This window comes from Lissotriton vulgaris, chromosome 10 (genome assembly GCF_964263255.1).
Source record: "Lissotriton vulgaris chromosome 10, aLisVul1.2, whole genome shotgun sequence".
Lineage (NCBI taxonomy): Eukaryota > Metazoa > Chordata > Amphibia > Caudata > Salamandridae > Lissotriton > Lissotriton vulgaris.
The window spans coordinates 158126179-158414536 of NC_141698.1; the positions used below are offsets into that span (position 1 = coordinate 158126179).

The following is a 288358-nucleotide window of genomic DNA, read 5'->3' on the forward strand; positions in this document are numbered from 1 at the left end:
TCGAGATAGTGTGCTCACGAAGTGGAATTTTAAACAGTGTGGTTTCAGAGAAACTAATCCTGCACTGTCACAGAACTAAATGTGTGTAAAAAGTAAATTTGTAGATAAAAAGGCAACTTAAGAAACGTGTGCGTTTAAAATAGCACTGTTTCTTCCTAGCCAACTTAGCCATGTGACACCCACTCCTCAGACGTGAGACGACTAAAGCAATCTAGTATTAGGAAAGCAATGCTACAAAATATATATCCATACAAAAAACGCTAAAATTATTAAAAAAGCAATCATATAGTTTGAAACCAAAGCAAATAGAAAGCCATCATTAAAAGTATAAAAGAGAATAAAAACCAAATTTGAAAGGAATTTAGGATGTTAAAACAAGCCAAATTAAAAGGTTCCCACCAAACGGAATAGACAATTATTTATCTGTTCCGAGAGGTAAATGAAACATTTATCTTCCCTGTTATGTTTCAAATAGGTACCCTAACATAGGCCCCGGTGATATACACCTTCACCTAATTTACCCCCCTACACTACACAGTAACGAGATTGAACCGTTACCTAGTTCTAGGCCTGGGCGCAGAAGGAGGGTTTGTCCTGAACAATAGAGTCCTATAACTTAACCTCATTGATGCTGATGCTATTTCCCTGCTGTGCTGAGAAATCGTAAATCCCATTGTTCATGACGAGCTGGGCTCGTCATCAGCCTGGGAGGAGGCTACTTCATGACGAGCCCAGCTCGTCATGAGCCTGGAAGGGGTTAATCAATAGACTCACACAGTATGAATAAATATTCCTAAGGGTTCTTGGAAACCAGGCAGGTCTACACCACCTACATAATATCTACGTACAACGTTCATCCCATAAGTCATCCTCAAATCAAACAATGGCTAATACAAGAAGCAGGGACAAAGGAGCCCTAGATACTTTGTGTATAAATACAGCACATCTTACTAGTGGTAGCTAGAGGGAACCAAGACTTCCAGGCTGATACACTGACCAGAGATGCTGAGGCTCCGGCATGCAGGCACTCCAGTTGACAGCGGTCTAACACATCCCTTGTGGGGTGTCTAACTCGAGACCAGGATGGGACCCCACCCTCTCTCAATTTAGGTAATGGGGTTAGACTAAAACCTAGAGGGATTCTTGGCTTCACACCTACTCACATGCGAGGTACACTTAGGTACATCTAGATAGGCATCGTAGGAGTATATGCGCTTTGCTTTTATCATGCATTTTATATTCATGTATGTATTCATGATATTGCAAGATGGTAGAACTATACTATCCTTTTATATTCACTGTACAGCTGATCATATATATCTGCTACTGTCTAACGGTTGTTGCAGCACATCTGCTTTACACTAGAAGGACAGCTGTGCAATACATTTTTATTGTAAAACGCCTGACTGTTTCTTCTGTGTAACTCTCTGAACCCAAATAAGTGAGCATAAGTGACAGAGCGAAAAGTAGTATATTGTTTCCACGATCCTGAGGGATCCGGGTGGTCAGTGTCTATGGTTGCCAGAAACTATTCTCTCCTCAATAATAGGAGATTCTAGTGGCACTGTCAGCTAGCTAATGAAAACAGACTAACATACACAGTGGGGTTTGCTCATAGTTAGTCTGCCACCATTCCTACAGTTTATGTTATTCTAACGCGCAGGTCCTGAAAATGTAATATAGGAACTACACGACATCCCAGCAACATCAGACGATGATCCCAGAGACACACCTCGGAGCAAGATTTATGGAGCAAACGTATTCCCATTCTACCCACACAGCAGCCGCTAAAGGAGTAACCACAGCCAGAAATACGCAAGAACAGAGTCAGGATCCAATTCACCAGGAGCAGCAGCATTCCAGGAACGCTCGTAGAATACATTCAGAATCAACGGCAAATGCAAGTTACAAAGACACAAATATGCCTTTAAGGGTTCCACCAGTACTTCCATGTCCAGAGACGGAACTGATTGCGTTCCTAGGCACAAGTCCAAGACACACTTGAAAGTGCACAGCAGGCAGAGGAATACAAGCTGCCCATAGCGAAGCCACAAAGACCAAAAGGACAAGAACCAATGCTCATTTCGTTCCTGAAATAAGGGTGTGCTGAAACATTGCACTATGTGTTCAACGGCACAGGGGCACATGTGGTAGTGCTAGTTCCATTCCATCTTGAAATGGGGCAGCCATTGCAGCGCAGACAAAATAAACACACAGTCCCGACAATCAGAAGCAGGACCAGCGGAAGGTCTGCAAAGAAGTTTCCAAGCATGTAGTGAATGCATGATGGATAACTCCGAAGACTGTCGGGAAAGTATTAACCAAACCAGAGCCTAAGCTTTTGAAAAAAGGCACTATCCCCACAGTATAAGACATGCTTAAAATGCGGCACTCCAATTCTCCAAAACGAAGAGGACCTTTACATCTGAAGATCAAACGTCTCCTTTGCAGATGTTAAGGGCACATATTTCTAAAACAGTAAGGCTTTCAGTCTGCTCAAGCATCAAAGTGCACATTTGAAAGTTTTATCAAAGGCTAAAGTGTTGCCACCCTAACTGTACAGGGAGGTGGAAACAGTATTTGTGTACAATACGTCACAACGGCAGAAAACGTAACAGGATAGGCTATCCCCAGTCTCATGCATCAGCAACCTTGATTGTTTAATATCAAATAATTCTCATTAGAGAGCAATCTGAAAGCCGGACGCATCATAGCCACTGGGGAACCTTTCAAGTAGCAGGATAAGTTTACCATGGACGCGTTACAAGCCCAGTGAAGCAAAGCTTACTTCCACACTAAGGAACCACTTAAAGCCACAACTGCTGAGAGAAACTTCAGTTTCCCTATTCTAATAAAGGAATTTAAAAGGTAATTCCCATTACTCATGTACATACCCATCCCCTAAAGCAACATATCTGCCCACTTGATGGTGTTGTAGAACGTATTGGAAGTGGAATGTTGAAATGGGAAGGGTCATGAACCCATGGATTATCCAATCCGCGGAAGGTGTTTCAGCAACAGTGAGAGGTAATTTCTCTAACTTCTCTATGTGTAACATAGTATATGCTGCATCTTTGCATGCCATTAGATTTTGCGGTTTTGTAAGGTGAAAACAGGCTTTTGGTATTACTATGTTGCCATGGTGTGTAATCAGAATGAAGTATCTGAAGTGCCCACTTCATTAGCATGATTAATATTAGTTATGACTGCCCATGTTGTAGTACGGACATATCATGCTGTATTATGTCTGTAGCAGATGACACTATGTTACCCAGAATATATCCTGGAGGATAAGGTGGTCATACTGTTATCAACCACTACTAGAGCCTTTTTTATATTAGCCCAATGAATATCGTACAGTCTTTCAGCAGCTTCCTGCTGAGACACTTTCCAAACTTCATTCTATATTGCATACAGGGAACGTTTTTGATGTGGTTTTCAAGGACCTAGCAAGAAGTCTCATAGTTCCATGTCATCAGAAAGAAGGGACAAGTGTTATTTCACAGGACAATATTTAGGATTTTAGCCAATCAAGGTACAACTTCCCAATACTGTTAGTTGTAACCACCCCTGAGTGTTCGGTCAGCACGTACGCAGGTCAGGCCTGCTGATCTTAAAACCTTTGGTGTTACACAGGAACGGTGCTTGACATCCTTTGGTATCTAACGGCCAAACTAATCATACCCTCCAATTGGCGTCTAATGAATTGTGTGTGCCATTGCGCAGTATGGTGTCTAGTGTTTACTCCTTGTATTTTGTAAACTGCTGTCAGTTCTACAAAAATGTGCACATATGGTAATGTGTGGTGTTCAAAACCTTGATCTTAGCTAAACCAAGGTATGATATTTATTGCACCATTCTGTTCAGGAAAATCATCTGTTGTGGAATAAGACATGATCTAAACAAAGCCTCATTCCCCTGAATCTGCAAATCTTTTGTCCTTAAAATGTATTTATCAATAGCATCCCTCCAAAAGACGAACCGTTGTGTGGACAGCTGGTAAAGAAAGGAAGCAGAATAGATTAGCTTGGTGTTTGTTAGCATATTTTTCTTTGCAGGTGATGGTGCAAGCTTAGAATAATAAGACATTGGGTCAAATACATAACCAGAAAAATAAGCAAACTACTGTGCAAACATTTTTGAACTCCCCTGTAGCGCTGCAGGGCAATGTTCTCATTGTGTGTAATTTAAAGCAGCACGTGGAGTACTTGCTTTATACAAGAAATTATGATCATAATGTTGGAAACAAAACATTTCATCATAGTTCGATGTGCCTTCATACAGTTCATCAGATGAAAATACAGTAGAATGCTCAAGATCTTCTAGCATTTCATTCCCTGTATCAAAATCCCAATCAGAGACAAAACTAGGGGTGACGATGTAATTCAATTATAAATTAAACAAATATGACATTTGTAGAAGTTCTGTAGGACAACACACATCATACAATACCCTATCCCAAACAACCCCATCAGGAACCGGAACAGTTGAAATGTTCACTAGGGAAAGGTCTCTTTGTGCTTTGTGTGATGAAGAATGTGGTTTCAGAACCAAGTTCATCAATTGTACAGCACAGAATTCTGTAAGATAGTGTCAGTTCAGGAGCAGGAAAAAGATTGTCACAAAATCCAATCCAATGGACCAGGAATAGTAACAGAATTGTAATCCAAAGGTGCAACCATGGAGGAATAAAGTGTGTCTTTTTCAGCCAAAAATAGAATACATACAGTCTCATACAAAACTGTGGAGGTGCTGGTGGATCAGATGAATCTGAGGAAAAGTCATCAAAGTCAAAGAAGTAGCCAGAGGCAGTTGAATCTATTCTTGGCAGCTCTACAGATTTTGTTGACCCGGGAGAAGACCCGATCTGTGGTACATTTACGTAAACAGCATTTGTGTCAGGATTCCGAATTGAAATCTGTGTTGCAGTCCAAGATCATTGTTTAGTAGATGTTGCAGTAAACAGTAAAAGGGATGCTTCTTTCTTAGTTACTGCTATCTCCCATCAGAGAGAGGATGTTTCACCAGCAATTAAAGCTTCCATTGGAACTTCCTGTATAGTAGTGACCCTGGTGTTTGGTGTTCCAGAGAACCAGGACTGTGAGAATGTTTGAGCACCCCAGCCTTACAGTGATGTGTCCTTCTGTCAGGATGACGTGGGGAACAGGGTAGAGGAAAGGCTGCCCTTTTAACAGGTTGTTTGTGTTTCACCACTGCTGAGAATGAGGAGTGCGGCTGCCTATCACCACTAGGCCCTTTAATTGACCCTGTGACTGAAACCACTGTCGTGCTAGACATTACTAAAGTGGACACGTGTAGCCGTGCATGTGGCACTATGGCGATGCATGATACCATTATACCCAGTAGGTGCATGATAGTTCTGACTGTCAACTGTTGATTCGGTTGGAAATGTGGTGGTAGCATTTGGAAATGTGGTCTTGTTGTATTGGGATAAGCTAATCCCAGCTGTGTGTTTGGGATAGACCCCAGATACGGTTGAAACTGTAAAGGCTGAAGATGAGATTTTTAGAAACTGATGGTGAAGCAGGTTTATGGTATTTTGAGTGTGATGTTGACACAGAGGAATTGTGCTGGCTTTGATAAACCAGTCATTGAGATATAGGAATACATGGATGTTTTGTCTGCATAAATGTGCTGCTACCACTACTAGGCATTTGGCGAATATTCAAGGTGCAGTAGTCACTCCTAATGGGAGGACCTTGAATTAGTAATGTTTGCCTGCAATAACAAATCTTCAGTATTTGCGGTGTGCCGGATGTATTGTACTGTGAAAGTAGGCGTCCTTTAAGTCTAGGGCTGACAGAAAGTTGCCTTGCTGGAGAAGTGGAATCACATCTTGGAGAGTGAGTGACCTTTTGGAAATGCTCTGACAGGATGTAATGATTTAAGGGCAGTAGATCTAAGATTGGCCACAAAGATTCATCCTTTTTGGGGATTAGGTAGTATAGGGGGTATACTCCTGACCCCTGATGTTGCAGAGGGACGGGTTCTCTAGCTCCTTTGAGTAAAAGAGCTTAAACGTACTGTTTGAGTAATATTTAGTGTTCTAGAGAGAGACTGTAAGTGTGAGATGGAATGTTTGAAGGTACTGGGATGGCCTCCAGACAATAAACATGTTGGCTACTGTCCAACACCCACTGATCCGCTGTTATGGGTCGCCAAGTGGGGAGAAACTGTTGCAATTGTCCCCCGACAAAAGTGGAATTATCAGGGGAGGAGAAGGGAGTCACTGCTTTGTGGCAGTTGCAGCACCACATGGGCAAGCACCTTTGCCTCTACCCTTTGAGTAGTTCCCCCTGTATGTGCCCCTGTGGTAGCCTCGAGGAAGAGGAGTGGTGATTGTGTCCTCGGTGGTATGAGGAAGAGGCATCGAAAGACGTTGTTTTTGCACCCCCCCCTATGGGAGGAGCCACGAAAGGAGCCATGTTGACTAGGTGTTTGTAGTGCACCCATGGACTTTGCAACTTTCTTGTCCTTTTTCATTTTTCTCAAGAGCCTAGACAACCTGTGAGCCGCAAAGGTGTTCATTATCAAAGGGGACATTTAAGATGCTCTTTTGGACCCCTGGCTTAAAGCCAGATATGCACAGCTATTTACAAAAGGGGGTGGTGATGAACAGAGTGTCTGAATTGAGCAGACCACTCTTACCCAGTCCAAAGATCAGGGCTTGATCCATCACCGTTATTTATCTCACTGCCCCATCCCAGCTCAGAACCTGGCTATATGCAAATCAGTCTGTCCCTGGCCCAGTGCATCATGGGAACAGGGCAGACTAAACTACCAAGCCAATTCTTTACCAGAAAGGAGCCAAGCTACCGGGGACCGGTTTCTGGCATTTCAGCCTCTTCGGCCCGGCTTGCTTGAATCCTGATGGAGCAGTGAGAAAGGGACTCATGTCTGAGTATACCCTGCCACACCTATAGTGGCCAAAATCGATTTACAAAAGGGGGTGGTGATGAACAGAGTGTCTGAATTGAGCAGACCACTCTTACCCAGTCCAAAGATCAGGGCTTGATCCATCACCGTTATTTATCTCACTGCCCCATCCCAGCTCAGAACCTGGCTATATGCAAATCAGTCTGTCCCTGGCCCAGTGCATCATGGGAACAGGGCAGACTAAACTACCAAGCCAATTCTTTACCAGAAAGGAGCCAAGCTACCGGGGACCGGCTTCTGGCATTTCATATTTTTGTCCACCCTAAGCGTGGAAGGGTATTCTCAGATGTGAGACCCTTGCTCATTGCACCATCAGGATTCAAGCAAACTGGGCCGAAGACGGCTGTAATGCCAGAAACCGGTCCCCGGGAGCTTGTTTCCTTCCCAGTGTAAGAATTGGCTTTTGTAGTTTGGTTTGCCCTGTTCCCATCATGCACTGGGACAGGAACAGACTAATTTGCATACAGCCAGGTTCTGAAACTGGGATGGTGCAGTGAGCTAAAAAACGGTGTTGGATCTAGCCCTGATCTCTTGACTGGGTGAGAGCTTTCTGCTTAATTCAGAGGCTCTGTCCCTCACCACCCCTTGTTGTAAATATTTTTGTCCACCCTAAGCGTGGAAGGGTATTCTCAGATGTGAGACCCTTGCTCATTGCACCATCAGGATTCAAGCAAACTGGGCCGAAGACGGCTGTAATGCCAGAAACCGGTCCCCGGGAGCTTGTTTCCTTCCCAGTGTAAGAATTGGCTTTTGTAGTTTGGTTTGCCCTGTTCCCATCATGCACTGGGACAGGAACAGACTAATTTGCATACAGCCAGGTTCTGAAACTGGGATGGTGCAGTGAGCTAAAAAACGGTGTTGGATCTAGCCCTGATCTCTTGACTGGGTGAGAGCTTTCTGCTTAATTCAGAGGCTCTGTCCCTCACCACCCCTTGTTGTAAATATTTTTGTCCACCCTAAGCGTGGAAGGGTATTCTCAGATGTGAGACCCTTGCTCATTGCACCATCAGGATTCAAGCAAACTGGGCCGAAGACGGCTGTAATGCCAGAAACCGGTCCCCGGGAGCTTGTTTCCTTCCCAGTGTAAGAATTGGCTTTTGTAGTTTGGTTTGCCCTGTTCCCATCATGCACTGGGACAGGAACAGACTAATTTGCATACAGCCAGGTTCTGAAACTGGGATGGTGCAGTGAGCTAAAAAACGGTGTTGGATCTAGCCCTGATCTCTTGACTGGGTGAGAGCTTTCTGCTTAATTCAGAGGCTCTGTCCCTCACCACCCCTTGTTGTAAATATAGATATGCACAGCTAGGCATGGCGGCACAACAAAAGACAAGTGTTAATGACCCTGGCAGCAGTGTCTGCGGAGTCTAGTGCGCACCTAATGGACTTGTTCGAGATAATCTCGCCCTCAGCTACAAGCTCCTGTGCTCTCTTTTTATGCTCTTCTGGAAGGTGCTAGAGGAGTTCCTCCATTTCGTCCCAGTGGGTGCAATCGTTTCAGGCCAATAACTCAATGATATTAGCAATACGCCAATGATTGGCAGACTGAGCTGCTACTCTCTTGCCAGAAGCATAAATAAGCGTACTCTCCTTGTCAGGAGGTGGAGCGTCACTTCCAGCCTGGGAATTAGCCTTCTTATGGACGTTGGATACAACCAGGGAGTCAGGTGGAATTTGCCTTCTGAGACAAACAGTGTCAGAGGATGAGGCTTTATATATTCTTTTCAATCGACCCTGGGAGTGATGATACGGGCTCTTGCAGGATCTTTAAATATATCATTGGTATGTCTTATCATACTCTTGAGCATAGGGAGATCTTGTGTTGCATGACGTATTTTTGAAAGGGGGTTAGAAGAGGAAATTCTCCTCTATAGGCTCCTTATGAAGTGATACATGATGATATTTTGTGGCTTTGCCAATAAGCTCCTTATAAAAGGTGGTGTCATCAGGAGTAGATTGCCTAGCAAGGTACAAGTTGGGATCAGTGTCCCCTTGAGGGTCAATGTCTTAGGCTGACCAAGGATCAGGGTCCTCTGGTGCACTAAAGGTATCATTCTCTGTCCGTGAATAAATGTGGGGATCCCTGAGAAATTAGGTCTAGTGGATCATCCTGAGAGTGATGGGAGAGGGTGAAGGTGGGGAAATAAAGGGAAATGGTGGAGAAGATGATGTAGGAGGGTGCAAGGGACTGGTGGAGCTTCTTGGTAGGCACTGGCAGATTGATGGTCTCTCCAAAGGAGAGTTGGCGCTTAGACAAAGTTGGCATGGAAACCACAGTCTTGGTCAGAATGCCCCCAGTTTGAGGCTGTACTTGGGTTTGCCTCTGGAGGGAATAGAGTTTCTCCTGCATCTTGTGGAAAATCTGTTCCACTGGACTACCAGGGTAAGATTTTGGTACCGATCGCGAAACCATTGGAAGTAAAGACTAGGAGTAGGGTTTTTAGGTATGATCAGGAAAATTGGCGCTCTGACTAGTGTGCGTTTATTGTGTATCTAGTTTCTGGTGAATACGGTGCTGCCAGGTTGGGGGAACTACCCAATAACCCCCGTTGTATTGTGAGTCAGGAACCCACAATGGTTTGATAAGCACAGTTCTGGGCACACGTGGTGGGGATAAAACGATGGTTCGGCATTCTCTTAAATAGTTGCAAAAGTTTCAGAGGTCAACACCAGTATAGTCTTTGAAATGTTTAATCAGAAAAAACAAAATGAAATCAAATAATCAGCCGACACGTGTTTCGTCACAGTGCAGTGAGCCTGTGACTCTTCAGGGCTGTGTAATGTTTGATAGCTCTGTGAACAGGTCCCTCATGGCCAGTGATACTTCCAACCCGGCCTGGGACTGTGAAGGAGCATGGTCGAATGGAGCGCCTACTATGGTGTTCAGTAAGGCTGATGGGAAGTGGTAATCTAGTGTTTCAAGAAATAGAAAGGGCGGCGATAGTGCCGCGATCGGGATTTCCTGGCTCCCTGTGAAGACGGTGATGGACCATCCGCTGTAAATGTAAATGTAAATGTATTTGAGCTTATATAGCGCACAGCTACCCGCAGTGGGTGTCCCGGCGCTTGCTTAGGGAACCCGTCCTGGTATTCCCCTGTGAGATAACCCCGGCAGGGTATCCACAAGGTGAAAGCCAGGCATCCCTCCGCGAGGGGCCGTTGTGGAGATTAAGCAACCTATTGCCCAGAGTCGCAGAGTGTGAACCCGTGAGTCGAGAAGGCACCGGAGCGAGAATTATCGAGTCCGTGGAATTTTTAGCCAAGACCCGCCGAGGCTGGGCTTTGAACCCTGGTCCAGGGCCGATCTCAGCTTCCGGGTCTGCCGCCTCTAACCCCTGAGCCACACTTCTCCGCTGTCTGGTGCCTGTGTGGAAGAGTTGGTCCTGAGCGAAGTGTGTCCGTAAATCCTCCTGTCGGATCAGTGGCGTCAGTGCTCCAGCTCGTTCTGAATTTGGGACGTTCTGAGTTTGGGATGGCAGGTGCGCCAGTCTGCTGAATCAGACGCGGAGGTAGCGAGACACTAGATCTGAAGTAGCTTCCGGTAGCTTCTTCAGATCCAGTGTCTCTCTACTCCCGCGTCTGATTCAGCAGACTGGCGCACCCGCCATCCCAAACTCAGAATGACCTGTAGCACTGATTAAACATTTCAAAGACTATGTTGACCTCAGAAACTTTTGAAACTCTTTAAGAGACTGCCGAACCATCGCTTTATCCCCACCACGTGTGCCCAGGACTGTGCTTATCAAAATCATTGGACCGTGATGGATTTTTGTTTCAGCACCGAAGAGAGATGTGGTCTGCTGAGCGGAAAAGTGGTCAGCTTTGGCTGAAGTTTTGGTTCTGAGCCCTAAGGCGGGGCATCAAAATTGGACTTTTGGGGCCACCTATGGCCTGCTGGCAATGATGGCCCAGGAGCCTTATGTTCAGCCGGAGCAGAATGTTTTTTAGGTGGCAGGACAGGGACTAGACATATAGGACGTTCCCCGTGGAACGTCCAATATGTTGAGGTCGATTTCTAATTCGGAGTCTGAGCCTTCGATGGAAAAAGTCTCTTCATCAGCTGTGGAGGCCTGGTGTAGTTCCTACTCCTCAACACCCTGGTGTCCGTAGATGTCTGGCATGTCATCAAACTCTCCCGATCCTCTCCCTGCGACGTGCCCTTTCGGTCTCGTAGAGTCTTCTTTGACTGAAACGTTCATCAGGCCTTGCAGTCTCTTACAGGTGTTCTGGAGACAAATACAGGTTGCACACCCGGTGAAGGTCGGTCTGTGGGTACTTGGTGTGGCACCTCAGGCAGAAACGGAAAGGCGTCAGCTCCATCCGCAGGGCATTCTATGGCGAAGCAGAAGAGAATACAAAGATAGGCCCAGAAGGGCAAGGCCCAAAGGGCTGCTATTTGTGAGCGTTTATCCAATGGGCGATAGTTTTCAGAGTTCGAAATCCAAAGGTGGGAACGTGTTAGATAATACCAGCGAGGATTAGGGTGAATCGCAAACTGAAAGGAGTCCGAAATGGTCTCGACCTGGAGCGCAGGCACACAAGTCCAAACCAGACGGCAGAAAGAAAACAATCTAACAATGGAGTCGATGCCCATGCACATTATCACCAACAGCAGGAGTCACTTTGCCTCAAGACCCAAAAGACTTCTTTAAAGAAAACAACTTGCACATATTCGGACTCAACACTAAACACCAGGTGTATGCAAAGCATGTGTATCTACGGCCACATACGTCTCGAACACTTAGTTCATTGATACTTCTCTGACGCAGGTTGATCTATGCACTTTCAATATACTCTCAAAAATAATTTTGGGAATTCTGCAACATGGATGACTCTATGTATTTCTTATCAACGTACAAAGAAATGTACATTAAATAGGTGAACAATGTCTGTGTTCCTTTGGCAAAGAAGTATGGAAGCTACTATTGTAAATTAAAAGCTGGAACTCAACTAAAGCGTTCAAAAAAAAAAAAAGGTTGTTGCACATACTTTAGATGGTCAAGTAACGGGTTACAAAACACCAAGGTTGTGGCTCTCTGCCAGCACTGCTTTAACAAATGTACACTTATCTTTCTAGGATGATGGTGTAAACAAAAAAAAACTCCCAAGCATCGCACACAATAACTTTTCCATTTAAAGTAACAGGATGCGCAACTAAATAACCAAAAATGCAACATGAAAACAGAAAGTGTCGCCAGTCTCATTATCATTTGAAAACAAGGATTTTTCTTTCTCACCTTCCTCTGTACATATATTTCGGTCTATCTGTCCTACAGAGGATATGGGCCCAATTCATGCGTAACTCTAAAATAAGACTATTGTGTCTTCCCATATCTTCTAAGTACGATGTAGACTATAAATATCACAATTACAAAAAAATAACAATCACAATTAGACCACAGTTAAAGTATTATAACTGAAAGGCCAAACAAAAGTAGGACTGAGAAAGAAAGACTGAACAATTCTAATCGTTTATACTCACCAAGCACTTGTGGAATGGAGGCAGGAGGCATATTTAATATCAATAAAAGAAACAAAGTGCATTTTTATACACGTTGTAAAAATACATTCTTGCATAGGTGATGAGCTGTCTAACTGGCCATTAATTTGAAGGCCTAGTGTAGTACACTCTCCTGACATCAAGTAAGATACCAATGTGAGTGAGATGAGGATACACCAGTTAACTCAAGCTCCTCAAAGATAAAATAAACAAATATAAGTAAACAATCCACAGATGCCCATCTATAATGCTTTCCTTTTTATCCCAAAGAAATGTCAGAAGACTGGCATAAAAGGCGCCAGATCATTGTTCACTGTACACATTTTATTTCGCTTAAATCTGATGCTCAAAAAAATTCCAGTGCATTTCTCCTTATGTATGGTGTCCATCCGAGGTACATTTCTGTAGTACCAGATAGCGGCCAGTGCTCAGCTATATATACATTCCTCCCAAAGGTGGCCTCTTACTTGAGACTTGTAAAAGGTGACTTTTGATTTAGGCCTTGACTTGTATAGACATTCACTAGATTTCAGACTTGATGTGTTGTACAGGACGTTCATTGCACTTTGTTCAATGCAGTTCAACAGAAGAAGAGATCACAAAACTTCCTAGAATTGGAAAAAAAGAGCTGCCATTGTATGGTTGTAGCAGTCATATGACATGAGTCCCCAAAGGACCTCATGGAGTCTGGCAAGAGATGCAGCTTGCCTTTTCTGGACTCAAGCTGCTTAAAGCTTTCAGCACAGCGTCTGGCATGTGATCCGTGATCATCTTTGGGCTGATGAAAATGCTGCTGAAGGCAGTTTCTTTTGACCACTTGGCACTATACGTAACATCAGAAAAACATAACCTGAAACGGATAAAGAGAAATGTGGAATTAGATTATAAATGATGAGCCAATGCATATGCACAAACACTCCATGGCGTTTTTGTTTTTAAAGCTGTGCTGGCATTAAATTAAGGAAATAGATTGCTTTATTTCATTTCATTAATCTTTATTTCGATCACAGATCATAAAAGATGCAAAACAGTACATACATTTAAAAACTTATTAAACATAGTGCGATCAAAATTTCTAAGAGTAGTTAAAATATAAATAAGACATTTGTGGGAAGCCGCTGGTCATGTCCATTTATGGCAGGCATTTCATCATTCGGCTACGGGTAAACCACAGGGAGGTTAAAAATTTTGACAGTGCAAAAACGATAGGAGGGGAAAGATCAGATTTTAGCACTCTATAAGCAGTTTGGTGAGATCTAAAACCCAAGTTCCTGAGCATCGGGACAAGCCAGTATTTCCTGCTCCGCTCATAGCCCTTGCAAAAAAGGACCGCATGCATGTCGTCCTCTTTCGGGTGTGCACACATTGGGCAAATTGATGTAGTGGAGCAGACTGACCAAGATGCTGTAAACGAAGCTAGAGGAAGGCATCCATAACGCCATTGTAAAAACAGTTTCCTGGTTAATGCAGGGGAAATCTCATCTAGAGTTTTTTCAAGGGAATAGGTATCTTTTATTTTCAAAAATAAATTTGTCAGAGACCCCTCGCGAGTGTCATTAGAGGCTCTGGTGAGCATCATGGCGTAGTAGGTGTCCGCGAGTGCCTTTTTTGGGATCTTGGTGCAGGAATTAAGAGGATCAGTCCATAGTTCCGGGAATCCCATTTCCTCGCACCTTCCCTTGACGTAGGTCAACCAAGGAATCCTCTTTATGCTCCGTAGTTCCAGGAATTCTTGTAGTTCTTCTCTGTAGCTTACGAGATCTGGGCTAGACCACAAACGCCTCCAGAATTTTAGGGGTTTTAGTCCTAGCTCCTCTGTAATGGGTCTGATTCCCAAATCCAACCGGAGTGGTAGTAGTGGGGTGCTCTGGGGGAGGGCAGCTACCTGTCTCAAGAACTTGTTCTCCGTGATCTGTAACTTGGGGTACTGGGTGTATCCCCACAACTCACCCCCGTAAGTGACCCCTGCCCTAGCTTGTGTTTTGTATATATGAATAACTGGGGTAAGTGGTCGATAACTAGATTTGTTAGCCAGACGCAAAGTGCCACCCGCCAACTGTGCCAGTTTGATGGTCACTTTGGCCTGGTGGGCCGACCAAGTTAAGTGTTCATTTATAGTAATCCCCAGGTATTCGATATTGTGCACCCGTTCTAGTTGAACCATGCCTAGCTTGGGGGGGGGTTCTATTCCGGGAGTTAGGATTTAAAATCATGAATTTTGTTTTTTGAGGATTGACTTCCAGTCCCCGATCGGAGCAGAAGTTAAGGAAGCCGTCCAGAATGCGCTGAATCCCCATAGGGGATTTAGACAGCAACAGGGTGTCGTCTGCAAACATAATTGCAGGCACCCTGTTGCCGGTCAACTTGGGGGCGTCTGAGTTGGCGATCCTGTTAAGGTGGGCAATTACCCCGTTCACGAAGATGCAAAACAGGGTGGGTGCAAGTACACAGCCCTGTCTTACACCTCTGCGAACGGGGAACCGCTCAGATAGTTTCCCACCTTTGCCACACCTAACGCGGGCATAATTATTAGTATGGAGTCTTATCAGGATTGCCAAGATATCGGCGGGGACATCGAGTTCTTTCATGACATTCCACAGCCTAGCTCTAGGCACCAAATCGAAGGCGGCGCGTAGGTCTACAAAGATGGTATAGAGACTGCCGCCTTCGATTATCGCTGTTCTCCAATAGAGCAGTTGTAACCTAAATATTTGGTCTGTGGTGGATACACCCTCCCGGAATCCCGCCTGGTATGGGGACAAAATCTCCATTTCTTGAATCCATGCTTGCAGACGATTTAAGATCAATCTGCCAAAAAGTTTTTGTGAGATATCTATCAGACTGATTGGTCGATAGTTGGACGGGAGCAGGGGGGATCCCTTTTTATAGATTGGGACTACCTCTGCTCCCGTCCAAGTATCGGGCACAGTCATTCCCTCCTGGATGGCATTAAATATTAGTGTGAGGTACGGTGCCCAGATCCCTGGTTCCTGTTTGAACAGGTCCCCCGGGACCCCGTCCAATCCCGGGGCTTTTCCAGCAGCTAGACCTTTGATGGCCTCCCTCACCTCTTTCTCAGTAAATGCAGCCCCCGCGGGGGTAGGTGCGGGCAAGAGACTCGCAATACAAGAATCCTGACCTCTCTCTGCATAAAGTGCTTCAAAGTGGGCCTGCCACACTGAGGCGGCTATATTGGGTTCTATTGCCGACGATAACTCACCCGTACCATTAGCTACTACCCGCCAAAATTTGCGTGAGTCTCTGGTTGATAATGCCTTCACGAGATTCTCCCAATAGTCATAGTCCCATTCCGCCCTGGCATTCACTAGGAGGGACTTGTACTTATTTCTTCTCTCGCGAATTACTTCCCTGCTAAGGCGTCCCTTTATTGCAGAAAGCAAATGAGCCTTAGCCCTCCTACATGTAGCATTATACCAAGAGGTCTTTGGCTTATAACCCTTCCTTTTCATGGGAGTTGTGAACAGATCTTGTTCGAGGGAATCAGTAATAGTTTTGTGTATTTTTGCCAGTTCCCCTCTGGTGTGTTCGTCTGGGTTTTTAGTACCCAGATCAAAGGCACTCTCTAGTAAGGGAACTAGCCTTTCATAAAGGCGGGGGAGTTTGTCTGTGCTAGTAACCAGCTTCTCCCACTTCACTTTCCTACGGTTGGTTTCAAGTAGGAGGCCCGACTTGTCAATCCCAGATCCCTGTGATGTGTCCTTACTGCCGGGAAGGGAATAAGTCAGTTCCAGGGAGTTATGGTCACTATCGTTTCTTGGGCACACTTTAAAATCAACTATTGCTGGCCACATGGAGGTTTTGACCATAATGTAGTCAAGTCTAGATTCACTACCAGGTCTGTTGTAGGTCGGGTTACTGGGTATATCCGAGCTACAACGGCCATTACATGCCCTAAAACCGAAATTAAGGGTAAGGGCGTTTATTTGTAGGGCTAGGGGAGTCCAGGCCCTTGGCGGTGGCGCCGCCGTCTCAGGTATAAGCCAGCAGGAATCTTCATCTAGGGAAGGACCATCGCGTAATCCGGGCAGGGGTTCATAGTGGGAATTAAAATCGCCCCCGATCAGACAGGCGAGATCGCACGGCACGCCCTCTAGGAATCTAGCTAACTCTTCTATGGTAGGCGACTCTTTATGCATTTGGGTCGGCCTGGAGTAGATATTAACGATTAATAACTTTGTTGAGTCCGGCCACTCTAGTAGGACAGCCAACAGATCGTCGGAAGCGGTCTCTATATCAGAGGCTTGGCAACCTAGATCCGTTGCTACCCCTATCAATAATCCCCCAGATGGTCTCCCCTTTCCCCCCCACTTGGCTATTTTGGAAAAGGAAGCAAAGCCAGTTATATCTATTGCTTCTCGCGCCCAGGTTTCTTGCAGGAGTATTAAGTTCTTAGATCTAATGTAGGAGGCCCATTCTAGGCAATCTAATTTACTAGAGAGCCCTGCTACATTCCACGAAATTGCTGTTATGTGTGGTGTTTGGGCTCGCGACGGACTCACAGCAATATCAGTGGGCTCAAGGTGGGCCCTATTAGTTGAGGATGGATGTGTGAAGTCCAATGGACAAGTGGGAATGGGTGAGGGAGGGTTCACCATGGCTGGCGTCTGGGTCAATTCACCCAGACTTGTTATTAATGTGCCCGCCAGTGTATGTGAATTTATGTCACATATGGAAACTACGGGTGTGTTGGTGGTAGTAGGGTAGGTTGCAGAAGCAACGTTCCCCTCTCCAGCCATCTGTCAGTCTACCATATCTAAGTTGCTGTATCGATTCTGTGTTGGTAGATAGGCAGGGTAATGCGTTCTATATGGTCCAGGTATTCCCCTCCTATGACCACCTCCCCCCCTCCTCCTCCTGGTGACAGTTTCCCACCCCGCCTCATCCCCGTAACCAGAGATGTACTCAGTTGGTCTCCCCCTATATGGAGGATAGGTGTTAATATCTCTGTGACAAGTTTCCCAACCCTCCAATAACTCTTGATGGTGCCCCCACCTATGATCCTCAGAGTCGTAAAGATTGGAGGGGTAGAAAAATGAGAGGGGAAGTGTTTGGATGGTATTACCGAAGTCCTCATCAGTAACACAGGAGCAAATATATGCAGCAGTGTTAGGGTCTCTAAAAGAGACCAAAATACAATCTCCTCTGATGGACTTCCTAGTATGCCCCACCCATGCTACTCTCTTAGTCGTGGATATGTCACTCGCAGTACCTCTCGGTAATGGTCTATTAACCGAGAGCCAGTTTATTACTTTGTTCTTGAGTGAAGTATATGATTCAAATGTGGGTGGGTCAAGTTCTGGTACCCCAGCCAAAACTACAGTGTAGGGGGCGGCTTCTGGTGGGAGGTTTACAAACTGTAGTTTTCTTTTGAAGTGTGGCTTCTCTCCCTCAAGTGGGGGGTTGTCCTTGGTCTTGTTCAGGGGAGTTGGGACTGATTTTGATGAAGAGGTCGGTTTAGGAGTAGTAGTATTAGGCTGCTGCGAGGGTGTCGGGACTGTAAGTGTAACAGTAGGTTTTGATGCACTGTTTTTTGCAGGTTGTGTGGATCTAATTTTTGGATCTAATGGTTTGGGGTTTGATAGAGCCTGCAGGTTGTTCTTTTTAGCCGAATTAGAGCCTGTACCCTCCTTTAATGACTTAGTGATATTGCTGTCGGTTTTCCTGGCATCAGCGAGTTGCACCGTTGCCTTTTCGATGTTCACTAGTCTTGCTTCGATCTTTATCAGTCTTGCCTCTAATGGGCTTAATAGAGACCTGAGCATTGAACCTATGTCCTCCAGAGTGATGTCATCCGAGGAGGTGTCTAATGGGAGATTATCAGTAGGTTGTAGGGGTGGGATTGATTTGGGTGGTCTGGGAGTGGGTGGAATTCCGGACCTAACCCCCGTTGCGGGTAGGGCATTTATTTTCCTCCCCTTTCCTCTAGTTTGTTTAGATTTGGGGGTTTTAGACCTAGGTTCTTCTTGGTTTTGTGGCCCTTGCTTTTTCTTTGGAATCGCTCCCTCTCTGGCTCCCTTATTGTTGTCGCTATTGGAATCTACGGTTGGAGCTATCTCGGTATTCTGTGGTGATATAGGTTGCGTATTGGGTAACACCATTAGGCTCATATCCTCTAGATCACTTGGAACGTCAATAGTGATTTCTGGGCTGTTTATTAGTGTGTCCGTAGGGTGGAATGATGTTTGATCGGAACTATGCAAGATGGGCCTGCCTGAACTATTTTCAGGCGTTCTAGCTAGTGCCATCGGTCCCATAGAAGATCTCCTTACCCAATCAATTTCTTGAGAAATTCTTCGCTCCAGGACTTGGATCTCCTCAATCAGGAGTGAACCAGCCTTGGCGAAGTAAGTGTCGATTGGGCCTTTGACCGCTCCAGCAGCGACAAGGGAAGATGTTTTACTTCTTGTTTCCCGTGTGCACATTGTTCAGGGTGTCCGAGGTCTTGGTGGGGCAGGCAAAGAGCGGGGGCCCGGACCGGACTCTCCCGTACTCGAACGGCCTCAAACGGCCTGCTCTTTGCCCGGTCTTCGCCCCGTGCTCCGCCCCGCGCGCGTCCCGCGTCGCGGTTAAGCTGGGGTGGGTTAAATGCACCAAGGCAGGGGGCGTGGCCGCCGGGGGAAGAGGCACCAGCTGAGTCAGCTAGGGCTGCTGGTCCTCGCAGTCCTCCGGTCGGCTCCAGGCACAATCCAACGCTCTATGCCACACCCAGGAGCGCGTTAGATCTTCACCGATTGTGAAGCCGCTCCCACTAGGCAGACACGGCGCGTATGCAAATGAGCGGCACCCGCAAAGCGGGTGTCGCGAAAAGTAGCGCTGGTCGTGGGTCCAGAAATACAGCAGAGTCTGTCTCACTCCACAAAGGGCAGCAGCGCCAGAAGCACCCACTCGATGTTAAGACACAGGTGATCTTATTTCCGTGAGGGAGGGGGCGTGGCCGCCGGGGGAAGAGGCACCAGCTGAGTCAGCTAGGGCTGCTGGTCCTCGCAGTCCTCCGGTCGGCTCCAGGCACAATCCAACGCTCTATGCCACACCCAGGAGCGCGTTAGATCTTCACCGATTGTGAAGCCGCTCCCACTAGGCAGACACGGCGCGTATGCAAATGAGCGGCACCCGCGAAGCGGGTGTCGCAAAAAGTAGCGCTGGTCGTGGGTCCAGAAATACAGCAGAGTCTGTCTCACTCCACAAAGGGCAGCAGCGCCAGAAGCACCCACTTGATGTTAAGACACAGGTGATCTTATTTCCGTGAGGGAGGGGGCGTGGCCGCCGGGGGAAGAGGCACCAGCTGAGTCAGCTAGGGCTGCTGGTCCTCGCAGTCCTCCGGTCGGCTCCAGGCACAATCCAACGCTCTATGCCACACCCAGGAGCGCGTTAGATCTTCACCGATTGTGAAGCCGCTCCCACTAGGCAGACACGGCGCGTATGCAAATGAGCGGCACCCGCGAAGCGGGTGTCGCGAAAAGTAGCGCTGGTCGTGGGTCCAGAAATACAGCAGAGTCTGTCTCACTCCACAAAGGGCAGCAGCGCCAGAAGCACCCACTCGATGTTAAGACACAGGTGATCTTATTTCCGTGAGGGAGGGGGCGTGGCCGCCGGGGGAAGAGGCACCAGCTGAGTCAGCTAGGGCTGCTGGTCCTCGCAGTCCTCCGGTCGGCTCCAGGCACAATCCAACGCTCTATGCCACACCCAGGAGCGCGTTAGATCTTCACCGATTGTGAAGCCGCTCCCACTAGGCAGACACGGCGCGTATGCAAATGAGCGGCACCCGCGAAGCGGGTGTCGCGAAAAGTAGCGCTGGTCGTGGGTCCAGAAATACAGCAGAGTCTGTCTCACTCCACAAAGGGCAGCAGCGCCAGAAGCACCCACTCGATGTTAAGACACAGGTGATCTTATTTCCGTGAGGGAGGGGGCGTGGCCGCCGGGGGAAGAGGCACCAGCTGAGTCAGCTAGGGCTGCTGGTCCTCGCAGTCCTCCGGTCGGCTCCAGGCACAATCCAACGCTCTATGCCACACCCAGGAGCGCGTTAGATCTTCACCGATTGTGAAGCCGCTCCCACTAGGCAGACACGGCGCGTATGCAAATGAGCGGCACCCGCGAAGCGGGTGTCGCGAAAAGTAGCGCTGGTAGCGCTGGTCGTGGGTCCAGAAATACAGCAGAGTCTGTCTCACTCCACAAAGGGCAGCAGCGCCAAAAGCAGATTGCTTTATTAAAATGAATATGGGTTCAAGTGTTCTAAATGATAATTTTATTTAAGCATTAACTCAAAAAAAATGCAGTGCCACTCCTAAATATACTGCCAAGTACCCAATTGGGTTCATCAGCCCTCTTTGGAAGCTATATATGTGCACTCTGTGACAACTGTTCAACATGGGTCTTCTAAACAGCCAGTTTTCTACATATCATATGCTTACTGTCTAAACTTAGTCAATTGGTCTTCCAATAGTTAAACATATTACCTCTTTCTGTAGACCAGCGCTGTAAAGCAATACTAATGGCAATACAGTGTAATAGAAATTTCTGTAACATAACACAGGTCCTCAAGTTTAAACACTGGGAATATTTGTGGCAACGCCACAAATAAGTATGCTGCCACATTTAAGTAACTGAACTAATGCACCAAATAATCATGTTATTACAGCACATTTAACATTAGAAGGGGAATACCCTGCAGAAACGCTTGTTTTCAAAAGTTGGAACACAAACATTTCCATGGGAACTGGGAAGTGCTAGAATAGTGCTGTTCACCCTATCCAGGGGGTTATGTGACGGGGAAACTGAATTGTCTAATGTCAAGAAATGTAATTGTTTGGCTTCCCAAATGACGGAAATAAATCACTGGGTATTTAGCATTCAACAAGAACCATCCGTGCTGTAGGTGAGAAAGGCATTAGGACCCAGGAGATACCCTGGCTCCCTCTATGGGTTGGGGACTTTGAATAGTTGTAAGGTCCTTCCAAACATGATAAAACCATGGAAAAAGCTTATCAACACATAGGCTGACAGAAAGAGCTCATCTTGGAAACACCTTTGTATGTCTCTGCAATATTGCAAGCCTATCCCATGTGATGGTGTGAAGACTACATTGACTGCATACGATCACCGTTTTGGCCCATTCCTGCTAGGTATGATAGGCCCACCCACACATGTGGTGTACCATTGTAATCAAAAGAAGAGTGTGAATACAGGATGGTAGATTTGACTGAAAGTTCCAGTTTTCTGTCACATTAATGATAAAAAATATTATTTTTCACAAATATGTTAGGATTTTCAGAGCATCCTGGGGGGGAGAAACATGTGGAATCCATGCAAGCCACACCACTGTGGATTCCCTGGGATGTCTAGATTTCAGAAATGTCCAGGATTGCTAGGATTTCCTGGTTGCTGACTGACCCCAGGCCAAAATACTGCAGCCATTCACCATGAAAAGTGAGAGCAAACAGGATTTATTAAGCACATAGTTGACGCCTAAGGGCCATTGTGGGCAAGAAAACATACAGGTATTCAGACAAGTGACTTCACTCTGGATTTAACTGCATTTCCAGCTTTCAGAAAAGAGAATGGTTGATAGGGTTTAAGTGGTGCCAGCTGACTCCGTGCCAAAATATTGCTGCCATTCACATGGATACAAAGGAAATCTGAGCTTTTCGGACATAGTATTGTTGTTTGCAAGACCTTCTGTGTAATAAAACGTGGTTGGATCCATGCAAGCCACACCAATCTCGGAGGACATCCGGCAAGATTTTTATAACACAGATGGTTGTGACAGTTAGCGTTAAGTAGGCTGCGGCTTGAGTAGAAAATGTACCCGAGCAGCAGCAAAATCAACTCAAGTAGCTGCTCCCTGTGGCACACTGCGTGGTGCTGTTCCTGCTGATTTCATCAGGCAATCATCCTATCCACAGGAGCCCCTGTGTTGGGCCTGGACAAGGTGCCCAAAAGGATGTCAGTGAGGGCTTCATTAAATGATAGCAGGGGCTCTGAAGAGCTTGCCGCCGGTTGAAGCACCTCTGTCAGGAGGTTAGTCCTGACCGCCTCTGTAGGTAGCTCGAGTTGGAGAGCGTCGGCCGCCCTACGCAACACCACGGAGTAAGACGCTCACTCCTCCGTAGCCACGGTAGGAGGAGTCAACATGCCAAGGTCTGGTGAGGTACCCAGACCACTGTCTTCCCCAAGTTTCTCTTTCCAGTCCGGTTCATAGCCTAACTGGTCAGTTAGAGGGTCACCAGACCCCTCCCAGTCCTCCTCTCCCCCCATCAACCCTAAAGCTCATGGTAAGAGGACTACATTGGCTGCTCACACACCTGACAGAAATGGACAAATGTCTATTTCTATCCAGTGGTCCATCCAGTACCATCACACAGGGAGTCACTTCACCCAACCAGTCTGACAACCCTGCCCCCCATCTTCCCTGCGCCCTTCCGACATTGGAGTCCCACAAGATTTCGACCCAATTTACCCACATTACTAACTTACCACATGTCACAGTACCAAAACCAAATAACACGCCTAACTTCCCTCTTCCACCTTGTCCTCTTCCATCATCAGCCTCCTACGTTGACACCCCCCATACACTTAACCCCACCCCACTAAACCCACCCAGAACTCCTATCTTCCCCGCTTCTCGTCCTCCCCGTTCCCCTCAGGCGTCTGACTTTTACGTTAGCTACACCCAGACATCCCCCCCCTAACCTCACACCTCACAACATTTCAACAATCCCACACACCTGACCTCCCAACACGCCTGATACGGCATATGTCCCACCAACAGATACTGACCCCTGACACTACAAGACTATAGCTCCCCTCCACCCTAACGCCAAAACCCTCTTGGCTCAGCATCCTTGCCCTTTATTGCCACTCCTGACAAGTACTCTCCCCTTCTCAGCTACCACACGCAAGGTCATGCTTTGTCACATGCCTTGACACCACAGGATCATAATGATCATGCATTACCTTCCGAGCGCCCCCTGCCCTTGTGTACCCTTACCATTCCCACTTTACAACTAGCCACCCCCTCTACTCAGCCATCTACATCCCCCAACATCCCTTCGATCTCTGCTTCACTGCCCTATAATGATACTCCTCACACGTACTCACCCCACAACTCACACCCCCTCTGAGGTCTTGGGTTGTCATATCTCGATTCCACACTACACACTACTGCAATGATAATGCACTACCTGACGAGCACCCCCTGCCCCTTCTTTCCCCTTCCCCTCCCACTTTACAACCTTCCACCCCCTCTACTCAGACATCTACATCCCTCACTCATCCACCCTCTCACACAACACTTCCTCCAACACTACCCATACCCGCACCTCTGCAGCCATTCACATGCAGAACACAGCCTCCAACCACATTCATAACTGATCCTGACCATAGACTTGAGGAAATAATGTTGGCTCTACACCATACTAAAAAGGAACTCCAATCTTTCAAGGTTCTGATATCTAGTCAACCTTGGCGTAATATTTCCTCAAGGGCCTTTAACCCGAACGATCGAGTACACCACATAAAGAGCACCCCTAAACTCACCACACTCAATTGGAATTCAGTTCCCCTACACAAAACATTTTCTCGCCCTAGGCGTAGCATCACTCCATTCTCTGGAGGCGATCTGCTATCTCTTTTACAATCCTACGACCCCTCTCCCACTAATTGCACTACCTCTACTCAGTTGACCACACCCACTATACCCCCCAACCCACTAAGAGCTGCTAGACATAACATTAGAGGGGTCATCGATAGTAACCTTAAAAGTGTCCCTCTCACCCAGGACCCCTTCTGCTCCCTCATCACTCCCAGTCTTAAATGCACACTCCTAAACTGCAGATCTGCCTCCAGACATGCGGTGGATATAGCTGAGCTCATCATCTCACAGGAACTAGACCTGCTAATGTTAACCGAAACCTGGCTATCCGATTCCTCCACCCCACTGAATGACATCCTAGTTCCCACGAACTACGACATCATCAGATTAGACAGAATCGGTAAAATAGGGGGAGGTATAGCGTGTATTCATCGCAGTAACATCACTGTAAATATAGCCACATCCCCGGTCTTCCCTTCTTGCAAATACTTTTACCTAGATGTTAGCAGTAACGGCAAACCAGCTTGCTCACTTCACATAATCGATCATCCACGAGGTGAAAACCTCATATTTTCAGAACTCCTCATGGATATGATTTCAACTAACAACGGACGACAAAATACCCAAATATTCCTTGGCGATTTCAATCTCCACTGGAATGACAACGACGCAGTGGTCAACTGCCTCAAAAACTTCCTAGATGATCTAGCCCTTACCCAAACTTGCAATAGCCCTACACATAAGAAAGGATCAACCTTGGATCTAATAATTTCCAAAACTGACGTCAAGTACTTGGAATCGATACAACCCTGCGACTGGTCTGATTTTTTTTTTTTGTAACATCGTTTTTATTGCAGCACCAAAATAAATGTACAGACATCAAGTTCACGGTATAATCATAAAGCATAGCAAGAAGACACAGTAGTGATTGTCCTTCCCCATCATGATTGGCATGTCCCCAATAAGAAGACTGTTCTGCCTTAACGCTTAGGTCAGTCCTTGCTGCATAATTCAACGTCCGACATCTCAGTAGCAAGAAAAAGTGGGTTGCTTTTGTAATTTTCGCCCCTCCCCCACCCCTATCAAACACCCTCCCCCCATCGCCCCAACAGTTCCGAACTCCCCCCCCCCCCCTGTGGCCGCGCTGTGCAAAGGTCCCAGTCAGAGTAAAGTCTGGTGTGTTGAAGGAAGGTCTTATACATTCGCTAAGGTGTGTCCCCGGGTGTGTTAGCGGGGTTAGCTGCCATTAATTCCTCCATCTCCTCATCCCCCTCATCAGCATCATCTCGGAGCGCCTGTACCATCATTTCCCATGCTGTCGCCCTCTCCATAGCCTTCTCATCATCCGTTCTCCAAGCCATCTGGTACCTCAAAGTACTTTCACACGCTGCCCACCGCAAACATTCACCATACCATCGCTTATATGTGGGTCCCGCTTTCGACTTCCAATTCCTCGTGATTTCCCGCTTTGCAAGGATCAGCCCCAAATCTATAAACCGACTGGTATTTTTATTCTTAGAAGTGTGCGGAAACCAATGTAGGACCCCCACTGCCTTGGTGTACTGTATGTCCCTATCCGTTGCATCGTTCAGAGCCCTCCCAATCTCCTGCCAGTAATCCCCCAAGGCAGGGCAGTCCCACAGCATGTGACCCAACTCCGCCCCAACTGTATTACACCTGGGACAGGCCGCGTGTTCCACCCCAAAGTATTGCCGTATTTTCCCAGGTGTGAGGTATGCCCGATGAATAATGTAGAAATGTATTAGCTGGAACCTGGCGTTTCTCGAGCTTTTCCGTGCCCGTCGTAGCAACTGACCCCAAGTCGCATCAGGGATCTCCATTTGGAGGTCCAACTCCCACTTAGCCTTCAAAGCCGCGAGCGGCTGCAAAGCCTCCCGCAACATTCTGGAGTATAGACAGGTTACCGCCTTAAAGGTCCCGGCTGCCATCATCGTATATTGGCACGCCATGGAGATCACCGGTTCCTGCAACCCCTCTCCCCAGTGGTCCTGCATAGCGCCTGTTACCGCCGCATGCAACAAGTAGTCACCTCGTGGGAGGTCGAACCGCTCCTGCAGGTCCTGAAACGGGAGCAGCACACCATCCTCGTACAAGTCGCCCAGCATTTGGACCCCAGCTTCTTCCCAGCCCAGTAAACGCGACCAGTCCCCTCCATGAGGGAGGGCTGTAACCATCCCCAGCCGAATTTCAGGAGCATACATAAGGAGGACCCCCGCTTGTTTGCGCGCCCGATTCCAGCAGAGTCGAAATGTCTATTCCTCCACTGTCAGGTCCCTAACCAAGAGCCTCTGATGCAGTGTGATGTACGCCAGCACATGCCGCGGGGTGCCCTCATCTCTAGCATGTTCCGGGCCTCTATATACCCTCACGACCTCCTGAGTGAAAGCCTGCAACTGAGCCGCCAGATAATAACCTTCAAAGTCAGGCACCGCCATGCCTCCCTCGTCCTTGGGCCGCAAGAGGGTATCCAGCGCGATTCGTCGCCTACCTGTGCCCCAAACCCTGCGACTGGTCTGATCACCATATCATCACCTTCTTTATCAAGGAAACTGTAAAATTGAACTCAGTTCAGTCCACCAAACCAAAGATCTGGAAAAGTGACTTGAAACTACTCAACCCAAACACACTACCCTCCTCAAGCTACAACCTTCTACTGTCACCTGTTGGCACAGCAGACGTCCATGACCTCACCAACCACTACCTCAACTCGATGTCCTCAATAATCAATGAGGTAGCCCCCCTTCAACTAAAGAGAGTCTCCACCAACCCTGGTACAATAGCCTACTTAATGAAGACAATCTCTCAGAGCTTCTGAACATATCTGGAGATCAGTCCCCTCTACTAATCACCTCAAGTTACTAAGGAAAAAAATAAATGCCTATCACAAAAACATCAAGCGCACCAAAGCAGACTTATTTAGACACCAATTAGATCAAGTGAGAAATCGTCCCAAAAACCTTTTTGAACTTATCAAAACTCAATCTACGGAGGCACCTCAACGGTCACAAGAAGTAGCCCAACCACATCCCAACTGTGAACAATTCTCTACCTTCTTTACTCTATTACTACATTCTCTGCCGGACTCACAACCCCCCCCCCCCCTGCACCTCCAACTACTTCACACCAAATCCCTTCAAAGGTTGACCTTAAGAACGAAGCAGCCTGGGCATCCTTCAACACCTATACTGAAGAGGCTCTGGGTAAGATCTTCAATACCCTGAAACTTTCCAACCACCTCATTGATCCACTCCCCACTAACGCTGTTAAAGACCTAACCCCGTGGTTGCTTCCGCTATGGACCAAAATCATCAACAGTTCACTACAACAAGGTTGCATTCCGGACTCCCTCAAAGTCGGTCAGGTCACACCCTTCCTAAAGAAACCAACAGCTGACCCCACGGATCTTAATAACTACCGCCCTATATCCAATATCCCTACCCTGGCCACATTGCTTGAAAAATGTGTGCACCACTAACTAAACAGATTGATCACTTCGACCTCCTCAACAACCACCAATCAGGCTTCATGGCAGGGCACAGCACGGAATCTGCCATGACTCACATTATTGATGATGTAATACAAATCCTGGACCAAAAGGGATCATGCCTACTCATCCTGCTAGACCTATCTTCAGCCTTTGATACGGTCAAACAGGAGAACCTGCTTGATCTTCTCAAACTAAGGATGGGTCTATCAGGATCAGTGCTAAACTGGTTTACCTCTTTTCTTCATAACTGAACACAACAATTCAAGATCAATAACACTCTTTCCAATTCCGTACCACTAAGGCTGGCTGTCCCGCAAGATTCCTCTCTCTCCCCAACACTGTTTAACCTGTTCATGGAGCCACTCATCGAAATCCTACAAGCATCTAACGTGCAATACCATATGTACACTGACGATACACAACTTTATCTAAAGATTAATACCTCAGAAGACATTAAACGGTTTAACACCACACTCATGAACACCCAAACATGGTTGTCAGAAAACCATCCCAAACTGAACGCTCTAAAGACCCAATTCCTCCTTATAGCTACACCCGCTAAAATCCCCTTGATGCAAGACTTAATTCAACATCTCACTGCACTCAACGTTCAACCAACTATTGTGGACTCTGAAAAATCCTTGGGAATAACTCTGGACAGCAATCTCACTCTGCAGAAACACATTAGCAATGCCACAAAGGGGGCAAACTTCCAGATAAACATTCCATGGAAGCTGAAGCCCTTCTTGCCAGTCAACAACTTCAAGCTGGCTGTACAAGCTTTAGTTATTCCTTGTGTGGAATATAGAAGTGTCTCTTTATGCGGCCTTCCAAAAGCGATTACAGCTCACCTTAGAGCCTCATTAAACTCTGCAGCAAGACTCATCACTGGCTCGAAAAGAAGTTCCCACATCTCCCCCCGATCTAAAATCCCTGAACTGGCTCCCGCTTGAAGCAAGAATTCATCTAAAAATAGCTTGCATGACACATCAGGCCTTACACCACAAGGCACCTATCTACTCGCACAGAAATTGACTATCTGGTGGCTCAAGGTCTTCTGGACGTGCAGACAACCTACTTCTGAAACCTCAAAGATTCAATAAAAAGAAAACATTTAAACATACCTTCTCCAGGATGGCACCTAGGATTTGTAACTCTCTTCCCCCAGAAACCAGACTGAATTCCTCTACCGTCTTTTTCAAAAAGGAAGTAAAAGCGATTCTCATGGCAAAATTTACTTGACTACTTTACCCTGCCCGGGACCTTATTCAATGGAGACGCTCCTGCTATATTCTTCGACGACTTTTTTGTGATTTTTGTCCTGTTAGCCCATGCTGATCTACCTTACGACTTTTCCTGTGTATTCGTATTTGTATCCCATGCTTGCTCCTTCCCTCAAATTACTGCAAGTATAATGTGTCATGCTTCTCATTATGTATAATCAGCTCTTATCACTGTAAAGCGCTCTGATATTCGCAAGGATCTTGTTTGCGCTCTATAAAACCTTCCAAATAAATAAAATAAATAAATAAAGAGCCAGGGTAGAACAAGGGCACAAAAGTACCGGTCTGGCTCCGTGTCTACATCGAGGTAGAGGCCAGGATCGGCGTCAGCTGGGGACACAGCCGACATCAGTTGCGGACGTGGTGCCGGTGGAATCAGCGCCGGGGGAGGTGTCACAAGGTCAACTGGCGCCGAACCGGATCAAGGCCTGGATCCAAGGGGACCCTGCGGCTCCGGGGCTGAAGCTGCCGCCATCAAAGGCCCAGGGCCCCCAGCAGAGTCTGCGGTGCGGAAGGTGCGCCGGCGGGGTGAGGCTGCACAAAGATTGCATGCATCGCTTAGTAAAATTGACGAAGCTGGGCAGGGTCACTCCTGGTCCCGGGAGGCCAGGAGTCGGCCCTTCAGGCTCCGCACGCGGGAGGGGCACCACCCGCATCCCTCAACGCGTCGAGTGCCAAACGGGGAGAAGTCGAAGAGTGACGATGTTTCTTTGACTTCTTCTTGTGCTTCGACTTACCTGACCCCCAGTGCGAAGACTTGGAAGATGAATGATGGTGGTGGCTCCGTGACCGGTCCCTCGACCTCCCACGCGACAGGGACCTCGAACGGTAGGGAGCAGACTGCGGGGCCTCTAGAAGCTTTTGGCACCGCTCCCACAAAGACTTCGGATTCATGGCCCGGCAGTCGGAGCACGACTTGGGGTCCTGGTCGCGCTCCAGGCAGAACAGGCATACACGGTGTGGATCAGTCACCGACATCAGTCAGTTACGGGAACCGCAAGCTTTGAAGCCGGGCATCCCTGATGTGCACCAGGAGTCGAAGACTCAAAAACGGTGTCGACAAAAGTCGGCAAAAAAGTCAGTCAGAAAGTGACGAGGTAACGCTCTTTCCGGATCTGCGCTGGCTGGCGCGGAAAAAGAAAGAACTGATGTCCGCGCACTAGGGCAGCGGCTAAGTAGATACCGAAACGTCATCCCGGCAACCACAACGCCAATGATGAAAGCTGAGCCGACCGACGTCCCCTTTCAACGAGCAGGGGTACTGCTGACAAAAAACTTTCTGCATCCAGTCTGACACCTGGGTGTAATTCTAATGTAAGGAATGTATAAATAACCGTTTTTTTCAGATAACATTTTCTAAGGTAAGTCAGGCTCACTGAGCACCATGTCTTAGGAGTGCCATTGCAATGCCTAGACTGATCTTGTGATTTTTTATTAGCCTACATTTATAAAGCTATCCATGTCATTACCTTCCAGAACTGCTTTCTTCTACAATATGGATGATTCTTCCTGGGAGATACAGCATGGGATACTGAGATGGAGAATTCAGTGGTGGCGTGTCGACCAGAGTACTGTAAGAAGGTGATCGCTGAGTCAGCAAGCTCTGCTCAGCAAGAAGAGGTTGGGATAATGCAGCTTGGGCACGGCCATCCAATTCCGTTGGAAAGTCATCAGGAGTTCCTCCAAAAACTTCATACCAGCATCCTCGCAGCAGGATTTTATACTAAGAAATAAATAAAAAATAAAAAATATAACATTAGGTATATTCACTGATAGTGTGTTTACTACTTTTTTTATATTTCTTTTTTTATTGACATTTTCAAGTAACAAACCAGATGCCAGTTCACATGTTCAAATTATGCTATAGCACAGAAGACAAAGAAATCATTAACCATCATGGTCTTATTACATCGATATGCAGTGGTAGTACTACCCATTACAGTATACACATATTATTAGGTATCAATCAATTGAAACACCTGAGTATAATGGCGGAGTCCAGACCCTACCCGTAATTCTCCATCACTTTGAAATAGCAAAAAAGAAAAAACAATATCACAGGTTATACATCCCCAGTAGGAACAGCAGTTATCGCAAGCTCCCCATCATCAGTCGTCCACTCCCCAACCCAGGTAATGAATGGCTCCCATATGTCACGAAGTCTCGAAGTGGGTGGCATCAACTCCCAACATGTGGCCAACTGGGCATATCCATTTCGTAACCACCCAAATCCATTCAATGAGTGTAGGCTTCCTCCTTCTCCCCCAGTGGACTGTGATTTGACGCTTGGCAAACAATAGCAGTAGCGCATGTAATTGATGTTGCTTGACATGTGTTTCCTTAACATACCCTAACACACCTAATAAAGGGGAGTGTGTCAGGGATATACCAAGGATCCGATTTATTGAAGTAGAAATCTGTGTCCAATATGCGGTGAGCTCAGAACACTCCCATGCCATATGCAGGAAGGAAGCAGGAGTAGCTCCGCAGGGCCAGCAACACTCATCATCTATCAGCCCCATTCGGTGCAAACCCATTGGCATTCTGTAAAATCTATGGAGGAACTTAAAATGGATCAAGCGGAGCTTAAAATTGGGGGACAGCTCAGTTAGTTAACTACAACAATATGCTCATTGATCTTCGGTCAGTCGGGGAAGGAGTTCTGCGTTCCACTTCCGTAATGCTCCAGACCTCGTCACAGGGATAGTCTGTTTACTACTTTAGTTTACAGATTCACTGATGAAATGCTACAGGTCTAACATAAGACTAACGGTAGCCCATTTATACCAGCAATCCATAGACATCCTCCTGACATGTGACTGATACTGCCTACATTTATCAGCTTTTTGAGGGTACTATGGAATATGTGGCTGACTGGTTAGTGCCCTACAGACCTATCAAAGCGTCTAGACTAAATGCCACTTACAAATGTTCATGGCATGCAGGACTCAGAGGTGAGCCTAGCATGTAATAGATTCTGTCCCAGAGTGACTTCACCTCAGTTATATGGACGTTCAGGAAGAAGGCATAGAGGGACTCAACTTGGCTCTCTTTCTCTCCCCAACCTCTTGCCTCATAAACCAGTCTACCCCTAGCAGAGCTATACAGTGGTAGTACTCGATATTTAAAAGGGGTATTGCAAATTGTGTCTGAGGATCAAAGGGTTTCCAAGACAAATACAGTTTACATATCAAACGTTTCAAGCGTTTCAAACAACCTCTGAATAACTGCTCACCTTGGAGAATGTGAGTCTCATCAATCAATGGCCAGGAGAAATTATGTGAAGATAAGGAATTTCTACATTAAGTTGTCATGTTAAAAAAATATTTAATGCAGAACCTGCCTAACAAAGTGATGATTACCAAGGCTTTAAAGTAATTCGTTTCAACCTAAATCAGGCATTGAGTCATCAGACAAATTATATATCTAACCACAGCATGAAGACATATATTTTCTTAATTCAGGATGATTTTTGGATGGAGATGGAGAAGGATGGTGTCTGGCCCCAATTTGTTTAGATCAGTCAGCAGCTTTGGAGAAAGTTGACCATTCCATCTCAGAAAAAAGATTGGATATAATAAGGATCAAAGCTTAGGCATTAGAATGGATACATTTCTTCTTGGCTGGAGAAGGCACAAAGGTTTGCACCACCTCTATTGTGTTCAGTCCCATGAAAAATCAGATGCAGGTTAATACAGTTCACCATCCATGTCCTCGTTTTAACTAATCTTTCTGGGAGCTGAACTATATGTTATTTGGTAAGCTTAAAGAGAGGCGTTAGGTGAAATGCCACTATTTTGTACATTTTAAAATTAAGGAATGCTTATGCCTTTCTTAGATTTACATATTGGTCGCTAATTACAACAAATAATGGGGGCGTTTTACAGTCCTTGACATTTGACATATTAAATAAGTGGTAGGTATTTCTTCCTAACACCTCGGTGTAACAGCTTTAGGAAAACAAAAAAATGATTTGTAAAATAATATGAACACATTCCTGTTTTTGTAATATATGCTGTATGTGTGACTGCAATTTCATAACTGCTTAATTGGATTAGATTGTGTATCCACTGTGCGGTTGCGAGGACCATGTGTGGAATACCATCAATGGGTTACTCTTGGTTGATCGAGGGTGAGGAGTTGTATTAGGGTGCTTTGGCTTTTACATATATTAGTGTCCTAGACACATTATTTGAAAAATGTATGTATTTCTGACTGCATATTCTACATATAACTGGCCTTGATTCCTCTTTTTATGTTGAAGTGTTGTAGTATTGTGAACAAGACCTGAGAGATTATACAGTGTAGAAAAGGAAAGGTGAGTAAAATTTCAATACCCTAAAATATGTCTATGTTCAGTAGCCTTTGGTAGAATTTACAAGATTGGCCTAATGCGGACATGGATATACCATTGATTCAGAGCCATGTTAAAATGTCTTCTTCCAGCAGTATAGCATTTTTAATCTATAATCACACTAAAGTAGTCCAATTATTTTGAAAACAATTAATTGATATTATATACTAAGGCAATCTGTGAGCATAGCTTTCAAATGATGTAATTATTAAAATATGATTTCTCGAATGTTTCCTTATACGGTTGTCTTAGGGAAAGTGAATGCGCCTTTTGATGAAATGATTCTTATTAACATTGAAAAGTGATTGTTCTGTTTTTGGAATAATATATTTTTGCTCTGCAAATTTCATAAATGAATGTAATAAATTGAAGTTAAATGATTATTTGATGTAAATAACCTTTACAACACACATTTCATGAATATGCCTTTATTTTCACTTTGATGGGTTGTTTTGGTAATATCTTGAATGCAGTATGACTTTAAGCAATGAAAATGAAAAGAAATTAGAGGTAGTACCTCTGACCTTAAAGTTGTCCAAGAAGATGTTTCATAGAGGTCTAAAACGTCTACATATACAAAATGATTTGAAAAATGGTTTGTGTTTTCTCTCAACAATAGTTTCTGTATTTAGGGTACTGGGTGATGGCTGTCTTTTATTTGTGGGTTGTTGTTTGATGACTAACATATTTTTCTGTATTTATACCTTTTAAGTTATGTAAGTGTTTCTATTCTCTCAATGACTATTACGGAATTTTATATTTAGGTCAGAAAAATTATTGAATAAATGATTTCTTTTAATATATTGTTGTAAATTCGATAAAAGTGCTCTCAGCCCCTGGTCTTAATGAGATAATATTATGTTATTAGGAATTCTAAGCATGCTCTGTTTAAATTGTTTTAAAATTTGGCACAAACATTACACATGAATATCGTTCATGACACCCTCAAAGGTTATTATTTGTTGTATATGATTTTGAGTCAGTCACATGTCAGCCCAGTAACTCAAATATTAGTAATCCTGGTACAGTAAGTCATATGTGGCAAACATCTTAGAAAGGCCAGCTGGGTGTGGGAAGAATCATTCACATTCATATGCACTATTACAAGTGAAGTGGCGACAGAGTAGGGACAAAGTCAGTCATTTCCCAAGCACTCTCATTCATGTGACTTAATCTTCCCCAGCCTTATTGCATCACATGATGAATATTAAGTATGCACTGATTTCACAAATTAAAATGTATTAACATATATATATATATATATTGACAAACGAGTATCTTTTGGATTGCTGAATCGAGGGAGGCCCAACAATATAAAGAAGCCACGATCCTGCAGCCTTCATGGGCATGCTCTCTTTCCTTTGGGTAACCATTATCAAAAATGGGGTGACCCAAAAGATCGAAAGACCTGGGTGTTCAACAATATTCAAATACAATGGTCTTCAACCAATATTTTCACAAGAAATGATTAAATCAAAACCACATCATAAAGTTCCCTCAATTGTGGGATATGTCTTATAGATCAACCCGGTACATTCAATGTATTAATTCATATGGAAAAAAAAACACAGCAACAGCAGTAATTACCAATTCAGGAGCAAGTTTTAATTCATTGGCTACATCACTGTCTCTGTACAAAAGAGTGTATAGGTTGCCCAAGGCGAGCGTGCATAAGATAAAGAATGTGAAGTGTTTAGCGAGGAAGATAGAAGATGAAAGAACATACACATCTATTTACAAGTTTTTTACAAAATGCGTCAGTTAACACAATATAATTTTGTTTGTATGGCCTGGTCTGTATAATATGTTCTATACACAATTTCCTTTAAATGGAGACATTGCTTCCAAAATTCATATTGCACCAGAAAATCGTGTAACACAGTCCAGGTAATCAAAAAAGGGCGTCAACGTTTCGACTCGTCTTAAAGCCTAAAGGCAAATTGGACCGTGGCTATGCGAGTCTTCATCAGGACTATAGCAATGGGCAAACCAGAGAATAGTGTGAGCCCCAATAGAGATGGAGAACCAAGTAGGATTCTATACTCGGAGTTCCAAGGTAATCGATTGATACCTTTGTCCAGGCGACGAAGACGTGGAACTATATCATCTTCATGTAGCAGGCTTACAGTCGCTGCATGGGCAATTTTCAATATTTAACAGCTTGTCCTTTTATTGGGCGGATGAAGATGTGTAGTAATGTTGTCTTCAGGAAGCAGGATTACTATCTCTGCACGGACTGATTTACGGCTTGTTCCATTGGATTCCAGATAATGGGCTCTGCTCAAAATGTTATGGTGGCGGTGATCGATCTGCAAGGCACCTGGTTTAATCCCCCCGAGGTCGGCGTTCGGCAGCCTCCAGCACTCGCACCTGCCAGTTTGGAGGGATCGTTGTCCCTGCCCTGCAAGGTGGGATACCAGAGAGTTGACAAAGAGACGAAACAGGGTAGGTGCGAGCACACACCCCTGCCTTACACCCCATCGACTGGAAATCGGGTGGGGGTGGGGAGGGTGTCAATTCGCCTCCTTTTCCACACCTTACTTGGGCAAAATTACCTTTATGCAATCTAATAAGTATATTCACAAGGTAAGGGGGAATCCCCATATCTCCAAGTACCCCCCATTGCTTGGCCCTGGGCACCAAGTCGAAAGCAGTCTTCAGATCCACGAAGATCAAATAGAGGCTGCCACCCTCCATTCTCACAGTTTACCAAAATAAAAGTTGGAGTCTGTAAATGTGGTCCATGGTGGAAATGTTCTTCCTGAATCCGGCTTGATAAGGGCTTAGAATATCATGATCTCCCATCCACCCCCGCAAACGGTCAAGAACTACCTGTGCAAAGAGTTTTTGCATGACGTCGATCAGACTGATCGGTCTGTAATTTGTAGAGAGAAGCGGCAACCACTTTTTAAAAACTGGGACTATTTCTGCCCCTGCCCAGGTTTCGGGAATTGGCGTGCCCTTCAAGATGGCATTAAATAGAGCCCACAGATAAGGTCCCCAAATTCCTGGTTCTGCCCTGAGGAGATCCCCGGGATCTTGTCCAATCCCGGCGCTTTGCCCAATGGGAGCTTACTTATCGCACTTAAAACTTCTGAGAGAGTGAATTCAATAAGTTCATCATGGTTAGCACAAGGAATAATTGGAAATAAATCTCCACAGGAGACGGGGACGTTCTTTGTGGTAAATAGGGCCTGGAAGTCAGCTTCCCAGGCTTCTGCTGATATATTAGGTTCAATAGCAGCCTTGCCCTGACAACTACCAGTGGCAACTATGGACCAGAACTCTCTTTGATCTTTGTTAGCCAGATCAGTTTGCAGGGCGTCCCATCTGTCCATTTCCCAATCCTCCTTCGCTAGCCTAATAGTCTCTTTGTACAGCGCCCTCTTTTCTTTGATTGATGGCTTGTTTTTAGCTTTGATGGCCTCCAACAAAGCTTGTTGTGTCACAAAATCATTTCACCAGATAGATAGACACTCTACCATACTCATAACATGAAAAGGAGGTAGCTCCATGGGAAGGAGCATAGAAAAAGAGCTTAATTGTGAAGTGAATAAGGATAAAGAAAGAGAAAGATTCCCAAAGAAAGCAAAACACAAACATCACTCAAAATATTCTAAATATGACCGATAACAAAAATCAGTCAAGTTAGGCCTGTCCAACATGAATTAATATACAACAAATTAATTCAATTTGGTTTATAACAGAACAGAGAGATATCATCTATTGCGAGGGCAGGGCGGAGGGGACGCCTGGTACAAGCCTGCTAAGGGGTGAGCGTCGACATTTCGACCTGACTTAAGGGCATGGAGGGTAATTGTAGCTTCGTCTGGGGGATCTTCCTCAGGACAAAGGACAGGGGGGAGTAACCTATTCACTGTGTATGTAGATCTGGGCTCCCAGGGTAGCCACCCGCATCCACGTTGCAGTTTTTGACCAAATTCCAGGTATCAAAATGGGGGGGAGGGGGAAATCCTCATAGATCCATCCCGAAATACGGTGAAATAATTGCTATCTGAAAATGGATTATAGTTATTCGATAAGTTATAAACTGCCCAATTATGTAATACAAGGGTCCTGAAAAACCAATCACTTACCCACACTGGTGTTGCGGTGTAAGGACAAGGTTGGAGGATCTCTAATTTATGATTAATTATGTAAGAGAATAGTACAGCAACATAATTGACAGCGGCCCGGAGTGGAGTCCTCACCTTGCCCAGCTGAGAGGACACCACTCTGGAACTAACTGATTCAAACAGTTTCATAGACTTTTGAAATTTAGTATCTTCTGAGAATTCAAGGAACTGGCTTCACATAGGATCTGCAAATGAATGGTCCAAACATCTCTAAAATTAACCCATTCAAAGCCCGCCCTCCAAATGCTATTTAATGAAAATATCACAAAAACTACTGAACAGCTTTAGGAAAACGCAAAAACCCCAAAACATTTCTCTGAATAAAGTTTAGGCTTTGGGACACGTCTGCTGTAGCAAAGAGAGAAGTTTCCAACTGAGTTAAAATGCAAAACATATTTTGTTCCCACTATACAATTTTATACCCCCTGCTCCCAGTAGACATGCATGAAACTTCACATGCCAGAACTTAACAACTTAACACTATTTGTTTGAAAAGTTTCACAAACACATTTGTATAATATTTTATCAAATGTTTTTTCAACCTAAACCAAGATCTAAACATAACAACATAGTAGACAGACTTTACAATTTATATCCTGGAGGCAAGCTGAGGACAGGAAAAAGGGTTCGGGGAAAGCACAGCTCACACATGATGTTATAGATAAAATCACCATCATCATCATTAAAAATATCACTTAAGGTGCTATGGCTGCTGGGTCACTCAACTTAAATTATGGCTGAAAGCCAGGCACTAGGCCAATAATATATTGGGCATAAGCAAGGACAAGTACAGCGATCTGGAGTAAAAGTGGACTGAACAGAGGGCTTGTGAACTGGTTACACCATTAATGCACTGGGCACAGCCACATTATGGGAAAGGGCTTCCACTGTGGGGCCTGGCATCCAGACTTCACTGGACATGGATGAAGGTTTTACTGAAGGGGTATTAGGAATAAGAGTGGAGTGTACATTTTATGTGACCCATCCCCAGTAAACGGGTGTCCAAGAGTTTTGAGTGAAATGTTTATTTTAAGGACAAGCCATGTGACCATAACCCACTGGATACTGTCAAAAAGGGCTATGGTCACACTCAATATGTGAGGTCAGTTCCTACTCCTGCAACCTCTTGGGTATAGACATAAGTAGAACCCAATGGAAGGTAAAGGAGCTCCTTCAGTGACATAAAAAATACTGTGTATGGTGATGTAATATCCTTGAAATTGTGTGTGAGGGTTCTAAAGCAGTGCACTGGGCGGAGGAGTTGTATTTCAACGCTTACCATTTAAACTGAATTTCACTGGTATGTAGGTTTTACAATATACTCACAACAAAACATCAAAGAAGGGGGTCTAAGGGAAAAGTTAGAGATCAGCACGGATTCATTCCCCACATATAATATTGAAATAAACCACAGAGAATCCACGGGTCTGACTCAGCTTGATAAGCTCAGCAACACAAACAGTAAAAGTACCGGACACTGTACAGATGGATAGATGGGTGCCCCACGACCTGAGCTGTGGCCAGGTAAGGTGAGGAGTGCACCTGTACAATAACTGGTTCAGTCCAAATTCCTGTGACATCTTAAAATAAGAATGAAGCCACAGGGAAATGTAGGTTGTATCGAATCCAACCACATAATTTGAGAAACTTGTACATATTTTCTTTTTCTGTTTGCAGTAGCGATATATTATCAAGGCCCTGAGGAATGCCGAGATCACACTTTGATCAACAAGGCTGAAACATTCAGACCAGTTTTTTTCAGACTAATGCAGTTATTTGCTTTAAGCTGCCTATGCACTGGTTTTAGTTTTGACACCAGGGTAGTTCTGAATAAAGGTGTTTTTCTTCCTGGTGGCCAATTTTAAATCACTTTTCACTTTTTCACTGCAGGCACTGCAACCATCACCTAAAACATCTATTTTGCTTCATTTCGAGGAGATTTAGTAAATCCTAGCTTTGACCACCTAAAACATCCCTGAGCCCCTGTCTCCTAGGGAGGGGGTTGTAGCCCTTAGTTGCAATAGGTTTTGAACTAAGAGGAGGTCCCAGATGATGAAGATGTCTCTTTGGAGGGTGATGGGATTCCGTCCTCTATAAAGGACTCCTGCTAAATCTAGGAGGTGTTTGAAAACTTTTACTGTTTGCGTTGCTGAGCTTGTCAAGCAGAGGCACCCCCGCGGATTGTCCGTGGTTTATTTCGGTTTCACAACATAATCATCAAGGTCCCGATGTACGACCCTTTTTAGCGGTCTCAAACGTAAAAAACTGGCCATTTGCGACCTCTAAAAAGGGTTGTGGTACGTACAAACCCTATTTTGCGAGCCGGCAACATATTAAAGACTCGCAAAATAGGGTTTGCGGTCCGATATTAGGAAGGGGCGTGCCAAGGGCGTCTCTTCCTAATAAGGAGTCGCACTGGTATGTACGATTGTTTAGCGACCGAAAATGCAGTTGCAAAGCAATCACAGTTACCACCTACTTCAAGTAGGTGATAAGCCAGTGGCAAACGGGAAGGGGACCCATTCTCCTTTGTGAAAGTATGCGAAAATATATATTTTTTAAGAGCAGGCAGTGGTCCCACGGACCACTGCCTGCCCTCAAAAAATTAAAAGAAATGTTTTCATTTTTTTCTTTCAAATTCATCCAGTTTTACTTTAAGGAAAATGAGCTGCATTTGGGGTAAAAAGTTAGTTAATTTAAAAACAAACACTGACATGGTGGTCTGCTGTCCCCAGCAAGCCAACATCCCTCTGTTCTTGCCATTCCCAATGAGTCTCAAATTGTGACCTGCCTCATGAATATTGATGAAGCATGACATTTGTAACCCCACTGGAAATCAATAAATGTGTCTAAGACATATTAGTACATTTCATTTTGCGAGTTGCAGTTTGTGAGACACAAAATAAAATCGCAATTTGCGAACCACAAAACGGAATGGTCATACATCTGGCCCCAAAGCCCTTCAACTAAACGGGGGTAAACAGTGTGTGTGTGTTATACGAGATGTATTTATCTAAAAACATCAACAGTTGATTTACTACTAACATGGATTTAAATGAAAGTATTTAAAAACATATTAAACAAAGAAGGCCCATTGAAAAACATTTAGAGTGCAACTTGCTTTTTGATAAGAGTGTGCAATAATGCAAAGTATTACTGGACCTTTTTTGAGGACACTTTTTAGTACCTATTTGCTGAGACTTTACTATCTGATCAATGTCTAAAAGAAGATTTAACAGACCACTTCAATACAGGACAGAATAAGAGTAAGGCTGGCTGTTTAACATTTCTGTGGTTTGATTCACACAGTACTACCATGAATTTATTTACAAAGGTTATAGTCTATTATCCTAAATCAACTTGTTCGTACACTGGACCTGACCTAGGTTAAGTGCCTGAACAACCATCACAATATTTCTTTCATTCTTGTCTCGACAGCTGACCTGGGTTTCAATGAAACTGCTTAATCTATGATCCATTTGTTTGCAAAGCTAGGCCAACCTTTACTTTGAAAATACCTCAGTGCTGCTGGAATGCATAACCCTATTTGTGAAATAGGCCTTTCTTTGCAACACACGGAAAAATCATCTAGTAGAGAGTATCAGCACAACCCTGACTTAATTTCTCAAGTGACTTTCCTAAACCTAAGAAAACGTCTCAAAAACATCAGAGCTCCTCAGTGAAATAAACACCAATCCTCTTGATAGGATATTGCCCTGTATTTTAAGAAAATTCCTTTTTTTACCTCCACCATTGAAAGAGATGGAATATATTTTGAGCAGGCAGTGGTTTACTAGACAAATATAATTACCTTACCTTAGGCTTATTACAATTTGCGACCATTCTTAATATTCTTGTCTTCAGATCTTCCATATTAGGCATACTTAACCTGGTTAAGATATAAAAATGAGTCTTGTCTGCTGGGAACAAATAGAGTCACAAAACAAGATATTGCAACTGTGAGGCAGCATCTCTTACCTTGGAACAAGATCTTTTCCAACTATTATAGACACAATAAACTTCTTTGAGTAATCAGTAAGCGCTTTGCTAAGGAAAAAAGAAACCTGTTTATTTTTCCAAAGATACAACACATTATCAACATGGAATTTTAGAAAATTCTAAAGAAGATAAAATAATCGGTCAGTAGGGCAAACACAAATGTTTAAAAGAATGTAAAAAAGCCTTGTAAAAGGTACAAGAATAAAGTATCAAACTTGAATTACCCCTTCCATCCTCCAGCAACAGATATTACCATCTAACAGACAATGGTGCAACACATAGGCCAGCATGTCTAGCTCATAACCAAGGTAATGAACCCAGTGAAAACATATTCCTAGTCTTACGATTGTGCTGAGTGGATTAGCAATGGATCGTATCCTCTGAATGTAATTTCTACTCCTAGACTTTGTCCCTAATGTGACTACTGCCAATGTCATCATTTCCAGTTAACTTAATTAATAGCTTCTTCTTCAGTTTTATCACAGCTGTGGTGAACATTAAGCAACATATACAGAACATGATGGATATTCTTCCTCACCCTTCACTGCAGGAATGCATCACATCTGTAATTCTGGCTCTGCTAGACTTATTTCAAGATTGAATCAGATTTATTTTGATGTCTTGTAAAGCTCTTGCGTGTCTCCTGGCGGCCACATGGCAGCACAGTTGGATATGCATGGTCCAATATGCCTAGTATTGAAGCCTTTTCAATGATGGCTCTTCTGCTCAGGCCCTAACATCAGGTGTTTTTTTTAATGAGCTGCTGAGTGGGTTGAAGGACCAAGACCCTATGTGAAACAGAGTCAGAGGGGCGCTCAGTATAAGCGCTCAGGGTGTGCCAGAGTCGGGGCGTTAAATCACACAAAGGTTCCATCTTGATGCTCTGGCACTTTAACTGGTGATGGTTGGCACTTTTGGGATTGCCAGATCACAGGTTGAGACAAGGAAAAGGGACAAGGAAAAGAACATAATAATTAGTCAGTTTCTAAACTCAACTACTCCATGCTGCATTGAAGGCTTTACTAAGGGGTGTATGGCATTTTAAATGTAATTATTTGCTCAATCAGAAGTAAAAGGAGTTGCAGTGAAAACTTCAGGTTAAGTGTTGTTGCTTAATTTTGGATCCTCTTGACGATTTTTAGTTCTTCTTTGATGCCCTTGTAGTTTATATGGCCCTGATGGGACATACAAATGCCCAGATATATTCCATTTGATAGTTTAATTGAAGGATGAGGGGCCCATTTCATTAATTTGAAGATGTTACTCTTCACAATTATTTGATTTATTGTAAAGAATGGTCTGTACCATACCCTCTGTGCTGAAAAAGAGGGTTAAACCCAGTTACGGTTGTCATTGAATGTTGCATGTGTTCTTAGCTTAATTAACATTCTCAAAAGCTCTGTCTTTGTATCAGGTATAAAAAGCTATAATTGTATCCAGTAACCTATGTCTTAGTTTATAATGTTGATCTGATCTCCCGATCCAATCACCAGCTAATATAACGGAGTGTCATTTGCATCTCAATCTTGATTATTTATTGAGCTACAGAGGGACTTATTTTTGTTGCCTCAGATGGAGTCAGTGATTTAAGAAGGGAAGTAGATTCTCACAGTGTTTGGCAGTGGTTTTTAGTATGTTATTTGATGCTTTGCCACCCCATAGCAGAATCGGACAGTACCCTGGAATTATTAGCTGCCATATAAATCCTCCACAGGCACAGGGTCAGGACTGATTTGCATATGGCCATGTCTGAACTGAGGTGGCTTGGTGAGAAAAATAACGATGGATTAAACCCAGATCTGTGACTGGGGGTGAAAGTTTTGTCCATCATCTTGTGTGTTTTGATATAAATCTTCCCAGCAGAGCATTCCTTTTTGTTCTTGAGCATTGTCCAGTGGTAGCCCATCAGGTGCACCTTGCAAAAACATTTCGTTTGTTGTCTTCAGGGTCTTCTTATATTGGTATTCCGTGGTACATCCACATCATTTCATGTTTGTGATGTGCAAATTAAAAACAACAATTGATGGACAGAATGCAAAACAATGTCATACATTCACCCCAGTACAGAGATCTAGGCCTAAATCCATCGTTATTTTGCTCACCATGCCATTCCAGTTTGAACCCAGCCATATGCAAATCAGTCTTGCCCCTGTGCCCAATGGGAACAGTCCAGCCCGAACTGCCAGGCCAGGTCCTCCCTTCCCAGCAGAGCATTCCTTTTTGTTCTTGAGCATTGTCCAGTGGTAGCCCATCAGGTGCACCTTGCAAAAACATTTCGTTTGTTGTCTTCAGGGTCTTCTTATATTGGTATTCCGTGGTACATCCACATCATTTCATGTTTGTGATGTGCAAATTAAAAACAACAATTGATGGACAGAATGCAAAACAATGTCATACATTCACCCCAGTACAGAGATCTAGGCCTAAATCCATCGTTATTTTGCTCACCATGCCATTCCAGTTTGAACCCAGCCATATGCAAATCAGTCTTGCCCCTGTGCCCAATGGGAACAGTCCAGCCCGAACTGCCAGGCCAGGTCCTCCCTGGACTGGAAACAAGCATCCGAGGACCGGTTTCGGGGTTTCACCCCCTTCAGCCAGGATAGCTTGACTCCAGTGGCATGGAGAGCATGTATGTCTGCCACATGGCACTGTTACAAAAGAACAAAATTGCTTTTGTAAAGGTTTTCGATATTTACCACCAACTTGTAGTTGGTGGTAAATAGCGAATCCTTAAAGCACATAAGCACTCTTAAATGTGCTTCCTAAATACCATTTACCAATTCGGTAAACACCGAATCGGTAAATAATGATTCAGTAAATACAGATTCGGTAAATACCGATTCTGTATTTACCAAATCATCACCCACATCGGAAATGGCTCAATACCGGTTGGTAAGCCTGAAATTTACTGAATTTCGGGTTTTACCGACCGTTAATTTAGACACCATCGGGCCCTCAGTGCTTTGGATTGCACTTCGCAGTACAGCTACAGCATAAACAAGATTGTTAGTATACAATGTTCTCTTCTGTACCTTAGTAAACCTCCTGGGGGCGAAAAGGCATAGCATCGTAGTGTTGGAAATTCACTTTTCAACAATATAGACAATATTGCAGCAGCTCCGGCTCCCAAGCTATGGCCAACTATTACAAGTTTATATTCCTAAAGTTTAAAAACAAGAAAGAATAATCAGAAGATTGTCTATTAAAAATGCATTGCAATCTATATGTGTTTAACAATGTAAAATACGTACAGGAGCGACTGCAAATGCTTGGTTCAAAATTCCATCATTTTTTAATCTTCTGTATACATAACTTGCAGCTTGGGCTATCCCCTGTAAGACAGAATTTTGATATCAATACAACAGTAAAGAATTCAATTTTCAACTATAAGTTTCTCACTAAAACACAAATAGAAAATAAAGGGGGACGACAATATCAGAGCTCATATCCTTGTCTCGCAAAAAACAAAAATGTACCAAACATCAGCACTCCTTTTCAGCAGACACTTAGCTAAGGTGAGTTCAACAACCACAGTCACAAAGACTACTGCATAGGCTCACTTTACCTCCAATTGTGTCCCAGATAAACAGGGGGATAGTGCCAGCAGCCCCCGGTGTTTTTGTGTGCTCACGGTTCTTTCATCACCTGTACCACACTTTCTCCCACTCTCCCTCAATGCCCTGTGAATTCATATCGCTCTCAAAGTATGCTTTTCAGATTACCCCATCTCTGTACCCGTCCTGCCTCTACCCATAGGTTTGCAGGTTCCTGCCTCCACCATATCATTTTTAATTAACTCACACGTCTCTTTCCATTTGGGCACCTCATTACCAATTCTCCCATGTCATCCACCTTCCTCCTGATATGTGTTTGACCTGCTGCTGCATCTCCTGCGACAATTTAGACCTGGTGCTGCGTTGTGTCACATGCTGGTATTTTACCTTAAGAGAATCAGATACCCAGACAAGGCTTGTATTTATCCTTGCGGGCTGAATATGTACTTCACCTTTTAAATAAAGGCAATGTTTTCGATTTTGGCTTTGTAGAGCACACATGGTTTTCACCTCTTGTAATCTTTGAATAACAGACATCATACTTCTAATTTTCATATATAGTCCTGCTATGCCACAACATACCAAAGCGTCTTTACAGAAATATAGAGTTAAAATGGTAATATCAATGTTTCCATATGGATTTCAATATGTATGTAGATTTATATTGTTATTGTTATACAAGAACAAACTTAGGTACAAGGGAGCCTTGTACAAAGTATTGTGGTAAGGGAGCCTTGTACAAAGTATTGTGGTAAGGGAGCATTGTACAAAGAATGGTGGTAAGGGGACATTATACAAAGAATGGAGCTGAAGGGAAGTGCCGTATTTGAGGTTATACCAAGATGAGGCACTGTTTGAAAAAGTTGCCATCAATTCCTGTCTGAAGGCCAATGGAGAGCAACAAATCTGTGTGGGGAGAATGTACAGGATCCCAGGAGTGCGTCATGAGAAGGCTTGGTGTCTTGTCTTCCTACAGTCTCAAGCCAGACAATGTTGCTGGTACCTAAAAGGTAACTTAATCATACTTCCCATATAAGGCGAAATAATTTGTTTGCAAAGATGAGACTGATAAAGAGACAAATAATGGGGGCGTGGCTTGGCGCCTAGCAGAGATGGCGGCGCTTGGGTGAAGCTCTCTGGCGGATTTTGGAGAAAACGAACTTCCGGTTCGAGCAGCGATTCACGGAGGACAACTATGGCAAATGAACATCACAGGATCACCAGGAGACCCTCGGCGCCCTAATTCATCATCAGCAAGGAGTTTTATCTTGTAAACTTAACCCTCTCTCTGCCGCATATTCTCGCAGCCGCCATTTTGTATTTTTACCGCGATCGCGGAACTCACACACTCAGAGCTGAACTGTCTACAAATACATTTTTTGATGTATCCAGTATATCCTAGCGTCTGATGTTGCATACCTCCTCTTTATTACACTGGGATATGAGGCTATATGTGCAGTTCAAAGATTACTGGAAGATTTGCTGAGAATGTGCTTTGGCGGCCATTTTGCTTTTCCAGAGAGCCCTCACAGAGAACACTTTCCTCCACTCTCACAATGCTGAATGGAAGTAAGCACAAAATGTTTAACTAATACCTGTATTGATTGTTTTCTGATGCACCCAGTGTATCCCAGCTTCTGAAAAATGCTGGATTTCTCTTCAGTACATTGGAATACAATGTAATGTATCGTTGTCAAAAGGTCACTGAAGGAGTTGTGAAGATTGTGTTTGGAGGCCATTCGGTGTTCTTAAGCGAGCCCTCATAGAGAACACGTTTCTTCATTTTTATATTGCTGACTGGAAGGAGGTTTCGGACAGTGTATATGGGCAGAACAAAGGCAGTCCGTCTCTCTCCGTCCAAGAAGCATATTTTTATTAAAAATTCAAACGTTTTTCCCGAATTTTTTAAGTTTGAAAGTTCTTTATTATCCACGCCTCAGCACTGAAAAAAACAACTATGGATCCTTCCTCTGGAACTCCTGGGAAATCCATTACTAAACGTCTTAAAAAAGACCATCCTTCACCACCTAAGTCAGTCTCGCCTGTATCTATGGAATTGTTGCTTGAGGAAATTAGGGCCCTTAGATCCTTTATGGAAGAGACTAACACCAAGCTGCAAGTCTTGATGGATAATTGGTCTCAACTAGACACGAGGATTTCTGTAGTCAAAAATACCAATAATTCCTTTAAAGAGACCTGTGTAAGCATTTCTCAACTACATTCTCAGGTCTCTACGCTTCAGAAACAGGTTGAGGATCTCGAAAATCGCAACAGACGAAATAACTTGTGTATCTATGGCCTAGCCGAAGGACTTGAAGGATCAGCCACACTTGGTTTCTTTAAATCATTTCTCCCACATGCCAGAAGGGACTCAACTCAACATTTAAAGAGCTCACAGGTTGGGGCGTGCTCTATCTCATGCTAGTTCCTCACAGAGACCAAGAGGAGTCATTTTATACTTCTTAGAATATACAGGCTTGTTGAAAGTGCTCCCAGCAGTCAAAGCGTCTCCAAGAATTACATGGTCAGGATCGTCTATATTTTTTGCACAAGACTATGCCAAAGCTACTGCTAAAAGACGTAAGGCTTTTCTCAACATTAGAGCTGATTTACGTTCCATGGGCTTTTTTCATCCGTGTCTCTTCAAAGTTAGGTATAACAATAGAACAACGACGTACAAAGATCCGACACGTCTGAGGTTCCGTGACAATTGTAACTGGTGTTTTCGACTCGCACGAATATGGTCGAGTCTGGTATCTATGAACTGCAAATGACGAGTTTAGTAAGTGTGCGCAGTTTCGCTGTGCTAATTTAAACCGTTCGTTTGTTATGTGGTTTTTTTTATCTGTACCCACGGGTTCCATCTTAGATACGGCATCCATTTTGTCTCTTGCCCTCAAGTAGCCAGCGAACGGACGTTGTCCGCTTCGCGACCCTGGGACTCCCAAGATATTTGCAGACGACACATGTCCTTTGTAAGTGTCTTTATGATGAGGGGGATGCTACTGTAAAGCAGATGGCGCCGCTCGAGGCTCATCTTGCTGCATGGACTTATTGTCTTAGCCGTGCATCTCATTAGGCACGTCCCTTTGATGCCTGTATCTCGTGTTTCCCCGATACCTCCCCTTTACACCCTTTCCGATCTCCCCACTGTCTCCGTCTTCCTCTGCACCTGTCTTTGTTCCTATTTCGATCTGTTTTACTGTCGATTGGAATGTACTAATGTTGGGAAGATGGGTTTTTACAGTTGGGAACCGCCAAATGTTTCCGCACTTATGTTCCGGACCTCATGTGTATCAAAGTGACCAAAGCGACCCCTCTGGGGGATAATGGTGGGAACCGGGTTGTAAACTTTTGTGTGCCATGTTGTCCTATGGGTAAAAACTGTATAAAAGGAGCGATCCACAGAACCAATTTGAAGCAGTCTCCCCGAACTACACTCGATGTACTTCCTGTGATATCTGTGTTCCCTGCAGCAAATAAACCTTGAATCTTTGACGTCGAAGGAAGTGTCCCGTGTCTCTGTGATTCGTACGCCGGAGCAGGTTACCCACGAAGGTTTCAGGTGTTGTGCCCTGGCACCGCTGGGTCTTAAAGAACCCAGTCCTTCAGTTGGCGCCCAACGTGGGGCTGCATCAGTGGTACCGGTCCAAGCCCGACGATCGTGAGGAACTTCGTGTGAAATCTCCGAGGGAAGGTGCACTCCGCTTCATCGATCCTGTTGTCGAAACAAGTGGCCCGAAGACTTTTCCCGCGAAGATTCCCGCCTCCTGACGGCTGCGACGGACTGCTGCCCTGACTGTAGACCTGTTTTGGCGCCTGGCGTAGACCTTGGTAGAGCGAGACGATTGACGGGCCTTCCTGGTGACGCCATTGATCTTTGAGTTAAGTATTTGTGGGTCGCTCCCAGAGTTCTTGGTTGTTGACACTTTAGCGAGTGTTTTTGTTGTTAACGCTGTGTGAGTGTTTTTGTCGGTGACACTTTGCTAGCGTACTTTGTTGTGTTGTTTGACGACTGCAGCCGCCAAAAACCGAGGGTTTTGTTCTTTGCTGGGACTTGGTAAATCCCGTAACCCTTGAAGTTTGTGAAACTCGGCTAGTGTGCAAGATGCCTGGTCGCAGTACTTTGTTTAGCTGTTTCAGGCCTTGTGGTACGGATTCCCGACTGGAGGACTCGTGTCCGATACCTCCGGTTGGAACTCCCACGTATGAACTGTATAGTAAGCATGGGTTAGGCCCGATTACTTTTAATGAATACTGGATCAAATATACAAAGAAGGATGGTGACCTTCGCTGGCCATCACATGGTAGCTTCGAGGCCCCGATCTTAGATAATTTAGAGGTTAAATTGTTCGCGAAAAAGTCAAGGCCGGCCATGTTTGATGCCTTTCGGTTGTGGCGCAAAGAAGCCCGACAGAAAGAAATCAGGCAGACTAAACGAAATCAGCGAGATAGCGCTGGTACCATTGTAAAGAAAGCAGAGCAGTTCCAGCATGATAAGGAAGTTAGGGAAAAGGAAGTGTTTGACAGATTACAGCGTATGACGATAGATAAATGTTATCCTACTTTGCCTACGGAGTCGGAAACGAAGGATGAGTCAGTTGAGGATCCTTTAATGTCCTATCTTATGAAGTCGCCACCTCCATACGTACAGGGTACCACAGCCCCTGTGATTCCCCCTGTACCTGTTCCTGCACCTATTCTTCCTTTGCCTGTTCCTCAACCTGTACCCGTTCTTCCGACTATTCCTGCTCCTTCGTCTGTTTCTATTCCTACTGCTCCTCCGCTTCCACATACTCCTGCTCACGCTACTGCTCCTGTTTTACTAACTCCTGCTGTTGCTACTGTTTCTACTCCTTCACTTGTCAGTCCTGTGTCCTATGCTTCTCCCTCTACTCGCAGTCGTAATTCTCCTCTTGCGGCTAGCTTCTTTCATTCGCTCGGACCTGTTCTTGGGTCCGCTGGTTCAGATGGTCCTCAGAGACGTAGTCAGCTTCCTGGTAATAGGGAACGTGCTTCGCTATATAATATGGCGATGGGTTGGATGACGCACCCCCTTAGAAACCCACCGCGTGTTGTACTCGACACATTTTGTCAGTTTAATATACCAACCCAAAGATTCGTGTTCGAGGAAATGTGTAAGGTTCTTCGTGATCAGATATCGGCCGATGCGCCTGACGAGGTGCTGACCGCGTTGTCTGATCTACAGCTTCAGTTCTCGACTGGACTGATAGTGGACACCAATGTTCGACGTGCTGTTGAACGGTTGCTATCTTTTCGTCCCACTCCAATACCTCAAGCTTTGTTTGTTGAGGATGTCGAAAGGCAGACAGATGAGTCTGGTCAATTTCCTATGCGTGAAGTTCCGCCAGTTTGGATGCCAGGTAACCCTGGAGGTAACCCTCCGGTCCCGCCGTTTTTCCAGAGAGTATGGATACATCTCCCATGGAAAAGATCGGAAGTGTTACAGGTGAAGCAATCTTTGCCTGACCCTCGCAAGAATCCTGCAGGGTATTACAAAGAATTATCGCAGCTCGTAGATGCTACGGTAATGAATCTAGCCGATATCGATATGTTGTTCGGCAATGTCGTACCGCAACCGGTATGGGCTAAGATTCGTCAGGAAAATCACGCAAACGAATTAGGTGGTGCTTGGGCTGCCATTGTAGCGGCAGATGCGCGACAAGTTGGTGGTGCTAAACCCGAGCAGTTGATTACTGCCCTTCCTCAAAGAATTATAACGCTAATGAAAACTCTTATGCCAGCTATGAGGGTAAATTGGGACAAATTGTCAGCTTGTAAGCAAAAGAAGGACGAAAGTGTTTCTGACTTCTTTACGAGGTTCGAGGAGGCATTCATCGATCATAGTGGTCAGGATATGAGTACTGAGGGTGGTCAACGGTTGTTTGTGGATAAATTTGTTTCGAACTTATTGCCCGATTTGAGCAATAAATTAAAGAATTCCGAAAGTGCGTGGGCCGTTTCTACCTCAGCTCAGATATTGGCTACAGCACAATATTATGAGAACAGAGAGACAGAAGAGAACGACCGCGCTGATAAAAAGACGAAAGAGCTTAAGACTAAAGTGTTGCTTCAGCAAGCGTATCCTCCGCGTTCAAATCAGAGTAATTCGCAACAGAATAGATCGCAGTCGCAATCGAATAGATCTCAAAATCGTAATGACTCCTCTTCCCAAAGATCTTCGTTGGGGTACAATCAATGTGCTTATTGCAGACAAGAGGGTCATATTAAATTCAATTGTCCTGTCCTAAATGAGCGTAACAGTGGTAACTCATCGAGAGGTGGTCGTGGTGGTTCGCAGCAGTCATCACGTGGTAGAGGTCGTGGTGCTCAGAACGATCGCTCAGACAACTCATCAAATTCCGATAATTGTTTCGATCAACGTGGATCGTCGCAAGGACGATCTGCGCAGTACAATGTAGATGATTATTACGTCGATCAGGGAACTGACGACAGTAATTACTAGGACAGCCAAAGGCAAGGAGAGGGAGTGGTATCAGTTCCGGTTGATCAGAGAGGGCCTTACGTCACAGTTGCTACATCGGGCGTCGTTGAGCCTTTTCTGTTGGACACTGGTGCAGCGAAAAGTTCCATCAAGCATTCGAAACTCCCTGGCGCACATTTGTCTGGCTTAACAAATGTTTCCGTTGGATTCTCTGGCGCCCCCGTTAGCAATCCAGTTTCACGCCCTTTGCCCCTTAAAATTGGGCCACGTGAGCTAGAAGCTCCGTTGATTCTAACCACAGGGTGTGGCGAAAATCTTTTGGGCCTGGATTTGCTTAAACGTTTGTATGCGACTTTGTATTGTTCTCCTGCGGGAGTACAGCTTACGTTTGGAGAGAGGGTTGTCTCTCCCATGTACTTGTCTCTCGACAAGCTCCCACCGGAATTGAGTTCTCTTCCTGCGTCTTTGTGGGCAACAGGTCCAAACGATGTGGGCCTACTTGATATCTCCCCCTATGTTGTTCAGTTGAAATCTAATGTGCGTTTGCCACGTATTCCCCAATATCGTATCTCCCTTGATGGTGAACGAGCATTGTTAGCGATCATTTATGATCTGATCGAGAAAGATGTTATTGAAGAGACTCGGGGAAACGTGTGCAACAGCCCTGTGCTGCCCATTCTTAAACGTACGGATCCTTCCAAACCGCCTGTTTATCGCTTTGTTATCGATTTACGGGAGGTGAATAAAATTGTGGTTCCTCAATTCCCCGTTGTGCCTGACATCACGGCGCTACTGACTCTGATTCCAGCTTCTGCATCATGGTTTTCGGTGATTTTCAGCATCCCGATTGCCGAGGAGAGCAGAGACCTTTTCGGTTTCTCTCTCGGTGGACGCAGCTTCCGGTTCAAACGCGCTCCTCAGGGCTACTGTGAAAGTCCATCGATTTACAGTCAAGCCTTGAAGGGTCAACTGGATGCGTTTAGGTTGCCGGTCGGTGCGGCTTTAATCCAATATGTCGACGACTTATTGGTGGCTGCTGATACTCAGGACATTTGCAAAATTGCTACAGTGTCGTTGCTGCAACATCTCTGTGAGTTAAATCACAAGGTGTCACCTACTAAACTCCAATATTGTTGTCAAGAAGTAACCTACCTAGGTCACTTATTGTCAAAGGAGGGAAGGAGGTTGACCCCAGAGAGAATTGCAGCGATTGCACGAATGGCTGTACCAACAACCCAAAGAGATGTACGTGCCTTTCTAGGTATCACGTCGTACTGCAGGCAATGGATTCCTAATTTTTCATTGCTAGCGAAACCATTAGTGGCTCTTACGTGCAAGGATGTTTCGACTCCTTTGCCATGGACGGAAGAATGTCAGAAAGGTTTTTCTGAACTACGTGATTCATTGTGTTCGGCTCCTGTGTTAGGTACTCCTGACTATAGCAAGCCGTTTACATTATATGTTCACGAGAGAGAAGGTTGTGCTTTGAGTGTCTTGACGCAACCTTTTGGTGGTAAGCAACGTCCATGTGCATATTTTTCCTCGACCTTGGACCCGGTAGCTAGAGCATTGCCGAGTTGTTTACGAGCAACAGCGGCAGCTGCGGTCTCCATCCGACAATCAGCAGGATTGGTCATGGATAATATGCTTACGGTGATGGTTCCGCATGCAGTCGATACTCTTTTGAATCGAACGAAAACTCAGCACTTGACGAGTGCGAGGTTGTCTGGGTACGAGTTGACGCTGTTGGCAAGCCACATTCAAATAAAACGTTGTAATGTTCTGAACCCGGCAACTCTGTTACCAATTAGCACAGAGTCAGATGAAGTAGCAGAACATGATTGCTACTTGAGGACCGAAGAAGAAACAAAAGGTCGAGTGGACCTTAAAAACACCCCATTGGAAGATCCGGATGGTACATTGTATGTGGATGGGTCATGTTTTAAGTTGCCGAATGGCGATGTGACTACTGCTTATGCTGTTGTAACGTTGAATACTGTTGTTGAGACTGCAAGATTAAATCAGAATTCTGCCCAAGCTGCAGAGCTGATTGCTCTTACTAGAGCGTGTGTGTTAGCGAAAGGGAAACGTGTGAATGTGTTTACCGACAGCCAATACGCATTTGGCGTCGCACACAGTTTTGGACGATTGTGGAGAGAGAGAGGTTTCTTGACGTCGCATGGTACGAAGATTCAGCATGGACAGCTTGTGAATGATCTCTTGGATGCCCTGACGTTGCCTACGCAAGTTGCGATTGTTAAATGTAGTGCGCATCGTAAGGTGACGGATGATGTTGGTCGTGGTAATGCATTTGCGGATGAGATTGCTAAGGAAACTGCCCGGAACCTTAACACTCGAATGTATGTGACGAGTTCGGTTAGGTGGCCTACAGAATCGAGTATGTGTGAGGACACTATTGAGAGTGTGAAAGAAATTCAGAATGAGGCCACCGAGACTGAAAAGGCGAAGTGGAAAGAAAGTACGGGAAAGTTGGATGCAAATGGTTGTTGGATTGATTTGTCGGATCAGAAAAGATGGTTGTTGCCCGATGCGTATGTGCTGGCCGTTGTGACAATGGCGCATGGGTTAGCACATATTAGCGCGAAAGGTATTTGCAAATTATTGTCTCCTGTGTGGAAGAATGATGGTATCACGAAATGTGCTGAACGTCTGGTGAAAAATTGTATGGTGTGCATGATGTACAATCCTGGCAAAGGAACCCCGACTCCTCCTGGCAGTTTTGCTCCCCCTTCATATCCCTTTGAGGTGATTCAATTGGACTTTATCCATATGGAGCGATGCAATAACCTGAAATACGTTTTAGTTGTGGTTTGCGCATTCTCCCGATGGATCGAGGCCTATCCTCTCAAGGACAATACTGCTTTGTCTACTGCAAAAATCCTACTGAAGGAATATTTTCCTCGGTATGGAATGCCTAGAGTCGTGTGGTCAGATAACGGAAGTGAGTTTGTGGGTAGTGTGATGAAGAGTGTGTGTAAGGGCCTTGGAATTAATCAGAAATTCCACAGCGCCAATCATCCCCAGTCAGCTGGTTTGGTTGAAGGGTACAACGGCACCCTTAAACTAAAGCTAGCGAAGATTCAGGCTACGACTGGTCTTTCGTGGCCTGACGCTTTACCTTTAGCATTACTGTCAACTAGGGCGACTGTACACTCCCGAGTAGGGCTTAGTCCCTATGAGATAGTGTTCGGCCGTCCGGCGAATGTGTGGGGGGTTCCTAGGCCAGGAATGTTCTCTGATCTTGAGTACCCAATGTTGATCGATTACCTACATGACTTGACTGCTAAACTGAGGTTAATTCACCAACAGGTTCACGACGCATTGCCGACGCAGACGGAGGGTCCAGGCCACCAGCTCCAGCCCGGAGACTGGGTGGTGACGAGAAATTTTTCACGCAAAAATAACCTGGACCCGAGGTTTACTGGACCCTACCAGGTGCTCCTGGCCACGAGGACTGCCGTTCGTCTCGAGGGACGCAAGAATTGGGTGCATGCCACCCATACCAAGCGAGTCCCCATCCCTTTGCCGGCAGACCCGTGGGTAAGGAAAGGCATTGCATCAACTGAAACCGAAGCATTGCCAGCGTTTGTGCCTTTTAGCGACGCGCAGCCTGTTGGAGAAACCTCAGCGCAGCAGAAAGACACTGTTGAACAATTATCATCAAAAGACTCAAGACCAGAACACTCGACTGATCAGCAGGACGCTGCCTCTTCAACGGATCCTTTGTTCGACGAGCAGACACGTCCTGGGAAAACTCGATACTTTTTCCGATCTCGCACTAAAGACTAATAAAGATCCTGCTTTGCTGTATTGACAACTGCATTGTCCCGTTTTCCGCGATCAGTTTTGAACATTCGTATTACTGTAATTATTCCTGTATATATATATTAAGCTTCATTCTTTATACTTTTTGCTTCCACAGCTGAGAGACTTTGTTTTTGCATATATATATATACATATTGTGCATTGAAGGCCGTAGGGCCGCGCGCGTACTTCCTTCTGGATAGTAGGTCTTGACGCTAGGTTAAAGGCCGTCGGTTCCTGGGAACTCCTAGGGATTGACTATTGCTACACAGAACGAAGTGCGTCAAGAAACGTTGCGGACGGTCGTAGGGAATGGCATTCTCGAAGCTGAACGATTTGGAAGAAGCACAAGCTCATAGATTCAAGCTGCAGCAACTCAGTCGTACCAAATGTTTTATATTCCAACTGTTTGTATTGTTTTTGACTGCTTCTGCACTTTTGGCGGGTGGGGTGTATTACATGATGTCTTACTTCTTACCTTCTGCTACACCTACTCCTACTCCTGATCCTAAACCTACCCCCACTGTTTCTCCTCATTCCTTTCATATGTTACCCGAACACGAACAGGCTAGACGTGTAGAATTCCGCAACAATTCCTTTATTCAGCTCCTTCATCAGCATCAGTTAGTGGTTAACACTACTAATTGTTGGGTGTGTGGGTTGATGCCACATACTACGGATAAGGGAATTCCATATCTGGTGTTACCGTATAGTTCCCAAGGGTCCGCTCGAGCATTTCAGACAATGTTTCGAAGCGCACTGGGTTTCTACCCCATTCGAGAACCACGTTCTCCCTACTCTGGTCCTACCTCGTATCAAAAACCTTTGTCAATAGCAATAGAGGATTTAGATAGCGATATCTATGATCCCTTGCTTATTCCCGAAGAAGAGGTACAAGCCTATAGGGTCCTAAGTAGAGGTGAATATAGTGCGTTCACTAGCGAAAAGCAGCTTAAAAGCTCGCCTCCAATATGGGTCGTACCCCACACTGGTAATTTTTGTCTCATGGGTCGTGGCCGAAGATCACAAGCCCGACTTGGAGCAAGTGCTTGCACTGAAAATTACATTCTGCCAATGTTCTCGTCCCCTGTGTTTCTGGCTGCCAAGGGTACGTACTTTATCTGCTATGATCGTGCATACGCATGGTTGCCCGCTGACTTCATGGGCTCATGCTTCATTGCAAATTTGTTGCCTCCGACGTTTACTGTAGATGCCGATTATCATAAGACTAGAGTTGTGCGAGGCGTAATTAACGAAGAGGATACTGCCGGTCAAGAGGCAGGAGACTTTTTCAAGGGTTTCCTCCCGTTTTGGGGACCTATGGTTAATAGTAGGAACCTGAGACAGTTGACTCGAGTGGTAGAATCGACAGCTAATATTACTGCCAGTGCCCTTGGTAATATCACCACTGAACTTCAGGCGGAGAGACTTATGACGTTACAAAACCGTATGGTTTTAGATGTCATCTTAGCAGATCGAGGTGGGGTATGTAAGGTGATCCATTCGAGCTGCTGCATTTTCATTCCGGATAACGCTCCGACTGTCTATCAAGCCATCTCGAGGTTACATAAGATCTCCGAATCCATACACGTGGATGTAGGGGATTGGACGTTACTTGGATGGTTTTGGGGCCTGATGTCGACTTGGGGTTGGAAGATTCTGATGATCATCGGAGTCGTTGTGGTGTTCCTGTTCACGTGTTGCCTTTGTGTGCAGTGCGGTCCTGCCTTATGTGGCCTCTGTGCTACAACGTGTATGAGACAGCCACCTGTTACCAAGGGGACTCGGTTGGACAGAGCTATGCTACAGCAACATCTCGATGGTCTGATGAATATCGAATATGATTCCGACTAGTGCTTGCCTACATGAGGGCAAAAGGAGCGTCTGAGGTTCCGTGACAATTGTAACTGGTGTTTTCGACTCGCACGAATATGGTCGAGTCTGGTATCTATGAACCGCAAATGACGAGTTTAGTAAGTGTGCGCAGTTTCGCTGTGCTAACTTAAACCGTTCGTTTGTTATGTGGGTTTTTTTATCTGTACCCACGGGTTCCATCTTAGATACGGCATCCATTTTGTCTCTTGCCCTCAAGTAGCCAGCGAACGGACGTTGTCCGCTTCGCGACCCTGGGACTCCCAAGATATTTGCGGACGACACATGTCCTTTGTAAGTGTCTTTATGATGAGGGGGATGCTACTGTAAAGCAGATGGCGCCGCTCGAGGCTCATCTTGCTGCATGGACTTATTGTCTTAGCCGTGCATCTCATTAGGCACGTCCCTTTGATGCCTGTATCTCGTGTTTCCCCGATACCTCCCCTTTACACCCTTTCCGATCTCCCCACTGTCTCCGTCTTCCTCTGCACCTGTCTTTGTTCCTATTTCGATCTGTTTTACTGTCGATTGGAATGTACTAATGTTGGGAAGATGGGTTTTTACAGTTGGGAACCGCCAAATGTTTCCGCACTTATGTTCCGGACCTCATGTGTATCAAAGTGACCAAAGCGACCCCTCTGGGGGATAATGGTGGGAACCGGGTTGTAAACTTTTGTGTGCCATGTTGTCCTATGGGTAAAAACAGTGGCGGTGCGTCCATTGGGGGCGTTGGGGCGTTGCCCCACTAGCCATGGACGCCCGCCGCTGGTGCCAGCAACATATTTACAGTATGAGTATTTTTATTTAAAGTTCCTTTTGTGTTTACAATAAATCAGAGCGCACAGCGCTACAGGGCCGGGACGAGCAGAATCGGGCATTGCGTATGGAAGTGGGCCGTGGGGGGCGGGGCTGCGGCAGAGAGTGATTGTGATTGACAGCGCACACAGGCAGGCAGCCAGAGCGTAAGCACCTGCAGCGGGGTCAGGGTGACTAGCTACGCATGTAACAGCCAGGAGTGCTCATAATTGAGACTGGCCTGCGCATGCGTAGTACCGAATAAACCTCGCCCCCCCCCCCCTGTAGCACTGAGAGACATGGCAGGGACCCGGGGCCCCGGTTTCAATATGGGCAGTTTTTCTCCTGCTCGTAGTCCAATCCTGGCGCAGTGGCGCTGTTAAGCCTGCGCCAGGATTGGCTGAGTAGAGCAGGGGTCAGGATCATGGGGTGCCGCGCCTGGGTGTTTGCTGCTAGTTCAGTAATGGCCAATCACATATGGCTATATCAAGCCAAGTTGAGGTGATTGGCCATAAGCTACAGTGACGTGACCGCGCGTGAGCAACTGAAAGTCGAAGGAAGGTTCTAGAAGACGACGTTGAACTCCAGACTAGGTGACCACTGAGACAGACCAGTTGATCCAAGTGCGTGACGGTGACTGACTCCTGTCCTGACTCACTCGTCGTATCGTATGGCAAATTAATGTAAGTGCAACATTATTATCTTATTACAGTACTACTTGTATGTACACTGTACAACCACCCCAGAATTCACATTTTACACTCTAGTTGCACTTGTCTCAATGTCTCCCCCCTTTTCGCACTTTTCTCCCACGTTTGTAGTCCTGGGACTAATTTGTGAAAAAAACAATGTTCTATATGTCCTGCACGACGGCGGCAGGCTAAGTGTTCGCTGCTGACATCAGCTGTGACCTGCACATCCTGTCAAGGACCACCCAGCCAGGCCTCTACCCTTCAGACATCCTTACATGGATTCATTCTCTAGGTGTACATTCGGGCACAGAGCACCTTGGCGCAGATGGCAGCCTCCGTCACTGAGGGTGTCTTTGGAATCCAATGTACAGGCTGCCGGAAATAAGGGGGTGGGGGCGTCATAGGCACACATGTTTGCGCGCCCGTTTTGTGTGTGCTAATACCCAACTTTTCAATTACTTTTTCTGCGTAATTACTATCTAAGCACTGGCGAGGAGTGCCCGGGTAAAACAGAGCGGACCAATTTAATACCAAATGGTCAAAATGTACACAGATAAACTACTTGCTGTCACGCGCTCAGGGTTTCAGGGAGGCTGCGTGGGCTTTGCTGGGCTGTGCAATGTAACAAAAGGGGGGATGCATAAAAGAAACCTCTCTCCTGTCCGACCTGTCGCCCTGCAGTGCAGGCCCATTTAGTGCAGCAGGCCTCAGGCATAGCATGTGTGTGGGTATCCAAAGCACTATTAAAAAAAACACTAGAAAATAGGCCCCGGCCACCGTGCTCTCAAAACGTTTGCGCCGTGCACTGTCTGATGGCCGCACGAAGGATCAGTGCACTGAATGTCGTGCTCTCTGAGGGCTGTGAAGAACATTGTCAGTGGAACACACTGCGGGCTACATACACATTCTCAGTGCACCAAAGCAAAGCGAGGCCTACATTTATTTATTTATTTATTCGATTTTATATAGCGCGAACTTTACCCGAAGGTGTCAGATTCTCAGAATGAATGTGCCTGTCTTCTGCCGACAGTGTTAAGTAAAGGTTGAAGGCAACGTGCGTGCAAACTACCGGCTGCTTTTTTCTTTCGGAAAGTCATCTGTATAATGCCGCATATTAGCACTAGAATTTTGCCAGCCGCAATTTGATAATTTGATAATTTGAGCATTGTACATGAAATAATTTTGATAGCAATAAAGGCTTGTTTTTTTGAAGCTGTGATCAGTTGGATTTCATTGTAATGTGCATTTGGGGGTTCCAAAAACAAAGTTGCTGCAGCAGAAGACATGTGATCAGTTACTTTTTAACAGAGGGCAAACGCATAACTAGGCATGCATATAAACGTACAAACAGTACATGAGGCTGAGATGGAAGGGAGAGGTGGGCCGCACATCAGTGGGTGAGGGGTATTCATGGATTAAAGACTAATACTAGTATTCTGGGATGGGCCCATCGAGCATTCATGTGTATAGTACGGGTCTGATGCCATTTGCACAGCTACTAGAGGAGTCCTTCTCAACCAGAAGACTGTCTGAATGATCCTGTCTATCTCCAGAACTATTAGATGCCAAAGGTGGATGTACACACCTGTGTATCCTGTAACATGAAATGTTTGGGGATTTAGCCCCATGTTGGCAAATTGGAACAGTCCAATATTAGTGTGTTGGGGGCTATTAGAACTGGGCTAGCCAGCAATTCATGGGGTCGAGCCTAGCCATTAGTGTGGCCTGACTTCTAAGAGCTAAAACAACGAGTCTCGCCATCAAAGGTTTTAGCATGTAAATGACAGCAAATATCATGTAAAAATATACTATTTCAAATTGTTTTTTTTATTTTTGAATGCTTCTGTTTTACATTCGTTTGTCCTCCCGGCATTAACAAATATTAAAATTAAGCTTTTAAACATGGGCCCCCATGCCCTGACATTATGCTTTGAGTGAGCCTAGATATGTCAGCTCTTCATGTACAGTATACACAAGCCAATGTTGTGCTAAGTGGAGCAACCTTGTTGTTTAGTAATTGATACGCAAGAGTGTTTTTTCTATTTAGAGCACATCCCAAACTGAATTTATCCAAGGTGCACTTTAATCTAACAATCAATCAAAATAATGCTCAGTGTATTAAAATGCTTTGGATAGGATCCCAGAATTTGGTCAAGTGGGGAGATTTCACAGTCGCTGGCAAGTTTTGAAAATGGCCACATTAGGCGACAGTCATACAAGTGGGGTTAGTTGGCTCGTAGCAGCATGTTTCTGCAGAAGGGACTGAACTACAAGTGTGGATTTGCAAAAGGTGCTGTACCAGTGGTATTAAGGTGGCACCATTTTTTCACTATTTTTTCAAAATTTTCTCGGTGCAGTATGCTGCCGAGTTTCTGCCCCACCACTTTCAAATGTCACCAGCCGCCACTGGGTAAAAACTGTATAAAAGGAGCGATCCACAGAACCAATTTGAAGCAGTCTCCCCGAACTACACTCGATGTACTTCCTGTGATATCTGTGTTCCCTGCAGCAAATAAACCTTGAATCTTTGACGTCGAAGGAAGTGTCCCGTGTCTCTGTGATTCGTACGCCGGAGCAGGTTACCCACGAAGGTTTCAGGTGTTGTGCCCTGGCACCGCTGGGTCTTAAAGAACCCAGTCCTTCACGTCTACAAAGCTTCATAAACTCCTGCAAAACAGTTGATATGGATTCCTCTGGGCCCTCTTCTTTATTAAACACTTGATTGAATGTTACTTCCTTCACAGGTTCTTCAGACTCAGATTTCATTTTTATAGTATTCCGTTATTTAAGAAATGCTTTTCTATAGTTCTTGACATACTTGCTGTTCTCAAAAAGTTACATTTTATGTCAAGTTGTTCAATGTTATTGTTGGCATTCCGGTTCTTGTTTGATCCAATATATGTTCCAATTGTATGTTCTAATGTTTATCCTAATCCTTATTTTTCATCGTCCTCACAGATTTTGTACCTTGCATCGTGGTTCCTCCTTGATCCTTCGTTCGGCTGATCCCGGATGTGTCGCTTACTCCATGTGGTTCCATTCCCCCTCCTGTATACCCCTCAGTCTTCGTTCTGTAGGTATGTTATTTGTTTTGTCTTTTGTTATGTGTTTTGTAACACATTCTTTTACTTCCTTCCCGTTTCATCTAACTTTTACACTTATTCTTTCTCATGTGGCTTTCATCTCCTTCCATTCTTGTTTTTGCTTTCCTTTTTTCTATAACTCTCATTGGCCTAAGCTGATTTCATTCCTCTTCTTTTCTCCTCTACCTTTAAAAGCTTTACAGTGTTTTTGCAATGAATTGGACATTGGTATTACAAGTTCAGAATATTTTATCTTGGATTATTTCACATTATTGGATTGGACTGTTATTCCTACTCTGTTTTAATATTTTATGTCACTTAAATTAGTCTCATGGAACATTAGGGGATTAAACTCTCCTATTAAGAGACAGAGGGTTTTGTCACACTTAGCCAAGTTAAATGCTGTTATTGTTTTCTTACAAGAAACACACCTCACGGATATTGAGTCTATAGAGCAAAGGGGTAATCTGTTCTGCTGCTTTGTAGAAAGTCTATAGAGCAAAGGGGTAATCTGTTCTGCTGCTTTGTAGACTTCCGCGCAGCATTCGATCTTGTAAGCAGGGAACAGCTATGGTCTACCTTGAAAGGCTATAAGTTACACGCAGACCTGTTAGCCCTTATCCAGGCCTTGCATACAGATAACTGGGCCCAGGTAGTCCTGGACGAGGATGGTGGATTATCTGGCAAGATCCAGATTGGAAATGGCCTGAGGCAGGGGTGTGTATTAGCCCCGTTGCTATTCTATTTGTTTATAGCGGACCTACCTCGGAATCTAAAAGAGGTTAGAGGGGCTAGCCCAAAGCTAGGGGGTAACCATATATCCTGTCTGCTTTATGCAGACGATCTGGTGATCATGGACCAGACGGAGATAGGCTTGCAGAGGAAACTAGATATGTTCCATAAATACTGCTTAAATAAAAAACTGATAGTAAATATGGAAAAGACCAAAATCCTATGCTTCGGCAAAAGTAAGACCCGTTTCCCTTGGTATTTAGGTACGGAACAACTTGAGAAGGTAACGGAATACAGATATCTGGGAGTATGGTTCACTAGTAACTTGAAATGGACCACCCATCTGGAAGCGTTAAAAATCAGGGCAACAGCCTCTATAAAGGGCTTAAAAAGGTTTAATAGCTTCTACGGAGACTTGTCAGATGGGCCGGCTATAAAGGCCTACCTGGCAATGGTCCCCGCGCAATTCCTATATGGATCAGAGGTTCTCCTCCTTATCGGGAAAAAAGGTTGGGATAAAGAGGAGGGTATGATCCTAAAAAGCTTGTTCTCGTTGCCGAAATCAGCAATGGTACAAGCAGCAAGATTGGAGATAGGAGTCACTTCCTGGGCAATTACTTCCAGGATGGCACTAATACGGTTCTGGAAGCGTCTGGAGACAGGGGAACCTCCCAGAAAAATATCACAGTGGTGTAGAGAGGAAATTGCCTCCAGCGAGTTATCGTGGGCTAAAGAAACAAGACTCTCACTAAAGGAAGCCTATGGGAAGCTAGGGATAGAACTAGATACCCAGTTAGGACATACCAATATAGGCAAAAAAGAACTACGGTCATTGGGAGCGGAGGTGTCCTGCATATGCGATCAAGAGTATCTCCGACAAAAAATATCGGTGTCCCATATGATCCAAGTATGGATTTCAGAAGTCCACTCCTACCCTTACTTGGATAGGTTGCCGAATCAGCACTTAAGAAGAGAGGTTTTAAAACTGAGAATGGGCATAAACCCCTGTTATGTAAATACCAGGGTTAAAAATTACATGATAAATAGTAATGGCAATTGCACATGTACGCTAGGTACCTCCTGTGATATTATTCATATTTTATTAGACTGTAGGATGACCCTTGATATACGTAAGGAGATTTTAGGCCCGCTATTCAAAACTTATAGGATTATGAATAGAAAGCAAGCTGTAGATCTCCTGGTGAGGATGGTAAATCTGGATATAGCCTGCGCCTTGGGTAAATACATGAGCCGAGTCAGGGGGTTTCTCCAGAGTACAGAGGTATAGGCGTATGGTAACGAGATTGCACTTCAATGTATGTAGTATGTTTGGAAGACCTGGTCACATATGTTTTCTCATGTTCACCCTTGTAATTTTCACATCCTAGGAGGATACTGATTAATAACAAAGTTACTAGGGTTTCCACCCGGAAAGGACTGATTTGCAATTTTACAAATTTTATATATTTTGTGTTTTTATAAAGTTTTATAAATGTATAGTGTATACTTTTATGGTTGTAATAACCCGAATAAAGTTTTAATGACTGACTGACTGAGTCTTTGAAATTGAAAAGGTAATGGGTGGGTGAGGCTTATTTTTCTCCAGGAGATGGTAAACGAAATGGAGTTGTGATATTGTGCCGTAAATCTCTTCCAGTCAAGTTATAATCACAAAATTTAGATGTTGATGGGAGGTGGCTTATTATTAAATTGTCACTAAAAGGTGTCCCAGTTTCTCTTCTCAATGTTTATGCACCCACAGGCAGAGATGCCTCCTTTTGGCTGCTTTGGCCAAGCAAATTTCTCATTGTGTTGAAGATAATATTATTATGGCTGGAGACTGTAACCAAGTGTATGACCCCTTTTTAGATAGGAATTATAAAGTGCCCTTTGTCCCCAATAAATCACATACATCTTTCACTCACACTATAACTGAACATAAAACGCTTGGCGTCTCTGCAACCCGACCACTACAGAATATTCCTTTTATTCTTCAAACCATCATACTCAATCAAGAATTGACTATATCTTTGTATCCCATAACATTTCGCAGTCCTTCACATTTGCAGACATAGGCCCTATTCTGTCGAATCATGCACCCATTTCATTTGGCTTTGATATACTGCCCAGAAATAAAGCTCCAAGAAGATGGCGTTTTAACAACGCTCTCCTCTTAGACCCCAAGTTCACTGCATCTTTTACTTCCTTCTCCACTGATTATTTTGAAAGAAATCTTACTGAGTCTCTATCACCCACGACTATTTGGGATGCCTCCAAGGCGTCAGCAAGAGATTTTATTATAGGCTTTGTTGCAAAGAAACGAAAATCTGCACGGAAGATTACCATGGACCTCCTCAAAGATATTAAGGCACTAGAACACTCATATTATACATCTCGCTCAGAGAATTGTTTAAAAGCCCTTATTAATGCCAAAATGAAATTTAATAAGAAGTCAACAGAAGATGCCTCACTTTAATTATTAAAATCCAGCACAAGATTCTATGGAGGTAAAAATAAAGCAGGGAAAAAGTTTGCCAACTATTTAAAGATTTGCCAAAACAAATTAAACATTGATTCTGTCTTTGATGAGCATTCAGTCTTTAAGTTTAAAGACGTCGAAATTTTAAATGAATTCTCTCTTTTTTTTTTACAAATCTTTATATTCGCAACCTACAGATCACTCATTATCACATTTCTTCTCTAATATCCAAAAGCCTCAACAGGTCCCTCCAGATTTATCTCCCTTAGAATCTGACCTCTCCGAGCATGAACTCCTAATTGCTCTTCGAAACCTTAAAAAAGACAAAGCACCTGGCCCGGATGGTTTTATCGTTGAATTTTTTACCCATTTTTCTAAGCTTTTAATATCCAAAATTACACTCACTTATAAAAAAAATGTATTCCTCAAATAATTCTTCTGGCTCATTTTCGGAAGCCCATATATGTCTTATCCCCAAAGAAGGTAAAGACTTTAAGTATTATAAAAACTATAGGCCTATTTCACTGGTTAATATGGATTACAACATTTTTTCTAAAGCTTTAGCCATACGTCTAGATTCTTATTTACCAGATTTACCAGGAAAAGAACAGTCGGGCTTTGTCAAAGGACGAGTCTTCATGGACAATAATACACAGCTCTTTTTCGATGTTTTATTAAATCATCAAATCTTAATCATCGTTTGGCGGAAAATGCATTGGATGCCGAAAAGGCTTTTGATAGAGTTGAATGGAAATATTTATTTTACACTCTCAAATGGTTTAGATTTGGCCCCAACTTTATAAATTTACTACCTCTCCTCTACTCTAATCCCCGTGCAGCAGTTTGTGCCAATGGTTTAATTTCCCCATTTTTTTTTGGAGTTCAAATCTGCTTTATTACGTAAGTTGAAACATAATACGCAGCTTATTGTGCCTACAACCCGGAGGCCGGCAGCAGAAAAAATTGATATTGACACAGCCTCACGGCCGGCATCCCGGAGGCCCGGCGGCAATGCATAGAGGTGGAGAAGTGTAGTAACACAGCCGGCGTTGCAAGGCAATGAAGGATGAGCAGCAGTAGAACAGTGTTTTTTGGAAAAAATGTTGTGATGGCTAGAACAGCTCAACAAAACGTCCCAAAGAGGCAATTCATGTCTACATAGCAGGCTAAGTGGTGGTGATCTGGCGCGGCATACCAGGTGAGTAGAGGCGTGTATGATATTGTAAACGTATCACAGCCGTCCTATCAAGAGGGCCGCAATTAGCCAGAAGCAATGTCGTGTATGGAGCCCTAAAGGAACGTCTAACAGAGGGTATTTTAGCATATGGCGGGTACGGCATGGGGTGTCAGCGTGCAAGTAAGGAGGATTAGTGGATTATCCAAGGGAGTAGAGCCACGATGCAAGCATCGCGTGAGGTTCGGGGGGGGGGTGAGTAGTAACACTGCGGTCGGAGCCAGGGGTCCCTACAAGGATAGTATAGAGAGGAGGTGCGTGTGCAGAAGCAGGGTCTCTGGTCAGGGCCGGGACGTGAGCAGTGTACTAATCTATGGCAGGTCGGTCATCCGTTGGGTCCACATCATCCGATCGTGCAAGCAGATAGTGCACCAGTGGATCCCAAATGTCACTGGGCCGACTCGAAATGGGCAATAGTTCAGCAAATGTCGCATGTTGGTCTTGGCAGTGGGTTAAGTCCGCCAGCCAGTCCTTAAATTTGGGCGCTCTGCCCCTGCCCCAGCGGCACGCCACGCGCCTTTTGGCCAACAGGAGTGCGGTATCAACGAATTTCCGGCAAGACCTAGGAAGCTGCATCGTGTCCCCAAGGAGGGCCACCAGTGGATCCACGGGCACCGTCTCCTCCACCATCTCCGTGAGAGCATCCATCACTTGTTGCCAGTAGCATGCCACCTGGGGACATGTCCATGCCAAGTGGAGAAAGTCGGCACGATCGGCGCGGCAGCGCTCACAGCGGTCATCCTCCGCCAGGCCAAATCGTCGCTTCCTCACCGGCGTGTAATACACCTGCTGTAGGAATTTATAATGGATGATCTTCAATCTGCTGCTGGCAGAGATGCGGGAGGTGAGTGCACAGCAATGATGCCATTGCTCGTCCGATATATCAATAGCAAGCTCAGCAGACCGGCGCAGCCGTGCATTGGATTCCGGCATTGGAGGAGCTCCCCTGAGCTGGCGGTAAAGGCCGGAGACCAGATGGGCCCCATCCTGTGAACACAATAAGAAATGTAATGGAGGCAGAGTCTCGGGCTCGCTGGGAAACTCGGGTAGGATGTCTCTCATCCCTGCACGTAGCCGCACATAGTAAAAGAGCTCGAGAGGAGTGCGTTCATGCGCAGCAAAGAACAGATCCGCCGATTTAAAACAACCGTTGGAGAACAAGTCCCCCCAGCAGGAAATATGTATCTTAGCACAGAGATTGCGGAACCCCGGCACCCCCAAGAGGGTAAGATTAGGGTGATATATAAGCGGCAACTTGGGCGAGTAGAGTAGTGTACAAGACAAGCCCATGGCTATGCGACGCCACGCATCTAATGTACAGGAAACCGATGTATTTGGCGTAGTGATGGATGATTCAGGGCAGTGGAGCAAACCATTGAGTGGGAGAGGATGTACTATCCAGTCTTCCACTGCTATGTGCGGCATGAAGGGGGTAGGAGCCATCCAGTGGTAGGCGAAGTGTGCCTGCGCACACTGGTAGTAGGCCTCAAAATCGGGGACATCAAAACCACCCCTGTCGTAGGGGAGGGTGAGCGTGGACCATTTGAGCCGGGGACTCCCGCCTCCCCAAAAAAGCCTCCGCAACTCCGTCCTCAGGGTCTTGAAGAAGAAAGCGCCAGGGAAGTAAGATATATTGAGAAAGAGGTAGAGAAAACGGGGGAGTATCACCATTTTTATGAGCGACGCCCTCCCGGCCATGGAGAGCGGCAGAGTAACCCAGCGGTCCACGGAGGCGGTCAGTTTAGTTATCGCTACTCCGTAATTGGATCGCAACGTCTCGTCCTTGTCGCGAGAGATGCGGATCCCAAGGTAGCGGAGGTCAGACCGTCACCACTCGAGTGGATAATCCAGAGGAAAAGCAGTCACCGCCTCAGTTAAAGGGAAAAATTGCGAATTGGACCAGTTGATGTGAACACCGGACACCCCGCCGAATAGTACAAATTCTCTGAGTAAGGGATTGAGATATATCTCAGGATGCTTGACATACAGCGTGATGTCATCCGCATAAAGGGACACATCAATTTGACGTTGCAAGCACTGCACTGCACCGCCACGATGTAGCTGACGCAATGGACAGGCAAGAGGCTCAACCGCTATGGCGAATAACAGGGGGGAGAGTGGGCATCCCTGTCTTGTGCCTCTGGTGAGTGTGATAGGCTGCGACAAGCGACCATTGATCAGTACTCTTGCCGTGGGACGAGTATAAAGTAGGTGGACCCAGGATATAAATAATTTGGGGAACCCCATACTGGCCAGTACCGAGAACAGGTATGGCCACTCGACAGAGTCAAAAGCCTTGGTCGCGTCAAGGAATACAGCTGCCACAGGTGTATCAGGGTGAACCGTGCGGAGCAAGGAGAAGAGCGTGCGAAGGTTGTGGGAGGTGGATCTGCCCGCCACAAAGCCTGATTGATCAGGCAGTACAAGTCTGGTCATTAGTAGCGACAGCCGGGTGGCCAAGACCTTGGCAAGTATTTTAACATCACAATTTAAGAGGGAGAGTGGGCGATAAGAGTTACAGGATTTGGGGTCTTTATCAGGCTTTAGGAGTGACGTGATCACCACCTCGCGCATAGAACAGGGGAGCACCCCGTCGAATAGGGATTCCGAGAAAACCTCACTGAGTACTGGGGCCATGACGTCAATGTAAGTTTTATAGAACTCGGCGGGTATGCCATCGAGCCCCGGGGCCTTGCCATTCCTGAGGGACATGATGGCCTCGCGGAGCTCATCCAGCTCGAAAGGTGCTGCCAGGAACGCCCTATCCCCATAGCTAAGCCAACACAGCGCCACGTCATTGAGGTATTCAGAATAGGAAACTTCGGGTCCCGCCGTGGAAGTGTAAAGTGAATGGTAATGCGCCACAAACGTAGTAAGTATCGCATCTGAATCTCTAACAGTAGTGCTAGAGGTGTCGGTGAGTTCCAAGATGGTATTATGCGCTCGCGGAGGTTGTGTGAGCATGGCAAGTGCCTTACCGGGCCTATCCCCCTCACAGTACTTACGGGCCTGCCAGTGTTTGCCCCGGAACCTGGCCTCTCGCGCGGCCTCCTCTTCATACTGTGACAGCGTCTCCCTAAAGGTAGCCTGGAGTTCGGGGCCGGTGTCAGACACCATGCGAAGTTCTAAAGCCTGCAGTTCCTTTTCCAACGTGCTAATGGAGTTGAGGATAGCACGTAGTACACCATGGCTTTTGGAGATGCAATACCCCCTGATAGTGACCTTAAATGCCTCCCATATGTGCTCAACCGAATCTACTGATCCCTTATTTCTAGTGAAAAAGTCTGTTACCTCCTCCCCCAGTTAAGTGCGAAACAGGCTGTCAAGGAGGATATCAGGGCGGAGTCTCAACTGCGGTCGCGGGCTGCCCCATCCCGGTGTGCGAAAGTGTAGCAAGACAGGACTGTGATCAGAGTATGTTCTCGGTAGGTGATGAACCCCCACTAGCTCCGCAGCCACATCCCTTGTAATAAAGAAATAATCTAGACGTGCCCAAGTCCCGGTATGTGATGTAAAGTGTGTGCCTTCCCTTCCAAGGGGGTGCAAGTGTCTCCAGATGTCCAACAGTTCGCCCTCCTCAATGATTCCCTCCAACGCCTCCCGTGCCCTGGGCTTGTAGGATGTCACGTTCAAGCCCTGATCTGAAAACTACATCTCCCAGAGTGCCTGGAGATTAGTCTGTTGTTTGTGTTGCGTGAATTTCTATATTTGTTTTCTGTCTTCCTTTTTCTGGTGCTTGTCACTTTTGTTGCCTGCCTACTTGGAACGCCGAGGAATTCCTGAAGTCTTTCGAGACCCCTTTGACTTGCCCCTGGGATTATTGAACTATTAAGGATTTACGATCGAGTGACGCCGTGTTGCAGGCTGTTCCGCTGCACGGCGTGTTTTTGCCCTTTTGACCTGGAGCCGCGCTGGAGAATTGAAGCCGTGGCAGAGAAAGCCGAGTCGGCGTTTCATGGAACCAGGGTATGTGAGCGCAGAGAAAGTGTCCTAACGCTATAAAGAATATTTGTACGCTGTTTCCTCTGAGCGTTCACTGGTACTGTAGCGGAAGCGGCCGCTTCCGCGAGTTATTTAAGACTGTTGGATATTGACGTGATTATCGCTACTTGTTTTGTGGGAAGCGTGGAATCAAATCGGAACGTTTATTTTTGGTGATTTGATTTACAAGAACTTCTTACAGATGTGGTTATCCCGGAGATCACGGACAGGCTATTAGAACTTGAGACTTCCATGAGAAAGCGTATTAGCTGCAAAGACACGATATTGAGACTAAGAATTCAGCTTTCTCATTGGAGCAACATACATTTGGAAATCTATTGTTTATTCTTTTCTTTTTGCTTTCATCACACTCTTCTTGGATGATTGTGGCAGTCTAGAGTAGTGAGTATTATTGGTGTCTCTTTACCACTCATTCTACTGTTTGTTAATTGGGGAGGGGGTGTGTATTTACACGTGTCTTTTTGTGTATTTCTGCAGACTACATACAAGCGAGCACAGACAGACCCTCCACACGTCTTTCGCCAGCTGTAGATGGTTTCTGGCTGCCAGCCTGTTTATTTTACTTTCTCCATTTTTCCCCTTCCCTGGGGGGGGGGTGTCCCTGAATTAGTTTGTATATGTGTAACTCGTCGGCGGGACTGTTCCTAGGGAAGAAGGAAGTAGGCAACGTCATCGCTCCTGCTGCTTCTGAATATCAAGGTTAGTCATCCTGCCTCAGACGTGACATAGGAGCAAACCCCATCCGCCCTATCTAACTGAGGTGCCAGCGCTAGGTTGAAGTCCCCTCCCCAAACTATGTGTCGTGACGCAACGGAAAGAATCTTGCCCCATAGAGTAGTAAAAAAAGCGGGTGTGTCAACATTAGGTGCATATGTGGTTACAAATGTGTACGTGTCACGGCCTATCCTGCCCCATAGCAATGCATAGCGTCCTTCCCTGTCGAGTAGCTCTCCAAACTTCTGAAATGGGATTTTGCGGGCAATGAGGATGGCAACCCCCCTCGAATAGGTTGAATATGAGGAGAAGGCACGGTCCCCAGCCCACCTACTCGCGAAAGAGGTCCCGCCTTGTGGTGACAGATGTGTTTCCTGCAACAAGGCTACTTGTACATGATGTCTATCAAGGTAGGCAATAACATTCCGACATTTTTTGGCATTGTTCAACCCTCTAATATTCCAGGATAAACAGGTCAATTGTGTATTCACTACTGAAGCAGCCATTGATAGAACAACAAGAAGCATATCAGTGCCAAAATAGGCAGCACGAAAAAGCCACCCACGTCCCACCAGCATCGGCACCCACACCAAGACAAAGTCCATGCGTATAGTCCATTTGATGAATGCCTCTTGAAACACCCTCCCCCCCACCCACCCCAGCATCCCAATCATGCCAGCAGCCAAGCATCCCCACCCAGCACCCCCCCCCCACCCCCCCCCCCAACTCAAGCAACATCAACAACTGAAACATCAGCAAGTCAAAGGGGATCACCCAGTAGGGGTAAGACATAGAGTACGCACAGCCACTTCCCGGGCCCTAGCCCCGTTACTGTGCCGCCCTCGGTGGAGACTAGGGTCAGGAGAGTGGTCCTTGGTTTACGTTACCACAGGGGTGTAGATTCTGTGCAGGTCCATCTTCCTCTTGTTTCCCCATGTCTGTGCTCCACTCAGTAGAAAAAACACAATCCAGTGCAGATGATGTGCGTAGTGCAGCGCATGTAGGCAGTTAGTCGTCGTGTGGCGCCGGAGACAAGTCTGCATTCTCACGCTCCTCCGCGGCGTGTCGGTCCTCCCTGCGCGCCCTCCGGAGCGATTTAAGAAAGTCTTCCACTTTCTGCGGGTTGGTGAAGAACCGTTGCTTACCCTGGTGGGTAACTCGCAGCTTCGCAGGGTACAAGAGCGCATAGTCTATCTGGGCCTCTCGCAACTTTTTCTTCACTGGAAGAAATTTGCGCCGCTCTTCCTGAACCATTGGCGTAAAGTCTGGGTAAATGGAGAAAGTGACACCATTGTACTGCAGCGACCTCTGAGACCGAGCCGCCCGAAGCGCAGTATCTCGGTCTCGGTAGTTCAATAGCCGAGCAATAATAGGTCGCGGAGGTAGTCCAGGTTTGGGCATAGGTGCTAGGGAGCAGTGCGCCCTTTCGACGATGAACTGAGGTGAGAAGGCATCCTCACCGATTGAGCCCTTGAGCAATTTCTCGATGTATAATTCCATCCTACCCGTATCCGTGGATTCCGGCACATTGGTGACTCTTATGTTGTTCCGGCGGCTGCGGGCTTCCAAATCCTCATTTTTGGCAGCTATGACCCTGAGCAAATTGTCCATCCTGGACAGTTGAGTGGTGTGAGTCGAGGCGACATCCGAGGTGTCAGAGATACATTGCTCCGCAGCCGTGATACGTTCTTCGTGACGGTCAACTTTGTGCACCAGCGCGTCCAGTCGAGCAGTGACACCATCAACCTTTTCGACAACGGTGGTGAAGCCTTGTCTCATCTCCTGTATCAGGTTGGTCAGGTCAGCGTCTTTAGCAGGAGAGACGGAAGCCTTTGGAGACGACACGCTAGGCTCAGGGTCCAGCTGCGTTGACTTCGCGCCCTTTTTTGCGCTATCGAAACTGAGCTTAGTTTGGCGGTTCTCAGGCCGCACCATGGTGGCGATGGGGCTCAGCACCCGAGGACTGTGGGACGTAGTAGCCCTACGGACTGTCACTTAGGGAAGCTATCGCCAGGGAGCAGGGCCACAGCAGGTGCCAGACAGGAGAATGCTCCAGCAGATCAGCAAGGTTCCAAGCGGGGGGGGGGGGGTACAGGGTTCTGGCGAGTCAGTACAGTCTTTAGATGCTTTGATGGCAGGAGGGGCGACAATGCCCAGGTAGAGGCGGCACCAGATCCTCACTCCTCGGCGCCGCTACGCGAGTCAATGGCGTCGCAGAAGTTCCAAACGAGAAGGCTCGAGGGGTGGCCGAGCCCCGGCTGGGGAATGAGTCTCAGGTGGAGTGCGTTCCGCGGGGGTGCAGTCCCGGGTTCCCCCCACGCGGCACAGTTACTGGAGGAAGGATAAGGCCAGGGCAGGTCGAGGATGAATGGGGGGGGACCCAGACTCCGCCGTATGCAGATCCTGGCGGCGTAGCGGCAGGTAGTGGCGTTCCAAGGCCAAGGTCAATGTAGAAGCCCAGGGTCGGCCAAGGCCCGATGTAGCAGCGTCGTCAGCCGTGGGGGCCCAGGCCCGACATCCGACGCCCCCACGGGCAGCACACAGATCCGCACTGTCCCACGAGAGCACCAGGTGAGTGTAGGTTCTTCCGGAGGCCCGGGGGGCGCTCCGTCCGTCCCGCGGCGTTCACCAATATGTAGCACGGTGCTCGCCTGCAGCCTCAGCAGCGAGAGTAGCAGCAACAGAGGGGGGGGGGGGCCCGGGTTGGCAGAAAGGCAGCCTCCTACCTCCGCTTCGAGCCCGCCGAATAAGTCCTGTCTAGGGATCCGCCAGCCGCCGTGATCTGCGGCCTAGCCCCTCGTGGTCATCCCCAGTATAGCGTAGTCCGCTGCAGCCGGCCGCGCTCACCCGTCTGCTTCAGGGCAACAGCCGGTGAAACTTCAAAGGTTCGTGGCTCCGACCCTGGGACTCGTAGCGCCACCAGACTTGGGTCGGGTGCGGGGAAAGGTGTCCTGCGGCAAATTATTTAGAAATCAGTCGAGTTTGCACTCCGTGGTAGAGGATAAATGAAGGATTAGGATCCAAGGAGAGGGAGCTGCGCGCTTAAGCAGCCATTCCGCTTGTGCGCCCTCTAGCGCCCCCCTAATTTCCCCATTTTTTAACTTGGGCAGAGGAGTGCGTCAAGGAAGTCCTCTCTCTCCTTTCTTTAATTTGGCCCTAGAACCATTTCTATCCAAACTGCGTCAAAATCCATGAATTTATGGTTTTCAAACATCAAGTGTTCATATCAAACTTGCAGCCTATGTTGATGATTTTTTACTCTTTATGTCCAGACCAGAAGAATAAATTCCGGCTTTTTTAGCGGAGGTGAAATCTTACTCCCTCATTTCTGGATACAAATTAAATAATGATAAATGCGAAATATTGCCTTTAACAAAACCTACTTTTAGTTCAGAGTTCCAAGCTTCTCAATTCAAATGGAGCCCAAATAATATGAAATATCTAGGTCTACAATTTACATCTTCAATTTTGGAAACGGTAACAATATGTATGAATAAATGTCTTCAAAAGATTTCAAAATTGTCTTCTAAATGGCATCCCCTTTACTTGTCTTGGTGGGGCCGTTTAGACACCATAAAGATGATGTTATCGCCCATAGTATTATACACTATTTTGAACATCCCGGTCCCAATCACAACTAAATTATTTGAAAAAGTTAACTCCATTTTATCCTCATTCTTGTGGTAATAAGAACCCTTGAATTTCTTTACTAAAATTAATTTGCCCTAAATCAGAAGGTGGAGTTACTTTTCCAGATTTCCAGGCTTATCAGAAAGCTTTCTTATTGCGTCAGGCCTCTATTTGGTTACTTGACTCTGCAGATGACTGTCCTCTCTGGACTTCTACGGAACGCCTTTTTTTTAATCTCCTTACTCATTTCTTGAATATCTTTCTTTTTCACGCAAACCACAATCTATTTCAACTCCCATAATAAAGCATACTTCCAAATTACTCTATTTAATTTCTCACTCTACTCACGCTTCTAGAGACTCCTTTTTAAACTCAACAATCAGGCATAATAAAAATTTGTTGATCTAAAACAAACCTTTTTATTAGAAGACTTGGAGAAAAAAAAGGTTTAATAGGGATCCATCAATTATTTTCAGAATTAGAATTTTTACCTTTTGCTACACTCATGCAGATATTCAATTTACCGACCTTTATCCATAAGTACAACATACTCCAAAAAACTGTGCTGGAAACTTACTCCCACTTCCCCAGTATACCCGACACCTCTAATAACCCAGAACCCTCCTCATGTCTCCAGACCTTGTTAATGACCACACCAAAGGCTTCTACTATTTACGGCTACCTGCAAGGCATTGGTACAGAGGGACAAAAGACAAAAACTGAAGAGGCATGGGAACTAGATTTTACTGCATGATGGCCACTCTCACTTTGGGAAGGCATATGGACCAAATTACGTAAAGCCTCAAGAGCAGCAAACATCACCCAAACATTATTTTTTGTTTATAACAGACTTTTATTCACCCCAGCTACTTTATGTAAACGTTTTTCAACCACTACGGACACATGTTGGACCTGCTCCTCCCCCAACGCTGACCTATTTCATATGTTATTTACTTGCTCACAAGTACGCAATTTTTGGAAGCAAGTATGGTCTCAAATTAATTTAATTTATGGTACTAAATTTCCTTTATCTTTTATTCACATCTTCTTAGGCAGTCTTTCTTCCATTTGGGACGTTGTCTCACTTAATGTCAGGATTGTTGATTTATTATTAGCAATTGCCTTTCAACAAATTACCATCAATTGGAAAGATTTCTCAAAAATTTCAAATAGGGCCAGGTACTGTTTGCCAAAATCACAGGTTAGATTCTGCCTTTGTGTACCCTCCTCACATGGCTACAAAGCGCGCTGACTTGTGGTCACCTGTCACAATATTTATTGATACTAGTGCTAAACAATGTTCTTTACCAAAACCTTCTCAACAGGAGACCACCTTGATTTCCCTAATAGTTCAAAAAGTTTATTTTATGTACTTTGAAGGCATATATGTCTCACTTACTTTGCATTCTTCTGTTTCAATTTTGTATTATTAGTCCAATTCTTTTACTTTCTATGTAATAAGCTTGGAATGTGATGGTGTACGATTTATAATATGTTGTACAGTCACCTTATTTTATTTTCAATAAAATTATTTTAACTAAAAGAGACGAATAATGTAATGAAGGCAGAGTGCACCAGAGGAGTTCTCTCAAGGTGGGTGAGATTCTGTCAAACTTCCAGAGAACTGAGATACGCCAGAAAGAGGTGTGAAAGCTGCTCTTCAGGGACTACAGGTAAAAACTGTGACACATGCCAGCACGGAGTTCGCTTAAGTGAGGTGCAGTTCACCCATACTGCATAAGGCAAACTTGATCCAGTGATTCTATTAAGGCGTTATAAACACATGTGACAACAGTTCAACCAAAATTCCTTGCTCCATAGATGCCAGAATAATAACAGCCAACTGTAGTAGCACTCAACAAAATATTAGCTAACTAACAAAACTTGCTCATAAGGTGGAGAAGGAGACAGGGTTAGAGATCTAGGCACCATAAAACAGTTTATAAAAATATTTAACTTGCCGACATCAGGAGGGTCTGAGTTACACGAAACCTTAGAAATCAAGCTGGAAAATGCTATAGTGATCTCAAAACGAGTTTCATTCCAAGCATCAGCGTTAGAACATTTACGAAATGAACAGTTGCTTTTTACGCCTCACAAAGTCAATCTGTAACATTCTTAACATAATTTCACACAGATCTTGAAACACCTTGAAACCATGCTGCTATAGATTTTTGGCTCAGGAAAAGCCCATAAACATGAAGGTGCTATCACATCAGTTCATTGGGTGGTGTCAGCGGATCCATGACTGATGCTGGAAAAGAGCTATTTAGTGCCAGATGGCTGAAGTGCAAGAAGGTTTCCCAGAACTAGTCTTGACACCTTGGAATAGACTCCACATGAGGAATCCCTAGGAGGAAGCAGTGAATACACATCTTCCTAGTTTCCTATGTCCTGATCTGATGCGTTGGGAGATTTAATACCATAGAAGAATCTTTACGGAAAAAAATCATACTTGCAAATTACAACAGTTTAAGAGAACATAAAAAACTAAAAAGCTTAAAAAAGAGACAAGACCAGCTCTTTTGTAAAGGACATTGTACATATCTAATGACTTTTATAAGGCATTTGGATTTTCAGTTTTTAGGGAAGCGGAGCTTTAAAGAGTAAAATAAGTACTTGAACCTTATGTCCGAAACAGTCCCCTTCAACACCCTCTGTGTGCAGGTTTTCACAGTCTGCAGAGAGGTCCGTAAGAACATCCTGAAGGCAAAAAGATCAAAGATGTAAGTACGATAATTGCTCACATCACAATCAGGTTTAGTTAGATGTAATTATTCCTTAAATCAACACTTATGCAGATAACATTATACATCTGAAGAATTCAATTTTCTGAATTAAAAATGTGTGAACATGTAGAACCTCTCAAATACAATGAAATACCTCTACTGCAATACGAATGAAACTTAAACTTGCTCTCAAGAATGTATTTCAGGTGACATAACATGACATGGCTTATGATACATACAATGACATCATGAGTGATTACAAACTGACATGGTATTACAGGTGACCCATATGCCACCAGGAATCCTATCAGTGATTATGTGTGCAAAAGAAAGCTGCTCAATATCTCCAATTATAAACAACACTACATATAATGTAAAAACCTGCAACGTATCGTTTTTATTTTAATAAATGTTTTATTGATTTTAAAGCCAAGGACATGTTCCAAAATAGCCAAGAACCATTAATGTATGTGAAGGACACAAACATGTATGTGTGAGAAACATGTGGAAAGCACTGAATTCCCAACAATTTTAAATATATTATCCCTATAAAACCTCCTTGTTTACGTACCACTGGGCAAAAAAATTAACATCAAAGGTGGGTTGTAAAGCTTATTAGCCAATATCACCATCCGGATCTCAGTATGTGATCAAATCCTCTACTCAGATAACACCTGCATTCTCAGACAAAGGAACCGTCCTTGCACAACCATTCTTAAACCACATTTTAAGCAAGCTGTCTAAAAGGAAATGTCGCCAGAATGTCTGGGCAGCTCAAGAAGTATGAGCTCCAACATACCTGCCACCACCATGCAGGGCCGGCTTTAGCGCTGGTGGTGCCAGGTGAGACAATGTTAGTTGGCGCCCCCCCCCCAATGACCACATCCACCACGGACACTCTCACTAGCACCCTTTAACAGTGACCAAGTCTCCATAACCACTCTCTCTCAGATGCATTGAACACGTTATATAGCGCTACTCATACCAGTAAAGGATGTCAGAGCGCTTTACATCACACTGCACAGTGCACCACATTGCACAGAGACAATCAAACATAAATGTGTAAATCAGCTAATAGGAAAGTTTACATAGGCCAAAGACATTAAAGTGTAGGAGTCACATGCCATCCATACTGGTAGGCCGTATAGTTTAGGAGTGCTTGGTGTGGAGAAGCACAAACTCAGAGTCATAAAGAAACAGCATAGTTGGGAGTTGTCTTTAATAAGAAGAATCGATTGCTACCCAAATTAACCTTTTTTGCAACATTAATCTATGCTCTAATCTATACTTTGCAGTGTGTATGCAGCTCTAAAATGATAGTTAATACCTCATTGTTCTATATTAGGACTTTAAGTTATAAATTGCAAGTAAAAAAAGGACGTCTCTTTTAAAAGCAGTAACCTGCTGATCTATTTACATTATATGCACTCTGTAATCTACATGGTACACGTTCTTTGCAGCAGCCATATTAATCCTCTGCACTACCTTCACATAAGCCAAAACATCAACTATACAAAACTCCAAACTCTCTCCAGGAAGAACATTAATCATAGGAATGAACTTGACATTTTTGTGAGGCCTGGTAATTGCTGGAGGAAAGGAACGGGGCAGCAGGTGCTTTAAAACATAACAAACCTGCAAACACGAGCCAGCACCCACTGTGGTGGCACCGGTTGCACCGCCCTAGAGCCGGCCCTGCCACCATGGATTGTGTGGCACCAACCATTGATCTCGGCACCATGCACTCAAAGGTGGCCCCCTTATTAGGGCCCCAGGCCCAATCAGCAATCCTATTAACATCAATTTCCATGCCACATAGAATTTTCGTTTTGCAAGCAAGAATGTCGAATTTGTAAATCTGTACTCTTGGCAAACACCTTTTGGGTAAGGCAGTAGTGTTAGGAGACATACCTTGGATGGAACAGATCTGTGCCACCTGTCGTGGTGGAGACTTTATGAAGAGCTGCAGACTACGGCATATCTACCCAATATTGAAAAAGTCAGCATGTTCAACGATTCGTTTTGTGGCAGGTCCTTCTAAAGGATTCGTGCATGCTGTGTAGCTGGGCAGGCACCCGATAAGTGCGATGAAAGTAGCTGAATCGCACAAGTTAAAAACCCACACAGGGGGATACCACTGTGTTATGAGCAAATATATTGCTCCACTCTTCATCTGAACAGTTGATCCCTAGATCGTTCGACCATGGACATAGTCAAGCATACATCTTCAGTATTGACTGCTACAGCAGCATGACTGCCCTCCTACCCCTACTAAGGGCCATCAAGGTCAAACTTATTCTAGCATTTCAGTGAAATGAGGTAACTCAAAGGAGGATCACAAGTGAATGGCAGAGCAACCTCTGACCTGGTCTGGTGACAAATTTAAAGGAGATTGGAACCTGGGACAGTCTCACTCAGCAACACCGCCAATATGACAGGGGTCATCTTGTGTTCTACCAAAGTATCTCCTTCGGGCCTGTAACCAAAAAAAACCCTTACCATAAATTGGACTGGAGCAGTGCTGTAAAATAATACACTGTATGCCAGGAGTACCCAGCCCACACACAGTGGTTGCTGTTGAAGTTTGTGAAAGACCACCCCACTCCTTCTGCTATCACCATTCATTAGACTTGTAAGGAGGGAATTCGGTTTTGTGAAAATGGACACCGAAGTACGACTGGGACATTATGGAAGTAACAGAGGCGTCTGCACTGGTCTATTATCTTGGCTAAATCTTCTCTGCCGATTATGTAAATTGGGGAGCAGCCTAGATATACTTACTGCTCCAGCAACCTTGTTAAGTCCTGGTGATGCAATGAGAGAAGTACATCCATGCATTCTAATACTTGAAAGTAGATTGGTTATTCACTAGTGTTGAATAGGAGATACCTCCAGTGTCTATGGCCGGAAAGCTCAAGCAAGCGCTCCATCTATATTACGGGTGAGAGGTCAGTCAATGGCTCCTTGATACATAGCAAAATATCCTCTGTTTATTTCGCGATGACGTGCTCCTTGTAACGTTAATTAGTCTACAACTGCACACCGAACGGTGTGTAGAAGGGGCCTGTGATCACTTAGTCTAACAAAGTATTTGGTACTGAAACCAGACACAAATGCCTATATCCATAAGGAATGCATCTAATGTCATGTCGTTTGTGCATGGAGAAGGCGTACTCCCTATTAAATGGGTGTGTGTCTTGCCAAATCTCAAGAAATGCACAGCCATAAGCCATTTTATAAAACCCATGGTTTTCCTGCCATTGGATGTTAACAACATGGATGAGTACGACTGATTTAGCAGAGTCTGCAAAATTGTTTAAGCTATCCCTCCTACAATATAATTGAGTGGGTCCTAACCCGCCTCGCTAAACCTGAACAAAATCAAAACCAGCATCGCAAATTAGGAATATTGGGTACAGTGCAGCTGCCACCATGATCTTTTCTAGAGACTCATCTTCAATGCTGGATGGCGGTACCCCCTGCAGAAATGCTACATAGATGTTAAAGTGCTCACATATGCTAAGAGGCTGTGGTATTTCACTGGCCCGGCCATGACTAACATTCCATGGCATTCAGTAATCATTAATAGCCAATGAACTACACCATGTTGCCGTGGGCAGGGGAGGCAAATCTCACATCCATGCCTTCAAATTAGACTCACAAATGCCCTTGGTACAGCATGTAAAAATTATTTTGAAAAAAAGTTTGTGCCAAGCATTGTCTTTTCAATTGGGACTTCCAAAAGGGAGTTAAAATACTACCCAATCAGGGTCTTATACCGTGTAACCGACAACAAGGCAGCATGATGTGACCAGTTAGTGAGTCGAGGGAGCCTTGGAGTTGAAAATGTTGAGGACCACAAGGTCTAATACAAAAACCCCACAATAATAGCACCCCCTCTAGGCCAGTGGAGAAAATCTAACTTAAGGGAAATTCAGAACAAGTAAGGAAGGGAAAGAAAAAGAGAGGAAAGTAATGCGAACTAGCCACCATCCGCCACCCTTTGGCCAACCTACAGGATACGCAACACACCAATATCCAGATCAGTGGAACTAGAAATGTGCTCCATACTCCCTCCTGCAAATTGGACAGGGAAACAGCACCCAGCCTCTGTTCAGTTCACATCATTAATCATCATAGCCGTATTATTAACACAACATCAGTGACAATGAGAGTGAACAACAGACTAATAAATGCTACATTAGCATTATCAATCGATTTTGCTGAGCAAGTATCCAAGTTGCTATTAGGGATGTGATACCTGTATGCTGCACAGTGTCTCCTTAGCCAAATCAGTCAGCTTATTGCGTCCCTTTCTGTCATTTGGTTGGTTTCTGAGGTCCCACAGCACCTGGTTGCCTATCCACTACTGGATGCCTTCTAGCAACCAGCCCAGTCCACACCAAAGACTTTGAAGAAATAAGATTTGCCATCAACAATCAAGAAGAATCTGATTGAAAACAGGAGCATGTACTCTAGTGGAACGTGCATGAAATCTTTCTGGCAGCCATGAACCACCCCTGCTACTGCTGCACTATCGCGGAGATATCAATGGCCCTCCTTGGGGAGCCATTTATTGCCTACATGCACAGTAGAGAACAGCAGCAGCTATTGGACAAACTGTGTTAAGGAACCTATTCAAATTAGGGGAGCCTTATTCCATCATTTTCTTATTATAATAAAACTTTGTTGTACTACTGTTCCAGTCTTAATTCAAGCATGTATATCTTTGAAAGCTCCAGTGCTGGAGAAGAACATTTTACTTACAGTAACTACAGTTCTGTAGCATTGGTATCTCTCTCCTCTACTGTAAAGGTCTATTATACCTTATCTTTCTGATGGATACTTCTAACAAACGGTTCCTGACCTTGTGAATAACCACAGATGCCAGACTGGATCCAGAAACTCAAAAAGAGATGATCCTTTGCGCTTATAGGTGGATCAAAAGTGACTCTGCAAAAGCTACTTTCCACTCTAGAAGTGATGCTTGGAGGCTCTAGTGAATGCCACCTATACATGCTTATGTCAGTTCCTTTCTTTCCATACCTTCACACATGGATCTGGAAGTCTGCTGCTTTTTCTTCAATCCTTGAAGGATTTTTCTTAAGTTTTTTCTCTCTTAAATTCTTCCAGTGTGCAAGAGGACATGTCACTTCCGAAGACTACAGAGTTTAAACCTTGTAGGACCTGTCATAAACAGATGTCTAGGACAGATTCCCATGAGGTGCACTTTTGGTGTTTGGGTTCGGCACATGACTTCAAGGCCTGCTACGACTACACCCACATAAATCCAAAAGTGATCCAAGAACAGCAAGCAAAGGTCTACATGTCAAAACACTATAAGACTGCACGAAGGCCCTGTTCTTGGTCGCAGTTGGGAGTGAGGAACTGCCCCAGCTCCTGAAATTGTTCCCGCTGCAAGTCTTCTTTGCAGTCAAAGTCCTTGATAAGTCAAGGGAAAAAACACAAGAGGTGCATGTGGGACTTTGCCCCTTCCTGCCACTCTAGATCTCCAAGAAGGTGTGAGGGAGTCACAGTGCCTGTAGGTCTCACTTCTGTTCCCCCGAGGAGCAGGTTCCAGGCTTGGTCCAGATGCACCAAGTATTTCCAGTACCGTCAGCAACATTACAGCAGGTCTAAACCTTTAGAGAGGTGATACTGTGCATCTTCCGCAAGCTTCTGGTTCCATCTGGTGTACCCTCGGAACTAAAGGAACCTCTAGTCGGGTTACTGCTGGGAGATCGGTCCTCAGCGCCGTTTGAGACCCTTGAGCCTGCTTCTGGTTATGCTGCAGCATCATTTCATACTTCGGTTTCAGTGCAAAAAATCTGCGCTGGTTCCTTGGACATCGACATTGATGCCGCCAGTACCAGAAGATGATCTACAACCTATTGCAGTATGGACTCTAAGCCGAAATATTTAGACATTGCCCGAGACCATGACAAAATCCTGCTGTGGCATAGCCGATACTCAATCCCTCCGATTCGGACAGCACACCATTATCAAACAATCGCGCACATGCACTGCACCAACATTTGGTTGGGACTCTGAACAGAGTTGGCCCTCTAGAGACGACAATGGAGGGAGAGTTTACCTCACCATAGAACAAGAAAATTTGGCAAGTAGATCTACAAGATGCAAGTATGTAGGACACCCCACCCAATTGTGGGTTGGTGCACTGATTTCTTAACCCAGTATTCAACTCTTCAGAGTTTGGTAGGGAATAGGCCACCCGCAGAATGAACCCTAATGCCTTTCAAACTATTCCTCCTGATATAGGCAAAACTTGTGGAAAAGTTTGGCAAGAGAATATTTTTATTGGCTAGGCTTACCTTGAGGTCAATCAATGCCAGCTGCCTGCTAGGACATTACATCCATATGCCCTGTAGCATTTTAAAGAAAGCTGAGCCATGGCCTCCGGTTTGCTCATTTCGGCACTATTCCGTCAACTTTCTAACAGTTTTGCACTTTTTGGTACAATGCTAGGGGCAGAGCTTTTTGGCAGCGCTAGGTTCTGCTGTCCGAACAATAGGAGTTCCAGCCCCTTTGAGGTTAGGGGGCATTGGGCCCAACAGGCAAATACCAGGCCATCAGGAGCAGTGTACATCTCAATCTGCCTACCCTCTGGCAATAACCTCGAAACATCGTAGTGCACCTCTAGCGGCACACTGCCATTTGGTGGGAGGCAGTGTCAGCCACTTTCTTTATGAGTGACCAAGGATAACATCCGACACGTGGTTTCCTTCAATCGGTCTAATGAGGCTACTCACTTCCACTCTTTTTTGCCTACACCTACAACTGAGCAGCTTTCGGAGGCCCTTCTGTTTGTTTTGCACGAGGAGGTGCAGGTTCTTTTAGATAAAGAGCCATAGAGAGGGTACAGGCATTGGAAGGGAGGACTGAATATTATTCTCGCTACTTCCTTGTGCCAAAGAAAGATGTCTTATTTAAGAATGTCACCCTCTCAACGTTTTCCTGTGAAAGGACAAATTTAAAATGCTCACACTGGCCCAGGTTATATCTGCCCTGGATATTGGAGACTAGATGGTGGTGCTGGACCTGCAGGATTTTACACCCCTGTCCACCAGGCCCACATGTGCTAAATGGTGAACCAAGAAACGTTTCAGTTGACCATTCTCTTTTCTGTCCTCGCCAGTGTCACTAGGTGTTCACAAATGTGAAGGCGGTGGTCGCTGCCAATCTTCTGAGGTATAGAGTCACAGTCTTCCACTACATTGATAACTGGCTGTTGAAGGCAGGCTCACAACTGTCCGTCGCAAACCACTTTCAGATGATGGCAAACCACCTGACATTGCTGGGGTTCTTACTCAACTTGTCGAAGTCACTCCTCACTTCTTTGTAGAGGCTTACTTTTGTATGAGGCATCCTGGATATGGTGCACCTCTGGCCCTTTTCTCAGGACAAGCGAGTGTTGGACATTCGGGCTATGATCCCGATGTTTGAACTTCTGCTCTTGGTTTCACTAAGGGTGGTTCTGGGGCTTCTTGGCCTACTGACCTCTTACATCCTGTACGCCAATCAGCCCATATGGCATATGAGAACCATGCAGTGCGAAAGGAAGTATCAGTGGTCCCTGCACCAGGGGAACAGGTCAAATTCCACACAAGTTTCAGAAGAGACTGCATAAGATCTGCAGTGGAGATTGAGATCAGAGTGATCTGGTTTGTGGCGGAGAACCACCTCTGCACCAATTTGCTGTAGTTGAGGATGATTTTTTTTTTTTTAATTTTTATTTTTGTTGCAAAAATCAAATAGTATCATCATCATCATTCACATAAATGCCTACATCCCTGAGGCCGGCTCGCAGTGCAGCGTAAATACAAACAAGGCGTATGTTTCCGGACCTCTTCTGATTGTGGAGCAGCATCATTAATCATAATGTTCAGATGTACGGAGCGTATAAATGTACAGTAAAAAAATATAATTTGCTTTTTATGTTTTTTGTGTAACATTGAATGCAAACTAAAAGAAAACTGCACACATGAATCAGCATGTCATTGAGTTAGATTCGGTATAACATCCAGCATCATAGTCGTCATGTGAGGGACCAATCGTACATTCTCCGTACCGGAGCCCACCCTTCCCCCCCCCCCGACACAGTCCCCTGCTACATAACCATCCCCATGTCCTCCATGCGTGTGGTTCATCATCCTGCCCCGGTCCCATTTAGTGTTCTTCCCCATCATCAGAACCCTCAAGATCCTCTTCCTCTAGTGGTTCACAAATATCTCCCCTATAGGAATTCCACGGTTGCCAGACCCCGTTCCACTTGCGAGGGTTATCTCGCAATTTGTAAACTACTCTTTCTGTTAACATTAGCATGTCCATGTTCCTGATCCACTGTGCCAATGTGGGGAGGTCCGCCGACCCCCATTTCTGTGTGATATCTCGTTTGGCTGTGACAATTCCTATCGTGGTCCATACCCTCGCGTATAAGGTAAGATCATTAGGCCCCCACACATTCAGTAGACACATCCGTGGGTCCAGTGTGAGTGAGGTGTGGAGTGTCTGTGCGATGGTACGTAGAACCCTCTGCCAATAGTTAACAATACATGGACATTCCCACAGCGTGTGTATGAACGTGCCCTCTGCCCCGCAGCCCCTAAGACAATAAGGATGATCCGCCCTCTGCAGTTTGTGTAGTGTCGTTCGGGTGTAATAAATCCTATGCAGAATTTTTAACTGCAGTAGACGGAATTTGGATGATTATACCTGCCTCACGTGGAGAAGCCATGGCTGCGTTCCAGTCGGACTCGTCTAGGTCTCCGACATCAGTCATCCATTTGTCTTTTAACTTCTCCAGTGGGTCAGGTAAATTATTCATTAATTTGCGGTATGTCAGTGAGGTTGCGCCCTCCTGTAAGAAGTCTGTGAGCAGACGGTCTTCTAGCGGAGAGGATTCTGGTGGGGATGAGGCTGGTGGGATTGCCGCCTGTAGGGCATGTCTGATCTGTATATATCTGTATAATTCGTTATCTCCCAACTCATATTGTTCCTGAAGGGTCGCAAAGGAAACCACCCCCTCTCTAGTCCACATGTCTCCCACAGTTGATATCCCGATGTTATCCCATTGGGTAAAGCCCTTAGTGCGCCGCAGATGACCCAGTGCCTTAGTGTCCCATAAAGGTGTGAGTTTTGTGATGGTCCCATCCCATTGCAGCTTCGCTTGCGCCTTGTACCACAGATGAACAGTGTGTTTAGTGGGTCCCACGAGTTTTGCCGCTATGCCTCGGTGATATAGTGGAGCCAGCAAACTGTTCGTGCCCAGTTATGCCCTGTCTGCCTTGAACGCTGGATCGTCTTGTGGAGCGTGCACCCACTGATTAAGGATCTTAAGTTGGGCCGCCCAATAGTACAGTCGTATGTAGGGCAGTGCAATGCCCCCATCGTACCAACTCCTGTTCAGCTTTGTGTGTGAGATCCGGGCTGGTCGGTTTCCCCAGAGCAGACCCGTGATCTGTGCCGTTATTTTTTGGAGGAAGCTATCTGGTATCAAGCGTGGGGCATTCTCAAGAACATACAAAAAGCGCGGCAGGGCCATCATTTTAAATAACGCTGCCCTGCCCAGCAACGTCAGTGGAAGTTCCAGTGCTGCACATCATTACGGAGTCGGAGCAAGGGAGGCTGCAAGTTAAGCCGTGCAAACTCCGCCTCGTCGCGAGTAATATGGATTCCCAGATATTTAAAGGAAGAAGGTGCTATCTCCAGTGGACAGGAGTCTGGAAGTGGCGGGAGTGGCCCCTTGAGCTAAAAAATTATCGACTTTGCCCAATTGATGGTGTAACCTGATACTCGTCCGTGTGATTTACATAGAGCTAGGAGGTTGGGAAGGCTGTTCTCCAGGTCAGTAAGGTATACTAACATGTCGTCCGCGTAAAGGGACACTCTGTCCTCCCAGTGCGGGTCCCATTGGATCCCTCTCAGGAGCTGCGTAGTACGGATGGTAACCGCCAGCGGTTCCAGAACCAGAGCAAAAAGGAGGGGCGAGAGTGGACATCCCTGCCGTGTGCCACGTCCTAAATGTATGGTTCGAGAAATGTGGCCGTTAGCTACCACTCTGGCCATGGGATCTCTATAAAGCATACGCATCCAGGAGATAAACACTGGGCCAAAGCCCATACGTGTGAGCACTGCAAAGAGGTAATTCCACTCCACCATGTCGAACGCCATCTTGGCGTCTAATGATAGGATCGCGGCCGGTTCCTGCAGCATCGAGAGTCTCGCCACAACGCCATGTACCCTCCGAAGGTTTAGGGCCGTGCTCCAATGCGGCATGAAGCCGGATTGATCCGGGTGAATCAGCTGAGTTAGGCACGGCAGTAGTCTGTTCGCCAGTACTTTAGCTATTATTTTGGCCTCTGTATTTAGGAGGGAGATAGGCCTATACGATGTGCAGGTGCTGGGGGGTTTACCCGGTTTCGGGATGGCAACAATAGTCGCCATCCGTTGGTCCGTTGGTAATGTTCCCTTCAACCTACTCTCTTCGTACATCTGAAGAAGGGGCGCACTCAGGGATTCCGACATAATTTTAAACCACTCGATGGGCACCCCATTGGGGCCCAGAGCCTTACCCGCATGAAGGGAGTTGATGGCCAATTGAATTTCGTCGACAGTCAAGGGGGCGTCGATGTCCTTCGAAGCCTCGTCAGTCAGTTTCAGCAGAGGCACACATTCGAGGGCATCCCGGGATTCATCCTCAGTTACCACTATCGCAGGAGTATACACGTCACTAAAATGATCAGCCAGGACTTCCACTATGTCACCTGGTTGGGTATGGACAACCCTACCTGAATCTGTGAGCTGTAGTATGTTCCTCCCTCCCCCCTGCTTCTTATCCAGCCACGCCAGGAGTTTGCTAGCTTTGTCCCCTATATCATAGATTCTGTGTTGAGTGGCGGCAATGTCTGCCAACGTTACCCGTCTCAAGTGGTCAGTGAGGCGGCGCTGGTGTAACTGTAAGTCGTGAAGTGTGTCTTCCGATGGGTCAGCCATATGGGCAGTGTTAGCCCTTTCGAGGCTCAACTCCAAATCCAATGCTTCCCTTTATGTGCTTTCCTATGGTTCGTAATGGTAGCGATGGCCTGGCCCCTGAACATCATTTTGTAGGCCTCCCACAATGTGGAGGGGGAGTCCACCGAGGACCGATTTTCCTCAAAGTAGAGCTGGGTAGCTTTCTTCAGGTCCTTACTTATCTGTGGGACCTTAAGATACCCCGGGAAAATCGGCTATCCGTTTTCGTTTGGTGCCTGTGCTGGTGAATGTCAGAGTGATCGGTGAGTGATCCGAGATTCCTCTCGGTTGTATGCTTGCCTCGGCCACGGCAAGAAGTCCGTTGCCCAATGTGAAAAAGTAATCGATCCTTGAAAGACTATTGTGGGTGGCAGAGTAATAGGAGTATTGTTGTTGACCTGGGTGCAGTGCGCGCCACACATCCACCGAGCCCTGTGCATCCAAAAATGTCTGTAAGCTGCTGGGACCATCCGTGTGTGTTCGTGCGGGGAATCGATCGAGTGTATCTGTGAGTGTCATATTGAAGTCTCCACCTACAAGCAAGTCCCCGTCAGAGAGATCTAGCAGGAATTTACCGAGGTCCGGCAGAGCTACCGAGTGCAGTGCCGGCGGAATATACACGGAGACCACATTTAACAATTTCCCCTCCCACTGGCCATGTACTGCCGCGAAGCGGCCTTGATCATCGACTGCCGTTGATTTCACTATGAATTGGGAGGATTTCTTCTGCAAAATGCCCATGCCACGGGACCCTGAGGTAAACTCCGCGTGAACTATCATATGATAACCTCGCCTATCTAGAGCCCTTGTGGCCGCCCCCGTCAGATGTGTCTCCTGCAAAAGAACTAGGGCAGGTCCCTGTCTCTTAATCCCCTGTATCACCAGGCCCCTCTTGATCTTGTCCCCTAGGCCCCTAACGTTCCACGACATGACGTGCAACGGGGCCGGTGTGGTATGGTTATCTATCCCTGCCATGAGAAAAATGGTGAACAGCCGCGAGGCCCTCTTGTAGTGAGCGAGGTGGTGTACGGAAACAAGTGTAGGGTAGATGTGACTCCTTCCAGCATTCCAATACCTTGTTGTCCCCAAGAGACGAAATGTTACTAGAATAATCAAACATATCAATGAGCATGTGTGTGCATGAAACAAAAACTCGAAGAACCAAATGGTTCCGTATTGCAAACATCCCTGAACCCCCACCCACCCCCCTCCCTGCCCCCCTGCTGCACGGACTCAAAACTGCCCGCCCCCCCAACTGAGCAGAGTGCATACCCCATCCCCAGAACAGTGTACTTGCGCGTTGGGGTGAGGGACTCTCCGCTGCCGGCAGTCTCTCATTCACTCCCTCGGAGGTCCATCACCCAGTGTCCAATGGCGGGAAGTGTGTGTACAGCACTAAATGTCTATTTAAGTACCAAAGTCTGAAGATCACTGTTCCTCAGTCTCTTCCTGGCCGCTGTCTGCCCCCAAGGATCTGCTACTCTCCGGTCCTCCTCCCGAAGCCTGGGAGCCCGAGAGTTGACCTGCATTCCGGTCCTTCTTGGGTCGATTGTTTCGTCGCGGGTGTGGTCCCGGCCTCCATCCCTCCAGCCATTCCTGTACTGTCTCCGGGTTGTCGAAAAACCATGTTTTGTTTTCAGCTACCACCCTAAGCCTCGCAGGGAAGAGCATGGAGTACGGTAGTTCTCGTGCCCTCAGCTCCTTTTTTACCTTGAAGAAGGTTCGTCGCCTACGTGCGACCTCCGCCGTATAGTCGGGGAAGATGGCGATAGTAGAGTTCTGTATTTTTATTGGAGGAGAAGATCTGGCCGCCTGCAAGATGGCGTCTCGGTCGCGGAAGTTGAATAAACAGGCTACTATGGGCCGTGGAGTCGCCCCTGGCTTCGGTTGGGCCCCCCCGGCACGCGGTGGGCCCTCTCCACGGAGAAAAAGGTGGACAAGCCTTTCGGTTTAAGTTCATCAGTGATTAAGCTCTCCACAAATAAGTCCATGGCTCGAAGTCCCTCCGACTCCGGGACCCCAATAATACGGATGTTATTCCGCCTCGAGCGCCCTTCCTGCTCATCAAGCTTCTCACGAAGCATTTTATTGTCCTGCGCCATTTTCCCCATTGCTTGTTGAAGTTCGGAGACGTCCTCCACTAGGGATTTCGTAACCACTTCCATGTCCTTAACCTTCTCCGATATTTTGTGGAGATCGGCTCTGAGCAAGGTGGCATCAGTGGAGATCGCACCCACTGTCGTTTGTAGTTGAGCCAGAGCATGCATCACATCGTCCAGCGTCGCCTTCTTTCCTCCCAGGGTATCAGCAGTTTTGCTCCCCGGGTCTTTCCCGGTTACCGGGGAGGTAGTTGGCTTGTCGGAGGTATACCTTTCAATGCGGGTCTGTGTGGCGCTGCCCTTGGGGCCTTTCCCCGCCATTCCGTCGGGTTTCGTGCCTCTCGTGCCTCTCCGCTCCAGGGTGTTTGGAGTGGCGTAGTCGCACTTCCAAAACCAGAAGTAATGTGCCCAAGCCTTGGTGGAGTGTTCCGTAGGGCGAAGAGTGCCAATAGTCACCAAGTGCGCAATGACTTCCTCGGCCCAGAAAATGGCGGCTGCCCCTCGTCGTCTCAGGATTCTTCACGCTTACGGCCACCTATTCGAGATCAGGGAGGGCCAGGTCACCAGCGATAATGCTATTGTTCGTAACACTCCTCTGGCCCGCGTGCTCCGCCAGGTCTGGCTGTTCGGGAGTTACGGGTCTTGCCGTCCTTCGCGGTCTGCGGGCACTTCCGGTCCAGTTCCCCAGGGCGGCCCGCACTTCCTGCTGGGCCACTCGACCAGGGGAGACCCCGGCTCGGGAGGATGGAGTAGGCCAGACCGCAGCCACGACGTAACTCGGTCTCCAGACGTCGGATTTGGACGCGGCTGTCCACTGCTTACACCGCCCGGTCCCGGGCTCTGGTACCCTCCTTTAGGGCTTGAAAACTGTGCCGGATTGTGTGTCGGATAGACGAAGAGGCTGCTTCAGCTGCGGAGCTCGTCCCTTATGCTGCCGCCATGATCGGCTGCTAGCCACGCCCATTGTAGTTGAGGATGATTTGCTTGTTGTCGAAGGCCTTCCTGCCAACCATAAAAGGAAGGCTTTGGAAGTTCTCATGGGCAATACCACCACCATGGGACATTACCACCACCATGTGGTACTGCCACAAGCATGGCAAAGTGGGATACTGGCACTTGTGCCAGCAAGCTCTGTCCCTCTGGCACTGGCCGAGTTGTCAGGGCATTTCTCTGATCGTACATCACCTGGCAGGATCAAGAACGCTCAATGTCAACACTCTTGTGCACTGGAGTTCATAAGATGGCTCCCTCTCAGACATGCATTCTACATAGAGTGGAGCATGGGACTCCAACATGCCTTCCCACATCAACCTCTCCTTAGCCGATCAGTGGATGTTTTTGTGAGTAACAAAAAAGTCCACCTGAGGGATACCCCACTTGGCACAGAGTACATGAACAACCTCCGGGTGGAAATACCACTTGTGATCCTGAAGCCATCATCAGCTGAGGCTGTTGGTTCTGATGTTAAGCGAGCAAGCTAGGTGGCTGGAAGCCATCCACATCTCTTGCTGGTGCATCCATGACCAGAGTCTGAGCGCTTCTGGAGACATAAGATGAAACCCACACCTCCCTGTTTGTTGACGTCCCAAATGACAATCGTATTGTTGGTTAAGATCTGGACATATTGACAGTGAAGGGATGTGAGAAAGGCCTTAAGCACTAGCTGATTAGCCCATAGTTCTAGTAGATTATGCTTTTTACTCAGCTCCTCTGGCGACCCAAGGCCTGGGATGTCCAGAATCCATAGGTGGAGGCATCCATCACAATCGCAGACAATGGGGGGGGGGCAATCCTGGTGGGATTCTCCACCAGGATCACCACTGCAGTGTCTTTGAGGGTCACAATGGAATCTGACCGATCTCTTTTGTGCTAGAACTACTGTCTTTAGAGAGTCCTTATGTGGCAGTGTGCATAAGTGACCACGAGAATGCAGGAGGCTAACAGATTGAGCAGAAGCAGAACCGTCAAGACTGGAATCAGAGCACTTGGTTGAAACATCACAATTGTTCCCAATTTCCTGAATCTTCAGAGTACTGTGGCATTCAGTACTGTCCCTTAGAGGCAGAAGGCTGGGAGGGTGGGGGGGGGGGGGGGGGGGGGGCAAACAAGCATTCTCGGGTGAGACTTGGGTAGACTGATAGAAAACCCTAAGTCTAACAATAGAGATATTGTCCTATGCAAGTGGTGTGATACCATTTGCTGCAAACCGGTTTTCAGTAGCCCGTCATTGAGGTAATGAAACACAGCAACTTCCGGCCTCCAGAGATGAGCTACCACCAACTTGGTGAAGACTTACTGAGCCTCAATGGAATACTGCAAACTGGTAGAGAGTGGATTCAACCATGAATCACAGGTACTTCTTGTACGCAGGATTGTGATGTGAATGTAGGCAAGGTGAAAGTCTGAAGAGAACACCAGTCTTGCGCATTCAGCGCAAGATTGACATGAGCTACAGAAAACTTCTTGAATTTCTCCTTGCCTAAGAAGAGTTCCATGAGCCTGAAGTCTTGGGGATTACAAATGACAAGAGTAGCACCCTGGTCCTTTTTTCTTCTCTGGCACCACATACTGCTTCCTTCTGCAACAGGGATGCCACTTCCTGTTGCAAGATGTCTAGGTGTTTTTCTGATTGAAGGGAACGTTGGAAAGGTATTCTTGTTTGCTGGAATGGCAGGGTATACCCATTTTATACAAATAGTAAGACCCACTGATCTGAATGAATGGCCTTCCAGGCTTGTAGAAAATCATTGCATCAAAGAACATGGCAGGGTAAATTCTGTGCACGATCGTATCAGATATCACAGAACATTAAGATTCAAATAGTGCTGAAAGGAAATTAAGCGGCCACCCGACACTTCCAAGCAGAAGACAAACTGCCCTTTAATTACAGTCAAAATTATCCTGAGCTCCAATGTCCAAATTACAAGTGTCCACAAAAGTTGATGTAGTTGTAAACTCTACTTTAATTTCAATCTACATGTGTGTACAATAAATCCAACTCAGAAATGGAGCCAACACATGGTTCGTCTGTGGTAGGTACACCATTGACTTCATCAGGGCTACAAAATAAATAATAATCAACATTAGTTATTTACTTTGCTGTTCTAACCCAATTTAGATTATCACCATGTTGATTGGGACTGTAAGTGGACAAACAGACCACATGCCAGAAAAGAGCTTAAGGGTAGTGTCAAATGCTTGTTCCCAGTACAAGCGTGTCGAAGTTCTATAGTTCCACCTCAGAAACTGTCAAACCACCAATGTGAACAGCCAATGCACAAAAGTGACTATTGAATTGAGAAAATAAAGATAATTAGAATGGAGGGGCAAACTTGTCCTTGTGCTGAGGGCATGCCATGTTTCTCCCTGCAATATTTTGATCAAAACACAAAGCCTTCCAGTGGCAACCTACACTCTCCCTAATAAATTAAATCTTACTCAACCCAACATTTCTATCAAAGACAACCTAGAGTACAGCGTCTAATAATAATTGATAGTGTATCCTTTTATTCTATATGGACAAAAACTATATTTGATAATCCAAACCTAACCAATGGTCCAAAACGAATGTATATAAATGCCAATATCGGCATTTTACAGTCTCTTTCCCTGTGGCCGCCACCTGTATATCAGGCAATTCTTTGGTTTAAAAATATGTATATCCTTCTAAAACAAAGTATTTACTTCATAGTGGTGATCTCGGAATACAAATCACCACCAAGCCCACTTGTGCAGTTAATATGCAACTTACCCTTTCCTTTACATTAAAAAACTCCATCAAATATACAGTGACATGTCAATAAACTCTTGCAATATTATCTGTATGTGTATCCGGGAGAAACTCCCCCCATAAGTCAAATGTTATGATATCTCCGTCAAAAATTTTCCAAACATAGTCCTTGTACGATATCCCATCGCACTAGTCTCCTCATGCCATGTTATCAAATTATCTTAGGATACTCATATGCATACATACAAACATAAGCATACCGTAACCTGCATTCCTCAATAGTGAATGTAATATAGCAGCAGAGGCACAAAAATATAATACTACCTAATTATAAAGTTTTCTCCACAATCAAAGTAAGCATAGTGCTTAAAATATCCGAGGTATAAGTTAAGAACTGTCCCACTATGTGTATCAAAATAAGCATAATGCTTCAACTATCTTAAATGTAAGTTAAAAACTTTGCACTATGCATCTCATTCAAACGTTACCGTTATGAGCAATATAACATCCAAAATTACCGCTAGATCATATCCCATGCCAGTAATAGTAGCTTTGATACAAATATGATAAACCATTCTCCATGTCATAGTGATAAAGCTTTTAATTTCATGTTAAACATGTAATATCTTGTTCATCCTAGGAGAGTACTTCCTTCAAGAATGACGGCGTGCCACATCTACGACAACTTGTAATGTCAATTTATACTAGCTAGTGAGTCATAGACATTAAGGGCGGACTAGCTAAATGTTGCGTCCTATACCAGTACCATCTTACTATAGCTTGCCAGGTTATGCTACTTAGGGAAAATATCAGGTACATCAACTTAAATATAGATTCGAAGTCATAAACATCATAAAAGCATCACCGTACACGGCAAAACCAGTGCCATCTTTGCTGGAATACAACTATCGAAATTTAGCATCCCACATTACCAATATGGGTGAGATGACGTAAAGAGAATGTGGAATAAAAGGAAAGAAAAGTGAGAGAGGTTCATAAAATCAACCCTAAATTAAAGTTGCACACAATTGTATTTGTCTGTAATTCCAATACAGTATTCCGCAATAGCAAACTCAATGTTCTCAAAGTCGCCTGTTAGTCAACACTGCACAGGCATAACAAACTATCTTGTCCAAGAATAGGAACACAATCAGACTTGTTAGAACATAATGAAACAAAATAGCCCAAGATGTATTCACTAAATGCAATGTAATATAGTTACATAACACTATCCTTCCATTGAAAAGTAAAAAAAAACATATTTGACCAATTGCCCGTATTGGTCATCTGTTGGCCATACGCAGTGCTAACACATATCACCAGCACTATTCCAAATCAGCTCTATATGCAGTGTAATGTGGATACATAACACGGCCCTCCATATTGAAAAGTAAAAACAAATTATCTGTCCTATCGCCCATATTACTTATCTGTTAACCATATGTTGTGCTAAGTCAGTTTTGAAAGTCTTGCATAATAGCTTAAATACACAATGGATTTTTGGAGCCCAAATTAAAGTAATAGAGAAAAGGAGAAGAAGAGGAAGATATGTGAATTTATACAAGAAAGATATATCATTAGCCCCTTCATGCGAATTGAGTACCCAGGAAATATTGAAGTTCATGATCTATATTCAAACCTTTTTCCACCGCATGCACTATCATTATCCCTCAGGTTTCACATTATCTAAGCCTCAGTTCCTAATTTCCACCCTTTACATCATTTTGCACAGATTCAATCCTGTGAAGCCTAAAGCTCAGATTTATATCTTGAGCCTCACAATCTTTTGCATTTTATCTAGTTGCTTCGACACTTTGAAATGTTCCGAAATGTGATCTTTCAATGCTTTGACAGTACTCCCCACAAATATCTTGCCACATTTACAAATTAGAACAAAAACAGCAAATTCTGTTGTACAATCAATGTGTGCGAACAGTAACTTTTCATGAATTGTTATATTCAAATTCTGTAACTCCACCCACAGACAATCTGCACATTATGCAATTTCCACATTTGGACGAGTTCTTTGCCATTTTACGTAGCCATGTTGCACTCGCCTACTGTGTTTTGGAGTAACTAGGACTAACTAGATTGCATAGTGTCCTGCCATTACTATAGGTAATGCTGAGATGATCTGTCAAAAATGGTTGTAGGGTTCAATCCGAGGTAATTAAGGGCCAGTGTCATTTAAGTAGGTTATACACCTTATATGAACATGAGTCATAACCTGTAACTAATCTCACCAGTGTCTTTTTATTTGAAAAATATCTGCTCTATATCTGTAATATTACATTTCAAATTCTGTATCCTCACTACAATTCCTCCTCCTTCTAATCATCTCTCTAAAAGGTATTGAATTACCTTCACATCTTGGATGTGAGCTACTGGCACGAAGTAGAGAGTTGCAGGAAGTTATCTTTCTATACATCCTGCTGTTAATCTTGTCAGCACAAATGCCGAGGTCAACATTCAGAAACACGACCTTCTATTGGCTGTATTCAATTGTAAAGGAGATGCTGAATGTATTGTCATTCATGAACTTAAAAAACTCTTTAAGTTCCACTTGACTGCCAGTCCAAATCATTAGACAATCATCAACGTATTGTCCAAAGTAATAAACCTATTGTTCCATCTAGATCCCAATGGGACCCAGATATGCACCGCCTCAAACCAACCCATAAAAGGGCTGGCATAAGATGGTGCGAATATGGATCCCATCGCAGTCCCTCATAACTGTCTGTACAACTCCCCATTGAATAGATAGATGTTATTCTCAAGTATTATCTGACGGAGTTATCAGCATCTCTGAATGTTCTATGAGCTCTATTTGCCATATTGATGTAGTATATTTGTGTACAGTGACATCAGATCCATGGTAACAAGTGTCATGCTGGGGTCCCAGGTCACATCCTTAAGTATATTCAATAGATGTTTCGTGTCTTGTATGTGTGACGGTAGACTAATCACTAAGGGGTGTAGAAAAATATCCACTAATTCCGATAGCCTAGCTGTCAGGCTTCCAACACCTGAAATAATTGGTCTACCTGGAGGGGAGAGCAGAATTTTATGTATTTTAGGCAAAGCGTACTTAAAGGGGTACCTAGGTCAGTCCACCAATCAGTAAAAATATGCATAATTTAGTCATCCTAGTCTTTGCCATTGGTCAGATTCATGTTAATTACTCTCGTAATGTCAAATATGCGGTTATGACTCAATTTCTGTAACATAATGCATTATTTGCCCATAGATCCTATTATCACAGACATACTTTTTTAATACAACCACATTCCCACCTTTGTCTGCCTCTCTGATAATAAAATTTTGATCAGACTGTAACTGTTTCAATGCCTCTTGTTCACCATGTGTAAGGTTACTATTATAATGCCCATTTTTCTTAGGAGACAGAGCATTACCCTTTTGTCAATTTTATTCATTACCGCTTTATAGAACAAATCAACATTATTTCCACTGGTCTGAATTAATGGCCTTTCAGCCTTGTAGAGAAGAAGTTATCCATCCTCCCACTGACTGGGAGGATGGATAACATCTTTTATGGCTACAGATCCAAAAGATAAAGAGGAGATATCGGCAGGTTGTGCAGGACTCGTGCATATGCACGGTGACAGTCAGCAGGACTGTTTCATAGTGCCCTCACACATCCCAAAGAGACGTCATGCTTCATCATAGGGCTATTGCTCCTGGTTGGGGCGGCACTGCAATGCCCAACGGGTCCCCTCAAGGGTCACTTTGGCGGAGATCTTTTATTGATATGTCGTATGATGAATGCAAGGTAGAGTGTAGGTGGGTGGTATCTCATGTGTGATGATGTGAGTTAAAACTGATCGGGGAGGCCACCAACTACTTTTAATAACTGGAAAGCCCTGTCAGATTAAAAACCTTTATAGGTAAATGCTACCAATCTGGTCATAAAGTACCCTGGTAGTCTGATGTGAGTTCCCTCTTTAGGGTCCAATTCTAGTCAGTCAACATGTTTCGCACCCCTAGTGCTCAGGAGGATCTGTGGTGCTTCGTCAGGACAGGAATAGTGAGTGAATCTTCCTAATCCACAAAAGCGTCAACAGTGGTGCCCTTTGAGTGGTACCTACTTTTTGATGTTGGCTTTCCAACATGTCAGGAGAGAAAAAAGGAACAGAATAATCATGTCCCTGGCATAAGAGCGTCCTATTGACCAGGATGTCCATTATTGTGGACCAAAATGTTCGTCTGGTGCTGGATTGGTGCCCAGACACACAAAGAGAAACATGACAAACAACAATAAAAATAGCTAGGGTGAAAAGCCAATCTATGAGAAAAGTTTGCATTTAGAATTTCTTTCAGCAAATTTCCCAGTCTAAAGAATATGAGGCTGGTATTCCCATACAACAAACTTGCAGCATATCACAATAATACATGGCATGCAGTATGAGAAAAGGAAATTTCATTGTGTAAGTGGCACAAGCTTTCATAAATGCGATGCCACTGTGCAAATAGTGTAGACTGCCAGTGTAGCAGTCAAATCTTTTATACACACAAGAGAGATCACCATAATGCGTGCTGCTATCTCATAAGTGGTCACAGTGTTAAAAATGGTCACAGTATTAAAAACAGGAGCGTGGTTGTGTTTCCATTACTCTCTTAAACACCGTGAGGCACATAATCTTACCTCCAACTGGAGATAAAAGTACTCCCTAGGGTGTGGCAGAGGTGCCGCGCTCAGTGGAAGTAAGTAGTTAAAATAAATAAGGCGGATCCAAACCGCGGGATCACATATGATGTAACAGCGTCAGCCGGTTCAGCGACCGATATTTAGTACTCTCAGTTTCTGAGTGCGATATGGTCGTTGCACCTTCTCTCATCCTCTGCTTCCCCCGAAGGAAGATGCGGGAGCCGGGGTTCCTGTTTTAAAGGAGTACACCTGGCGGGCTCAAACCAGAATCCACATGAACCTGGAAGTGCATCATCACACATGTCTGGTAACCATCTTGGAGTGGTGTTGCATATGTCTGGTGGCCATCTTGGAGTGGTGTTAAAGTGAAGACATTTGATATCTGTCTCATGTATTCTTGCACATGTCTGGAGCCCATCTTAAAGCGGTATTGAGGTCAAAGAAAGTAGTGATGTGGCGGAAAGAGTATTGTACACATCCGGCGGCAGTCTAAAGATAGCGTTGAAGATGAAAGATAGTGAAGATACACAAGACCAGAAGCCAAGCAGCCCCAAAAAAACGAATCATCAATCTATCAGAGAGGATGTTAAGTGAAGACGAGAGCGCAAACGACAACTTGGTTTGTTCCCAACCCCTGTGAAGACCCATTTCTCCTCCCTGGTAAATGACACCAATTCTTTTGGAAAATTTGACTGCGCTTGTTTTTCCAGGATGAGCCAAGTCCTACCCAGACTGATACAGGCCTAAGAACAAAATCGACCTTCACACCAACAGCTGCAATAACTCCAAGCGAAATTTTTACATTTGAAAAGGCAGTTCTCAAGGACGAGGGAGGACTGAAACAAACTAAACCCTACAACAATCTTCCAACCAAATTAAGGACAGCCCTCACCAGCTTTATGCAAGATGAAGATATCATCATAAAACCGGCTGACAAGGTGGAGCCACTGTGATTGTGAAGACAGATGATTATGACCGTGAATGCCAGAGACAAACGGCAAACACCAGGTACTATGAGAAATTGGACAGGCACCCTCCTAGCAGCCTCCTCAGACGAATCAAGATTATGGGTAACTCAGTGGAGAACCAAGGTTGGATCTCTAAGAGACCGCACCAATCAAACAGGAGGAGGCATTGCCTTCGTCCACAGAAACACCATCAAAATCACAACCAGCTCCGACGACAATCTTGCAACTGCCGAACGTCTCCACTTCCAGATCCACACCGACCCCAGGACCACACTTAGAGGCACCCTCATTTACAGGCCTCCACGCACCCGCACTCAATTCAGCGATGACATCACGGACTTCGTCAGCCCACACGCCCTCGCCTCCGAAAACTACATTCTTCTAGGAGACCTCAACTACCACCTTGAAAACAAACACGACAACAACAACACCACCCTTCTGGACAACCTGGCCAATCTCGGACTCAAACAACTTGTTGACACCCCCACTCACACAGCCGGACACACGCTCGACCCTATCTTCACCTCCAGCAAGCACATCTCCTTCGATCGCACGAATTAGCACCCCTGAAAAAGCACCAGATGAAATCAGCCAGCAAAACGGCTCCCTGGTTCAATGACGAACTTAAAAAATCCAAGAAGCTATGCCGCACCATAGAGAAGAATTGGAGAAAAAACTCAACCTCAGACAACATGGCCTCCCTTAAGACAGCCACCCGCAAACACCACCAACTGATTCGATCCGCCAAGAAATCAGCACTCAAGGATCGTCTTGACAACAACACTCATAACAGCAAGGAACTCTTCAATATCATCACAGAATTCACCAACCCCACCGCAGCAACTAACGACATCACCCCCTCCCAAGACCTCTGCAATGCGCTATCCTCCTCCTTCTACAACAAAATTGCCGACATCCACAACAGCTTCGAGAATTCTCCCAGCGATCAACCCGCCCCACCCCCTTCAGATCCTACTCCTCCAACTAACATCCTCAGCGCCTGGAACCCAATCACCACTGAAGACACCATTCACCTCATGAACTCAATCCACTCTGGCTCGCCTTCTGACCCCTGTCCCCACCACATCTTCAACAAAGCTGACTCCATCATCGCACCCCAACTCCGCGATGTCATCAACTGCTCTTTCAACTCTGCCACCTTTCCAGAAAGCTGGAAACACGCCGAACTCAGCGCCCTTCTGAAGAAACCCACAGCGGACCCCTCAGAACTGAAAAACTACCGACCCATATCCCTCCTCCCTTTCCCGGCCAAAGTCATCGAGAAAGCCGTCAACAGCCAGCTCGCCACCTTCCTTGAATCCAACACCTCCCTTGATCCATCTCAATCCGGGTTTCGAGCCAAACACAGCACCGAAACCGCCCTCATTGCAGCGACCAACGACATCCGAGCACTCCTGGACAACGGAGAAACAGTGGCCCTCATCCTACTCGACCTTTCCGCCGCTTTCGACACTGTCTGCCACAGCACCCTTATACATCGACTCAGCAACATCGGCATACAAGGAAAAGCCTTGGACTGGATCATCTCATTCCTCGCTGGGAGAACTCAAAGAGTCCGACTTCCCCCGTTCTACTCAGAGGCCACCGAAGTCATCTGCGGCGTACCTCAAGGATCCTCACTCAGTCCCACCCTCTTCAACGTCTACATGAGTCCTCTCGCCTCCATCGCGCGTCAACACAACCTCAACATCATCTCTTACGCCGACGACACCCAGCTAATCCTTTCCCTCACCAAAGACCCCAACACCGCCAAAACCAATCTTCACGAAGGCATGAAAGAAGTAGCCAAATGGATGAAACAGAGCCGCCTAAAACTCAACTCAGACAAAACGGAGGTGCTTATCCTTGGATCTTCACCCTCAGCTTGGGACGAATCTTGGTGGCCTTCAGCTCTGGGCACAGCACCCACAGACCATGCACGTAACCTTGGCTTCATCCTAGACTCCTCTCTCTCGATGTCCAGACAAGTCAACGCCGTCTCGTCCTCCTGATTCAACGTACTTCGCATCCTCAAAAAGATCTTCCGCTGGATCCCCCTCGAGACAAGAAAGACTGTCACCCACGCACTGGTCACGAGTCGACTGGATTATGGTAACACACTTTACGCCGGAATCACAACAAAATTACAGAAAAAAGTCCAGCGCATCCAAAACGCGTCAGCGAGACTCATATTAGACATCCCGCGCCAAGATCACATCACCGGACATCTAAAAGACCTCCACTGGCTTCCCGTCAACAAAAGAATTACCTTCCGCCTTCTCACCCACGCACACAAGGCCCTCTACAATCTAGGACCCGAATGCCTCAACACTCGATTGTCCTTCTACAAACCCACCCGCCAACTAAGATCGTCCAATCAAGCCCTCGCCGCAGTCCCGCGCACCCGGAAATCCACCATGGGTGGCAGATCCTTCTCCTTCCTGGCTGCCAAGACCTGGAACTCACTCCCCACCCACCTCCGCCTTAATCAGAACCACATCTCCTTCAGAAAAGAACTGAAAACCTGGCTATTCGACAAATAAGTGAACCCCTTCCCTAGCGCCTTGAGACCCTCTGGATGAGTAGTGCGCTATACAAATGCCTGAACTTGAACTTGAAGTTACCTTCTTGGTGAATGAGGCACCCATCACGCCCTACTTCTACGTGTTACTAAAGATTCAGAAGGAAACCTGTCCATCTCCAGGTAGGCCAATTGTCTTTGGAATTGGGTCAGTGTTGGAACCACGCAGCCAGTTCTGTGACCACTTTCTCCAACCTCTGATCCAAACTACTCTGTCCTTTCTAAAGGACACTAAGGATGTTCTTAACCTGATCACCAATAAAGAGAATGCGGATGAGATCTCCTTTTTGATAGCCCTCCATGTGGAAGCACTTTATATTAACATCCCTCAAGACACAACAATTGAGGCAATTGACAAACTCCTAAGAACAATCACTTCACTGACCACCACCTCTGCAGACTTCATAATATAATGTGCCACCTTAGCATTGAAGAACAACTACTTTATGTATAAGACACAAGTGTGCAACCATATACAAGGGCCATCTATGGGGAACACTTTTGCCCGTAGTTTTGCATGTCTTTACATGGCCGACTACGAGACCAGACATCTTCTGTGCCTCAAATCCGTTCCAGACCAACATTGTTTCATGAAGGCACTACACAGAGGACATCCTAGTTTTTGGGAAAGGAGATAGAAACAGTTGTGAGGCGTTAGCCAATTGGATCAGCTCACTAAACCCCATTTTACACTTCACAAGTTCGATCTCAGACTCTGAGATTGTCTTTTTGGATCTTTTGATCAGCCTCACTCAAGGTCAGTTATACACCAAAACCTATAAGAAAAATACAGACTGTAACAGCCTGTTATCCTTTGAGAGTCACCACCCAATAGCGCTCCGTGAAAACCTACCATATGGCCAGTACCTACGCCTTCAGTGGAATTGCAGCAACCTAGATGACTACGATAATCAACCGATAGATCTGAGCAAAAATCTACTTGAGCGAAAATATCCCCTGAGAGTGATCAAACTCGCCGGAAAAGAGAGCCCGCAATAATCGAGAGGCTCGATTAGAAAGCAATACACAATCCAAAGAGGATACAATGACATGTGTCACTACCTTCACACCCTTATCTAACAAAGTGAAGAACATCATATTAAAACATTGGAATATCCTGAGAACAGCTAATTTGAAACTTGAATGCCTACGCTTTGTCTTCAGCAAGACATCGAATTTAAAAGATCAACTGGTACAAACAAGACCTCGAACTAAGGTACCCAGATCACAAACAACAGTTTGGAACCTTCTCCCAGTTTGCAGACACTACCACTGCAGGAGTTGTACCGCTTGTAATTCTACTGAACACGCAAAAATACTACAGCTAGGATTTTTTTTCCTGGACACAGAAACAGCACACCTACTGTAACACCCGCAACTGCATTTACCTAATTACATGTCCCTGCCTACAGCTAGGATCTTTCTCCTGGACACAGAAACAGCACACCAACTGTAACACCCGCAACTGAACTTACCTAATTACATGTCCCTGCCCAATGTATTATATGGGGATGACAACTAGACCTATAAAGATAAGAATAGGGGAACATAAGAGCACCAGAAGATGTGGACGTGATAGAGCGCAATGCCACAAAGATGAGCAACCACTTAAATGATCTGAAACACTCCATTAATGATATGAAGTGGACAATCCTTGAATCAAACATCTTGGACCCCAGGCACACTGTTTAGGCGACAACAGCGCGGGGTGTTCTGCTTACATACCCACCGGGATGACTGAATGATGACATCCCTTGTATCGAATAATAGACCTACACCCCTGAGCAAACACTCAGGTCTATTCTTCGATATAGATGTCACTATTGACCGCCACCTCACGTACCCAGATGATCATTCAACTTAAGACAATCTGCGAAGATCACAAAACCACTTTAGAGAATAGCCATAGTTACAGATACAAGTGGTTGTCAGGCTTACAAGACTAGATCATAACATATTACACAAAACTAGTTACTTATCAATAAGTATTCTGATATACTAAGTGTCATCTAATGATGGTCCTTTAAAAGCTACTCTGACATGAGTATTGTGACCAGCACCCCGTACACCCTCAAGTGCTTCTTAACCGTTACCCCATTTACTGATGAGACATCTTCTCCTTTGCACTTCAACACTATTTCATGTGGGCTGCAAGACATACATGAAGAGGGTTCCGATAGATCTTCACTATCTTTCATCTTCAACACTATCTTAAGATGGCCGCCAGATTTGCGCAATAACCTTTACGCCACATCCCCACTACCTTTGACCTCAACACCACTTTAAGATGGCTGCCAGAAATGCGCGAGAATACTTGAGACAAATCTCAAAATGTCTTCACTTTAACACCACACCAAGTTTGCCACCAAACAGGTACAACACCACTCCAAGATGGCTGCCAGACATGTGTAAATCACCCCAAGATGGACGCCAGATGTGCGATGATGCACTTCCGGGATCATGTGAATTCCGAGTTAAGCCCGCCAGGTGTAGTCCTTTAAAACAGGAATCCTCAGCTCCTGCATCCTCATTCGGGGGAAGCAGAGGACGAGGGTAGGTGCGATGACCAGATCGCACTCAGAAACCGTGAGTACTAAATACCGGTCGCTGAACCGGCTGACTCTGGTACAGCATATGTGATCCTGACGTTTGGATCCTCCTAATTTTATCTTACCAACTTATTTCCAGTTTAGCATGACTGAGCGTGGCACCTCTGCCACACCCTCGGGAGTACTTTAGTCTCCAGTTGGAGGTAAGATTATGTGCCTCACAATGTATAAGTCAGTAATGAAAGCACAACCACACAACTATTTTTAATCCTGTGACTATGTTTAACACTGTGACCACTTATGAGATAGCAGTACGCATTATGGAGATCTCTCTTGTGTGTATGAAACAGTTGATTGCTACACTGGCAATCTACACTATTTGCACAGTGGCATCGTATTTATGAAAGCTTGTGCCACTTACACAATTACATTTCCTTTTGTCATACTACATGCCATGGATTATTGTGATCTGCAGCATTTCTGTTTTACGGGGGTACCAGCCTCGGATTCTTTAGGTTGGGAACTTCTCTGAAAGAAATTCCAAATGCGAGCTATTCTCAAAGATTGGCTCTTCCCCTACGTATTTTTTTGCTGTGTGTGTCTTGTTTATGTATTTACATGTCTGGATGCCACTCCAGCAGAAGGCATGCTGCATTTAGGGCTCGGAGTCCTGCACAACCTGTCGATATCTCCTCTTTCCCTTTAGGAATTATGACATAAACCAAGGGGCACAGGCACTGAACCTCTCAACAGCTCCTAGTCTCCCACCTCCTCTCTCTAGGAAATCCTTTGATACACATAACATCTTTTATGGCCAAACTATTGAGGCTTCCATGGGGGTATTGGAGAGAAGGAAGAGGAGGAGAATTGAAGATGTTTTGTGGAACACTTTCTTCTGCAGCTGGACTGGTGCTTGAGGAATCGAGCTTTTGCTTGGTAACTGATAAACATTGGCCTAGTTTGTAGTGATAGGACCTTGATAAAGGCCTTGTTTTCCAAATATCATCTCTTGATGTTGCTTGGAGACCTAAAGACCTACCTGTAGCGAGACCCTCCTTGAACCTTTCTAAAGCAGCGCCACCTTATTAGCCAAAAAGTCTCTCCTCATCAAAAGGAAGGTCCAATAAAGTATTTTGGACACCCCGGAAAAGCATGAGGAATGGAGTCAAGCATGTCTCCTTAGGGAGCTTCTAGACCTCATGGAATGAGCCATGGAGTCAATGCTGTTTAGCCCTGCTTTTATTATGTGATGGGCTGCATCCTGTCTGTCACAAATTATGATCGCAAAATGTGGCCTTGTAGATTGGAACCAGCTCAGCTGCCATATTCTATAAGCCATAGACTCCCTGAGGAAAAAACTTTTTTTGCATACACCCTCTCATTTTGTGGACTCCCTACCCAGGGCATCAGAGAAAAAGGCCCCCAGGTTTTTTAGCCTAGTGGTGGATGAGGTCTGAAGTACTAACCTCTGGAGAGAGGTGAAGGGGAAAAAAAGGCTGAATCATTGGAAGGTAGACTTTATCTCCTTGCTAAAATCTGTTAATCGCTGGAGTAGTGGTATGTCATGGCCAGGGTTTCCTCAATGCCTATCAATGTTTGACTACAGGGGAGCAGGGGTTAATTAAAATGAGTTGATGTTTGTAGAACAACAGGTAAAATGTTAGGACAATACCCTACTGAGGGGAGAAGTTCTAATGTCTCTGTCACTTTTTTCAGAACTAAATGAAGAGGATAATTTTAGAGGGGCTGGACCTGAATCTTTGTCTTTATAAGGAGACAAGCCAGGTTCACTGGGTTCCTAATAAGCTGAATCTGCAGAACCATTAGTAGGGAATTCCATTCAAGGGTTTTCAACCTGTGCACTCGTATGATCTTGATCCGAATCTTATCCAAATAGGTCATGAATATGGTCCCAGTAAACACTCTGGGTTTCTTCCTTGTTCTGCCTCAAAGAGTATTTGCATATCCCTTGTGAGCCTCACTTTTTTCACTGGGGGAAGAGGTAAATCAAGTGATGGTATTAGCACTTGAGTCATCAACGATGTTGGTGCAGAGGTTGAACTCTATGTTGGTTCTTGCATCCGTGCTAGCACCAAAATAGAAGCCACGAGAAAAAGAGGTACATGAATGACACCTGCTGGAGGACACTGCACCAATGAAACAATCGGCATCAGAAGGGAGCCACTTTGAGCCACTGTATGGACCTGTGGGGGCAGGTGACCTGCCCATATGGGCACCTGCCTTTTGTAATATTTCTAACCTCACCTAGAGGAGTGATGCTAAATCCATTCCGATTGACAGAAACTCTGTGTAACCTAATGTCGGTACTAAGAAAATTAGAGACAGTGAGGGTATCAACGCAGGATCGAAGTCGCTGAAGCCGACTGAGGGGGCAACTCCCCTAACTGTTGCTTGGGTGTAGAAGCCCTAGAAGGAGTGCTTCATTTGGATTTGGATCTCCTGGGAGAAAAAGAGTGCTGCTTATATCTGTGGTGACACATTTTTCTCCTCGAAGATTTTGATGAGGAAGAGGGCCGGGAAGGTAACCTTTACCCTGTCCGGATTGTAGAACAAATCTAATGCAGCAATGACTTCAGTTGCTGTCCTTTGCCCTAACCATAAAATGCTTGGCCCTTGTTTTTTTATTGCCTTCGGATTAATCTTCAGGCAAAGATCACACCTTGATGAGTGGTGTCTCGAGCAGAGACAACATAAGCCAAACTTTATGTGGATCTGTAATAAAAATTTGTCTATCACAGTTTTGGCTGGTCTTCAATCCTGACTTTTTAAAGATAATAATATAAGCTGCATGGCAGCAAATTTCTTTCCTCAAACGAGGTGAAAACACACATACTAGACCCGTGCCAAAAGGCATGGAAAAAGAGAACTTACTTGAGGCACCAAGGTGATCGCTTTATGGCTCCAGTGACGTGACCATGACACTACTTAAGAGTTGATATGGAGCCAGTGACACCTACCAGCACCAGAGACCACTGGCAAAAGTTTCCATGTCCAGCCTGCACATGGAACATTTCAAGGCAATGAATCTGCAATTAGAAGTATCCATCAGAAGTAGATTTGTGGAAACGCAGTTTCTCATGCCAGAGCAGGAAATTTGAGAAGAGAATTCAACTTGGACAGTGGGAATGCAGCCTTTGCTGGAGGAACCCTGGTCTGATTTCTTGTAGGGCTTAGTGTCAACCACAGAATGCCTTAAAAGAGTCTCTGACCATCATGGGAGAGTAGGAAGGGACATTGCAGAGTGGGACCCTCGTTGGAGGCATTTTAGGAGTCAAGCAGCGGAGTGGTAAACTCAATAACATTTACAGTGCAGTTATTCAGCACGTAAATGGCGAAGGCCAATTGCTTAATCGATGTGGGAGAGCACATATGCTGGAGGAGCATGTACTCTCTGAGCAGAAAGCCCAAGAAAGCAAATATGTAGCTTAGTAATTTGAAAAAGTTGAAAATGGATTTGACAAGCACATTGAAATGGGGAAACCAAGGTCAGACCAGAGTACAAGAGGAGTCACGCATTCCTCACCATGTCGTTTGGGTCAGAAAACGGACTCTGTGGACCAAGGAAAAATTTATTGGGAGTGGTTCCAATTGATACAGATCAAGATTTCGGTCTCCCCTGAATTTGGCTTTCTGTGATATTGGCTCATCCAACCTTCACTAAAAGGAAGCATGGTAGGAGCACTGAGATTTCCGTGCCTGGAAGCTGCCTGAGCTTGGGGATGGCAGACGTAATTGGTATAGTTGTATGCCCATGAGGCACTAAGACTGGATCAGGTGAAGAAGAGACTTAGATTGTGGTTGCATGGTAGTTTCTTGTGGGGTTTGAGGGATAGGTGAAGCAGCTCTGGAAACCACCATTATCTCTGCCACTCTAGAGCTACAAGGATTATGGTTGAGGGGGTCTGTCCGAACTTCATAATGACTAATGGTATTAGTGATATTGGTGGAAAACAATATATCAATCTGTTCTACCAGGTAATCAAAAGAGTGCTGCCCATCAATTGTGGGTTCCACATTATGAATCCGTAGTTTGGACATTGCAAGCAGTGGCAAATAAGTCTATTTCTGGAAAACACCAATTCCAAAAGACAGAAGGCAAGACGTTGTCGTTGAGCTCTCACTCATGACGTCTGTAGAAGAATCTGCTTAATAGTTGTGCTCAATGGTTTTGTAGACCTGGCAGGTGCCCTGCTTCAAGAGTTGGATTCCTTGCCACCAACCAATGCCAAAATACCTGGGCTTCCAACAACTGAGTTATTTATCTTGTTACTCGATGTTTATTTAAATAATACATTGTGATGGTGCCAGTTTGTACTAGAACTCTGTATGTGTGCAGTGTGGGTAGGAACGCTCTGAGAGTGAGGTGGGCTGCACTGAACTTGAGTAAGTTGATGTGGTATAGGTATTGTTGCGAAGACTACTGACCCTGAATTGTGAGATCGTCTAGATGTACTTCCCACCCAGTAAGATCAGTATCAGTCACAACAATCTGAGTAGGGAGATCATGGTGGAATGTAAGTCCTTTGAATTGATTCTGCCCCACTGCTGAAGGGACTGTTATGCCTGTTGATTCAATGAGATTTTGTATTCCCAGTCGTCTTGAACTTGCAACCATTGGTTTTCCAAGCATTGATGTAATGGTCTCATGTAGAGATGAACACTGGGTACTAGGAAAATGCAAGAGGCAATGGATCATAAGTGAGAGGAGACTTGCCTCTCTGTCAGCCTTGTGACGTATACTAACTTGCGATATTTCTGAGAAAAGGTACACATTCTAGCCTCCGAAGGAAACACTTCTCCTCTGACTGGGCCTAAATCCATCGTTTTTTTGCACTCCACACCACCCCAGTTCAGACATGGCCATATGCATATCAGTCTTGACCCTGTGCCTCATGGGAACAGTCCAGCCCGAACTACCAAGCCATGCCTTCCCTGGACCGGAACAAGCTTCCGAGGACCGGATTCTGGCATTCCAGCCATCTTCAGCCCGGCTTGCTTGAATCCAGTGGTGTGGAGTGCATGGGACTCACGTCTGAGCATACCCATCCCACTTGGGGTGACAAATGCAAAAACCACAGGTGATGGACAGAATGCAGAACAATGTCATAAATACATTGTTTTTTTGCACTCCACACCACCCCAGTTCAGACATAAAAAGGATAAAAAGCTTGCCGTCTATGTTAAGAAGAGAGGTAAAGGCAATTTAATTCTGACTGCGGGCAGACGTCCTTTAACAGTAGAAAAGACCTCACCTCGATACCTCAGAGAGAAAAGAATGTTTTTTCCAATCTTCTTGGAGGGGTCCGAGGACCAGAGCTGGCGCATGAACCAACATGATTGCATTCTGGGGGTACCTTTAGCTAGCAAGTGAGTCTCCTGAGGGAGAAATATGTCGCAGTCAGACTGGTCTAAGAGCGAGAGCAAAGCAGCCCACTTGACAGGATTGTTTAGGTCCCGAACATTAAAGCTAAGAACCTGGAGATCCTGGAATAGAAGGCAAAAAGAGGAGAAGGGTTATGGTTGTCCTGGCCCCTAAAAGTGGCAGAAAGTCTAAAAGGCAGCTTTTTCACAGGCCCACCACCATATTGGGGGTTACTATTCAGCTGAACCTGAGAGATGACTCCAGAATAGGGACACACCAGTGGTCCAGAAGTTCACGTTAGCAGTTGAAGAGTCTTTGACCCCTAGAGAGTGGAGCTAGGTGAGAGAAGAGAGCTCTGTGTCATCCCCTGGGACTAAGAGCCGCCAGGTCAGATCGTGGGGGTGTTAGCAGCCTCTCAGGTTCAGCTCCAGATGGGCTGCCAATAGGTAGCTGGGCCACTGGTGTTTGCGGGGGTAGGCAACCTGTCAAGAGAAGAGAGAAGCCAGGTAGAAGCACTATGAGAGGAATTGTGGTCAGCCCAATGTGGGGGAATATGCAGTAGACAAGCGGTGTGCATCTGCAAACAGCATCCAAACGTTGTTCAGTGCTCCCAAAAAGCTCAGCCCCTGGTAGAACAGGCAGTGCTGGTAAAGGCTACTGGTAAAGAGGGCAAGGCGGCAAGGGAATCATAAAATTCAAAGGCCCCCGTTGTAGTTTCCTCCGGTCTTATCTGAAGTGTACGCTGTCCCGGTCCTAGTGAAGCATGGCAAACAAAAGAATGAAGGGGTGGTAATCACTGAACCCCTCACGGAAAGCTGGAATGCACTGCACCTGCCTCCTTGGGGAAAGCTTACACTTGTGGGCCTGCCAGAGAGAACTGTAGCCAACGCCGGGACAATGGTAGGTCGTACAGGCAGAGAAGGAGTCAACTGGGTAGGCCACATGAAAGGAGGTCAGCTAGCAGAGAAGTCGGGCCTCCGTTGAAGCGGAGAGCTCAATGATGCATCGTCTCCACTCAAATCAAGGCACAGCCCTCTCTGAGTTTCCGGCACAGAATTGAGGTTGTGAGAGGTCGGCGGGGTTAGCAGGTACCAGGGTCGAGGCAGGTTCCCCCCAGCAATCGAAGGAACCCGCTGGAGAGGACAGGAAGGGTGCCATTTCAAGCTAGAGAAACGGCAGGGACGGAGAAACCGATGAAAGTGTCTCACGTGCCCGCCATCTTGGGCATGCCCTGTGACCAGAATTTTAAAGCCAAAAACCGGGACATTTCACAAGACTACAAGGACTACAATTGTACTCTAAACAAGTGCACAGAATGACAGTGCTCATCAGCAAAGAATTGCAGAAGAGGCATGTTAATTAAACTGCTTTCTTATAACAGCTGCTTACTATCCCTGCTTCCGAAAACTTAAAAAGGCACCGCCAGCTGTTTTAAGTTGACACTCTCTAAAAAGCAGGACATCAATTAATAAATCAATCAATCAGGGAATGACAAGGGCGCTACTCACCCGTGAGGGTCTCCAGGCACTGGGGAGGGGGATATGCAACCGTCCAGCCGAAGAACCAGGTCTTGAGAGTTTTCCTGAAGGTGTTCTGGGAGCGGGAGAGTCTGATGTCTGCAGGTAGTTTGTTCCAGGTCTTGGCTGCAATGTGAGAGAACGATCTTCCGCCTGCTCCTGCTCTGTGGATGTGCGGGGTTTCCACCAGTGTGAATTTGGCCGATTGCAGGTTTCTTAGTGGTGCGTGGAAGTTTATTCTGTTGTTGAGGTATTTGGGTCCGTTGTTGTGTAAGCATTTGTGAGCGGTGGGAGACTGTGTCAAAGGCTGCAAACAGGATGAGGGGGATGAGGGCTGCGGAGTGGCCTTGGTCGAGGAGAGTGCGTATGTCGTCCGTGGCTGCTAGTAGGGCGGTCTCGGTGCTTTGGTTGGCTTGGAATCCGGATTGGGACGGGTCGAGGATGGCGGGCTCTTCGATGAATTGCGTCAGTTCTCTGTTGACTGTTTTCTCTGCCACTTAAGCTGCGATGGGGAGGACATGAGCTAAGTTTTCCAAAATCTGCTGGGACAACTGGTGAAAATCGGGACTGTCCCAGCAAATCCGGGACGCAAGGTCACCCTACACCAGTCAAGAGTACACAGATGGCTAGGTCTAGTAGACTCTGACAGCTGTGGAATGGCTGGAACTGTAGTGTCTTGTGGCAGAGGTGGTTCTCGAGTTACCGGTGCTGGAGGAGTGAAGACTCAATGCCGCATGGGAGGTTATGCAAGAGGTGGTAACATTTGTGGCTACAAAGCTTCTTGCAGTGGATCTTTTGCTAGGACAATAGGTCTTGGTCTCACTGGAAATACAGGCTCTGCCATAGGGATGGCTGTATCAAAGAGAGTAGAAGACACAGTATTAACTGAAACCATAGAGTGCCTCAATATCGATCTTCTCAACGTTGACCTAATGGTCAACTCCGGAGACACAGACATTCTCGGTTGCGATATGTGATGTCTTGACATCAAAGATGCCACAGTGGAGTGTGTTGGTGGCGAATGACGGTGTCATAGAGGCATTGAGTGTGCTGTGGAAGGTTGACGATGGGCAGGTGTCATGGCTTGTTCCATTTCTGGTGTCTTAACCATTGAAGGAATTGACATCAAAAGGAGGTGATACCATAGAAGTAATGATCGGCAACTGAGCTCTAAGTGTCAATGTTGTAGGAACCATAGACCGTCTTGAGGACTAACACTTAAGTGCTGATGGCATGAATGTTCGATTGGTGTTCCTGAGAAGGGCGGGAGGTGCCTCAAGTGATCGTGGTAGGGTTTTCTGAGTTTTCTCTACCTGGCTCAACCACTATAGGACTCCTTTTTTACAAGAGGAACCTGGTGCAGTCACAGGAACACCCTCTCATTTCATATACTTCTTCCTTTCTCCTCGGTCCCGAATACTTCCAATTTTCATCTCAAGCATATCCCTTCTCTAGCTTTAATAGTCCTTTTTTCTCATTTTCTGACAAAAAGGAAAGTCCTTGGCACAGTGAGAAAGGCAGGTAAGCAGGCGTATTTATTACCAGGTCCCTACACACAGGAGTGACTATTCTGGGTTTGTGACTATCAGTGGGAATCCTACGAAGGTGCTATGATGTGAAATTTGCCTGTTAGTTTGTGCTGTTCTTGAGCTGTGATGGTGAACGGAATCATATGGTGGTCACACAAGGCAAGCGTGAAAGGTGTCTGTGTATCTATTTTCTCTCCACCAATGAAGACCGCAGTGAGTGTGTACTTTGCATAGTTGAATGTCCAGAGACCTGGCAAAAACTGTGTTATAACAGGTGTACAAACCCATCTCACATTATGGAGGCATTCTCTTAATTTTTAAATTCATGTAAACTGACGCAATAATTACATTTATTATTTAACTGCACTAACATACATTTTTTGCATGGTACTGCTTTGCTCAACATGACTTTAGATCGGTCAGAGCTGGCACTAGACAACATAGCCATTTATTTTTTTTATCAAGTATTTTTGTTCTTTTCTCTATGATTATTTATTTGAACAAGCAAATTCCTCATATGAGAAAATACACAATTTTATTAGAAACACCTTGGGCATCAGATGCAATCCTAACACATTGATCTACTTGTTACTAGTTCTAGAAAAGAAAAAAAAATGAATCTGTTTAAAGAATAAAAAAATAAAAATGAAACCAACATCATGCAGTTCCACAGGTGGCAAATAAAAGCAATGTACCCAGATAAATACTAAGCTTACTTTAAAATCATTAAATAATATACCTCCAGTGATAAGGTTCCTCGCACAGCTACTAGGATGGCTTCTGTCTTGTGATCCAAAGCAACAAAAAAAGGAATTTCATAAATCTAAAAAAAAGATTACAGTTCCAAGTGAATAAAACCACAAATCAGCAGAGCATATTTATGAACAAATGCACTGAGTACAGTTTACAAGGAGAAAATGTACTGCAGACTATATCAAATCCAGCACCTTACAATTCATTTACTCATATTTAACGCAGAGAAGATGCTAGCAATTAGTTCCCCTACAACCAGGCTCACAAGCAACTGCACAGACCTCTATGAAATACAAACCTATTTATTTAAATGGAGGTGGCAACCGAATGGCCCAGAATCAAGAGGCCCGTGCGGCCAGTAAAGAACTTTACAAAACGCCACTGGCTTAAAATATATCACTTGTGAATAAAAAGTAAATGTTTTACTATAAAACCTATACAAAAAGGCCCCTCTGGGAACATATATGTAAACTTTTGCTTTTACTAGGGTGCAGTGTGAAAACATCTACTGATATTCCCGCAAAGACCGAGTCATGTGTTCAAGAATTATAACAAAATAACATATGGTACAATGTCCACTTAACAACAGTAGTACTTTTAATTAAATCTAGTAAGTAACAAAAGTCAAGGGATATAGACATAATTGGGTGTGTTATAACATTTGCAGTGGAGTGCTCAAGTGCCACACACATGTGAAGGTACCAAAGGGGACATGTAGTAAGAACAACTTATTTGGCTGTATTAACAATGATCACTGAGACCATGGCTAAATCATACGTCATGTTTCTGAGCTGTTCCTAGATAGTAAACAGCTCAACCATGATTTGCTGGCACTGTTTTGACCCTACTTAAACAAATTACTGCTGTCTTTATCATGACCAGGTCAAAGACAGTCAGTTGCAGGGCGTGGCCGAGCCGGCGACCAAGATGGCCACATGGCATTGATGCTCCCGGAACATGGCCCAAAACACACGACTATGGAGAGCAAACCAGCTCCCTTATATCAGAACAGGACTTAATGTGAACAGCAGTGGCACAGTGGAGCTGTGACAGGGGAGTTGCAGCCGACCCGATCATCATTTTGATGATTATAGAATGGCTTGTGCCGGGCCTGATGTGGCCCTTGGAAGCCCAGCGAGCACAGGGCCCGCGGGCGAGTCTGAGGGCGGGGCCGTGGGGCGCCGGCCGCCCGGACTGATACCTACTGGGGCTCCAGTTCGGATCGAGGAGAGCTGCCTCCCGTGGACTGCGTCCTGGAGTCCTGTTGGGTTTGCTAGTTGTGACATGGAGTGCCTTCCTAGGTGCGGCCTGCCAAGGTACTGTTTATCACCGCTGCTGGTTTGGACCTCGCCGTCTTTCAATGCACTGAGTGGAGGCCCCAGAGGCCTCACTGGCGTCTGCCTGGGCCTCGTCAGTGGGGGCTGCCACTATTTCTGTGCCTTTTGCGGAAGTGATGTCCGCTGTGTGTTGCCTTGGCCGCATGCGGTGGGGCGTGGAATGGCTGCTGACCCCCACGTGGGGGTAGCTGTTAATAAAACACCATGGTTTCCCCCTCTTACCTGCTACTGGATTTGCTTGAGTAACTACTGCTCCAAACCCTAGGCACATCTAAATGAACTGCCAAATGAGGGAAATAGAGACTGAGGATTGATGGCCTGGCACACAGTTTGATGCTTGGGCCCGATAGTGAGCAACTACAACTGGCTCACTTAGTGCCTGGTTAATATGCACAGCCAGTGGGGCCTGATCAACGGAATACACTCGCTGACACATAACTTGCAGGTTCCAGGCGGCCAATACCTTCGAGGTCTACCTACCATCAGTGCTGTGTCCTGCTGCCAATATGCCTGCTGCCCCCTGCGGCTGTCCCAGACCCCCGGACTGATTTGGAGCCAGCTTGGACCTAGTGCTTGGTCTGTGTGGTTGGCTCGGGCCGATTTTCGCTCATTATACCAGAACTTGAGCTGCTTTGCACTTTGGTAGGCGGGTCCGTTACAATGAGACGCAGCGACCCGAAACAGAAGCAACTTACCTTTGAGCTAAACAGGACGTGCTCCTCCAGCGCTCCCCCTCGGGGTCTACGAGTATCTCGGACTCAGCAATGGCGGATCCGCCTGAGGATGTTATGGCAGCCATCATGGCAGAGCTTCGTGCCGGCTTGAAGTCAATAGACTCAAGGTTTCACACAGGCACACAGCGCTTCTACTCTATGTCTGAGCGTCTGGATTGCCATGGCGTGAGACTGCAAGGTGCTGAGCAAAGAATCTTGGACATTGAAGATGGTAACTCAGACACTGCGAGGCGCCTCAAGTGAGTGGAATGTCTCCTCAAGATAGTCGCGGCTAAGAAAGAGGATCTGTAGGCACGGTCCCGCCAGAATAATAGTCACATTGCTGACATTCCTGAATCCACTTATACCGGACGGATGAACACTTTCGTGGAACAGCTGCTTTTGGAGCTCTTTGATAGGGAATCTTTCTCAGCAGCGTTTATAGTTAAAAGACCCACCAGACACTTGGGCCTTGTCCGGTTCCAGGAGCCCTACCCCGGCAAATCATTGCTATGCTCCTGAACTTCAGAGACCGAGATGCTGCACTGTGAGAAGAGGGCCCTACATCATCCAGAATATACACTATCATTATACCCGGACTACACTCTGCTGGTCCAGGAGCCCCACTGCAAATTCCCGGATGTCAAACGGTCTCTACAAATACTGAGACTCAAGTACTGGATGCTCTAGCCTGCACGACTCTGGGTAGAATTGGATGGCCGTCACTACCTTTTCTATACTCCAGCTGATGCTGAGAAATTCTGCAAGCGGTGCTCCCTCGGCAGGTCCTCAGCCGGCACGGATGCTGGCACATCGCCCCGGGGCTCAGAATTGACGTCACTAGAGATTCACATCTTGTAAGGGTCCCCAAGGTGTCCGCCGTTATGCTCTGATTATTGCCTATTCAGGCATTGACTGTTTCAGCACCACCTCGCTGATCTGGGTTACCCAATTTGTATTACCTCTCCTGTATGCTAAAATCCGTTAGTGCGTTTACTGGTTTGCTCTCATGTTTATTACCACTATGCAATTCTTAATAATTGGGTTAGCTTTTATGGGCGTTGTCACCCCCACCTCCCCATGGTGTACACCGCTATGTTTGTAGCTAATGTTTTCTTTTTTGTTTTTTGGAATCTCAAGCCTCTGTTTACGCTGGGGTGGGTGGAGGGTACTATGGATAGTTTTGTGGGTTTGTTTTTTGTTGAGGCCTTTCTAATGCTAATGTGCGTTTCAGAATCACACCTACACATACACTGACATTTTACATTGAAAAGGTCAGCCCTACTCATTCACGGATAGGTAGAGACAAGTTTCTAGTGCGTTCTTGCATGTCATGGAATGTTAGAGGTTTAAACAATCCCCGCAAAGGGAGGCATGTCTTGGCCTACCTGCGCCTGCATGGTGTCCAGGTGGCCTTCCTACAAGAAACACACTTGGCCCCCGGCACAGATTGCAGGTATGCCACCGTATGATTCTTTTCCCACTACAGTTCCCATTCACGGGGGGGTTTGCACCCTCATTCGTAGCACTGTCCCCTTCCAGCATGGACAGACTGTCACAGACCACGCTGGCCGCTATCTGTTGGTGATGGGCTTACTGGCGGGCCACATCATTTTGTTTGTCAATGTATGTGTCCAAACAGAGACTCCCTTGAATCCTTCACGGACTTGTAGTTTCATATGGGCAAATTCCAAGCAGATATTTTCATGGGTGGAGATCTCAATCTTACGTCAACCCGACCTTTACTCCACCGGGTCCACTACAATCTCAAAACCACATTCCGCATGGGCACTTGCAAAACTCCTGGTAGAAAAATCCATCTGGCAGGTAAATGGTGCCACAAGTATCCACAACAAAGAGACAACACCTTTTATTCTGCTCCACACAATGTATGGACAGGCATTGGTCATTGGTATATGCCCCCGAACGCACTCTTGTGGCTTGACTCTATTGTTAATTTTTCCTCTTACACTGTCGGATCATGCGGCTGTTTTGACCACACTGCACATACTGGTCTATGTCCCTGCAATTCAAAAGTGGCACTTGCCACCACCAAGCTGTATGATGCAGTACTTCGTTCTGAGGTCCGGGATGCCATTGAGGTTTACATACGTGGGATATGCATCTCCAAACACGTGGGGGTACTCCGTAGTATCCAGGCTGACTTTCCTGGAGTGAAAGGCAAGCTCCAGCTTCTAGACTGTGCCAGTAGGGTCGCAACCCCGGACTTTCAGATGTACAATATGTCACCATTGTTGCACGACTTTCACGACCTAGTTCAATGTATTTGGGAAAATACTCTTAGGCACGTCACTACGGCAAGGGCGGGTGCCGCGGCCAAACTTTGTCACAATTACTGTGGCCCCCCACTGTGCTACTTACATACCACGCCCGTGTTGTGGGCGCAGAAATGACTGATGCCACCGCTATTCTCACAGAATTCATTGACTATTACAAGTCACTTTACACAGCCCACCCTGGTGCTGACAAGGACACACTAGCTGAATATCTGTCTGAAATTGCCAAGGTGTGGCTCGTGACAGGCCAGCAGCAATTTCTATCCTCCCCAATCACGTGCTAGGAGATCTCCAATGCTATTGAGGATTTAAGTGGCTGCAAGGCACTGGGCCTAGACTGATTTACCTGTGATTTTTACAAGGCCTATAAGCATCTGCTGACCCCTCACTTACTAGAAATGTACGCTAAGTCCCTTGAACAAGGCCTATTACCACCCCCCCCCCCCCCAGAGGTGCGTGAAGCAGTTTTTACAGTCCTGATTAAACCCAATAAACCTGCATAACACGGTTGTTCATATTGGACATTATCTCTTCTTAATTTAGATACTAAAATATTAGCCACAGTCTTAGCTACCGGTCTGTCCCTATTGATGGATTGCATCATTTCACTTCTGCAGTCTGGTTTTATATCGCGCCGCTCTACTTCTATAAACCTTCACACCCTCTTTGCGGTAATTCATAAAAATTCCCCTACAGTACCATCGGTGGTTGCGTTGTTGGATGCGGAGAATGCCTTTGACTCTATGAAAGGCCTTTGCTACATGCAACACTGGCAAAGCTGAAAATACCCAATGGACTTTGCAAACTCATACAACTGTTGTATCAGGACCTAGTGGCCTGGTTGCACCTGAATGGAGTGCTCATGAACCCTTTTCCTTTCACAAAGGGCACCCGAGAGGGATGCCCATTTCGCCATTGTTGTTTATTATCGCCATTTAGCTACTGGTTCACCACCTTCAAGAAAAGCACCTCCACAGGGGCCTTGGATTTTCTCACTGGATATTGTTGGCCTCCTTCTATGCAGATGATATATTATTTGCACCAGAGCTGGAAAATAACCTGGCCCCATTGATACACGAAGTTCAGCGTGTTCTCCAGGTTAGGCGTTAATTGGAGCAAATCCGAATTGTTCCCACTCACCGATTCCACGATACTGTGCAAACTCGACTTCCACCTTACAATGGTGTACAGACTCCACTAAATATTTGGGCATCCATATCCACAGGGACTGCTCAGAGAATTCGCTGTTATTATGGGCCCACCCTTACTAACCATGCCAAGCTCCTGCTTGGCATGGCTAGTCGCATAGCACATATTAAAATGATAGTACTGCCTCGTGTTAACTTTTTTTAAAAAAACATTCCCATTAGTCTCACAGGGACCTTTTTTGCCTCGCTTTGTAGACTACTCCTTTCATTGATATGGACTGACTCTCGTCTGCATATTCGCTGGAAGATCCTTATGCTCCCTATGAGCGCGGTGGGTCTGGGGTGCCCGACCTCTAGCTCTATTTCTATATAGCCACGGCAATATGCATACTACTAGTACTTTCCTGACGCTCGCCTGCCTTTCCTTAAACCCGAACGAGCGCAGGTATCACAACTTTCTATCAACACTGTTCTGCCCCAGGGACTGCAGTGCGATCACTGCACAATTCAAACATTGGCGACTACTAGCAGGGCATGGTTTAGACTACTGTGTTATCTGGGCGAAGACATTCTGTACTCTCTGCACATTCCTCTCCGATGTAACCCCTGGCTCCCACTGATTCTTGAACGGCAGATACAACATACGCTTGATGCACATGGAGTGCAAGTTCTGGGTGACCTATTTCACACTGGAGTCCTCAACGTCGGCTCTGCTATGGCTAAAAGGGGTGACTGTCAATTATGGACAGGTATACGTTCCACCGTTTGCACAGCACACTCCACATGGTGCTGCCTGCTTGCCCATCCGAGCCAGGGAATTTGCTACACTTACCCTGCTGATTAGGTACCTCGACAACAGCCACTTAGTTTCTAAACTTTACCATGTCTCTATTAGATTGAGGCCTTTGGGGGTTGATATGGCCTGTGTGGAATGGGAGCGCGATTTGGGCACTACACTCTCGGCCACGGTCTGGTATTATTGCTGTATGCAAACCAAGCTTATGTCAGGGAGCCATAGACACATAGTACTACATTATAAGTACCTACACAGAGTGTACATCACTCTTGATGTATAGGATAAACTAGATCCTACTAGATCACACAAATGCCCTAAGTCCCAAGCCGACCATGCAGATTTTTCCCATTTGACGTGCGAGCATGCATCTTCTTTCTGGAGGGCTGTTTTTTCTACTGTGTCACTCATGATTGAGAAACCGCTTTCACCTGACCCTCTGCTGGCGTTGTTGGGATACGTCAAACCTTTACCACTGGTGGAGCGTTGCTTTACTGTTATAGCTCTGCTTTTAGTCAAGAGACAGATTTCTTTACATTGAGGCCCGCACACCTTCCTCACTGTGGCGGCCTGGCTGAAAGATCTGCCTTATTGCGACACTACGTCTGAACTCTATGCTAGAATTCAACCCATTACATCTAGGCCCAAAGATATGTGGTAACCTCTGCTGCACAATTTGTTATCCAAAACAGATGCTACCAGCAGTTCCTCCTCAGTTTAATGGTGAGCCCCCATGTTATGCCACCTTATTAACTGCTTGCATTAATGTACAAATACCAATGAACCTCCTTTCTTTCCTCTGTGTGATATGCAATGATATCTGCTGTGTTTCTATTAACCTGTGTCTCTCTGCTATGAAATGTCTTTTCTCCCCCTCTCTGGGTGATCGATTGTTCCTTCCGAGAATGTTTCATTTATTGCAATTACATACCTGGCTTCACGGTTTTTGTGTTTTAAAATGATAAATGAAGTTTAAAAAAAAAAAAAAGTCAGGTGCAGCAACTCTCTTGTTAATGGATACGCAGTACTGAGAAAGTTGAATGTAGAGCTGCCTGTGAACAAGAGGATCACTAATTATTACTTACCGAACTACATCAAGGACTAATTCAAATTTATAGAGTGTTCCTACTACATGGTTTTATATATGTTGATCAAGGTGCATGTAGAATACTATTTGTTTGTTTTTTCACTAATTGTAGAATATGTAGCCATATGTTACTCATCTCATTCTGCAAAAAATACATTGACTCGTAATTAAGAAACGGATAGGAAAATAACGAAGTGACAAACTTTATCACAACACAGAATATAAGAAATGTACTGTTAAGCATCTTTTTTTGGAGGATGCATTTACTTTAAAAGTTCTCTACCGTGCTATAATTTCTGTTTAAAAGTTGCATTGCACCGACTGTCCACACAATTTTCATGTTAGAAGTCAGTCATGAAGTGCGTGGCTAGGGACACATTCTGGTGGCCAAGAAGAGGAAATATCACATCTTAGAGAAGGCTTGCTCAATACTGTCTAGAGGCTGAAGAGTGCTACTGCTTGGGTCTCTGTTAGGTCATAACTTGCTCCCAAGTGATATACCAGCAGTGTCCACTCAATGGTTTTTGATTCTTAGGCAAACTGAGTATATGGAAGGCCCATCTCCATCCCGGTCATATGACGCTTATGCAATACTAATTTTCTTGAAAGATAAAATAGGTCCTTGAAACACAAAATCAATACCAAAGTTTGGTTGGAGTTCATATGTATTTTCATTTATATTTTAGGGAACAAATACTTTGCTTCATTATTCAGGGAGTGTGGTCACAGCGCATGCAGGATTGTTGTTCTCTCCACAGATCTGTGGTATGTTTGCCCAGGACCTTTGATTTCACCGCACAGGGTGGGTTTCCCACCTTCCGAATTACTTCTATGTGCTTCCAAACCTATGGTGCGTATCCTGGTATGTCTCTGAGTATATCCAGCAGAATAGCGATGCTTAGGGAGGCATGGAACAGTCCAAAACCGCCTTGCTTGGCCAATTCAAGTTAGTAGCTAATGACAAAAATGTCTACGGAAAGGCAGTTGACAGATGCAAGGCATGTTGCTGAGAGACAACCAGGAGCTGGAGAGGAAGAAACAGAAGTCAGAGAAACATGTAGCCTGGACAGAAACTGATGACTGGGTTTCCGTTCAGCTCTTTGTTTGGAATGTGAGAAGGATGCCCTCCTTTTCTGGCCTTTACTCTGAGAGTAGACCATATTGTGATTTATCATGATAGGGACATTTCATACCATATTGTGATTTATCATGATAGGGACATTTCATACCCTTTCAGCAACTGAATGACAGTGCCTGGAGCACCTAACATACACATACACCCTCCTGGCAACTGAAACACTGAGGAATACCTGAGGAACCACTTTTCTTTGACTTTTCCAATTTTAAATCTTTAAAAGGGGCACGTTGTAGAAAGGGGACAGGAACAATTGTGACACTTATGTGGGGTGCCAATAAAGCTTCTCCAATTCGAGATGATATTTTTTCAACCTTACACCTAAAGTCGTGAGAGTTCAAATGTTGAAGATAATACTACTTATGAAACATCAGAAAATATGATGGCATCTTTGGACAAATTGCATAAGAAGTGGAGTCCCGGTTTCTGGAACTGGAAAGCAAGCTAGGCAATATTTCAGAATGTGTGGGGAAGGCGAGACACCATTATTCAGCATCTAGAGAAGAAATTCCATGAGGTGAAGGTCTTTCTGAATTATTAAAGGCAAGCATCTGAGAAGAGGATGCACTTTAAGTTCTGTAGTAACCATAACCTCCATCAAAATAAGGTTTGAAAGCCTATAGAATGAAAAAATATCAGTGGCCTTGCTATTTATTGGCTGCTCAGATGTCAAAAGCAAGGAAGATAGATCACTTTAAAGTAAGGACTGAGACTTTTCTGAATGAAAAATTGGATGCTCAGTATGACCACCTCTCAATTGATCTAAATAGCAATCAGGTTGCCTACAAAAGGCTACAAGAGTATAGCAGCTGTGGCACAATACTCCATACACTTGTCGAATCAGAACACTGAGAAGCCTTATAGTGGTGGGTGGACAAATCACCCATGTCGGAGGCTCCTTTTCATTCCAGACGTTTGACAAAAATTGACCTTCAAGAATTTATTAGTGTGGTTGCACCATTGAGAGTGTAATTTCTGACATCAAATCGAGAGGTGGCAGGGAACAAAGTTACATTTTTCAAAGAAGAGGAGGTGGATCATTATATTTGGAGAGTCTTAAAACCAAGACACAGCCTATTATAGCTGTCTAATATAGTGCCTTATTTAGAGTGATGTACTGTTACGTCTTTGTCTATAGTTTTGTTAGATTGAACTGCTCCATGCATATTATTGTATAGCATTGAGACCTGGCAGGGATTAGATACAGTCCAGGCCCACGATGATGTACTTCCTTTTCACAATGATGGTGATTTACATTTGTCCTCTTTGCTGCTTCCCCTCAAATGTGTTTCTACTTGGTGTAAAATTTTAAACACTTTGTTTTTGGCTTTTACAATAATGACTTCCATTTTATTTTACCAGCTGACAGGTCTTCGCATTGAGCTCGCTGTAAGATCAATTATGGTGGTCTTTGATAATAATGACATGTCATAGTATTGCATGAAAAAACATAAATAAAGTGGTTAACCCCTTCAGTGCGCATTACGGCCCCCGGCCGTCATGCTGCACGGTGGGCGTGGGCAGAGGTCGACCAGGGGACGTCCGAATCCCGCCCACTATTTAAAGCGCCCACACAGGGCAAAAATGTGCACAGCGCCGAAGGGGTTAAAAAAATTAATATTGGTTGTACACCAAATTGTTCGAATATGTTGGCTCAGCTGTAATAAAAATAATCTATTTAATATTTCTATTGGGGATGAAACCAAATAAGAAAGCAAGGAAGCCAAAGCAGCTGCCACATGTTTTGATATCCATTGCTTAGAAAGAAGGAACAGAATTAACTACCCCTCATCAGTTTTATTAAATTATATTTTAGATCCCACTGAGCTTAAATGGCATTGCTGAAGGCTCTCCAGTCATGTAGAACTTTCCAGCACAGCAAGTAAGAAGTACATCCCTGCTTTGTTCTACTCTGAGAACCCAGCCTGATGGATCAGTCTGCTGATGGAACAGTACCTTTTCTTAACTCATTGGAAGGTGTCTGCAGTTCAAAAAACACATTGATAAATTACTTGAAACCCAAGCTCTTTCATTCAAAGCACAAACCGGGAACACAACGGATAGATGGTATGTGAACCAATATCTATATTTAGAAACTGTTATGGACAGTTGTTTGAAATGACTTTACACGAGGAGCTCCTTTGGAACAAAAATAAATAAGGTTGTCTGCCTGTCCTGTTGTGAGTACAAGAAGAGGAGGAGGCCTAGATTTAAGATATAGAGAAATATCTTTGGCCTGTTTTATAAACATACAGTTGAATAAGTATAATTTTTGAGAAGCTCAACCCTATAGAGGCAATTGGACTGATAACCTGACCTGGTAGTCTGCAAAGAGGCAGTAATTAAAGTAAAACAAATGAGTTTCTTCTTGGTACTTTGAGTTCCAGCACACCATCTTAATTAGCCTTTAAGAGTCTAAACTTCAAAAGACAAAAAAATGGCAATTACACATGGTTTAATCAGATATCAACTAATTAGAACCAGGGATCTTACCCTGCCACACTCCAGAAATAATGTGGTGACTGCAGTATGTGGTCAGGGCAGGTGATGTGTGGTAATGGCAGGTGGTTAGGACACTCCACCAGCAGGTTTGAGATGGGCATAGGCAGATAATCTAAGAATCAGATTATAAATGGTTCTTAGAAGAGCAGCCAAATAGTTGATATAAAAGAGTCTGTGGATAACTTCCTTACCAGGCAGTCTTCCAAAAAGAAGGTAGGAAGGGTGTTTTAACATGTTTCTGTAGTGGTTACAAGCACAACTAATAGCTTCAGTGAGTTTGTTATTGTGATTCTCGCCAGAACTATGATTATTTTCCTAGGTCAGCCTGTCTTCAAGTTTGCCCTCCAGCTAACTTCTGGCAGCTGCTGCATTTATCGAAAGCATACTGAACATTAAATATTCCATCGGCCAAGCAGGTTGTGCATTCATTCTCAACATTCAGAGCACAATAGGAGAGAGTTTGATGCACCGGAAGAGAAGGAAATGGAAAGAGGCAAGCCAGACATAAAATAAAACTTGGCACACTGTGTAGCAATAAATGTTTGTGGCATATACTCAATTTATTATAGCGGTGAACCCTGTGAAACAAATGTGTCAGTGCTGTGAAATAACGGCATACACATTGCCTGTACAAGTATGTTATGTGGAACAGTGGTGGGCAAACTCGACAATGGAGACTAAACTCTCTAAACTCATGACAACTATGGCAACTCAAGTTCAAACTTATTTCCATGTCCATCATATTAAGACATTTTTAATATACAAATATATTGGCATTATTATTTGTATAATACATAGCTGCCACTGTTTTGTCTTAGTATGTCTTTTATATTTTTTGATGATGCCCTGTGGGTCATCATAAATTGGTTCCTTGTGCCAGAGCTCCAGATGTCTTCCGTCATGTTGCAGTAGCTGGGTCTACGATAGTGTAACAGTTGTGCGTTTGATTATGGTTCCATGGTGACGGAATTGGGTGTATCCTACGTAGAAAGACTTATGTGCCATGCTGCAGGACCACATTTGTGAGTTTGTATTGCAGAAAACATGGCATTGCAGTTACGCCTGCTGATGTTACAGCATTGAGTATGTGGAAAATGTAGGAGTTATTCTTTCATATATTAGTTGAGGTCAAATATTAAGCAACAAAAGCTAGGTATTTAGTACGACTAAGGAATGAAAGAGTCACATCGAAGCAAGTGCTCCAAATTATCCAGAGAAATAAATCTTATTCTCTGGCATCATTAGGAGAATGAAGATCCCTAGCCAGGTAAGACTAAATAATGGGTGGATATACACAGTCAGGTCAGTTTGAGAAGAGGAGTGATTGACAGCTAAGACTTACAAACTAGTCAAGAAGAAGTATCATGGAGATTAATCAGACTGCCACACCACAGAAAGGTCAAGAGAACTCCCACTGGGACCACTCATATATGAACTGTAATACAACAAAGAGAGTATTTCACCACAATAGTTTAAAAACATTTGTAGCTCAAAATCTAGGTCCGCTTGAATGCGAAAACAAGGCTAATGGAAAACAGTCACACTACAATCCTTAATCAAATCTATCCAGATAAGAACACCATATGCACACAAACAAGAATGAAAACTGACATACAAAGCAGGTGCTTTTCCGGCAAGAATAACATAATATAAACTGGTGGAGTAAAGACAAACTAAGATGCATAGAAACTGGGATAGAGAGCTATTGCATAAGTAGTGTGAACAGCTTATTACCTGGATATAGGTTACTGCTGAACAAATACACACACACTGCTTAGGCCTTGAAAGTCATGTTGTACTATTACTTACACTAAAACCCAATCAGAATAATCAGGATGCAGTATAAAATGAGTGCAGAGAATTGCTACCAAGAAGTGAGTGTTAATACTGATGACACCATAGCCTTAGTAGAATCAATTGAGATGCAGAATGCAAGGAGTGCTGAGAAATGCTCTGATCCTTGGTTATATGCAGAAGTGAGATTATATTAAAAATTAAAATTACCAAGATTCTCATAAATTGCAGTATTACTGGCACAATATTTTCTATAAGGTCAACCCGGATACAATACAACATTGAGAATAATTCAGATTCCATTTGACTGACAGAATATTTCTATATTTTTCAAGACAAGGGGACCCCACAATTGGAGAACCTGGGGTGTATCAATATGTTTGGTGAAAAATGGTTCAGTTGGGCCAATGGTCCCATACAAGTTCCTTTTCAGCTAAAGGAAAGAGAATTAGAAATAGGTTCCATACAATTACATGCTTGCATCATGCATGAGCTGGTTGAATAACACGTTTATATGGCGGAAATATTTCTGGCACACTTAATTCTCATAAGGCCAACCCAAATGTAATATAGAAGAAGCACAGAGAACTGTTCCAGTCATAGGAGCCCAGTGGAAATACCACGGGCACAAACCTGGGTTTGAGTTATCTAGTTCCAGGTCAGATACTGAAAATGTTTGAAATTACTTTGGCCTGTACAATTCAACTTCAATTTTGCTGGGTCTCACCATACCTACTGTCAGCACTACTCATGCTATATTAACATTAGGCATGCTACCTAGTCGTCCTCGTCAACACTAATCCATGGCAGATCAATCCAAATGTAGAGTGTGAGGAAATGTAGAAAGTGGCAAGGTTTCAGGCCACAGTCTTGGTCATTAAATCTGTATGGACGAGGTTCAATAAGTCGAGGAACTCCAAGTTTAGAGTGCTTACATCACAGAACTACTTTGCAATCAGACACAGATCTGCTCCCTTAATCGGATTAAAATAGCACATTGACAAGACCCAGATACATAATCTATGCCTTAATTTAACCCGTTCGCTGCGGGTGTCGGTCCACGGCCATGGCGAGAACAACCTTCGTAGTGCTGCGCACATCCGTTGCGGCCCCACCCGCTCAATGGAACGCTCCGCACTGGCACGGAATGTTTGAAGCAGAAAACGGGTTAAGGATAGGTCAGATAAAGGACATTGTGGGTTGTTCTTGATCTCGCATGAAATTTCAGTGCTCCAAACCAGATTGCTCACTGACTTACATAATAAGGGACATATGTATGAAAATGTCCATTTGCGATTTTCAAATAGCGATTTTTGGCGAACCGCTATTTGAGAATCGCAAAACGCTATGTATGTAGGATTTGCAATAAATTTTGAGAATCTTACATATTCCTTAATTGTGAATCGCAAATTGCGATTTGCAATTAAAGAATACCTCCCACTCATTCCTATGGGCCCAGAGGCCCTTTGGATTGAAAGGGAAGACATTCTCAATTTGCGATTCTCAATTAGAGAATCGCAAATTGAGAAAGCAATTTCAAGGGTGCCAGGGTGTCAAAAGGGACCCTGTTGCACCCCTGAAATGAGCATGGGTGCAGATGTGGCGCACATACATGCCCTAAGGGCATGTATGTGAGTCACATGGCACTTTGAAAAAAGAAAAAAAATTCAAAGAAATCGCAATTTACCACCAACTTGAAGTTTGTGGTAATTTGGGAATCCTCAAGTCCAAATTGCACTTTTTTCTGTGCTTCTAGGGAATCACAATTTGTGATTACTTGAATGCAATTGCAAAATAGGGAATCGCAAAATTTGCGATTCCTTATTTTGCGAGGGGTGTTTTGTATCATACATTGGACACTGCTGATTTGCGATCGTAAAAGCCAAAATTAGGCGAATTTCGGCATTTGCAATCGCAAAATTGCCTTCATACATATGGCCCTAAGAACTGCCATTCGTGCTCTGGACACTTTCAGTCCAACAAAGGAAGTACCCCAAAAAGCAATCCAAAAGCAAAAGAGCCACCTCTGAAGGGTACAGGCAAAAGGGTACAGGCAAACTGAGCACACTGAAAGACTTAAGAAATTGCTTTTTTATATTCGCTAATGCATTCAAACATGAATTCAAACATCATTCAATCATCAACTAGGCCATTAAAAAAAAAAAAACTTCTAACATGAATATAAAGCTATCGCAAAATCACACTGTTGTAAAAAGCGAATACGGCTACCAGTGAGCTGACATGAAGGAACCAAAGAGAAAGAGCAGGACGCGGTTATACCAAGAGAGAGAAGAAATAACCCTTCCACACCCACTGCTAAAGTGCAATCCAAATTGAGTGTTTTGATTTTACACTTTAAAATCTAAATCCTGTCCCCGGGTCACACAGTTACATGGGGCTAGTTTGAGCAATTACCCAAACTAAAGCATTAAACAAAGTGAACTATATTAGCCAAACATCAGCTCAGAATTACCCTTTCTTTATTTACACTGTATAAGTGCTGGCACAAAACCAAATGTTTATACTGGTCAGTTTGAATAATTTCCATATCATATTGCACTTAAACCATTGCATTTTCAGATTTATAAACATATCACAGCGAGGAAAAAGGGCAAACACATTGTTACATTAGCAAGAATCCCAGGACCCACCTAAATGTTTTATCAATTATTAAACTTTCCAGAGTTTCATAATGAGTTTTCCCCACAGTTAAAGACATTAAAATATTCCTTGGAAAATTCAATTAAAAAAATCTTTATTTCGGCCTTTATGGCCATAAAGCACATAAAAAAAAAGTATTACAGCATCATTTGCACACATGATACTTGCAAAGGTAAAGTGCGTGTGCATTGCAACATTAAGAGAAAGAAGAGTTCTAAATATAAAAAGGAGCTAGTTCAGAGTTAATATTTTTAAAACATAAAAAGATAGTTAAAAAAAAGGGTTAATACATTTTGTTTGCGTTTAAAGACTAGAATAATCCAATAGACCCTGATTTTAAAATAGATGACTGTACACACCACATAGAAAATAAGTAACGAGTAAGTGAGTACACTATGGGCAGACTGGCATCATATTTTAGAATCCTACAGGCCTCTGCGCAATACTTTGTCCCAAGGTTCCGACACACCTGTTGTATCCATTGTGTCTAGCCTTCTTGTATGCCAGGCAGACGAATAAAACATGTTGGTCAGTTTCCGGCTTAGTCAAAGTATTTCCCCATTTACTTGTGAAAATGCACAATGGTAGTTCACCGTACCTCAATTGCAGGTACAGTTTTTTTGCAAGGGGGGGTTGTATGACATCAAGAACAGATTCCAGCTTGTATTGGTCTTTTACCTCTTTTACCTCTAAAAAAGATAGGGTCAGTACGCCTGCGTCGGAATTGGCCTTTATCTGATTAATTTACATTCTCTAAAGATCTTTGACAAGGCCTTCTTGGGAGTTGTCATGCTAGTTTCTTCATCGCTAGTCCATAGGTCTCCCATCCTCATAGCAGACAAGGTGTTTTTAATGTAGGACAGCCATGGGATTTTATCAACTCTCTGTAAGTTTACAACTTCTTTCAACTATTGTCAGAAGGACTCAAGTTCTGGAGTACTCCAGATAAGTCTCCAGTAGAGAATAGGCCTTTGGGCAACTTCCTCCGCAATTAGGTTGACCCCAAGGTCCATACAAAGCGGCATTAATGGTGTGCTTTTGGGGAGACCTAGAAGCTGCCTGATAAAAGTTCTCATATTTAGATAAATTATCATATACTCGATGGCCCCAAATTTCTGCCTCATATACGGCCGCTCCCCTACCCTGGGCCGTATAAATTTCCATTGCTGGACCAGCCATTTTATGTATGCACTTCCCAGACATCTTTGCTATCCCCAGAGCTGTCTGTGCCAGCTTTAAGCTGGCCTTTATAATTTGTGCGGTCCACTCCTTGGATAAAGCATATAAACCTTTTAGTCGCAAACAGCCTCGATTTAAAATCTCTTTGTATGGTCTCCTAAGATTATTGTAGGTATTCTGTTCATAGTAATGTCTAGAATTATTTTAAAATAATTGCTATTCTACACAGAATTCTTCCAGTGTTCAGCTTCACACTGGTACTATCTTTTCCTAGTAAAGATAATTGCTGATGAAGTACATACCTGCCACAGAAATCCTAATTAGGTTGAGAACGTCCTTTGCAGAGTGTGAACCCATGATTAGGCCAGGCACCGAAGCGAGAATTATCGAGTCCGTGGACATTTGAGCTCAACACCCTGCCGCGTCGGGAATTGAACCCTGGTCCCGGGTGTAGGAGAGTAGGGTCTGCAATCCTATGATCACCCAGATTTTTTGCTTTTGTTTCACTGGTTTACGACTTTCTCTGGCTGTGGGCCTGCTAATCAGACCCACATCCTGGCTGTTCTCTTTCTAAATCACGATATGTACCCTAGGTGCATTTGCCAATTGGTACTGGGCCACCTTATCAGACCCCGTAACGCAGGGCATAGGTGTACCCAGGGCCGCCAGGGGCTGCAGCATGAATTATGCCACCCCTGGCTGGCCTCCTAAATTTGACACAACTGGCTGCATGACAGCTGGGGCGAAGTCGTGTAATCACACTTTGCTTTAGATATAGTAGCCCTATATCTAACCATACAATGGACACTCGAGTTCCTATCAGTCACTCCTATGGCAGGCCTTAACAATCCTGAAGGCAGAGTGCGTGGGCTCGTGTGAGCTAGGTTCAGGCCCGAGCCGAGCCCGGTTGCAGCTTGCGGAATCAAGACCCAATAGCTGTTCCATGATAACGCGTACCATATCGGTAACTCCGGTGTCGCGCTATCAAGGCATGTCGGGTAAGGTGTCATACGAATCGGGGTGCTCCCCTCTCACCAATTCTGGCGATGAGGTTAGCATCCCACCCTTCTAGAGGGACACGACATGTACGTAACTGTGAACCCCGGTTAAAGTTAACTGAAGCCTCAGCTCCACAAAATGGATGCTGCCACCACAGACACGAGTCTGACCTCCTGCTGCTGGGAGTCCTTCCAGCGAGGAGCACTTGGACAAAGGGTTTCCTGTCAAGGGCGGTGTTCGCACCGTCCCAGACAGGGTTTGTGTATTCTGGGTAGGTAGGGCTTTGGCGAGAAGGTGACTGCGGAGTGGCACCCCGGTGCTCACTGCGCATCTGCCGGTTAGAACCAGTTCCAGGGGCGACAGCCCTGGCCTGGGGGAAAGCCCGGCAGGGGAGAGGGGTGTAACTACCCCCCTTCCTGGTCCCACCCTTAGGGAAGGACCTAGTCATGTACCCACCCCTTTCTTTAGAATAAAGACCGGAGCGGGGACCCTTCCAAATTAGATCATCTTTGATTCAAGAACTACTTTCTACGAAAAGGACATTCAAGACTCTTCTCAAGATTTCTCCCTTGTGACTAAGGAGTAGTCACCCTGCATCAGCGGGCACCAACTAAGAACTCTGCGGTTTGCTGTAAGTCCTTCCTCAAGGAATCCGACGGCCCAGCTCGACGAGAACCGGCTTCCCTGGCACCTCTGACCTCTACCCACGTCATCAGCTCAGCTGTGATCTGTGGGTGCGACGAGACCTCGAGGGACCGGCCATCATCAGAACCTGCACGCTCTTAAAAACCAGCACGACCATCGAGGTAACTCTCTGGTGAGTGCTCTGGGGTCCGAGAAGCCCCGACCCTGAGCCGCTCCAGCACCGAAGTACAGTCTCCCAGCATCTCCACGATCTGCGTGGGGCCCTTCTGCTCGCTGCTCAGCACGTTGTCTGGTCACTAGCCGCTGGCTTGTGCCCTTCTGTGACGACATCCGACAATCAACACTGCTGGTCTGGTTGCTCCAGACTGGCCCTTGCTTCCATCTTTGCGAGAAGCACCCCGGACCCTCCTGGTCCACTCAAGACGCCATCTTAGGCCCACCACGTGGCCCTGAGATCTGCCAAGGCTTGTTGCCCCATCCCGGGCCCAGCGACGCCGACAGCATCATCCTTCGTGGGACAGCTCGCACCTCCACCGTGGTCGCCGACAACGCCTCCTGGTCCGTGAGACTGCAGAGCCTAGCGTCGCCCACTCACCTGGTCGAGGTGACGGCCAACCGGTGCCTTCCTGGTACCCTCTGACTACTGGCTAGTAGTACGAACTTGGTCCCCTCTGCTTTCAGGTTTCATCAATCTCCGATCCAGGCTTGGATCTCTACGAACTATTCAGCACTGGTCGCCGGCCAGCAACTCCTTTCTTCCGGCTCCTGGCTCGTCAGCGAAGACCCCGACGCCTGTAAGACTTGTGCAGCCGCAGCCCTCGTGGCTAGGTAACTCGGCATTTCGATGCCTGCATAGCCTCCTTACTCTAGGGTCCCGAGTCCCTCGCTTCCGACTTGCCTTATCGGGTCCGCCCGAGACCTTAACCTTTCCGTGTCCTCGGACACTTGTTTTATTGTGCACTTGAAGTATTTGCTAAAGAGATTTGGTTTGTGCTTAGTACCCTGTCCTCATAAAGAGTACAGGGCTGTTGTGATTCTTAATAAATATCCTGTTTATTTTCATAACACTTGTGTGGTGTCCTTTCACTTGGTGTTCAAGGGGTACATGTGTGGTAAACAGCTGGCTTAACACGCCCTCTCGAGTCTTTAGCCTTAGACTGCTCGTATCCACGCTACTAGGATAGCTGATCTATAGGTTGACTTACAACCAAACACCATAAGGGACGTTGGAACGATACATAGCGGTCGCTAGAATAGCGAACGTTGCATATCGGGCCAACTTCTCACATTGGTGAGCAGCGGTTGGGATTTGAGCTTGCTGTTGTTTTGCCACACGTATCCTAAGAATATCTTGTTGAAAGATCGCACAAGTACTGTTAGTACATATAACTAAAAGCTTAGAATACTCTGAGTTCTACTGAACCAGCTGTTGTAGCTCCTCAAGGCTTAGCACACCTTGGCTACAACTCTTAGCAAGGGTACAGTAGGTAAACACGTAGTGTAGGTAGGTGCATCACTTACACCACACTAGAAGCAGTATGTCGGACAAAGGAGGAAACTCTGAGTCTCCCCTTGTGTCAGTTGACCCTCCACAGGTCATCCCTTCAGGATATACTGTGCTGAGCTTCAAGGAGTTAAGACGACTGTGTCACTCCAGGAAGATTCAGCAGGGGTCTAACCCCACAACGTCCTTTCTGATTGGTCTCTTGGAGACTTATGATGCCAGAAGAGCTGAGAAACTTCGTAGCTCTTCTAATCCAGAAGGAGACATGCCTCCCCTCGAGGGAACCCGAGACGATCCTGACCTCATCCACCTCGCAACTGAGAACGAAGATGTGGAGGAGGATGAGGATGAGGATCTCTCTGGGGATGAGGCAGATAAGGGACAGGTAGAAGTCGTCAGACTAAGCAGGTCCAACTTAAGCAAACATGATAGCGGTACTGGGGGACCCCTGGGGCCACTATCAGGTCAGCTTAACATTGGGAATGGACGAGCCCGATCTCTGTCAAGAGACTCTGGCAGATCCCTTCAAACCAATGGCTCTCACAACTCTTCTCAAAGAGGGATGACGTCCCCTCAGAGGAGAGTGTACGAAGCTAAGGAAAGGGCAGCTAATCTGAGGATCGAAAGGGAAGAACTTGCCCTGGCCAAAGAGAGGCTTGCCTTTGCTCGAGAGCAACAGTTAAGTGGGGCAGTCCCCACTGGTGGCAGCAATGTACCTAGTAATAGGGAAAAGAGTTTCGATACGAAACACCTTGGTAAGATAGTGCCCCCCTTTAAACAAGGGGACGACATCCACAAATGGATTACTGCTTTGGAGAGGGCCTGCACTGTGCAGGGTGTTCCCCAGAGTCAGTGGGCAGCTATCTTGTGGCTCTCCTTTGAAGGTAAAGGAAGAGACAAGCTCCTCACCACAAGGGTGGAGGATGCTAATAATTACCAAATCTTGAAAAATACACTCGTTGAAGGGTTCGGCCTAACCACTGAGCAGTACAGGGTGCTGTTCAGGGATACCCAGAAAACGCAGTCTCAAGATTGGTCTGATTTTGTCGATTGTGCCACTAAGGCTTTTGAGGGCTGGTTGCTGGGCAGTAAGGTTACTGATTATCAAGGATTGTATAATTTGATGATGAGAGAACAAATTTTAAACAATTGTCAGAACCAGTTGTTGCATCAGCATCTTGTCGACTCGGATCTGACCTCTCCCCAAGAATTGGGAAAGAAGGCAGACAGATGGGTTCGTACAAGAGTTAAACAGAACCAGGGCCAGAATCAAGGTGGTCAGAAGAAAGCAGACCAGAAGGGTAAAGATTCTAAAGGGGAACAAAATGACCAGAAGTCTTCGACAGGTCCCCAACAACCCAAAGAGGGTGGGGGTCAGGCTTCCCAAAAGAAGAAAGAAGGCCACTCCAAAAGATGGTGCCAGTACTGTAAAAGTAAATCTCACTGGTTTAGCGAGTGCACCAGGAAAGGAGGAGGGCAGACTCCTGCCGCTGCAGCCCCTAAGGCACCTGTGCCCCCTAGTACAGTCAGCAGTGGTAGTGCGCCTCCCAAGGGTTTAGTAGGGCTAACCCTGGGTTCTGAGGGGCGTGACAACTTAGTTGGCACACTCACTCAGGCTGTCCTTGTCAGTACAGGGGACGCGGACGTATCCCCTGACGTAAGCCCCAATACTTTGGGCAAATACCGGCAGACGCCTTTCATAAATGGAAAGATGGCTCAGGCCTATAGGGACACTTGTGCCAGCTTCACCATGGTGACGCCTAACTTTGTGGACCCTGGACAGATCATGCCAGGTACAGAATTCCTGGTGACCAATGCAAGCAATGTCACTACCAATCACAGTATGGCAATTGTAGCTTTCTCCTGGGGAGGGGTAACTGGCCAAAAGAAGGTTGTAGTTAGTCCAGACCTCCCAGTGGATTGTTTGTTGGGCAATGATTTGGAGTCGTCACAATGGTCAGAAGTGGAGCACCGGACTCACATGGAAATGTTAGGTTTGCCAGCACATGTGTTCGCTGTGACTAGGTCACAGGTCAGGAAATGCCCCACTGAACAGGTGCTGGATCCTGGAACAACGGACCAGACACCTCCCAAGAAAAAGAGCAGTAGGGTTAAGGCTGCGCCTTCCCCCTTGCCCCAGGTCGAGGATCAAGTCTCAGAGGAGGCTGACCTACAGGAATTGAGGGAAACTGAGCCTAGGGAATTCGAACTTGATCAAGTTGAATTCTTGGGTTCGGGGGGACCCTCAAGGGAAGACCTGGGGAAGGACCAGTTAGACTGCCCTTCTCTTGAACCCCTCAGACAGCAGGCTGCTGCTGAGGCTGCTGGGAACGCCACAGGTACCCACAAGGTATACTGGGAAGATGGACTCCTGTACACTGAATCAAGAGACCCCAAGCCTGGCATGACCAGGAGGCTGGTCGTACCCTTGTCTCAGCGTGGTTTCCTACTTACCTTGGCCCACAAGATTCCCTTAGCAGGTCACTTAGGCCAGACGAAAACGTGGGACAGGCTTGTCTCACACTTTCACTGGCCTCACATGAACGAAGATACCAAGGAGTTTTGCCGCTCCTGTGTCACTTGCCAAGCCAGTGGTAAGTCAGGTGGCACGACAAAGGCCCCCCTTATACCAATGCCTGTGGTGGGGGTGCCCTTTGAACGGGTGGGGATCGACATCGTCGGTCCCATGGAACCACCTACAGCATCAGGGCACAAGTTTATACTGGTGGTAGTGGATCATGCCACCAGGTATCCTGAAGCTATTCCCCTTAGGACCACTACAGCACCTGTTGTGGCAAGAGCCCTAGTTGGAGTGTTCTCCAGAGTGGGCTTCCCTAAGGAGGTCGTCTCCGACAGAGGTGCAAACTTTATGTCGAGCTACTTAACTGCTATGTGGAAGGAATGTGGTGTTAACTACAAGTTCACTACGCCCTATCATCCACAATGCAATGGGCTTGTTGAGAGATTCAACAGGACCCTAAAAGGGGTGATTCATGGACTACCAGAAAAGCTTCGGCGTAGATGGGACGTCCTGATCCCCTGCCTCTTGTTCGCCTACAGAGAAGTCCCGCAGAAGGGGGTTGGCTCCAGCCCTTTTGAACTTTTGTACGGGCATCCTGTAAGGGGACCCCTGTGTTTGGTGAAGGAAGGATGGGAGAGACCTCTCAAAAAGCCTGCAGCCAACATAGTGGACTATGTGCTCGGCCTCCGCTCGCGGATGGCTGAATACATGGAAAGAGCATCTGAAAACCTTAAGGCCAGCCAAGAACTCCAGAAAGCTTGGCATGACCAAAAGGCTGTCTTGACTGTTTACCAGCCCGGACAGAAGGTGTGGGTGTTGGAGCCAGTGGCCCCAGCAGCACTCAAGGACAAATGGTCCGGGCCCTACACCATCCTGGAGAAGAAGGGAGAGGTCACCTACCTGGTCGACCTGGGAACTCCCCGGAGCCCCCACAGGGTGCTTCATGTCAACAGGCTAAAAGCATATGTCGACAGGAAGGACATGAGTTTGCTCATGGCCCTAGATGAGGGACAGGAAGAGGAGAGTGACCCTCTCCCCGACCTGCTCACTCAGAATCCTGACGATGGATCGGTAGATGGTGTTGTCTTTTGTGGCAGCCTCTCCGAACATCAACAGAGAGACTGTAAACAGGTTCTTCAGTCTTTCAGACATATGTTTTCTCTAACACCCAGCCAGACCAATTGGTGTACCCATGAGGTTGACACTGGCGACAGCTTGCCCGTTAAGAGTAAAATCTACCGGCAGCCTGATCACGTTAGAGACTGCATCAAGAGTGAAGTGCAGAAAATGTTGGAGCTGGGAGTCATTGAACCCTCGGATAGCCCTTGGGCTAGTCCCGTAGTTCTAGTGCCGAAACCTCACACCCAGGGTGGTAAGAGAGAGATGAGGTTTTGCGTAGACTACAGGGGTCTCAATGCAGTCACTAAGACTGACGCCCACCCAATACCAAGGGCAGACGAGCTTATCGATAGATTGGCTTCGGCCAACTACTTAAGTACGTTTGACCTGACAGCTGGGTATTGGCAAATCAGGTTAGCTGAGGACGCCAAACCTAAAACGGCATTTTCAACCCCTGGTGGGCATTATCAGTTCGTGGTGATGCCCTTTGGTCTGAAAAATGCACCTGCCACCTTCCAACGGTTGGTGAATCAAGTCCTTACTGGGCTGGATGACTTCTGTGCGGCGTATCTTGACGATATTGCTGTCTTTAGCTCCACCTGGGAGGATCACCTGGTCCACCTGCGGAAGACGTTAGAGGCACTGCAAGCAGCAGGTCTCACTATCAAGGCCACCAAGTGCCAGATAGGGCAGACACAGGTTGTATACCTGGGCCACCTTGTAGGTGGAGGTCAGGTTCAGCCACTGGAGAGCAAGATACAGTCAATCAGGGACTGGGCTCCTCCAACCACCCAGACTCAGGTTCGAGCTTTCTTGGGCCTGACTGGTTACTATAGGAAGTTTGTCAGGAACTATGGTTCAATTGTGACACCATTAAACGAGCTGACAAGTAAGAAAATGCCAAAAAAAGTTCAGTGGACAGCGAGCTGTCAAAAAGCATTCGATGACCTAAAGCAGGCCATGTGCACGGCGCCTATCCTCAAGAGTCCGGACTACTCCAAACCATTCATTGTCCAAACAGATGCTTCTGAGTTGGGTGTGGGAGCTGTTCTTTCTCAACTGAATTTTGATGGTCAAGACCAGCCCATTGCTTTTATAAGCAGAAGGCTGACCCCTAGAGAGAAGAATTGGTCAGCTATTGAGAGGGAGGCCTTTGCTGTGGTTTGGGCCCTGAAGAAGCTGAGGCCATACTTGTTTGGCACTCACTTCAAGATTCAGACCGACCATAAGCCCCTCTTGTGGCTAAATCAGATGAAGGGTGAAAACCCCAAACTGCTTAGGTGGTCCATTTCCCTACAGGGGATGGACTTTACAGTGGAACATAGACCTGGTACTGATCATGGCAATGCCGATGGGCTCTCCAGATATTTCCACTTAGAACAAGAAGACTCACCTGGTCAAGGTTAGCTTATTGTTCCGACGTTTGGGGGGGGGTCATGTAGGAGAGTAGGGTCTGCAATCCTATGATCACCCAGATTTTTTGCTTTTGTTTCACTGGTTTACGACTTTCTCTGGCTGTGGGCCTGCTAATCAGACCCACAGCCTGGCTGTTCTCTTTCTAAATCACGATATGTACCCTAGGTGCATTTGCCAATTGGTACTGGGCCACCTTATCAGACCCCGTAACGCAGGGCATAGGTGTACCCAGGGCCGCCAGGGGCTGCAGCATGAATTATGCCACCCCTGGCTGGCCTCCTAAATTTGACACAACTGGCTGCATGACAGCTGGGGCGAAGTCGTGTAATCACACTTTGCTTTAGATATAGTAGCCCTATATCTAACCATACAATGGACACTCGAGTTCCTATCAGTCACTCCTATGGCAGGCCTTAACAATCCTGAAGGCAGAGTGCGTGGGCTCGTGTGAGCTAGGTTCAGGCCCGAGCCGAGCCCGGTTGCAGCTTGCGGAATCAAGACCCAATAGCTGTTCCATGATAACGCGTACCATATCGGTAACTCCGGTGTCGCGCTATCAAGGCATGTCGGGTAAGGTGTCATACGAATCGGGGTGCTCCCCTCTCACCAATTCTGGCGATGAGGTTAGCATCCCACCCTTCTAGAGGGACACGACATGTACGTAACTGTGAACCCCGGTTAAAGTTAACTGAAGCCTCAGCTCCACAAAATGGATGCTGCCACCACAGACACGAGTCTGACCTCCTGCTGCTGGGAGTCCTTCCAGCGAGGAGCACTTGGACAAAGGGTTTCCTGTCAAGGGCGGTGTTCGCACCGTCCCAGACAGGGTTTGTGTATTCTGGGTAGGTAGGGCTTTGGCGAGAAGGTGACTGCGGAGTGGCACCCCGGTGCTCACTGCGCATCTGCCGGTTAGAACCAGTTCCAGGGGCGACAGCCCTGGCCTGGGGGAAAGCCCGGCAGGGGAGAGGGGTGTAACTACCCCCCTTCCTGGTCCCACCCTTAGGGCAGGACCTAGTCATGTACCCACCCCTTTCTTTAGAATAAAGACCGGAGCGGGGACCCTTCCAAATTAGATCATCTTTGATTCAAGAACTACTTTCTACGAAAAGGACATTCAAGACTCTTCTCAAGATTTCTCCCTTGTGACTAAGGAGTAGTCACCCTGCATCAGCGGGCACCAACTAAGAACTCTGCGGTTTGCTGTAAGTCCTTCCTCAAGGAATCCGACGGCCCAGCTCGACGAGAACCGGCTTCCCTGGCACCTCTGACCTCTACCCACGTCATCAGCTCAGCTGTGATCTGTGGGTGCGACGAGACCTCGAGGGACCGGCCATCATCAGAACCTGCACGCTCTTAAAAACCAGCACGACCATCGAGGTAACTCTCTGGTGAGTGCTCTGGGGTCCGAGAAGCCCCGACCCTGAGCCGCTCCAGCACCGAAGTACAGTCTCCCAGCATCTCCACGATCTGCGTGGGGCCCTTCTGCTCGCTGCTCAGCACGTTGTCTGGTCACTAGCCGCTGGCTTGTGCCCTTCTGTGACGACATCCGACAATCAACACTGCTGGTCTGGTTGCTCCAGACTGGCCCTTGCTTCCATCTTTGCGAGAAGCACCCCGGACCCTCCTGGTCCACTCAAGACGCCATCTTAGGCCCACCACGTGGCCCTGAGATCTGCCAAGGCTTGTTGCCCCATCCCGGGCCCAGCGACGCCGACAGCATCATCCTTCGTGGGACAGCTCGCACCTCCACCGTGGTCGCCGACAACGCCTCCTGGTCCGTGAGACTGCAGAGCCTAGCGTCGCCCACTCACCTGGTCGAGGTGACGGCCAACCGGTGCCTTCCTGGTACCCTCTGACTACTGGCTAGTAGTACGAACTTGGTCCCCTCTGCTTTCAGGTTTCATCAATCTCCGATCCAGGCTTGGATCTCTACGAACTATTCAGCACTGGTCGCCGGCCAGCAACTCCTTTCTTCCGGCTCCTGGCTCGTCAGCGAAGACCCCGACGCCTGTAAGACTTGTGCAGCCGCAGCCCTCGTGGCTAGGTAACTCGGCATTTCGATGCCTGCATAGCCTCCTTACTCTAGGGTCCCGAGTCCCTCGCTTCCGACTTGCCTTATCGGTCCGCCCGAGACCTTAACCTTTCCGTGTCCTCGGACACTTGTTTTATTGTGCACTTGAAGTATTTGCTAAAGAGATTTGGTTTGTGCTTAGTACCCTGTCCTCATAAAGAGTACAGGGCTGTTGTGATTCTTAATAAATATCCTGTTTATTTTCATAACACTTGTGTGGTGTCCTTTCACTTGGTGTTCAAGGGGTACATGTGTGGTAAACAGCTGGCTTAACACGCCCTCTCGAGTCTTTAGCCTTAGACTGCTCGTATCCACGCTACTAGGATAGCTGATCTATAGGTTGACTTACAACCAAACACCATAAGGGACGTTGGAACGATACATAGCGGTCGCTAGAATAGCGAACGTTGCATATCGGGCCAACTTCTCACACCGGGTCTGACCTCTGCTTCAGGGTCTGCCTGCTCTAACCAGTGAGCCACACTTATCATAGCTCCTCACAGTAGCGGAAGCTGCCGCGGCCCTTCAGAAGGCCAAGTTGACCCCAGTTTGACTCTCCACAAGTGTCAAAAGACCTGAGCGGGAGGACGGGGAAAGTTTGGCTTTGTAACTCGCTCCAGAGAAGGTGGAACAGAGGCACCGGACCGGCGCAGAGGTATCTGGGGACAATACAATGGAGAAAGGGGCTGAAGGGACGAAGCCAATCAGGTAGGGGGGACTGTAATGATCGGGGGTGCCAAGAACCAAGCCTCTAAGATAATCTACTCTCTGGTAACAATGTGACTGACCTAAATTAAGAGAGTGGGTTACAGATTTCAATTTCTCCCTCTGAAGTAAAGTCTCCTTAAGCACTTTCTTGCACAGGAGTGAGGAAGAGACAGCGCACTCTGAATAAGAAACCATTGCTGTTCTAATCTTAATGTATTTACCAGCTTAATTTAAATTAATGCCAAAACCTGCTAAATCAAAATTTCATTTATTTACATGCTTGCTCCAAATGGATATTTATATCTACTAGACCAGTATTCAAAGTACCTACCTGATTGGTTTAAACTGCGACATGATCCTGTTTAAACTGCGACATGATCCTATTTATCTATGTGTGATATGCTTACCTGCTGATTACCTAGCTAAATGTATTTAGGAACCTGGTGCTTTGACAACTGTGAAGAATGCAATGTACTGTATGTAATTAATCCCAAAATGAAATGTCCAAAGTCCTAATTGATTCAACATTGGAACCTTCATTCCCCCTTTTCAATACAAAGAGATAAAGTCTCCCTATTTTCTATTTAACTAAGATGGTGTGGTGTCATTTTTGGTGGGTTTGCGCTGGGGTTTTTTAGTGAGTGTTGCGCAAGTATGTCACAATTGCCTTCTGGATCTAGCCTTCCCACTCTGTGCCATGCTACCCTAAGTCGGCCGGTAGTCCTGGTTCCAACAGTGTCTATCATATAAAGACACATAGTAGGAATTGTTTTCAGCAATAAAGAGGTTTTATTGGTTTGTTTCAAACACAAATGATAGAAGAAGAGATGGACAGCAATACATTTACAAACTATATGACAAAGGCCGTTACTGATAGCTCTCGCAGATATCTCTGAAAAAAGTCATTTATGTTACTGTTATCCTAATCTAGTTAGAAATTTTGAAGGGACTCCCTGACAAAAACCCCCTTCTAAACATGGTGTCAACCTGAGCAGATGCAAAAGGCTCTTTAAGCAAAATAAGGTACAAAAGGACCACATAAAACAAGCACCAGCAAAGCCAACAGGTTAGCCTATGCTAACTGTTGACTTGGTTAATGTGTTTAGCCTTGTTGCACAGCAGCTGTGCATCATGGCTAAACGTTTACAAAAAGACGATGAAGCCAACCATTGATAAGTAAGAAACAAGCTCTAAGCCCTTGTAAGCTAACAACATGTCTTCTGTGCACTGTCTCAGGCGAGACCTAAAACGTTGGCATGCCCGTTTTGTTGCAAACTCAAACATCTTCCTAATTCATAGTAAACAGAAACCCTTTAATCATATTTATTTGTAGTCTCTGCTGTATTTTTTTGATAGTCAATCTATTTTCAATTTTGGAGAGAAACAGTACCAAAATCCCTTTCAAGAGTCTTTTTAGTGAATAGCCCGTTTCCATTAGTAGCAGGTGAACTCTCACAGCCTATGGAATTGACATACTGTCAGGTGCCATGGAAAACAAATTTGATAAATGAGCCTACCTAAGCGCTCTGAATGCAACGGTGCTTACTGATTTTTGTTGTGATAAAATACTTACTTTATTATGAAAGCTGATGTGAATGAAGTCTCTGTATTGAAGGCCTGTGGTTTGTAGAATGGCTCCAAAGTGACAATTCAGGATATCACCCCCAACAATATCATATGCTTGGGCTCTGCTTCTGCAACTGAATAACGCGAGGAAACAGATTAAGTACGTTTACAAAAGCACCTCTGTTATTGAAGTACAAATAGGAAACTTGAGTGCAGAAATGGGTAGTAACGTTTGCTACTGTTAGCAAAGAACCTACATGTGGAATCCAAAAACATAATTCTGCATTTGGAAAGACTTTATAGAGAGAAACTATGCATCTAAGTAAGCATGCCAAAAATGAAACACCTGAAATCCTGAGTTGGGTGCAGAGATAAAAACAGTAGCACAGCAATCCGTTGCATGTGTTTTACAATCAATTCATATTTTGGTTGGGTGTAAACGACACCCAGAGAGCTACCTGGTCACAATATCATACTCTACTCTGTGCCATTCTCGGTATATCAACAAGGGATCAACGTCCTTGGCAACTGCTTTGTTGCAGTTTTGAGAAAAGGTTTAGGTGTGTAGTATTTTGACGCCACACTAGACTACACCTTTATTGGTCCCATATTTCTCTTTTATGTTGGGCAGACGAGGCGGGGAGCGGCTCTGATTCACTGCATAATTACTTAAAGTGGCTCTTTTTGCACTTATGGGCATATTGGCAGCAATGGGCTGCCCAATATTTGATTTTAATACATTGTAAATTTGAAGCCACATTTGTGATAAATTACAAGCACAAACAAGCAGTTCACTACTTTTCCAATGTCTATAAAAGCTTTCACGGCGCTCCATTATGCTCTAAGGCTCACCTAAAATGCCCAATAAAGAAAGGAATGGAGCAAATATGCATCACAAGTGTATTGCTGCCATTCTGTGTCACGCTGTGATCAACTTAGAATTGAGGTCTCAGTGTAGATTACTTGAACATGAAAGAGACCAAGGATAACTTACCAATCCCTACTCAGTTTGCATAGTCCAGTGAGTGGATTGCTAAATACGTAGAGTGGCCATCCATAAGCTGCTGCAGCAAACTTCATGTAGTGGGCAGACATTTCTAATTCGACATCCAAGTCTCTCTAAATGAAAGATGACAAAAGTAAAAATGTACATACATAGGCACTGTGATCCAATCCCTGATAGTGTACTATGGTCCAACAAGGCTATCTCAAGTTTACGATGATATTTACAAGCCATATGGACTTCAACTTTGCTATTTAGCAACACTGCATAAGCACCTATTGATGTAGTTATGGGGGTTCTGACAGGTCAAAGGGGCCGTGCTACAGGGCAGGTACATTTGCTCATTGATTAACTGCCAGAGCTTTCGACTTTGGTGCTTGGAAACCAGGTTAGAGCCTCAGCGACTGCTCAACATCCTGTGAATCTGGGCAAATCACTTAATCTCCTGTGCCTAGGAACAGCCCCTAGAGACCACAACAGGTGATTAGCTGCACTATACAAATCCGAGTTTTATTATTAAAACCACATGATAGCAGAATACCTCTGTGACAGCATCAGTGTAAAGAGAATTAAACCTGTGTTTACATTGACATGGTTTAAGAATCCAGTTAAATAAAAAAACAATAAGCCATAATATGTGCTCTCCTTAAATTAACCACACTGAATAATTCTGGATTTATTTTCATGAATCAAGGTTTTCTGCTCTCTCTTATTAAGGTACCTACACATGCTCTATCACAGTTCTTAACCAAGTACTCATGTGACACTGCAATCTGAGCACCCTGAGTTCGCAAAGTAGTCAAACACTACATTCATGGCCTTTTTATTAGATAATTTATTTCACCTAGAGGCTCATTTAAAATAATGGCCGGTTTGAGGATTCTCCTCGGGCACCCTCTGACCCAGCTAGGCAGATGGGCAGGAATGTAGCGTTACTTAGAGACTCTTCCCTCGCTGAACACAGGAGTTTCCATTTGAGGGCCGCTGTGGTGTCTTCTAGTGGACGACTAGAGCCCACCCCATGAGGCATATGATGGGGCGCACATTCAAATTCAGAGAGTGACAGCTTACTTAACAATGCGGTCTACCTTCCCATAATGGTGATTCTGCTGTGGCAAGAAGTCCAACAGATCTCGGACCAAGCCACTGGAGCACATATTTTTCTGTGTTCCTTGTTCTTTTCCTTCTTTCCTTGTCCTGAAGAGGCCTGAATAGATGGACCGAAACGCAGCAACTTTTGGGATTTGGAGGAGTCCGATTAAGTACAATAACTTTCAACTATTTCAAGATTGTGATACACACAATTTGTTTTTGAGGGCCTTTTGTTCCCTCTTGTGTGTATCCTGACTGGACGACCTCCTGTTTTGACTGCTTCTGATTAGTAAGTATTGCAGCCATACTGATAAACTGTTCGGAAGATATACTAAGTACATTTATATGTTTTAAATGTGCTATATTGTGATTATATGTCACTATAGGATGTGTGAACTAATATGTTTGGTTATACTGTTAATGTGCCATTTGTTTGTCTGATGATACACACCTGTGACTAAGAGATGGCCTTTGCTTGTGATTCAAGTAAAAAATATATATATATGTTTTTTATCGAGACATACAGTACTAGTAATTCATTGTTATTTTCACTGGCAGAGTCACAATTCCATTTGTTCCCATCTCTTACCAATTTCTTGTAAGCTATACCTTAAGCCCAGGTTGTGATGGGATCAATAGGGCAAACCCATAGACTGCAGAGTTTTTAAAATAATAGGCAAGGCGTATTTTGCATAAACAGATTAGGTCAGATGATGCAACAAATGCTGTGATCGCATGACAACACAAGCTTGCTGGAGACGACTGCTTAGCTTCCCTGGTCTGCCTTTTCTGTTAGATCCCTCTTTTTTTTAGTATTTTATATGCAACTGACATCGTAAACATTACTTCATTTTAGCAACTTAAAAGTGCAAAAAAGAAATACATTTAGCCTTTACCTATATGGCAGTGATAGACTGGACTTCACTTAAAAAGTGGCTTCATGGGAATGTAGAAGGTAATGCAATGGAACTTACTTCAGTTGAAGTTGGAGAATGGCACACTACTTCCTCTGGTTCTCTGCAAAGATCTACTTTATCTTGCTCTTGATGCAGAAGTGCCATCCCAGCAGCTATATCACTGGGTACCAGGTCAGTGTCCTGGAACGAAAATTGGACAAGCATTAAAGCAAAATCCACAACTACTGACAATGTTGTTCATCATCTCGGCTTCCAATTATCAGAGATAAGTATTAACAAAATAGGACCATTTAATGACTGTTTGCATACAAGTACTCTCTCCAATGCATTCTACTGTACCCTGTACAGACAGCATTCATTACAAGATTTCTTTTTATAACACACTTAGGTGCTACATTATTTGTAAATTTATTTTCATCATACTATGGTGAGATGCCAAAGCAATTCCTGTGTATTCAATTTTGAATGTCACTCCTGCTCAAATAACATTTTATGCTACTAGAGTCTAATGGGTACCAAATAAAACTGAATAGAAGTGGCAGTAAATATTGAAGTGAAGTCTTCAAATTATACCTGGAGCTGCTCGGATATCGATTTGCTCGATGTTGGTTTGCCTTTCATCACTGTGCACACAACACCAACCTATATTTTCTGATGTCACTTGCGGCCAATGTTGAACGAAAAAGGAGTAGCCTCTCAGAGACTGTCACTTGAATGAAGGATGCTTGTTTAATATTAAACCCTTAAAAAGAAATAGTATTGGAGGAGCTTAGCGGGCATCCAAGATGGTCGCGTGAGCACAGAGCTCCCCGGACCCTCGCCACTCCTCGCAATTTATCCTGAGGATATCCTGATTTCTGGGACAGCTCTTCGAAGATGAACCTCAGCTGAGTCCATAACTCTTCTCAGAATTGAAATCGGACATCGGCGACCGAAGTTATGGCACTTTGAACTTTTCTGGCCCACTTGGAGGCTGTGCCGGGGTCTTGTAAATGTAAATGTAAATGTATAGGCATTTATATAGCGCACTACTTACCCGGAGGGTCCCAAGGCGCTTCGACCGCTGCGAAACCCTTCCTGGCTTCCCTGAGAGATGGTCCCTTAATGGGTATCTCCAGGGTGAGACCAGGCATCCCCGGCGGTCTGGTGGGGCCGTTAGTGAGGATGAGGCAAGCTAATGCCCAGAGTTGCCGAGTGTGATCGCTGATCAGAGTGGGCACCGAGGCGAGAGAATTATCGAGTCCGCTGACCCTAGTCCAGAAACCTGCCGCGCCGGGAATCGAACCCTGGTCCCGGGCCGTCCTCTGCTCTCGGGTCTGCCGCCTCTAACCAGTGAGCCACACTACCTTTGTCTTGGCTACTTGCGGATCCGGGACGGAGTTCAACAACAACGGCAGTGGGGCCTCCCTGGTGGCCGCATCGCTACTTTCGGTTTCGTTTCCGGATCCCCGCATGGTCTGATTGAGAGACCGTTTCGCCAGGCTGGGGACCAGTCCAGCCCCCACTTAGTGTCTGAACTGTCCCTAATTTCATCCTTTTTTGAATTGCATCGTGACTTTTTCTTAGTCATACGAGCCAGCACTTGTGGTCTTGTTGGCGCTCGGACTGTCGGCGGCCATTTTTACCAGGTCGTGTGGGCCCCTCTGGGGAGCAGTCTCCAGTATGGCGGGCAGGGGCGACGCCGAGAAGCGGAAGACCAAGACGTCTCTTCGTGGTGGACCGGTCCAGACAAATGTTATGGATCGGTGTACCCAAGCCAAAGGCTCCCCTGGGCTTTCCAGTCGTACCCCGGAGGACGCCCGAGACGACCCTTCTGTTCCTGCGGAGTTGTCCCTGCAGGACATTATGGGCGCCATCACCGGCATGAGGGAAACCATCGGCCAGCAATACGAGGCCCTGGCTAGCAAAATTGACACGGTTGCCGTGGATGTCACTCTGATCAGGGCCGACCTGTCTAAAACGAACGAAAAGGTCAAATCACTCGATCTGAAGACCTCCAGCCTCACGGCCGATGTGGCGGAACTCCAAACCGAACTTGGAAATCTAAAATCGGTGAATGACTAAATGTCCCGTCGGCTGGAGGATTATGAGAACAGGGCAAGACGCAATAACATCCGCGTCATTGGGGTCCCAGAAAACCCTGAGACTCACTCTGTGGATCTCCTGGTCGAGGATCTGATCCTCACCCATCTTGCCCCCTCTGGCTTGAGTAAATTCTTCGCGATCGAGCGTGCACATAGAGTCCCGGGCGGTCAACCCAAGCCGGGCGCCCCTTCGAGGCCTATCATTGCGAGACTTTTTCATTTTAGAGACCGTGATGCGATTTTGCAGGCATCGAGAGTGCATGGCCCGGTGAAATTTGAAAACTCCTCGATTAACTTTTTCCCGGACTTCACGCAACTTGTGCAGAGACAAAGGATGGGCTTTCTTGGAGTGAAGCGACGTCTCCGGGACCTGGGCCTCAAGTACGCCATGCTTTTCCCTACCAGGCTTCGAGTGGAATATGAGGAACGGACCTTCATTTTTGACCGACCTGACAGTGTGAGTGACTGGTTGGATTCCCTGCCGGGCCGAGGCGATCGTACGGAGCACCCTGGCGGTGCCGAGGGTGGTGAGCCTACGCATAAGTGACTCTTCGGTCCCTGATTTCTGAACATTGGACTTTGCTCAGCTGGGTACTATCTTTCTTGTTTATGTTGCCCTGTAGTAGTCCACATTTGGGTGGTGGGTGGGGGCGGGCCTCTTTCCTCCTCCGGGGTCTTTTTGTAGAATGGGATTGTTAGGGCGACAGGCACACTGCATTTTGGGGTGGCTTTTTAGTCTTCTGCAGGGGTGCAGGGAGGGGGGAGTTGTAACTAGTTCTAGTTGGGGTGTGCGGGGGGGTGTTTGTTGTTTGTGTTTTTCTTTCTCAAGGCGGCGTATTGGTTTTTTCTCTGATTCTAATGTCCTGCTCTTCATGGGGAGGTAGTGGGCTGAAACTTATATCTTGGAATGTCAATGGTTTGGGTGATCGTATAAAACGGGGTGTTGTTCTGCAATATTTACGACGTTTGTCCCCTGATGTGGTACTCCTGCAGGGGACGCACCTAGTTGGCAATGTGTGTCACGCGATGAATAGATGGGGTTACCGATTGAATCCGTAATGTGCAACCAATCAGTAACCCCATCTATTCATCGCGTGACACACATTGCCAACTAGGTGCGTCTCCTGCAGGAGTACCACATCAGGGGACAAACGTCGTAAATATTGCAGAACAACACCCCGTTTTATACGATCACCCAAACCATTGACATTCCAAGATATAAGTTTCAGCCCACTACCCCCCATTCCCAAACATGTTGCATGGGGCTCCCCATGAACAGCTTTCCGGATTCACCACTGGTTCTAATGGTGTAGGTATTCTGATCCGGTCTTCCCTCCCTCTTTAGATCGATAACGTCACTCTTGATGACAGAGGCCGCTACGCCGCCCTCACTGGTAGGTGGGAGGGTAAGACTCTCTCTTTGGTTTCTGTTTATATACCCCCAGGCCTCCAGACCTCTACTTTCTCAGATGTTGGTTGGCTGATGCTGGGGCTCCCTGATGGTCTTCTCCTTGTGGGCGGGGACTTCAATTCGGTACTCTCCGGCAATTTGGATCGTTACCCCCCCCAGGGACCTTCCCACGTCTCAATCATGGCTCGGTGGATTCCTGGACACCTTTGGTCTGGTGGATTGCTGGATGCTAATGCACCCGACTCTACGTCACTACACCTTTCACTCCGGTGCTCATGGGAGTCTCTCTAGGCTAGACTACTTCCTTATGCCCGCTGTCCAGTCCTCCTACATTGGGGAAATTAGCCACTTGGCCCGGGGTATCTCGGATCATTCTCCTGTATTGCTTCTTTTTGATATGGGTCTACATACTGCGGGACGGGTCGCTCCTATCAACCCTTGGCATTTGCGCAACCCCAAGACCCGCGCCAGCCTCACAAAGTCACTTGACCACTACTTCCTAGAGAATGAGGGGTCTGTCTGTTTCGTCCTCGGTGTCCCTGTGGGAAGCCTTTAAGGCTGTTATTCGCGGACACGCCCTATCCTTAATAGCAGAGACTAAGAAAGTGAGGGATGGGGAGGTCGAGAGTCTGGAGGCTGAAATATTGGATTTAGAAGATGACCTGGACACGGGTGTCACCCGAGACAAACTCCACGCCCTTAGCTTGAAACAGTTTGATTATAAATCCCTTGTGACAGAGGCCGCCAAAACGATGTACAGAGAACAGCAAGGCAGATTGTATGACGTTGGTGACAAGGCGGGTAAGCTGATTGCCTGGCTCGATAAGAAGGAGAGAGCGAATTGTGTTGTCCCTGTAATTCAGAATCCTGATGGTGTGGAGGTGACTGACCCTGGTGAGATTGTGGAATGTTTTGCTGACTATTTTCGTGTGGTCTACTCCCCGGTGTCCGACAGGGACAAGGATGACTCTCGTTTTTTGTTGAGAGACATCGCGCTGCCCTGCCTGTCTGAAGAGGATCGGGAGAGTATGGAGGCATCGTTGTCGGTTGACGAGATAGCGATTGCCATTCGTTCCCTCCGTTCCGGCAAAGCCATGGGGCCAAATGGCCTGCCCATTGAATTATACAAACTTCGCCCGGACAAGGTCGCACCATATCTTCGTGATATGTTTACGGAGTCGCGTGATCTTGGCCTTCTCCCTATTGATCAGCGCCTGGCCACTATAGTGGTAATTCCTAAGGAGGGCAAACCTCGTGACCGTTGTGCCTCTTACAGGCCCATCTCCTTACTAAACGCTGAGCCTAAGATCCTCGCTAAGGTTCTTGCCAACCGCCCCCTCACTGTTATTTGTAACCTTATCCATCCGGATCAATCTGGCTTTATCCCGCACCGGAACACCGCTCTAAACCTGCGTCGCCTTCATGGCGTTCTCGCGAGGGCGGAGCTTCTGTCCGAACCGACCATCTTGGCTTCATTAGACGCCACGATGGCCTTCGACACGATAGAGTGGCCGTACCTCTGGCTTCAAGCGCCGGAGAGGAGGAAGGAGCATAATCTCCTTCCTCCTCTCCGGCGCTTGAAGCTTGACGTGGCCCATTGGCGTAGATTGCCGCTGTCCCCTCTTGGTCGAGTGGCGCTGTTTAAAATGATGTCCTTACCCCGATTTCTCTACGCACTCCAGAACTCCCTTGATATTATTCCAGCGAGCTATTTTCGGGAGGTGGAGGGACTACAGAGGAGACTTGTTTGGGACGGTCGAGCGCGCATTGCTCTCTCAAAACTAACCCTCCCCTGGTATGACGGGGGTATCGCACTCCCGGACATCAGGAGGTATTATTGGGCCTCCCAGTTATCCGCCATTAACCATGCTACATACGCACCTGGGCCTAATCCAGCGTATGCCATAGATAAATACCTGTTGCCCGGTGGCGACTTTAACAGAGCACTCTACTCTCAGACGGCGGGGAGGAACCTCACGGGACCCACCAAAATTGCAGTGCGTGTATGGAAGGATGCGAATGTGGCTATGGGGTGGAATGATCGACTGACGCAAGCGACCCCTTTGTTTGCTTCGGAACGACTGGGATGCCTCTGGAGGACAAAAGGTTTTAAGAACTGGGACACAATTGGAATCAGTAGAGTGGGTGATCTTTGGGTGAAAGGTGCGGTGAAATCGTTCGCAGAGCTTCAGAGTGAATATGAGTTGAGTGAGCGGGAGTTCTTCAGATATGCACAGGTGCGTCATGCTTTACTGTCGGTCTTCAAGGTCGGTACCCTGGTCCCTGAATCTTCCCCGCTTGAGGACCGTATAATTGATGGTCATCTGCCCGATAGTACGATTTCCTTGATCTATAAAAAGTTGATCAACAATCGAGCAGATCTCCTTGTGCTTCTCAGGGAGACCTGGACTGGAGACGGGTTGGAATTGGACGACGAAGACTGGCAGTCTGCACTGTCCTCCCCTAAAGAGGTGGCCATTCCGGCCTGTCTCCGCCTTGTCCAGCTTAAAATTCTTCACCGCGTGTATGTCACTGGTACTCGTTTGGTTGACATGGGTTTTTCGTCGGATGGGTTGTGTAGGCGCAGTTGTGGAATGAGTGCTACTTTCCTTCATATCCTCTGGGAGTGCCGAGAGGTCGCTGCGTATTGGCGCCGCGTGCACGCTGTGATGGAGTGTGTCACTGGGGTCGCTCTGTTGCCTGAGGCTCGAAGATGTTTGTTGAATGTGTGGGAGCCGAATGATTACAGCGTTGCCCAGACCCGGTGGGCGGCACTTGGGAACATGATTGCCAAAAGGGACACTGCACAGCTCTGGGGTTCCCAACGGCCTCCCACCGTGTCGATATGGAAGGAGAACATGGATTGGTGCATGTTCAGGGAGAAGACGGTATATTTGGCTAGGGGCAAGCCTAGGGAGTGGAGTACAATTTGGGGCCAGTGGAACGCGTACCGAGGAAACATCTGTACACCCCCCCTCATAGATATCCCAGACGCTTCTTTGTCCCCCTGACCTCTGAGGTTCCTTGATTATCATATTCCTCATCCGATTCTCCTAACTTTCCCACTGCCTCCCCCCCCATTGGTTTTCTCCAATGTCCTCCTGATTCCCTATCCGTTATGGTAGGTCCCCCGTGTCTGAGCTTGACTTCTTTTATAATGTTTCTCGCCTTGAGTTGTTTGTCCTCTTGTTTTTTCTTTGTTCCTTTCTAAAAAAATAAAAATTTAGTATCCTGCATTCATCCCGTGTTGCCGAAAGTGTATCCTGTACTTCTGCTGGACCTACCGGGGTCAGCCGCTGCCTTATTCACCGCGTATTTACTTGACAAACACTAGCGGCCGGCCCCTGTGGTTGTAGGCCCGTATTTGTAATTCTTTTGTGTTGCACAATAAAGTTTTTTTTTTTAAAGAAAAGAAATAGTATTTACCTATTTCTGAGGGATGTCTAGCCCAGTGCCTCTTTTTGACAGTCCATTAAAAAAGATGAAATTGTACCAACATTAGTGGATTCGTCAAATTCTTTAGGATTTTTCGAAGACAGAAAACTATTTCTCCATTATCAGGTTACCAAAAAACCACACATCTCAATACAAAATATGTTAAACCATCCATCTGGTAGTTTTCACTCCGTTATCCAGAACCTCTATCGCATAAAAGTGTTTTTTTATCGGCTGCCATATTGTTGACAGGACAAGAAATTGTGGCACTATGGCATTCCAATCTCTCAGATCGTCACATTGGCTGTCTACTGAGTAGAGGATCCACTGGTGTTTTACTAGCATAAGCGCATAGGAAAGGGGTACATTATGCACATGCTCCTTCATTACTGCTCCAGTAGTAGCATCTAAGAGATGCCCAAAACACATTGTGAGGTCATTGTCTCTATCCATTAAAGGCATCAACATCTACATCGCTGTCCCTCACCAGGAAGGAGTCAATCATCCAACTGGGAGGAGGCAACAGCAAGGAGGACATATTCAACTTGGAGTAGGCAAGACTCAGGGCCTGATTATGACTCACGGTGGTGTGGCGGTCTTCTGATCGCCCTATTACAACTAGGGCGGTCAGACCGCCATTGCACCACCGCAGCCCTGGCACAGCAGTCTTGAGACCGCAATATGCTTGGTGGGACCGTCGCAGTCCAGCCAAGCATATCACGAGTTTCCTCCTCACCATGGTTTTCATGGCGGTAAGCCCGGCATAAAAACTGTGGCAGCGACAAAACAAAGGGGGCCCTACAGGGCCCTGCTGTTGCCTCAGGGCCACGGGGTGAATGGAGGGCACTTGTTGTGACCCCTGCATGCATGCACCCCAGTACCTGCACGGCATGGACTGCACCAGTCCGTGCCGTGCAGGTACTTCCTTTGACGTTCCCATTGCAGTGCCTATTTCAAAGGCATCGCTGTGGGAACGCCAAAGAACAGCCCGCCAAAGACTATAAAAGCCATAATCTGGTGGGCGGTGCGCATACGGGTTTGGCAGTGCAGGAACGGGATGGGAGTGTGGGGGTCCCGCTTCAGCACCGCCAAACTAGTAATCAAGTCCTCAGTTAATAGAAGATGCAAGAATAAGGCTACTGGTTATTAGGATGAACCAGAATCAGAACTTCAGGGAAAAACAACAAGCACAAGAGCATTGAGGTGATACAGCAGCACAATAAGAACAGCTCATCAACAATATACTAACACTGGGATGGTGTGAAGTGATCTTGTATTGCCTCACTATCTTCAATAAAATCTTCTTTTCCCATGCGCTAAAGCTAGGAAATTCCCATTTTAATGCAAGACAATGGGGTGGTACAAAATGGAAGTTTAAAGCCCATACAAGTTTTCTGTCAGCCATGTGTCCCACTGCCTTTAATTAGAATGTCCTGAAGGTAGCTGAGCTGGATTCATAGCCCAAAGGGTATCCTTTGACCTTCAATCAAAAGCAAAAGGTTTTGGATGCCATGGAGCCACAGTTAGTGTGAGCCGAAAAGGAGGAAATATATTCTCTCAAGGGCCAACACCTCTGGAATCCATCGAGCCATGTTCAAGCAAGAGACTTAACTTTGAGGCCTTCTGAAAGAGATTATGAGCTGAAGAGGTGAAAAGAACCTAATAGAGTTGGTCCTAGATGGATGCCCCATCATAAAAGCAATTAGGCACAAGGAAAGAACGGATGTAACAAAAGGCATACAGGGTGAAGTAGGAAGCATTCTTGGTTCATGTGGAGGTGTAAAATGCAGACCCATCCAGGAAAGAACGAAATCCAGAAACAGTTACAGCTCTAACATCTGATATTAGCCTACAAAAGGTAAGACAGAAGAAATGGCAGTTGAAGAGAGATCCCTAAAATAAAGAAATTAATTGTGGGGACCACCCTAATAAAGAGGACAGACCCAGATAGGAGTCCTAAATAGAAGAGTAACAAGCAAGAGGGAACCCTTTGAGGCACTCTCCTTTCATGTGACGACATACGAGAGGGGCTCTACCAATATGAACGGAGTTACAGAGGGGCAGAAGTGAGGCAAGTGTTGACTGGAAAACACTGATCATCCTAAAGGTCAGGTCTTTAGATAAAAGCTCAGATAGAAATTTCCCTAGGAAAGTGAGAGGGTTAAGAAAGGGATTTACATCCCTTCCCCAAGCACCAGCAAAGCCAAGCTGCCAACGCAAACTTACATGCTTGCTGGGTTTCTCGATGCCCAAACTTACCAACCAATCGAACAGCAAGTCCCCAAACACCTGGCCATTACAAGTATTCCTAGATATTACCCATACGCGATATGTATATGGCCTAAAACATAACATCAGGTTTAGGATAGACCTTCTGGACTCATAGGAGAGAGCTGAACGAGGATGAACGTGCAGAAAATTCGATGCCACTCTCAAGAACTGAGCTTCATTAGGCCGGTCAGGACTCAACAGGGCTGTCTTGCAGTCAAAAAGGAGGAGAAACATGGGGAAGGGTTGGATCTAGCAGTAAGGATGGAATTTTAACCGGTCCTGGAGAAAGACATCTGTTGCCCTAGCACCCATATTGAAACACCAGGACAGAAAATGTGGAATGTGGCAACTGAGATGGAATGCAAAGTGATCAAGGTTGAAAGGACCCCAGAGGATTGGGTGGCACAAGCTCGAAAAAAATGAGGGTCCAGCCTCTAGTTCTGCGAGCTCCTGAGGTCTTCAGATTAACAGCCATTGAACTGGTAAAGTCTGGGATGTACTACGGGATGATCAACAGAGTGTTGAGGAGGCAATGTTCCCAGAAATCCTTGCAAAATGGTGAAGTAGGTTTTGACCTTATTACCCTAGCTTGTTGACATCTTGCTGCAGTCAAGTTGTCAATTAAAAAGACAAAGCAACAGTGAGCCTCTATCTTGCCAAGACATTTGATGGCAAATGTGCCAAAGACACATTGTGGTTTTAGGCGCGCTTCTGGTTTTCAATGGTGTATCCCCATGGGGCCAAAACACCACCACAATCCTGTGGGCAGCTCAATAATAGCACAATTAAGCCTTTTACACCAAGCTTTTTCTGCTCTGTGTTAATTAAACAATTATTGTAAGACATACAAACCTCTTTTTATTATTGGCTATTTCAAGTGCCAAAGGATCTTTATTGGCTTTATTGCTAGTCTCCAACTCATATCTAAGAAGGTCAGTGAAGTATCCGTCAAGACTACCTGTCTGGAGTTTCACAAACTGGATTCTACTTTAACTGGCCATACACACCAAGTCAAAATTATCATTTCTATCTGCAGTTAAAGATTTAATCTGGGGTGGCCCAAGGCTTTTCCCTATCACATTCCCCTTCATTAGGTACCTGTTTTTACTAGTGAAGCTCCAGGACAGGTTCACTGTAATCTACTGTGTGTAAGCAGGCAATACCCCGATTAATCCCCAAATGGTAAAGGGCTCTGAGAGTCCCATGCAAATTGGATACTTCTTAAGAGATCCACAGCAGCATGCACTACAATGAGATCTTATTAAATGATGCTAAGCCTCAAACACTGATTACTCTGGACTACAAAAACCACAACCATCCATTCTGATTGCCCACCAAGAATGGGGCCTCATTCCTCACTCAATTAAAATGTATAAAGTTTTGATGTACCTATTTTATCCTTCATCCTCCAAGTCAACAATGTGGTCAAATGTGTACTACTACCTGGAAATCATGCAAGGTGTTCTATCCTAAGGCTTCCACCACAGCAAATCACACCAGCCCTCTCTGTAGTCATGCCATGCCTTGATTACTTAAATATGTTCTGGGCTGATTTACCAGTCAAGAATAGAACTAGTCTAAAAGCAGCAGAAAACCAAGAAGCTTGGCTTGTCTTCAGCCACAAAACGAAATATCAACCTTCCAAGTCCTTAGTGTGGTACACAATACAGCACACAATCATGCAGTGGGCTATTTGAGCTAAAGGTCTACATCACTTCAAGTGACCAGACACCCAAGGTTTTCCCCAGATGCTACAACTGTTATGGGGAACAATTCTGCCTACTCAGTCTTCATTTCAACAAACAGAGAACTACACTTTATGATGATGGAGTTATTTGTAACAACCTGCCCGTGCCTAAGACTTGGAATCTCAAACTGATGTTGCCGTCAGACACATGAACAGCAGGAACATATAGAACAGGCAGCCATGACGGTCTACAAATAGATTCAGAAATAAAGTTAAGAGTTAAGTCACTTTTGTAAACCTACTGTAACCTTCGTCACCTCCCACCTAATGTGTATTTAAAGCAGCATTATGCATGTTATAAACTTCAGTAAAAATAAACTTTGAAAGTTACAAAAATGTGTGTGATATACTTACAACAAGACAATAGATGAATTCATGGTGAAGCATTTTTCATTCCAGTAATGAAAATACTTTAGCCTACATATTCGCCTTGCATTTGTACATAAATTGCACATAAAGTGAAATTATGACGATCGAGGAGAAAGAAGTAAATTATCATTTTTAAAGAGCTACCAATGAATTTAAAAAGCAAATAATAGATAGCATAACATTAGCCTACCGAAAAATATGATGAGAAAAGCTCTGCAATGCTTGAGAAAGCTGCTCGATTGTCATTATCACGACCAACGCAAAAACAGAGCAGCCTGAGTCGGTTCTCCCAAACTCTTGTTGTGGCCTTCTTGACATTGTAGAACATTTGCCTGGACTGACTGCTTTCCAAGTCGTGATGTTCATTTCCACTAAGATATGGAACTCTTTTTTTGCCCAAAGGATCAAACACAATTACAATTGCAATTGTGGTGAATATGATGATAAACCAGCTGGAAGATAAAAGGTAACAATGATGGGTATCAAAATATAGGTATATTTACAAATCTGGTTGAATACTTTCGCTTGGCACTGAAACTCACCTTTTATCTTAAAGTCAATAAGAGGTGAATTTATAAGCATTAGAGAAATAAGTGGCAACTTCTGCACAAAAAATAATGATTTTGCTATGTCAAATCTCTCTAAGAAATTGTATCTCTCTGTGGGAACAACAAACAAGCTAGAGATTTCAGTCTTATAATGCAAGCTGTGTAGGACTTAGTGCGTGCTTCTTACGAAATTCCTGAACTACTTTACCATTACTCGCCCCAAAACACAAAGTGTAGCCCTAATATTATACTTGGGTGACGACAGGTAGACAAGTCAGCATTTAGTAAATACAGCAGCAATAAATGTTTAATTTGTTGTGGACTAGTTTGTTAATGGCAACATTACCAAAATAATATGCATGAGACGCGATTCAGGTTTAATTTCTTCATCAGTTTTTCACAGAGGTTGTGTCAGAGGACTTCCGAGCTAAGACTTGTGACACCAGTATTTAGACACTGGACTGTGAAAGACCTTGCCTGTCAACGTTATGTGTTGTAATAATTTACCCTGGTCACTAGTCCTAATTTCACCTGGCTTTTTTGTCTTCCCTCTTTGTTGTTTTTGCTCCTACTTGTGTTTCCAACTGTCAGGAAAGAGTCTGTCCTTGCCTTTCCTCAATTCCTGCTTTCTGTAGAAGCCTCCTGCTAGGTACCTGATTCTTGTTCCCGTGGATTACTTAGGTTTACTATTTTGAGACGGTAGCAAGATTCAAGATTGCTCTTTGATGACACTGATCTAATCTGTATATTGCCAAAGTCTACACTGCATAACTGTGCAAGGAGAACTTAGTGCCAATGTTAGTATCCCAGTCTATCCAGTTCAAAGTTCTGTGTGTCTGACTGATAAAGAGTTATCATATGACGTTACAGATAGAGCAGCAAAGGTCTCCAGTAGTGGGTTGAGCCTCACTGATCCGTTCCTCCCTGCTCCACTAATGCAGTAGGGCATTGCAACAATACAAAACATTCAGAGAGTATATGATTGAAAGAATAAACAGTGGTCTTATTCGATTATTTTCTGTGTAATATTTCAATATGCATTTACAGAGCACAATATTGTTAGAAAACGGTGCTCAGGACAGAGAACTAAAGATTAAATCTTACATTCATTTTTAATGGAGGGAAAATGGAACGGAAGATAAAAGTAGAGATGCAATGAAAAACAATGTCACCAATTTTGCAATCTTCCAAAATTATATCAAGTGCTAGAATGATAAGGGTAAGATCTTACCTTGCAATAACTGTGACAAGTACAACATGCACCAGAGTTCGATCACAGAGCACACTGTTGTCAGACACCCAAATTGCTCCTAAAGTGGCCCAGACAAACTCGGGCAGGTAGAGACCGAGGCGTATATACACCAGTTTAGGAATAGACTTCCTCGGTCCAGAGTTTGAAATTGTTCCTGAAAGTAAAAAGAGTTAGTTCAGTCCTCTTTTTCATTTGAGTAGACAGAATATTTTTCTTTTCAAATTGGCAATATATTGCTATGTGCCAACATAATAAAAAAAACTGTATTAAAAAAAAAAAGATAAACCATAGAGATTCTGAAATGTGGGTTTAAACCAACCCACCAAAAAGACGGACCACAGTATTAAATAATGTAGAAATTCATATGAGATTAATCCACATGCTTACCAACACATGATACTACAAAGAAACACAGAAACCAACTCACGGATCAACTTGTAGTAGTAATAATGATCACTGGATACAGTTACCTTGACGGCGACTCCATTTCTCTTAGGAATCGGCTCCTTCCTACTAGGAACTTCATAGGTACCTTGTTACCTTCTGGTAGGCCTGGACACTGTTTATATAGCTGTTAATTTAGAGACCGCATGCCAGAAGTGCAAACCTATGCCTGAATCATGTGTGGCACACTTCCTTCTCTGTGTGCATGCCCACCCTAATTTGTTCCAGTCTTGAAAAAGAATGCAAATGGTTTCTGGTCAATGGTCCAGTTTTTGGAAGCAGGGGGTTGGCTATCGAAAAGAGCCAACAGATTAGGAGTAACAGGGTCACCATGAAGTTAACTTTGGTTTACACTGCATCCTGGCTTGCTAACATTCTTAGCTGTGTGGATAGACTCTACCAGGCAGGCAACACCCATTGGCCTCAAAGGGCTTCAGCCCCCCCACCCGTCGTGTGTGGCAGCCCGGTATGAGACACTTCCCGGACCCGCTCACAGCCGCACACGAGCACTTCACAGGTCTTTAAAATACCTTGTGCATGTCAATGGGGCTTTGTTGTTGTTTCAACCCTTCTAAGAGCCCCTGCAGCTCGACTCTGCCAATTGCCTTAAAGATTCAGCCCCCCCCCCCCCCGAAATCCCCGAAATTTTTCTTAGTCCCCCCCCCCCGAAATTTGACTCTAGTTGCGCCTCTGGACTCTACACACATGGAAAATGAGAAATAGAGGTGGAGACTGCAAATTTGGCCTCGGCTAAATCCAGCATCAGTCTGGAATGAAGCTTAACAGCATTGTGTCAGCAGAACATACATGGACCAAGAATACATCAAGAAGGTACATGCCTACAGAATGGCACCAACGCTACCTTTCCTCGGACACAAGGGGAAGGCTGGGCTTCATGCAGAGTGTAGCACGAGTGATAGAAATTAAACAGCAGCATCATTCAGATGGATGCCTCAGCAAATGTTAACATGTTTTTTACAATTGTGTTGAGGTCAACATTAGTGTATTGCACATAGAATTGAGCTGCCGAACAGCAGAGAGAAATAGATAAGGATATACATCTATATAGTAAATGTGGCAATCACAATAGTACTACGGTGTTAAAAGGGGGTTTTAGAGTCGGTCTCAGAAATGCTTTAGGGAAGGGGTTGAGCTATCTCAGGAAGTGTGGTCCAAGAAGCATGGTGCCAAGAACTGCAAATCATGTTGCCTTTGCTCTTCTTTCTCAGTCTTGGTACAACCAGAAAGTTTTCATCTTTTGACTGAAGATGACCAGGTGAAAGGAGGTATTTTTAAATCTTGGCTGGTGCATATGTATCAGAGGATTCTTCAATCTATTCATAGGCAAGGCTGAGTATCCTTAATTTGAATCTTTCCTGGACGAGCAGCAAATGGAGACTTTTTAGATTTGCCGCCACAGGCTGGCTTTTTGTTTTTGTAATCCAAATAGGAGGCAGAAGTCTGCATGTTGCGATTTTTTTTTTGATTTGTAATGCCGGGATTTCTTCATACGAGGTAGTTCTGTAATCAAGGCTGAAGATACCTGCGCATCTGACTGCAAGTTATTTTGTTGTATTATGAATGGGAGAACTTTTTAGCAGTTTCATCTGGAAAAAGTTTTAAATGCTATTTTAGTGTGACAAATGAAGCTGAAGAAAGCATCCTAAGCTACTCCCAAGTTTCTTGCTTTTGATTTAATGACAACTGTTTTGGCAAAGAGTAATGCAGGGCATTGGGAAGACTTTGAGGGAATGGGACAAGGTTTTCAGTCTTTGAGTCTTTCAGTTTGAAGCTACTCTGGCTCATCCAAGTTTTAGTAGTTGATGGTCTGAAGCCAGATAGTCCTTATTTACAGATGTTGAGCAGCACGTATCAGCAGCCTCTAGATGCCCAGCAACCAGTACGGCCAGTCGAAAAAAGCTCCGCAAAAGGCATTCAGAATACTTTATATGCGCAATGATAGGTAATGCCAGTTTAACATTCTCTGCACGAGTTACAGCAAGTTTTTATTAAAAGGTACTTAGTATTGCCATCATTTGATCTCTCTCCATACCATTCATTTTTTTTCACTCGCAGTCTCTTCCACACATTTTGTCTATCCAAATTGTGGTTTGTCTTTCAGCTTCACTCATTTACTCTATTTTTTTGTCAGTTTCTTTCTCCCTTAGAGTGTTGCAGTCCATCTTCTACTATGTCTCACAATCCCTCTAAACTTGTATTAGTCTTTCACTCCATCTCCCATTTTTTTATTTATCTCGGTCTCTCATTTTCAGTATCTCTCTCTCTCTCTCTCTCTCTCTCACTTTGGCTCTGTCTCCCAGTCGTGGGCAATCACTACTGCTCGAACTCTCTTCCACCCAGTTTCCCTCCCAGGCTCTAGGTCTATTTCTGTCCAGAAGCCTCTTCTCTTTTTCTACATCCCTTTGTCTGTCTTTCTTTTTCTAGATCCCCTTTGTCTGTCTTTCTATCTCGCTACCCGTCCCTCTATGTCTCAGTCTGTCTCTCAATCTCTTGGTCACTCCTTGTTTCACTCCCAATCCCTTTCTCGGTCACGCACACGATTCTATGGTGATCTCTATCTGTCTCGCCTCCAGTCCGCCTCTCTGTCTCTCTTTTTCTCACTCCCTGACACTCGCTCTCTCTTTTTTAATTGCTGTCAATCTTCTATCAGTCTTTCACAGTCAATATGTCAGTGGCTCTCTCGGTTAGTGTCTTACCTCTCCTCTTTCGCCGAGAATATTCACTTAGAGTAGGAAAAGTAAGGGAAAGGTTGCACTAACATGGACTAGCCCCAGAAAGCATCTCTGGCGCTTGTGATGAGGTGGGGTATAGACGACAGCTTAACACAGTAGCAATCTGAATCAGGGAAGACGGAACAGAGGGCAGGTCATCTCTTAGTGTGGTGGTTGGTTGAAGGAAGGGGGGAATGGTCTGCTGTGTTCGCCATACAAAGAATATCAGTGTGTAGAGCATGAGGATAGCTATGAATTCTGTTTGAGATGATTCAAGGTAAAAGAGCCTGAATGGTACAATGAATCCAGACATACATTTTGAATAGGTGAAACATTTCTTGAAGGAAAATGTTTTATTCAATTAATTCTGACATAGATGTTCTCTAGCACATAGCCTGTCTAACATTACAGATGCTAAAATGAGCTTGTGAAATGCATTAATGGCCTAACCATTTTTCAATTCATTTTGAGGAAGAACCCCCCACACAGTTCTTAAGAAGAGTCTCTAAAACTAACTCTATTTTCCAAATAAAGTAATCGGCAAACTAGATTCATGTAATGCACTGTGAAACCTCGAGTATTCATGTCACCCGCTTCTTAAACTTGCTTGGAGACATGGAACACACTTGTAGTCCTACTCTAGTTCTATGGATACTGATCTGCCTTAATTATATTCACATTTGTTCTCTAGATAATTTACGGGACATGGCAACTAAGTCAAAATCAAGGCGGGTTGGGGTAATCGGAAAACAACTCAATGGTTTGCCTTTCATTTTCTCAAAGCCTACTTTCCTTGAAGTTGCAGGGTGCATATGTTTGACTTTCAGTTGTCCCTCAAAACCCTGAAAGAAAAGACAATGGCCCTGATCAATATGTACCACTCCACCCAGAGTGCTTTACTGAAACTGTGTTATTAAAGCGTGTGGAGAAGTGTGGCTCAGGGGTTAGAGGCGGCAGACCCGGTAGCTGAGATCGGTCCTGGACCAGGGTTCAATTCCCCGCCTCGGCGGGTCTTGGGCTAAAAATTCCACGGACTCGATAATTCTCGCTCCGGTGCCTTCTCGACTCACGGGTTCACACTCTGCGACTCTGGGCAATAGCTTGCTTAATCTCCACAACGGCCCCTCGCGGCGGGATGCCTGACTTTCACCTTGTGGATACCCGCTGGGGCTATCACACAGGGGAATATCAGGACGGGTTCCCTAAGCAAGCGCCGGGACACCCACTGCGGGTAGCTGTGCGCTATATAAGCTCAACTACATTTACATTTACATTTACAAAGCAGGGATACTGCACAGCATTGATAAAATTAAGAACAGCACAAGAGAGACCCCATTGCACCAATTATTTACATGATGTTCTCTCAAACAGCGAAAGTACAACCAACAAAACAAGCAAGACGAACTCATTAACTGTAAAAAGATGTCAATAAATAAGGGATAAATCTGCTAATTTGGAACACGAATCCTCAAACAGGTTTACATTTTCAGTTATTACTAATCTAAAGGGCAAACTACAGTAGGAAAGCATACTTACAAAAAAGTCTGAATCCTGTAAGCATATTCAAAAGAGTCTTAAACAACAAGCATTGAAAATGTAATAGGTTTCGCCTTTGATTAAGTTAAAGCCATTTGCTTTGCTAATAGTATTGTATAGCGAAGCAAATGGCTTTAACGTAATGAACGGCGAAACCTATTACATTTTTAATGCTTATTTTCTGGTCTACTCTGGTGGTGATTTGGTCTGCCCAACCACATGCTTTGTTGGTGCTGTCTGGAGAGGGATAGGTTATAAAAATTGGGTGTGTGCCACTGAAATTTGTGTTCGAAAGACTGCCCCGTCACTTGTTAAGTGGTTAAGTGGTTCCCAAGACAGGGGACAAATCGCAGCTAAAAGCTACAACAAAAAACAGAAGGAAACACTTAAAAAGAAAGTGTGTACATATTAGAAGCACAACATAAGACAGAAAGAGGCCAGATGAAAGAGAAAAATACAAGGCTCATGAACCAATAATTTGCTCACAGCATTGCTGCAGATAGTTTGAAATGCTGTGAGTTTCGAAGGTTGCCCTTGGTATGGTTTAGTATTGGCCGAAATAACTGTCCCGGGCTTCCTGGTAGTCCTGGAGTGATACCGGAAGCCAACGTGGACATGCGCCCTTTTGACAGCTTTTAGACTTAACAATATTAATACAGTCTTTTATGTATTACCAGATGTTACTGTTGTGTGACTACCACTGTTAATTAATAGTTTATGTTACTTTTCAGCTCAGCTGTACTCAATTCATCAATCTCAGAAAGATGAAATGCAGAGTCATTCCTACTGGGACTTAATCACGAAAACCATAAACTATGCCAGGGTTACCAGATGATTGTTTTTAGTGACTGTTTACGCATGGGTCGGAATTACGAGTTTGAAGGCATTTACGCATCTGATAATTAGCTTTTAAATTGCAGTAGGTTAAACCTGCCAACATTTAATAGGGAAAAACATGTAGTATTTACCATATCATGTGGCGTTGGGTGCGCGAACACCAAAATCTATGTTAATCCCCATGAACTCGTAATAGATATTCTTAATCCACCCATATCCCGTGGTATCCTTATTTATCAGGGACGATAAATAACGCCCTAGCTCGTAATCGGGCCCTATGTTACAAACCTATGTATACAGCGGATACACTAAGTCACTATGCTGCCTTACTGTCTTCAAGGGACTTCCCAGAGGAGCTGCTGCTGTTTTTGCTCCCCATAAATCATTAATATTCTTACTTAGCCATTACTGTATGAAGCCACCTGGCCACCATCAGCCCCTCAGCAGTCAGTGCACTACCGACCAGACTACCACACAGTCTCCTCAAAATAGAGTAGCCACGTGCACCATCACTTGCACTATGGGACTGGCTCCCCCTGGGTCGGTGCAAGGCTAAGTGACATAGGGACGCCTCCAGAGCAGTTTCAACAAGCATTTGCAATGCAATAGGTCTCGCATTAGGAAAGTTTGAGCTATTGGTATTGTAAATTACACATTTTGTATTTATGTTTTGTTTTTGAAAATAGCAAAATTAATAGCTTTGTCATTTACAATGCCAATAGTTATAACTTTCGCAAATGTGACACCTACAGCATTTGTAAGCAGAAAGCCAATGCACACAACAATTCAATGTGATATGAGTCATCACCAACAAATGTTGAGAAAGAAGTACCACGGATGTGTTCTTTTTGAGTCGTTTTTTATTTTTTTGATATATATATTTAGAACATGAAACCAGCCGACACGTGTTTCGTCAAGCAGGGAGTTAACCCGTGACTCTTCAGGGCTGGGGGTGAGACAAAAGGAGGGGAAGTGGGTACTGGCACAAATAGACGACAGAACACATGGGAGAGGTGAAGGAAGAGGGATAGAAGGATTGCCGAGGCAGAGCCAGTGGTCTGTGGAAAGGGGGGGTTGTATGTGTATGGGAACCGAAACAATTTATTTAGACACAAACTACCTCATTTTTATTTCTTACTCCCGACAAATAGCAGCTACCCTGATCACAAAAATACCTATATTTTTCAATCCAAATGCCAAAAAAAGAAAAAATGTTTCCATCTTTTCACAAATCTCGACCTGAAGTAATGCTCAAATTTGCAAACTACTAAAAAATGTTTATATAATGACCACACTATTTTTGTCTTCACCTATTCTTTCCTGGGACCTTCACCTCTTTTACACGCCGCACTTTCATTTCAGATTTCAGGTGTCACCACACATTGAATTGTATTGTTTCTTGATCCGTATAACAGTACCCCTGTTCCTTTTTTGAGTTACTACTGCCAAATCATTAAAGTGCTGACAAATGCTCTGTTCCCCCTCCCCTTTTTTCCTTCATCTTAATAACAAGTGTCTATGCATATTCTGTATCGCCGTTTTCGAAAAAATTATTACAACAGGTTTTTTTGTTCTCACCCACTTAGGGATTTTGGTTACGAAATTCCACTCACAAAATGTCACAATTTATGTTCTTGTATTTTCACTTTCCCCACATTTCGGTTCCCATACACATACACCCCCCCCCCCCTTTCCCACAGACCACTGGCTCTGCCTCGGCAATCCTTCTATCCCTCTTCCTTCACCTCTCCCATGTGTTCTGTCATCTATTTGTGCCAGTACTCACTTCCCCTCCTTTTGTCTCACCCCCAGCCCTGAAGAGTCACGGGTTAACTCCCTGCTTGACGAAACACGTGTTGGCTGGTTTCATGTTCTAAATATATATATCAAAAAAATAAAAAACGACACAAAAGGAACACATCCGTGGAACTTCTTTCTCAACATTTGTTGGTGATGACTCATATCACATTGAATTTTTGTGTGCATTGGCTTTCTGCTTACAAGTAACCACAAGGAAGGATCTCTGACATCCCTGTTCCTCAGAGTTTAGGGTTTTCTCTGACCCACTTGCACCAACTATAAACGCACATAGCTTTTGACCGATCCACTACCTGTTGAGCGCCATAGTATGTCTGAAAATAAACAAACCCATCGCAGAACCTCACCTACAGCATTTGTAATGCAATATGTGTTGTATTTACGTGGCTTACTTGTATTGATATTACAAATCACAATGGCTTTTAATTTTTTTCCTATAATTAATCTATACTAATATAATAAAGAGAGAGCCCAAACCTTTGAGGTGGGTAATCTCAGGAACCACAGCACCAATCACAACACCCACTACAGCGTTGGAAAGTGAAGTTGCAGCAGAAGGACATAGGCTATGCAGACGCCCACCATATACATTTAAAAGGTAAAAGAACCGTGTCAGCAAAGTAGTCCCTTATGGGCGTGTCTGCGTTGTGCTGGGGGCGTGTGCTGGGGGTGTGACAAGCGCTGGGGGCGTGTGGTACGTTCCTTCCTTCATGCGATGTCTCATATCGTGTGCTAATCCCACCCTGCTCCCTTTAAATACCCCTGCACCCCATAATCATAACCCACCCTTACTCTTTAAAATACCCCAACACCCTTAAACACTAACCCATCTTAACCCTATAAATATACCCTGTACCCCAAACCTAGCCCGGGCCCTATAAATACCCCTGTACCTCAAAACCCAAACCTACCCCATAACCCTAAAAATACCCCTGTACCCCAAAACCCAAACCTAGCCCTGAACCCTAAAAATACCACTGTACCCTAAAACCCAAACCTACCCCTGAACCCTAAAATACCCCTGTACCCCAAAACTCAAAGCTACCCCATAACCCTTAAAATACCCCTGTACCCCAAAACCCAAACCTACCCCTGAACCATAAAAATACCCCTGTATCCCAAAACCCAAACCTAGCCCTAAACCCTAAAAATAACCCTGTACCCCAAAACCCAAACCTACCCCTGAACCCTAAAATACCCCTCTACCCCAAAACCCAAACCTACCCCTGAACCCTAAATATACCCCTGTACCCCAAACTTAGCCCTGAACCCTAAAAATAACCCTGTACCCCAAAACCCAAACCTACCCCTGTACCCCAAACCTAGCCTTGAACCCTAAAAATACCCCTGTACCCCAAAACCCAAACCTAGCCCTGAACCCTAAAAATACCACTGTACCCTAAAACCCAAACCTACCCCTGAACCCTAAAATACCCCTGTACCCCAAAGCTCAAACCTACCCCATAACCCTTAAAATACCCCTGTACCCCAAAACCCAAACCTACCCCTGAACCCTAAAATACCCCTGTACCCCAAAGCTCAAACCTACCCCATAACCCTTAAAATACCCCTGTACCCCAAAACCCAAACCTACCCCTGAACCATAAAAATACCCCTGTATCCCAAAACCCAAACCTAGCCCTAAACCCTAAAAATAACCCTGTACCCCAAAACCCAAACCTACCCCTGAACCCTAAAATACCCCTCTACCCCAAAACCCAACCCTACCCCTGAACCCTAAATATACCCCTGTACCCCAAACCCCAAACTTAGCCCTGAACCCTAAAAATAACCCTGTACCCCAAAACCCAAACCTACCCCTGTACCCCAAACCTAGCCTTGAACCCTAAAAATACCCCTGTACCCCAAAACCCAAACCTAGCCCTGAACCCTTAAAATACCCCTGTACCTCAAAACCCAAACCTACCCCATAACCCTAAAAATACCCCTGTACCCCAAAACCCAAACCTAGCCCTGAACCCTAAAAATACCACTGTACCCTAAAACCCAAACCTACCCCTGAACCCTAAAATACCCCTGTACCCCAAAACTCAAAGCTACCCCATAACCCTTAAAATACCCCTGTACCCCAAAACCCAAACCTACCCCTGAACCATAAAAATACCCCTGTATCCCAAAACCCAAACCTAGCCCTAAACCCTAAAAATAACCCTGTACCCCAAAACCCAAACCTACCCCTGAACCCTAAAATACCCCTCTACCCCAAAACCCAAACCTACCCCTGAACCCTAAATATACCCCTGTACCCCAAACTTAGCCCTGAACCCTAAAAATAACCCTGTACCCCAAAACCCAAACCTACCCCTGTACCCCAAACCTAGCCTTGAACCCTAAAAATACCCCTGTACCCCAAAACCCAAACCTAGCCCTGAACCCTAAAAATACCACTGTACCCTAAAACCCAAACCTACCCCTGAACCCTAAAATACCCCTGTACCCCAAAGCTCAAACCTACCCCATAACCCTTAAAATACCCCTGTACCCCAAAACCCAAACCTACCCCTGAACCATAAAAATACCCCTGTATCCCAAAACCCAAACCTAGCCCTAAACCCTAAAAATAACCCTGTACCCCAAAACCCAAACCTACCCCTGAACCCTAAAATACCCCTCTACCCCAAAACCCAACCCTACCCCTGAACCCTAAATATACCCCTGTACCCCAAACCCCAAACTTAGCCCTGAACCCTAAAAATAACCCTGTACCCCAAAACCCAAACCTACCCCTGTACCCCAAACCTAGCCTTGAACCCTAAAAATACCCCTGTACCCCAAAACCCAAACCTAGCCCTGAACCCTTAAAATACCCCTGTACCACAAAACCCAAACCTACCCCTGAACCCTAAAAATACCCATATACCCCAAAACCCAAACCTAGCCCTGAACCCTAAAAATACCCCTGTACCCCAAAACCCATACCCATCCCTAAACCCTAAAACTACCCCTGTACCCCATAACCCAAAACTATATCTGAACCCTTAAAATACCAAAACACCCCAAAAAATATACCTCAGTACCCCAAAACATATACCCCTATACCCATACTTACCTTAACCAAACATTAAAAAAACATGCTTTTACCATTCATACATTTACAACGAATTTCGTTGTAAATGTATGCGTGGTAAAAGCATATAAAATGTAATGCCATGCATTATAATGGCATTACGGAGTCATGATTCTTTCGTAAAGAAAGTATGCGGAGTGATGGTATGCGGAAAGAAAGTTGCGGAATAATGGGTGTTTACCCTCCCCCGGTAAGTACATTGGTGGTACGGCGGCCCACATCTCCAGCAACATACTCATATTTTTTCACCACCCGTTTGAAAAATGCACAGGTCTCTCTCATTGATGGCCAGCACCGACATACATTTTTAGACACACCACCCGCCACAAGTTCTAGAATTGCGAACTTTAGAGCTGGGGAGCTACGTTCGAATATCGGCATCAGCTCGACATCCTGTGATTCCAGGCAAATCGCTTTGTCTCCCCGTGCCTACCACAAATGAAAGTGTTCTTCTGTAATGTAAATTGTGCTCATGCCATGTTGTCGAGTTCGCGCTATATATTATTGCAGGGAAAAATAAAGTAGGGAAACTCGAGCTCACACACTTCTGAACGCGCACTCTTAAGTGCATCAGCAGTGCACTGTGAATCGGAGCGTTTCACAGGCCTGCCACAGATAGGAAATGCTATCAAAACGAAATCCTACAAAACAATATACTACTGGCCGGCAGCAATTCATACCTGGACAACGTCGGGACGGGCTGCTAGTCTGTTTTATAAAATGACAGGAGGAGGGCAAGTGAGGCACGTGAGGCACTATCGCTAGTCAAACTCGAGCTCATAGATACTGAGGTGGTATGGTGACTCAGTCCCTACATTATGATGTTCTATGGCTGTAGGCATAGTTATTTTCTCGAGCAGAATCCTTATAACAGGAGCAGCCGGAGCAAGCAGAGGCTTCAACCTAGAGAGCGCCTTTTTTTTAGCAGGACCGTCGAACAGTGGGCAGAGGAGATGGACTGCAACTCTGACCACAGCTCCAGATCACAGATTGTGGCAAGAAAGTGAGCCAGGAAACATCCAAAATTGAGCAGCGATAGGTAAGGAGTGTTGAGGCCCTTGAGAGCCGTCCGGCCTAATGACAGCTCTCTAATCCATGCAAATCATTCTGAATACTTTCTACTGCAGAATCGAGGTGCTAGTGAGTGGGCATCATTGAGAGTTCTATCATTCGATTGAACACAGCTCCTCTAGACCAATTTGCCACTTAGAGAAACACAAACCAAGCGAGAGAAGGACAAAAAGGACTTTTTCAACCAATGGAGAAATCAGCCCAGAGGAATGACCATGTAAAGGAAGGCCCTCATGCTGCCAACTTAACTAGAGGTGAAGCCCTGCTTCATGATCTCTCTGAAAACATGATGGAAACTATGATCAGGAGGTTTCTTTGAATTAGGATGGTCTTGAGGATCTCACAGTAAACCAGCAACTGTTGAAAGTGGAGTCAGGGGCATGTCTAGGAATAAGCAACAAAACAACACAAACCTTTCAAGGAAAGTGGTATTACAGCTAACACGTGTCTGAGGAAAGAAACTGAGATGGTAGACAACATGTCCAGGGATTCTCATTTGATAGTCCTGGATTTTTCTCAGCTGTCAGAGGGAGAAGATATCAAGTATATAATCAATTAGCTACTTGAGGTAGAAGAAGCGGGTTGTGAAGCAGCGGCTCGATTGGAGTTACGTTAAGTGCTCTGCCTCCTAACTAAAGGAGAGCCCCTTGTGCCCCTGAGTGAAGGCCCATGGGGCTAGAACTGTCCTTTCGGAAGTGGGGAACGTGCATTAAAAAAAGGTTTTTACACTTGAAGCGTTGACGCTAGAAATTTTATCTTTAGAATCAACAAAGTGTTTGCTAACAAACAGTAAAAAAAAAAGTAAATTAAACAAATGTGATCAAGTACATTACCTTCTGCAATGCTCAGCACCTCTACCCAATTTCTCAGTTATAAATTTATCAACATCTGACTTCAAACAATACAAAAATGCAATAAATATGTAGCTGGACATTACATACCTTGCATGCTGACATACACAGTTGCAGATATAACACAAATGATGGCAGCCACAAGACCAATGAGGCCAATGAGGTAACTTTGTAGCAACATTCCCCCAGTGCAGTCAAAATGCCCTTTGTGTATCGAATAGAGAACAACAATTCCAATCCACCTGCAAATACAAGGATGGGTAAAAATACATATGTTAAACATGGGCCATCCAAGTTACCCTTCTGTTATATCAGGATCAAAAAATCTTGATCTTTATAAAAAGGAATTTAATATCTCAAAATTACTCTGTTTACTTTGATTTGGTCAAATCCATTCGCTTTTCAGATATAAAAGGTTGAGGATTTAATGCATGTTTTGTAGAAGGCATTTCAAGTTGCATTAATACAATACCACCGTAAGAAACGTATTTTAAAGTGCGCTCATCTAATTTGGGCAGAACATTAATATTTAACTTCTCACTGACATGTACATATCCATTAATCAACTTACAATATATAATCAAATGAAAAGACAATATGTATTTACAGGAGTGGAAAATGCTGGGCGTTATGTGAATTTGACGATCAAGTGAGCATGCATCAAACAGTTCCAACCTCTAAGGGTTAACAGTATCAAAACATCGTTGGTACAATCTGTACAAAACATAACATTTTGTCGCATAAACTCCTGTCTTTTCCTGTCCATATTAAAAACCATAATTGAAAAATTAAAATAGGTTTATTTACATGCCTATCTTTTTAAAGAATCCTACAACAGTTTCATCATTGTTTTCCTACAATTACTCCCTCAAATAGCTTATGAAAAGGGAGAGAGTTGATGGTAGAAGCAATGTGGATGGCAACAGGTCTTAAAGAAGTAAATCATTCTCTTGGGCAGTGGTCAGTAACCTATTTTCTTTTAACCTAGATCTCTAAATCAGTCAGGCCTGCGCATTGAAGCATGCAACATGGCGACACCTTTGCTGTCTCCAGTGGCAGCTGCTCTAATTTTGGGGTGGCGAGTCAATACCGGGGGGGCCACAGGAGTGAGAGGAAAATAAAACATTTTTAAAACAACTTACCCGCTTCTGCCGCTGCCTCAGTGCTCCTCATTCCAGTGTCGGGCACGCTGCACAGCCTACTAGGGGGCAAGCACAGCGATGCGCTCTTGCTGGTCATACGCTGTGATTGGCCTGAGTGGACTGACTTGATGCTCCCTCAGGCCAAGGAAGCCTGGGGCTTCTCTCCAACCCGGCTGTATAATACAGCGGGCTGGAGAAAAATGAGTGCACATATTTGTTTGGCCAGCCTGAGATGGCCATCCAAACAGACATGCGCACTTACAAGTGTCCAAACATTCCTCCCTGACTGACGCTCAAGAGGATGGCCGTGCCCCTGCCCTATCCTCGGCTGGGGGATCATGAAAAATAAAATGATAATAAAGTGCTTTTCTTATAGTTTTATTGTTTAGTGGGGAGACGTTTCTCCGCGATAACTGAGTAGCCACCACTGGCTGTCTCAGAGGAGAGGTACCGAGTGCAGAACAGCAGACGTAGCTGGCTGGGGGTGGTGTTGAATCCCCTGGTCAAACCAAAGGCTGTGGAGATTTCAGGTGAAGCAGGGTAGAGTAGTGATGCAGTGAAGGAGATAGAAAAGCTGCTGTGGAAACAGTGGCAGGGGACCACAGTGGAGTTTGGTGAGAGCCTGCTGCCAAAAAGGCGAAGCTCACACACACAGAGCTGGCCTTTCAGTATCAATAAAAGTCATAATGAACCCTAAAAACATTAAACAACGTTTGTTTAGCCTGAAGACGTTTTTCAAATTATACCCACGCAAACAAGGGGGAGACAGAGAGGAAAGTACTACTCCTGTAGAGGAGAATGAAGGGGAGGCTTTTATCTTGTCTTCGTTAAAAGCCCTGTGGAGCACCACACAGCAGATATAGGGAAGATAGCTGCATTGGAAAAGACCATGAAGTAATTTTGAGGTTACTGCGTCATAGAACAAGTGCTTAGTTCCCTGAAAGAATAAATAGCGTCAGTTAAACAGTCTATAAAGACCACAACAACCAGAAAACCTGGTAAGTTTAGGAGTCTCTGGTCGCCACAGTTTGTAACCGACCGGTAAAAATGGGGCATCTTGAAAATGAGGCTAAAACCATCAAGATTTGGATCCTGAGGTTTCCAGCCTAAACACAAGATGGACACTAAAGATAGGAGGTGGAACACTTCTTTAATGAGCCATTACAGGTGGCGAACAGGGACTGTTCGTATCGGTGTAGAAAGCAGTTAGATTATCTAATAGAGGCGGGGAAGGACAAAGAGTAGACAGGGGCTGAGTTGTGAATTTGATGGACCCACTTCAACTGGATAGAGTGGATAAGGCACTAGCAAAGAAAATCAGAATTGAGTCAAACAGCTCCGGGGTACATGTGTTTTCCAACTTTAGTTTTGTGATCCTGAGGGGTAAATATGAACCACAGGCTATGAAGAGTAGCTTTCCTATCTTTTTCTGGAATAGTTCCCCTGGTTTCCTGCAAAATCTCAGAGTGTGAGATTGAGAAAAGACCATGGTGTTTGCAAACACAGAGGCGGCTAGGGAGTCTCTTAAAAAAAGAGGCATGAGCACAACCCAAGAGAGGTGGCACTGAGACATAAAGGATAATAAAGGATAATTACGCACTTATATAGGCATCTCGGCGCTTGTACGAATACCGCTGAGGAACCCTTCCTGGCCTTTCCCTGTGAGGAGCCCACTCCTGGGCACCCCCAGGTGAAGTCAGGCATCCTCAGCGTTGTTGGGGCCGTTGTAGAGATTAAGCAAGCTATTGCCCAGAGGTGCAGAGTGGGGCTCATGATCAGAATAGGCACCGAGGCGAGAATTATCAGGTCGGAGGAAATTGAGCCCGAGACCCGCCGAGGTGGGAATTGAACCCTGGTCCCGGCCAGACTCCTGCATCAGGGTCTGCCACTCTAACCATTGAGCCACACTTCTCTACTGTGGCTGCATTCATATCAACCCTGGATGGTGCTCGGACCACCCGATGGTCTCCGAATATAGGCTCTAAGGATTATTTGACAAGACAGTTTCTATAATAGTTGCATACATTGAGATATTTTGAACCATCTTTTTTCTCTTGTTCACAACATGCTGGGGACTTAGAAGCAGGCTTATGTATACAAGTGTGTTTTGAATATTGAGATGCACCGGTCTGTAAATGTTTGCTTCATTGTTGAGATAAATATCTTTTTGACGTGTCACTACTTTTATGACAATAACCAAACTAGAGTTCTGTTTACAATTGACAACTCTCTCTACTGGATTTTGAGGACTAAATAAACAAGCATTTGCAATGCAATAGGTCTCGCATTTGTGACAGTTAGAGTTATTGGTGGTGTGAATTATGAAGTCTTTTACCCATATGTTTTGCTTTGGAGTAGATGTATGTGGTGTGGAGTAGAAATATGTGGGTTGGATTGTAATTGTTAGTTGTGGAATTGTGTGGTGTGGATTGGATAGGATTTGTGTAGTGGAATTATGTGGCATGGTGCGTCCTGGAATTATGTGGAGTGGTATTTATCTAATGGAGTGTAATTAAGTGGAATGGTATTTTGAGGTTTGATGTGGAATTCTGCGGTTTGGATTGGATGTATGCGGTGTGTTGTGCAATTGTGTTGTTGAGTTATGACTTTGTATTTGAATTATGTGGTCCAGAATGGATATGTGAAGGGTAGAATTGTGTAGTGTGGAAGTGTATGCCGTTTAGTGTAATTATGCTGATTGAAATGATGTGGTATAGTGTGGAGTGTATTTGTGTGGAGTGTGTTACCAAGTTTTAAAATGATGAAGTAATTATAAAGAAATTCCCCCCAAAAAATATTTGCTTCCACTAAAAAATGTCAGAAAAGCACAACTAAAATGTGTGAGATATGGGAGACTGAGAAGGGCTCTTCCCATTCTGTGAAGTGGAGGAAGGGGCATAAATTGCATTACACGACTGTGTACATTGAAACTAAAACCTCAATGAAAAGTTAACGAGCACATGAAAGAGGTTTTCCGGGAGGCTAGAGCCTATAATTGTTTTCCTGTAGCTTCGTTAATGCTGGTTGATTGGGAAAGTGGATGTGCTGCTTTATCGCTTGGTCATTTAGCAATTTTCCTCTCAATCATTGAAAGTGCATGAATTTGGCGATCTGTTCTTTCATAGCAAAGGTATTTGAGGTTACATGAGCACCATTTATGTTACACACAGAAAGAATCCTTGAACAAAGAATGCAAACCCTTGACTGCTATTTGTACTTTCCAGAGTTTATCATAAAAATTGTTTTTCAGCGCCCTTTCAACTGCTTTGTATTTTAATATCGCTGCAAAAAAGATAAGCCAACTAAAGGGTGTATTGGAGAAGTGTTGCTTGTAACCCAACATACGCCACAGGTATTTTCTACTAATGTAAATTGTATCATTTAATAGTACAATGTGCCATATACATTCATCAAAGCATTCTAGAAAAGTTTAATTTGCCTAAGCACCACAGTTCTGAAAATATTTGCCAATTTCAAACTGCGTTTTGCATTTGGTAAGTATGAACTGTGAGGCTTGAACTCAACCGCACTGCATTGTTGGACTTGTAGTTTTGGCATCCCTTGGGCGGCCCACCCCTCCTAGCCCAAATGGAAGAAATGCTGCAGTAAAACATTGGGACTGACTGCAAGCTGTCCATGGCATGTGTCTGCAGGGCTTCAGATTCCATTGATCAGAAGCAGCTCTCATCATAGGCAAAGCTGGAGACCCCTATTTGGTGCATAGCGTTCCTGTTAATAGGGCGGCACAGCACATAAAAAGTACCCCAGCCTTAGTGAACTATTATTACTAATACTTCCCCCTAGTGAAACACAATACGAAAAATTGCACTTTAAAATATAGCACCATGGTGAGAAATGTAAGTACTGTAGAAAAACCCATAATATCGTGTGACCAAATATCGTTCCTGTTAATAGGGTGAAACAGTACAATACAAAAGTACTCCAGCCTTAGTGAAAAGCGCTATTACTAATACATCCCCGTAGTGAAACACAATACGAAAAATGGCACTTTCACATATAGCACCATGGTGAGAAATGCAAATACTGTAGAAACACGCCATAATATCGGGTGCAGAGTATAGTTAAACGTAAGAGCACTCAATGTCTGACTCTAGTTGTCATTTAAATAAAACAGGCAAGCTCGGCGTTACCACGATTGACTTTTAAGTGAACCCATCCTGATTTGAGTAATTAATAGACCCTGAAAATGGTATTAAATGCCGGTGGCAGGGAGCCGCGCCCCTAACTTCGCAGCGCTTTCGTACATCCTGTATAATTAAAATGTCACTCTCAGAGACACTTTTTGCAAATCGACAATTTTGGGGTTGTTTTAAGTAAGATATTGCTTAATCTTTTCACTTTTTACTTTATAACAGCGAGGCAGCTACTAAATGCTGGGCATTCATCCTCGGTCTCTTCGGCAGGGAAGAGCAGCCAGAGGCTCGCCAGGGCGAGTAGATCTGACAGCTCTCTGTTTACCTCCTTGCCTTACTACATGCACGCCATGAGAGGGCAAAGTCACCTCCCACCCGTAGTAAAACCATAGGCCGCTCTGCTCACCATATGATCCGGAAGAAGAGTTCGAAGGCTCCGGGGAACACCAGGTCGTCGCTGGCTATAGCCCAGCGCCTGCCGAACGCCACCAGCCCAGGCATGCTTGGAGCGCGGGGAGGGTGTCTGCGCTACACCGGGGATCGACGGCCTGCTCCGCGCTCACAGCCGCCGCGGTGCACACGGGTCGTCCGAAGGAACCGTCTCCAGGGCCGCTCGGTCCCCGCTGTGGACGATGAGCGCATCCCGGCGCTGACTGGCCCGCGCCCCCGGCCGCCTCTTCCTGCAGGGTCTGCCCACAATCACGAGCCGTGGCCTCGGCTACCGGTGTGGAGCAACATCCCCGGCCCGGCGCTTCCTCAATGTACTGAGTGCGACGCCGGGGCAGGCTGTGAGGAGGCGCCCCCAAGCGGCGTAGCCGCTGCAAAGAAAGAAATGGGGAGACTTGGCCGCTTACTATAATAATAATAAATCTTTATTCGGTTTTCAAGGTACATAGAAAAACCATAAAAGAGTTGCAACAATAAAATACAATTGATAAAAGTTATCCATGGAAATAAAATTAATAAGAGAACTCCCAATTACATCATCCAAGGGGACATCATATTGTAAGAGTTATTGCCTTAAAAGGCGAATTTATCATTAAGAGGTATATTAAATCATTTTTACCTTAAATAACCAGGAATACATTCTTAGAGATTTATTCTATGATTAAAAATGCATTTGAGGAAAGTGCTCACGCTCTTGCAAACAAATTCAGAGTCCAGGAATTGCAGCCGTAACATAGCTGGACGACACCTTCTAAAGCCCAATCGTCTCAGTACAGGGACTAACCATAGTTTCCGGTGTGGGGTGTAATATTTGCAGAACAAGATAGTGTCATTGTCGATTGTTCTGCAGTTTCGTCACATGGACATAGCGGCAAACGTTCGTCCCAAGTGTTTTTATGGGGGAAGGCTACTATTCTGTGGAAAATATTTAGCCTAAATCTGGTCAATAGGAATCGCTCAAACTGTGATTGGACATACGTCAGGTATGGTTCCATCTCCAGGGTCGTCATCACTGCCAAGGAGTGGCGAACCGAGGATTTCCGTGACTCTGTACATATACGCAGTTCTTCCACGTGGGACAATGCCTTTATTTTTAGTTCCTTCTTGGGCATTTCTGAAATGAGGTCTGGCGTCAAGTAATATTTGCTAAGTCCTAGATCAGATAGAGGTGTTTTATGTACATCAGCCACTCAATTTTCCCCACGTGGTCCATTGACATACAGTCTGCCACCAGTTGCTTTGTGAAGGTATTTTTTGTGGAGGTCCAGATGCGACGCCACAGTAGGAGTGGTTCGATTTGTGCGAGGTCCTCGATATGGGGGATCCCCAGTTCAGTGTGGCTTTCTAAGGTGGACACTCGTTTAGGGACTGCCAAAAGAAATCTCAAAAAGATGTTTTCTGCCACCTGGAGGGAGTTAGTGTTTTTGTACCCCCAGAGGCCAGCTCCGTAGAGTGCTTTTGAAAGGCATTTCGCTTTATAAATTCGGAGGAGCTCTACAGGTGGCCTTTTACCCAGCTTTTGTGCAAATTTTCTTAGGGCCGCGTTTGCCCTCAGAAGCTGATGTTTGTGGGCCTCTGTCGCTGGTTTCCAGTTTAGCTACGAGTCCATCATTACACCAAGATATGGGTACTGCTCTGTTGGTTCTAGCCTTTCCTTGTCTCAATAGATGTTCTTCTCCCTTTTTTTGCCCTGCCCCACCACCATAACAAATGTTTTTTTTTTTGTTGATAAGAAGGTCCAGTTTGCCCATGAAGCTTGCGTAGCGTTCTGTGGCTTTTTGTAGTTCCCGTGGTGTACGCGCGAGTATCACCGCGTCATCTGCGTATAAGAGTGCTGGTATCAAGCGTTCTCTGACTCGAGGGAGGTCTTGGGCCCCCTCTAACATCTCTATCTCAAGACCGTTTGTATATAATGAAAAGAGAAAGGGGTCCAGGACACAGCCCTGCCTGACATCGCGCTCAACTGCAAATGAATTCGAGAGTTCTCCCCTGGCTCCAAAACGTACCCTTGCAGAGGCATTTGCGTATGATTCACGAAGAAAAGTTACAAGGGCCGGTTCTACACCCATTTTGGCGAGGATTGTCCATAGTTTCGAGTGGGAGACACAATCGAAAGCCACGGAGAGGTCGACGTAGACCATATATAATCTGCCCCGCTTTGCTGAAGCATATTTCCCTATAATTAAGGACAAATTTAGGGCCTGCTCAATTGTCCCAAAGCCTTCCCTGAAGCCAAACTGAATGTCCGAGAGGACCTTGCCATCGTCCACCCACTCCTGGAGTCACTGGAGAACCACTCTGCCCAGTACCTTCCCCAGAGAGTCCAGGAGGGAGATTGGGCGATAGCAAGAAGCGTCCTCCCTGTTACCTTTTTTAAAAATGGGAACCATAGTGGATTGCGTCCAGGATTTAATTAGACCGCACTTCATTACGGCATCAAAGACCCTTTTTAGGATAGGGGCCCAGAGTTCTAAATTGAACTTAAAAAAGTCCACTGGTACACCATCAGGGCCCGGGGCTTTCCCACTTTTGCTAGATTTCACTGCACTAATTACTTCAGTTAAGGCAATTTCTATTGGGATTGGGAAGGAATTGAGCTGAATATTCCCAACATTCTCTTCTGTTGGGTCAGTTTCTGGCGATTTAGCAAAAATGTTTGAAAAGTGATTGACCCATGCCGACCCGTCAATTGCCACCTCTACCGATGGCTGGTCATTATTATCTGACAGGAATGGGGCTTTGACCAGTTTCCAAAAAATATCACTATTTCTGGACAGGGAGCTCTCGTGTAGTTGGTCCCATAATGCTTGTTTAAGCTCCTGTTTCCTTTCCCTGCATGCTAAAGTGTAAGTTCTTCTTAGCCTCCTGATCTCATCCTGATCTCTGGGGACTTTTGACAGTGCTCGCTTTAAATTTTTGTGTGCTGTGGTGCAATTGTGGTCAAACCACCCCCTTTTCACCCCCCATTTCCTTTACACTTTTTTGTTAGCAGCTGTTTTACCTTGTCTAGAATTTCCCCAAAGTTATCCAAAACCTCCTGCTCCCCCGTGTTGACATCTAAGCATTTTACTAGCGCCTCGTAAGTTGTGCACACCACCCTTTTTGTTAAATCTTCAGCGTCTATCTTACCCCACCCTAGGGCGTAGCCATTTATTTTAGTAAGATGTATGTTATGTTGTGCAAGGATGGAATTTACGAGTGAGGGTTGAAGTAGACCTTGGTCCAAAAACAAGTCTATGGCCAGAGCAGCATGGTCGCTTAGGGTGTTTATAAGGATTCTAAAATTACCAACCTTGCTTCTTAATGTGGCTGTGGCCAATACGTAGTCAATCGTTGACTCACATCACCTGCCCAGGTAAGTAGGGTCCAGCTGCCCATTAGGGGGTTTTGACGTATTTAGTATTAGGAGACCCAATTCAGACATAGTTTCGTTCAAATACTTTCCCGCCTCTGAGTGGTTAAAATGAGTTATTTGGCCATCTTCTTCATCTACCACCCCACAAAGGTTAGTACTCCTTCTATAGCAGGGGTGTTGATTGAAATCACCCCCCCCCATATAATGCTTGGAGGATCGTGGGTTTTATTTTGTTTTGTCCAGTTTACAAGTTTCTTCCAGAGAGCCCCTAGTGTGTGCAATCTATCGGCTTCTGTTAAGTTGTCATACAGATTTACCATGATAATGACCTTTTTCTTCTCAAATGTCAATTTTAATGCCTGATAGTTTGGTTCTAGTGCAAGAGGAGTGACCTTTAAGCCCGATACGGTGTTAGCTTGGTAGATCATCAGCCCCCCTTTGGCTCTGCCGTGCTGGATGGCTATGGCTGAGGAGAAAAATGTTTTGTACCCTGTTAAATGCAACTCCGCGGTTGCCCATGTCTCCTGTAGGCAGATCACCTGATAGTGCTGCACATAGTTTAATAGGGACCCGTCGGTAATTTTTTTCTGAAGCCCCGCGATATTCCAATAGAGGAGTTTCAGTTTTACTTTTCTCTGGGTTATATTAATTATTTCTGTCGCATCCACTTCCTCATGAGGGGGAGTCTCTAGAGTCAATTGACCTTCCTCTCTTACTGTACTGGATCTGCCAGTTAGTGTAATTTCCAACATGGGGGAATTACCTTCGCTAGACAGTCTATGTACTGGACCATCTGCGGCCTCCCGCGGAGGGGGAATTTCATCCTCATTTATAGATATTAAATCTCCCAGTACGTCTTGCTCTTTGTATTCTATGACATTCCCAAAGACATCCTTTTTCGAAGTTATAGAGTCCTGCGCATTAATAGCCTCAGGAGGAGGCCGCCTTTGCGGGGCTCTCCACTGCCGTCTAAGTCAGTCTACTTCATTTAACCCATAGAGCATTGAATAGTGGTTATATGTAGGGACGTTAAACCCATAGTGCGGTGGAAGATTGTTATTGCTATGAAGCCCCCTATTTAACTGAGGATAGGGGTGGTAGTTGTCCAGCCTTTGGCGTGGAAATCGGGGACCCACTTCTTTCCAATCCAAGTGAGGGTTTCTTACTGGGATAGATTTTGGATAGGAGTTTGGGTCTCTTGGGTAGAAGAAACTGACATAGTGGGTGGAGATGATATCCCCCCCTCTTGTTTCGTACCAGTCTCCAATACACCTTACCGCTCTATGGTCTTGAAAATTTATGATTATCACGTCCCCAGCTCTATCTTTGGGTCTTGACCCCACCCAAGACGCACGCCTCACCGATAGAATTTCTCCACTGACATGGGCAGGAAGTGGTCTATTCTGTTCCAGCCAGTGGATTGTTTTATTTTTTAAGGCATAGTGGTCTTCTCTGGCCCCTCTTTCAAGCTCTGGTACGCCTGCCATAATAATTGTGTATGGGGCCGATTGTGGTGGTAGATCTACTGTTCTTTTTATTTCTATTGGTGGGTGTTTAGGTAGTGACCCCCCTTTATCGTTACCCCTCTCTTTAACTACTGGTTTTGGGGTTTTAACTAATGGGGGATTTTTAGTGGGTACTTTCTTGTTACCTTCCCTTTTATCGCTAGCCTGAGCTGCTTCCAGTTTTTTCCCCCGAGTGTTAGCTGCTGGGGACAGGTGTTCCTTACTCGTTGATGATTTATTGGTTTTGAATAAGGCTTTTTTCCCCTGTATACTGGGTGCTGTTAAAGGGATTGTGCTAGTCGAGGGCTCTTTAGTTGGAAGGCTAGTGGGCATTATATGATTGCCACTGGAGTTATTAGCATGGCTGTTTTGGAGAGCTAGCAAGGCGTTAGTGTTCCCTTCTATTTGGCTGCCCAGCCTATCTAGGTGTACACTTATCATTCGGGTTCTCTCTAACAAAGGGAGTAAAAGAGATTTCATCATAACCTCCAATTTGTTGATGAGATCACCTTCTGAATGAGAGGCATTAGGAAGTCCTGAAAAATTGGGGGTTGCAGAGGGATTGCTTATCTCCACGGAAAGGGAGGGTCCTGTCAGCTCTAAAGGTCTTATGGATTGAGAAACAGAGCCACTAGTTTTTTGAATTTTTGTTTGGCCTGTCGCAGATAGGGACCCCCTTCTTTTCCTTTTTTTTGATTCTTTACGTTTCTGATCTGTGGTTGGTGGGGAGACTGAAAATAGTTTGGGGGAGTTTGATAGACCAGATATGGTTGAAGAGGATGAGGAAGAGTTTATAAGGGACGCATGACTAGAGGAATTAGAAATATCGTCATCCTCCAACCTTATCACCGTTGGGGGAATAGTATCCTGGGCCAGATCTAGATGTATCCTATCTGGGGAAGTAACTTGGGCTAATGCCCCCAGAGAGGAGCGTTTCCCAGTTAATAAATCTAATGAGAAACGCTTCTCTGTATCCGCTATTTCCTTTTCTAGTACGTTTGTGACCTTCTTAAAGAATTGATCGATTGTCCCAGTAGCAGTCCCATGTGTGGTTTTCACTGTTATAGTGCGCGATTTTCCTGTTGGTGTTGACATGGTTGACTACTGAGGGGTAGCGCTTGTAGTAAGGAACTCCAGGAACTGGGTGGTCCGAACCGTAATAGGTATTTTCTACAGTGTTTAGGTTTTTCTCACTATATTCATGCCAGGTTCGGCGGACAGTATTGCTGTATAGAAGATGTCAGGGACTGGGCCCGCCCCGTCCCTTGTCGTCCTTAGATGGCCTTAGACGGCCCGCCCTTTGCCCGGGCTTAGCCCCGTGCTTCGTCCCGCGCGCGTCCCGCTCCGCGGGATGACCAAGTCAATTAAGTGCTCACAGGCGTGGGGGCGTGTCCGCCGGGGGAAGAGGCACCAGCTGTGGGCTGTGTTGAATGCTGGGCCTCGCAGTCCCCCGGTAAGGCGCCCTGACATTTGGGTCTCGAGAACCACTGGGAGCGTTCAGGAATCCGCCGACTGCGGACAAGCTCCCACCAGTGGCCAGACCACGTCGCCCGAAGCAAGCAGCAATTAAAACCCTCCTGGGCTCGGTGAAACTTCCGTGTCGGCAGCAAGGTAGAGTTGCAAGTGAGCAGCTTGATGAACTGTGAAATACAGCAACAATCTAATGCTATTTGAAGTTGTGATGTGTTTGTATTTTTGGGAAAAATAATACGAATCTTTTAAATAAAAGATGGTTAACACGCGATAATATTAATCAAACAATAGGTTTTTATATAAAGGCTGTGTCTACTTGTACTGTGATAGTGATATATCTCTATTTCCAGGTCATTTGTAATTGTATTTATGTAGCGTTTGCTACCCCTGTCAAGGCGTTGAAGCGCTTTTTAGCGAGTAGCACGCTACTTCACAATCCAAAAGGATTAATGGTGAATTAGTATAGGGAAATATGATGCTGAACATCCTGTAATTCTGGGCAAATCAAAAATATTATAAAACTATATAAAACTGTAAAAAAAAAAAAAAAAAAAAAAAGAATATATATATATATATATATATATATATATATATATATATATATATATATATATATATATATATATATATATATATATATATATATATGAGTTAATTTGAGCTGTGGACCCATGGGAGTCTGGTAGTTAGACTGAATAGAATAATGGAAGGATAGAATAGGGAGTAGTCTAGAAAATTTTATTTGGGGAATCATAGTCGTAAAATGAGGGTTGGGATTAGTAAAAAGAGAAATTGAGGATGGTAGAGTCTCTAGAAAGGAATACAGGAAATCATAGTAGCAAGATGGCATTTGGGATGAGTAAAAAGAGAGATGGAGGAGTGTAGAGCCTCTAGAAAGGAATTAGGGAGATCATTGAAGTAAAATGAGGTTTGGGATGAGTCAAAGGAGGGATACATGAGGGAAGAATTTAGAAAGGGTTGTTTGGGAGATCATTGTAGTAAAATTAGGTTTGCTGTGAGCTGAGGAGGAAAGAGTCTAGAAAGGGTTATTTTGGAGATCATAGTAGTAGGCTGAAGATTGTCAGTGTAGAAATTCTACACTGACAATCTTTGTTTTTGGGAATAAGGTCTTTAATCCAATCAGGACAAACTTGAGACCTGGGTTTCATCTTTCTCAATAAAGACAAGCATTTACAATGCAATAGGTCTCGCAATTGCGAGATTGTAAGATATTGGCATTGTAAATGGCAATGCCTTTTAATATAAAAGGCATTGCTATTTACAATACCAATAGGTCAAACTTCACCAAAAGCAAGGACTATTGCATTGCAGAGTGTGGTGTCCAGTAAGCGGGCAGCGCGTTCACCAATACAGTAAAAAGAAAAAGAATAAACTGAGCGTTTTGTTCTAAAGCGGACACTGCGCTTAGCATGCAAGTTACAATTAAAAATAAATAAAGAAAGGTAAAAGAAAGCAGAGGTAGGGGGCAGGCACTTTTAAAGTCAGAGCGGCATAGGGCTCAATATGAAAGCGGCTGGCCCTGTCATGTGTGGGCAGGCTGCAAATAGAACACATAGCAGCCGCCATTGTCCCCATTAGTCCGCAATAAACGAAATAGTTCTCATCCACTTATAAGGAAGACCGTGTAACAAAGCTAAGTAAAAGGTCCAGTCGTTATGGGAGGTAACAAATGCAGACAAGGTGGTACCACAGAGGGACTAACAAGCCTAATTACCAATCAGAAGCCAGCATTTACGAAGGACAATTACACAAGCCAATGATAAATATGGGCGGAGAGTGGGTGGGGCTTCCAGTGCATACCCTAATACAGCATGCCTCGCAGCTGCTAGGCCGACCTAAAAACAGTCACTCAAGCCCTCTGTTCGGTGTGTACTGATGCACATGCCTTGACCATCACTTGAATTTTCTTTCCTACCTTCTGCTCTATTATTTGTTGTTTTTTTTTTTTGCATTTTGAAACTTTATTGCTCGTAGTCAGTTAAACACACAGCCGGATGCCTACAACCCTGGGGCCGGCTGGCAAGAGTCGCAGTGATTATCATGTACAAACAACATCTGCAAGTATAACACAGCCTCTCAGCCGACAACCCGGGGGTCCGGCGGCGTAATGGATGCATCCGTATGAGTAACAAACAGTTGGAATCCATTTGAAAACATAGTGTATAATACGTCTGCCTATGGACTCACTGCATGGCTATTCTTGTGTGTCATCTCTGCGCATCTTAGTTATCCTTCTATGGCAACACTTTATCTGTAAGCTTAAAACCAACTAAGCTCAAACCCCAACAGCCCCCCCACCCTTCCCCATTGTCACATACCTCCACCGCCCCTCTGTTCGCGGCTTTACGTCCAGAGCCCCCTGCCCTCCCAGGTCCAACTCCACCTGAACCAGCATACCAATCAAACAGTACAGAAGACCGTGTGGGTAACCTTCAGGAACGCGGCCCTTAACGTGGGTCTGGTCTCAGGGAGACGACCCGACATTCTCGGCAGCTCAAACCAACTTTGCCATAGCATAGCCTACTTCACTCATAAATCTGCTACATCTCCAAAACCTCCTCGTCTTGCAGTGCTATGCCGCTCGCAGGCAAACCAGCCTCTACAGTGGGCTGTGCAGCAGCCGTCTGCTTCACTGTATCTAGTCCTTCCAGTCCTTCCACCACTGTCTCCTCCGAACTCCTATCTCTAAATATGTTTGGTATAGGCCCCAAACATTCTTTGGGCAGCTAACAGAGGGAAGCACCTCGCTGTAGTGTTCAGATTGTGTGCAACAATATAGCATGTCATGTGCCCAACGCTTCTTCATCGGAAGTGGTCCTCTCATCCAACAGAGCGCCACAACGCGCCTGGCAACCAGCAGCCCCATGTCAATGAGTCTTCGGACAGCCCTCGGCAGACCCCTGGAGTAGCCTAGTAGTGCGAGCGCCGGGTCCGGAGACAGCTCCAGCTCTAGAATTGTGTTTAACTCTGTGAAGATTGCCTCCCAGTATTTTGAAATCCCCGGGCACCGCCACGCGAGGTGCAGAAAGTCAGCCACCGGCTCGTGGCATCTTTCGCATTCTGGCGATAGATGGAGTCAGTATCTGCATAGTCTCTCTGGGGTATAGTATACTCTGGAGAAACTTGAAGTGGATTAGTCTAATTCCTGCCATTCAGGGAAAGTTTCCTAGTATTAGCGCAGCAATATCGCCACATATCGTCATCAATTGTGGTCTGTAGGTCTCTCTGCCAGGCCACTCTGGCCTTTACAAGTTGTTGACCTTTGGCATATACAGCCGTCTTATATAGGTTAGCCAGCAATTTACGCGGGGACTCCGTCTTAATGACGTAGGTCAGTTCCGGGACTTCAGGTGGCTCCGCCAAGTCGGGTACCAGCAAGCCCAAGAGGGCGCTGCGTACTCTGTGGAATTGAAACCTACTCTACCATACGCTACTACCTGCTCCCAGGTTTTAGCAGTCCTGTCCAGGAATAAATCACCCACCGTGCAAAAGCCCAGCGTGGATAATGCTTGGACCACCCCTTTTTCCCGGATAGGCAATAGCCACAAGGCCCATTCCAGAGGCATGTTGGGTGAATATAACAGCGCGCCACTTCTGACCTGCAATATGGAGTGCCAGGCATGGTTTGTAGCGGTTATGGAGTCAAGAATACCCGTTCTGCGGTCTGCCGATTTGAATATCGTGGCGGGAAGCGGTAGTTTGTCTGCAAACACCTTCTCCATTGCACGTGCGGGATGTAAGGATCTCCAGGAATCCACCTATGCAGGTGAGTGGCCTGTGCCACCCTATAATAAAGCTCGAAATCAGGGGCACCTAACCCTCCCATGTCGTACGGCAATGTGATGAGAGACCATCTTACCTGGGCTGCTTACCAGCTCATGCAAGTTTAACCATGAGCTGCGTCAGCGTTCGGAAGAAATCTTTTGACAGCACCATCGGAATAGCATGGAACAGGAATAAGAACCATGGCAACACCACCATTTTCATAATAGCTACGCGTCCCATGAGGGTCAGCGGAAGTTTGCACCAGGTCTCCACATCATCCTCCAGTCTGCTGAAGGCAGTTCTGTAATTTTCTCTCATTAAAAGCTCAGGGTCAGTATGTACTCGGACTCCCAAGTATCGAATCGGGTCCTGCGACCACTTCAGAGGGAATTCCATGTCAAATCGTGCAGTAGCCGGTGTAAGGGGAAACACCAGCGACTTCGGCCAATTGACCCTGAGTCCAGAAAGTGCTCCGAAACGGACCACCTCTCTGAGCATGGACGTCAGATTCTGTTCCGGTTGCGAACATACAGGAGGGTGTCATCTGCGTAAGTCGAGACCACTATTCGATAAGTTGGAAAACCGATGCCCTCATTGCCGTGATATTCTCTTAGTGCACAGGCCAAAGGTTCTGCTACCAGCGCATATAAGAGAGGGGAAAGTGTGCAGCCCTGCCGGGTGCCTCTGCTGATCGGGAACGGATCTGTCACCCGATCACCGACTCGAACTCTGGCTGTAGGCTTGTGGTACAATGCACCTATCATTTGCAAAAATGGCGAGCCCAATCCCAACCGCTGTACCACCTGCCTCATAAACGGCCACTCTACAGAATCGAAAGCCTTCTCCATGTCCAAGAAGACTGCAACGGGCTGCGCGTCTTGCTTCACATGTTGTATTGTGCCAAGAACTGTGCGAATGTTATAGGTCAGGTTCCTGCTAGGGATGAACCCCGCCTGCTCCGGTGCGACTAGCTTAGGGGCAAGGAGAGCCAATCGGGTAGCCAACACCTTCGCATAGAGCTTGGCGTCGACGTTCAGTAGGGACGGAGGTCTGTAGGAGCTGCATTCATCATGTGCCTTACCTGGTTTTAGGATTGTGACTAACAATGCTTCTCGCATGGAGCACGGCATGCTACCGCTCTCACAAATATCGTCAAATAGCTTGGACAGGTGGGGGAGGAGCTTGACCTGAAAGGCTTTGTAGAAGCTCACCATGAGCCCATCAGCACCTGGAGCACTGCCGGAGTGCATACTTGCTAGTGCCTCCAGTATTTCATCCTTTTCAATTGGTGCCATAAGGAACTCTCGGTGAGCGTTCGTGAGTTGGGGCATATCTATATGCTCCAGATAGTCTGCCGTTTCTGATGAGAGGTTCCCGCATTTGGAGGAGTAAAGGTCAGAATAATAACTCCAGAACCTATTCGCTATCTCGGTGTCATCTGTTAGCATCTGATCGTCTGCGGATTTCAACTCCGTAATCTGGGGCTTCCCCCTGCTGCCTTTCAGAATTCTAGTCAGGAGTGAGCTAGGTCGCTCTCCCTCACCATATGTCCTAGCAGTCGCACATTTTCCCATGTGTTGGGCTTCCCTATCTGCTTCCTCGTTATATTCAGTTATCAAAGTTTGAATTTCCTCAGTTTAACTGCTGGCCCGAGGCGCACCTCTGCCGCCCCTCCAGTACCACCAATCGCCCCTCTATCGTCCTCAGCCTCTGCCGAATTGTCTTATGTACACTAGAGTGTTTTGACATAGCTATGCCCCGTATATAGACCTTAAAGGCCTCCCAGACGTTTTAAAATCATCCACCAAGCCCACGTTAGCCTCAAAAAGGACGTCAATCTCCTTAGCCAGTTCCCCCCTAAATACTGGGTCAAGTAGTGAGTAAGGAGGGAAGCGCCACGTGAACTGAGGTATCGTTTTCACCGGGGTCTCTATTGCCAGCAAAAGAGGCGAGTGGTCTGAAAGAGTGCGTGTCAGGACCATGCAGGTCTTAATGTTCCCAATTATGGAGGAGGACGCCAGCCAATAATCAATTCTGGTATGGATGTCGTGATATGCCGAGTAATGTGTGTAACCGCCTCGTGTCTGATGTTTGTATCTCCACACGTCTTCCATGTCTAGCCCAGTAAGCTCAGTTAACAGTGCATGTGCGGCTGCCGATGGTTTACGCGGAGGACCCCCTGACCTGTCTAGGGCTGGATTCAATACTAAGTTAAAGTCCCCCCCCAAAGTTTTTGCGAGGTGGAATAGGATCGAAGTGCTCTCGCTAGATTGCAATAGAAATCTGGTGAGTCAAAATTCGCGCCATAGACGTTTACAACTATCAAGTCCAGTCCCAGGCCTGTACATCGTGATACAACGAATCTGCCCCCAGGGTCTGTCTGTATAAGAGTTTGTGTCAGTTTTGAGTTGGGATTTACCCATGTGAGCACCCCCCTGGAGTGTGTAGTAAAGCCTGCAACTGTGATATTGCCCTTTAGGCCCCTGCTGTGTAGCATCCGACTCGAGAGCGGGAGGTGGGTTTCCTGCAGTATTGCTAAATCAACCCTATGTCGTTGCAGATAATTCAGCACTTTCCGAAGTTTACGGTGGTCATTTAGGCCCCGTACATTCCATGTGAGGGCCCGAATCTGTGTTAAGGTATCCCCAGTTGCTGTGTCAGCTGTGCCCGCCATCTGCACATTGTGTGTGTAACTCACGGGGCTACTGCAGTTCTAAAAAAGTGGGCATGCGGCGAGTCATCCTTGATGACTTGGCTGCGGCTGATCGGAAGCTCCGCGAGATGGAGCTTCGCCGCCCCGGACACCGCGAACTCTAGGAGCGCACGGCGGCAGCGAGGGAGACGGTGGCGGCGGAGGTCGAGCGGCTGCGCTGCTTCGACTACAAGGCCTACACTACTAGGTCGCTCACGGAGGGGGATAGATCGGGCGCACTGTTGGCGTGGCTAGCCAATCCTACGCGCCGGACCTCTCTGACGATGTCCATGCGCACTGCGGAGGGGGCTGAGGTGCACACTCAGCCAGAGATCTTGAGCTGCTACCTGCGATACTATGAGCGACTGTACCGCAGTAGCTCTGCCAGGGACCCCGACTTGATTGAGGACTACCTGCAACCCCTGGAGTTGCCAACTTTGGAGCCGGACGTAGCGAAGGCTCTGGGCTCCGACATCGAACTAGGTGAAATTCGTGGCGCCATTAAAGGGATGGCGAGGAATAAGACCCCGGGCCTGGATGGCCTCCCGGTTGAATTCTACTCCGCCTACGCTGACCTCCTGGCGCCGCGGCTGCTGATAGTCTACAGAGAGGCGAAACGGTTGGGTCGCCTCCCCGGCTCGATGTGCGAGGCCCTAGTGGTTCCCCTCCTCAAGCCTGGTAGAGAATCGTCTGACCCGGCATCCTACCGACCTCTGTCAATGCTGACGGTCGATTATAAGATCCTGAGCAGCATTTTGGCATTGAGGCTGCTGGGGCACATGCGTTCTTTAGTTCACGAGGACCAGGCTGGATTCATTCCCAAGCGGAACACGACCATGAATATTCGCAGGCTGTTTCGCATACTGGGGGAACCGCACTTAGAAGCCCCGTGCCCGGTAATCCTTTCGGTGGATTTGGAGAAGGCCTTTGATAGTCTGGAATGGGACTACCTGCGCAGTGTACTGCTGCGATTCGGTCTGGGTGAGGGCTTTGTCAGGTGGACCATGGTATTGTATGCCTCGGCGTCGGCCAGGGTGAGGGCAGGCCCTCTGATCTCCTCGCAATACCCGGTGGAGAGAGGCACGAGGCAGGGTTGCTCGTTGTCCCCGCTGCTCTTCGCGCTAGCGGTGGAGCCACTGGCGCTGCTGCTCCGGTCAGGGGCCCACTTTAACGGTTTGCGGACGCCATCGGGCCCACATCGGGTCTCGCTTTACGCTGATGATTTGTTGCTCTTCCTCGAGGACCCGGTGGCCGCCTTGAATGGGGCCGCGTCGGCGCTCACGGCTTTTGGGGAGGTCTCAGGCCTTCGGGTGAATTGGGCCAAGACTTGTCTGTTCCCGGTTCGTAGGGGAACGCCCAGCCCCGACATCGGTGGGGAGATCAGATGGGAACCTGACTGTTTCAAGTACCTGGGGGTATACATTTACCACGACCCAGTTGATCTCCTGGATGGGAACATAGCTCGCTGTACTCGTGCGTTGCGCGGTAGCATGGACTTCTGGGCTACCCTGCCGCTCTCGGTGGCAGGGCGGATCGCTCTACTGAAAATGGTGGCACTCCCCCGGCTGCTCTACTACTTCCGTGCGCTGCCGATTTGGATCCCGCCAGCCACCTTTCGACTACTGCGATCTATGATGGTGGGTTTCCTCTGGGGTTCGGGCCGCCGGAGAGTGGCCCTCAAGACCCTGATGAGGCCGAAAGCTGAGGGTGGCCTTGCTGTGCCGGACTTTGAGAAGTACTATCTGGCGGCGCAGCTGCAGACCTTCACCCAGGAGGTCGCTAGGGAGTTCCGAGGCCCGGAGGCCGGGAGGGGCACCGGGATGGCTAGGCATGTTATCTCCTTCATCACATTGCGACAACGTCTGGCATTGCAAGACCTGACGCTCGAAGAAAAGACCATTCGATTATGTTGGAACCGTGCCCACGCCCGGGGACAGTTGCGGTTACCATATGCACCTGAAATACCACTGGGTATGTTGACGGCCCTGCCTCACGGGGGAGATTGGTCACGCCTGGGGCACTGGGAGGACGCGGGACTGCAGCTGGTGGGGGACCTTTATGAGGACGGGGCGTTATTGCCCTTCCAAGAGCTCATAGACCGCTTTGACGTCCCTCGTGGCGATTTCCTTTTGCACACGGCTCTGGTCCGGGCGATCCAGGCGCACTGGAAAAACGGGCTGGAGGAACCACCTACGTCCCCAGTGTGCCAGTATGTTATGATGTCCGCGGGGACGGTCAAGACGGTCACGTGCCTGTATGGTAGGTTGATTACTGAGGGGTTGACCCCCCTCACCACTTTACGAACCCGCTGGGAGGCAGACATAGGGAAGGAGATTCCGGAGACGACCTGGTCACAACTTATGAGGCGGGCCTGGAAGGGTGCACGCCACGCCCGATTCCAGCTAGTCCACTTCTACGTGCTCCACAGGGCCTATCTGACCCCGGCGAAGATCCAACAGTACTTTGCCGTGGATTCGGCGGAATGCCCCAGGTGCCGGGCGCCTGAGGCGGACCTCCTCCATATGTTGTGGTCTTGCCCGGCGTTGTCCTCCTATTGGCTTGGAATAGGAGACACCTTGAATAGGGTAACGGGGAGGTCCTTATCGGTTGACGCGGCGGTGGGGCTCCTACACTGGTTCCCGCATACCCCCAAGAATAAAATCACAAGCAAATTTATTGATCTGGGGCTTCTCCTCGCTAAACGAGAGGTGACCAGGAATTGGAAGGCAAGGGTTGGTCCAACAGAGGCTAGGTGGCACAGCGAACTTTTGAAATGGACGGCGGGGGAGAGCACGCTGCGATATCAACTGGCCAGAAGACAGAACAACGAGAAAGCGCAGGAGGCAGCACTAGAATGGGAGACGTTAGTGCAGGCCCTCAGGGATTATTGCGCTCCCAGCGATTCCGAGAGTGAAGATGCGGCACGTCCCGAGTCCCGATAGTCAACTGTATTTCAGTTATCTATTGAATTTTCCCGGAGGTCTCCCATAGGCTTTCCTACACGCATTGCAACACACTGATGGCGGGGTTGGGGGGGTTCTACTTGACTCACTGGGTTGTTGGGGGGGTTTCTTTTGTTCCTTTTGTAGGATGATTTAGAAAAGCAGATGACGTTCTATGGATCATCCGGACCAGCTTCGACCTTCTAGCGGATCCCCATTGGTGTTCGCCGCCCGACCTTCGGGTTGTGGGCTGAATGGCTGTGTACACTTATAGCTTGAAGAGAGGGGATGAGATTGGTACCGCTTTTTCTGATTGTGATTATATTGCTGGTCCGATATGTACTTTTGACTGATTCCTGCAATAAAAATATATTTCCCAAAAAAAATTGTGTGTGTAACTCACGTGTGAGGGCAGCACGCAGGTCTAGCGTCAGTGGTGTATGCGAACAATAAGGCATTCTTCTCCCCCCCTCCCCGAACAGCAACAACCAAAACTTACCTGCCCCCTCCCACAGCAGACCTCCCGCAACCTGGCCTTGCCGAACTCATTGCCCCCCCCCACCCTCTCTTACCCTCCCCAAACAATTCTAACTCCTGAGAGTCAAATGAGAGCATTGAGCACTGGGGCTGAGGTTGCCATGCTTTCGACAAACGGTGCTAGCACGCACTGCGTCGTAGACATGAAACTCACTGCCCCCTGTGGTTTATATCGTGCTTCAGCCGTCCTGAGGGGGGTACTTATCACTTACTACCCAAAGTAGAGTAGTGTAAGGGAACATCTGTATACATGTCGCATACACCTCCCAATACATAAACTATCAAAACAGAACAACGACACTGTACTGCCGTCTAGTTTCCATAGCTGCAGCACCGCGCACGAGCGCATAGGGCACCCCGTAGACCTCAGGGCACATGTAATCACTGTAGAGAACCCCTTATAAGCATTGACCACTCTACAAGTCAAAAAGAAACACTCCGTAGGGTACTACCCCTTTACCTCACCGCATCTTGGGCATTGCTGTAAATGGACAGTCATTCCTGCTCATCAAGCTGGCTGCTACCTCCAGTCTCGCCTCCAGGCTCGTCTGAGTTCCTTCAACTGTCCTTCGACCAACCTTTCAGAGCCTGTTGCATGGCACGAGGGTCCGTGAAGAGATGAGTGGGACCCTGTCTTTTGACTCTCAGTTTAGCAGGGTACAGCATCGCGTAATCCAAGCCTAGGTCTCTGAGTTGCTTTTTGTATGGAGCAAAGTGTTTGCAAGCTTCCTGTACTCTGGCGGTGAAACCCGGGTATAGGGAGATTTCCGAACCCTCATAGTGGAGTGACTTTTTGTCCCTGGCTTGGCGGAGAGCCGCATCTCTGTCTCTGTAGTTAAGTACTCTGGCAATGATCGGGCGCGGGGGGCCCCCGGCTTCGGTCGCGGTCCCAGGGAGAGGTGGGCGCGCTCAATCACAAACATCGAGGAGAAGGTTTCTTCACCGAGTAGGGATATTAACAATTTTTCTACAAATCTCTCCATGTTCCCTGTCTGAGGGGTTTCTGGAAGACCCGTGATCCTTAGGTTGCATCGCCGAAACCGCGCCTCCAAGTCCTCAGTCTTATCTTGTAGGGCCTGCATTAATTTCTCAATTTTTTTATGGTCAGTGTTCAGTTCCATATGCGCCTCCTCAACCTCCGTTAGCCTTCGCTCCGACATATCCAGTCTTTCGGCGTGTTTATCAATCCTTTCGGCCATCCTGTCCATTCGGTAAGAGAGGGCATCTATTTTAGACCCCAAAGTGGCAATGCTATTCTGCAGGCCCTTGTCCATTGCTAGCAGCATGGACTTTATGTCGGAATCTCCTGCATCGCCTTCATCCTCCTGTGTAGCGCCATTTTTTGAGTGTACAGTGTCCTGCGACTTAGAACGCCGCTGCTCGAATGAAATTTTTGTCTGCGTCTTGTCCCCTCGAGCCATCCTGTCGGGTGCCAGTAGTGTCTCTACTCTCCGCGACGCCAAAAATGTGTACCGTTGCCAAATATACTCCGAGTCGTGCAGAGCTTCTGGGAGGGCGGCTAGCGGTAGTATGGCACTCTTGCGCCCTCACTGCAACCTGTAGCCCGGCCACTTAGCTCCAGGGCAGCTTACTTTAGTGTGTTGGAGTCCTGGACCGCGATAGCGACTGTGGCCGGTTAAACTGTAGGTGCCCGAGCCAAGCCGCAGAACCAACTCGCCATCGGAGCGCGCTCTCAGCCGGGGCCCACCCCACAGGCAAGTTTGCAGTCCAGAGGTGGATGGCGTTGTTATAGCCGCACTTAAGCAGTGCGGAGAGTACTCCCATCCTACCCGCCCTTAGTCCCAGGCATGCACTGTCCTCTGTGGTCAGTGTAGGTTTTCCACTCAGTGCTGCGGGAGGCTTCACCTCAGTGCGCACCCCAGCACATCAGCCCTGTCTCCCTCCTGGGCCTGCGCAGCGATATCGCTGTATATGTGGTGCACCGCAGGTTGCAGGCCGCACGTATTTGGCTTCCGACCTTACTTGCAAGTGTAGCCCGTCAGCCTTTGTTGCGTCCGGTATTCCGCTGCTCCTGCAGTCTTCCTCCTAATGGCACCGAAACTTGCGCCTTGCATCCAAGCGCTCACGAGGCTCCGGACCTCCGCACACACCACATGCAGTCGGGTCCCCCTAGGGCCTCCCCGACAGCAACAGCCTCACACAGCCAGCAATCTCCAGGGGCAGTAGAGTGTCGCGAGCCACCTCCCTGGGGCCTCAGCAGCTAGGCGCCGTCGCTGTGTCATCTTGTCGGTGGGCCCCTTTCAAGGGGCAGTGCCTGTGTTGGCTGGCTCGGGCGATTTCGCGGTGCATCCAGTAAGACGTTTCTCTGAGGCCGCACGTTGAGTTACGTCGTGCAGGCTTCTCATGGATCGAGGCCGCGGCTTTCCGGCCCACCGCAGAGCTGCTCCGACTTCGCGTCTTTCTCAGGAGCTCCTAACCGGTGCAGAGGCAGAATTCCCACCCGTCACGCCTCTTCCCTCTGTTATCCAGGAGAGCAGGTTTTCCTTGTTGTAGTAGTGGCTAATGAAGGATTATTTAAGGATTTGTCTAAACCATCTAGCGGAGCTCTGGGACTATGCGGCCATGTTGGTTGCCGGCAAGCTCCGCCCCCTCTGCTCTCTTATTTGCCGTTAGCCTCTCTACAGCAGGCCCAAAGCACCCAAACTGCATTCCTCCTTACAGTGAGTCTGCTATTGGATGAGTCACTCGTCTCAGCATTGAAACTTCCTGATTCTGCAAGCTGCTACATAAATACCACATCTTGGTCACCCTTGAAGAAGACTATACACTCTTGCGAAGTAGGAGCCAATAAGAAACCTTCGCACAACCATTCTTTTCTGATGGCAGGCAACAAACCAATATGTGAGTTGAGCTGAAAATCTGTCTCTAATAGCTCAGGGATGGCCAATGTTTCTTTTCCCAGTAATACGCAGAAAATGTTCCTGTGAAGAGGAAGCTCTGACTTACAAACAAGGACTGGGATCAGGGTTAAACCTCTTTTCTCCACCAGAGTAACAGGGTAGATTGTAATTTGAAATCTTCTATGTAACATCACATTTTTGTTAAGGCCTTTAGAAAGACATAATATTGTCTTCTCATTTTTCAGAAATACATGTAGTTTCTTTCTGTGGTGCTACTTGAATGTGTTCAGAAACTCAAAGGGTGGGCTTGATACTCTCAAGTGTAGTGTTTTTGGGAGGTCAGTTGACAGCTTTTTTCCTCACTGGACTGGTTTGACTTTTGTGGGCCATATCTAGCCATAAATGTGTCCATTAAGGAGGATACGAGAATCACCGCCAACAGATAAACAAGTATTGAAAATGCAATAGGTCTCGCCCTTGTTTAAGTTAAAGCAATTCTGTTTGTAATTATGTGGCTTTTTAGCTTTGCTTTTATTAGTGTTTTTCATATGTATATGTCTGCATGCATTTATATAAGTATTCATATAGATTGCAGATGTATATATATGTTTATATATGTATGTATATATACACATACATATAAATGTATATAAATGTATATGTATATATATATATACATACATATATATATGTGCATATGTGTGCGTAGAGAGAGAGGTAGAAAGTAGTAGAGAGATAGGTAGAGAGGTAGAGAGTAGAGAGTGAGTAGTAGAGGGTGAGTAGTAGAGAGTAGTAGAGAGTGAGTAGTAGAGAGTAGAGAGTGAGTAGTAGAGAGTAGTAGTAGAGAGTGAGTAGTAGAGAGAGTAATAGAGAGTGAGTAGTAGAGAGAGAGTAGTTGAGAGTGAGTAGTAGAGAGAGAGTAGAAGAGAGTAGAGAGTAGTGGAGAGTGAGTAGTAGAGAGTAGAGAGTAGTAGAGAGTGAGTAGTAGAGTGAGAAGTAGAGAGTGAGTAGTAGAGAGTGAGTAGTAGAGAGTGGGTAGTAAAGTGTAGAGAGTGAGTAGTAGAGAGTAGAGAGTAGTAAAGAGTGGGTAGTAGAGAGTGAGTAGTAGAGAGTGAGTAGTAGAGAGTGAGTAGTAGAGAGTGAGTAGTAAAGAGAGAGTAGTAGAGAGACAGGCTCTGAAAATGACCCCACGCCTCTGTCTCCGAGGGACATCTGTGTCACTGCCCCAGGGCAGCAGCTCTAAAAGTAAAGAGCGGAAGTGAAAGCACAGCAAGGCCAACAAAGGGAGGGGCAGGGCTGCTTAATGGATCGGGTAGGAGATGGGGGGGCTATTCTTTCACTGAGCACAACTGTACCTTGGCTGGGGTTTACAGTGAATGAAGTGGCTCGGGAGTAGACACAAACAAGCCCCACAACAGTACCTTTATGTGCACTAGCGCCATGTATATTTGTAGCCACATCATTGACACGGCAACCAACTCTCGGTCTGGCCAGCAACAGGAAATGCCTCAGAGAGCACGGAACGTTAAATAAAAAAAAATGTATACCACACGTTAATAAAACAACCATTTGTGGGACTGATGTGGAGTGAAGGGGGATAGACGACATTACAGCGTGACAGGAACTGAAAGGAAAATAGGTTAAATCGCAAGAAGAGGGAAACTGGGCGAGAGATTGGTATTCTGGTAGACAGCAACATTTAAGCAACGTGTCTCTGAGATAGACAGACGGAAGGGGAAACAGATAGTGCTTCCCCAGTAATTAAAGGCAATAGTGTAATGCTGCGGGTAAAAGATCCAATCTCGGTGGGCGTGCCTAAAAGGAGGCAGGGTGGCAACAAGGAAGGATTGATATGCCTTCAGAGCAATCATTGCACTGCCTTTGGCATAATTTGTGTCGCCAAACGACGCACACAAATGAAAGCTGAAAGCGGAGCAGGGACGAGGCTTCTGGAATCGTATTGATTCCAAGAAGCCTGGTATGATGAGAGCAACGCATGCGCTGCTTACGTCAGGCCGAGACCTAAAAATAAGCCACTTCAGAACCAGGCAGAAGTTCATATTCTAACTACTTTCTTCCTAAAACATGGGTTTTCCAGGCTGAACCTGCATGAGAACGAGGCTGGGCGAAAGCCTGTTTCTTAAATATAAACGTAATTTTCTTTTGAACATTTATGTCTGCCTAACTTATTTTTTTTTTTATTTCTTTACAAAATTTGGAGAAAGTCTCAGATAAAAAAAATTCCAGAATATTATTTTTATACAATCTTCTATATGCTGCTGATTTATCATTCCCAATTATTAGTACATATTTTAAGGAATGCACATGGAATTTGCACTGGCAGTTCCAAAGTTGCAGGGCAGGACTACTGCTTCATCTGAATGCTGAGGAGCAAGTAATGGACAATACTGTACACGAAAAGAAGAAAGTATTCATCGCTCGCTGGGACCTGACCGTGTATGACATAAAAGTGTATGAGCCATTGGTCCTTACACCTGGGTTGAAATATTCTTGAAATATGAACAGAAAAAGGATGTGATAAGCAGCACTAGAGTCCAACAACCGGCCATATAGCTTCAAAGAATACACCATCACAGCGCCAAAGAAAACACCCACACATAGCTAGTTGCTGGAGAGACAAAAGAACTAAGGGCCAGATGTAGGTACCCGTAGGGTACTACCCCTTTACCTCACCGCCTCTTGGGCATTGCTGTAAATGGACAGTCATTCCTGCTCGTCAAGCTGGCTGCTACCTCCAGTCTTGCCTCCAGGCTCGTCTGAGTTCCTTCGACTGTCCTTCGACCAACCTTTCAGAGCCTGTTGCAGGGCACGAGGGTCCGTGAAGAGATGAGTGTGACCCTGTCTTTTGACTCTCAGTTTAGCAGGGTACAGCATCGCGTAATCCAAGCCTAGGTCTCTGAGTTGCTTTTTGTATGGAGCAAAGTGTTTGCGAGCTTCCTGTACTCTGGCGGTGAAATCCGGGTATAGGGAGATCTCCGAACCCTCATAGTGGAGTGACTTTTTGTCCCTGGCTTGGCGGAGAGCCGCATCTCTGTCTCTGTAGTTGAGTACTTTGGCAATGATCGGTCGCGGGGGGGCCCCGGCTTCGGTCGCGGTCCCAGGGAGCTGTGGGCGCGCTCAATCACAAACATCGAGGAGAAGGTTTCTTCACCGAGTAGGGATATTAACAATTTTTCTACAAATCTCTCCATGTTCCCTGTCTGAGTTGCTTCTGGAAGACCCGTGATCCTTAGGTTGCATCGCCGAGACCGCGCCTCCAAGTCCTCAGTCTTATCTTGTAGGGCCTGCATTAATTTCTCAATTTTTTTATGGTCAGTGTTCAGTTCCGTATGCGCCTCCTCAACCTCCGTTAGCCTTCGCTCCAACATATCCAGTCTTTCGGGGTGTTTATCAATCCTTTCGCCCATCCTGTCCATTCGGTAAGAGAGGGCATCTATTTTAGACCCCAAAGTGGCAATGCTATTCTGCAGGCCCTTGTCCATTGCTAGCAGCATGGATGTTATGTCGGAATCTCCTGCATCGCCTTCATCCTCCTGTGTAGCGCCATTTTTTGAGTGTACAGTGTCCTGCGACTTAGAACGCTGCTGCTCGAATGAAATTTTTGTCTGCGTCTTGTCCCCTCGAGCCATCCTGTCGGGTGCCAGTAGTGTCTTTACCCTCCGCGACGCCAAAAATGTGTACCGTTGCCAAATATACTCCGAGTCGTGCAGAGCTTCTGGGAGGGCGGCTAGCGATAGTATGGCACTCTCGCGCCCTCACTGCAACCTGCAGTCCGGCCCCTTAGCTCCAGGGCAGCTTACTTTAGTGAGTTGGAGTCCGGGACCACGACAGCGACTGCGGCCGGTTGAACTGTAGGTGCCCGAGCCAAGCCGCAGAACCAACTCGCCGTCGGAGCGCGCTCTCAGCCGAGGTCCACCCCACAGGCAAGTTTGCAGTCCAGAAGTGGATGGCGTTGTTATAGCCGCACTTAAGCAGTGCGGAGAGTACTCCCGTCCTACCCGCCCTTAGTACCAGGCATGCACTGCCCTCTATGGTCAGTGTAGGTTTTCCACTCAGCGCTGCGGGAGGCTTCACCTCAGTGCGCACCCCAGCACATCAGCCCCGTCTCCCTCCTGGGCCTGCGCCGCGCTATCGCTGTATATGTGGTGCACCGCAGGTTGCAGGCCGCACGTATTTGGCTTCCGACCTTACTTGCAGGTGTAGCCCGTCAGCCTTTGTTGCGTCCGGTATTCCGCTGCTCCTGCAGTCTTCCTCCTAATGGCGCCTAAACTGGCGCCTTGCATCCAAGCGCTCACGAGGGCTCCGGACCTCCGCACACACTACATGCAGTCGGGTCCCCCTAGGGCCTCCCCGGTAGCAACAGCCTCACACGGCTAGCAATCTCCAGGGGCAGTAGAGTGTCGCGAGCCGCCTCCCTGGGGCCTCAGCAGCTAGGCGCCGTCAATGTGTCATCTTGTCGGTGGGGCCCTTTCAAGGGGCAGTGCCTGTGTTGGCTGGCTCGGGCGATTTCGCGGTGCATCCGGTAAGACGTTTCTCTGAGGCCGCACGTTGAGTTACGTCGTGTGGGCTTCTCACGGGATCGAGACCGCAGCTTTCCGGGCCACCGCAGACCCGCTCCGACTTCGCGTCTTTCTCAGGAGCTCCTAACCGGTGCAGAGGCAGAATTCCCACCCGTCACGCCTCTTCCCTCTGTTATGCAGGAGAGCAGGTTTTGCTTGTTGTAGTAGTGGCTAATGAAGGATTATTTAAGGATTTGTCTGAACCATCTAGAAGAGCTCTGGGACTATGCGGCCATGTTGGTTGCTGGCAGGCAACCTTGAAGAAGACTATACACTCTTGCGAAGTAGGAGCCAATAAGAAACCTTCGCACAACCATTCTTTTCTGATGGCAAGCAACAAACCAATATGTGAGTTGAGCTGAAAGTCTGTCTCTAATAGCACAGGGATGGCCAATGTTTCCTTTCCCAGTAATACACAGAAAATGTTCCTGTGAAGAGGAAGCTCTGACTTACAAACAATGACTGGGATCAGGGTTACAACCTCTTTTCTCCACCAGAGTAACAGGGTAGATTGTAATTTGAAATCTTCTATGTAACATCACATTTTTGTTAAGGCCTTTAGAAAGACATAATATTGTCTTCTCATTTTTCATATATACATGTAGTTTCTTTCTGTGGTGTTGCTTGAATGTGTTCAGAAACTCAAAGGGAGGGCTTGATACTCTCAAGTGTAGTGTTTTTGGGAGATCAGTTGACAGCTTTTTTCCTCACTGGACTGTTTTGACTTTTGTGGGCCATATCTAGCCATAAATGTGTCCATTAAGGAGGATACGAGAATCACCGCCAACAGATAAACAAGTATTGAAAATGCAATACGTCTTGCCCTCGTTTAAGTTAAAGCAATTCTGTTTGTAATTATGTGGCTTTTTAGCTTTGCTTTTATTAGTGTTTTTCATATGTATATGTATGCATGCATTTATATTAGTATTCATATAGATTGCAGATGTATATATATGTTTATATATGTATGTATATATACACATGCATATATATATATAAATTAATATATATATGTATATATATATATATATACATATATATATGTGCATATGTGTGCGTGTAGAAGAGGTATAGAGAGGTAGAGAGTAGTAGAGAGATAGGTAGAGGGGTAGAGAGTAGAGAGTGAGTAGTAGAGGCTGAGTAGTAGAGAGTGAGTAGTAGAGAGTAGAGAGTGAGTAGTAGAGAGTAGTAGTAGAGAGTGAGTAGTAGAGAGAGAGTAATAGAGAGTGAGTAGTAGCGAGTAGAGAGTAGTAGAGAGTAGTAATGAGTAGTAGAGTGAGTAGAGAGTAGTAGTGAGTAGTAGAGAGTAGTAGAGCAAGAGTAGTAGAGAGTGAGTAGTTCAGAGTAGAGTAGAGAGTAGTAGAGAGTGAGTAGTAGAGAGTAGTAGAGAGAGAGTAGTAGAGAGTAGTAGAGAGAGAGTACTAGAGAGTAGTGGAGAGTGAGTAGTAGAGAGTAGTAGAGAGTGAGTAGTAGAGTGCGAAGTAGAGAGTGAGTAGTAGAGAGTGAGTAGTAGAGAGTAGTAGAGAGTAGAGTATAGAGAGTGGGTAGTAGAGTGTAGAGAGTAGTAGAGAGTGCGTAGTAGAGAGTAGAGAGTAGTAGAGAGTGAATAGTAGAGTGAGAAGTAGAGAGTGAGTAGTAGAGAGTGAGTAGTAGAGAGTAGTAGAGAGTAGAGTAGAGAGAGTAGTAGAGAGTGAGTAGTAGAGAGTGAGTAGTAGAGAGTGGGTAGTAGAGTGTAGAGAGTAGTAGAGAGTGAGTAGTAGAGAGTAGAGAGTAGTAAAGAGTGAGTAGTAGAGAGTGAGTAGTAGAGAGTGAGTAGTAGAGAGTGAGTAGTAAAGAGAGAGTAGTAGAGAGACAGGCTCTGAAAATGACCCCACGCCTCTGTCTCCGAGGGACATCTGTGTCACTGCCCCAGGGCAGCAGCTCTAAAAGTAAAGAGCGGAAGTGAAAGCACAGCAAGGCCAACAAAGGGAGGGGCAGGGCTGCTTAATGGATCGGGAGGAGATGGGGGGGCTATTCTTTCACTGAGCACAACTGTACCTTGGCTGGGGTTCACATTGAATGACGTGGCTCGGGAGTAAACACAAACAAGCCCCACAACAGTACCTTTATGTGCACTAGCGCCATGTATATTTGTAGCCACATCATTGACACGGCAGCCAACTCTCGGTCTGGCCAGCAACAGGAAATGCCTCAGAGAGCACGGAACTTTAAATAAAAAAAATGCATACCACACGTTAATAAAATAACCGTTTGTGGGACTGATGTAAAGTGAAGGGGGATAGACGACATTACAGCGTGACAGGAACTGAAAGGAAAATAGGTTAAATCGCAAGAAGAGGGAAACGGGGCGAGAGATTGGTATTCTGGTAGACAGCAACATTTAAGCAACATGTCTCTGAGATAGACAGACGGAAGGGGAAACAGATAGTGCTTCCCCAGTAATTAAAGGCAATAGTGTAATGCTGCGGGTAAAAGATCCAATCTCGGTGGGCGTGCCTAAAAGGAGGCAGGGTGGCAACAAGGAAGGATTGATATGCCTTCAGTGCAATCATTGCACTGCCTTTGGCATAATTTGTGACGCCAAACGACGCGCACAAATGAAAGCTGAAAGCGGAGCAGGGACGAGGCTTCTGGAATCGTATTGATTCCAAGAAGCCTGGTATGATGAGAGCAACGCATGCGCTGCTTACGTCAGGCCGAGACCTAAAAATAAGCCACTTCAGAACCAGGCAGAAGTTCATATTCTTACTGCTTTCTTCCTAAAACATGGGGTTTTCCAGGCTGAACCTGCATGAGGACGAGGCTGGGCGAAAGCCTGTTTCTTAAATATAAGCTTAATTTTCTTTTGAACATTTATGTCTGCGTAACTTTTTTTTTTTTAATTTCTTTACAAAATTTGGAGAAAGTCGCAGATAAAAATAAAAAATCCAGAATATTATTTTTATACAATCTTCTATATGCTGCTGAATTATCATTCCCAATTATTAGTACATATTTTAAGGAATGCACATGGAATTTGCACTGGCAGTTCCAAAGTTGCAGAGCAGGACTACTGCTTCATCTGAATGCTGAGGAGCAAGTAATGGACATCACAGCGCCAAAGAAAACACCCACACATAGCTAGTTGCTGGAGAGACAAAAGAACTAAGGGCCAGATGTAGGTAGGCTATTACAGGTCGGTAACGGCCGAATTCGGCCGTTACCGGCCGGTTATAGACTTTTCCTATGTAGGAGGCTTTTTTACTGATTCGTAAATAACGAATCGGTATTTACCGATTCGTAAATAACGAATCGGTATTTACTGATTCGGTATTTACCGAATCGGTAAATGAGATGTAGGAAGCACTGTTAACAGTGCTTCTGAGTTTTAAGGATTCGTTATTTACCACCAACTATTGGTTGGTGGTAAATAACAAATTCCTATGTAAATGCAAATATGTGCATTTACACCTGTGCCATGTGACAGACATACATGCCCTTAGGCATGTATGTGTGCCACATGTGCACACAAGCACTAATCAGGGGTGCAGCAGGGTGCACCCCTGCCACCATTGACTTTTTTCCAATTTTACCGAATTGGTAATTGACATTCCTTTTTACCGAATCGGTAAATACAGATTCGGTAATTACCAAATCTTAACGATTCGGTAATGTTTACCGAATATTTACCTACATAGGATTTACCGATTCTAAAATACCGAATCGGTAAAATTCTGTATTTTAGAATCGGTAAAACCTATTTAACTACATCTAGCCCTGAGTGACCACAGATAAATCAATTTAACTAAAAGCACCTGGAATAGATCCCTCACTTGTTCAACGTACACAGAGAAACAGATCGGGTCGCCCGAGATATGATCTATATGTTCCCCATTGATTGTTCATTGCCCTGCCATTGAACGCACTATTATGAGTGGGTTTGTAACTACAAAAACCCTTTTGCATGTTGGGATTTGTAGTCTTATGTTAATTATTTTGTTTTCAATTGCTGAACAGCAAGAAGGAAGACTCGGCTTTACAACGGGAAAGTGCACTGCAGACTCAAACATAAACTGCTCTGTCTTTTTGCTTACATTAAAGTTTAAACAATGCGAAAGTTGTGTGATTTTTTCCATACAGGTTATTTAGGGTGGTGCCAAAGACATTTTAGGTCCCAAATGGATGAATGGGTGAGAGGTTTCGGTGTCGGTACCATTGTCGCGTTGATAACTGCCAGGCAGTCTAAAATCTAGTTTATTTCTGATGCCACTTATGCACACAAAATTTGCTCTTATTATCTGTAGAAATTCTGTTGGTACAGCAACATAGGAACTACATGGTCCAAGGGGTGAGGGCTACATTTGTTAAAATCGGGAGGTCATACTGAGAATTGATTGAGCACAGACATTTTAGACAAATAAGCAGCATGGACTGCATTTGATAAAATCAGGAGACCATATTTAGAAACTGAAACGATTCAGGTGAAATTACGAATCAGTTACCATTGGAAAGTAAGTGAAAGTGTACTTATCTCCTGTTCATGATTAACAGACGATTTTGCCAAGGAACTACTGTTCGAGTCATGGGATTTCCTTTAGCAACATAATACACTCTGGGAGAAGTGGTCCTAAAGAAGGCACGGACAACGGGGGGAGAAGGCACGGACAACGGAAGGTAGAGGGGGCAGGGGGAAGAAGGCACCAAAGCACGTTGTGCCTGCAGTAGGAAGACCTTATTATCGAAAATAGTGCTCACAGTCTAAATAACAGTGCAGTGTAATAACCGAAGTAAAGGGGCCAGTCGCCATGGGAGGTGACGAATGAAGAGGAGGCGCTACTAGGGGGGGACTAACAAGCCTATCTACAAATCAGAAGTCAGCAATTAGGACAGACAATGACACAAGCCAATCGCAAATATGGGCGGAGATTGGGCAGAGCTTCTATTCGTCTACTCCTCTACAATAAGCCTTGCAGAACAGCGCTGGCTCTAGGCTCGACCTAAAAAAGGAGAAGCCTCGGTGGTAGAGTGCGGCGTAAGATGATAAGTCCTTATCTTTTTCTTTAGAAATTCCTTCACATGAACTCTGCTGGCCAAGGCAGATTGAATACCTTCTTTAAGAAATCTGTTCATCCTCTCAACCAGACCATTTGAGGTTGGTGAGGATAAGGCCACCATCAAATGTCTGATATGATGACTATGAACAAAGTTCATCTGTGAAGAAACAAAATGTGTTCCATTCTCAGTTACCAAATACTTTGATGGCCCCTCAGCTTCAAAAAGATTACTTAAAAATGTTATGACGATGGAGGTACTGGTGTGGGGACCAAATAAAAAAAAATAATTTGGACAATCAAGCACAACAATTAAAAGTTGTTTGTCTGAAGGCAGAATTTCAAATGGACCAGCAAAGTCTAAGGCGACTTTAGACCAAACTTCATCAGGAAGGGGAACAGTGTGTAAGGGTCTTGTGAGTACTCCAGTGTTCGTCTGAAAGTAAAGAGGTGCTGCATGCAGATACCAAATTAGCTACCTGTGTGTCTAATGAAGGCCACCAAAAGAATTGTTTCTAATTCTTACAAGTGGCCCCCTCCCCTAAATGTCCTTGTCCATGATGGACAGCTTCACTTGAGTTTGATTCTAATGTTAGAAGCGCAAAAGTATCCCACCAACAATAGACACTTCACTTTCTACTTGTGAAAAGGATCTGAGTGGGGTTGAGAATGATCTTGTCCTGGGCAAGACTTTTTGTTTTACAAAATCCATAGCAGTAGATAAAATTTCACTTTTCAAAGCAGACAACCATTCCTCACGAGAGATCATACCTGAATAGCTCAGTGTGTCATCCAAGGTAGCTACCACAGATTCAACTTCCTCACAATCTTCAGATTGGTCATCAATCTGTTTGGGATCCTAGACAGAAAATCTGCTCGTCTCTGCCACCAGGTATGTAAACAATCTTGAAATTGTACTCCTGCAAATGAGAAAGTAGTCTGACTAATCGAGCAGAGCTTTCTTTTACTGACTCATTGCCATTCAATAAGTGTATTAGAGGTTTGTGATCAGAGAATAAATAAAATCTTATACCCCATAGAAATGTTTTGAATTTCTCCATGGCCCATAAGCAAGCCAATACCTCCCTTTCAATAGTACTATCAGGTGATTCTGAAGATTTGAACGAGCAGGCGGCGAAGGCCACAGTATGTCCTCTCCCATCATAAAACTGTGAGAAAACAGCTCCAATACCAATTCAACTTGCAACTACTGTAAGTATACATTTTCTTCTAGGATTAAAGGAGGGCAAAGCAGGTGCATTAATAATCAGATTTTTGATGCTAGAGAAGGCTTCACTGGCTGCTTCGTCCCAAGTGTAATGTACCCCTTTCTGCCACAACTTTCTAAGTGGTTGAACAACTACAGCATAGCCTTGAATTAATCTTGAGTAATACTCACTCATCCTAAGAAATTATCTTAAAGTGTCTTTGTCTTTGTGTGGAGTCAAATCCTGAATAGCCTGTACCGAAGACATTTTTGGTCTTATGCCATCTCCAGACATGCGATGGCCCAAATGGTTTAAATCCTGCTTTAACACACATTTCTCAGGTTTGAGTTATATACCCACATCTTTAAAAAAATCTAATACTCTGTTAAGTATGATCTTGTGGTCTGTAACTGAGTTGGAAAAGAGTAGGACATCGCCCTAAAAGTGTTTAGTGCCTTGGATGTCAGAAAACACAGTATCCATTAACTTCTGGAATACGCTTGCTGCAGATGCAAGACCAAATGGTAAGCATAAAAATTTGTAAGCTCCAAAAGGAGTAAGAAATGTGGTGGGGTCTTGTGATTCTGAGGCAAGTGGGATCTGATGGTATGCAGAATACAAGTCTACCAGGCACATGCATCAACCTATTTAGGAAGTGCAAATGGTGCGAATCACAAATAGCGAAAATTAAGGAATCGCTATTTAGGAAATGCAAAATGCTATGCATCATTTTTTTCGGTATTTCTTTGTGATTCGGTAAAAATCGCATTTTTTACCGAATCCCAAAGAAATACCGAATTCTTAAGTTAATTTTCGCAATTTCCATTGATTCCTATGGGCCAAAAGGCCCATAGGAGTCAATGCAAATTGCGAGTGGCACTTAGAAAATTTCATGGGTGCAGGGGGGGGTCCAAAGGACCCCCCCATGCACCCCTGAAATGTATTTTTCGCATCATGTTGCACACACACATGTCCTAAGGACATGTGTGTCCGTAACATGAATGTTGAAAAAAAAACATTTAAAGCATTTTAAACACTTTTTCCAAATTTACCGAGTGGTTCAACCACTCGGTAAATTTGGAACCCTAAGTGCGAATTTTCACTTGTCAAAAGTGATGATGCATTGCTTTTAAGAAGTCGCACATCTGCGACTTCTTAAAAGCACCCGCAATTTTAGAACTCGCAACAATGTTGCGAATTCTAAAATTGCTTCATGCATCCCAAAAAGCACTTTTGCATTCGCAAACGGCCGATTTTAAGGAATCGCACCGTTTGCGAATGAAAAAGTGCTTGATGCATGTGGGGGTATATGTGGCCGTTTGCGATTCCTAAATAGGTTTTTGGGATGCATCAAGCATTTTTGGTAAAATCGCTATTTTTAGCGAATTCCAAAAATGCGATTGCTTTTAAGGAATCGCAAATTTGCGATTCCTTAAAAGCAATGCGTGATTAATTTTAAAATTGCGAATTCGCAATTAGGGGGTGCAAATTACCACGAGGTTGAACCTCGTGGTAATTTGCGACAATGTGTTAAAATGCTCAAATTTGCATTTAAATACACTGTCATGTTACAGACACACATGTCCTTAGGACATGTGTGTTTGAAACATGCACTTCAAAATACATTTCAGGGGTGCAGGGGGGGGGGTCCTTTGGACCCCCCCCTGCACCCATGGAATGCATCAACATTTTGTGAATTCTAATTTGCGAATTCGCAATTCCCATTGATTCCTATGTGCCTTTTGGCCCATAGGAATCAATTGGAATTGCGAAATCGCTAAATGGAATTCCCATAATATTTGCTATTCGGTAAAAATTGCGATTTTTACTGAATCGCAAATATTATGCACTTTCAATCATGCATCCCGTTTTGCGATTCCTTATTTGCGATTCCTTAAAAATCGCTAATAATGAATCGCAAAACGTTTTATTGATGCATGTCACCGTACATGAATAAAATATTTGGCAGAACTTATACTCGCTAACAAATCAAGTATTTTGGGTAATGAGGCGCTATCTACTACCAGGTTCTTATTAAGGGTGCGTAATTCTGCACAAGTTCTGATGTCTCCACCTTTTTTAGAACTACGTCAATGGGACTTACCCATTCTGAGGAGTCTGTACGTGCAATCACACTTTGCCTGACTAAATTCATGAAGCAGGTTCTTCAGCTCAGACCTTATAGATAAAGGTACTGGCCTGAGTTTGTTGGACATGGGTAAAGCGTTCTTCTTAAGCTTTATTCCATGCTCAAATTCATGACTGTTTCCAATACTATTTGTAAGAACATCAGGAAATGTTTGTATAACCTCAGATAAAACACTGTCATCATATTCAGTGACTGAGGCTACACACGTTGTTCACTATAACTGCACTGGGAACTCCAGGAACCAGCATCATACCCAACTTAGCTTAATTTTGCCAGCCAATGATGTATTTCCCTTTTTCTGCAACATATATATATTGGTGCATGTCTGTCTGCCTAAACACTCCAATTCATCCATAAAGAAACCTATCATGTTTATGTCTTAATCTCCATATGTCTAGAAGAAACATCAGGGGGACTTAACTGTTTAGTTTCAGACCATGTATGATCATAGAAAGGTGTCTGATACAATTGTGATTGGTGCCAACCAGCCCCACAACTCAACAATTCCAGACAGAATAACCGTGTACCCATGCCAATTTCCTTGTTGCAGTATCACATTGCAGTCATGTAGCCCCTTATCCCATAGATGGAAGGCAGAAAGGCTTTGAGAGCCTATTGGATGCATACAGCTAGGCCCACTGCAAGTGCTGGTTCCAATGTAGGGCTAACACACACCACCAAATGTGAAGCACCAGCAGGATGCAGGAGGCTAAAAGGCCCATAAACATGAGATCAAGCAGAGCTGGAATAGTAGCTTTTGCCTGAACCATTGGTATCATGACCTGAATGTCCCAGACTATGTTCAAAGTGGCCTGGAAAAGGGTAGTTCTGTGAAGGTTGAGGATGTGATTTAGACTCTATGGAATATCTTGGGCAGACAGCATAGTCTTCGGTAGGGGGCCCAAGACTAGCTCAAGTCATCTCACCTTGAAAAGGCAGTGAGCAGTAAGGGGATAAATATATCCCTGACCGGTGAATAAAGGGGTGCAAACACTGACATGACTTTCATAAAAACCCGAAAGACTGATGTAAGGCCAGGATAGAGACGTGGAAATGGCCTGACCAAACTAAGATACTTCCAGTGGTACAGCAGAGATCATATATTGATAATACTAGACCTACAGGTTAAGAGATAACATTCAATCCTTTCAGGACTTGGCCTTTTTGGCTAAAGTTCCCTAAACTTTTTGCTTCCCCCCTAGACCGTTTTCCTGACATGGAGTTGCCAATTTAGATGCTTTGGATACTTTGCCACTGCTGATCAGTGTCAAACTACAAATGTTCCCTATGTAAACTGTAATGGTAATTGGTTGGCCATGATTGGTATGTTAGCCTTACTAGTAAAGTCCCTAGTGATGTGCACTGTGTGTGCCAGGGATAGTAAGGCAAAGGCGCGCGGAGAAGGGAACTCAGGCCTTCAGTGTAGGGCCTGTGCGCAGTTTGCTAAGTTAGCATGTTGTCCTGACACCTGCAACCACTTGTCAGGCCGTACTTTCCCTTTTGCATACACATTGGGCACCCCTGTGGTAGGTCCTGGGTAATCACTGGGCAGGGTGCAGTGTAGGTAAAAGACAGGACATATACTAGGGCGAGTGTTATGTCTTGACAGTGAAAAACACTCCATTTCGTTTTTCACTGCTGAAAGGCCATCTTGCTCATAGAACAGAATGGGGGAGGCTGGGCGTTGTGTTTGTTAGCCTAGTTTCCTATAAGTTTAAAATGGAGAGGTGAAGCTTAATATGTGTGAACTCACAGTGTCATAACACATCTTTCTGTGAAGGTGGTTTTGTCACTGTGTGTTCAGAAACCACCCTTTTAGAAAGTGGCTTCGTGTTGTGCTTTAAGCATTTCTGTGTGTCCCTGCTGAGATGTGGATTGACTGTTTGGATCTGAAAGGTGAGAGGAGCTGGGAGAGTTCTTGACCCCGGGAGGGGTTGAAATGACACCAGGCTGCCCTGCATCTGGAGAGTAGGGGGAGGAGTAGCCCGGTAGGTGAAAAGGACTGAGCTGGTGCTATAAACCAACTGACCCATCTCCTGCTGAGTGAGTAGGGATCCAGACCCCCAGTATCAAAGGGAGAAAGGTGACACTGGGAGGGAGACACCCAGAACTGGTTTAGGGAGGGGTCAGGGGCCCCTGAGCACAAACGAACTTCAAAAACATTAGGGGGAATACTTATGAGAGCTGAAACCCCTGAACATTGGAATGAAACAGACATGGATTGAGACTGAAAAGCCTTGGACCTATTCTGTGGTCAAGAGGCACCTCTGCTAAAGAAGGAGCAACTGAAGAGATTTCTGTGGAAAGTCCTTGCTTTGTGATCTTGGGCTTGTTTGCAGTTTGCTATTCTAACCATGGGAGAGGCTATTGGGACTGTGCTTAGAGGAGCTAGGCCCCCCTGCTTGAAGAAGACTGTGCTTTGTGCTGTGTCTTGTTACCCCAAGGGCCCGAGGTGAGCTGGCTCCCTGTTTGGAAACACAGGAAAATAAAGGTTTCCAGGGAAGTCCCAAGCAATGCGGTGGGCGCGTGCTTTTGTAGCTTGAGACCCTCAGAAGTTGTGCCTTGTGATCGTGGGCATGCAGGAGTAAGCTGAGTCTCGGATGCACAGGGTGCGTGTCGTGGTGCAGGCCAAGGCATTGGTGAGGAGCGCCAGGTCGTTGTGTGCACGGAGAGACAAGGTGAGACTTGGATGCGCAGAGTGAGTGTTGTGGTGCAGGCCAGAGCGTTGGTGAGGAGCGCCTGGTCTTTGTGTGCACCGAAAGAAGAAGTGAGCCTCGGAAGCGCAGAGTGTGTGTCGTGGCAGCCAGGGCATTAGTGGGGAGCGCCTGGTCATCGTGTGCACCGGGAGAAGAGGTGAGACTCGGACGCGCAGAGTGCGTGTCGTGGTGCAGCCAGGGCATTGGTGGAGAGCGCTTGGACATGGTGTGCACCGGTAGAAGAGGAGAGACTCGTACATGCAGGGTGCATGTCGAGGTGTAAACAGAGGCATTGGTGAAGAGCGCCAGGTCATCGTGAGCACCAGAGAAGAGGCAAGTCTCGGACGCGCAGAGTGCACGTCGAGGTGCAACCTGAGGCGCTGGTGAGGAGTGTCTGGGTAGTGTGTGCACCGAATTCGAAGTAAGTCTCCACAGTGCTGAGGGCAGATCTCGGTGTTCACTGAGACCGCAGGAAGAAGGGCCAGGTCATTGGGCCCTCGGAGTGGAACAGCAGCGGCCCGGACCAGCAGCCCCGGAGGAGCTGAGCCGCCAGCCTGAGCTCGCCGTACTCATTGACGGAGTTCTGGATCAAGGCCCAAGTAGGTGAAGGAGGAGAGTGGGATTGCAGCCCCCCCAGGTAACGTGGATCACCACCTGGGGTGGGGTGCGGGCCCGAAGGGACACTCTATCGGCCTCTCGCTTCTGTCAGCTGCGCAAGCCTGTTGGTTCGGCTCGGATCTCGGCCCATGCTGGCCCAAGGAGGAGCAGTACTGGGGCCGGAGTGAGAAGCGGTACTTTTGTGTCATCATTGATCCATATTGGGGGCACTGTTAACGGAACACCTAAACTGTCGTATTACACTTTGTATTATTGCTGCTAACGAACTATCAAACTGTCATATGACGCCTGGCCTGATTTGTGCCTGACAAACCACTTGGTGCGCTACGTACTGCATTATTTTTCCCTTGCAGAGTACAGGATTGTCTTGTGGCGCATTGCATTATATGTTTATTGCAAGGTACAGGATTGTAGCGTGACGCATTGTTTTGTTTCTTCCTGGTTCAGGGAATGCTGGTGGTGATATGCATTTCATCATTCCTTCTATTGCAAAGTACATGACTGTACTGCGCTACGTATGGCATTGTTTCTCTGTTGCACAGTACAAGAGAATATCGTTAAACATTGCAGTATTTCTTGTGTTTGATTCTAGCAATATGACTTGCCTAACCTTTTGGAAACGGTTAGAAGTGAGCTTAACTGTTGGTTAGAAGCGGTGGTTGGGATTAGAACCTACCAAACCACGGAAAGGAATACTACCCATTCTTATATGTTGGTTTTGAATTGTGTGGTCATATCGTATGAAAAAACTGCCCTCACTCACATACCGAAGTATGTGACATGCTTCATCATAGGGCCTGCTACAGACGCCCTGGTGTAGCCACATCCAGGGCGGAGCATTAGGGAGGGGGGAAAAATAATAAATTCCACGTTACAAGACGTACAACATAATCAGTAAATATGTACAACAAGCAACATACATGAGTGATACAATGTGCAAAGGAACACCTCGTGGATCTGATGTGAATGCGACGAAAATTAGTGCAGTAAGGATGTGTGTTAAAACTGATTAGGGGTGCCAATAGAAAGAAATACTTTATTAGAACCAATTGTGGTACCCTTATCAGGATTAAAAATAAAAGAGGATGGGAAAAATGTCTTAGTGAGAAAATGAGGTTCCTCAAGACTTCCCTCCTACCACTGCTCGAGTCAACATGTTTCGACCGCTTTTCGTTAGGCCCAGAAAGGTCACTCCGGTCTTCCTCAGGACTGTCGCAGTCAAATCCACCAGTTACCCATGTCGCACTTCGATCAATGGGTTTCCCAAATAGAAGTAGGTCTCAAGGATCCGTACTCTTCTGGGTATGTCAGTAATTCAGTGGAGGAAATGTCCCCAAATATTAAGGGAAAACATTCACGAGTTTATGAACTTCTCATACTCGAACTGGTGTCCGCCCGGGAGGTCTGCCCATGAACACAATCGTTCAGTCCAGCTAGACCCGCCTACGGCTGTTCGGACGGAGTGCCACCGCATATATGCCATCTACGCGGTGGCACTCCGTCCGAACAGCCATAGGCTGAGGAAGACCGGAGTGACCTTTCACTCCGGCCACCCCAACCCGGCGGGTTGGGGTGGCCGGTGTGGGTGGGAGGGGGTTCCAACTACTCGAAATCCTAATCATTGCAATTGTGGGGTGGGCCTGTGTCAGGTGGTCGGATTGAAATTGAAGGTATATTCAGGCATGAATACCGAAACTTATGATGTGTGTTACTATTTTATGCTCGTTCAATGCTTATCTCTGCACTTGTTGGAATGGGAGACGTGACAGATGAGCGGCCTATACAACAACTGCATTTGATGTCGTGGAATGTCCGAGGGCTTAACAACCCGCGGAAGAAGAGGCACATTTTAAGTTACCTATCTAGGCACGGAGTCTCCATCGCAATGCTCCAAGAAACGCATTTAATGTCTGGTAACTCTCCACTGTTTGCAGCCTGTTGGGCATCTGGCAGAGTATTTTCATCATACTCCAATTATGCTAGAGGGGTGACGATCTTGGTCAGACGGGGAGTACGCTTCACCCTTGAGGGATCAGAAACAGATTTGACTGGAAGATTCTGTATGGTATGGGGCAGATTGTATTCGCATAAGGTTCTATTTGCATGTTATTATGGGCCCAACACTGATGACCCATCCACACTCCTTACGCTGTGGGGCAAGATTCAATCGACGGGGATCTCGCATGTTGTCTTGGGCGGGGATTTCAACACAGCACTGCGTCCACATATAGACAGGTCCCAGCCTCAAGCGCTGCACTACACGCACACCCAACGCACCCTTTTGAATATTGTAGAAGAATATCGCTTGACTGATGTCTGGAGACACATCCACCCGACTCACTCTCAAGGCACCCACTATTCTGCAGTGCACTCCACCTGGGCGCGTCTCAACTACATATTCTGTTCCACGGGGCTTTCCTCCTGGGTAGTTGCAGCGTCCCATCTGGCTCGCACCTTCTCTGACCATTCCCCAGTGTTGGCAACGCTCCGTATCCCGCAGGACATATCTCCTTACTTAAACTGGCGACTGAACCCAGCACATTTAACCGACGCGGCCTTTAAGGCTGAGCTAGAACAAGACATACAAGATTTCTTTGACCGTAACATGACTTCGGTTCCAAGCATAACAACGGTATGGGAGGCCTTTAAAGTCACCGTCAGGAGGTGGTGTATTGCTAAAGGAGGTGGAGTCCTCAAATCCCTCCGGGGCGAATTGCGAAAGCTCGAACTGGAACTGGGGCAGCTTGAAAAAGACGCGGTTAGTGCCACCCCCAGTCATGCAGTTCAGGCTCAGCTACGTGAAAAACTGACTGAATACTCAGACCTCTCAGAAAAAGAATGTAAATTCCTGGGGAAGCCATATTCAGCCCGTAGCTATGGTGAGGGAGATAGGCCTGGGAGGGTGCTTGCGTCCGCGGTGAACCCCCCTAAATATCATAATTACAGCACTACACTGCTAGATGAACATAACACACCCCAACACAATGCACCGGAACAACTACGGATTCTTGTTGACCATTACTCCACACATTACACTTCCCAACGGTCTGAACCCATAAATCTAAATGCCTATCTAGAAGACACCGCGCTTGCGTGGTTAGGTCCATCTCAACAAAAATTCCTGCACCACATACTAGAACTGGATGAAATCAAGGACGCTATAATGTCCATGAAGTCGGGTAAGTCGCCGGGCTCGGGCGGTCTGCCGATTGACTTTTATAAGGCCTACATTCACATTCTCGCCCCGATACTACAACAAGTATACTACGCGGCTCTAGAGGAGGGTACTTTACCTACCACTATGCGAGAAGCTCTCATAGCCTCGCTGCTAAAACCGGGCAAGCCGCCGGAGTCCTGTGACTCGTACAGACCCCTATCCCTACTAAACTCTGACATAAAAATTCTGGCGAAAGTACTCGCAGGGCGCCTTAATTTACTGATGGAAAGGCTTGTCTTGCCAGACCAAGCGGGCTTTGTCCCGAACCGCGCTACATCCCACAACTTGCGCACACTCCAGGCAGTAATACAGGACATTACCCCCACGTGTGAAGCAGCTGCCATTTTTTTAGATGCCACAAAGGCGTTCGATTCACTAGAGTGGGATTACTTACTAGCGTTACTCGAACGGATAGGGTTTCCTTTTAGCTTTTTAGACTGGATTCGATTGCTATATCATAAGCCGATGGCTTCGGTGCTACTGAATGGCACCCGGCCACCCCGCTTTGAGATCCAACGCGGGACGCGGCAGGGGTGCCCGCTATCCCCGGTACTATTTGCCATCGCAATCGAACCCTTGGCGGCCAAGCTGCGTCAGCACCACAACCACCGATCCCTCATATACCCGGAAAGGCAATTGCTTGTTGCACTATATGCCGATGACATGACCCTCTATGTGCATAACCCTAGGGAGAATCTTAACCCCCTGCTACGAGAGATCACCAAATTTGGTGGTTTCTCTGGAATACAAATAAATTGGTCAAAATCAGCTCTGTTCCCGCTGACTGACGTCACCACGCCATTCCCCCTAGATTACCCTCTAATCTGGGAAGCAGAGGAAATCAAATACCTAGGCATAAATGTGACGAGACACCGTGACACTCTTATCAGAGCGAATTATGGCACAGTCCTGGACAAACTAACCGACAAGGTCACCAGATGGATCCACCTCCCGCTATCAATGGCAGGCCGTATTTCCCTGATTAAAATGGTAGTGTTACCTAAACTATTGTACCTCTTCACCAACATCCCGTATAACCCGGGTTCCCATTTCTTTCGCGCACTTACCTCGCAAATGTCACGGCTGATATGGGGAGGAAAGCAGCCCAGGATTGGCATGAACACATTGATGCTCCCCTACCACCAGGGAAGACTTGATGTGCCTAACTTCCAGAGATATTATGGCTGTGCGCAAGCCCACTTTGCTGCATACTGGCTGCACCCCCCCCCCTTTATGGCTCATCTAGCGGTTGAAGATGGCTACATGAGACCGATGCAACCTGCGGGTTACCTTTACACTGACTCCCAGATTGTAGACCGGGACCCCAGTACGGTAGACTGTACTGTTCTAGCCTGGAGGCGCCTGGCTGACGCTATCGGTACGCCGTTCCTATACTCGCCACTGATGACACTTGCTCATGACCCCCGGCTCCGCGTTGCCTGCGAGGAAATAGGCCGCAAAATGCTTTCTAGGCTTGCGCTGCACACGTGGGGCGATCTGTACTTGCAGGGCACCTTCCGGACATCAGCACAATTTTTTGGCGAAAACTCCCCAACCGTCATGGATACCTTCCTTTATGTACGTTTAAGGCAGAATGTAAAGGCAGTCACTCCCCCCTTCCCAGACGAGCCGGAGACGGTACAGCCCCTTCATTCCCTGCTTCAATCTGACGCACCGAAACATGTCGTCTCAATGCTTTACAAACACACACAGGCAGCTCCGTCCCCACCCGCCCTCAGAGCGAGGTGTGACTGGGACCGGGACCTAGACACCCAAATGTCTGACAAACAATGGGAGGAAAGCTGTACACATACTGCGGCAGTGACGGGAAACTCACGCCTTCGGCTCATACACTACAAATTCTTGCCCAGACTCTACTACACGCCGGCCAAGCTGCACCGCTTCCGGCTCAGAGAAGACGACAGATGCGCTCGATGCAGGGCGGAGGGGGCGGATTTTTTCCACCTGGCGTGGACATGCCCCAAGGTGGCGGCTTACTGGGAGGAGGTGTTTGCGGCTTTGTCTGACATGGTAGGGGTAGCTGCGTCACCTTGTCCGAAGATTGCATTGCTGGGACAGGCGTGCCCAGCGCTACAAACGCACCGCAAATGTTTTGCTTTGGGGATCCTTCTCCCAAAGCGACAGGTAGCATGCCGATGGGGGCGTGGCAGGGCACCCAAGTTTAAAGACTGGCTCACGACGATGTCCACTTGGCAGGACCAACTGCATAATTATGCAGAACTCCTCCCACAGAAATCAAGGCCCAAAGACATATGGGGTCCACTCACTGCATACCTTCTGCGTCTCCAAGCCGCTGCACAGCCAGACACTCCCTGATACATACTGCCTGTGACTCACGCTTTTATCCATGTACCATACCTGTGACATGTCCCACCAACCGTGCCCCTAGCCTGGTGACTCACTTGTACTGCGCTCCATACTGCTCAGCGTGCCCGTCTGATATGAATAACTCACATCTCCTTCCCCCGTTAGGTAAGCTGACCATGTGAGGTTCCACGACTATCCACATCGCATAACTGTCACATATAGCCTATCCACGATTCCTGACAGGTACGATCCTCGTACACGGGCTACTGACCACGCCCTGTCCTCCGGCTGCTAGGCTTGACTATACCTCCCCACATCGCCCTCCTCCCCGAACCGCAGGCTTCTCCACACGATGAGGAGCATTAACGTATGGTCTCACGACCAGGGCTATTAGACACAGGAGACTCGCTCTCAGGCCTAGGCGATCCCTTTTATCCGCAAGATACGGGGAGGAGGGGTCGAGGAGGGCAGACCAGACCCACTGGGTACACTTGATAATAGGATAACAGGATTAAGTTGTAGTTGTTTGTTGTTCACACATGGGGGTTGGGGGGGACAGAAAAAAGAAAAAAATCCAAAACCTCACGCGTTCTCTGATATGTGTATACTGTGACCTCCAATGTTATTGAATGCTACCAAACACGGCTCCTGATAGTCCTTAACGCGGCCGGCCCAGAAGGGTTGTAGGCGGCTTGCTGTGTCAGATATGATCCTTTTACCCAATACTATATTTTAACATCTTCATGATTGCTGCCGGCCTGCACATTGCAGGATGTAGGAGACAACAGCTGTGTACTTCCTTCTTGCCTCAATAAAGGTTTTCAAAAAAAAAAAAAAGAAAGAAAAGATTAGAAAAAAACTAACTGAGCCAACATTGCTTACCTTACTTGAGGTGGCATCGCTACATACATAACTACGATAGCACACAGTCCTGGCCGCTCTCTCCTACAGACACGGGCTGTTGTCTGGATCCTGTGGAGGCAATCAGCACTTACTTCAAAGTTTGAAAACCCGCATACTGACACCTATTCGTCTCCCCGTCGAACCACATCTTAGCTTGTCTTTGGCGGTGGACTGAATAAATACTTCTGCATTCGCCCGCAATGAGGTCTGCAAAGACTAGACCGCAGGAGAAGTTTACAAAATGGCCGCTGCCGATAGCAAAGGTAGCGGCCATGCTGGTAGGATACGTGAGTGGGCTCCACGGTATCCTCCTGTAATACCCTATTTACTGTTAAGTGTTTTAGGTCGTTGTGGTCCCAAAACAACATCTTGTTTGGATATTCATTGGGCAGTGGTATTTTGGGACCCATGTAAAAATTCAGCAAATGTGTATATAAGAAGGGTAATTATGTAGGTAAATGCTACATTGTACAGAAAAGCACACTCGCTGTGTCAGTGTGTAGAGAGCGAGGGTTTATGGTAGTGAAACCCTTGTGCTGCCCGTATATTATTGCCACGTGGTGGTGTAGACATATAAAGGGGATGCCCTACAGACACGGGCTGGGGTCCGCCTGCAAAGTAAACAGAAAGAAAAGAATAGAAAAAAATAACTGAGCCGACATCGCTTAACTTACTTGAGGTGGCATCGCTACATACATAACTGCGAAAGCACACAGTCCTGGCCGCTCTCTTCTACAGACATGGGCTGGGGTCCGCCTGCAACGTAAACAGAAAGAAAAGATTAGAAAAACATCGCCAACATTGCTTACCTTACTTGAGGTGGCATCGCTGCATACAAACCGGCGAAGGCACACAGTCCTGGTCACTCTCTCCTACAGACAAGGGCTGGGGTCCGCCTGCAAAAGTAAGCAGAAAGAAAAGATTAGAAAAACATTGCCAACATCCCTTACCTTACTTGAGGTGGCAACGCTACATACATACCGGCGAAAGCACACAGTCCTGGCAGCTCTCTCCTACTACAGACACGGGCTGGAGTCCGCCTGCAAAGTATAAAGAAAGAAAAGGTTAGAAAACATCGCTAACATCGCTTAGCTTACTTGAGGTGGCATCGCTGCATACATACCAGTGAAAGCACACAGTCCTGTCCACTCACTCCTACAGACACGGGCTGCGGTCCGCCTGCAAAATAAACAGAAAGAAATGATTAGAAAAACATCACCAACATCCCTTACCTTACTTGAGGTGGCATCGCTGCATACATACCGGTGAAAGCACACAAGCCTGGCCGCTCTCTCCTACACACACGGGCTGGGGTCTGCCTGCAAAGTAAACAGAAAGAAAAGATTAGAAAACATCGACAACACCGATTACCTTACTTGAGGTGGCATCGCTGCATAAAAAACGGCGAAAGCACACAGTCCTGGCCGCTCTCTCCACCAGACACTCGCTGAGGTCTGCCTGCAAAGTAAACAGAAAGAAAAGATTAGAAAAACATCCCCAACATCGCTTACCTTACTTGAGGTGGCATTGCTGCATACATACCGGCGAAAGCACACAGTGATGGCCGCTCTCTCCGACAGACATGGGCTGGGGTCTGCCTGCAACGTAAAGACAAAGAAAAGATTAAAAAAACTTTGCCAACATCGCTTACCTTACATGAGTTGGCATCGTTGTATACATACCGGCGAAAGCACACAGACCTGGCTGCTCTCTCCTACAGACACCTGCTGGAGTCCGCCTGCAAAGTAAACAGAAAGAAAAGATTAGAACTAGAGCCAACATCGCTTACCTTACTTGAGGTGGCATGGCTACATACATACCTGCAAAAGCACACAGTCCTGGCAGCTCTCTCCTACTACAGACATGGGCTGGAGTCTGCCTGCAAAGTAAAAAGAAAGAAAAGATTAGAAAATATCACCAACATCGCTTACCTTACTTGAGGTGGCATCGCTGCATAAAAACAGGCGAAGGCACACAGTCCTGGTCACTCTCTCCTACAGACAAGGGCTGGTGTCCGCCTGCAAAGTAAGCAGAAAGAAAAGATTAGAAAAACATCCCCAACATCGCTTACACAACTTGAGGTGGCATTGCTGCATAGAGACTGGCGAAAGCACACAGTCCGGGCCGCTCTCTCCTACAGACACGGGCTGGGGTCCGCCTGCATAGTAAACAGAAAGCAAAGATTAGAACTAGAGCCAACATCACTTACCTTACTTGAGGTGGCATGGCTATATACATACCAGTGAAAGCACACAGTCCTGGCAGCTCTCTCCTACTACAGACATGGGCTGGAGTCCGCCTGCAAAGTAAAAAGAAAGAAAAGATTAGAAAATATCGCCAACACCGCTTACCTTACTTGAGGTGGCATCGCTGCATACAAACCGGCGAAGGCACACTGTCCTGGTCACTCTCTCCTACAGACAAGGGCTGGTGTCCGCCTGCAAAGTAAGCAGAAAGAAAAGATTAGAAAACATCCCCAACATCGCTTACTTTACCTGAGGTGGAATTGCTGCATACATACCGGCGAAAGCACACAGTCCTGGCCACTCTCTCTTACAGACACACGGGCTGGGGTCTGCCTGCAACGTAAATACAAAGTAGAGATTAAGAAAACTTTGCCAACATCGCTTACCTTACTTGAGGTGGCATCGCTGCATACATACCGGCGAAAGCACGCAGTCCTGGCCGCTCTCTCCTACAGACACGGGCTGAGGTCCGCCTGCAGAGTAAACAGAAAGAAAAGATTAGAAAAACATCCCCAACATTGCTTACCTTACTTGAGGTGGCATCACTGTATACATACTGGCGAAAGCACACAGTCCGGGCCACTCTCTCCTACAGACACAGGCTGGGGTCTGCCTGCAACGTAAATACAAAGTAGAGATCAAGAAAATTTTGCCAACGTCGCTTACCTTACTTGAGGTGGCATCGCTGCATACAAACCGGCGAAGGCACACAGTCCTGTTCACTCTCTCCTACAGACAAGGGCTGGTGTCCGCCTGCAAAGTAAGCAGAAAGAAAAGGTTAGAAAAACATCCCCAACATCGCTTACCTTACTTGAGGTGGCATCGCTGTATACATTCCGGCGAAAGCACACAGTCCGGGCCGCTCCCTCCTACACACACGGGCTGGGGTCCGCCTGCATAGTAAACAGAAAGAAAAGATTAGAACTAGAGCCAACATCGCTTACCTTACTTGAGGTGGCATGGCTATGTACATACCTGCAAAAGCACACAGTCCTGGCAGCTCTCTCCTACTACAGACATGGGCTGGAGTCCGCCTGCAAAGTAAAATGAAAGAAAAGATTAGAAAATATCACCAACATCGCTTACCTTACTTGAGATGGCATCGCTGCAAACAAACCGGCGAAGGCACACAGTCCTGGTCACTTTCTCCTACAGACAAGGGCTGGTGTCCGCCTGCAAAGTAAGCAGAAAGAAAAGATTAGAAAAACATCCCCAACATCGCTTACCTTACTTGAGGTGGCATCGCTGCATAAAAACAGGCGAAGGCACACAGTCCTGGTCACTCTCTCCTACAGACAAGGGCTGGTGTCCGCCTGCATAGTAAACAGAAAGAAAAGATTAGAACTAGAGCCAACATCGCTTACCTTACTTGAGGTGGCATGGCTATATACATACCAGTGAAAGCACACAGTCCTGGCAGCTCTCTCCTACTACAGACATGGGCTGGAGTCCGCCTGCAAAGTAAAAAGAAAGAAAAGATTAGAAAATATCGCCAACACCGCTTACCTTACTTGAGGTGGCATCGCTGCATACAAACCGGCGAAGGCACACTGTCCTGGTCACTCTCTCCTACAGACAAGGGCTGGTGTCCGCCTGCAAAGTAAGCAGAAAGAAAAGATTAGAAAAACATCCCCAACATCGCTTACCTTACTTGAGGTGGAATTGCTGCATACATACCGGCGAAAGCACACAGTCCTGGCCACTCTCTCCTACAGACACGGGCTGGGGTCTGCCTGCAACGTAAATACAAAGTAGAGATCAAGAAAACTTTGCCAGCGTCGCTTACCTTACTTGAGGTGGCATCGCTGCATACATACCGGCGAAAGCACGCAGTCCTGGCTGCTCTCTCCTACAGACACGGGCTGAGGTCCGCCTGCAGAGTAAACAGAAAGAAAAGATTAGAAAAACATCCCCAACATTGCTTACCTTACTTGAGGTGGCATCACTGTATACATACTGGCGAAAGCACACAGTCCGGGCCACTCTCTCCTACAGACACGGGCTGGGGTCTGCCTGCAACGTAAATACAAAGTAGAGATCAAGAAAACTTTGCCCACATCGCTTACCTTACTTGAGGTGGCATCGCTGCATACAAACCGGCGAAGGCACACAGTCCTGTTCACTCTCTCCTACAGACAAGGGCTGGTGTCCGCCTGCAAAGTAAGCAGAAAGAAAAGGTTAGAAAAACATCCCCAACATCGCTTACCTTACTTGAGGTGGCATCGCTGTATACATTCCAGCAAAAGCCCACAGTCCGGGCCGCTCTCTCCTACACACACGGGCTGGGGTCCGCCTGCATAGTAAACAGAAAGAAAAGATTAGAACTAGAGCCAACATCGCTTACCTTACTTGAGGTGGCATGGCTATGTACATACCTGCAAAAGCACACAGTCCTGGCAGCTCTCTCCTACGACAGACATGGGCTGGAGTCCGCCTGCAAAGTAAAAAGAAAGAAAAGATTAGAAAATATCGCCAACATCGCTTACCTTACTTGAGGTGGCATCGCTGCATACAAACCGGCGAAGGCACACAGTCCTGGTCACTCTCTCCTACAGACAAGGGCTGGTGTCCGCCCTCAAAGTAAGCAGAAAGAAAAGATTAGAAAAACATCCCCAACATCGCTTACCTTACTTGAGGTGGCATTGCGGCATACATACCGGCGAAAGCACACAGTCCTGGTCACTCTCTCCTACAGACACGGGCTGGGGTCTGCCTGCAACGTAAATACAAAGTAAAGATTAAGAAAACTTTGCCAACATCGCTTACCTTACTTGAGTTGGCATTGCTGCATACATACCGGCGAAAGCACGCAGACCTGGCTGCTCTCTCCTACAGACACTGGCTAGGGTCCGCCTGCAAAGTAACCAGAAAGAAAAGATTAGACCCAGAGCCAACATCGCTTACCTTCCTTGAGGTGGCATGGCTATATACTTACCTGCAAAAGCACACAGTCCTGGCAGATCTCTCCTACTACAGACATGGGCTTGAGTCCGCCTGCAAAGTAAAAAGAAAGAAAAGATTAGAAAATATTGCCAACATCGCTTACCATACTTGAGGTGGCATCGCTGCATGCAAACCAGCGAAGGCACAAAGTCCTGGTCACTCTCTCCTACAGACAAGGGCTGGTGTCCGCCTGCAAAGTAAGCAGAAAGAAAATATTAGAAAAACATCCCCAACATCGCTTACCTTACTTGAGGTGGCATTGCTGCATACATACCGGCGAAAGCACACAGTCCTGGCCGCTCTCTCCTACAGACACGGGCTGGGGTCTGCCTGCAACGTAAATACAAAGTAAAGATTAAGAAAACTTTGCCAACATCGCTTACCTTACTTGAGGTGGCATCGCTGCATACATACCGGCGAAAGCACGCAGTCCTGGCCGCTCTCTCTTACAGACACGGGCTGAGGTCCGCCTGCAAAGTAAACAGCAAGAAAAGATTAGAAAAACGTCTCCAACATCGCTTACCTTACTAGAGGTGGCATTGCTGCATACATACCGGCGAAAGCACACAGTCCTGGCCGCGCTCTCCTACAGACACGGGCTGGGGTCCACCTGCAACGTAAACACAAAGAAAAGATTAAGAAAACTTTGCCAACATCGCTTACCTTACTTGAGGTGGCATCGCTGTATACATACCGGCGAAAGCACACAGACCTGGCTGCTCTCTCCTACAGACACTGGCTGGGGTCCGCCTGCAAAGTAACCAGAAAGAAAAGATTAGACCCAGAGCCAACATCGCTTACCTTACTTGAGGTGGCATGGCAACATACATACCGGTGAAAGCACACAGTCCGGCTGCTTTCTCCTACTACAGACACGGGCTAGGGTCCGCCTGCAACGTAATCATAAAGAAAAGATTAGAAAACATCGCCAACATCGCTTAGCTTACTTCAGGTGGCATCGCTGCAAACATACCAGCGAAAGCACACAATCTTGGCCACTCTCTCCTACACCATATTAAACCCGAGATCTCGGGTTTAAGAACCTAGTCAAAAGGAAAAGGTTTGCAATCAATATGACCATAGATTGCCTTCAGGAAAGAAAAAAATATTTCTTGAGTACCCTCACTCACCAGGGTTTCCCCACGGTGACATGCTTCATCATTGGGGCCATCCCAGTTCTCTACGAACTGGGGCGTGCTGCGACTTGCGGAAAATACGTAGGAGCACTTTAAATGGAAGACTATGTGTACTGAACAGTGTGGTGGAGTGGGTTAAGGTGATTAAAAATACCTTGCTAGTCAGCTTAAATACTTTATTATTGCTCCTAGGTTTGTATATCTAAAAAGGGGTGTTACATTGAGAAACCTAACTATGATGGATTAGAAGTTCAGTGTAAGATCAACATGTTTCGAGCCTACCCATAGTTCTTCATCAGGACCACACAGGGACCAGCCCTGTGTTTGCCACTCCTATTAAACCAAAATGTGGAAATAAAGTATTAAACCAACAAAATGCTGTAACTAATAAAGCATGCATGGTTATACATACCATCACTATGTCACGTAGTATGTCTGTAACAATAAAGAAAGACATGTATAGGGAACAGCCCCCTCTCTCTTGTATAGTAGGTGTTCAAGTTCAAGTTCAAGTTCAGAGATTTGTATAGCGCACTACTCACCCAGAGGGTCTCAAGGCGCTTGAGGGGGTGTGGGTGCTTTACTTATCGAATAACCAGGTTTTTAGCTGCTTTCTGAAGGAGAGGCGGTTCTGTGTAAGGCAGAGGTGGGTGGGGAGAGAATTCCAGGTTCTGGCTGCTAAGTAGGAGAAGGATCTTCCCCCCATGGTGGATCTATGGATGCGCGGAATTGCGGCGGGGGCTTGATTGGACGATCGTAATTGGCGGGTGGGGGTGTAGAAGGATAGTCGTGTGTTGAGGCATTCGGATCCTAGGTCGTAGAGGGCCTTGTGTGCGTGGGTGAGGAGATGGAACATTATTCTCTTGCTGACGGGGAGCCAGTGGAGGTCTTTCAGGTGACCGGAAATGTGAGCTTGACGGGGGATGTCCAGTACGAGTCTGGCTGAGGCGTTTTGGATGCGTTGGAGTTTTTTCTGTAGTTTGGCTGTGGTTCCGGCGTAAAGGGTATTTCCGTAATCCAGTCGGCTTTTGACCAGTGCGTGGGTGACCGTCTTTCTTGTTTCGGTGGGGATCCAACGGAAGATTTTTTTGAGCATGCGTAGGATGTTGAAGCATGATGATGAGACGGCGTTGACTTGTCTGGTCATCGAGAGGGAGGAGTCCAGGATGAAGCCCAGGTTACGTGGTTGATCTGTAGGTATGGGTGCTGTACCCAGGGCTGGTGGCCACCATGAGTCGTCCCAGGCAGAGGGGGATGATCCTAGGATGAGGACTTCCGTTTTGTCCGAGTTCAGTTTTAAACAGCTGTTCTTCATCCATTTGGCTACTTCTTTCATTCCTTCATGTAGATTGTTTTTTGGCGGTGTTTGGGTCTTTGGTGAGGGAGAGGATCAGCTGGGTGTCGTCTGCGTAGGAGATGATGTTGAGGTTGTGTTGTCGCGCAATGGATGCGAGGGGACTCATGTAAACATTGAAGAGGGTGGGACTGAGTGATGATCCTTGTGGTACGCCGCAAATGACTTCGGTGGCCTTTGATTTGAATGGGGGGAGGTGGACTCTCTGGGTTCTTCCGGCGAGGAATGAGATGATCCAGTCCAAGGCTTTTCCTTGTATTCCGACGTTGCTGAGGCGTTGTATATGGGTGTTATGACAGACAGTGTCGAAGGCGGTGGAGAGGTCAAGTAGGATGAGGGCAGCTGTTTCTCCGTTGTCCAGAAGCGTTCGGATGTCGTCTGTAGCTGCGATGAGGGCTGTTTCGGTGCTGTGTTTGGCTCGGAAGCCGGACTGTGAGGGTTCGAGGGATTTGTTGCATTCAAGGAAGGCGGCGAGCTGATTGTTGATGGCTTTCTCAATGACTTTGGCAGGGAATGGGAGGAGCGAGATGGGGCGGTAGTTCTTAAGTTCAGAGGGGTCCGCTGTGGGTTTCTTCAGAAGGGCGCTGAGTTCAGCGTGTTTCCAGATTTCCGGGAAGGTAGCGGAGTTGAAGGAACAGTTGATGACATCGCAGAGATGGGGTGCGATGATGGAGTCTGCTTTGTTGAAGATGTGGTGGGGGCATGGGTCGGTTGGCGATCCTGAGTGGATGGAGTTCATCAGGCGGATGGTGTCTTCAGTAGTGATTGGGTTCAAGGCGCAAAGGTTGTTAGAATGCTGTTTTGGTTCGGGGGTGGGTGGAGTTGACTGGTCTTCTGATTGATTTTCAAAGCTGTTATGTATGTCGGTGATTTTGTTGTGGAAGAATGAGGATAATGTGTCGCAGAGGTCTTGGGAGGGAGTGATGTCGTTGGTGCCGGCGGTGGGGTTGGTAAAGTCTTTTACGATGTTGAATAGTTCCTTGCTGTTTTGGGCGTTGTTGTCAAGTCGATCTTTGAGTGCTGATTTCTTGGTGGATCGGATCAGTTGGTGGTGTTTGCGGGTGGCGTTCTTGAGGATGGCCAGGTTGTCAGTGGTTGGGTTTTTTCTCCAGGCTTTCTCGAGGGTGCGGCAGAGCTTCTTGGATTACTTAAGGTCATCATTAAACCAGGGGGCTTTTTTGCTACCTTGCTTGATTTGATGGTTTTTCAAGGGTGCTAGTTTGTCGGCGCTGAGGGTGATCCATTGTGTGAGGTTGGTGGCTGCTTGGTTTGGGTCCGATGATTTGGCGGGAGGGTTTAGGTGAAGCGAAGAGGAGAGCTGGGCGGTGGTGATTTTGTTCCAATTTCTTCGGGGGATAGGTTGTGGGGGGTTGTAGGTTGTGGTCTTTTTGTAGTTGAAGTGTACGCAGCTGTGGTCCGTCCAGTGGAGAGCTGTGGTGTGGTCGAAGGAGATGTGTTTGCTGGAGGTGAAGATTGGGTCGAGCGTGTGTCCGGCAAGGTGGGTGGGGGCGTCAACAAGTTGTTTGAGTCCGAGATTGGCCAGGTTGTCCAGAAGGGTGGTGGTGTTGTTGTTGTTATTCTTTTCCAGGTGGAAGTTGAGGTCTCCCAGTAGGATGTAGTTCTCGGAGGGGAGGGCATGTGAGCTGATGAAGTCAGTGATGTCTTCGCTGAATTGTGTGCGGGGTCCTGGAGGTCTGTAGATGAGGGTGCCTCTGAGTGTGGTCTTGGGGTCGGTGTGGATCCGGAAGTGAAGGTGTTCGGCCGTAGCGAGGTTATCGGCGAAGCTGGTCGTGATGCGGATGGTGTTCCTATGGACGATGTACACATTTCAATGTACTTCCATGCTGGTGAGATGCTCCTTAATGGGGCGTGCAGTCGTCCAGGCTCAGAGAGTGGATGCAACCAAAAAAGGTATAAACATGCCGGCCAAACCTGCTGCGTGGTGATTGGTTATCAATTAAAAACACACAACATACATGAGGTCACTTTCACACAACACACATACAGACAGGAAAAGAGTCGTCATATCAGACTGTAAGCGCATACTTAATTGTGAGCAGAACTGTGCTACATGGACTCGCGGGGGCGGTGTTTCCCTGAGAAATTATCTGCCAAACTGAGGAAAAACGGGTAGGAAATCATTAGCGCTGGCGGTAAAAAAAAAAAACGTAGTAGAAAAGGACTTCCGTCCTCTTGTCTGGTTTCTGTGGAGGCAATCAGCACTTACTTCAAAGTTTGAAAACCCACATACTGACACCTATTTGTCTCCCCGTCGAACCGCATCTTAACTTGTCTTCGGCGGTGGACCGCAGGAGAAGTTTACAAAATGGCCACTGCCGATGGCAAAGGTAGCGGCCATGCTGGTAGGATACGTGAGTGGGCTTTGCGGTATCCTCCTGTAATACCCTATTTACTGTTAAGTGTTTTAGGTCGTTGTGGTCCCAAAACAACATCTTGTTTGGATATTCATTGGGCAGTGATATTTCGGGACCCATGTAAAAATTCAGCAAATGTGTATATAAGAAGGGTAATTATGTAGGTAAATGCTACATTTTACAGAAAAGCACACTCGCTGTGTCAGTGTGTAGAGAGCGAGGGTTTATGGTAGTGAAATCCTTGTGCTGCCCGTATATTATTGCCACGTGGTGGTGTAGACATGTAAAGTGGATGCCCTACAGACACGGGCTGAGGTCCGCCTGCAGAGTAAACAGAAAGAAAAGATTAGAAAAAAATAACTGAGCCAACATCGCTTAACTTACTTGAGGTAGCATCGCTACATACATAACTGCGAAAGCACACAGTCCAGGCCGCTCCCTCCTACAGACACTGGCTGGGGTCTGCCTGCAAAGTAAAAAGAAAGAAAGGATTAGAAAACATTGCTAACATTGCTTAGCTTACTTGAGGTGGCATCGCTGCATACATACCAGCGAAAGCACAAAGTCCTGGCACCTCACTCCTACAGACACGGGCTGCGGTCCGCCTGCAAAATAAACAGAAAGAAATGATTAGAAAAACATCACCAACATCCCTTACCTTACTTGAGGTGGCATTGCTGCATACATACTGGTGAAAGCACACAATCCTGGCCGCTCTCTCCTACAGACACGGGCTGGCGTCCGCCTGCAAAGTAAACAGAAAGAAAAGATTAGAAAACATCCCCAACATCGCTTACCTTACTTGAGGTGGCATTGCTGCATACATACCGGCGAAAGCACACAGTCCTGGCCACTCTCTCCTACAGACACGGGCTGAGGTCTGCCTGCAACGTAAATACAAAGTAGAGATCAAGAAAACTTTGCCAACATCGCTTACCTTACTTGAGGTGGCATCACTGCATACAAACCGGCGAAGGCACACAGTCCTGGTCACTCTCTCCTACAGACAAGGGCTGATGTCCGCCTGCAAAGTAAGCAGAAAGAAAAGATTAGAAAAACATCCCCAACATCGCTTACCTTACTTGAGGTGGCATTGCTGCATACATACCGGCGAAAGCACACAGTCCTGGCCACTCTCTACTACAGACACGGGCTGGGGTCTGTAGCAACGTAAATACAAAGTAGAGATCAAGAAAACTTTGCCAACATCGCTTACCTTACTTGAGGTGGCATCACTGCATACATACCGGCGAAAGCACACAGTCCTGGCCGCTCTCTCCTACAGACACGGGCTGAGGTCCGCCTGCAAAGTAAACAGAAAGAAAAGATTAGAACTAGAGCCAACATCGCTTACCTTTCTTGAGGTGGCATGGCTCTGTACATACCTGCAAAAGCACACAGTCCTGGTAGCTCTCTCCTACTACAGACATGGGCTGGAGTCCGCCTGCAAAGTAAAAAGAAAGAAAAGATTAGAAAATATCGCCAACATTGCTTACCTTACATGAGGTTGCATTGCTGCATACAAACCGGCGAAGGCACACAGTCCTGGTCACTCTCTCCTACAGACAAGGGCTGGTGTCCGCCTGCAAGGTAAGTAAAAATAAAAGATTAGAAAAACATCCCCAACATCGCTTACCTTACTTGAGGTGGTATTGCGGCATACATGCCGGCGAAAGCACACAGTCCTGGCCACTCTCTCCTACAGACACGGGCTGGGGTCTGCCTGCAACGTAAATACAAAGTAAAGATTAAGAAAACTTTGCCAACATCGCTTACCTTACTTGAGGTGGCATCGCTGCATAAAAACCGGCGAAGGCACACAGTCCTGGTCACTCTGTCCTACAGACACTGACTGGGGTCCGCCTGCATAGTAAACAGAAACACAAGATTAGAACTAGAGCCAACATCGCTTACCTTACTTGAGGTGGCATGGCTATATACATACCTGCAAAAGCACACAGTCCTGGCAGCTCTCTCCTACTACAGACATGGGCTGGAGTCCGCCTGCAAAGTAAAAAGAAAGAAAAGATTAGAAAATATCGCCAGCATCGCTTACCTTACTTGAGGTGGCATCGCTGCATACAAACCAGCGAAGGCACACAGTCCTGGTCACTCTCTCCTACAGACAAGGGCTGGGGTCCGCCTGCAAAGTAAGCAGAAAGAAAAGATTAGAAAAACATCCCCAACATCGCTTACCTTACTTGAGGTGGCATTGCTGCATACATACCGGCGAAAGCACACAGTCCTGGCCGCTCGCTACTACAGACACGGGCTGGGGTCTGCCTGCAAGGTAAATACAAAGTAAAGATTAAGAAAACTTTGCCAACATCGCTTACCTTACTTGAGGTGGCATTGCTGCATACATACCAGCGAAAGCACGCAGTCCTGGCCGCTCTCTCCTACAGACACGGGCTGAGGTCCGCCTGCGAAGTAAATAGCAAGAAAAGATTAGAAAAACATCCCCAACATCGCTTACCTTACTTGAGGTGGCATTGCTGCATACATACCGGTGAAAGCACACAGTCCTGGCCTCGCTCTCCTACAGACATGGGCTTGGGTCCGCCTGCAACGTAAACATAAAGAAAAGATTAAGAAAACTTTGCCAAAATCGCTTACCTTACTTGAGGTGGCATCGCTTCATACATACTGGCGAAAGCACACAGACCTGGCTGCTCTCTCCTACAGACACTGGCTGGGGTCCGCCTGCAAAGTAACCAGGAAGAAAAGATTAGACCCAGAGCCAACACAGCTTACCTTACTTGAGGTGGCATCGCTTCATACATACCGGCGAAAGCACACAGTCCTGGCCGCTCTCTTCTACAGACACGGGCTGAGGTCTGCCTGCAGAGTAAACAGAAAGAAAAGATTAGAAAAACATCCCCAACATCGCTTACACAACTTGAGGTGGCATTGCTGCATACATACCGGCGAAAGCACACAGTCCTGGCCGCTCGCTACTACAGACACGGGCTGGGGTCTGCCTGCAAGGTAAATACAAAGTAAAGATTAAGAAAACTTTGCCAACATCGCTTACCTTACTTGAGGTGGCATTGCTGCATACATACCAGCGAAAGCACGCAGTCCTGGCCGCTCTCTCCTACAGACATGGGCTTGGGTCCGCCTGTAACGTAAACATAAAGAAAAGATTAAGAAAACTTTGCCAAAATCGCTTACCTTACTTGAGGTGGCATCGCTTCATACATACTGGCGAAAGCACACAGACCTGGCTGCTCTCTCCTACAGACACTGGCTGGGGTCCGCCTGCAAAGTAACCAGGAAGAAAAGATTAGACCCAGAGCCAACATAGCTTACCTTACTTGAGGTGGCATCGCTTCATACATACCGGTGAAAGCACACAGTCCTGGCCGCTCTCTCCTACAGACACGAGCTGAGGTCTGCCTGCAGAGTAAACAGAAAGAAAAGATTAGAAAAACATCCCCAACATCGCTTACACAACTTGAGGTGGCATTGCTGCAAACATACCGGCGAAAGCACACAGTCCTGGCCGCTCGCTACTACAGACACGGGCTGGGGTCTGCCTGCAAGGTAAATACAAAGTAAAGATTAAGAAAACTTTGCCAACATCGCTTACCTTACTTGAGGTGGCATTGCTGCATACATACCAGCGAAAGCACGCAGTCCTGGCCGCTCTCTCCTACAGACACGGGCTGAGGTCCGCCTGCGAAGTAAATAGCAAGAAAAGATTAGAAAAACATCCCCAACATCGCTTACCTTACTTGAGGTGGCATTGCTGCATACATACCGGTGAAAGCACACAGTCCTGGCCGCGCTCTCCTACAGACATGGGCTTGGGTCCGCCTGCAACGTAAACATAAAGAAAAGATTAAGAAAACTTTGCCAAAATCGCTTACCTTACTTGAGGTGGCATCGCTTCATACATACTGGCGAAAGCACACAGACCTGGCTGCTCTCTCCTACAGACACTGGCTGGGGTCCGCCTGCAAAGTAACCAGGAAGAAAAGATTAGACCCAGAGCCAACATAGCTTACCTTACTTGAGGTGGCATCGCTTCATACATACCGGAGAAAGCACACAGTCCTGGCCGCTCTCTCCTACAGACACGGGCTGAGGTCTGCCTGCAGAGTAAACAGAAAGAAAAGATTAGAAAAACATCCCCAACATCGCTTACACAACTTGAGGTGGCATTGCTGCATACATACTGGCGAAAGCACGCAGTCCTGGCCGCTCTCTCCTACAGACACGGGCTGAGGTCCACCTGCAAAGTAAACAGTAAGAAAAGATTAGAAAAACAACCCCAACATCGCTTACCTTACTTGAGGTGGCATTGCTGCATACATATTGGCGAAAGCACGCAGTCCTGGCCGCTCTCTCTTACAGACACGGGCTGAGGTCCGCCTGCAAAGTAAACAGTAAGAAAAGATTAGAAAAACATCCCCAACATCGCTTACCTTACTTGAGGTGGCATTGCTGCATACATACCGGCGAAGGCACACAGTCCTGGCCGCTCTCTCCTACAGACACAGGCTTGGGTCCGCCTGCAACGTAAACACAAAGAAAAGATTAAGAAAACTTTGCCAACATCGCTTACCTTACTTGAGGTGGCATCGCTGTATACATACTGGCGAAAGCACACAGACCTGGCTGCTCTCTCCTACAGACACTGGCTGGGGTCCGCCTGCAAAGTAACCAGAAAGAAAAGATTAGACCCAGAGCCAACATCGCTTACCTTACTTGAGGTGGCATGGCTATATACATACCTGCAAAAGCACACAGTCCTGGCAGCTCTCTCCTACTAGAGACATGGGCTGGTGTCCGCCTGCAAAGTAAAAAGAAAGAAAAGATTAGAAAAACATCCCCAACATCGCTTACCTTACTTGAGGTGGCATCGCTGCATGCAAACCGGCGAAGGCACACAGTCCTGGTCACTCTCTCCTACAGACACGGGCTGGGGTCTGCCTGCAAAGTAAATACAAAGTAAAGATTAAGAAAACTTTGCCAACATCACTTACCTTACTTGAGGTGGCATTGCTGCATACATACTGGCGAAAGCACGCAGTCCTGGCTGCTCTCTCCTACAGACACGGGCTGAGGTCCGCCTGCAAAGTAAACAGCAAGAAAAGATTAGAAAAACATCCCCAACATCGCTTACCTTACTTGAGGTGGCATTGCTGCATACATACCGCCGAAAGCACACAGTCCTGGCCGCGCTCTCCTACAGACACGGGCTTGGGTCCGCCTGCAATGTAAACATAAAGAAAAGATTAAGAAAACGTTGCCAAAATCGCTTACCTTACTTGAGGTGGCATCGCTGTATACATACCGGCGAAAGCACACAGACCTGGCTGTTCTCTCCTACAGACACTGGCTGGGGTCCGCCTGCAAAGTAACCAGAAAGAAAAGATTAGACTCAGAGCCAACATCGCTTACCTTACTTGAGGTGGCATGGCTATATACATACCTGCAAAAGCACACAGTCCTGGCAGCTCTCTCCTACTACAGACATGGGCTGGAGTCCGCCTGCAAAGTAAAAAGAAAGAAAAGATTAGAAAATATCGCCAGCATCGCTTACCTTACTTGAGGTGGCATCGCTGCATACAAACCAGCGAAGGCACACAGTCCTGGTCACTCTCTCCTACAGACAAGGGCTGGGGTCCGCCTGCAAAGTAAGCAGAAAGAAAAGATTAGAAAAACATCCCCAACATCGCTTACCTTACTTGAGGTGGCATTGCTGCATACATACCGGCGAAAGCACGCAGTCCTGGCCGCTCTCTCCGACAGACACGGGCTGAGGTCCGCCTGCGAAGTAAATAGCAAGAAAAGATTAGAAAAACATCCCCAACATCGCTTACCTTACTTGAGGTGGCATTGCTGCATACATACCGGCGAAAGCACACAGTCCTGGCCGCTCGCTACTACAGACACGGGCTGGGGTCTGCCTGCAAGGTAAATACAAAGTAAAGATTAAGAAAACTTTGCCAACATCGCTTACCTTACTTGAGGTGGCATTGCTGCATACATACCAGCGAAAGCACGCAGTCCTGGCCGCTCTCTCCTACAGACACGGGCTGAGGTCCGCCTGCGAAGTAAATAGCAAGAAAAGATTAGAAAAACATCCCCAACATCGCTTACCTTACTTGAGGTGGCATTGCTGCATACATACCGGTGAAAGCACACAGTCCTGGCCTCGCTCTCCTACAGACATGGGCTTGGGTCCGCCTGCAACGTAAACATAAAGAAAAGATTAAGAAAACTTTGCCAAAATCGCTTACCTTACTTGAGGTGGCATCGCTTCATACATACCGGCGAAAGCACACAGTCCTGGCCGCTCTCTTCTACAGACACGGGCTGAGGTCTGCCTGCAGAGTAAACAGAAAGAAAAGATTAGAAAAACATCCCCAACATCGCTTACACAACTTGAGGTGGCATTGCTGCATACATACCGGCGAAAGCACACAGTCCTGGCCGCTCGCTACTACAGACACGGGCTGGGGTCTGCCTGCAAGGTAAATACAAAGTAAAGATTAAGAAAACTTTGCCAACATCGCTTACCTTACTTGAGGTGGCATTGCTGCATACATACCAGCGAAAGCACGCAGTCCTGGCCGCTCTCTCCTACAGACATGGGCTTGGGTCCGCCTGTAACGTAAACATAAAGAAAAGATTAAGAAAACTTTGCCAAAATCGCTTACCTTACTTGAGGTGGCATCGCTTCATACATACTGGCGAAAGCACACAGACCTGGCTGCTCTCTCCTACAGACACTGGCTGGGGTCCGCCTGCAAAGTAACCAGGAAGAAAAGATTAGACCCAGAGCCAACATAGCTTACCTTACTTGAGGTGGCATCGCTTCATACATACCGGCGAAAGCACACAGTCCTGGCCGCTCTCTCCTACAGACACGAGCTGAGGTCTGCCTGCAGAGTAAACAGAAAGAAAAGATTAGAAAAACATCCCCAACATCGCTTACACAACTTGAGGTGGCATTGCTGCAAACATACCGGCGAAAGCACACAGTCCTGGCCGCTCGCTACTACAGACACGGGCTGGGGTCTGCCTGCAAGGTAAATACAAAGTAAAGATTAAGAAAACTTTGCCAACATCGCTTACCTTACTTGAGGTGGCATTGCTGCATACATACCAGCGAAAGCACGCAGTCCTGGCCGCTCTCTCCTACAGACACGGGCTGAGGTCCGCCTGCGAAGTAAATAGCAAGAAAAGATTAGAAAAACATCCCCAACATCGCTTACCTTACTTGAGGTGGCATTGCTGCATACATACCGGTGAAAGCACACAATCCTGGCCGCGCTCTCCTACAGACATGGGCTTGGGTCCGCCTGCAACGTAAACATAAAGAAAAGATTAAGAAAACTTTGCCAAAATCGCTTACCTTACTTGAGGTGGCATCGCTTCATACATACTGGCGAAAGCACACAGACCTGGCTGCTCTCTCCTACAGACACTGGCTGGGGTCCGCCTGCAAAGTAACCAGGAAGAAAAGATTAGACCCAGAGCCAACATAGCTTACCTTACTTGAGGTGGCATCGCTTCATACATACCGGAGAAAGCACACAGTCCTGGCCGCTCTCTCCTACAGACACGGGCTGAGGTCTGCCTGCAGAGTAAACAGAAAGAAAAGATTAGAAAAACATCGCTTACACAACTTGAGGTGGCATTGCTGCATACATACTGGCGAAAGCACGCAGTCCTGGCCGCTCTCTCCTACAGACACGGGCTGAGGTCCACCTGCAAAGTAAACAGTAAGAAAAGATTAGAAAAACAACCCCAACATCGCTTACCTTACTTGAGGTGGCATTGCTGCATACATATTGGCGAAAGCACGCAGTCCTGGCCGCTCTCTCTTACAGACACGGGCTGAGGTCCGCCTGCAAAGTAAACAGTAAGAAAAGATTAGAAAAACATCCCCAACATCGCTTACCTTACTTGAGGTGGCATTGCTGCATACATACCGGCGAAGGCACACAGTCCTGGCCTCGCTCTCCTACAGACACAGGCTTGGGTCCGCCTGCAACGTAAACACAAAGAAAAGATTAAGAAAACTTTGCCAACATCGCTTACCTTACTTGAGGTGGCATCGCTGTATACATACTGGCGAAAGCACACAGACCTGGCTGCTCTCTCCTACAGACACTGGCTGGGGTCCGCCTGCAAAGTAACCAGAAAGAAAAGATTAGACTCAGAGCCAACATCGCTTACCTTACTTGAGGTGGCATGGCTATATACATACCTGCAAAAGCACACAGTCCTGGCAGCTCTCTCCTACTACAGACATGGGCTGGTGTCCGCCTGCAAAGTAAAAAGAAAGAAAAGATTAGAAAAACATCCCCAACATCGCTTACCTTACTTGAGGTGGCATCGCTGCATGCAAACCGGCGAAGGCACACAGTCCTGGTCACTCTCTCCTACAGACACAGGCTGGGGTCTGCCTGCAAAGTAAATACAAAGTAAAGATTAAGAAAACTTTGCCAACATCACTTACCTTACTTGAGGTGGCATTGCTGCATACATACTGGCGAAAGCACGCAGTCCTGGCTGCTCTCTCCTACAGACACGGGCTGAGGTCCGCCTGCAAAGTAAACAGCAAGAAAAGATTAGAAAAACATCCCCAACATCGCTTACCTTACTTGAGGTGGCATTGCTGCATACATACCGCCGAAAGCACACAGTCCTGGCCGCGCTCTCCTACAGACACGGGCTTGGGTCCGCCTGCAATGTAAACATAAAGAAAAGATTAAGAAAACGTTGCCAAAATCGCTTACCTTACTTGAGGTGGCATCGCTGTATACATACCGGCGAAAGCACACAGACCTGGCTGTTCTCTCCTACAGACACTGGCTGGGGTCCGCCTGCAAAGTAACCAGAAAGAAAAGATTAGACTCAGAGCCAACATCGCTTACCTTACTTGAGGTGGCATGGCTACATACATACCAGTGAAAGCACACAGTCCTGGCTGCTCTCTCCTACTGCAGACACGGGCTGGGGTGCGCCTGCAAAGTAATCAGAAAGAAAAGATTAGAAAACATTGCCAACATCGCTTACCATACTTGAGGTGGCATTGCTGCATACATACCGGCGAAAGCACACAGTCCTGGCTGTGCTCTCCTACAGACACGGGCTGGGGTCTGCCTGCAACGTAAATACAAAGTAAAGATTAAGAAAACTTTGCCAACATCGCTTACCTTACTTGAGGTGGCATCGCTGCATACATACCGGCGAAAGCACGCAGTCCTGGCCGCTCTCTCCTACAGACACAGGCTGAGGTCCGCCTGCAAAGTAAACAGTAAAAAATGATTAGAAAAACATCCCCAACATCGCTTACCTTACTTGAGGTGGCATTGCTGCATACATATCGGCGAAAGCACGCAGTCCTGGCCGCTCTCTCTTACAAACACAAGCTGAGGTCCCCCTGCAAAGTAAACAGTAAGAAAAGATTAAAAAAACATCCCCAACATCGCTTACCTTACTTGAGATGGCATTGCTGCATACATACCGGCGAAGGCACACAGTCCTGGCCGCGCTCTCCTACAGCCACAGGCTTGGGTCCGCCAGCAACGTAAACACAAAGAAAAGATTAAGAAAACTTTGCCAACATCGCTTACCTTACTTGAGGTGGCATCGCTGTATACATACCGGCGAAAGCACACAGACCTGGCTGCTCTCTCCTACAGACACTGGCTGGGGTCCGCCTGCAAAGTAACCAGAAAGAAAAGATTAGACCCAGAGCCAACATCGCTTACCTTACTTGAGGTGGCATGGCTATATCCATACCTGCAAAAGCACACAGTCCTGGCAGCTCTCTCCTACTACAGACATGGGCTGGAGTCCGCCTGCAAAGTAAAAAGAAAGAAAAGATTAGAAAATATCGCCAACATCGCTTACCTTACTTGAGGTGGCATCGCTGCATGCAAACCGGCGAAGGCACACAGTCCTGGTCACTCTCTCCTACAGACAAAGGCTGATGTCCGCCTGCAAAGTAAGTAGAAAGAAAAGATTAGAAAAACATCCCCAATATCGCTTACCTTACTTGAGGTGGCATTGCGGCATACATACCGGCGAAAGCACACAGTCCTGGCCACTCTCTCCTACAGACACGGGCTGGGGTCTGCCTGCAACGTAAATACAAAGTAAAGATTAAGAAAACTTTGCCAACATCGCTTACCTTACTTGAGGTGGCATCGCTGCATACATACCGGCGAAAGCACGCAGACCTGGCTGCTCTCTCCTACAGACACTGGCTGGAGTCCGCCTGCAAAGTAAGTAGAAAGAAAAGATTAGAAAAACATCCCCAACATCGCTTACCTTACTTGAGGTGGCATCGCTGCATAAAAACCGGCGAAGGCACACATTCCTGGTCACTCTCTCTTACAGACACGGGCTGGGGTCCGCCTGCAAAGTAAACAGAAGGAAAAGATTAGAAAAACATCCCCAACATCGTTAAACAACTTGAGGTGGCATTGCTGCATACATACTGTCGAAAGCAAACAGTCCGGGCCGCTCTCTCCTACAGACACGGGCTGGGGTCCGCCTGCATAGTAAACAGAAAGAAAAGATTAGAACTAGAGCTAACATCGCTTACCTTACTTGAGGTCGCATGGCTATGTACATACCTGCAAAAGCACATAGTCCTGGCAGCTCTCTCCTACTACAGACATGGGCTGGAGTCCGCCTGCAAAGTAAAAAGAAAGAAAAGATTAGAAAATATCGGCAACATCGCTTACCTTACTTGAGGTGGCATCGCTGCATACAAACCGGCGAAGGCACACTGTCCTGGTCACTCTCTCCTACAGACAAGGGCTGGTGTCCGCCTGCAAAGTAAGCAGAAAGAAAAGATTAGAAAAACATCCCCAACATTGCTTACCTTACTTGAGGTTAGATTGCTGCATACATACCGGTGAAAACACACAGTCCTGGCCACTCTCTCCTACAGACACGGGCTGAGGTCTGCCTGCAACGTAAATACAAAGTAGAGATCAAGAAAACTTTGCCAACATCGCTTACCTTACTTGAGGTGGCATCGCTGCATACATACCGGCGAAAGCACGCAGTCCTGGCCGCTCTCTCCTACAGACACGGTCTGAGGTCCGCCTGGAAAGTAAACAGAAAGAAAAGATTAGAAAAACATCCCCAACATCGCTTACACAACTTGAGGTGGCATTGCTGCATACATACCGGCGAAAGCACACAGTCCGGGCCGCTCTCTCCTACAGACAAGGGCTGGGGCCCGCCTGCATAGTAAACAGAAAGAAAAGATTAGAACTAGAGCCAACATTGCTTACCTTACTTGAGGTGGCATGGCTATGTACATACCTGCAAAAGCACACAGTCCTGGCAGCTCTCTCCTACTAGGGACATGGGCTGGAGTCCGCCTGCAAAGTAAAAAGAAAGAAAAGATTAGAAAATATCGCCAAAATTGCTTACCTTACTTGAGGTGGCATTGCTGCATACAAACCGGCGAAGGCACACAGTCCTGGTCACTCTCTCCTACAGACAAGGGCTGGTGTCCGCCTGCAACGTAAGTAGAAAGAAAAGATTAGAAAAACATCCCCAACATCGCTTACCTTACTTGAGGTGGCATTGCGGCATACATACCGGCGAAAGCACACAGTCCTGGCCACTCTCTCCTACAGACACGGGCTGGGGTCTGCCTGCAACGTAAATACAAAGTAAAGATTAAGAAAACGTTGCCAACATCGTTTACCTTACTTGAGGTGGCATCGCTGCATACATACTGGCGAAAGCACACAGTCCTGGCCGCTCTCTCCTACAGACACGGGCTGAGGTCCGCCTGCAAAGTAAACGGAAAGAAAAGATTAGAAAAACATCCCCAACATCGCTTACACAACTTGAGGTGGCATTGCTGCATACATACCGGCGAAAGCACACAGTCCGGGCCGCTCTCTCCTACAGACACGGGCTGGGGCCCGCCTGCATAGTAAACAGAAAGTAAAGATAGAACTAGAGCCAACATCGCTTACCTTACTTGAGGTGTCATGGCTATATACATACCTGCAAAAGCACACACTCCTGGCAGATCTTTCCTACTACAGACATGGGCTGGAGTCCGCCTGCAAAGTAAAAAGAAAGAAAAGATTAGAAAATATCGCCAACATCGCTTACCTTACTTGAGGTGGCATTGCTGCATACAAACCGGCGAAGGCACACAGTCCTGGTCACTCTCTCCTACAGACAAGGGCTGGTGTCCGCCTGCAAAGTAAACAGAAAGAAAAGATTAGAAAAACATCCCCAACATCGCTTACACAACTTGAGGTGGCATTGCTGCATAGAGACTGGCGAAAGCACACAGTCCGGGCCGCTCTCTCCTACAGACACGGGCTGGGGTCCGCCTGCATAGTAAACAGAAAGCAAAGATTAGAACTAGAGCTAACATCGCTTACCTTACTTGAGGTGGCATGGCTATATACATACCTGCAAAAGCACACAGTCCTGGCAGCTCTCTCCTATTACAGACATGGGCTGGAGTCCGCCTGCAAAGTAAAAAGAAAGAAAAGATTAGAAAAACATCCCCAACATCGCTTACCTTACTTGAGGTGGCATTGCTGCATACATACCGGTGAAAGCACACAGTCCTGGCCGCGCTCTCCTACAGACATGGGCTTGGGTCCGCCTGCAACGTAAACATAAAGAAAAGATTAAGAAAACTTTGCCAAAATCGCTTACCTTACTTGAGGTGGCATCGCTTCATACATACCGGCGAAAGCACACAGACCTGGCTGCTCTCTCCTACAGACACTGGCTGGGGTCCGCCTGCAAAGTAACCAGGAAGAAAAGATTAGACCCAGAGCCAACATCGCTTACCTTACTTGAGGTGGCATCGCTTCATACATACCGGCGAAAGCACACAGACCTGGCTGCTCTCTCCTACAGACAAGGGCTGGTGTCCGCCTGCAAAGTAAGCAGAAAGAAAAGATTAGAAAAACATCCCCAACATCGCTTACCTTACTTGAGGTGGCATTGCTGCATACATACCGGCGAAAGCACACAGTCCTGGCCACTCTCTCCTACAGACATGGGCTGGGGTCTGTAGCAACGTAAATACAAAGTAGAGATCAAGAAAACTTTGCCAACATCGCTCACCTTACTTGAGGTGGCATCGCTGCATACATACCGGTGAAAGCAAACAGTCCGGGCCGCTCTCTCCTACAGACACGGGCTGGGGTCCGCCTGCATAGTAAACAGAAAGAAAAGATTAGAACTAGAGCTAACATCGCTTACCTTACTTGAGGTGGCATGGCTATGTACATACCTGCAAAAGCACATAGTCCTGGCAGCTCTCTCCTACTACAGACATGGGCTGGAGTCCGCCTGCAAAGTAAAAAGAAAGAAAAGATTAGAAAATATCGGCAACATCGCTTACCTTACTTGAGGTGGCATCGCTGCATACAAACCGGCGAAGGCACACTGTCCTGGTCACTCTCTCCTACAGACAAGGGCTGGTGTCCGCCTGCAAAGTAAGCAGAAAGAAAAGATTAGAAAAACATCCCCAACATTGCTTACCTTACTTGAGGTTAGATTGCTGCATACATACCGGTGAAAACACACAGTCCTGGCCACTCTCTCCTACAGACACGGGCTGAGGTCTGCCTGCAACGTAAATACAAAGTAGAGATCAAGAAAACTTTGCCAACATCGCTTACCTTACTTGAGGTGGCATCGCTGCATACATACCGGCGAAAGCACGCAGTCCTGGCCGCTCTCTCCTACAGACACGGTCTGAGGTCCGCCTGCAAAGTAAACAGAAAGAAAAGATTAGAAAAACATCCCCAACATCGCTTACACAACTTGAGGTGGCATTGCTGCATACATACCGGCAAAAGCACACAGTCCGGGCCGCTCTCTCCTACAGACATGGGCTTGGGTCCGCCTGCATAGTAAACAGAAAGAAAAGATTAGAACTAGAGCCAACATCGCTTACCTTACTTGAGGTGGCATGGCTATGTACATACCTGCAAAAGCACACAGTCCTGGCAGCTCTCTCCTACTAGAGACATGGGCTGGAGTCCGCCTGCAAAGTAAAAATAAAGAAAAGATTAGAAAATATCGCCAAAATTGCTTACCTTACTTGAGGTGGCATTGCTGCATACAAACCGGCGAAGGCACACAGTCCTGGTCACTCTCTCCTACAGACAAGGGCTGGTGTCCGCCTGCAACGTAAGTAGAAAGAAAAGATTAGAAAAACATCCCCAACATCGCTTACCTTACTTGAGGTGGCATTGCGGCATACATACCGGCGAAAGCACACAGTCCTGGCCACTCTCTCCTACAGACACGGGCTGGGGTCTGCCTGCAACGTAAATACAAAGTAAAGATTAAGAAAACATTGCCAACATCGTTTACCTTACTTGAGGTGGCATCGCTGCATACATACCGGCGAAAGCACGCAGACCTGGCTGCTGTCTCCTACAGACACTGGCTGGAGTCCGCCTGCAAAGTAAACAGCAAGAAAAGATTAGAAAAACATCCCCAACATCGCTTACCTTACTTGAGGTGGCATTGCTGCATACATACCGGCGAAAGCACACAGTCCTGGCCTCGCTCTCCTACAGACATGGGCTTGGGTCCGCCTGTAACGTAAACATAAAGAAAAGATTAAGAAAACGTTGCCAACATCGCTTACCTTACTTGAGGTGGCATCGCTGCATACATACCGGCGAAAGCACGCAGACCTGGCTGCTGTCTCCTACAGACACTGGCTGGAGTCCGCCTGCAAAGTAAACAGAAAGAAAAGATTAGAACTAGAGCCAACATCGCTTACCTTACTTGAGGTGGCATGGCTACATACATACCTGCAAAAGCACACAGTCCTGGCAGCTCTCTCCTACTACAGACATGGGCTGGAGTCCGCCTGCAAAGTAAGCAGAAAGAAAAGATTAGAAAAACATCCCCAACATCGCTTACCTTACTTGAGGTGGCATTTCTGCATACATACCGGTGAAAGCACACAGTCCTGGCCGCTCTCTCCTACAGACACGGGCTGGGGTCTGCCTGCAAGGTAAATACAAAGTAAAGATTAAGAAAACTTTGCCAACATCGTTTACCTTACTTGAGGTGGCATTGCTGCATACATACCAGCGAAAGCACGCAGTCCTGGCTGCTCTCTCCTACAGACACGGGCTGAGGTCCGCCTGCGAAGTAAACAGCAAGAAAAGATTAGAAAAACATCCCCAACATCGCTTACCTTACTTGAGGTGGCATTGCTGCATACATACCGGTGAAAGCACACAGTCCTGGCCGCTCTCTCCTACAGACACGGGCTGGGGTCTGCCTGCAAGGTAAATACAAAGTAAAGATTAAGAAAACTTTGCCAACATCGTTTACCTTACTTGAGGTGGCATTGCTGCATACATACCAGCGAAAGCACGCAGTCCTGGCTGCTCTCTCCTACAGACACGGGCTGAGGTCCGCCTGCGAAGTAAACAGCAAGAAAAGATTAGAAAAACATCCCCAACATCGCTTACCTTACTTGAGGTGGCATTGCTGCATACATACCGGTGAAAGCACACAGTCCTGGCTGCTCTCTCCTACAGACACGGGCTGAGGTCCGCCTGCGAAGTAAACAGCAAGAAAAGATTAGAAAAACATCCCCAACATCGCTTACCTTACTTGAGGTGGCATTGCTGCATACATACCGGCGAAGGCACACAGTCCTGGCCTCGCTCTCCTACAGACATGGGCTTGGGTCCGCCTGTAACGTAAACATAAAGAAAAGATTAAGAAAACTTTGCCAAAATCGCTTACCTTACTTGAGGTGGCATCGCTTCATACATACCGGCGAAAGCACACAGACCTGGCTGCTCTCTCCTACAGACACTGGCTGGGGTCCGCCTGCAAAGTAACCAGGAAGAAAAGATTAGACCCAGAGCCAACATCGCTTACCTTACTTGAGGTGGCATGGCTACATACATACCGGTGAAAGCACACAGTCCTGGCTGCTCTCTCCTACTACAGACACGGGCTGGGGTCCGCCTGCAAAGTAATTAGAAAGAAAAGATTAGAAAACATCGCCAACATCGCTTACCTTACTTGAGGTGGCATTGCTGCATACATATCGGCGAAAGCACACAGTCCTGGCTGCGCTCTCCTACAGACACGGGCTGGGGTCTGCCTGCAACGTAAATACAAAGTAAAGATTAAGAAAACTTTGCCAACATCGCTTACCCTACTTGAGGTGGCATCGCTGCATACATACTGGCAAAAGCACGCAGTCCTGGCCGCTCTCTCCTACAGACACGGGCTGAGGTCCGCCTGCAAAGTAAACAGTAAGAAAAGATTAGAAAAACATCCCCAACATCGCTTACCTTACTTGAGGTGGCATTGCTGCATACATACCGGCAAAGGCACACAGTCCTGGCCTCGCTCTCCTACAGACACAGGCTTGGGTCCGCCTGCAACGTAAACACAAAGAAAAGATTAAGAAAACTTTGCCAACATCGCTTACCTTACTTGAGGTGGCATCGCTGTATACATACTGGCGAAAGCACACAGACCTGGCTGCTCTCTCCTACAGACACTGGCTGGGGTCCGCCTGCAAAGTAACCAGAAAGAAAAGATTAGACCCAGAGCCAACATCGCTTACCTTACTTGAGGTGGCATGGCTATATACATACCTGCAAAAGCACACAGTCCTGGCAGCTCTCTCCTACTACAGACATGGGCTGGAGTCTGCCTGCAAAGTAAAAAGAAAGAAAAGATTAGAAAATATCGCCAACATCGCTTACCTTACTTGAGGTGGCATCGCTGCATGCAAACCGGCGAAGGCACACAGTCCTGGTCACTCTCTCCTACAGACAAGGGCTGGTGTCCGCCTGCAAAGTAAGCAGAAAGAAAAGATTAGAAAAACATCCCCAACATCGCTTACCTTACTTGAGGTGGCATTGCTGCATACATACTGGCGAAAGCACGCAGTCCTGGCTGCTCTCTCCTACAGACACGGGCTGAGGTCCGCCTGCAAAGTAAACAGCAAGAAAAGATTAGAAAAACATCCCCAACATCGCTTACCTTACTTGAGGTGGCATTGCTGCATACATACCGGCGAAAGCGCACAGTCCTGGCCGCGCTCTCCTACAGAGACGGGCTTGGGTCCGCCTGCAACGTAAACATAAAGAAAAAATTAAGAAAACGTTGCCAAAATCGCTTACCTTACTTGAGGTGGCATCGCTGTATACATACCGGCTAAAGCACACAGACCTGGCTGTTCTCTCCTACAGACACTGGCTGGGGTCCGCCTGCAAAGTAACCAGAAAGAAAAGATTAGACCCAGAGCCAACATCGCTTACCTTACTTGAGGTGGCATGGCTACATACATACCAGTGAAAGCACTCAGTCCTGGCTGCTCTCTCCTACTGCAGACACGGGCTGGGGTCTGCCTGCAAAGTAATCAGAAAGAAAAGATTAGAAAACATCGCCAACATCGCTTACCTTACTTGAGGTGGCATTGCTGCATACATACCGGCGAAAGCACACAGTCCTGGCTGTGCTCTCCTACAGACACAGGCTGGGGTCTGCCTGCAACGTAAATACAAATTAAAGATTAAGAAAACTTTGCCAACATCGCTTACCTTACTTGAGGTGGCATCGCTGCATACATACCGGCGAAAGCACGCAGTCCTGGCCGCTCTCTCCTACAGACACAGGCTGAGGTCCGCCTGCAAAGTAAACAGTAAGAAATGAGTAGAAAAACATCCCCAACATCGCTTACCTTACTTGAGGTGGCATTGCTGCATACATATCGGCGAAAGCACGCAGTCCTGGCCGCTCTCTCTTACAAACACGGGCTGAGGTCCGCCTGCAAAGTAAACAGTAAGAAAAGATTAGAAAAACATCCCCAACATCGCTTACCTTATTTGAGATGGCATTGCTGCATACATACCAGCGAAGGCACACAGTCCTGGCCGCGCTCTCCTACAGCCACAGGCTTGGGTCCGCCAGCAACGTAAACACAAAGAAAAGATTAAGAAAACTTTGCCAACATCGCTTACCTTACTTGAGGTGGCATCGCTGTATACATACCGGCGAAAGCACACAGACCTGGCTGCTCTCTCCTACAGACACTGGCTGGGGTCCGCCTGCAAAGTAACCAGAAAGAAAAGATTAGACCCAGAGCCAACATCGCTTACCTTACTTGAGGTGGCATGGCTATATCCATACCTGCAAAAGCACACAGTCCTGGCAGCTCTCTCCTACTACAGACATGGGCTGGAGTCCGCCTGCAAAGTAAAAAGAAAGAAAAGATTAGAAAATATCGCCAACATCGCTTACCTTACTTGAGGTGGCATCGCTGCATGCAAACCGGCGAAGGCACACAGTCCTGGTCACTCTCTCCTACAGACAAGGGCTGGTGTCCGCCTGCAAAGTAAGTAGAAAGAAAAGATTAGAAAAACATCCCCAACATCGCTTACCTTACTTGAGGTGGCATTGCGGCATACATACCGGCGAAAGCACACAGTCCTGGCCACTCTCTCCTACAGACACGGGCTGGGGTCTGCCTGCAACGTAAATACAAAGTAACGATTAAGAAAACTTTGCCAACATCGCTTACCTTACTTGAGGTGGCATCGCTGCATACATACCGGCGAAAGCACGCAGACCTGGCTGCTCTCTCCTACAGACACTGGCTGGAGTCCGCCTGCAAAGTAAACAGAAAGAAAAGATTAGAACTAGAGCCAACATCGCTTACCTTACTTGAGGTGGCAGGGCTACATACATACCTGCAAAAGCACACAGTCCTGGCAGCTCTCTCCTACTGCAGACATGGGCTGGAGTCCGCCTGCAAAGTAAAAAGACAGAAAAGATTAGAAAATATCGCCAACATGGGTTACCTTACTTGAGGTGGCATCGCTGCATAAAAACCGGCGAAGGCACACATTCCTGGTCACTCTCTCTTACAGACACGGGCTGGGGTCCGCCTGCATAGTAAATAGAAAGAAAAGATTAGAACTAGAGCCAACATTGCTTACCTTACTTGAGGTGGCATTGCTACATACATACCAGCGAAAGCACACAGTCCTGGCCACTCTCTCCTACAGACACGGGCTGGGGTCTGCCTGCAACGTAAATACAAAGTAGAGATCAAGAAAACTTTGCCAACATCGCTTACCTTACTTGAGGTGGCATCGCTGCATACATACTGGCGAAAGCACACAGTCCTGGCCGCTCTCTCCTACAGACACGGGCTGAGGTCCGCCTGCAAAGTAAACGGAAAGAAAAGATTAGAAAAACATCCCAAACATCGCTTACACAACTTGAGGTGGCATTGCTGCATACATACCGGCGAAAGCACACAGTCCGGGCCGCTCTCTCCTACAGACACGGGCTGGGGTCCGCCTGCAAAGTAAACGGAAAGAAAAGATTAGAAAAACAACACAAACATCGCTTACACAACTTGAGGTGGCATTGCTGCATACATACCGGCGAAAGCACACAGTCCGGGCCGCTCTCTCCTACAGACACGGGCTGGGGCCCGCCTGCATAGTAAACAGAAAGAAAAGATTAGAACTAGAGCCAACATCGCTTACCTTACTTGAGGTGGCATGGCTATATACATACCTGCAAAAAGCACACACTCCTGGCAGATCTTTCCTACTACAGACATGGGCTGGAGTCCGCCTGCAAAGTAAAAAGAAAGAAAAGATTAGAAAATATCGCCAACATCGCTTACCTTACTTGAGGTGGCATCGTTGCATACAAACCAGCGAAGGCACACAGTCCTGGTCACTCTCTCCTACAGACACGGGCTGGGGTCTGCCTGCAAGGTAAATACAAAGTAAAGATTAAGAAAACTTTGCCAACATCGCTTACCTTACTTGAGGTGGCATCGCTGCATACATACTGGCGAAAGCACGCAGTCCTGGCCGCTCTCTCCTACAGACACGGGCTGAGGTCCGCCTGCAAAGTAAACAGAAAGAAAAGATTAGAAAAACATCCCCAACATCGCTTACACAACTTGAGGTAGCATTGCTGCATACATACCGGCGAAGGCACACAGTCCTGGCCGCGCTCTCCTACAGACATAGGCTTGGGTCTGCCAGCAACGTAAATACAAAGAAAAGATTAAGAAAACTTTGCCAACATCGCTTACCTTACTTGAGGTGGCATCGCTGTATACATACCGGCGAAAGCACACAGACCTGGCTGCTCTCTCCTACAGACACTGGCTGGGGTCCGCCTGCAAAGTAACCAGAAAGAAAAGATTAGACCCAGAGCCAACATCGCTTACCTTACTTGAGGTGGCATGGCAACATACATACCGGTGAAAGCACACAGTCCTTGCTGGTCTCTCCTACTGCAGACACGGGCTGGGGTCCGCCTGCAAAGTAATCAGAAAGAAAAGATTAGAAAACATCGCCAACATCGCTTAGCTTACTTCAGGTGGCATCGCTGCTAACATACCTGCGAAAGCACACAATCTTGGCCACTCTCTCCTACACCATATTAAACCCGAGATCTCTGGTTTAAGAACCTAGTCAAAAGGAAAAGGCTTCCAATCAATATGACCATAGATTGCCTTCAGGAAAGAAAAAAATATTTCTTGAGTCCCCTCACTCACCAGGGTTTCCCCACGGTGACATGCTTCATCATTGGGGCCATCCCAGTTCTCTACGAACTGGGGCGTGCTGCGACTTGCGGAAAATACGTAGGAGCACTTTAAATGGAAGACTATGTGCACTGAACAGTGTGGTGGAGTGGGTTAAGGTGATTAAAAATACCTTGCTAGTCAGCTTAAATACTTTATTATTGCTCTTAGGTTTGTATACCTAGAAGGGGGTGTTACACGGAGAAACCTAACTATGATGGATTAGAAGTTCAGTGTAAGATCAACATGTTTCGAGCCTACCCATAGTTCTTCATCAGGACCACACAGGGACCAGCCCTGTGTTTGCCACTCCTATTAAACCAAAATGTGGAAATAAAGTATTAAACCAACAAAACGCTGCAACTAATAAAGCATGCATGGTTATACATACGATCACTATGTCACGTAGTATGTCTGCAACAGTAAAGAAAGACATGTATAGGGAACAGCCCCCTCTCTCTTGTAGAGTAGGTGGGTACACATTTCAATGTACTTCCATGCTGGTGAGATGCTCCTTAATGGGGCGTGCAGTCGTCCAGGCTCAGAGAGTGGATGCAACCAAAAAAGGTATAAACATGCCGGCCAAACTTGCTGCGTGGTGATTGGTTATCAATTAAAAACACCCAACATACACGAGGTCACTTTCACACAACACACATACAGACAGGAAAAAAGTTGTCATATCAGACTGTAAGCGCATACTTAATTGTGAGCAGAACTGTGCTTTCTGGACTTGCGGCGCGGTGTTTCCCTGAGAAATTATCTGCCAAACTGAGGAAAAACAGGTAGGAAATCGTTAGCGCTGGCGGTAAAAAAAAAACGTAGTAGAAACGGACTTCCGTCCTGTTTTTTGGTTTCTGTGGAGGCAATCAGCACTTACTTCAAAGTTTGAAAACCCACATACTGACACCTATTCGTCTCCCCATCGAACCGCATCTTAACTTGTCTTCGGCGGTGGACTGAATAAATATTTCTGCATTCGCCCGCAATGAGGTCTGCAAAGACTAGACCGCAGGAGAAGTTTACAAAATGGCCACTGCCGATGGCAAAGGTAGCGGCCATGCTGGTAGGATACGTGGGTGGGCTCCGCGGTATCCTCCTGTAATACCCTATTTACTGTTAAGTGTTTTAGGTCGTTGTGGTCCCAAAACAACATCTTATTTGGATATTCATTGGGCAGTGGTATTTCGGGTCCCATGTAAAAATTCAGCAAATGTGTATATAAGAAGGGTAATTATGTAGGTAAATGCTACATTATACAGAAAAGCACACTCGCTGTGTCAGTGTGTAGAGAGCGAGGGTTTATGGTAGTGAAACCCTTGTGCTGCCCGTATATTATTGCCACGTGGTGGTGTAGACATATAAAGGGGATGCCCTACAGACACAGGCTGGGGTCCGCCTGCAAAGTAAACAGAAAGAAAATATTAGAACTAGAGCCAACATCGCTTACCTTACTTGAGGTGGCATGGCTACATACATACCTGCAAAAGCACACAGTCCTGGCAGCTCTCTCCTACTGCAGACATGGGCTGGAGTCCGCCTGCAAAGTAAAAAGAAAGAAAAGATTAGAAAATATCACCAACATCGCTTACCTTACTTGAGGTGGCATCGCTGCATAGAAACGGGCAAAGGCACACAGTCCTGGTCACTCTCTCCTACAGACAAGGGCTGGTGTCCGCCTGCAAAGTAAGCAGAAAGAAAAGATAAGAAAAACATCCCCAACATCGCTTACCTTACTTGAGGTGGCATCGCTGTATACATACCGGCGAAAGCACACAGACCTGGCTGCTCTCTCCTACAGACACGGGCTGGGGTCCGCCTGCATAGTAAACAGAAAGAAAAGATTAGAACTAGAGCTAACATTGCTTACTTACTTGAGGTGGCATGGCTATATACATACCTGCAAAAGCACACAGTCCTGGCAGCTCTCTCCTACTACAGACATGGGCTGGAGTCCGCCTGCAAAGTAAAAAGAAAGAAAAGATTAGAAAATATCGCCAAAATCACTTACCTTACTTGAGGTGGCATCGCTGCATACAAACCGGCGAAGGCACACTGTCCTGGTCACTCTCTCCTACAGACAAGGGCTGGTGTCCGCCTGCAAAGTAAGCAGAAAGAAAAGATTAGAAAAACATCCCCAACATCGCTTACCTTACTTGAGGTGGCATTGCTGCATACATACCGGCGAACGCACACAGTCCTGGCCATTCTCTCCTACAGACACGGGCTGGGGTCTGCCTGCAACATAAATACAAAGTAGAGATCAAGAAAACTTTGCCAACATCGCTTACCTTACTTGAGGTGGCATTGCTGCATACATACCGGTGAAAGCACACAGTCCGGGCCGCTCTCTCCTACAGACACGGGCTGGGGTCCGCCTGCATAGTAAACAGAAAGAAAAGATTAGAACTAGAGCCAACATCGCTTACCTTACTTGAGGTGGCATCGCTGCATACAAACCGGCGAAGGCACACAGTCCTGTTCACTCTCTCCTACAGACAAGGGCTGGTGTCCGCCTGCAAAGTAAGCAGAAAGAAAAGATAAGAAAAACATCCCCAACATCGCTTACCTTACTTGAGGTGGCATCGCTGTATACATACCGGCGAAAGCACACAGACCTGGCTGCTCTCTCCTACAGACACGGGCTGGGGTCCGCCTGCATAGTAAACAGAAAGAAAAGATTAGAACTAGAGCCAACATTGCTTACTTACTTGAGGTGGCATGGCTACATACATACCTGCAAAAGCACACAGTCCTGGCAGCTCTCTCCTACTACAGACATGGGCTGGAGTCCGCCTGCAAAGTAAAAAGAAAGAAAAGATTAGAAAATATCGCCAACATCGCTTACCTTACTTGAGGTGGCATCGCTGCATACAAACCGGCGAAGGCACACTGTCCTGGTCGCTCTCTCCTACAGACAAGGGCTGGTGTCCGCCTGCAAAGTAAGCAGAAAGAAAAGATTAGAAAAACATCCCCAACATCGCTTACCTTACTTGAGGTGGCATTGCTGCATACATACCGGCGAACGCACACAGTCCTGGCCACTCTCTCCTACAGACACGGGCTGGGGTCTGCCTGCAACATAAATACAAAGTAGAGATCAAGAAAACTTTGCCGGGGAGGAGCCAAGATGGCGACCGGGACGGTCGACTAGTCCCTCAGCTCCTGTGACCATCTCCTCCTGCGCATCCATCCTGCCTGTGATCCTGTGCCAAAGCGGCACGAATATATACCTGACTCCCTCCGGCGGCCGGCGGAGAAACTCTGGAGCCTGTACCTGTTTGCTATCGGCAGCGCCGACCGGAAACGTCCCACGGCCTGGTGTGGACTTGGGACCGGGGCCTCTAGTTGCAACCCAGGCCGGCCGCTGAGTGATAAACAACGGCTGACTGCGGCGACTGGGTGCCGGCCGGATCGCGTCAGCCGGGAAGTGGCCGATTTTAGAGCTGCGCCCATGGCTGGACTGGCGGCGAAGCTTGTGAAGTGCCTGCTATTCCTAGGAGCATCGCTCGGTCGTGGTGACACGGATTCCCCGTGTTAAAGTGACATCTTGTACTTTGCCCCGCGTTCGGCGGGCGACACCCGACCTCCACACCCAGCAGGGCTGTTTATTCTGTGGGCTGCTTTTTCACCGGTGTTTACATTTCTCGCTGCTACTACAGGACCTATGTAAATAACCCGGCCCGAGTCAGCGGGACCGTGCTGGTGATCGCAACGGGCATGGATATCACCAGCCCTGAGGGGGCTGTACCCCGATTGGTCCCTGTGCGGCTGGATCGGTGCGACATGCCCGGGGAGAGACGCGACAGAGATTGGCGATATGGTGACCTAATGTCGGCTATTGCCGACCTCCGGAGTTCCATGGAATCCTCTGCTCGAGTTTTAACCCGCAAACTGGAGGCGATCGTGTTTGGTATGGGGCGTTCGAGAATGTCTGAACTGGCGGAACATGGCTGCACATCGCATCTCTTGCCTCTCCATTGTAAGATGGCGGCCCTGTGTAACATTGATGCCGCTGAGGTTCCCTGCCCCGCTGCGTCCCCTACTAGGGAACTTATATGTCCATGGCAAAGTATGGACTCTGAACCGGACTTGCGTCTGAGGCGCCCATTCCGACACCTGCTCCCTTCATATCGGGGGTCACCACTGCTGCCACTATTGGACTCTGGAACTTCCTACTTTGGCCCGACTTCGTCGTATGCCACCTTGACTGTGTGCTTTTGGTCCTGGTCGGAGTCCCCGGAGCGCCCTGCGGTGGGCATGACTGATGCCCGGTTGACCAACATCGGCGTCTTAGGACTACTGATTTTGCATGTGTGGGACACTTTGGCGAACGAGGTTAGCCGAGACAGGACAGGACAGGGGTGAACGCAGCTTACAATTGGTTGATGGTTTCTTTGTTGCTGATCGGGAGGGAGGAGAGGCGAGCTTTTCTTGTTGGTGTAGTGTACTAACTGTGCGATTTATATTTAGTTCGCTGGTACTGCCTTTTCTTATTGACCTTACATTTCATGCTGGTACTGGTGCTGCAGGGGGGAGGGGCCGGGGGACTGGTGAGGACTCCCCTCCGTTTTATTCTACTTCCATTGTAGTTATAGTTTAGGATCTTTTTCTTCTCTTCTACACTTCGGGACTCTCTTTTTGGGGCGACAGGCACACTGCTAGGGGGGGGAAGGCCGTAGCCAGCTGCAGGGGTGCAGGGTGGGGGGTTGGAGGGGTTTAGGTTTTTTTTTTTCTTTTTGTTCTATGGGCCTACTGTTCTTTTTTCCTCTGTGTTTTATAAATGGATAGATCCTTTGTTCGTTGAAGTTTTAGCGACGTGTACTCCTGTTTGCCTAGATGTTTCCTTCTATGAGGGTATTCTTGAGGATGGTGTTATGACCGAACTGTATGCCTCTTTTTCTGATCCCTAGATGTTGGAATCGATGTACTGATTTGGACTGTCCTGTCGTCACTTATCCGTATGAACAAAAGCTAAAACTTGACTGCAGTCAGCCTGTAATTAATCCTGTGTGCACTGACGCTTAAGTATGTACTGTACTGTCAATTCTTTGAGATACTGGCTGGTCTCTGTGTACAAATGGTATCAATAAAGGTCTTCCAAAAAAAAAAAAAAAAACTTTGCCAACATCGCTTACCTTACTTGAGGTGGCATTGCTGCATACATACCGGTGAAAGCACACAGACCTGGCCGCTCTCTCCTACAGACACGGGCTGGGGTCTGACTGCAACATAACCACAAAGAAAAGATTAAGAAAACTTTGCCAACATCGCTTACCTTACTTGAGGTGGCATCGCTGTATACATACCGGTGAAAGCACACAGACCTGGCTGCTCTCTCCTACAGACACTGGCTGGGGTTCGCCTCCAAAGTAACCAGAAAGAAAGGATTAGACCCAGAGCCAACATCGCTTACCTTACTTGAGGTGGCATGGCTACATACATACCGGTGAAAGCACACAGTCCTGGCTGCTCTCTCCTACTACAGACACGGGCTGGGGTCCGCCTGCAAAGTAATCAGAAAGAAAAGATTAGAAAACATCGCCAGCATCGCTTAGCTTACTTCAGGTGGCATCGCTGCATACATACCAGCGAAAGCACACAATCTTGGCCACTCTCTCCTACACCATATTAAACCCGAGATCTCGGGTTTAAGAACCTAGTCAAAAGAAAAGGAAAAGGCTTCCAATCAATATGACCATAGATTGCCTTCAGGAAAGAAAAAAATATTTCTTGAGTCCCCTCACTCACCAAAGTTTCCCCAAGGTGACACACTTCAACATTGGGGCCATCCCAGTTCTCTACGAACTGGGGCATGCTGCGACTTGCGGAAAATACGTAGGAGCACTTTAAATGGAAGACTATGTGTACTGAACAGTGTGGTGGAGTGGGTTAAGGTGATTAAAAATACCTGGCTAGTCGGCTTAAATACTTTATTATTGCTCCTAGGTTTGTATATCTAAAGGGGGGTGTTACACGGAGAAACCTAACTAAGATGGGTTAGAAGTACAGTGTAAGATCAACGTGTTTCCAGCCTACCCCTAGATCTTCATCAGGAGCACACAGGGACCAGCCCTGTGTTTGCCACTCCTATTAAACCTAAATGTGGAAATAAAGTATTAAACCAACAAAACGCTGCAACTAATAAAGAATGCATGGTTATACATACGATCACAATGTCACGTAGTATGTCTGCAACAATAAAGACATGTTTAGGGAACAGCCCCCTCTCTCTTGCAGAGTAGGTGGGTACACATTTCTATGTACTTCCATGCTGGTGAGATGCTCCTTAATGGGGCGTGCAGTCGTCCAGGCTCAGAGCGTGGTTGCAACAAAAAAAGGTATAAACATGCCGGCCAAACATGCTGCGTGGTGGTTGGTTATCTATTAAAAACACAGAACATACATGAGGTGGCTTTCACACAACACACATACAGACAGGAAAAAAGTTGTTATATCAGACTGTAAGCACATACTTAATTGTGAGCAGAACTGTGCTTCATGGACTCGCAGGGGCGGTGTTTCCCTGAGAAATTATCTGCCAAAGTGAGGAAAAACGGGTAGGAAATCGTTAGCGCTGGCAGTAAAATAAAACCCTGTAGTAGAAACGGACTTCCGTCCTGTGTTCTGGTTCCTGTGGAGGCAATCAGCACTTAATTTAAAGTTGGAAAACCCGCATACAGACACCTATTCATCTCCCCGTCGGACAGCATCTTAGCTTGTCTTCGGCAGTGGACTGAATAAATACTTCCGCATTCACCCGCAATGAGGTCTGCAAAGACTAGACCGAAGGAGAAGTTTACAAAATGGCAGCTGCCGATGGCAAATTTAGCGGCCATGCTGGTAGGATACGCGATTGGGCTCCGCCGTATCCTCCTGTAATACCCTATTACTGTTAAGTGTTTTAGGTCGTTGTGGTCCCAAAACAACATCTTGTTTGTATTTTCATTGGGCAGTGGTATTTCGGGACCCAGAGAAAAATACATCAAATGTGTATATAAGAAGGGTAATTATGTAGGTAAATGCTACATTGTACAGAAAAGCACACTCGCTCTGTCAGTGTGTATAGAGCGAGGGGTTATGTTAGTGAAATCTTTGTGCTACCCGGATATTATTGCCACGTGGTGTAGACATATAAAGGGGATGTCCTACAGATATGGGCTGCGGTCCACCTGCAAAGAAAACAAAAAGAAAATATTAGAAAAACATTGCCAACATCACTTACCTTACTTGAGTTGGCATCGCTGCATACAAACAGGCGAAAGCACACAGTCCTGGCCGCTCTCTCCTACTACAGACATGGGCTGGAGTCCGCCTGCAAAGTAAAAAGAAAGAAAAGATTAGAAAACATCGCCAACATCGCTTAGCTTACTTGAGATGGCATAGCTGCATACAAACAGGCGAAAGCACACAGTCCTGGCCACTCACTCCTACAGACACGGGCCGGGGTCCGCCTGCAAATTAAACACAAAGAAAAGATTAGGAAAACATTGCCAACATCGCTTAACTTACTTGAGGTGGCATAGGTGCATACATACCGGCGAAAGCACACAGTCTTGGCCGCTCTCTCCTACTACAGACACGGGCTGGAGTCCGCCTGCAAAGTAAAAAGAAAGAAAAGATTAGAAAACATCGCCAACATCGCTTAGCTTACTTGAGTTGGCATCGCTGCATACAAACAGGCTAAAGCACACAGTCCTGGCCACTCACTCCTACAGACACGGGCCGGGGTCCGCCTGCAACTTAAACACAAAGAAAAGATTAGGAAAACATCGCCAACATCGCTTAACTTACTTGAGGTGGCAGAGCTGCATACATACCGGCGAAAGCACACAATCTTGGCCGCTCTCTCCTACAGACACGGGCTGGGGTCTGCCTGTAAAGTAAGCAGAAAGAAAAGATTAGAAAAACATCGCCAACATCGCTTACCTTACCTGAGGTGGCATAGCTGTATACATACCGGTGAAAGCACACAGACCTGGCTGCTCTCTCCTACAGACACTGGCTGGGGTCCGCCTCCAAAGTAACCAGAAAGAAAAGATTAGACCCAGAGCCAACATCGCTTACCTTACTTGAGGTGGCATGGCTACATACATACCGGTGAAAGCACACAGTCCTGGCTGCTCTCTCCTACTACAGACACGGGCTGGGGTCCGCCTGCAAAGTAATCAGAAAGAAAAGATTAGAAAACATCGCCAACATCGCTTAGCTTACTTCAGGTGGCATCGCTGCATACATACCAGCGAAAGCACACAATCTTGGCCACTCTCTCCTACACCATATTAAACCCGAGATCTCGGGTTTAAGAACCTAGTCAAAAGAAAAGGAAAAGGCTTCTAATCAATATGACCATAGATTGCCTTCAGGAAAGAAAAAAATATTTCTTGAGTCCCCTCACTCACCAAGGTTTCCCCAAGGTGACACACTTCAACATTGGGGCCATCCCAGTTCTCTACGAACTGGGGCATGCTGCGACTTGCGGAAAATACGTAGGAGCACTTTAAATGGAAGACTATGTGTACTGAACAGTGTGGTGGAGTGGGTTAAGGTGATTAAAAATACCTTGCTAGTCGGCTTAAATACTTTATTATTGCTCCTAGGTTTGTATATCTAAAGGGGGGTGTTACACGGAGAAACCTAACTAAGATGGGTTAGAAGTACAGTGTAAGATCAACATGTTTCCAGCCTACCCCTAGATCTTCATCAGGAGCACACAGGGACCAGCCCTGTGTTTGCCACTCCTATTAAACCTAAATGTGGAAATAAAGTATTAAACCAACAAAACGCTGCAACTAATAAAGAATGCATGGTTATACATACGATCACAATGTCACGTAGTATGTCTGCAACAATAAAGACATGTTTAGGGAACAGCCCCCTCTCTCTTGCAGAGTAGGTGGGTACACATTTCTATGTACTTCCATGCTGGTGAGATGCTCCTTAATGGGGCGTGCAGTCGTCCAGGCTCAGAGCGTGGTTGCAACAAAAAAAGGTATAAACATGCCGGCCAAACATGCTGCGTGGTGGTTGGTTATCTATTAAAAACACAGAACATACATGAGGTGGCTTTCACACAACACACATACAGACAGGAAAAAAGTTGTTATATCAGACTGTAAGCACATACTTAATTGTGAGCAGAACTGTGCTTCATGGACTCGCAGGGGCGGTGTTTCCCTGAGAAATTATCTGCCAAAGTGAGGAAAAACGGGTAGGAAATCGTTAGCGCTGGCAGTAAAATAAAACCCTGTAGTAGAAACGGACTTCCGTCCTGTGTTCTGGTTCCTGTGGAGGCAATCAGCACTTAATTTAAAGTTGGAAAACCTGCATACAGACACCTATTCATCTCCCCGTCGGACAGCATCTTAGCTTGTCTTCGGCAGTGGACTGAATAAATACTTCCGCATTCACCCGCAATGAGGTCTGCAAAGACTAGACCGAAGGAGAAGTTTACAAAATGGCAGCTGCCGATGGCAAATTTAGCGGCCATGCTGGTAGGATACGCGATTGGGCTCCGCCGTATCCTCCTGTAATACCCTATTACTGTTAAGTGTTTTAGGTCGTTGTGGTCCCAAAACAACATCTTGTTTGTATTTTCATTGGGCAGTGGTATTTCGGGACCCAGAGAAAAATACATCAAATGTGTATATAAGAAGGGTAATTATGTAGGTAAATGATACATTGTACAGAAAAGCACACTCGCTCTGTCAGTGTGTATAGAGCGAGGGGTTATGTTAGTGAAATCTTTGTGCTACCCGGATATTATTGCCACGTGGTGTAGACATATAAAGGGGATGTCCTACAGATATGGGCTGCGGTCCACCTGCAAAGAAAACAAAAAGAAAATATTAGAAAAACATTGCCAACATCACTTACCTTACTTGAGTTGGCATCGCTGCATACAAACAGGCGAAAGCACACAGTCCTGGCCGCTCACTCCTACAGACACGGGCCGGGGTCCGCCTGCAAATTAAACACAAAGAAAAGATTAGGAAAACATTGCCAACATCGCTTAACTTACTTGAGGTGGCATAGGTGCATACATACCGGCGAAAGCACACAGTCTTGGCCGCTCTCTCCTACTACAGACACGGGCTGGAGTCCGCCTGCAAAGTAAAAAGAAAGAAAAGATTAGAAAACATCGCCAACATCGCTTAGCTTACTTGAGTTGGCATCGCTGCATACAAACAGGCTAAAGCATACAGTCCTGGCCACTCACTCCTACAGACACGGGCCGGGGTCCGCCTGCAACTTAAACACAAAGAAAAGATTAGGAAAACATCGCCAACGTCGCTTAACTTACTTGAGGTGGCAGAGCTGCATACATACCGGCGAAAGCACACAATCTTGGCCGCTCTCTCCTACAGACACGGGCTGGGGTCTGCCTGTAAAGTAAGCAGAAAGAAAAGATTAGAAAAACATCGCCAACATCGCTTACCTTACCTGAGGTGGCATAGCTGCATACATACTGGCGAAAGCACAAAGTCCCGGCCATTCTCTCTTACAGACACGGGCTGGGGTCTGCCTGCAAATTGAACTGAAAGAAAAGATTAGAAAAAAAACAGAGCCAACATCACTTACCTTAGCATACATACCACGGGCTGGGGGCCACCTGCATATTATTTATTTATTTATTATGAAGCTTGTAAAGCGCACGGCTACCCCCGACGGGGGTGTCCCAGTGCTGTAGACTGCAGGCTTGAAGAAAGAATGACACTTAAGGGATAGTGAACAACCAGGTTTTCAATTTGCTCCGGAACAGAGATTCAGAGGAGATAAACCTAAAATCCAATGGGAGGCCGTTCCAGAGCTTAGCGGTTATTACGCCAAATGCTCTGCCACCAATTCTGGAACGACGAAAACGAGGAACAACCAGGAGGCGCAGGTTATTCGACCTCAGGGATCTAACAGACTGGGACAGTTTGAGCCTCTTTCTCAAATAGCCCGGGCCCAACCCATTGTGGGCACGGAAAGCAAAAATCAAAGCCTTGAACTGAATGCGACGGGCAACGGGAAGCCAATGTAGCTTCCTCCGATATGATGCGACCGAGTGGCGGTAAGGAACATTACCAATCAATCTAGCCGCCGCATTTTGTACAATCTGGAGGTGTTCAATTTGGTACAAAGGAGCGCCTGCATAAAGACTGTTGGCATAATGTAAGTGCGAGGTGATCAGGGCATGAATGATGGTTCTGCGAGAATCCAGAGGGAGGTATGGAAAAATCTTCCTGATCATGCGCAGTTTGCCAAAGCAAGCTGCCGTGACCTTATTGATTTGTGACTTGCAGGATAGTGCATTATCAAATTGAAAGCCCAAATTTTGAGCAGTCTGGACTGGGACAGGAGGAGGATTGAGTACAGTTGGCCGTCTTATCAGTGTTAAGTCTAAGATGATTAGAGGTCATCCAAGAGCAGATATTGCTGAGACAGTGGCGAAAATTGGTAAAAATTAATGTCAGAGTGATCTCTAAATGAAAACACAAGCTAAGTATCATTAGCATAAGAGATTACTCTGACCCCCCAAGATTCCACCACCTTCGCCAGAGGTGCGAGATAAACATTGAAAAACAAGGGGCTCAAAGAGGAGCCCTGAGGCACGCCGCAAAGTAGAGGTTTACCCTCAGATTCAAAAGGTCGAAGAAAGACCTTCTGAGTCTGTACTTTGAGAAAGGATCTAATCCACGTCAATACAGAACCTCCAATTCCAGTCTGGCCTAGCCGATCCAACAGTATCTCGTGAGATACTGTGTCGAAAGCGGCGGATAGGTCGAGGAGAACCAACATGGCCTCCTCGCCCCTATCCACACACTCACGGATCGTCTCCGACATCTCTAGAAGAGCGGTCTCGGTGCTAAAACCAGTTCTAAATCCAGACTGCGAGTCATGCAACAATTGGTTGGCTTCTAGATAGCCAGCCAATTGTTTCTGGACAGCCTTATCCAGGATTTTAGCCGGCTTAGGCAGGAGAGAAATAGGGCGATAGTTACTAAATTGCTTGGGATCGGCGTCTGGTTTTTTCAAAATTGGGACTAGCATTGCCTGCTTCCACGCCGTTGGGAATTGGCCAGTGCATAGCGATGAGTTCCAGATTGAGAGGAGTGGGCTGATCAATAGAGGAGCCAAATTGCCCATCACCTTCGCAGGAACAGGATCTAAAGGAGACCCAGATTTGCACTGGACAAGCAGACTTAGAGCAGTCTCAATAGTAAGCTCTTTAAAGGAAATCAAGAGACACTGTCTGTGAATCAAGGTCACTAGGGATAAGGGGGGCCATAACAGGAGTGAATGAAGATGATAAATTAATAATTTTATCCTGGAAATAGTCCGATAGACCATTATATAAGACCTGGCTGGTGGCACTCTGAAACACCAAAGCTGGGGGTTGACAAAATCCTTTACAATATTAAAGAGTGTTTTAGTTGAATTATCTGCATTCTTAATTTGTAGTGCAAAAAAATCTCTCATAGTGGATCGTTTACATTTTTGATTTTTTTTTTGAGCTGTCTTATAAATGGTTTTGGACTCAGCATCATAAGTCTGCCGCCATTTGCGTTCCAGCTTTTTACAACGGCTCTTTTCCTCACGCAAAGCGGGGGAGAACCAGGGTGCAGATGGCCTGGATCTGGCGGAAGAGATAGGTTTTAATGGGGTGATGGCGTCAATGGCAAGTAGGAGGGAGGAATTAAATTTAGCCACTTCATCATTAAGGTCCTTAGATAAAGGATCAAACTTATAGGTAAAGTGAGGAACAACGGCGGCATTTGTTACTTTATGCCATTTTCTCCCATAGTCCCTGTAAAGTGCTAAAGGGCTGGGTAATAGGGGAGGAGTTAGGTCAAAAGGAATAAAGTAATGATCTGTCCATGTGAGGGGAAGTGAGGGATGAATTATGATCCCAGGGTGGTTTGTAAATATCAAATCAAGAGTGTGGCCTGCGAGTGGGGGAGGAGCCAAGATGGCGACCTGAACGGACGCGCAGCCTTCGGCTCCGCCGGCCCCGGAATCCCGCACCACGATCCTGCTTGCCTGGCTACCCAGTTTTGATGTTAAAAGGTGCGGGAGACGGAGCTGCTGCTGCCGGTGCTTCGCCGGCCTCTCCACCCGCCCGGGTTCGGATGCTGTGGACGGACGTGCCCTGGCCCGAGACCCAGCTTCTTCCGCGGCGCCCTGCTGCCCTCGCGCCCCCTCCTGCAGCAGCTCTGTGACGGTGGGTGAAACGGCTGGACGGAGCTTCCTTGGGTGATTGCGACCAGCGTACTGCCTGCCGACGGGGACCGCAACACACTTTCCGGGCTCCATGGTGCTGGTCGGCTTGGGCGCCTCGCCAGTGGGACCTTTGTTCTTGGCCGCCATTTTATTGCTCCTTGCTCCGGGTCCCTCTGGCTGACGACGGCTGCCCCAGCCCTGATCTGCGGACCCCCCCGAGCAATTGTCGGCCCCCGGATTATCCTCGGAGAAGGGCGGCCTTTTGCTGACCGCTGGGTGATCGGCAACCGCCTGACCGCGTCCCACTGCTTTCCCCCCTGCCTCTCCTTGCACTGGGCTGGACAGAATTTACGATGGCGCAGCAGATGGCTGCCTGCTGCAACGCAGTCTACACATCCCCCCGTCACAGCAGCGAGCTCTCCGGCGTGAAAGGGATCGTAGCAGCACCTCCCCACGAGTCTGCGAACATGGGGTCTTTGCAGCCCACATTCACCCTTGCCGACGTCGTCGCAGCCCTGGGTGAGGTGCAAATGGAGATGTGGGACATCGGTAACGCGCTGGGGGCACGACTCGATGCCTGCTCCCGAGATTCCAGCCTGGAGCAGGGGCATTGTCTTCGACAAGACTCCGGACGGGAGCTGTTACAGCCTGAAGCCGCAACATTGTTTCGTGAGGTTGCAGTGGAAGATATTGTAGCCATCGCGGGAGCCGATAATGGTCTGTTGCCTCTCATTGTTACCAACAATGACACAGTGTATCTCCCTTGCTCCACGCAGAACCGTGTGCAGCAGTGTGAGAGATCATGGCCTGGGCTACCAGTGTTTTGTTCTCCTGCCTCACCACCGGCATGCTTGCCTTGGATTTGCTTTGTACTGCTTTGCGACTGGTACGGCTGGACTATGTCAGAGCGGACTGGGACTGCGGTGGGCTCTTTTCCTGTGATCGGACGCCATTCTTCCTTCGACCGTGCGCCTCCCCCCTCCCTCGAGCGGTCTTCCTTTGTTCTCCTGCACTGCACCGGACTAGCGAGCGGAGGGGGTGAGAGACTGAGCCCCAGAACTGGCCAGGGATGAGGGACTTTCTTTGCTTAATTCCTGGGCGGGTGTGTGGAGGTAGGGTGGACCCTGAACTTGGCTTGCTTTATTGCTTATTACGTATTGATTCACTCCCCACTGTATTGCTTGCTGCAGCTTTATTGATGTTGTTATTGGGGTGGGGATTGATTATTGGACTGGCGGAGCTTGCGCGCATGTTTAATTGACCCTCCTCCCGGATCTTTCTTAGGGACGTCCAGGGACGGGGTTCCTGTTCTTACTCCCTATGTCACTGGAATTAGTTCTTTACTCTTACTTTCACTTTCGCTTTCTCTTCTTCCTCTTTTCTCCTTTCTTCCTATATTTCGGGTTTACGGGGCGACAGACACTCTGCTAGGGGGGGGTCAGCCATAGCCTCTGCATGTGTGTAGGGTGGGGGGTTTAATTATTAGTTGAGTTTTTTCTTTCTATGGTTCCATTTTTGCTTTTTTTGATTTTCCCTTCTTTCTTAGGCCCGTGTTGGTATGCTGGGGGATGGGTGGTGGCGCCATTGGAGATGGGTAGTTGGGTCAGCTTCCTGTGGTCTTACTATCCTGTTGCCATCCTCTGGTCGGGACTTGCATGTTGTGAATTGCTCAGCTAGCCATGGATGTTTTTGTCGAGTCCCGCCTACATGGACCTTGCTTTTTCTTTTTCGTTGCTTGAGTTCGGAGCAGTATGACCTGACCTTATTCTTGGCGCAAAAAAAAGACTTTGAAAATTAACCTACATTGCTCTTGTGCCTAGGTATGACGGCGCTTTCCAGTCTACTCTTGTATTGCAACCATTGTCGTGCCGCATTACCATGGCGTCGTATTGTATGCACCAGTGCTAAATGTTTGACCGTGGCCGGCCGGATGGTTGTTGGCCCGTATTTGTACTGCCTTTTCGCACAATAAAGGTTTTCAAAAATTTAAAAAAAAAAAAAAAGAGTGTGGCCTGCTATGTGGGTAGGGCCCTGAACTAATTGGGTCAAGGTCAAGCCCTGCAAGGTCTCTAATAAATGGGTCGCTTGTATGCATAAGGGTTTTCAGCATGAAGGTTGAAATCACCTAGCACTATAAAGTGCGAATGTCTGAGGGAAAGATCCGCTATCATGTGTAGTAGTGCTGCTAATGAGGAGGCCAAAGCGTTGGGGGGGTTATAAACTAAGGTACCAGACAGAATTATTGCAGCCGAATCATGGATGGTAAAGTACATGGCTTCAATAAGCCCAATTTTAGTGAGTTTCCTGATGGTCATATTAAAGTGTGATCTTAGGATGACCCAAGACCACCACCAGTTTTTGCGCTATCTCGATTTATACCCACTAGTCGATAGCCTGCAGGTGTAGCTAGGTGAATGTCTGGTTTAGATGTTTCTTTTATCCAGGTCTCTGTAAGAAACAGGATATCCCAAGCATGGGTAGAGAGTGACAACCAGATCTCGCTAGCGTGGCAGGTAAGAGAGCGGCAATTAATCAGGCCCGCCTTCAGCGTCACGGGGTGACTAAGGAGTTTGGCCTGATTTGAATGATGAGAGGACCGTTTCATCCAAGGAGTAAAGATATGGTCAAAGTGTGGGCATTTAAAAGAATGTCCCTCAAGGCTGAGGGGGTAGCAGTGAGTAGCTGGCGAACCCGTATCTAGTCTCAACTCCAAGAGCTGAGATCTGGACTAGCTGATCTGTTGACTGTTAGAGCAACCGACATAGAGGCTGGCACTGGTCGCGGGCCAGGCGCGGACGGGCGCAGACGGGCTTGCCTTTGGCGTGCCATTGGCGCGCCCGCTGCGCCCGCCCGCTGAGCCCGCCCGCTGCGCGGACGGGAAGTCGCTTTATTTTTATACATACGGGAGGGGGGTGGGAGGTGTCCAAGAGCTGGACCGCTACCCTGCCTCTTACTAAGATGGCGGCTAGCCCTCTGACTCCCGGCGTCAGCGCCTCAATCGGCTGCGCCGGTAGGGAATCGAGTGCAGGGAGCCTTGGTGCGACGCTAGTCTCGCACACCAGGATCGACACAGTTGGTAATAAAAATGCACAATTTAAAATATATACACTCTTTAAAAACGATATTACCAGCCAAATGCAGAATCCACAAATAGGAGAGGGAAAGTTGTGAGAGCCCCCGGCTTCCGCCTCAGGGGAAAGTAAGCATTAGTCTGCGTGCGAGCGAGAGATAGCTCCTTAAGTAACCAGGGAGGGCGGGAGGTGTCCAAGAGCTGGACCGCTACCCAGCATCCCACTAAGATGGCGGCTAGCCCTCTGACTCCCGGCGTCAGCGCCTCAATCGGCTGCGCCGGTAGGGAATCGAGTGCAGGGAGCCTTGGTGCGACACTAGTCTCGCACACCAGGATCGACACAGTTGGTAATAAAAATGCACTATTTCAAATATATACACTCTTTTAAAACGATATTACCAGCCAAATGCAGAATGCACAAATAGGAGAGGGAAAGTTGTGAGAGCCCCCGGCTTCCGCCTCAGGGGAAAGTAAGCATTAGTCTGCGTGCGAGCGAGAGATAGCTCCTTAAGTAACCAGGGAGGGCGGGAGGTGTCCAAGAGCTGGACCGCTACCCTGCCTCTTACTAAGATGGCGGCTAGCCCTCTGACTCCCGGCGTCAGCGCCTCAATCGGCTGCGCCGGTAGGGAATCGAGTGCAGGGAGCCTTGGTGCGACACTAGTCTCGCACACCAGGATCGACACAGTTGGTAATAAAAATGCACTATTTAAAATATATACACTCTTTAAAAACGATATTACCAGCCAAATGCAGAATGCACAAATAGGAGAGGGAAAGTTGAGAGAGCCCCCGGCTTCCGCCTCAGGGGAAAGTAAGCATTAGTCTGTGTGCGAGTGAGAGATAGCTCCTTAAGTAACCAGGGAGGGTGGGAGGTGTCCAAGAGCTGGACCGCTACCCTGCCTCCTACTAAGATGGCGGCTAGCCCTCTGACTCCCGGCGTCAGCGCCTCAATCGGCTCCGCCGGTGGGGAATCGAGTGAAGGGAGCCTTGGTGCGACGCTAGTCTCGCACACCAGGATCGACACAGTTGGTAATAAAAATGCAGAATTTAAAATATATACACTCTTTAAAAACGATATTACCAGCCAAATGCAGAATGCACAAATAGGAGAGGGAAAGTTGAGAGAGCCCCCGGCTTCCGCCTCAGGGGAAAGTAAGCATTAGTCTGTGTGCGAGCGAGAGATAGCTCCTTAAGTAACCAGGGAGGGCGGGAGGTGTCCAAGAGCTGGACCGCTACCCTGCCTCCTACTAAGATGGCGGCTAGCCCTCTGACTCCCGGCGTCAGCGCCTCAATCGGCTGCGCCGGTAGGGAATCGAGTGCAGGGAGCCTTGGTGCGACGCTAGTCTCGCACACCAGGATCGACACAGTTGGTAATAAAAATGCACAATTTAAAATATATACACTCTTTAAAAACGATATTACCAGCCAAATGCAGAATGCTCAAATAGGAGAGGGAAAGTTGAGAGAGCCCTGGCTTCCGCCTCAGGGGAAAGTAAGCATTAGTCTGCGTGCGAGCGAGAGATAGCTCCTTAAGTAACCAGGGAGGACGGGAGGTGTCCAAGAGCTGGACCGCTACCCTGCCTCCCACTAAGATGGCGGCTAGCCCTCTGACTCCCGGCGTCAGCGCCTCAATCGGCGTATTCGCTCTCCGCGAAATCACAACATTATCCTCGCTCTCTGCTACCAAAACTGGATAGGGTCCGCCTGCAAATTAAACACAAAACAAAAAAAAACATTAAACACAAACATAAGTAAAACAACAAAGAATCTAAAAAAATAAAATGTACCTTCACGTGGAAGGCGCTCCTCCTTCAGCAAAGCAGCTGCAATGCTCCAATTAACAGGGAAAAAATATAAATAAACAAGCCCAGTAAGATAAGAAAGCTTTCACGGCACACGGAAGGCAGACAAGCCGGTCAAAGTAGGCCGTCTAAAAAAGAGAAAAGTATACGTCACAAAAAGCTCTTTTCCAATAGCTGGCCACCGTTTAGCATAAACGGTGACGCCAGCCAATGGGAAAAAGGGGCGAGGCTTGAAGCCCTTTACTCCAAAACATTAAATCATGCCGTGCGAGCAGCGCATGACCTAAAAAGCAATGGGAAAAATCTGCAGATTGCCTTAGATTCACCATAAGTAAGAACCAACACCCTACAAAAGGTACGAGTCCTTAACACTTTCAAAGACGGCAATTCTTGTCGGAAACAAAAAGCTCAAAAAGCTCAAGCCAGGGCCAAGTGCACTCATTCATCCTTTTCCTCACCTGTAAAAGATGTAAAGTGGAAAAGGCACCTTTCTTTGAAGAGGGCAGAACGTGTCCCAAAGAGGTATAAAGTCCTTTCATCATAACGAAAAAGGCCTCATGGCTGTAGACTTCGGTCATGCTGGTAAATCAGTGCCAGGTAGTGACATCAGGAAGGAGGGATGTCACATAGAAGGCGGATAAGACATAGGGATGGGAGCAGAGAGATAGTACCAGAATACAGATCGTTATACTCCTTTGAGTAAATGTTGCCAAGATTACTGTCAACATAGGCGCCACGTGAGAGAAGTAATTATGTGGTGGCAGAACGAAAAATGGAAATGTTTACGTCATTAAGGTAAAATTCTGACAGCGAAAAGTACTCTCTGTTGTTTTCTTTCATTTAGTGGCACTTGTAACTCACACATATGTATCAAGCCAAATTGACTTCGCAAACACCGAAATTCTGCGGCGTTTGCGAATTTGGACTACTGGTATGCATCAAGGGAATCTGCTTGAAAAATAAGGTATCGCAAAATTTGCGATTCCTTATCTTGCGATTGCATTTAAGGAATCGCAAATTTTGCGATTCCTTAAATGCAATGTAAGAAGCCAAAAAAAAATAGCAAATTGGCCTTAAGGAATCGCAAATTACCACCAACTTCTAGTTGGTGGTAAGTTGCGAATTCCTTTCAAAATGCATATTTTTTCATTTTTCAAAGTGCCATGTGACGTACATACATGCCCTTAGGGCATGTATGTGCGCCACATCTGCACCCATGCAGATTTCAGGGGTGCAACAGGGTGTCCTTTGGACACCCCTGCACCCTTGAAAATATTCTCAATTTGCGATTAGCAAATTGCGAATCGCAAATTTCCCCTTCATTCCTATGGGCCTCCTGGCCCATAGAAATGAATGGGAAATTATTCCTTAATTGCGATTAGCAATTTGCTAATCGCAATTAAGGAATTTTAAGGAATCGCTAAAAAGAAGCGAATTTCTACATACATACCATTTTGCGATTTCTAAATAGAGATTCCTTAAAAATCGCTATTTAGAAATCGCAAAACGGGATGTTGATACATATGTGTTCTAAGTGGTGTATGTAAATCAACAAGCCTGCTTACTGGCCTATCTACTGCTCCATTGCCAGTTTGTGCAAGAAGTCCTTCAGGGCAAGCAATGTTTCTTCTCACAGTATGATTTCTGTCACTTGCATTCCTGTATGCCTGGATACAGATGTCCGTGATTTATATAAATAACTAGCAGCCCGCCCCAGCGTTGCCTGGGGTAGAAGGGGGCTGGGGGCTGCATTCCAGGTTTGCGTGCTCTCCCGCCCAGGCCCCCGCCCGCCACGACATTGTCTGTGTCCCGGACAATGTTGTGGTGGGCGGGGGCCGGGGCGGGAGAGCACGCAAACCTGAAATGCTGGCTTCCCCTATCCCTACCTGCCCTGACATTCCCCAGCAGCCCGTGCCCCGCCCGCCCCGACCCTGGCTGCCCCGGATTCTTACCTTGCCTCTGCTGCTCACACCGCCGGTCCATATTTCTCCGCTCCGCCGCTCTGCCACTCACCACCTGTCCGCCGCCGCTCCTCCCCGCGCCATATCCACCTCTCCGCTCCGCCGCTGGCCTCACTTCACAGCTCCTCCCCTGCGCCATGTCCGCCGCTCCTGGGACGCTGCTCCTCCCCTGCTCCGGACGTGACGACGCACAGTCGCGGCCGGCGCTACTTTGGGGGAACTACTTTTTGTAAAAATGTAACTTTTATATAACGTTTATTTTTTTAATTTTTAAAGCCTATGACCATCTACACACTCTGCCGATTTCAACGGTGTATCGGGTGTGTAGATTGGCGCTGTGGTTCCCGAGTTTACCTTGCCTAAAGGTGCAAGTTCTCTCTTTATAATAGTAGTATAGATGATCATGATACAGAAACTGGTGAGCCCTCATTTTTTTAACCAAAACGAGAAATAACTTCAGGTTGTTATTTCCTTCTCAGAATAAGAGATGCTTCTGCTCTACTACACTCAAGGAAGGATGAATTAGAAAACTAGCTTGTAGTGGTCGCAGTGGAAACCTTTTACAAGATGGCTGACCTTTCACCCTTCCAATCGTTATCTTCTGCAATTGAAATGCTAAGCGATTCATCACAGATATTTTTCAACTTGAAGGAGTGCCCTATACCATCCTCTTGGACAGATTTACTTAGTATATTTCACGCTTCAGGAACACATTTTGCTCATGCTTGGGGGCAGACCAACCACTGGTTTCTGGGTTCCATCCTCTGACAAATGGTCAGAAAGAATGTGTCAAGCAATGTTTTGAACAATATCTCTGATGTTACCGTAATGTCACCTAAAATAATTGCTCCCATTATCTTTCAGAAGCAGAAGACCTGCATATAATAAATGCGAAACACATCTGTTTCTAAATCGTCACCTGTTCTGCTTCAAGGCCATCACACTCTAATGTTTCTTTCAGCTCCTCATGTAGGGCCAGATGCATCTAGGCTTTTGCGACTCGCAAAGGCCAAAAATCGCAGAATTTCGGCCTTTGCGACTCGCAAACGGCCTTTTAGCATGATTTGCTATGTATCAAATAATCGAAATTTAAGGAATCGCAAAAAATTGCGATTCCTTATTTTGCCATAGCATTTAAGGAATCGCAATTTTTGCGATTCCTTAAATGATATGTATGTAACTATTTGGAATTGCGAATTTATGTTAAGAAATCGCAAATTACCACCAATTTGTAGTTGGTGGTAATTTGTGATTTCTTTTTAAAAAATGTCCTATTAGGCATTTGTGAGGGTGGCATGTGACACACATACATGCCCATAGGGCATGTATGTGTGCCACATGCACACACATGTAAATTTCAGGGGTGCAGCAGGGTGTCTTTGAGACACCCCTGCACCCTGGAAATAATTCTCAAATTGCGATTAGCTAATTGCGAAATCGCAATTTAAGAATTATTACACTATCATTCCTATGGGCCTCCTGGCCCATAGGAATGCATTGGAAATTATTATTTATTTGCAAATTCTCAAAATACAAATTCGCAAATAAAGAATAATAAGGAATCGCAAAAAAATAGCGATTTTGTACATACATACCATTTTGCGCTTTCTAAATAGCGATTCGCAAAAAATCGCTATTTAGGAATCGCAAAATGGATGCTTGATGCATCTGGCCCGTAAACCCTAGGCACATGCATCATTGTAGTCATTTGCGATTTCTTAATTGCGATTTTTAAGGAATCACAATTAAGAAATCGCAAATGCCTATGCATGTAGAAATCGCTGAAAAATGTGCGATTTCTAAACATTCCTTAATTGCGACTCAATTAAGGAATCCCTCCCCATTCATTCCTATAGGCCTAGAGGCCCATAGGAACGAATGGGAAGACATTCTCATTTTGCGAATCACAATTAGCGATTCGCAACTGGAGAATGCAAATCTAAAAAAAACGCAATTTACCATCACCTTACAAGTGATGGTAAATTGCGATTCTTATTTGCAAAATCGCAAATCTTTTTACTTTCTTGCATTGCATTTAAGGAATCGCAAGATTCCTTAAATGCAAACGCAAATTAAGAAATCGCAAATTTTGCGATTTCTTAAAATGCGAGGGGTTACTTGTTTCATGCATTCCAAAAGCAATTTTTGCGATCGCAAGCGGCCGATTTTTGCGATTCGCACCGTTTGCGATCGCAAAATGCTTTGATGCATGTGCCTGGTACCAACAGCCACAGAATTAATAGAACAGACACAAGAGCAAAGACAAGTCATAAGCAAGAATCCTGGGGGTTGGGGGGGAGCTGAGGCGCATGGAGGCAGCTGCTTAACTGTAACATCGAAATCTAGAAGATAGAATGATAGGGAAAGAATAGAAAGAGACGAAGGGCAATGAGCATAAAGAGAAAGGAGGGAGAAAAGGAAAAAGGAGAGATTGGAAGATATTACACTAACCAATGAGCTCCAGGGCCAGGGGTCTGATTGAGGCCGTTTCTCCTGTCCCCTCCCCCAGGCTCCGCGAGCAGCAGTGAGTGACCTGGGTGGGGGAACCCCGCTGAAGGCTCCGATCGGGAGCGACAGGCCTAGAAGTAGGTGCCGGAGGCTCCGACTGAGGGGGTCCCTTGGGGACGCGCCGACTTTCTTGCGAGGTTCTCCCCATGGGGGCCTCTGCTCCCACACGCAGAGGTATGGCGGGAGTTGAGGACGGGCAGTTTGAGGACCCCGGGTGACCTGACTAGGCGAGCCTGCCAGGATTCACTCGAGTCGGGGGGAGAGGAGACCCACCTGTTGTGTTCTTTCTTCTTCTTATGTTGCTAAGATAGGGTTGCTAGGATGCCAGGTGATGTAACATTCCAATGCTGGAATGTAGGCACGTTGGGGCAGAGAAGATAGGACATGGAGAGATACACAACTCACCCTCAACTGTACTACGCCTTCCCTGGGACTGACTTGGGGGACATGCTTCATGCTGCTCCTGCTGGGAAATTTGGGGGCCCCAATTGGCCTGGGCGCGGCCACAGTGGGACAATGCTTGAGGCAGACCTGAGCTGGATGCACAGCAGTGACGTAATGTGCAAGGGAGTCAGTGAAGACACCAGGCGACCAAAAAAGGTTGGGGGCCATTTGTCTTTCCCTGCGGTGGTTGCTCTGCTGCTCCTCCCCCCCCCCCCCCACCCCCCCCCCCCCCCACATAGTAACTGAATGGCCCAAAATGGGCCACTGGAAGGCTTGGACATGATCCCCACCCCACCAGAATCGCCCAGAGCGGGGTGGGGGAGTCCCCCGTCCGGCCACGCACCTCCTTTGGGACATTTACTAGAGGGCCTATCCTGAGCCGCTACCACTCGGAGAGCCTTTGGACCCCGATTAGAGTATGGGGTGCGGTGGAGACCAGCCAGGAGGGCAGTCGATGTGAGGTTGTTAGGGGTGCCCTGCCTGGGCCACAGCAGTTGGGGAGTGGCGTAGTGTCACAGGCCAGAGTCATGACGGCAGCGCCTGCCGGAGGTGGCCTCAAGAGTGCCTGCCTGGTCTAGAGAGCCATGGATTGATGCGGCTGGGAGTACGTAGGGGGTTCTTCCCCAACACTCCCCTCCTTCTTTTTCTTTGCTGTCCCTATTCTACTGCAGACCAATGGGTGGCAGTGACCTCTACGTCCGGTGTTCGAGCCCTGGGGTGGCAGATATACCCAACAAGCCAGCGCAGCTGCCGAAAGAGGAGGATGTATTAAATGCTGCAAGGGCACCTGCTCCGCGGCCGTTGTCAATGGTGGATAAAGGGTTGGAATCGGGATGTATGATTGAACAACTACTGCCTAAACCACGAATTCCTAAACCACGAAGGCTAAACAACGAGCAAAGCCAAACAACGACATTTTAACAACGAGGTCCTAAACCACGAAAAAAAAAAAACCTGGTGACTGGCCAATAGATGGCACTATGCACTTTGTAAATGAGCCGCTTCATGGCCCCGGGTGCTGAGAGCGGGAGCACGCAGCAGGCGGCCCGTCCTGAGGTAGGATAGAACTGCGCGCGAGCAAATAACACTTTTGCCAACCTATCATTTGTATCCACATAACATATCAGAGCCGCTTTTATCTGTGTGTGGGCGGTTGGGGCAGTTGAATAAATACACGGTGCAGATATTTATTATTTCACAGGTGCCATTGGCAGGGGCGGCTGGTGACATTTGAAAGTGGTGAGGCGTAAACTAATTTGCATATTGCACCGCAGCGATCGAACGCAGCGAGCAAGCCCGAACCACCTTGCATCCATCCATACATCATTCATCCACCCATCCATCCATCATGCATCCACCCATCATGCATGCATCCATACATCATTCATCCATCCACCCATACATCCACCCACCCATCCTGCATCCATACATCATTCATTCATGCACCCACCCATCCATCCATCATGCATCCACCCATCATGCATGCATCCACCCATCCATCCACCCACCCACCCTGCATACATCATTCATTCATGCATCCACCCATCCATCCATCATGCATCCGTCCATCATGCATGCATGCATCCATACATCATTCATGCATCCATCCATCCATCCACCCAACCATCCTGCATCCATACATCATTCATTAATGCACCCACCCATCCATCCATCCATCCATCCATCCATTCATCATGCATCCACCCATCATGCATGCATCCATCCATCCATCATTCATGCATCCACCCATCCACCCACCCATCCTGCATCCATACATCATTCATTCATGCACCCACCCATCCATCCATCCATCCATCCATCCATCATGCATCCACCCATCATGCAAGCATCCATCCATACATCATTCATTCATGCATCCATCCATCCACCCATCCATCCATCATTCATGCACCCACCCATCCACCCACCCATCCATCCATCCATCATGCATCCACCCATCATGCATGCATCCATCCATCCACCCATCCATCCATCATGCATCCACCCATCATGCATGCATCCACCCATCCATCCACCCATACATCATTCATTCATGCATCCACCCACCCATCCATCCTGCATCCATCATTCATGCATCCATTCACCCATCATGCATGCATCCATCCATGCACCCATCCACCCAACAATCATTAATGCACCCACCCTGCATCCATCCATCATTCATGTATTTTTATGACCATATAAAAATAAATTATGGACTCTAACAAGCCTTTAGGATCGATGTTGAAGGATGTGCCAGTTTACATATTACATCACCCCTACCTTTTTATGCTGGAAACCTTCTACCGCCCATGTGTTTGCCATCCTGTAAGCCCTAGGTATGTACTATACAAATTCACATACAAACATACACCAACATGCATGCAATAATAAATGCATGTATCATGCTATTCCGCCTCTACCGTTTGTTAACATTTTGAAATTTTATAACCTTAGTTCAAAGAGTACATTATATTTGTGGTGACAGTTGTTAACTAATTTTCTGGAAAATGTTCATAAAATGAAATCTGTTGAAGGCTGTTGTTGCAACTATCAAAAATGAAATTCTGAGAATTTTTACATTTCCAAAACCCCATGCCGTGAAATAAACGGGTGACCTGGAATACACGCACACATTTCTGCAGCAGATGCTTTAACACACTGAACTATCTCAAGTCATTTGTGCAAGCTAGTGGCAGCACTTACGTTTAATCTTGGAGTATTACTATATTTCGACTCACCACATATCGTACCTTGTGTGCACCCACAGGCGTTTCATACCCTAAGCATATGCAAATGACCCCATGACCCGTCGCGGCTGGCATGAAGGGGCGAGAGTTAATTTAACGAAAATAACTTACCATGCATCTCCTCCGGTCCCGCAAACTAACTTCTCCCCGCTCTTTTCTGTTGCTGCTCAACAGGAAACTAACTGCAGTGCCAAATCAGGAGATTGGATGCGACGGGGGGCCGGGCAGCTGGCATTTGATAGGGCATGGGGCGACATTACTAAAAACACGTCACCGCCCCAACATGAGCCTATCTTTAGACGCCTGCACTAAACTAGGCATGCGCAGCATACCTAATGGGTCGTGAATGTGAGTGAGGGGCAACGCTCCTCACTCACATGCGCAGTCAGATGGCCCATCTTCTGGACCCCTGCTCTAGCGGCTTGCCTGCGTGCGCCGTGCGCACTTTCACAAGTGAAGCAAATGCCGGCCTGGAAATGTAAAAAGACGAATTGTGAAAGCAATTTGTCTGCTTACATTCCTGTTGCCGGCCGGAACTGCAGTGAGCAGTTTCTTTTGCGGAGCGCTGCCCCGGCGCCCCTATGGACCAGCCGCCACTGGCCATTGGTCGGGAAATGGTCTGCTTTTTGATGGTTTCATGGAGGCTGACGGGCCACGTGTTCCACGGTTCACCAGTACAAATCAACCTTAATTTGTGGACCCCTCACTCCCTTGGGCACCGGTGCTCCTGCACCTGCTGCGCTAATGGAAGCGGTGCCCCTTCCTCGCCACCATTATATTATACCCACTGCTATTTCAGATATGAATGATTGACTAGGTCCCTCCTTTGTCTATTTCGCTTATAAACGTAATGTCCACGGAAGGCTTGAAAGTTCTGAAAGGAGACTGAGTTTTATTTCCCATGCATACGTCTTTAAAACTAAAGAGAACAGCAGACTTAGGCACATGCATCAAAGCATTTTGCGATCGCAAACGGTGCGAATCGCAAAAATCGGCCGTTTGCGATCGCAAAAATTGCTTTTGGAATGCATGAAACAAGAAGCCCCTCGCAATTTAAGAAATCGCAATATTTGCGATTTCTTACATTGCGATTGCATTTAAGGAATCGCAATTTGCGATTCCTTAAATGCAATGCAAGAAAGTAAAAAGATTTGCGATTTTGCAAATAAGAATCGCAATTTACCATGACTTGTAAGGTGATGGTAAATTGCGATTTTCTTGAAAGAAGCATCAAAGTGAATTTTTAAAAGTCCCATGTTACGCACACACATGCCCCTAGGGCATGTGTGTGCGTAACATGGGTGCACATATCAATTTCAGGGGTGCAACAGGATGTCCTTTGGACACCCCTGCACCCTTGAAATCGCATTCTCCATTTGCGAATCGCTAATTGCGATTCACAAATTAAGAATGTCTTCCCATTCATTCCTATGGGCCTCCAGGCCCATAGGAAAGAATGGGGAGGGATTCCTTAATTGCGAATCGCAATTTGCGATTCGAAATTAAGGAATGTTTAGAAATCGCAAATTTTTCAGCGATTTCTACATGCATAGGCATTTGCGATTTCTTAATTGCGATTCCTTAAAAATCGCAATTAAGAAATCCCAAATGACTACAATGATGCATGTACCTGTAGTCTGTTACATTTGAATTAGTAGCATGGTATGGACAAATTCATTTATTGGCCCCGGCGAACTGGGCCGGGATTAGACAACAAAGGGGTCTGAAAGCAAAGTTGTTTTTTTAAATGTTTTTTTTTACAGAAAAAAATGCATTTATCTTTGAAAATTCAGTCAGACAGCAAAGAACATTTTAACTGCTCAGGATCTTGTAGTATAATTTTATTTATCGTTTTCAGCATAAGCCTTAACAATTCATACAGTCAAAATATTAATATCATGCTGTTATAAATCCCTATACATGATATACATTACATCAAATATAATCAATTGTCTACTTAATTTTATGTTAGGAAGGATACAAGGAATAAATAAGACTGTTCTCTTCTTAGTCGATAATATATCCAGTAATTAACCAATTACTTCAGTAACCGAATAGAGAAGGAACCAGCAACACATTAAGAGACTTGTTATTGTAATTACAACAGTGCCATCTATTGGCCATTCACAAGGTCTTTTTTTTTCGTGGTTTAGGGAAGTCGTTGTTGTTCAGGATTCGTTGTTTAAGTCAGCCGTTTTTATTAGGTCTCGGCTTACGAAGGCTGTGCTTGCGCAGTCTCGCTGGTGAGAAATGTTGTTTTTCAGTAGTGGGGCATGAACCCGCCCCTCTTCTCCATTGGCTGCCTTCCTAAACGAAGGCCAGCCATTGGAGGAGAGGGGCGTCACTAGGCATGAGCGGAAAATCCGTTCCGCTCGCGGATTTCGCGGATTCTCGGTAAATCCGCGATCCGCGAACTCCCGCGAATTTACTGAAAATCCGCGAGATCCGCGAGCAGCGGATTTCGGGGGGGAAAAGTTCAAGCCTTTTGAACTTTTAACTATTTTAGGATGGCGCCGGCAAGCTGCCAGCGCCATCCTAAAATAGTTACTAAGTTAGCTTCAACAGGAAGCACTAATAGATAAAATAAAGCTGGTGCTCGAGCGCGATATTGCTTGCATATTTCATCAGGTAAGCAATCTTCCCCGCATCGCTTTAACGAGATTTGCTAATGTAGTACGAGCGCCTGCCCACGCTCTATTTGCCCTAAGCCTCGTTTTAAAGTCTTCACTCTATTGCTTGCATTTTCCTGCTCCTGCACGGACGAGACATCTTGAGGGAAAGGAGGGCTGGTGATTGCAGCTGCGAGAGCGGAGCGGGGCCTGCGTACCAGCCGGTGTGAGCGAGGAAGTTGCGGGGCGCCGGCAGTGGACAGCGGGACTCTCTTGACTCTCCCCTAGGTAAGCGGGCTGGTAAGGCCGCCAGGTGGTGAGGGGCAGTGTAGGGCGGCGACGCTGCTGCCGCAAAGGCCACGCTTTGGATCTGACGGGCCCTGGGTGCGGAGGCCAGATCCCTGCCCCTCGCTGGGCCCGGTGAGGGGCATTGCGTTAGGGCCTGCGGTGCCTCTGTGGCGGTGGCAGAGCCCCCCCCAATTCACTCGATCCCCACATGCGGCGGGTCAGCCCTGCGAGCTGCATCAGGAAGGTAAAAAGAGTTGCTGGGACATACCTGGGAAGGCCTCTGCGAGGATCTGTGTTCTACTGCAGCTGACTTGTCTTTCATGCCTTTGGGGAGAAGACGGGCCTGCCGATTGTCAGCTTGGGTCTGCTGTGACCCCTCTTCCCCCGGAGTTGAGTCCTCGTGTGGGCTGGGAGGCTCGTCCTCTACTCTGGGCCCCCTCTCCTCCCGTTGAATTCGTCCAGGTGGACTGGGTCTGGGTCACACACTGCTGCCGACGGGGGGAGGGGCAGGCACCATTTTTCAGCCCGAGCGCAGCCCACTGAAATAAAGACAGCGATCTGTTCCCTGCTTGTGCCTCTGTTCCCTGCTTGTGATCCGCCTCTGTTCCCTGCTTGTGCCTCTGTTCCCTGCTTGTGATTCGTCTCTGTTCCCTGCTTGTGATCCAGCTTTCGTGCCTCTGTTCCCTGATTGTGATCCGGGTTTTGTGCCTCTGTTCCCTGATTGTGATCCGGGTTTCGTGCCTCTGTTCCCTGCTTGTACCTCAATTCCCTGCTTGTGCCTCTGTTCCCTGCTTGTGATCTGCCTCTGTTCCCTGCTTGTGATCCGCCTCTGTTCCCTGCTTGTGATCTGCCTCTGTTCCCTGCTTGCGATCCGCCGCTGTTCCCTGCTTGTGATCCGAGTTTCGTGCCTCTGTTCCCTGATTGTGATCCGGGTTTCGTGCCTCTGTTCCCTGCTTGTGCCTCTGTTCCCTGCTTGTGATCAGGTTTTTGTGCCTCTGTTCCCTGTTTGTGATCCGGTTTTTCGTGCCTTTGTTCCCTGCTTGTGATCCGGTTTTTTGTGCCTCTGTTCCCTGCTTGTGATCCGCCTCTGTTCACTGCTTGTGATCCGCCTCTGTTCACTGCTTGTGCCTCTGTTCCCTGCTTGTGATCCACCTCTGTTCCCTGCCTGTGCCTCTGTTCCCTGCTTGTGATCCGCCTCTGTTCCCTGCTTCTGATCCGGATTTCGTGCCTCTGTTCCCTGATTGTGATCCGGGTTTCGTAACTCTGTTCCCTGCTTGTGCCTCTGTTCCCTGCTTGTGATCCAGTTTTTCGTGCCTCTGTTCCCTGCTTGTGATCCGGTTTTTCGTGCCTTTGTTCCCTGCTTGTGATCCGGTTTTTTGTGCCTCTGTTCACTGCTTGTGATCCGCCTCTGTTCACTGCTTGTGCCTCTGTTCCCTGCTTGTGATCCACCTCTGTTCCCTGCCTGTGCCTCTGTTCCCTGCTTGTGATCCGCCTCTGTTCCCTGCTTCTGATCCGGATTTCGTGCCCCTGTTCCCTGATTGTGATCCGGGTTTCGTATCTCTGTTCCCTGCTTGTGATCCAGTTTTTCGTGCCTCTGTTCCCTGCTTGTGATCCTGTTTTTGGTGCCTCTGTTCCCTGCTTGTGATCCGGTTTTTCATGCCTTTGTTCCCTGGGGTGTTACTGGGCAGAGAGCTGTGTGTGTGTGGCTCTGTCTGTGTGTGTGGCTCTGTCTGTGTGTGTGGCTCTGTCTGTGTGTGTGGCTCTGTGTGTGCGGCTCTGTGTCTGCTAATACTCTCTACTACTCACTAATGCTCACCTATTGCCATTGTAAATGACAATACCATTTATTTCTGTTTAAAAAAAAAATGCCATTTGCAATGCAAATAGCTCTAACTTTAACAAAGCCGAGACCATTGCATTGTAAATGCTTGTTAAAACTTCGTTACAAAGGCTGTTTCCCGATTAATGATGTGGAAGGCCACTCGTGATGGAAACATGTCAGGGTGGTGTGCCTCCCTTAGAGGGCAGAAGGCCCGTTGATGGAAATGTTTCTTAAGGATTAACTTGCTGCAAATGTCCTGTGTGGGAAATCTTCCAAATGGTTCATGGTAGAGCGGGCTTATAGGGATCTGGGCATTCCTGCTGATTCCCGGGGCTACTCCTTGACTATCACATCAGGGACGCGATATTGCAAAGGGCAAGGCCACATACAGGTAGATTCATCATTGAAAAATCGGCTCGCAAAGAGCCAGATTCTGAGAATCTGGCCCTTAGCGAGCGCAATTTTTGCATTTGGGATTCATCATCCCAAATGCAAAAATCGGTAATTGCGAATTCGCTAAATTGCGAGGAATTACATTTAAGGAATCTCTATTTGAGATTCCTTAAATGCAAATCATTAACCATTTTTAAATTGCGAAATCGCAATTTCGGACCGCTATTTACCGCGAGGTCAAAACTCATGGTAAATAGCGAAAACTTAGAAAAATGCTTTTAAATGCATTTTTCTAAGTTGCATGTTGCACACACACATGTCCTTTGGACATGTGTGTGATTAACACCAATGTAGATTACATTCCAGGGGTGCTACAGGGTGTCCTTTGGACACCCCTAGCACCCTTGAAATCGTATCCTTATTTGCGATTAGCAAATTGCTAATCGCAAATAAGGAATAACTCCCCATTCATTCCTATGGGCCTTTAGGCCTATAGGAATGAATGGGGAGTTATTCCTTATTTGCGATTAGCAATTTGCTACTCGCAAATAAGGAATGTGTAGGAATCGCAATTTATTTTGCGATTCCTACACGAATCCCGTTTTGCGAGTCTTTAATAGCGATTCCTTATTATTCGCTATTACAGACTCGCAACACATGCCGATGATGAATCGGGCTGAAAGTCCCTAGCAGGTGTAGGAGGCCACTGTTAATATCTACCCGGACTACAACGCGCGTGTGCAGCAGCAATCGGAGATGTCCATGGCAGTTAAGAGGCATCTCAAGAGCATGGACATAAAATATGTTCTGTATTTCCCTGCAAGGCTCCTCATTACTCTGGATGGTGAAATGTTCTTCTTTTCTAGTGGCTGGAGTGGTGGGGTATCTGGTATCCAAGGGTGCAATCGGAGCAATATCAACATCGGAATGGCAGGAATCCAAGCAACACCGCAGGCCACGGAGGAGAACATTCCTGGGACCATCCAGGGACCGTGCAGAATCAGAGCGAGCAAAAGTCATAGAGGTGCTTCACAGGCAATGGAGCTGGGACACCGGCACCAGGTGGAATGCACTTTTGGTCAGCATTGATGAGCCTGGTGAGGAGATTTTGGAGATGGAGGTCAAGGAGGCGGAGCCGCCCCTGCCGATGGTGATACCAATGACTTCAGGGAAATTATTTGAGATGCTACTGAGTTCTTGGTGACTGTGGGAACCAGGGCAGATGTTGACTCTTTCCCCCACCCAGGTGATTGGGAGGATGTGAACTGAGGGGCCAGAGCTGAGATGGATTAATAACATTCCTCTTGGACCCCGCCTCATCAGCGCTGTGTCTAAGACATTGGGCTTAGATGAGGATAAAGACATGTTTTTTACTGATGGAGCGATCAACGTTCCGTAAATTGGGGAGGGGGGGGGAGGCAGCCAGTTGGAAAACCCTAGTTTGAAGTGGAGCAGCATGAGGGGGCTGCAGGACATGCATCAGTGGGAGTGGGTGTGCGTACTCTTACATTGTTTACTTGGAATGTTAATGGCCTGGGCACAAAATTAAGCGAGGGTTGGTAGCAGAGGCACTCTCGTCCTACTCAACAGATGTGGTATTTATGAAGGAGATACACATGAGGGGGAATCACGTGCCAGCGTTGGAGAGGGGAAAATATAAGGTGTTACCATTAGGATTCCCTCCAGGATCCAGAGGGGTGGCAATATTGGTGAAGAAATCCCTACCGCTCCAGGTGAAAGAAGTGTGGACAGATGTCCTTGGCTGATATGTAGTGGTCCTGGAGGATTTGGAAGGTAAAACACTGGCATTTATTAGTGTAAACGTTGCCGCCTGGGCTCCAAGCAGAAACGCTTCATATACTGGGACACGTTATAGCGCTTGTCCTGCAGGCGACAACCTTCTTTGGGGGAGACTTTAATATGATCATGGACACCCAACTGGACCGAGCATACGTTGGGTATGTACAGCAATTCCATGTGGGGCATTGGGTTTGTCCAGGCACTGGGTCTGGTGGATGTTTGGATGTGACTATGAGGTCCTAGCACTGGTTATTCCTATTATTCTGGGGCCCACAACACACATTCCCAAATAGATTATTTGTTCGCACCTACACTAATCTCCCCAGACTTACGGGGTATAATATAAGGTGCAAGGAATTTCAGACCATTCTCAGCTGGAGATCACCTTAGTCACCTTGTGCTTGAGGGGGTCAGGCGAATGGCGAATGGCAGCATGGTAGCTAACTAGCCTCATTGAGGCGTCAAGATTGACTATGCTCACAGAATTATATTTCGTTGAAAATACTGAGTCAGTGGGAAGCACAGCCACCCTGTGGGAAGCCTATAAGGTTACAAAAAGGGGTGAGATAATTTCAGAAGAAGTGGTGGATAAACGACAGAGGGAGCAGAATTGCTCTGAAGCAGAAAGAGACCCCCACCTCCTAGAAGATACACATGCCAAAAGATTATGTTGAAGCTGGCTCGGAAAAGGTACGAGTATCGAGCCTTGGGGACCAACAAGATGAGACCTGGTTGCCTGGCCAGGCAAGGAAGGATAAATAAAGCGGGTATCAAGGCAGGCAAGCATCTAGCGTGGCTGCCAGCTAGGGACTTGGATGGATCGCACATTAGTGAGAATATGGACCTGCAGGGGTGAGGGTTACAGAGAGCAAAAGAATAGCGTAGGGTATGGCAGGAGACCTATGGCCTGTCCAAGGTTCAGATCTTCAGGATTGTGTCAGGGACTGTAGGACATTGGAACACTGGAGGGTGCTAGAGTTAGAAGAGGATTTCACAGAGGATGAGATATGAACAGCGCTTTCACAGATGCAGGCTGGGACGGCCCCGGGTCCCAACAGACTCCAGGTGAAGCTCCTGACGAAGCTGTCTGCTAAAATTATAGCGCCATTGTCTGGGATGTATGTAGAAGTCCATGAGACAGGGGAGCATTCACAGGATCTGAGGATGGCAACAGTGATACCTATTCTCAAACTAGGGAGACTGTTGGCTAGATGGTACTATTTAATTCCTCAATATCAACTCCAAAATCTTGGCCCAGGCTTAGGCTAATAGCCTGAGCGGTGTTATCTTGGACTTGGTCCACCGGAACCAGAATAGGTTTATGGCTCATAGATCTACCAGAATCAATCTTTGGTGGCTTCGAAATATTATCGCTGACCCGATAGGAGAAAAGGTGCCATTGGTGGCGGTCTCCATTGCCGCTGAAGAAGGACTTCGGCAAAAATTGTTTGACTGTGTCCACTAACTCTACGAATCCTAGGGTTTGGCTTAAGGCAAATGGGGTCCTTTTTCCAGACTTCCCAATTCAGAGGGGTTTGAGGCAAAGCTGCCCTCTATCGCTGATGCTGTTTGTGTTGGGGAGAGAGCCACTGGCTGAGTGGGTGTGAACCAATGACCAGAATGAGGGTTGGAGGTTGGGCCCTCCTGGGAAGATTGCATCTCGCATTATGCGGATGACATGCTGTTATACATAGCAGATTCTGATGGGAACCTGGGAAGAGAGGATGAAACGTTTGCAATCTATGGGAAAGTCTCTGGGCTGCAAACAATTGGGACAAGCCCTTGATCTTTCTAATGGGTACGTGGAGGGCACAATCGAGTCTCCCCATGCTGCTCAGGATTGAACATTTTAAATATCTGGGATTATGGATTTCTAGGGGGACGCTTCCCATTAGGAGGGTAATTTAGTACTGCTGCTGTGAAGATTGTAATTGGATGTTGGGCAGCGGAGGCCCTGCCACCAGGGGTGGCCTTAGGCATGTGCAAGCTGTGCACCTGCACAGGGCCACCAAACCCCGTGGCGGCCCCTGGCAGGGATTTGGCGGCCTCCGGCTCTGTTCCACTTCCAAACACCCTGACCCCCGCCGCCCCGCCCAGACCCACTCTTCCGGGGCCCCCTAACTACGTTCCCTGCCCAGGGCCGCCATGAGCCTAGAGCTGCTCCTGCTGCCACTCTCCATGACAGGTAGAGTAGCGCTGTTTAAAATGGTGGACCTACCTTGCTTTACAGATACATACTTCAAAACCGCCTGTATGGCATACCCATGTTGTTTTTGAAGGCACTCGACGCGCTGCTGAAAATACTGCTGTGGCAGGCAAACCAACCAAGGATAGCGCTGTCACTCTTCAGCACTCCACATGTAAGGAAGGCATTGACCTTCTGAGTGTAAAACCCTACTACAAGGTCACGAAGGTCAGTGTTGTTAATTGATGGGCATATACGCAGCTAGATGACCCATCAATCGTCTAGACCGGGAGACGCTACAGGAGATGGGGTACCTGCACATATTGTATGGGGGAAAGTACTTACAGACACCCCTTGCATCAAGAACAGTCATTGCGGTTTGGCATACGATGAATAGAGCAGTGGTTGGGCACAGATTACACATGCCAAAGACCCCTCTGTGGCTGTGCATGCGATTAGGCACAGTGCCGGGCTTCTCAAGCTTCTGGAAGTGGGACGGGATAGGAATTCATACTGTGGCTGACGTGTGGAATGCGAATGGGATTGTCCCATTTTACCACCTTAGGGTGTAATACGAGATACCGCACTACCAAGAGTTTGAATACCTCCAACTGTTCCATGCCCTGGGAGTTGCATTGCCATCCACTGAGGAAGCTCTGGAGCCCTCTTCCCTGGAGTACAGACTGCTGGATTGCCTGGTGCTCACCAAGGCCATCTCCTTCACAAATCAAATACTGTTGAGAAACCATTTTACAAAAACATCAGTGCACGTCCTTTTTAGTCACTATTATCCAATGGGCATTCAGCCTCGTTAATCCAATATCTCTTATTGCTGATACAACCAATGTTCTTTCAATCCACAATGGAATCGCACAGTGTCCGATAGTACACAATATTCCATTATTAGTTATTTTTCTTGTCACAGCCGAGACGCGTTTCGCCCTCCGCTGGCTTTTTTAAGGCGAAAACTTTTTAGATGAGCAGAATGTATTCTAAAAGTGGTATTTAATAAAAACCGATTGGCATTGTTCCTCCAAGCCTTTCGCTTTCACATGTGCGAATAGAGATAATGTCGTTCCTTGTTCTGGGGTCCATCCACATATAATGTATCAAAGTATAATTGCGATGATTGGAGCCTTGATAAGTTCCATCGCCATTGCGTGTGTGTTACTGCCGGAAAAGGTAGCCTCCTTCCGGAAACGCGGAAGGAGGCTACCTTTTCCGGCAGTAACACACGATCAGATGCTGCTGGTGGGCTTGCAGCACTGGTTGTGCCACCCACAGAAGCAGCATGTAAACTGTGTCTCAGGCCTGCCACTGCAAGGCCTATGGGTAGTCTGTGACTACCATGTCGCATTGGCCAAGGGCACCCCCTTGCCAGTCCCTAAACCTTCCTTTTGCTTCATATTAGACACCCCTATGGTAGGCCCAAGGGCAGGGTGCATTGTAAGTATAAGGTAGGACATGCTCTGATGTGGGTAGCATTTCTTAATAGTGAATTACAGCCATTTTCGTTTTTCACAATTGAAGGCTACCTGTTCTCATAGGCTATTCTCATAGGCTAGAATGGGCAGTTAAGATTGTTACATTCCTACAATCCTAAATGACTCAGGGAACATGGTAGAAACTCGAATTTAGTATGCCTGAACTCAGAATAATAAAATACATATTTTAGTAAAGTTTATTTTAATATCCTGTGTCGTGCAAATACCACTTTTAGAAAGTAGGTATTTGCTTGCCTAACCATTTGAGCCCGCTTCTGCTGATTTTAGTATTCCTTGTCTGGATTTGTGTGTGACAGGGCTGGGGAAATTCCAGGAAACTGGCTGGGGCAGCCCAGTGGTGAATAGAGAGATCAGCACCTAGATGGGAGGGAGGTGTGCACCTGGGACCTTAATAGGGCTAGACCTTCCCTCCACAATGCTGGCTCCACCTCCTGTGGCTTGTCTGATGTCTCTGCCCTGCACTGTGAAAGGAGAAGGAGAATCATGTCAACAGAGTGCTCCAGAGCTGTATCTTCCCTCCCCTGTGCTGGCTCCACCTCCTGTAGGGCGTCTGATGTTTCTGCCCTGCACAGTGAAAGGAAGAGAAGAGTCCTGTAAACAAAGTGCTCAGGAACTGGTTTGAACTAGGCATAGGCCTCTCTGCCTTCAGAGAACAAAGGAGTTTGGGGTATAAATATTGGGACCCAGTCCCACAGACTTTAGATCACTTCTGGAACAAGAAACCTTTCTGCCAAGCAGAAGAACCAAGGAAGCTGCAGGAGATGGACTACCACTATGCTAGTGTGCTGTTTGCTGGGTCGGCCTGCAGTGGTTGCTTCATTGCCAAGTGAAAGGAGAAGGAAATTTTTAAGGACTTTCATTCATCTACAGAATATTTTCCAAGGGCTTGAACTGTGCTTGCCTCCTGCTGAAGTGTCAGGGCCAAAAGACTTCACCTCTAGCTCCCTCCTGAATTTCCTTGCTGGGAATTCTGACTCGAGTCACTTGCGTGCCGCTGGGAGCTGGAAGCGCGACGCATCGAGAAGAAGCGTGTCGCCACCGCAGCTGAAATCGTCACAACGCCAGAGAAGCGAGCTTTTGTCGCATCTTTCTGGAAGCGTGTGTCCATCGAAGCTGTCTGCTGTCGCATCGCCAGAGAAGCTCGACGCATCGAGAGAGGCGTCATCGTATCACCGGAGAAGCGCGTCGCAGGGCCTGTCATGGCTCCAAAGTACAGAGTCGTCGCAAGGCTGCCAGGGCATCATCGCATCACCGCATCAAGGGCGCCATCTTCTCACATCGCAACTGGCTCGTCGCATCGCATCAAGGCGCCATCTTGCACACCGCAACGGGCCCGCAGAACGAGAATCTACGCATCACCTCCGCACCGGTAAGAAGCACGACGCATCCCCTACTCTGCGCAAGCATTGAGGCACGACGCATCATCTCCCCCGGATCACGGAACCAACACATCTCCCCTTTTGCGAGCCTTTTCTTTACTTTGCTTCACGCATCCAGGTACTTTGTTGAGAACTTTGCCGCATTTATCATCAACTTGAATCATCTTTTAAGCAATCTTAAGTGTAGTATTGTGGATTTTTGTCGTTTGTGGTCTTGTGTTTAAGTCTATATAAAGAATACTTATTTTTATAAAACCTGTGTTGTGTCCATCTGTAGTGTTATCACTGTATTACTGTGTATATTCACAAGTGCTTTACACACTGCCTCTGAAAAAAGCCTGTCTGCTTGTGCCAAGCTACCAAGGGGGTGAGCAGGGGTTATTAAGGAGTGTAATCCCCTTATCCTGACTTAGAAGTAAGGGTCCCTATTTGGACAAAGGTGATAACCATTGACAACTAGAGCCCCCCAAGATCTAATAGATAGATAGATGGATAGATAGATAGATAGATAGATAGATAGATAGATAGATAGATAGATAGATAGATAGATGGTTGTGTGTGTGTGTGGTTGTGTGTGTGGTTGTATATGTGGTTGTGTGTGTGTGGGGTTGTGTTTGTGTGGGTTGTGTGTGTGGGGTTGTGTGTGTGGGGGGTTGTGTGTGCTGGGTTGTGTGTGTGGGGGTGGGTGTGTGTGGGTGTGTGGGTGTG

At 46.5% G+C, this 288358-nt stretch overlaps 1 protein-coding gene across 1 annotated transcript; it reads right to left on the minus strand.

The window, feature by feature from the left end:
* Positions 1-11762: 11762 nt before the first annotated feature.
* Positions 11763-177774, minus strand: DAGLB (diacylglycerol lipase beta). Its single transcript, XM_086940753.1, has 15 exons — positions 177364-177774; positions 171752-171903; positions 159264-159438; positions 157675-157936; positions 146225-146347; positions 144150-144274; positions 143163-143289; positions 113947-114030; positions 77051-77128; positions 44599-44679; positions 44380-44507; positions 41324-41392; positions 41162-41234; positions 30325-30578; positions 11763-13306 (listed from the first exon to the last, which is right to left on the minus strand). Exons 1-15 carry the CDS (start codon positions 177456-177458, stop codon positions 13135-13137), a joined length of 1998 nt encoding a protein of 665 aa, XP_086796879.1. The 5' UTR covers positions 177459-177774; the 3' UTR covers positions 11763-13134.
* Between the last annotated feature and the right edge of the window lie 110584 nt (positions 177775-288358).

Bases quoted from the DNA above. Each gene is read 5' to 3' on its own strand.
- DAGLB (XM_086940753.1), bottom strand. From the start codon at position 177,458: ATGCCTGGGCTGGTGGCGTTCGGCAGGCGCTGGGCTATAGCCAGCGAC. The intron at 144,275-146,224 runs GTAAGTTCCATT...TCTTTCATTTAG, and splicing joins ATTCTCCAACTTCAACTGAA to AGAGACTTGGATGTCGAATT. The intron at 44,680-77,050 runs GTTCAAGTACTT...TCTGTCTTACAG, and splicing joins GGGACTGTTTCGGACATAAG to GGGATAGCCCAAGCTGCAAG.